The 251,713-nt window shown below is 39.9% G+C and overlaps 6 protein-coding genes and 1 long non-coding RNA gene across 19 annotated transcripts; 3 read left to right on the forward strand and 4 right to left on the reverse strand.

Annotated features, from left to right (window-relative positions):
• Window positions 1-4,158: 4,158 nt before the first annotated feature.
• wsb1 (WD repeat and SOCS box containing 1) lies at window positions 4,159-27,320 on the reverse strand. The gene is made up of 9 exons (XM_085479070.1): window positions 26,913-27,320; window positions 24,785-24,953; window positions 18,045-18,328; window positions 12,572-12,703; window positions 11,260-11,360; window positions 9,156-9,328; window positions 7,077-7,190; window positions 6,271-6,378; window positions 4,159-6,063 (listed from the first exon to the last, which is right to left on the reverse strand). The coding sequence occupies exons 1-9, from the start codon at window positions 26,950-26,952 to the stop codon at window positions 5,901-5,903; spliced, it is 1,284 nt and encodes a 427-aa protein (XP_085335196.1). The 5' UTR covers window positions 26,953-27,320; the 3' UTR covers window positions 4,159-5,900.
• An 898-nt stretch (window positions 27,321-28,218) lies between these two features.
• On the reverse strand, window positions 28,219-61,410 carry cuedc1b (CUE domain containing 1b). 6 transcript variants are annotated; one of them, XM_085479073.1, is made up of 12 exons: window positions 61,265-61,410; window positions 56,726-56,826; window positions 54,959-55,603; window positions 53,918-54,045; window positions 51,076-51,202; window positions 45,920-46,175; window positions 42,644-42,709; window positions 42,354-42,452; window positions 41,448-41,541; window positions 38,004-38,062; window positions 36,920-36,989; window positions 28,219-33,717 (listed from the first exon to the last, which is right to left on the reverse strand). In XM_085479073.1, coding segments are annotated over exons 3-12 (1,212 nt in total). In that variant the 5' UTR covers window positions 55,271-55,603; window positions 56,726-56,826; window positions 61,265-61,410; the 3' UTR covers window positions 28,219-33,716. The 6 variants fall into 6 exon arrangements, with proteins under 6 accessions (XP_085335199.1, XP_085335202.1, XP_085335197.1 ...); XM_085479076.1 differs by having other exon boundaries at window positions 42,354-42,428; window positions 45,920-46,178; XM_085479071.1 differs by having other exon boundaries at window positions 45,920-46,178.
• A 6,211-nt stretch (window positions 61,411-67,621) lies between these two features.
• akap1b (A kinase (PRKA) anchor protein 1b) lies at window positions 67,622-85,326 on the reverse strand. Of its 3 annotated transcripts, XM_085479079.1 has the most exons (13): window positions 83,319-84,141; window positions 83,038-83,180; window positions 82,879-82,938; window positions 76,744-78,341; window positions 76,266-76,387; window positions 75,148-75,274; window positions 74,854-74,981; window positions 72,319-72,496; window positions 71,744-71,894; window positions 69,136-69,203; window positions 68,894-68,967; window positions 68,724-68,789; window positions 67,622-68,128 (listed from the first exon to the last, which is right to left on the reverse strand). In XM_085479079.1, exons 4-13 carry the CDS (start codon window positions 78,314-78,316, stop codon window positions 68,066-68,068), a joined length of 2,550 nt encoding a protein of 849 aa, XP_085335205.1. In that variant the 5' UTR covers window positions 78,317-78,341; window positions 82,879-82,938; window positions 83,038-83,180; window positions 83,319-84,141; the 3' UTR covers window positions 67,622-68,065. The 3 variants fall into 3 exon arrangements, with proteins under 3 accessions (XP_085335205.1, XP_085335204.1, XP_085335206.1); XM_085479078.1 differs by lacking the exons at window positions 82,879-82,938; window positions 83,038-83,180; window positions 83,319-84,141 and adding an exon at window positions 85,104-85,326; XM_085479080.1 differs by lacking the exons at window positions 82,879-82,938; window positions 83,038-83,180; window positions 83,319-84,141 and adding an exon at window positions 84,189-84,360.
• Window positions 85,327-89,987: 4,661 nt separating this feature from the next.
• LOC146693259 (uncharacterized) lies at window positions 89,988-95,956 on the forward strand. Its single transcript, XR_014923936.1, has 3 exons — window positions 89,988-91,460; window positions 92,708-92,822; window positions 94,189-95,956. It is a non-coding gene; the product is annotated as an uncharacterized LOC146693259 (long non-coding RNA).
• Window positions 95,293-225,006, reverse strand: nf1a (neurofibromin 1a). Of its 3 annotated transcripts, none has more exons than XM_085479085.1 (57): window positions 224,766-225,006; window positions 208,508-208,651; window positions 203,701-203,784; window positions 200,602-200,798; window positions 193,187-193,293; window positions 192,966-193,033; window positions 192,799-192,874; window positions 191,627-191,784; window positions 191,361-191,534; window positions 186,893-187,021; window positions 186,702-186,776; window positions 186,476-186,607; window positions 186,110-186,247; window positions 185,851-185,964; window positions 185,004-185,083; window positions 182,761-182,884; window positions 182,358-182,604; window positions 181,225-181,298; window positions 181,003-181,086; window positions 180,159-180,536; window positions 177,837-177,976; window positions 175,498-175,620; window positions 174,862-174,945; window positions 174,612-174,728; window positions 165,469-165,650; window positions 165,162-165,373; window positions 164,790-164,951; window positions 164,584-164,681; window positions 164,070-164,205; window positions 154,815-154,877; window positions 150,614-150,772; window positions 149,435-149,532; window positions 148,149-148,295; window positions 147,900-148,046; window positions 143,834-143,944; window positions 120,317-120,749; window positions 119,845-120,185; window positions 118,572-118,774; window positions 116,056-116,249; window positions 115,835-115,975; window positions 112,584-112,863; window positions 112,189-112,403; window positions 111,965-112,026; window positions 111,736-111,877; window positions 111,377-111,478; window positions 111,007-111,147; window positions 110,317-110,443; window positions 109,843-109,974; window positions 109,445-109,580; window positions 106,710-106,867; window positions 106,429-106,551; window positions 106,199-106,317; window positions 106,013-106,113; window positions 105,209-105,351; window positions 104,931-104,977; window positions 102,330-102,546; window positions 95,293-100,668 (listed from the first exon to the last, which is right to left on the reverse strand). In XM_085479085.1, exons 1-57 carry the CDS (start codon window positions 224,823-224,825, stop codon window positions 100,526-100,528), a joined length of 8,322 nt encoding a protein of 2,773 aa, XP_085335211.1. In that variant the 5' UTR covers window positions 224,826-225,006; the 3' UTR covers window positions 95,293-100,525. The 3 variants fall into 3 exon arrangements, with proteins under 3 accessions (XP_085335211.1, XP_085335210.1, XP_085335212.1); XM_085479084.1 differs by having other exon boundaries at window positions 180,159-180,539; XM_085479086.1 differs by lacking the exon at window positions 154,815-154,877 and having other exon boundaries at window positions 180,159-180,539.
• Window positions 124,695-131,266, forward strand: evi2b (ecotropic viral integration site 2B). 2 transcript variants are annotated; one of them, XM_085479089.1, is made up of 2 exons: window positions 124,695-125,400; window positions 125,775-131,266. In XM_085479089.1, the coding sequence occupies exon 2, from the start codon at window positions 125,809-125,811 to the stop codon at window positions 127,165-127,167; it is 1,359 nt and encodes a 452-aa protein (XP_085335215.1). In that variant the 5' UTR covers window positions 124,695-125,400; window positions 125,775-125,808; the 3' UTR covers window positions 127,168-131,266. The 2 variants fall into 2 exon arrangements, with proteins under 2 accessions (XP_085335215.1, XP_085335214.1); XM_085479088.1 differs by having other exon boundaries at window positions 124,695-124,878.
• Window positions 133,120-138,770, forward strand: LOC146693262 (oligodendrocyte-myelin glycoprotein-like). 3 transcript variants are annotated; one of them, XM_085479083.1, is made up of 4 exons: window positions 133,120-133,305; window positions 135,205-135,417; window positions 136,546-137,315; window positions 138,219-138,770. In XM_085479083.1, the coding sequence occupies exons 2-4, from the start codon at window positions 135,215-135,217 to the stop codon at window positions 138,341-138,343; spliced, it is 1,098 nt and encodes a 365-aa protein (XP_085335209.1). In that variant the 5' UTR covers window positions 133,120-133,305; window positions 135,205-135,214; the 3' UTR covers window positions 138,344-138,770. The 3 variants fall into 3 exon arrangements, with proteins under 3 accessions (XP_085335209.1, XP_085335207.1, XP_085335208.1); XM_085479081.1 differs by having other exon boundaries at window positions 136,546-138,286; XM_085479082.1 differs by lacking the exon at window positions 133,120-133,305 and having other exon boundaries at window positions 134,752-135,417; window positions 136,546-138,286.
• Window positions 225,007-251,713: the final 26,707 nt, after the last annotated feature.

Raw genomic sequence — 251,713 nt, forward strand, 5'->3', positions numbered from 1 at the left:
CACCAACTCCTTGGTTTTCCCAGCATTGATCAGCAGGAGGTTCTGCTGGCACCAGTCCACAAAGTCCAGAGTCCACTGTCTGTACTCTGCCAAAGAGGGTGAAGAGGAACGGTGCCAGCACAGTTCCCTGTGGGGCCCCCGTGCTGCAGACCAGCGTATCAGAGACACAGCCCTGTATCCTCACATACTGTGGGCGTCCTGTGAGGTAGTCCAGTATCCACTGGGACATGGATAGCTGGAGCTGATAGCTCCAGCTTGTCCCTCAGAAGTCGTGGTTGGATGGTGTTGAAAGCACTGGAGAAATCAAAGAACATGATCCTCACAGTGCTTCCAGGCTTCTCCAGGTGAGTCAGAGTTCAGTGCAGGAAGTAGATGATGGCGTCCTCCACCCCAATGCCAGGCTGGTAAGCAAACTGCAGCGGATCCAATGAAGAACTCACTCAATGCCTGCCACTATCCTTACCTTTACTAACTATAGTCCAACCATCAGCTGGGCCAATTCAGTTTGTAGAGGTGTGGCTGGGACTTCTGTTTTTTCTCCTAGGACAATCCAGGAATCTTGAGACAGATCTGGAGAAGCCACTGGAATTCCAGTGGTAATGAAACTGAACCATGGTATCATCACCGTCCATCGGGGTTGAGGTTCAGTGATTTTTGGTGCAGCAGGTTATGTTGGTCCTGTCCTGGTGTTGTGCCAAAAAGTTTTTATGTATTTTTTTTATGTCTGAATATTGATTCTTTACATTCTGTATTTATTTTTACTCTAATGTGGAGACAAGTATTATGATTGGTTTGAGTTTTAGGAGACTGACGACTGCCCCGTGGATGCCATTTTATGGAAGTTCTTAACTCTTTGAATCTCTGCAGTGGAGGTAGTGATAGCAATATTAGCACAACTATCAAACACAGTAACTACTTTTATGTGAAATACAGCAGGTTTAAAAGTACCAGATTTCCATTCAAATCAATTCTTTTATAATACAAAATAACAGGCTCTTGCTTTGATGTCACTGGTGAAAAAGAGGAATGTAGAAACTGTGTGAGGCTATTTTATCAAATCTGCAAAGGTTTGGAGCATCAAAGAAGAGACAATAACTGGAGATGTAATGCGTCATTATTTTAAAAAACAATTTCATTATTTATTTCTAAAAGGAATGACAACCTCTCCACACTATTACATATTCCATATGTACGCAGAATGGCTAGCTCCCGAACTGGAATGACCCAATATTTTTCAACAATTTATTTTCAAATTTGTCAAATATATCAACACATAATCTTATAATCAAGGGTGATGCAAATTCCAAATTGCTTTCTCCACCAGATCGGAGCTCCTTGGCAAGGGCGCCCCTGTCAAAATCTGCCCAGTCTACTATCTACTACTTGAAAATTATGGTATGGTTGATAGCTGGCAATTTTGTAATCCTACTTCCAGGATGTATTCCTTCTTCTACTGAGTCCATAAAACATACTTGATGAGATGGGGGTACAACATACTGATAATGCAGAAATGAATTCCTGCTTTTTTGATTTTTACAAATCAAATCTGTACAGCTCTGACTCACCTGCAGGCATTGATGAGCTAAAACATTTTTATTTATTTTTTTAGATTTCTGCAAATCCCTTCTATCAGTGTTAATCATTTTAATGAGTTTGAGAAAGCTCTGACAACTATGGAAATAACATCAGCAATCAGAAACAGGCAAGTAGGAAAGCATGGCCCGGATGGCTTTTCAGCCAATTTTTCTAAAAAGTTTTCTGATCAGCTTCCCCTTCGCTATCAATCAATCAATCAATCAATCAATCAATGCTTTATTCGCCACATGCAGGTTGCCCTGCAGTGAAATGGGACACCCCCCCGACCTTACACACACAACACAGACATTACATGGCGATACAAGTCGGAGATCGGTAGCATTACAGAAAAACACTGAAATGTACACAACAATTGGAAAGTACAAGAGGAAAAAAAGAGACCTCTACTCATGCTGTGCTTCCATGGTAGGACAGCACGAGAACAGGGAACAAAAAAACTCCTCTGCACAAAAAGCACATAAATGTCCACAGCACAACTTTGTGAAAGACATGACAAGCCACAGGATTGGGTGGGGGGTGAGGAGTAATACGAAGTGAACACAGCAGCCGCCCTGCACAGCGCTACCATTCCAGCGCGGCACACAGACCCGCCGTGTTCCCCCGCAGGAAACAAGCATCGAAGACGTTTGGAAAGGGAGGGGGATGAGTGTGTGCTTATCAGTGTAAGTGTGTGCGTGTCCATAGTTCAGCTGAAACAGTGTCCTTCGCCCCTGCCAGGCTAAGTATCAGGGAGTTGTTTTTCGGCTCCAGCCTCGAGACCGCCGCTGGCACCAAGGGGTATCCGCATGAAGTGATGGTGCTTTTTACTTTAGTGCGAACAGCTCACATGAATTTCAAAGCAGTTCTACAGTCCAACATTGGTCTCTCAATCTCCCGTTGGAGAGCCGCGATTCGTCATACTTGCGTTCTGTGATGTTGTCATTTCTTGTGCTCAAGGAGCCGATTTCTGAGAACCCACGGCAGTGTGCCTCCCCGAGATGTCATCCAATTTGCGCCCAGAGATCTTATTCCGAGCTAGCCCTTCCGAGATGTATCCAGTCTGCAGTCAGAGATCTTATTCTGAGTATTCACAGCAGCCGTAGCCTCTCCAAGATCTTATCCGTGCTGCACTCAATGAGCCCATTTTGAGAAACTCACGCCTCTCCCATCATTCCAATTGTCAGTATTTAAGGAATCTTTCACCTCAAAGGCCCTACCACCGTCAATGTGTCAAGCAATCATATTTTTATTGGTCAAAAAAGGCAAAGATCAACCCAAGACTAACTAAATGAACATAACCCATAATACAACATGACATGAAAACACGAGAACTCATGAAAACACTGGGTCAAGTGACCCAGGACCATGACATAAAACCCCAACTTAGAACATATAAAATATAAACCTCTCCATAAAACACACTCTCCAGCGCAAAAGATGTTCCAAATGAACCTTACAGACTGAAACATATACACCCACTGCACAGGGAATTTCACTGTACTTTAATTTCACAGATTGTGGTGGCGGATGCTGTCCCCAAGCCCGGCGACTGGCCTTTTCTGCATGAGTCCAAGTGTGGGACCTGGAACCCTCGTGTTCCTCCTTGTATGCTCCACACTGTGGAGTCAGTTGGCCTATATCGGAATGTCCAGTCCAGTCGGGGGCAGGTATGTTACCCACAAACTCTGGGTGGAGCCAGTCCCAATCACCTCTTTACTGCTGTCTGCCTCTCACCTTTAGACACTGATGTTTTTGGGACAAAGTGTGGATGAGCACTACTAACCTGCAGTCGTGCGCTTATGTCACAGTTGTCCCCTCAATTTTAATAGCACTCTAGATTTCACAGTGGCACTGATTATTTACAGCATATACTCTCACATACTCTAATCACACCCAATAGGCCACCTTTAATACTCAAAAGTGGGGAGGGGAGAAGGCAGGTCTTCCTACACCGTGGCCAGTTGGCTCCAGGGTCACTGTTGGGCCATCCTTATAAGCTAGAATTAGCTAGCCTCATGTACAACAACATAACAACAGAAACCCATGGTATAAAACTTCTTTCAGAGAGCTTTTGGGATGACAGCCAGGAGAAATGGTCAGGACATGGTCATGTCCAGAACAAGCAGACATCACACAGAACTTGTCATGATTTCATTTTTCAACTAAACCAGTTGAATTGCTTACTGAAACTTAATATTAGTTATTTCCACTTAATATGATGAGTGCACTGGATTTCAGTTTTATGCCCTCTCTGTTTGGGAGCAGACAGGACAGGTCTTCTGAATTCATGCTCGGGGATGTGTATGATTGGGCTGCAGGGCAGTGTGGTGATAAACTACAGAAGCCCTTGCAAACCTGATAAAGCTAATAAGAAGAGAAGGACAAAAATCAAATTACCATACAAGTAAATGCCATTTCTGACATTAAAGATGAAATAATCCTCGATGGCAGTGGTGATTTTGACTGTGGCACTATTGTATCCTTTGCTTATGCTGGCAGACTCATGAAAGATTCAGATTCATAAAATCATGAAAGTATAGAAAGCTGCAGATGGATGGATTCTTGAAATAATAACCACCAGTACAAAGTGTCAAAAAACACCTTTATTGAAAATTTTAAAAAAAGATCGCAGGAAATTAATACATTCATGTATTTTGGAAATATTTACCACTTTATACTCCATCTGAGGCAGGAATGTATTTCTCTAATCACAATGGTAACAGCTATATGAACATCATGTAATGCCAACCCATAACGATTCTAAATCCCACTCACACAATTAACACTATCAGAAATGATAACAACCTCTACCATTTCCACACTAATGAAAGGACACAACTTTGGCATTAGCACTGTCAGAGAACTTATTGCCACAAATGATTGACACCTGCTCCATCCACCCTCCTACAAAACACCTGGAGCTCCCATCTCTTCTCACAGACAAACTAAAAACAATAAGATGATCAAGAAGTTTCTAAAAACTCAGCATCTGTCCAAGTTCAGTGAGTATGAAGGTCTGACAACCACATGGCCCAGAATGGCAGTTGATTGATTTTAATTACTTTGGATTATTCCAGGTTGCAAAGACTGCTTACTGTAGTTTCTATAAACAGAGTCCATAAGCACAAACAGTCTACATTTGAGCCACACACACACACAAAAAAAAAAAAAAAAACCCACACACACACACAAAGATGTGCAGCTGTTTTAAGGAGAACAAGAACAAATTAATAAAATACAAATCTTCAACACAAGAAGTAGATATAAAAAGGAGAAAATAAAGGTCACAATTTTGATATGTTTATGGACAAAAGACAGAATCATGTGTTTACACACAAGGTTCTGTCAGATTCTGTATGTTCAAATACAAATAGTTAAGAAGCAGAGGTGCTTTATCTAACACTGGTCTCTGTAACACCCTCAGGCAGGGCACTGAAAAAATTAACCATACTGTAAACATACTAGGGTGGGTGTGAGTACGTTACACCTGCAAGTTTGAGGAAAAATTAGCAGAATATTTGCAGTTTACCCAAACGGCATCTCTTGACTTGGACAGAAATATTAAGAGTCATTCAATTTCTTGCCAAGGGATGACTACCAAGATGGTGGATACCCTATTCATCAGGCTCTAGCTTGATAGCTAGCATCTTTTACTGACAAATGCTGTCCTTTCATCAGAAATAAAAGCTGCTACAAGTTTTTCAGTGAGCGAGTATACCATGGTAGTGTAAATACTGTTTCAGAAAAATTTGAAAAACCTCCAAAGAGACCATGTCTGCATCATTATTTCCTTAGTATTGATAAGATGTAAATAATGGGCCTCAAGACCCTGCATCCCATACCTTTTCCCTTTAGTTCCCGCACCAAAGCAGAAAAGAAAACCTAACATTAAAAGCAAGCCCCACTGCAAAGCCTGTGTTAAATGCAATACCTATTCCAGGTCTGTGGAACTAATGCAGAGCTTAATAATAATGCAGGTGGACAGCTGGAGGCAGATGGAAGAGCAGCCGAAAATTACTGATAACCACACTGATACAGAGGAGGAGACCTGGCAGTATTGACCTAACAGGAATGGGTGATGTGCTGGGCCCTGTACACTCATTTACAAAAGCACTTACAAAAATAAATATGTACAAGATAAGGTAGTGATGGGCTCTGGCGAAGACATGGCCCTGGGCTTTCAGAAAAACAAACTTTTCTTCTTCCTGTCCCGATCTTCTTAGATTGTTCAGAGTTTTATGAAAAGCTGTTCAGAAAAAAAGTGTTTCAATGGTTTTTCAGTATGTTGCCAATACAAATGCAGTCAGATCAGCCAATGCCAAGGATTAAATGACTTTGTAGGTTAGGTAGTCACAGAGGAGTGCAGGAATGGCCAGCGCCTCCACCTGCTGGGTGCTCATCACTCGACGGAGAGCCATTCTGCACATGTGCTGCAGACTGGCAATGCTACGTGGACACTCCCAGAAGTGCACGCTACCATCACGAGTCCTAAAACATAAATCAAAAGGAGAAAAAACAGAAAACTGAGCTAATATTTCAGAGAGCTCTAAATGTAGTAAGGTGGTGCAAGGAAGCTGAGGGAAAAAATGATGAGGCTTCCTTATCGAAAGTCAGGATGTGCCCAGGTGTAGTTTAACTTCAAATGTGTGTGTGTGTGTGTTAACAGAGCATCGTCAACATGTTGTGGCATCTTACCCAGCAGCAAGGACACTTCCTTGAGCAGAGAAGGCACAGCAGAGGCCATTAGAGACAGAGGCAATCGCCAGAGGAGCCCTTTCCTCAATGCTCCAGAAGCGAACCAGCCTATGTAGAGAGAAACAAAAATAAATAAATAAATAAATAAATAAAATTGTCACAACCTAAACTGCAAAAATTTTGCTACCACCAGACCAATATCTGACCAGTGACCAAGCCAAATAGTTTCCTGTACTTCTGACTGGTTAACACATTTGTCTTAAACCTTTCAATCTTCCCATTTTTCTCCAACACTCTGAATAATAATGTGGGAACGTTGTGAAGCTTCCTCTCAACACTTTCCCAGCAATTCAGTGCTTGGACAGTTAGCAGTCAGAGTAATTGATAGCCACCTTGTTACAGTCATGTAACCCAGGACAAGCCAAAGAGACCAACAGTAGCTCTGCTTCTGAAACTTCCAAGAAGACATGAGTGTTGAAGAGAGAGCACAAACTGCACCAGACAAGCTTTTCTGCTATGCTCCAGTTGACTGTACAAACATACTCTCGAGAGGCCCAAAGACAAACACATGTGGGTTTGTCATGGCTCACTCTAGTTTTGTGTTCTAAAGTATTGTAAATAGACCACTTGCTTATATGCTGCTGAAACTGGTCTTGCTGATGCATAAAAAAAAAAGATCATTCTCTTGTTTCTCGCCTTCTTTGTCTTTAAATCATTCACCAGACAAAAACAGTGAAAAACAAAACAAACAGATTTTAAGAATAAATAAAAACATACACACATACATTAAATTATATTAATATTACCTGTCATCTGTAACACTGGCAATGTGTCGGCCATCAGGGCAGAAGCTCACAGAGCGAACCCAGCGGTCATTTGCTCCTCCTGCAAAAATGGGTGAAGGAGGGGGGAAGAGGTGGCTGGGAGAAGACAAAAGCAGAAGTTCATAGAGCATCAGTAATAGAGCTTTTTGGATTCAAATTTTAAAACTCGCCGTTTGGAATGAAAAAAGTCATAATTTAAAAATTTTCATTGTACATCACATCGTTATAGCTTTTTATAAAGCATATTTATGGGTTTCATTGTGTTTGAACAGTGGACAGAAGATAGGAAGCTGGGGAAAGAAATCAGTGACTGACATGCAGTAGGTGGCTTCTTTTTGAAATTTTCATTTCAACCATGTGCAGTGGTGCAGTAAACAGTGAAGCGAGACAGCATTCCTTCAAGACCATGGTGCTACATATAACAGACAATCAACCCAGTACTACATATAGTGCAGTGTATATAATTTAAAAAATAAATAAATAAATAAATAAAATAAAAAAAATCAAAGATTTCCTTATGCAGGCCTCTGCTGCTCACTCCAGAGCATGTCAAAAATAAATGCATTTTTGAGATTCATACGTTTCCTAGGTCATTATTGTAATTTGCTGTGGGACGAGACAACAGAGTGACATTCAGTTGGGCAGACTGAAGCAGGACAGGTTTGCCCACAGGAAGCGGAGATGAGAGTTGTTGAATTAATCACCGACTAAATCAAGGCAGATCAGTCGACTACCAAAATAATTTTTTCTTGCTGTACTACAGATGAAGACGAAATTATTAGTCCTCTTATGAAATTTAAAGTTTGTCAAAATTCTCAAATTTTCCCAATTCCCTTTTCAGCAAGCAAGGACTTTTCAACATATCATTTCTAAACATGCTAGGTTTCTTGAGAAAGCATAAATCATGTTTGCACAAAATAAAAGAATTAAAGATCAAGAAGTTATTGTGATCCCGCAATCACAGGGTGATCTAACAAAGCACTAGAATTTATTTACAAAAATGCAGCCTGTTCCCAGTGAGCCAATTCAGCTAAATGAGAAAAGGCTACAGGAGAATAAATATGCTTTTGATATAATGGATAACTGATAGAAATCCCTTGGCACTGTGCAAAGGGTTCTGAGAATTGAAATCTAGGTGGGGTGCAGGATTTATCCAGAGGAAACGGCATTATTATAACTATTCCACCTGAAATATGTCAGATCACAAGTTATTGTGCTACATGTGCAAATGTACAGATCACATTTTCATAGCACATAGCAACATTCAGGCATTAATATAACACATTTACACATATTCATTGATAGCTGTGTTTTCACAAACATTTCACTTTTATTCGCTACAGAGTCAGGAAAGAGAAGTTGCTTGCTGTTTGTGCACTGCTGAGAAAAAGACAGCTCAGTTTAATTAATTTCTGCTTCTGCTTTAAAAAAGCAGCATTATTGAGGAGCAATAAGTGGGGCTCACTTGTCAATACTCAGTGTGAGGACTGAATGAAGAGTTTTAGGACAGAACCAAAGTATTGGCACTGGGATCACAACTCAGTCATCCACAGAAAGTCCTAACATACATGTGCCGATCACATCTCCCCCACAAAACTCAAACTGCGCCTCTTTAGTAAACCCAGTCAAAAGGCAGCTTTGGGCTGCAGCAGATGTTAGTAAATATGTCCCTAAAACTTCCTTTTGCTTTAAAAGTGCAGTTGTCATTTAAATAACTTGCATAAAACCTAGTGGTGAATAATCATGTCTCAGTAGATTCAACACAGCGAACACTCGGCATTACATTCTTAAGGAGACTAGTGTAAAGCCGTTCGGATTCTCAGCGCACTCCTCTTCTCTTTTCCCCAAGTCCTTATCTCACATTTCCTTGACCTCAATTAAACCTCAACGTCAAGGAAACGAGTTAGGCAAAGCCAATGGGGGACTTTTGGAACACTTTCTTTAAAGGAGATTTATTTTAGTTTACTTAGGGCTGCCGCTCAAACGAGCAACATTTTGTTTACCAAACAAATGTGTACTAACATAATATTGAATATCTGTGTTGTTTGGATTTCTTCTTACCCCAGTTCCAGGAGGATTGTGGCCTTATGGTGGTCCCAGACAATCACTCGGGTGTCATAAGAGGCGGTAGCTAACAATGCTCCATCTGGCGAAAACTCACAAGACACCACATCATGGTGATGTCCCTCCAACTTTCGGATCAGCGTGAACTTATCCATGTTCCATAGGAACACCTGCAATAAAGAATGACACGTTATAGCCCATGGAATGATTTAGACTGTATGACTATAGATGTGTTATCTTACACTAATTATCACTAGATGCACAAAAATCAACTAGAAATTAAATTAATTAAATTAAAAGGAATTAAATCAGAAAAATAGTTATGCTCAAATTATGCTCAGTGTCACTATAATGCTTTGTAACCTTAAACCAGGCAGAAAAAATAAATAGCAGAGCCTTGCTAACGTGCAGTGTGCTACACATCATCAACACTATGCCAATAAGAACACTTTCCTACAATGACAATAAAAATAACAAACATTTATATAACTGTAAAGCTTCTACATTAGAATTTACATTCATACATCTTTCATTACATCAGTAAATGAGCTAAATGTACACTATTTTAATAAAAAAAAAGTCTACACAAAAAAGAGAAAATAAAACAAGTAGTAACTTAAGGTAACATAAAGTTACTCCACTGGTTTCCCCTTTCAGAGATTTAGTTCACTGTGTTTACAATAGGCTCGCATCTCCGGCAGAAGCCTACGAAGAGAGACTGCAAGAGAAAAGAATATTTATGGCCAAAGGATCGATACCTCTGGCAGAGTACACATATGCACGCACATGCGATTCGCGCGTGCCCGCACACACAAACAGACACGAACATACAGGCACACACACACACACACACGCAAAAAGTGACAATCTGCATAAGCCTTTTTCTTTTAATGTCAGCCATGGTCAGAATGTTTATTAATAATGTCTTTGATTTGTGGCATTTATCACAGGACTGTACGAGTATGAAACTTTTAGGGCCTGCCACTGACTAATTATAGGAAACTATAAATGATGCTGGTCGTTAAAACCTTATTTAATGGTCTATAAAAAATACAGCTTGCAATCTAATACTACTGTTTAATCTTTCTGTATGGGTTCTTTTCTTTTTTTGTCGTCATTTTTCAGTTAAAAGAAACAACATTTTTCACAGCTGAATTCCTGAAATGATGGCAGAAAGGTTGAGGTAAAAAAAAAAGAAAAAAAGAAAGAGCATAAAGTATTGCTGCTCCCTTTTATTTGTTTAGCGATGGCAGTGCATGTGTGTTTGGGTGGGGGGTGGAGCATAGGGCCACCATTTACATGACAGTTTTAAAACTACAATTAATAAAGTAAATAGAGCAACCGCGACAGCAGAAGTAGACAGACACGGAGCAGCACCTACGTACAGAATGACCTTGCAGGTCAGGATGCCAGGCTGCCCCTGGCCAGGCCTTTGGGCATTGCGCACTGTGCGTCCGTGGTTTACCAGCTGCTCAAAATGTCAGCGCAGCGCTCCTTTCAAAACCAATCACACACTGAGTTTTACCACCACCTGTGACAAGGAGAGCAAGACACACACTGTAGGGACATAAAACCTAACAAAACTATCACCACGTTAAGAGTAATCTAGGTTTGTGATACTATGCATAAGGTTAGCCAAAGCTGGCCAGTCCATGGAATTGCTATTCAGCAACATGTTTGACTTGTAAATGATTTACAATGATTTCGAATTTTTTAAAAATGAAAAAAGTATTTTTGGGGCAATTTATGTTTAAGTTAAACATTCCCCAGTATTAAAGAGGTTTTTTTGTTTTGCCTCTCCCACTTCCATGTCCATACTAAAAGATTAACTTCAGCTATATAACATTCATAAAAACAATTGTCTTCTTCATACTTCATGCATACTTCAGAACAAAATCCCTTTTTCACAGCATACAAAAGCCAAACAGAATCTAGATCCAAGCACTTGACTGTTGACACCGAGCACAGTTTATATTAAAGGTAGACAAAGAGGTTATGGGGTCTAATTGAGGTTTGATTGAGCATAACTGATCACAAGCAACTGCACAAAGATTAGCTAGGACACTCATAAAAATGAGTACAAAGGAACTTGTTTACGCACCGACTTTCCTGCACCAACCGAGCACAGAATGGAAGAGTCAGGGGAGAAGGAGCTGCAGTACACCCAGTTCTGATGGCCCCTCAAAACCTTCACCATATTACCTACAAGAGAAAATGACCGGGCTCATTACTCTGAGTGCAACATTTCTGTCACAACCTATATGCCAGTCTTACATTTTGATCATGTTTATATTGTTTTATTTAATCAATATTTAACCAGGATATTTAGTTTCCCGTGAAGATCGTGATTAGAAATAACTGGTCAATATATTTTTGAACCACTGCCGTGTTAAGAGTTAAGTGTTAGCTGCATATTTGCTAAAATTGCTGCTACTCATCTACTAAAAAGTAAGCAATTGGTCTTTTCACAACACTTATTTACACTGCTCTTTTATTTTGCGATATTACTTAGTTGCATTAACATTTTTAACTGACACAATGTATGGAAGGATTCAGGGTTCTGGTGTTGCATCTAAGGTTCCCATGATCTGCAAATACTCTCAAGGCAGCATGTGGTTAGTGTTTTAAGTGAAATTCATGGTTCAGCATGGGTAGCGTTCTGGGGTTGGGCCTTCAAAGAGCTCCATTGTCAGATAGAGGCAGTTTACAAAGTTTGTGGTACAACTGGTCTATGGGTCACGCTTGCTTGTGCTATTGTTGGTCTGCCAGCAAGCTGCAGAGGAGAGCGAAGTTACAACATACAAATTGCTGATGTGAAACAGAGTGTTAAAAACAATGGAAAGTGCTTACTGCAGCTAGTTTTGCTTTTTGCAATTCTTCCATTCCTAGTGAACTCTGTTATCGCTTTCCTTTCTTATTCTGGCCCACTTGTCAACCAATAACCAGACACAGAGGTCATATGTATCCAGTCATGTGCAGCTAGGATTTTGGAAAACTGCAGGACTTTGTGTGTCAGGATGTCTGCTCTGCTAACTATCTAAACAGCAGTATGATGAATGCAAACAGACGCATTATTTGACATAAATTAAGCTTGAAGCAGCATCTGGGTAATAAATGGAACTAAGACTCTTGTGTTCGTCAGGTTGCATTTTCTCAACATTAATAATAATAATAATAATAATAATAATAATAATAATAATAATAATAGGGACTTATCACTTCACTTCTTCATTGTGAACTTAGTGTAACTGTAAACACTGTTTGCTTTTCTGGTTTTAAAGACCAGGGGCCTTATATTTCAACTGTGAACAGCATGGTCTCAGTTAAGAAATGAGGCTATTACTTCTTTGCACTGGAACGAAAAGCAAAGAATAAGGTTGGTTTTTAAAGTCAAAAACAGCTCATCCACTTACCATCATCTTTGAGATCCCATACACGAAGGGTCTTATCTCTGGATGCTGACACCAGCATCAGACTGCCATCAGGAGCAAAAGTTAAGTCTCGTACTACATCTGTATGATCCATCAGATTCAGCAACAGTTTTCCTACAGAAAGCAAACCAAAGAAAGTAGATTAAAAGAAATGTCAGTCTTCACAGGCAACAACACAATTTCAGTTCTAAAGCTCCAGCTTTGTTTGTTTCAGGGACGAAAACCACAAGGTTAAAAATGAACGAAAAACTGATTTTAATTGCCAACTGAAAATTAAGAAAAAATACACTTGTGTTGCAGATAATAATGGTACCTGAAAGACAGGCATAATCAAGGACATAAGGTGTTAACTTGAGGAACAACCCTCAACTAGACTTTCTTTTGGAGCATTTAGCCCTAGGGGTTGGGTGGGATGGAGAGACTGCTGATTTCTCACGGTGCCTCCAAAGAGACATTTTTTTTTCTTTTTTTCAATTTTTTTTTTTAAAATTAAGAACAAAATCCGACATCTATAATTCCACAGAAGCCACACATTAAATACTTTTAGAAATTTTGTTCGTTCACTGCAAAGCCGAACTATAGAACTGTAGCTCCATCTCCAGCTTTAAATTGGTCACATATTTGTATATCTTCCCAATCTACAAACCAAATACCAAAAAGAAAATATATATTTTTAAAAAGTCTCTAAAGGACTGTTGTTTCACGGCATTTTAAACTCTAAGGTAAAAATCCTATAATAATACAGAGAAATTTTAATTGCAGCATTGATGAAACTGGGATGGGGTTATCACAAGGGACAGGAAAATTAGTGGTACTACAAGGAAACAGCTAGAGAAACATTAAACAAATTAATTAGCTTAATTGGCAACATTGTGTGCCCCAGGGACCATCTGGCTGGTTATCAGAGATCGGTTTTCTGACGGTATGGGGGCACACTAGTGCCTATGGAATTGGCAACTTGCTCATCTGGAACAACCATTAGCCTCCTAGGACCTGGCGTCCACATATGTGGACATCACATTTCGGGTTCATTTTTCTCAGAAACAAAAATCAGGTAAAAAAAAAAAAAAAAAAAAAAAATCTGGTAATTCTTTGTTTGTACATTCATCAGGTCCCAATATAGAATAGAATAGAATAGAATTCAACTTTATTGTCATTGCACATGCACAGGTACAGGGCAACGAAATGCAGTTTGCATCCATCCAGAAGTGCTTTAGTGATATAGATATATTACAATATATATTAGCAATAGTATAGATATGTAAGTATATTACAGATATACAGATATACGCTTCCATCTAGAAAACATCTTTTCCAGGAAAGGCATAGTATACTTCATCAAGGTAACTGTAGAGGCTAAGCCTACGCTTGAAGCCACTGAGGTGGTCGTTAACGGGGGTGACGCGATGTCACTGGTATGCATGAATTAAGTTCACAGTCCAATAAATCCAGCAGTATGTATCTTGTCCTTTTTGGTCTTTATTCTGTATCGACTTAGCATAACAGCGCAACGTTCACAAACTGTTTGCCTTCTTAATGACACACCTGACGCCGATTACGTGCGTCTACCTTAAATACCTTTACATTACATAATCAAAACAGAAAAAGGTGACCTCTAGTGACCACATAAGGTATTAACCCAAGAATGGCTCCTACACCCCGGCCCCTAATTGAAATGGCTATCAGACATGGCAATTCTAATCACAAAGAAAATAAGGAGCCACTAATACAGTCTACTTTAGACCTATACATTCACATAAATAAACATAAGTAACACACTTTTAACCTTGAAATGGGAAAGCATTTGCAAATCACTGAGCCAACTTTTCCACTTTTGCAACATGGTTTGGGGTATTGGTTCATCCCATCCCAGTTTCCTTTTGCAAAGCTCCTGCTGCATTCCTTTGGCAGGCAGCAGGACTGGTGCAAGACACCCCAATGGATCGTAAATGGAACTTGATATTGATAACATTCCACGCCTAGTACAGGATTTTTGAGGGATATCCATTTTGAAGTTGAATGTATCAGTTTCCACGCACCACTGCAAGCCCAGAGCTCTTTCTACCGGAAGTTTGTCTCTGTCAAGATTTAATTCTTTCAAGTCTTTAGCCCTTTGCTCCTCAGAGATACTTTGCAACAGGGTGCGATTGTTACTGACCCACTTGGTCAGTGTAAATCCTCCCCTTTGACAGAGTGCTGAAAGATCCTTGACCAAATCGACAGCATCTGAGGTGGAGGCCACACTCTTTAAACAGTCGTCCACATAGAAGTTCTCTTTCAGCGTTTCACATACCTTGTCTAGGAATTCAGTTTTATTGTCCTCAGCCGTTTTTCTCAAAGCGAAACTGGCGCAGCTCGGGGAAGATACTGCACCGAACAGATGAACAGTCATGCGAAACTCAATTATGTCCTTGCTCAGATCTCCATCTGGCCACCATAAAAAACGCAGAAAGTCTCTGTCCTCTTTGGCAACTTTAACTTGATAAAACATTGCCTTTATGTCACCCATAAATGCGACTGGATCCTGTCGAAATCTAAGCAAAACCCCAAGCAATGTGCTTGTGAGATTAGGACCTTGTAAGAGCTGCTTGTTTAATGATGTCCCCTGGAATGATGCCCCACAGTCAAATACAATTCTTATGGATCGTTTTCTGGGATGGTAAACTGCGTGATGAGGAATGTACCACTTCTTTCCATTTTCGCAAGACAGCTGCTGTGAAGGTATTTGCTCTGCATATCCATTACTTATCATCTCGTCCATAAAGTTTTTATATTCTTTATGCAACTGTTCATTCTTGAGAAGTTTTCGTTGTAGACTTTGCAATCTTTGTTTAACTATGGAGAAATTGTTTGGCATCTTTATGTTATCCTTTTTAAAAGGTAACTTCAAACAGTAGTGTCCATCTTCCATTGTTGCAGATTTTTCCATGATCTTCATGAACTTAAGGTCCTCCCTTGACAAACCCTTTTCCTCTGTAACCCTTTCATTAAAGTCATAGTTATATTGACTTTTCAACATCTCCTCCAGCTTACAAACAGATATCCTATTTACAACTGTTGGTGGGTGCTCGCTGTCCAAGTTGCTTTTACCATCTTCCATGGGCCCATTTATGACCCAACCCAATGCTGTTCTTATAGCATATGGGCCATTCCCCTGGCTATGAATGACCTCCCATGGTTCCAATAACTTGGGAGTGTTGCATCCAATCAACAGGTCCACATTAGCCGTTATGTGGGGAATTTTAACCTTTGACAGATATGGCCACCTGATCAGATCTTCCTCCTTTACAAAGTTATCCGTGGTGACAGGCATCCTTTCCTGTGTTAGGATTTCTGGAAGTTCATAGAAGGCATTGCTGCCTAAACCAGAAACTTCAAGACCAGTAAGTGAGTGGGCAGAGACGACCTTTTCTTGACCCATTGTTTGTAACAGGAAGTGAGTTCTTTTGCCCACAAGATTTAGCTTTTGCATGAGGTGTTCTGAACAGAAGCTAGCTGAACTGCCAGGATCTAAAAAAGCATGTCTGTATGACATGACTACCTTTAACAGACTTTATTTGAACTGGCAGAATGGAAAGCAAACCGCTTTCTCTTCCGGCCCCTGTATGACCACAAGTTTTTACATTCTTTGAAGAGGAGGGCTCTCCATAGCATTCAGGACTTACACCATCGTTATCAATATGGAGGACAGTGGGATGACCTTTACCACACGTTCTACATATCAAACGCTTAGCACAGTCCTTGCTTGTGTGCCCAGCACCTAAGCAACCAAAACACAGCCCTTTCTCCTTTAGAAAAAGCATTTTGTCTCTGTGCTTCTTCCGCTGAAACTGTTGACACTCCTCCAGTGTGTGTCGTTGAGTACAGCAGACACAAGATGGCTTTACTGTAAAGTCATGGCTTGTTGTAGTAATCAGCCTTTCCGTGCTGTAGGTTTTATTCATGTTCATGGGTGTGGCTGTAGCAGCAAAGCTGTTCCCTTTAATTTGTTTGCTTGGTTGTGACTTCAGTCTGTTGTCAACCTTTGAGACAGGGCTTGTTGACGTTACATTCTGAATGTCCCCAAACAAAGGATCTGAAAGAATTTTCACCTGCTTTTCAATAAATGCAACCAAATCTTCAAACCGAGCTCTGTGTTTAGAGGTTTCCAATATATCATATGCGAACGCTCTCCATTTCTCTCTCATTTTATATGGCAACTTGCACAAAATGATTTTCATGTTCACTGGCATGTCCAGTTCCTGCATATGTTGCAATGTTTCCATGACATTACAACTCCCACGTAAGAAAAGAGAATATGCTTGCAATGATTTCACATCTTCATTTTTAATTGCAGGCCAAGATAACGCCTTGTCAATGTAAGCAGTTGCAATTTTATATTCATTTCCGAAGTGTTCTTTGAGCAGTTGCTTTGCTTGTATATAGCCTTGTCCTGCAGCCATATGTTGACAACTGCGTACCAGCTCTCTCGGCTGTCCTGTTGTAAACTGCTCCAAATAATACAAGCAGTCCCTCTTATTGGCCTTTTCTTCCACTCCTTGTTCAAACGCATTAATGAAAGATGTACTGAAGAGGATCACCATCGAATACAGGTATTTTCCTGGATGGTAATGACGATGCACACTGATGCTGAACAAGGGTTGCAGTTATTTCATTTTGTCTTTGTAAAATGGTACAAATGTCCTCCGACCGTCCTTCTGCCGCTGTAGGAATTGACCTGGGCGATGGAGGATCCACATTGTGAAATTGCATTGTGATGACCGTTTGAGCTTGTGGCTCACTTTCAATTTCCGTTCCTGGCAGGATCATTGCAGATATGTTGCTTTCAGTCTGTACTATTTGCACTGCAGGTTTATCTTCATTGACTGGTGTACTAGGCTTGACTGTGGCTGAAGCAGCTGTTTTCTTGATTTCCCTTTCATAATATGAATTCATAGCATTGGACGATATGTTAAAGCTATTAAAACAGCATGGGTTTGTAAGGAGAAGAGACCAAGTGCTGAACTGGCCTGCCTGGAGTCCAGATCTTTGGCTATCTAAAAACTAATCATGCATATCAAGAAATAAAAAAAATAAGTCAAAGATGCAGGAATATTGAGTGGAGAGAATCCTGTATTAGACAAAAATGAGACAACAATCCTCTCCCAAAAGTCCACCAACTGGTCGCCTCAGTTTCCAGATGTTTATGAGCTGTCAAAAGAAGGGACTTGTACAGTTGTAACCATGACCTGACTTTTTTTAATGTGTTGCTGCCATTAAATTCAAAATGACAACATTTGTTTTCTTCAAATGGCACGGTCTCTCAGTTTACACCTTTGATATATTTCCTATGGAAAATAAAATGTTCAACATTTGCAGAGTTGGGTTTATATTTCATAGATTCAAGTATCTAACATGATTATCAACTGGTGAAGCTGAAGAGAGCTACTTCTAATTAATGATGATGTGTTCTCACCAGTGTAAACATCCCAAATCTTGATGCGACCATTGTTGAGGCCTGTTGCCAGGAGCAACTGATCCTGTCCAAACTTGAAGCGATGCCACTCAATGTTGACACAGCGGCTGTGCTTTTCTGGTACTGAGGAACCAAAGGCCAATCCCCAGACAATATCACCACAATCTATGGTGTGTTCTGGTGGCTGGCCTGCTGCTGGGACTACTTGACCACCATTGCTGCTCTGACGAGACAAATGCCGAGGGCTCAAGGCATTGGTATCCTCTTCTCCATGGTCCACTGAACTACAGCAAAAAAAAAAAAAAAAAAAGAGTGGAGAAAGAAGGATGTCAATTATGGAACATGGTCAAAGAAAGGAAAGGTAAAAAGCTAATACAAGTCTAAAACATGTAGCCTAACTTTGGTAGATGTTTCCAGTACAGCTGCAGTGATTCAGACTAACTCTAATAACTTGATTATGAGAAACCATTGATGCAAATTCCTTGCTATGATGTTTTATTTAAATCCATACAACAGTCAGTAGTGACCATGTGTCCATGAGCACAGTGTGACGTATCACATGTGTAGCAGTCATGATTTGATGGCGGGATGGAGGCAATTGCTCTTGGGTATACATGAGGCCCAGTTTTTAAAGGAAAGATTGACTGCAGCAATCTACTGCAGATGTCAAGAGATCTTAGTTTCCTTAACAAAAACAGGTGACACACTCCCTTTTTGTATAGTTCATCTATAAGCAGGGACCAGTCCAGTTTGTTTATCTCGGTGTAAAACCATCCCAAAAATTTACACAGGGTAAAAAAGGAGGCCTGAATTTCCTTGGCTTGGCTCAACTGATGGAGCTGGTTGTCCTGGAGTAGTTGGTGGTGGAGCTTCCGGTAGGCACCACCCAGTGTGTCTGCTGCCACCGGCCCACCAGATTGGACACAGCGGTAGCCCTGGCAGGGGCCATCTAGTGGCCCGGCAAATGTGAGTCGCTGGGGCTGCTACATCCGTTGCCACGGCGGCTGGTGGAAGCAGAGCAACAGCCACTTTCTCCAACTAACCTAGGCTGTATCCCAATTCAGGGTCTGCAGCCTCAAAGGCCGCATTTTAAGGCCGATTACGTCACAGCGACGCGACGAAGGCTGCCCCAATTCAAAGGCTGCTCGAAATGCAGCCTCAAATTAGTCCTTTATTTCCCTGAATTTTGAGGATGTGGCGGTGTAGACTTCGTGGCCCAACATATCCCAGAATGCATAGCGCGGCAGTGTGTGTGGATAATTTTGCTGGAAAAAAACGGCGGAAGAGGGGCGCCCAAAGAGTAAACTTTTAAAAGTAAGTACTGAATATTATGTCACTTATTTATGTGCAAATGTTTAATAACGAAGAACAAAACATTACTGTTGGCCACATGTCGGCAAAGTTATGTGACATTAGTGATGTTTGTACTAACTTGGTTTTAAAGCCTTTACTTTAAAATATACGCCGTTCAATAGTCGACCTTAATCTTATAGAGAATGTGATGATTTTATGGATAATTAAAGTCAGTCATACATCCACAAACACAACAGTTTTGCAGTCCTGAATATTACAGCACAAGCAGGATTCACTGCACTGTTAATGTTAGCTATGTTATATTGCTGCCTCTGTTCGGTGGTGTTGAGCCAAACGGACTTTAACGTGTGTTTGAACGACCTGACGGTTCACTCGTTAAGCTGAAAGAAAGATGCTTCAATCACAGCAGTCACACATGTGTCCACTGTACCATCTGGGAACTCTTCTTGTTTAGCACTCGTAATAACACAAACACTAAATCCTCCTTCACTCCTCGCATTCCACCAGTGTGTGAATACGAGAGTGAATGAATAGTGGCATTGTAAAGCGCTTTGGGTGCCTTGAAAAGCACTATATAAATCCAATCCAATCTATTATTATTATTATTATTATTATTATTATTATTATTATTATTATTATTATATTCTGAGGTAAGTTGATCTATAATGTTACATCATATTCTATAAGGATGTTATGTGTTTGTAGACTTTCTGCCCAGTTTGACCCATTTAGCAGAAGTCAGCCTGTTTAAGGCTCTGATATCTGTTCTGTATGACTTACAGCAGTTATGACATGATCTGATTTTCTCACCCAATAAACAAATATTTAATATATCAGTCTACTCTTCATTTCATCAGAAACAGTTATCACAGCTCGTACATTTGCTTTTTCCACATATATGTAAGCATTGAGCAAAATGTAATAATGCCAACATACTGAAAGAACAATATTTGTCTCTTATATATGATACATCTATATATACACTGTCAAAGATACTTGTCTTTGAGTGAAGATTTAAGGTGATAGGACATAAATAACTGCAACTTGAATCTTTACTGAAGCTCAGTATTTGACACAGAGTTCAACCCTCCGACTCCCTCCCCCGACCCAAGAGAGACTTACTGCATACTGGCAAGGTGCTAAAGGGTTATACAACAGGCTATGGTTCATAAATATCCTATGGTACCAGTGGAAATTTTATATATGGGCAAAACTTAGAGGCTAAATGATACGGGCAGCATGCACCTATTGAATATGAGAATGAACTGGCATGGTTTCAGTATGCTAATAGGGCAGTGTGTAGGGGTGTGTTCTCAGCTGGTAGGGACACAGGTCTGTGCTGAGCTCAGCGGTGACATGAGATCGTTCGACATGGACTCTGGGGGGAGGAGGAAATGGCAGGGCTTTCATGGGAGACCCTGCCAGCTCCAGCAATTAGCTCCAATGAAGGTGGAGCTGGTGAACCAGCTGGCCGTTCCAAAAGCACCTTTGCAGTGCCACAGCACACTTGTCTTGCAAAGAGTGTAGTACATGCACAGTTTCAGGTCATCTCTTGAGTTGGGATGCCGAAAGAGATACCAACTGACCAGGGCACATTGTTTATGTCTAGGACACCTAAAGAGGTGTACGAATTACTGGCCATTAAATCTGTTCAGGCATCTACCACCTTCAGACAGACGGGTTGGTGGAGCAGCTGAATAAGCCTTTGAAATCCATGATTCGTAAGATCATATAAGAGGATGAATGCAATTGGAACCACTGGCTGGACCCTATGTTGTTTACACTGCCAGAGTTCCCTAGGACTCCATGGGATTGTCTCTCTTTGAATTTCTGCTCAGCAGGAAGCCACATGGGGTGTTGGACCTAAATAAAGAAAGCTGTGAGGAAGGGCCAAACCCTGCTAAGAATGAAATTCAGTACATTCTGGACTTGAGAGCAAACCAATACACACTGGGTAGGTTAACTGAGAAAATGTGCTCTAGGCTCAAGAACATCAGCAGCGCCTGTAGAATAGAGAGGCTAGTCTCAGACAATTTTCAACCGGAGAAAGCTCTTGTATTACACACTTCTTTTAGCTCAAAGTTACTCGCCACGTGTCGAGGATCCTACATGGTCACACCCTATATGATAAAACCCAACAAAAATAAAGTTTGTGTAAAGATCAGAGCTACCAGACCAGTTGAAGCGCATGTTCCAGAATCTATAGATTACAAGTACAATCTATACTTTACTCAATACACATCAGCTGAGTGGTTTCAAATATTTTCAAAACAAATAGCAAACCGACTCAATTTGGCAAAAAATCAAAAATCATGAGGTTATGCATTTCTTCAGGGTGACTTAGATGTTCTGTAAAACAGTTTAAACTTGTACATAGTCTTCATTGATCTAATGACAAGTTATCAAAAGTTCAAAGAGATCCTACATGTAACCAATGCAGTCACACTACTGCATCCTTGTCATTTCCAAAACTAGATAGAATTTTTGGAATTCCATTTTGAGACCCTAACCTGTCTTTCACTGCATCATTAATAGCAGAGTAATAGAACTTGTGAGGTATCTTGAAAAGCATTTACAAATAAAGTGTATTACTATTAATTTAAACTCCACAATTCTGTAAAACATGTCACATATTTATTAACTCCAATTCAAAATGTGATGTGGAACAAAATTCCTCTTTGCCTGTATGCACAAACTGCACACAACACTCTGTTGGAAAGCAGAAAATAGAATGTCATTAAAGACTTCTTAGGAATCTATTTTGTTAATATAATATTTATAATATTGATTCTCTCATTAAATAAAGAATTTTTTTGTTACTGCATAATTTCATATTAAAGTGGTATATCTGGTAAAATGGCACCAAGTGGATGCAGGACTTATTTCTGTTTTGTTTTTTTTGTTTTTTTTTATTGTTCTGTTTGACTGTTTGAGTGTCTGAAGAGCAAAAGCATGAGACTGGAAATATTACACTGATTAATTTAATTAACAAGTACCCAAAATTAACAGTCCCATTAATAACTGCATTTTGAAAGCCATGTGGTCAAGGGTGGAAATGGAAAATGTTCCTGGAGAAAATTTTGCATCTGCCACAAAAATGCAACACCACATTGAGTTTTGCTCTTTCTTCTAATAAAGGCATTTAGAGCAGACTAGCAGCAACCCACGCTGCCCACGACAGGTCAGGAGTGTAAACTGAACATAGTTTTTTCTGTTCAAATTTAAACCCACCACGAAGGCTTGTGCATTCTTCCAATTTACAAGCCCATCCATAAATTTACCCCCATTTGGCCAGTGGCAGGAGCTAATTTCCACCCATGCATGTGGTATGTAATTCAACCTACTGAAGACAGAAAGAAATATGAATTTTACCAAAAGACAGTTTTCACTGTGTACCATCTCTGCAGAAATGTGACTAAAAGCCTGAAACACTGGAATCTGCTCTGTAAAAAGGAAAACATGATACATTATTGTATGCATCTTGCATTTGAAGTCTCCTCTTCACTGCCTCTGAAGCGCCATTAAGTTTAGTTCAGCTCAGCTGTTTTAATAAAACACCAATATTGCTGTAGAGCAGGACTATGTGGGGCTTGGCTCTAAAGCAGTGGTTCTTAACCTTGTTGGCGGTACCGAACCCCACCAGTTTCATATGCGCATTCACTGAACCCCTCTTTAGTGAAAAATAAAATATGATTTTTTTCAAATTCAAGACAAAGATATGTTTTTTATTGGTGCACAAAATGAGCGGTGCATGTCACGGTGGAGGCTCTGCCGAACCCCTGAGACTGATTCACCGAACCCAGGTTAAGAACCACTGCTCTAAAGACTGCATGAAAAAAATTACATAACAGAGCCAAAGTTTTGGCACCATGCTTGCAGTTTTGAGCCATCCACTACTGCCAATAGTGTCACACTCGCTCTGACAACATTTCAACATCATTCTTAATAAATAAACAATTCTAGCAGTAACTAACTTATATGTATCTAACACAAAACAAGTTGTTCTTCTCTGCTTTAAAATGTAATTATGTTTGAAGTAAAATGCCTGCCACATTTGCGCATTTTATTATTTGATGGTACAGACCAACTCTAAATGCCAATGCACTGCAATCTGTCTTCATGTATACATTTGCCAGCAATTATTTGCAAACATTTGCCAATCTGTCCAAGATTGTCTGCAGTCTGTACAAGTCCAACTAAGATTAGCTGGCAACGGGTTGCCTCTCATCAAGCAACCTGTACAATTACCTCTCAATTGAAATTGCAAGTAGTTGCACAGTAATTCAGTGTGCAGCACCCTCAACCTCTGGGTGACTGCCTACTTACAATCAGTTCCAGATAGAAAATCAAGTGTTATCACACCATTGTCACAAGGGGCTGCTGTCCTTCTTTTCCTTTAATGTCACTGGGGCCCAACCAGCCACAGCCCTGATGGCCAGGAACAACAGGCACTTCTTTCTAAAGATAACTTCAACATGTGGCTCAGAGTCACAAGACCCTGGTAAGCGGAAAAACACACCATTAAGCAGAGAGTGAGCTGGTAATTCAAACCACGTGTTCTTGGCACTGACAAATGCATCTGATCTTTTAGCTTGAGGTTGGCAGAGACTGATTCAGAAGACAATTAAACAGCTAGAAAGCATGCAGAGTTTTACGTGTATGTAATCATGTAAAACTCATTCTGCTCTCCATCCTGCAACACAGAACAGCAGCTCATGCACCAATGTAATACTAATGACCAAATTCAGCTGGCTGTTAATCTCAAGAATTTGCACATTTCCACAACACCAGCCATTTGTTACCTAAAAGCAGTTTTCAACATGGAGGAGGAGCAGCTGTAACTGTGAGCCCCTCCTTGTATACGCAATGTACAACGGACAGTACAGCGTCCGCATCACGTAGCCGAAGCCGCAATCTGTCTGTTGATCTATCCCTCCCCTCTCGAATAAGACCATGAGATACTTGAACTCCTCCACTTGGGGCAGCAACTTATCCCTGACCCACTCTTTTCTGGCTGAGGACCATGGCCTCAGACTTGGAGGTGCCGATTCTCATTCCTGCTGCTTCTGTATGAATGTCAAAATTAAATCATGCGCCCCCCAAAAGCAGCCCCAGCAATGGTAAATGCTCTGTTGTATGAGATAGCACAAAAATTTAATTGTAATCCAATCAAAAAATAATTAAATTAATTATCCTAAAAGCCTCAGTGTCTCATTTTTTTTTTCCATAAATTTGAAGATTTTTATAATTAGTTGGGGGTTTATCTAAGAAGCAAAACAACAACACAGAAAACATGTACTCTATTACTATAAAAAACAGGCAAACATACTACCAAGGTAGTTATGATAGTGATATAAAAAGTGCTTGGTGCTTTAAGAAAATAAAGAGAAAAAGACATGAAGGGAAACAAACCAAAAGAAACTTACAAGCTGTTCAGGCATTTTGTCCAAGGGATAAGCCTGACAATGCGATGCCCCTGAGACCAAGCAAAGTAGGAACCATTGGGTGCAAAGGCCACTGTCCAAGCTTCACGCCCAGACTTCTGGTCAAAGGGAGCAACAGGCACCAGGAGTTCGCCAATGAACTTTGCCTTACCTGGAAAAAGCAATAACATAACTTTTTTTCAGCTACATTCTGTAACAAACTGAATGTGCGTCATTTTTCAGCCCAAATAATGCACATGAAACTAACTTCTTTATCTGGCACAGACACAGTTTGTTCACTGGTGCAGATACCTGATTGGCTAATGTGCAAACCATACCATTGTACAACGGGGGAGGGGGGGGAGACATAGTTATATTCTCTCAGCTATAATGGGCTATACGCTGATATATGAACTGTCTACAATTAACCTCTGCAGATCCACTATTAACTTTTTACGTTTGGAAATTTACTTTTTTCAAGTCCATTTCTACAGGATATCAAAGTCTACGTGGCAAAGTAACCTTTGGTTAACTTACGTCTTAAATTCCGGATACACAACATACTGGCAGTTTCATAACTGCATTCTTCACATAGCGCACAAAATGGAATCGTTGTGCTTTGTGTTCAGGTGTGTATATATATCGGGGTTACTTGGTAAGACCAATATATAAGTTAATGTCAACACATTTTTGCAACAAGTAAAATAACAGCAACAATAAAACAAATACTGCATTGTTTACATGAGTGAGTAGATAAATATAACTCCGACAACGTCTATACAGTTATGAAGGTTGTCTTTTTGTGTGCAAGAATTCAATTCAATTCAATTCAATTCAATTTTATTTATATAGCGCCAAATCACAACAAAAGTCGCCTCAAGGCGCTTCATAGATACAGAGAAAAACCCAACAATCATATGACCCCCTATGAGCAAGCACTTTGGCGACAGTGGGAAGGAAAAACTCCCTTTTAACAGGAAGAAACCTCCGGCAGAACCAGGCTCAGGGAGGGGCGGCCATCTGCTGCGACCGGTTGGGGTGAGAGAAGGAAGACAGGATAAAGACATGCTGTGGAAGAGAGACAGAGGTTAATAACAGATATGATTCAATGCAGAGAGGTCTATTAATACATAGTGAGTGAGAAAGGTGACTGGAAAGGAAAAACTCAATGCATCATGGGAATCCCCCGGCAGCCTACATCTATTGCAGCATAACAAAGGGAGGATTCAGGGTCACCTGGTCCAGCCCTAACTATATGCTTTAGAAAAAAGGAAAGTTTTAAGCCTAATCTTAAAAGTAGAGATAGTGTCTGTCTCCCGAATCCAAACTGGAAGCTGGTTCCACAGAAGAGGGGCCTGAAAACTGAAGGCTCTCCCTCCCATTCTACTTTTAAATACTCTAGGAACAACAAGTAGGCCTGCAGAGCGAGAGCGGAGCGCTCTAATAGGGTGATATGGTACTACAAGGTCATTAAGATAAGAATGTGTGAAGGTACGTGCATTAAGTAAACCACTAAAGGCCTACATGGGGCTGACGTTTATCAATTCTGATTTTAGGATTAAATAAGACGTTTAGTACCTAACTACGGTTATAGCTAATAAATAAGCAATAAATAAAAGTAATACAGTTAACATGCTAAAGCTACGAGCTCGGTTTATTAGCCATGCAACGTTGGCGTGCAAGCACGCACGTACATCCCTGGGCGGCTATGGTTCTCGCTGTTGTAGGAAGAATGGCTCTCGGCCACTGTTTGTATCAGCAAACCAGCAACAGGGAAACGCTGCACTAACGTATAAAATGGTTTTTATCGTGGATATGCATCAAAATAACAAACCGCACTGAGCTAATATAACAGCAGGGATACATACGTATATAAACCCAAGAAACACTGACAAATAAACGACATCTCTTAACTTAATTAAACTTTGCTTTACCGGTTTAAGCTAAGTAGCCACTAATTCGACATCTTATTTAGTAACAATGTTTTGAAAGTCCACATAGTCTGGTGGAAACAAAGAAAGTTTTACAGTTTGGCATTAGATAAAAAAGCACTAAGACTAAAATACCAGGACATCGTTCAGCGTTCTCACCTGCATTCACAAAAACAATACATGTAAAATGTTTTACTTACCTAAATCATTTTCGTTCACAGAGTCTGGGAAGCTTGCCATCTAAATAAGGGCACAGACCTAAGAAAAAGTCGGACACGCACTATGAAACAAAGATGTTTGACAGAAATCTGGGTGCGGATTTATACAGCGAATTTTTCGTTAAAAACGTATGCTAAATTCGGTTAAATCCCTCCGCCAAGCTTCACGTCTGGGGTGGAAAATACAATCTTCGTTTGGCGCGTCTTTTTACTTGAGTACTTCGGCAGTAGACGTTATCTTTGAATCTATAATTATATTGGTAGTGTTTTAACACGTCGCGTTAAAAACTATATGACTCGCTACGCTTTAGATTTCTTACGATCCGTAAAAATACAATGGCTGCCAACTGAACGGTACAAAGGCTGAATAACACCGTGGGAGGGGTTTCATTCTACGTCAGCACAGTTGCCATGGCAATTTAGCCCCCCCCCTACACCCCCCCCCCCCCTTTTTGTCTGACGTGTCCTGCGCATCCAGTCATTTGACGTTGTCGGCAACTAACAAAATGGCGCATCCGTAACCATCTGATGGAACACTTTTTTCATGTTTATGTCACAATTGACGCCACTCACAGACAGCTACTCAGTTTACCAGTATATCTTTAAAAATTACAATATTGTTTTCAATTCATTTTATTTATTTAGCACCAATTCCCAACAACAGTTGCCTCAAGAAAAATATCGTACAACAATACAGAGAAAATTGTCCCGATTATCGATTATCCCCTATTAGCAAGTGCTTGGTGGCAGTGGGAAGGAAATACTCCCTTTTAATAGGAATAAACTTCAGTCAGAAACTGTAATTGAAGATATATGTGACCACAGAGTGTCATCATGGTGTTTACCAATTTTAGAACTGAGTAACTGAGCAAGAAGGGCCATATCAAGACGGTGACCAAGAACATAACAAAACTTCTGCAAGGACAGAAAAACCTGCCACAAGAGGAGCCATCTCATCAGCTACAGCCTGTTTGAAGCTAATCCAAATGTTTTTAAAACTAAAAGAGTAAGAGAAAAAAATATTTTAAGATATGAGATCAAATGTTCATGTTTTTGAGCTGAATTACAGGTACTCCATTGAACTCCATGGCAATCCTTCACATTGTGGTGGCAACATTATGTTTTGAAGCTGGTTCTGACCATCAGTGATGTGGTGAGTGGCCAGAATGACGGAAAGATGAATGCTACAAACAATCCTCTGAGAAACTGGTTAGACTTGAAAATGGGGTATTAGTTCGTCTTTCAGGATAGCGATGACCTAAAGTATACTGGCAACACAAAATGTTACTTTATAGAAAAAAAATCTTTATTGGTTGTGTTAATGTATTCACAAATACAGTTTACAGACAAATCAGGGTAGAAAAAAATTACATAACCATCACAAAATGAGGAAGAAACGAATTCTCTAATTCCCACCTTCTTCAGACGCCAAGCAATTGAGCCAAATTGTAAAGTTACTAGTTGTAGCTGTATTCACACATAAATTTCAGAGAGCAGAATTAGTTTGGGATGTTCAGTTGTCCTTTCTCATATATACACATGGGCATATACATGTATACATTTAATATGCATTTGTAAATAACCTGCTTTTACCCTGCTGGAGATACTCTAGCAATGATTGCACTAGAATATTACCTACAGTATTCACACAATGGCACAATCCACTTCACATGGACTTTGTACTAGCGAGTTGGCAGGTTCAAGACTGGCTAATATAAGATCCAAATGCATTCTTACAAGCACGAGGGTGTGGTGTATGTGCAAAAACAAAAGAATTTGAAATCAAACAATAGACAGTTTTCTGTTTCGCATTTTAAAGAACATGGGACCCAGTAAATTTTACCTACTTAAAAGTGTTCAACATGTTGTATGTTTCTTGCTCTCTCTGTATAGTCTTACAGGTGCGTTCATAAGCCCATATGCACTGTAAACAACTCACCAGTATCAAACTTGTTGTTGTTTTTCTGGCTATCTAATATGACTGATGCAGCTGAACATGTAGTTATGTAAAAAGGATTTCTCAGCTCTTAGTCTACTAGTTAGTATATTCCACAAAAATACATGTTAGAAAATTTCCTTGTATCTGCCTTATTTTAATGGAACGCTAATGTTGTTAATATACACTAAAATAAATCAAATTGATAACATTTAGATTTGATCTGCAAATTTTGAACCATTTTCAACATCCAACATTAAAGTGAAAAATGTTGCTTTAAATTAGTTAATTATAACACAATTCAGTTACAGCTGCAATTATATTGTATTTCCACTTTTAATCTTTTACCTGATTAAAAAAAAAATGTACGTAGTAAATATAAGGTTTTTTATGGGATGTTTATGTTTGTTTGGTTCTAAAAACAAAAAATAAACAAAAACATATATCCTTTGGATTCAGTGTTTTGGAAGACTAAGTATTGAGCAGTACAAACATTACAGAAAAAAAGTCTGAAATCAGAAAACCTGATTTGCTATTGCTAAATGGCTGTTTCATAAAGTTCAAATGAAAAAGAAAAGTATTTCTGGTCTCTGTTTCAAATGGGCAATCCATTGTTGCTTCGGTGAAATATGAGATTTTTGTGCTTCTGTTTGTTAAGATATCTAGTGTTAGACTTCCCTGAGGAGGAGAACACAAAGTATCCTTAAACAACAACCAACCATCCTATATAAATCAGATAGACAAGCATTGCCTTCAACTACCCTGTAGGACATTATGCTGCTGTTACTATTCCTGTTGTGCACATTATGCTACATTTAATCAGCCAACAGGATTTTGAATGCATTTCCTACATGTTTTTAGGAAGTGGGTGAAAGGTCAAACAAAAAGCCCATTCAGGCTTCCTGCCTCTTTACAAAACTGATTAAAGCTTTTGTTTATTCTTCTAGGTCCGACATGGAAACCAAGTTTCAGAATCAAACTGTCAAATATTCAAATTTGACAGTTTGACCTGCATTTTACAGTAACATAATCTATATGAGAAACAAAACAAGGACTACAGAAAACCTCATCTAACACTTCACCTGATTCTCATCTGGAATTTGTCCCTTGAAAATACACCATATGTCCTAACATCGATACTTTAAATTGCTGACTTTACTACACAACAACATAGCCTCATCTCTTAAAGGACCAGCACAGTGTTTGGCATGTTTCTTTCTGTTAAAGCTGTTTTTGTTTTTGTGTTTTGCCCTGGTGCAAAAAACAAACAAACATTAAAATCAACACTGACATAATATCAACATTTTTTCTAGCATTTCTTTCACCAGGAACACAAAATTCTTTTGTCCAAACACAGTTCTAAAGATAGACCCATCGACATCAGTGACCATGGAAAGGATTACCACAGGTTCTGTATGCTGTGATGTGTAGACAGACATCCATAACTTAAATTCTTCTGTTACATCCATGTTAAGTTATGTTCAATATGGTCTGAAAACTTCCTATAAGGCACCATGAATTCTTGAGTTTTTGATTTCTTTTAAAAAACAAACAAAACAAACCAAAATCTGCAATTTTAGAGGCCAAATGCTGCACTAGGTTTACCAGCCAATCTTTATCTATCTGCTACTTGTGACACATCAGGTAGTTTCTTGAAAAAGACAAAACTAGTGAGGTCAATATTGATGAGACACTGACAAACCGAACTTCAAAATTAACCTTTGCAAAGTAATTGGCCAGAACACGCATTTAACACTGCAATGGTCCTTTGAGAAATTACGTATTTGACATCACTGACAAGTAAAGTTTACTCATCATCAAATAATCCAGTAGAGCAGACAAATCCAGAATGGTTTATTTATCAAGCTGCAATTTACTTGCTTTGTACTGTTAGTTCACTCATACAAGTAGGTCCATAGGTATGGGACTTAAGGATTAAGAGAATTACCGCATTGACTGTCTAGTTATCACAGAAAAGTTTATATACAGTCCCAAATTTACAGAATCTCATAAATAATTAAAGAAGCTAACATAACTTTAAATGTGTTTTCAAAAATTAGATGACCTTTGCAGCACATGACAACCCCAAGTCTAGAATCTACAGACATCACTAAATGCTGCAATTACTTCCTTGGAAGTTTTATGGTTTCTCAAAGTCAGCTGAGATTTTTGTTAGATGCATCTATGGCATCAATTTGAGAACCCTAGGTGACTTCTTTCTCACATTATTGCATTGCAATACTGTCAGAAATCTTGACCTTTAACCTTGAGGTCGACGTCATTGAGATTAAAATTTGTCCAAGATTTTTAGAAGATGTACCAAGGGTATCAACTTGAAGCACCTATATTAAATTCACAAACTTCAAGGCCCACCTACCTTCCTGCCCGGCGGGGTGATGACAATACCTTTTACCCTTTAGGGGTAAAAAGCATGCTATGTCAAGTTGAGAATATGTGACCAAGTTGGCTAAATGTATTATTCAATCAATTTTGCAGTATTTGTTTGAATCTGAGAAGACATCATAGCCACACACTTCAGAATTCATTATACTGTTTTTATCAGCATTCACTGCAGTCACCTTCTCAATTTCCTTTTCCCATCATTCTAGTACAAGTTCATCTTGATTTCATCTTCCAAAGGAAAGGATTCTTTTTTCCCCCCCAGAACTGATCGGGCTCCCCAAGAGGTTTTCTGGCTTTTTCAATTTTGAACTCCCTGTTCTTGAGTGTAACCAGTATTTGGACCTTCTTGTAAACCTCTATTCACAATCGTGAAGTAATCTCTTGATTGCAGAGAATGACAATCATAGGCAGATGGCTAGATGTTGTGTTTTTCTAAATCAAGGAAAGAGTACACAACAAGCATCCACTTTAGTTGTCTTCTGTGGCCAGTGAGCATGGCCAGTGCATTCCTGCTTTTTAGGAATGTACCACATCTCTGATATGGTCGCTACCAAAGTTCTTGCTTGCTCTGATAGATTTAAGTTGGTTTTTAAGCCAAATTATGGTCTGCTTCCTGTGCATCAAGATCAATGGACCTCATATTGAGAATTCAGGGGAAAAGATGCCAAATATAAGTTCATCCCTTGGAATCATAGCTGAATCTTTTATCAGATTACTTTATCATGCAATGATATGAGAACAGGCATCACCTGGTCATCAAACTTTTTGCAATACTTTTGTTAAACCCATTTGTTAAATTAAAGCAGTTACATATTGTTTGATTTCTTTTGTTCTTCCCAACATTACAATTAACAATCCACAATAGGTTCACAGCTACACGTGCAAATAAAAACAGTAGAAAGATGAAGATGAAAATCCCACAAACATTTTTTTCTGTTGTCATTTTGTTCAGCCACCAGATTTCACAAACCCACAACCATCTTATTGTTTATAGAACCATCACTTGTAAATATGCTTTCCTTCAGGAAATAAAGACAAAAAATGATCTGCATGAAGATTTTTGGAAACCTGGCACCTAATTAGGACCTGACTCTTCTGTCACCTACCAGTAACAGGCTTCACACGATAAGGGTGGAATGTGCGTCGGGTTCAAGCTACCAAGGTGAAGCCGTGAACAAGATGAGAACCTTCATCAACTTAACAACATTTCAACATATTGGTTGTTGGTCCTACCTTCCAGGCAGTCAGTCATTTGCTGCTATACACAAGTTTTACAAAAATGTCTTGTTCAGTGTTCAGTTTTTCCTTTGAGTACATCTTGTTATTTTCACTAGCAATAATTGCTATCCCAATTGACATCGAAGTGAATAATGGACGTACCTCGCCAACTAAACTAGGTAGTATTAGCTGATAACTTCCCATCTCCACTGTTGGGTTTCGATCATGTATTAAAAATAAAATAAAACAAGATGGCAACAATGACAAATGCCAAACTCAAGGCCCAAACTCAATGGGGAGGGGTGACTGTGAAGATTTTATTCAAATTTAGTCATTCCTGTCATTTCACCTTTAAATGGCCATAGCCTAAAAGCTCCAAATTTGCATTCAGACTGGGTTAGACAATAATGTATGTGAAGGACTTTGTGTACCAGTTAACCTTATGAAGCCTAATAAGATGCTGATGTTTTCCCTGGCTTGACAGCTTCTAGTTGGTCACCCTGGGTTAATGTTCGAACAGCACAGTGCCTACAGTACTACTGAAATAGACAACAACGCAAACTGAAAAATTTCACCTTGCCAAACAAACAAACAAAAAAATAATAAAATAGTAAACTGCTCCATACCCTGCAACACCCTTATTTCCCAGAACACCATTCTTTAAAAACACAGCCTAATGGTTATTTTGTCCATGGTGACATTTTGACATTTAGGCAGCCACAGACAACCACAATATTTGTACACCAAAAAAATTCAGTTACATAAAAAGCTAAATATTACAATGCTTGAGAAAATGAGGTAAAAAAAAAAAAAGCCCTACATGGTTTAGTGTATATAAAGATGCATGTTCACACTTTGGATTTGAAATGCCTAGTATGCTGTAGTACAGGACTGGAGAAGGGTTTGTATGGAAAGAGCTTCACTATGCTAGTATTCCTCCACAGTGGATTAAAAGAAGTCATCAACAAATACTGTAAGGAATAACGTGTGTTCCTTTATGTTCAAAATGATATATCAATAAAATGTTAGAACACAGAGATTATGCATTTACAAAGTTTTTGCCCAGTGGCTGGGAACAGTCTGATTCCTCTTTCAGGGGTGGGCAGGGGTGTCTTAACTCTTCAGATGATTTGGACAGGAGCAAGTAGGAACAACACGAGCTAGAAAACCACTGCCCGTGGGTGATGCTGTAGTCACCTTGGAAACCGATATGGAGCAGCACGGGAGGATCTGAAAAGCAAAGAGTCTAGATGATTATGATTTTATACCAAAACAAAATCTGTGCCTTTTTTTCCTTCTTTTTTTAAAAGAAGCTTTTGAAAAGTCCAAGTGATCACAGAAGATCACATTCAATATCTTTTATCCAATATTTCTATCATCGCTCTGTCTCCAATAAACCTGAGTGGTTTCTTTGATATAATCATTTTCTAATTTCTCATCACTCCCAATGAAAATATTAAAATGTTTTCAACTCTGCCACCTCCCGCCCAGCCTCCTTTTTGTTCGTGTCAACATTTCAGAAACATACACCATAGCAGGTCCCTATCTCTGCACTGCTATCCTTTTGTTACAAGTCACCTCTGATGCTTATGCCTACCCACGCCACACTGCCTGCATTCTTCTCTTCACCCCTCTTTTTGACTCTATGATATCCAATATGGGCTCAAATTGTGGTCATAAATATTTTGTACTTGTAAATCAGTTTTGTATTTGTAAATCAGGATTTGTATGTGTAAAAAGAATTTGTGTGTGCGTAAAAAAGATTTGTGTGTGGCCAAAAAATGCCTGTGAAACTCTCGCACTCAAGTTTCAAGTTACAAGTACGAATTTTGACCCTATTTTTCTTCCTTTCATCTGATTAGTCAATGTCATGTCAATCACAAATTTAACTATCCAATCAGAGAACAGATGGGTTTGTCTGTCAGAGGGGCGCAGGTCCTTGAAGGGTAATACAGTTTGAAGCTGGAGGCTCTCTATATAAATAGCCGATAGAAGCTAGGTCCTGTAACTTTCAGCAGCTGTTGAAATGATAAAGTTGTGGTATATCAGTGGTTAGAAACACCATTATTACTTTAGGATTAGTTTAACACAAAGTCAGGGCTGACCCGGGACCATTGCTGTGAGTCACAGTGCGCAGCATAAAGGTCCTTTCACATCGGACGCAGGATGTGCTGCTAATGCTAACTGCTAACTAAAAGCCAAGGATCCAGAATTTGTTGTGCTGGCTGCTGAGCTCTGTGGGTTTTTGCAGCAGCTCTACCTGTACTAGATGCACCTGCTCCTTGTCGTTTCTATCTCAGACTTTATGTCCTCTACAAGAGTTTCTGGTTTTTTTGCTAGTTCTTCAAATGTTCAATAAAAACATGTATGCTCACGAAGAAAGCTTTGTAACTATCCCCACTAGTGAAGACTGTCATTTCCAAAACACTGCCCCCCCCACCCCCGCAGTCCACAGCGCTGTTGAAAAGGCTCTGGAGGTCCCTGTATTAAGCACGTAAACCTGAGACACAAAAATCACCAAACTGAGACCACCACAGATTGGTTTTTTTCATGGTGATGAAGGAAAACGCTGGGCTGGCATGTAAAAGGGCATTTATTCCCTTCAAGGACCTGAAGCTCCATAAAGCACCCACCTGTTCTCTGATTGGATAGTTAAATTTGTGATTGACATAAAATTAGCCAATCAGATGAAAGGAAGAAAAGTAGGGTCAAAATTCGTACTTGTAACTTGCAGAGTTTCACACGTATTTTTTTGACTAAGTCCACACACAAATCTTTTTTTACGCACACACAAATTCTCTTTACACATACAAATCCTGATTTACAAGTACAAAATATTTATGACCACAATTTGAGCCCATCATATGACACTTTACATGGTTGATCTGAAGTATTTAATTTAATTCAGTCTCTCCAGTGTATACCTCCATTTTACCAGGAACTCTTCCATCTGCTTCTTACTCCCACTACCGATCATAATATCATCACATACCACCCCTACCTTTAACCCATATGTCACTCCTATTGCACACCTCCCCACATATGTCCTGCACCACCATCCCGCAGTTCTCTCCCACTCCTCTACATCACCCTTGATCTTGAGAGTCCGTAACAGTATTCCTCTCGAAGAAGCATATTTTTTTATCCACCTCTATTCTTGGCAGTCCTTGTAAAGACTGAATGCTCCTGTGGAGGTGCTGGTGTTTCCCATTATGGGTGAGAAGACGCAGTTGCGCATGTGTCATTTTGGACACAGGTCCCACCTTTCAGGACAGTTGCATGCAGATACCACTGCAGATGACACTTATTTGTCCCCATGCAACTGGAAATGTGGTCACAGAACATCTTCTCCATCATGATTAGGTGTGGGTTAAAAAAAAACAAAACCAAAAAAAAAAAGATTTACCTGATTCAAATTTTTTTTAGTTTGAATAATGCGATATCGATTCATTAAATCCTGAATCGAATTTTAAATATAAATGCATTTTGCCAGAAATGCTAGAAATCTCAAGTTAAAGCTCACAAAACTACTTGCACAACCACCAAAGAGCTAAAACAGCACGTGAAAGCAAGTAAAAGGTTTCGGCACAAAGATCTAAACACACTCGGCGCCATGTATGCAGAATTGCCGTCGGGTGCTGAAAGCTGACATCTCACATGAAGCTGCAGGTTTCCTCACTCTCCAACCAAAATTCACTGAACCAGCAGCAAAAGAAGATCAAAACTACGCGTCATGTTTGATAAACATCGTCATTAGTTCCCTCTTACTTTTGCTGCTCTGCTTCCATCATGATAAGATCGCGCTTTGTGCACAGCTCTCTCTCAGTGTGTTTCAAGAACAGTTTGCTATAAAAAAAAAATTTTTCTCTGTTTCTGTATTATTCGCTTGCTTATTACGCACCAGTCTACTGTTGTGTTCAGTGCCGTCAGCCACTGTTTTGCTTTTGTTTGTTTTTTTTCTGCTGTTCAATACCGAAGACATGTAAACTTTTACAAGTTATGCCAAATTGCAACATGCTTAGCTATGTCTCCAATAAAACTTCAGCACTTCAGCAGCAGCAGTTACTGTTCATATGTTGATTCATGGTTTTCTTCAGATTTTGATCTATTGCAGAATATTTATCTGCCATAATAAGCGAGGCCAGCAAAATCTCCTTTATATTTTTCTGTGTTTTATCTTCAGTTACTACAGTCTCACATTATCAGCTTTGGTTTTTTATACATAGATATAATTCTGATCATTTATCTGTACATATCCATATTCTTTTAGAATATTTATGACTGTCGGAGTCAAAATTGAATCAAATCTGGATCAAATCAGTTAAAGAAATTGAAATCGATGCCCAGCCCTAATCATGATGCAGGATATATAAAGTGGTCACTGTACATAGACTCATTTAAGAACTGTAAAAATAACAAAAGATTATCTTACCATGATATTGTCTCACTGCGTTTTTCAGTTTCTTCCTGAGTGTTTGCTCTTCTAGGCTGGCCATCTTCCTCTGGACACACACAAAAGTAAATGAACAGTTACATGTGCACCTAAAAAACTTAAAAAGTGCTCTAACATTCTCACACATTTATACTTCGATGGATGCACTGAAGAGCAACTCAAGGCTAGTATATTACCCAAGGATATATAACCTGTGATTAGTAGAAGACCTGCTCTACCTCCTGAGTTACCAGTCCAAATTTTAGGTAGGGTTAGGGTAAGACGGACAACAGTGTTCCCAAACAAAGGCAAAACAAAATTGGCTACTCATTTTTCATTTCATGCTGAAAAATCAAGCTGCTGCCAATCCTATCCTTTTCAGGTGGTATTTCATGGTGGATCCAAATATGACAGTACTTTTACTGCATTAATCAATCAATCAATACAATGACAAAGCCTGTACTGTGTTTTACAGACAGCTGAAGATACTCCTGTGTCCTTCTCTTGACTACCTCCTGTACATGTTTTTCATTTGAACCACACATTATGGTCGTACCGAAGGACATGTTGCATCAGGTCCTGTGTCAGATTTGCTTTTTCACATTAAAGGAGTAGTTTGGTTCCTTTGTGACCTTTATGCAAGTATCCACCCACAGCTGGGTTTGGAAAAGAAGACAAATTATGTCTAATGTGGTCAGAAGTTCAGTTTCCTGTCAGAAAGTTATTTAGGTTTTTAAAACCTTTTTTTAAACTGGCTAAGACACATTTTGCCGCCAAACCCAAATATGCCAAAATATTACATTGCTTAAGTTGTGTACCAGTCCTCTTCTGAATTTCCGAACTGGAACTATGCCCACCACAAAGTTGGTTAGGACTAATTCTTTAAAACTAAAATGTGGCTCAGTTACTTATCTTTGTGTTTTAATGCAAGGATTGAAAACACAGAATCACTGTTAGGGTGCTTTATGCTTTAACCATTACTCTCTCTCTGAGGTCTGACCTTTAAGCTAGATCAGTCAGGAAACACTCCTCTACATTATAGCATGAAACCCATTAGCATTGTATGGTTCACATGATTTCTTACCACAGTGGTGTCCTTCTACATCATCAAGAAGATTGGCTGTAGAGTTGGCTGTGCCCAATCTGGAAAGGAGTTTAGTTAAGAGCCACAAAACTCAGCCAGATCAATCTCTCAGAGTTCATGGACTCACAAACATGGAGAAATAAATGCAATTATGGAAGCTTGTGCATGGCTAGCAATAATATGAGAACCAAAAACCTCGGTAACAATGGCACAGACTATGGAACTGCTTTTCTCAGAATATGACAACAATGATGGTGCTTAGCTCCTTATGAATAACACTGGTCCACCAGAGGTGGCAAAACTGCACATCTGTCACTTCAGTAGATGGTTTTGTAAAAGTACTGATAAAAAGTACAGCCTCTGAAATATCCAAAATACAGTAAAAATGCAATTTAAAAAGTAGCTTATTGAAGGACATATCTACCAGCTATTACTGAGGACAGCTAACAGAACCTTATGTCATGTTAATATACCAATAAAATGATCTTACTGGAATACAAACATTATGGGAAAAAAAGCTTAGAAAAAACAAACAAAATTTAACAAATGCCTGTCCTATTAAGTGAGTATACTCATGGGTTAAAGTGGGATTCAGCAGGTGTGAGAAACCTAAGATCAATTGTAGTGGTGCAGCAAGGAGTAACTTAGAAATCATTCACAGTGATTTCTGTTGTGTGCTCCAGCAGATTATTTTGTATACAGCCTTTGGTCATCTAACCTGTGCTGCTCTAAGTTTTATTGTTGAGATTGTCTATACCAGGCTTTTTGTGGATGGAAAGGATGGTGGAGGCCTTCAGACAGGTGGGAACAGTGGCATGAATCAGGGAAAGGTTGAACAATCTGGTGAGGATGCCTGCCTGAGCTCCTCTGCAATTTTGAGGCTCCTGTTGGGGGGCTCTGGCCTTTGTATTTGGTGAGGGCTTGGATTCCTCTCCACACCTGGTAGGAGATGTTATCAGTAAGACGGCCTCCACACTCTCCTATAGGCCCTCCTTGGCCAGTTCGATGCCCCTCCTCAGGTTGGCTCTGGTAGTGCTGTCCCTCAGCCTGAGTTACGAATTCTGACCAGAGCCTGTACTTCATTTGTCATCCAAGATTTTCGATTAGGGAAAATGCAAACAGTTTAGGTCACTGTCACATTCTCTACACTTTCTTTAATGTAGAAAAGGACAGACTAAGTGAAGGTCACCAGTAGGGATGGGTACCGGTGTCCGGTGCCATGATGGCACCGGTTCTGACATAAACGGTAGTAACCAGACCGAAAAGCAGCGCACATTTTGGTGCTTTATTTTCCTGAGCTGTGATACACTTCTAGCCAATCATTTTACGTTTCCCAGGATAGTAGGCGGGGCCAGGTACGTACGTTCAGTTAGAGCAGAGCTACAGATTAAAAATGCCCAAGGCAAAGCGGTCAAAAGTCTGGCTGTACTTCACAGCAAAAGATGCAAACTCAGCAGCAACAAGTGCTTTAAGCTGATACTGTGATACTGTCAAAGGAGGTAACACCAAGAATCCGATGAAACACCTGGCGACGCATAGCGGGTTTTTTTTAAAAGCCGAGAAATGCGCCGTATTTGATAGCTTGCTGCGAGACCTCACACTGTGCACGTTGGGTGGGTTGCCAGTTATCGGACCCGGAGCAACATCCCCCAAAAACCCGAAGAATAGAGTCCTGGCCCCTAGCCCTGCCAGTGTAGCAGAAATGATGAGGATGATGATGCAGCAGCAGCCGTTCTTCTCTGCGTGAGTAGCTTAATGTTGTTCGAGTGTAATTTACGTTGAGTAGGCTAACCACGTTATTACATTAACGCATGTAAGGTGAACTAGCAAACATCATCATAGCTACATGCGGCTGTCTTCTTGTTTAATGGCAGATACTCCCTTCACCCTGGCCAAAAAGGCTAAAATGACCAAAGAAAAAGTGGGAAACAGCTGAACATGAGAGGTTTTTGGACAAAGTTTGTGTTTTTTCCATTGTTTAAGCACTGCTTCCAGCCAAGAGTGATACCATATATGCCCCATAGCTGCAGAAAAGGCTAACATTGTTATCTTTTTACAAAAAAAAAAAAAAAAAACAGCTGAACATGAGAGGTTTTTGGACAAAGTTTGTGTTCTCCATTCTTTAAGCACCGGTTTGAGCACCGTTTAAGCACCGTCACCGTTTCAAAAGTACCGATTTGGCACCAGTATCGGATAAAACCTAAACGATACCCATCCCTAGTCACCAGGTCCTGCTGTTCAAAGATGGACCAGTCTGTTAGATCGAACCCACCCTCATGGGGCCATTTCACCAGAGTGCACGCAGATATCCCTTTGTTTTGCACACAGATGTCAGTTTTTGTCTAATCAGCCATTCCCCATTTCTCCAACAGTTGCTTGCTGGGTTCAGAGAAGATGAAGGAAGACAGCTGAGCCAAGCTGGTTTCTGCAGTTGGAAACTAGCTGTGAGCTGGCTGGCAACTGGGAAGCATGGCCGCAATGGTATACCAGAGGAAGTGTGGAATAAAAGAAAGTGTGAGCGAACCCCAAAGGAAGTGTCATCAGTGTCTTGCTGGAGCCCTCCCCTCACAGCCTCAGCCTCCTACAACTCTATTGCATCAACTGAACACAATTGTGCCTAAAATTGTCCACCATGTTTCACCATGCTTAAAATGCCAAATTTTAGACCTTTCATGTCACCTGTGATCACAAGTTCAGATGTATATCAATTCACTATGTTCAGTTTAAACACTGGTTTAAACTGAACGTAGTGTTAGAGTGTCAGGTTGATGGTGTTTTAGCCTTCAGGTGTACTAAAAGACAGTCAAGGGGGTTAGCAAGTATCCAAATATTGTTGTATGATCAAACAACACTACCAACACACAAAGTTTAATGTTAGTGACTTATGAAATCAAACACTTATCAAATTAATTACTAAAACACTAAAACAAGACAAGAACGTTCTGCAATTTTAACTAATTACTTATTTACATACTACTCAGTTAAATTTTTCTTCTTACTCTTTCTTCATAATGTAGTCCATCGTGGAATGCTACTTGTATAGTGCTTTTCTGAGCACTCAAAAGACTTGTGTTGCTTTTTATGTCTCATTACAAAGGACTTTCATTCTATGCCTTTAAGTGCTTTGTCTCATACACACAAACAACTAAAGGAGCAACTTAGTGTTTAGTATCTTTCCCAAGGTATTTCTACATGCAGACCGGAGGACCCAGGAGTTGAGTCACCGATTAGCACTTAACAGCAGTAAAAAGAAACAAGTACTATCAACAGTAAAAAAAATTCTTCTGTGTGTAGTGTACTAGAAGTCTAACCATTATCATAACAGTTTTGAAAGTGGTTTTGATTTAATGTGTTGTTTTAGCTACTGTACTGCCTCACAACATGAAATGGAACCTTTTTAAAAATACAAGAATCTCAGCCTAACCACATTTACATAAAGGATACGAATGATGCTTCAGGAGTGTCCTCCTTTTTGACTTTCTTCTCTTTGTCTTTTCTGAAAATGTTCTGGCAATTTCAAACAGCTTCTTTCTTGTTGCTGAAGGTGAAAAAAACAACTTCCTGCTCCATTAATCAAACTACAAAATGACTATAAATACTAATCAATCAATCAAGGCTTTATTTGCCACGTGCAGGTTGCCCTGCAGTGAAATAGGACCCCCCCCAACCTTACACACACAACACGGACATCACATGGGGATACAGGTCGTAGATCGGTAGCGTTACAGAAAAACACTGAAATATACACTACAATGGGAAAGTACAAGAGGAAAAAAAGAGACCTCTACTCATGCTGAGCTCTTGGGAGGACAGCATGAGAACAGGAAACAAAAAAACTCCTCTGCACATAAAAGTAATGCCACTGTTTTGCACATGTCTCACTCTGTATATTTTATTTTATTTATTTTATATATTCTATTCATTGTTTACTCTATTTAATTTGTAAAATATGTGTACACACACACACACACACACACACATGTAGAAAAATATTTAGTATACACATCCAGAAATGCATATACTATTATATATTGTACATATATTTATTAGTTTCAGATGTAGCCATTCTTGTATTTTGCTTGTTTACATTATTGTATTTTGCACAACTCTGTTGCTTGTGAAGCTCGCACACAAGAATTTCACTCACATGTGCTGTACCAATGTACCTGCACATGTGATGTGACAATAAAAGTGATTTGATTTGATTTGATTTGAAGTACATAAATGTACACAGCACAACAAGCCACGGGGTCGGGTGGGGGGTGAGGAGTAATCCAAAGCAAACACAGCAGCCATCCTGCTAGGTAGGTATTGTGAAACAATAATACTACTGTAAATCAGCAGACTTACATTTGCCCATGTGTTTGAGTTTGTCTCTGAACGCATCATCTGAGATGGCCTCCATGGAAGCTCCAGAGTACTGGTCTCCTGCACACATACACAGAAGCACTACCACACAGTACACTTATGCATCTGAAGATCAAATATATCAAACGTAAAAATGCACAGTGTGATATATTGAGTGCAAATTTTTGATGCAGCTAACACAGTGAATGCACAAACACATAAACCAGTACTCTGTACAATTTAGACAGAGCTCAAAGTAGCTTAGCAGACAAATCTTGATGAGTGATATCTACCTGTGGAATTCTCCAAGCTAGTTGAATGATTGGACTTTGATTTCTTTGACTCATACTTCAAGCGATCTAAAAAGAGAGCAGATGTTATGACCACTAATGTGTGTTGCCCAGATGTGACGAGCTCTAGCATAAAAGTAATATGACCCAAATTTAAATTCTTAATCTCAGTTTCTGCTGGGAAAGGCAAACTGTTAGAGCTCTGGCACATTGTAGAGTAAATGCAGCAACTTCTTGTGCAAATCTTTCACAATAAACGTACAGAGATATATCCCACTACTTATAGTGAACTATCACTAAGAAGTTGACTTTTCATGAATACTAGCCACCCCAAAATAGGTTTTGTTTAATGAACACAGATTTCTTGTTTTGGGGTGACTGCCAAGCATATGCAGATGTGTTTGAGAGTTCTCCTTTTTCAGATTTTGGTTCCAGCATTCTCTAGACTTAGCAAGCTTTAGCTTTTTTGTTAATACTGTGTTGTATGAGAGCAAACCTTTAAATTTTATTACTTTAACCAAAGTAATAAAAACAAACCAAGCATAATACTTAAGCATAAAAGCAGACCTTGGCAATAACAAAGCAAAATAAAACAAGAAAAAAAAAACAGTTTTCTGCACTGTGCAGTTTTCTTTAAACAATTATGTTTACATTCAGTGGTCCTCAGCAAAACACAATGTGGAAAAGGAAAAAAAAAAAAAGAAAAAAAAGAAATAAAGAACATGTTAACTTAAAAAAATAAAAATTAAAATAAAAATAAAAAAATAAAACACAATGTGTGCTTTCGCAGTCAGTAATTTTCTAATGTTATATAATAGAAAAAGAATGGTAATATACGAATAAATATACATAGATTAGTTTGCACGCCAGCCAATACATGTAATCTTCCTAGTGTGTTGCGGGTCTACACCGGGGTCTCCTCCTGGTAGGACATTCACAGTCGGGACACCTTATCCAGGAGTCTACAGCAATCTCCTTCCAATGTGGAGGAGTAGCTGCTCTACTCTGAGCTCCCTACTCTGTTGCTAAGGGATAAGCCATCCACCTTTCAGAGAAAGCTAATTTCCTCCATGCTCTAATACAAAAAGATAAGGCCTAGATTCATAGATTTATTACATTTCTCAAAAACAATGTGCTATCTGGTGGCAGATGGTTGCATAACATTTATGACAATAATTTACAGGCATTGGGCATCAATTAAAATTTTAACAATTAGATTTGACAACTAGTCTGGTACCGACTAGCCATGATTAGTCAGCAAGTCAACTACTCGCCCACGTCACTATTTAGTATTAGACAAAGGTAACTGGATTGAATACAAAATGTGAACTTAAATTATGTTTTTATTCATTAAGGGAAAAAGAACTACCTTGCCCTATGTGAAAAAGTAATTTAAATGATAAATTAACTGTCATTAACCACCTTTTTGGAAAGTTGAGTTCAATTTCGCTAGGCCTAACTTACCAAGAACCTGTCTGGCAAAGTGAAATAGGCTATGCAGGAAACACAACACATAATATAATCTAAAGAAACTTAAGAATAGATGAGAAAAAAACACAAGTGATATCTACTAGTCTGGAAAGGGTTGCAAATCTTTACCAAGCATTGGCACTCCAGCAAAACACAGTGAGAGCCATTACCCACAAATGGATATAACCTGGAACAGTGGTGAACCTTCCTAGTAGTGGAAGGTCTACCAATGCTATTCCAAAAGAGCATCAACGGTTCATCCAGGAGGTCACAAAAAAAAGAAAAGAAAATACACTAAAGGAATTCCATCCTTACTTTCACTGAACTTAACTAAGTTGACTGCTCATAATTCAGCACTAAGAAAGAGACCAGGTAAAAACTCTGTCCATGTAAGAATTCCAAGGCAAAATCCACTGCTGACCAAAAAGAATGCAAAAGCCTCTATTCCACCATCACCTACTTAGCTGGACTTGACTTTCTGTTCTTAGGGTTTTCATTACGTAGGTAGTATCTAGCTTCCAGTCGAGCAAGACATTGCTAGCTCTTGCCGCTGAGTTGTTTTTATCTTCTATTTTAGGCATATTTGTGTTTTGTCAGCCTCCTGTGATTCCTTCCCCACTCAATCGTGGGTTTAACTCTAGAAAAATCGTCAATGATTACGTTTTTAGTGGATTAAGTCCATCAATAAGCAGTTACTTCACACGTCTGTCTCGTTAAACCATTAAACTGGAAGTCCAGTGAAGAGGTGCAAACGTTTACCATCAGTTTAGCAGCAGCTATGCCATCACCTCAATGTCTTGTTGTGTTGTTTGTGTCACATACAACAAAGAACTTTCATTCAGCCTTGGTCCAACAAACCCATCTACATTCAGGTGGATCATCCAAAACCAAGTAGAGCAGAGTACAGTCAAGTCAAGCCGAGTAGGTGCTAGTGCAAAAGAGGCAAAAGGCTGATCTCAGAATTGGCAAAAAATTTCCGTAAGGATTTTGGGAAAAAATTCTGTGGCTAACAAGACAAACATTGAACTTTATGGAAGATTACATCCGATTACATCTGGCGTAAAACTAACACTGCACTTCATGAAATAAACAAACAAGTCATATTAGCATGGTTGTGGTAGTGTGATGGGCTAGGTGCACAACACTGTAAAAGGACTTGACAGCTCTTCAGTATTAACAGTATCTTATTAAGTATTTTTTAAATTACAATACATCAGGTAAGTACAATAAGATATAAGACGAGGCAGTGCAACAGTACTGACCCACACATATGGTTCTTACACACACACTGGACTTTCTGGACTTTGTTTTTGCACAACACTGGTCACTATATTCTTCATTTCCAGTTAATACTTGTACAGCTGCTGTTATTGTGTATATATTTATTTAGATTTAGATTTCTTCATACATTCTTATATAGTTCTATATTGTGTATTTTGTTGTACAGTTATTTTATTTTCAACTTTAATTTATATATTTTATCTTATTCTTCCCAGTTAAATTTACCCTTCATTCTAATTTGTGTTGTACAGTTATTTCATTTTTAACCTTAATTTATATTCTATTCCTTCCTAGTTAAATTTACCCTTTTTAATTTTTCATATTTATTTCCTATCTTATTCATAGCCTTTTCCTTTTTTGTTTTTCTTTAGGTCACGAGCAGTTGTCCAAGCATTTCACTACATATCGTACTGTGTATGACTGTGTACGTGACAAATAAAATTTGAATTTGAATTTGAATTTTGAACTCACAGGCTCATGTTGACATTAATGGCAGAATTTTTCTGTGTATACTGTGAACAGGAATACCTTTCTCTAAGGCAATGAGAAACTCGTGGTTGCGTTGTAGCTCTCTCATAAACTCCTCGTTCTGCAGGAACAGTGCGATACGCTCATCTTCCAGATACTGTTTCAGTTTCTTGTCTTGCTCTGTAGCTGCTGTTGTTAAACCAGGACCCCCAGTGGTTCCGGCAGCAGACCCAGAACCAGACTGCACTGTCCACTGACTTAATGAAGAAACTGACGAGGAGGACGGTGACAGCTGAGACAGACTGTTCTGAGAGCTCTGCTGAGAAAAAAAAAAGGATTAATGTATGTATCAATCTGTACTCAGGATTACTATTATTTTGTCTAAACCAGTGGCACCAATGCCAAAAATGCAAAAAAAGACCAAAACAAAAAAAACCCTTTATGAGATCCCTGTGACTGTTCGTCATTGCATCATAGAACCATGTAAAAAAGTAATCAAAATAATAACTGAAACAGAAAAGTGCATGAAAAACAAATTTTGTACCAGCACTGGCCACAAATGTCCATCCATCCATTCATTCGCTTCTGCTTATCCTTTTCAGGGTCGCGGGGGGCGCTGGAGCCTATCCCAGCTGTCATAGGGCGAGAGGCGGGGTACACCCTGGACAGGTCGCCAGTCTGTCGCAGGGCCAACACACAGGGACAGACAACCATTCGCACTCACATTCACTCCCGCATTCACACCTATGGACAATTTAGATTTCTCAATTAACCTATCCCCACAAAGTGCATGTCTTTGGACGGTGGGAGGAAGCCGGAGTACCCGGAGGGAACCCACACAAACACGGGGAGAACATGCAAACTCCACACAGAAAGACCCTGTCACAAATGTATTGTAGAATAAACTAAGAGGTAGATGTGAAGAAAAATTGATGGAAAAACTGCTGTGCCTGTGTGTTAAATGCAGGTCAATAAATCAAATGAGGATGAGGCGGTAAAAGACAATGGTGAGGATAAATACTAAATAAACAACACACGAATTCATGTAAAAAACAGAGCAGCTGTTTGGAGGGGGTCTAATTTTTGATCAGGGTACACAGATGTGAACAAAACTGTTGATCATTTTCCACTAAAGAAAAAAAAAGTTCAGTGGTGACAGAAAAAAATGAAATAAAATTATAATTTTATTATTATTATTTTAAATTCTAAAAGTGTAAATTTGAGTGTGAACGCTTGTCTGTCTCTCCGTGTTAGCTGTGCGATAGCCTGGGACAAGCTTCAGGACAAGCTTCATATTCACAAGAATTTCAGAAAGTTTACTCTGACTTTGAGACCAAGGTCACTGAGATTCAAACTTGTTCAATACTTTTAGTAGATGCACCTGTGGGATCAATTTGAAAATTCTCGTCACACACTTGACACACCAATTGTGTCAATTTGAAGCTCTTACATCACTTTGTTCTCAAGTTATTGCATTTACAAACTTGAGTGTCCACACTGCCCAGTGGGGTGACGATAATACCCCAGCAGCCTTTAACAGTCGAGGGGTAGAAATGAAGCAAAGAAAAAAAAAACATTGAACCTACAGTGAAAAACAGAGGAGGCATGGACATGTTCTGGGGATGCTTTGCTGCATGTGACACAGGGTGTCTTGAATCTATGCAGTGTACAATTAAATCTCCAGACTATCAAGCCAATCTGGAATGAAATGTCACGCCCAGTGTCAGCAAGCTTTATCTCGCAGGTCATAGTCCCTCCTGCACTTTCCTGCTCGGTCAGATTTTAGTTACTCCTCAGCCTCCTTGAGTAATAACGATACTTGTAATAAACATAGCCCATTTACAACTTCAGAGGCCATCCATCCATCCATCCATCCATCCATCTTCATCCGCTTTATCCGAGGCCGGGTCGCGGGGGCAGCAGCCTAAGCAAAGAGGCCCAGACCTCCCTCTCCCCAGCCACCTCCTCCAGCTTATCCGGGGGAATACCAAGGCGTTCCCAGGCCAGCCGAGAGATATAATCTCTCCAGCGTGTCCTGGGTCTGCCCCGGGGCCTCCTCCCGGTGGGACATGCCTGGAACACCTCACCCAGGAGGCGCCCAGGGGGCATCCTTGTCAGATGCCCGAACCACCTCAGCTGGCTCCTTTCGACGTGGAGCAGCAGCTGCTCTACTCTGAGCCCCTCCCGGATGGCCAAACTTCTCACCCTATCTCTAAGGGAGAGGCCAGCCACCCTTCGGAGGAACCTCATTTCTGCCGCTTGTATCCGCGATCTCGTTCTTTCGGTCACTACCCACAGCTCGTGGCCATAGGTGAGGGTAGGGACGTAGATCGACCGGTAAATTGAGAGCTTCGCTTTTACACTCAGCTCCCTCTTCACCACGACGGACCAGTGCAGCGTCCACATTACTGCAGCTGCAGCCCCAATCCGTCTGTCGATCTCCGGCTCCCTTCTCCCATCACTCGCGAACAAGATCAGAGGCTAGGATTACTAAACTGGAGATCCAGCTCTGCACTCTTGAAAAATTTGTAGCTAGTTTGGTGCTGCTCTATAAAAAGGCTTCCATAAAGCTAGAACATCCCGCTATTCAGCACTGATTGAAGAAAATAAGAACAACCCCAGGTTTCTCTTCAGCACTGTAGCCAGGCTGACAAAAAGTCAGAGCACTGTTGAGGCAACCATTTGTTTAATGTTGCCTAGTAATGACTTCATGAACTTCTTCACAAAATAAATTTTAACCATTAAGAGAAAAGATTACTCATAATCTCACAGACTTAACATTGTGTACCACAAATATTTATTTAGACTGTTTTTCTCCAATTTATCTCTCTGAGTTAACTTCAGTAATTACTTCCTCCAAACCATCAAATTAATTACTTCCTCAAAAGCCATCACTTAACCTAGCTGCCTTTCCTTTTATCTGAACATTTTTTTGAAAGACTTATTGTAAACTCTATTGTAAACTGATCATCTGCAGAGAAATCGTTTATTTGAAGAGTTTCAGTCAGGTTTCAGAGCTCATCAAAGTACAGAGTACAGCTTTAGTGAAGGTTACAAGTGATGCTCTTATGGCCTCTGACAGTGGACTCATCTCTGTGCTTGTCGTGCTAGACCTCAGTGTAGCCAGAAGCATTTGATACCGTTGACCATGATATTTTATAACAGCGATTAGAACATGCTGTAGGTATTACAGGTACTGCGCTGCAATGGTTTGAATCATTTCGACCTAACAGACTACAATTTGTTCATTTAAATGGAGAGTCCTCTTCACACACAGGGTTCAGTGCTAGGACCAATTCTGTTTACATTATACATGCTTCCCTTAGGTATAGCAATGTATGCATACATTCTCACTGCTATTCAGATAACACCCAACTCTCTCAAACACACGGATAGAACCCAGCTTCTATCCGTGAAGCCAGATAGTTAAACTGTAGGAATGTCATACAGATGTAAAGACATCTCTTCCGCTTATCCTTTTCAGGGTCGCTGGGAAAGCTGCACCTGTACCCTATCCCAGATGTCTTAGGGTGAGAGGCAAAGTATACCATGGACAGGTTGCCAGTCTGTTGCAGGGCTAACACATACAACCATTCACACTTACACCTGCATTCACATCTCTGGGCAATTTAGAGTTTCCAATTAACGCATTAGCGGGAGTGGCCTCCGGATTACCTGGAGAGAACCCACACAAACACATGCAAAATTCACACAAAAAGACCACAGCCTGATTGTGGAATTCAACTCAGGACCTTCTTGCTATGAGGCAACAGTGCTAACCACTGTGCCACTTCTAATTGGCACGGTGGTCCTGCTTCTAAATTTAGATAAAGCTAAAGTTATTGTACTTTGGCCCTAAAAATCTTAGAAATTTGGCATCTAGCTAGAAGCTTACTCTGGATAGCATTACCTTGGCCTCCAGTAACACTGTGAAGAATTGCGGAGGATATATTGTTCAATGCACACATTAAACAAATATGTAAGACTGCTTTCTTCTATTTGCACAATGTCTCAAAAATGAGACATATCCTGTCTGAGAGTAACAAAGAAAAACTAGTTCATGCATTTATTACCTCTAGGATGGACTACTGTAACTCGTTATTACTGTGAAAGGTGTTCCCTGTTATGGCCCTCTTAGCTGACAGTAAAATTTCAGGATGAGTTGACGGTTTCAGAAAACTCCCTATCAGGACTGCCAGTTTTCACTGTTTCCGTTTGGCTTGGATTTTTTTTTTTTTTTTAATGTTTGTGATGCTTTTAAAGTTGTCTTTGCATCAACAAAAGAAATAAAAAGAATATCACAAAAAAGAAAGTGAAAAACAAACTTTTCTGTGATGAAAATGTGACAACGAAACCTGCAGTTTCAGAATCTGTGAGAGGTTGGATTTCAGTACCCGACAGCATGTCGGGTGAACGATCAGCGATTTGTGTTTACATCGTTTTGTGGATTTACCTGCTCTTTAATTGTTTGCTGTTTGGTGGTTGTTTAAATGGTATTGTACGCTTTTAGCTGAGATTCTGACATTCCTGTGGATACCAAACGTCTATATTTAAATAACATATCTGGCGATACATCCGTTGCCGGAAATTTCTTCCTGTTAAAATTGAGTTTTTCCTTCCCACTGTCGCCAAAGTGCTTGCTCACAGGGGGTCATATGATTCTTTGGTTTTTCTCTGTATGTAGGGTCTACTTTACAATCTAAAGTGCATTGAGAGAACTGTTGTTGTGATTTGGCGCTGTATAAATAAAATTGAATTGCATTGAATTACACCAGATGTTCTCCTTCTTGCCCCCAGTAATATAATTAACATAATTAACTTAGCCACATCAGAAATGTTTGGCTGTCAGAACACAATCTTCTGTCAGTGAAGGCTGACACACTACCTCCTTGACAACGTTCTTGACTTGGATACGTTATGAAGGTGTTTTCTTAACCAACAAATGCAATTCTTCTTTTTAAGCATGTCCCAGATTGTTAATTCAGCCACTCCGTAAGGCTTTTCTCTGTCTCTGACAGGTTTATTTTGTTTTTGTTCGTTTAACTACATACATATTACAGTATCACAAAGCAAGCAAACAAAAAAAACAAAAACAAAAAACAAACAAGGCCAACATAAGAAAAAGACATTAATGGTATTAACAGTATTTAACAGTAAGGAGAGAAAAAAAAGGAGCCATCTCGTGAACGCTTGGGAAAAAACAATCCCATTTTTACCTTAATGTTGTCTAACTGCTGTGGAAGAATCCGTAGAAAATCATCAGGGAGATTTCCAAGCAATGGAGGGTTCCAGTTACGGTAGCTTCTAACCTGCTGGTGAGCTGAAGGAGGCTGGGCTTTAGATCTAGGAGAGTCCATGGAGTAACAGGACAGATTAGTAAATCTACCAGTTGCATTTTCAAGTTGTCTCTATCTGAAACTATTATTAATTATTTAAATCCTTTATATGGTGCTCTCACAATAATAACTAGGGAGTGCTAGAGACAAGAAACATCTATTTTTCCCCATATATCTCAACAGGAAAATGATGTTATGAATGAGAAAATGCCTGGTGAGTGTTTGCAAATGTGGCCTAGACACAATCTATAATACTGTCAAACAATTAAAACAGGCTAATTCGATTTTAAGACGTGCCAACTCTTTGCTTGGTTTAGGTCTTTAAAGCATTGTCAGTGTTTGCATATAACATACAATCTTATGCTGCCTTTTGTTCAAGTCACAAAAGGAGCTGGGCTGTTTGGTATTGTCTGTTTTCACCCCATAACTATTTACATATCTCTGCATTATTGTACTGCAGTAAATAATCTTTGGATGAATTATCATAGCTGCTGATACAGATGTTAAAGGAGCAGCACAGGATCGGACCCACACTGGCATTTGCATGGTGCTTTTACAGTTTTACTATTGAACTACTTGTCTAATCGACAATTAGCCTAACATGTGTCTGTTTGGACTGTGAGAGGAAGTCAGAAAAACCAGACCAAACTCCACACAGAAAGGCCCCAGCCAAGCAGGACATTCACCTCACAACAAAAAGGTTCTACGAATTCCCTGTGACACTGTCCTTCACATATAGGGCAGGGATAGCTCAGTAGGTAAAGTGGTCGCCCCATGATCGGAAGGTCGGCGGTTCGAATCCACTTAACGGCTACCCTGAGGTACCCCTGAGCAAGGTACCGTCCCTACACACTGCTCCCCGGGCGCCTGCTTAGTGGGCTGCCCACTGCTTCGCTGAGTGAATGGGTCAAATGCAGAGAAAAACAAGTAATTTCCCCATGGGGATCAATAAAGTATCCATTATTATTATTATTATTATATAGTGGTAACTGGAGAAACACCTATGCTCATTTTCCTTTTTTAAAAATGGCCACTTAAAGCAATGCATGAAGTCAATAATAGTTACAAAGTTTCACATTGCAGTAACTTTTCTCGGCGGCACAAAGCGTCAGAGAAAATTTCTTCATCAATTGCATGGACCAGGGTCTACATGAAAAGGAAGATACTTTTACCCCAGAAAAGACCCTCCTCAGGGGATACACTGTCTGAAAGGAAAGGACTCTTATGGGGGATGGCACTGCTTTTGTGTCAGTTTGCGTAGTTATTCTGCTACACAGATTGAAGGACTAAGGGTATTCAACGTACATAGACATGTGCAATCCTCCAAAAAATAAATACATAAAAAAAAATTTAAAAATTAAAAGAATGCATCTCCTTGTGTGGACTGTATGTGTTGGTCAACTGCTGGTTGTCTGAAATGTAGGCCTGGAAGAAAAAAATAAGGTATCAAAAGGAAACAACAATAAGGGGAAAAACAAAAGATCAAAAACACAAAAGGAAAACCACACAACAGCTGTACTGGGCCGTTTGTGTTTAAACACTGCAAATTCAGGGGTTGGTTCCTTCAAAGGACTCAGCCTACGTAGACCATGTCCTTTGTCCTTGAACAAAGCCTTTGTACTTTACAACTCTCCACAGTTTGCTGAAGGATAAAAGCACAACTAAGGTCACCAGTATAATCTCTGGTTATACATTGGTTGCTTCACTCGCCACCACATGATCATTACACAGTCACTCCGGTATGCCCGCTGTTAAGGCATAGGAAGGGACTGCAGCAGCATTCTCCTGAATGATAGGTGGCGCCACTCAGACAACACTGTGAAATAGTTGCTGAGACAGGAAGGGGAAGTCAAACCTGGAAGACTTTGCCCTCAGGGAAGGACAAAAAAAAACCCAAAAAAAACCCCTACTCGGCCACAGTGCAACACAGCAGTTACAAAAATTGAGAGGTGCTCAACCGAGCGTGCCAAACGTCAAAATCGGTGTATGACAGCCACGACAAGAGGCATGCAGCGAGCATAAAAACACTGTAAAGGCCCCGCTTTGGATGAACACAACTACAACTGTGGCCAAGTTTTGGTAGACGTACAATGTTTATTTGTTTCTTTGCCACTTATTTAGATCATTTTTTACGTTTCTATTATACAGTCAATAAAAATTAGAAGGATTTCATTGGTTTTAAAAAATTTTATTAGCAAATAACATGATCATATATACATATATGGAAGCTGTTTGTTCTTAATCTAAAACACCTCGAATACACAGCACAGAGGCATCGTTTGCTCTAAATATGTGAAATTGTGAAAATAGCAACACTGAAGTGACTGCAACGACTGAAACACCCACCCAGACAATGAATACTGAAGATATTTTGAGATATTTTAGGGACCCATGTCCACTCTGAAAATGTGTCTGCATTGTGATATTACAGTGAAACTGACCATTAACCTGGGAAAATGTTATCACTTCACTTTTTTGTTATAACTAGAATCTGAATTCTTGAAATATGGACTCATGTTGATGAGTCACTGTGACCTTGACTTTTGACCTAGAAAAAAAGACAATTTATCTTTGAGTCCAAGAGACATTTGAAGAAATGTTCTTGATATATTTTATTTACAAAAGCAATGCCTGAGGCTTCAGCAGGTTACAGAGGTATTTTATTTAAAAAAATCAACAGAACAATTATGTAAAACATAGCACCTAAGTCTTTGTTACTTACCGTGGAGATAGTGTTGGTGGGGCTTCTAGGTATTTCCTATCATAAATGTGCATGTCATATGTTGGTGGAGAGTAAACTGGAGGTGCCTCCTCATCTGAACTGTCAGGCTCCAGAGTTCGCTCCAATATCTAGAAAACACAAGTTTTGTTTGATTAGGTGCTTTGATTGATTTAAGCTGCCTTCAGCTAGATTTCCATTTTTTCAGCTAAATAAACTTCAAGTTAGTGCAAAATGTCTTGATCTTGAACTGAGTAGCTATGCTCTTTTCAGTAAAAAGACTGACTAGCATCGTGTTATTGTTATACTTGTCATGGTGCCTTCATGCATATGACCACATCCTAGACAAGAACATCTGATTCGATACAACTTGTTTAAAAAAATGGACATTTCTGCAGTTCCAGTCTTTGGCTGTAAACCATTATAGAACAGATTCTCTTAAAAAAAGAAAATGAAAAAAAAAAAAAATACAATTTTGTATCAACAGAACTTCTAAAAATCACATGAATACATGTGATTGAGAAATCTCATCACATGTATCCATTCTTTTTTCAGAGCCATCTTGAGATTTTCAGTGACTGCTTTTACAGGTATCCTGTTAGATAGCAACCTGGTTTTTAAAACTTCCCATTCTTTGATTTTTGTAACCTTTAATCCCTTCACATGGAACTTAAACACTTGAACTTAAAACCTGGTTATTACTGTATTCCTAGATGCATTTTACCATCTGTTGCCTTGCCATTATCATGTGATTTGAGCCACTATGCTCTGTACCATCAAAGAAAGTTCAAACATCATAATATTGTGCTTTTGCATTGTATACATTGGATGCACATGTTTCTCAAAACGTCACATTTCTTGCTCACGTTTCTGAATGCAAAACATGTGCAAATCCAAACATGAACACTGTAAAAGGCTGGTCATCACCAGAACCCTAATGTGCAATTTAAATGCAGGGGATGCTTTGGTTTACAGTGCCAGCACTGACAGCCAGTCAAGCTCAGCAGGTATTGGTGTTTGTACCCTTGGACCCTTTCCACTGACCTCTGGTGGGATGCTGTCATCCGAGTCTGAGCTGTCATCTGAGCCTTGTCCGTCAATGCTCATTTGCAGCAGCTGGTCGATGGTAGCATCCACAGCTCCATTGTTAGATCGCAGCACACACTCTATCACCTCATAGTCCATAGAGGGGAACATGGTCTTGAAGTCCTCCATGGCCTGGTTGAACTCCAGGCGTCTGACCTGTCGGCTTGGCCTGCTATTGTTAAGCTGCCCCTGTCCACTGCCACCCCCACCTCCATTTCCGCTGCTTCTGGAGCCTCCATTGCTGCTACTGCGTTTAAACAAGCTAGTCATCCTCACGCCCTGGCTACCTCAGGCGCTGCCAACCTACTGACAGGGTGGCTCTTCTGTTACCAGCACAAGCACTTTGGCCCCTTTGGTTTTACTTGCTTTTACTACTTTCTCGGTCAGTCTCTCATTCTAACACAAATTGCATTTTGATTGGAGTTTAGAAAAACAAGAATTTTCCCAACCTAGTTCTATTCATTATTGGACTGCATTACACATGATTAAGTGTATAATAGAATGTCTAGGAACTTAGACAAATAGTGACAAAAACTAAATGTTCAAAATCCTCAAGACTCGAAATCCATGAAGTAAAAGGCCTAACTACATGACAGCCGCCACCTGCAGAGAGAGCAGACAGGATCATCTTAGAAAGAGGTGGTAATAAGTATTTGGCCATTTTTAATAAAATTTAAAGTTAGCTCAATCAGTTAGAAGGAAATGAAGCTGTATTGTATTACTAATGTCCATATGCTGCATCTCAGGAAATATCCAGCATCACTGGGGACCCCTCCAGGTTGTAAGGTGATTTTGGCATAAGGGTGTTAACAAAGTTACTACTCCTAGGTTCTCGTACATAATGCATTTTTAAAAAGCAGCTGTGAGACAGTAAATTGCCTATGTAAGAAAATTAAGTATAAAAATGTATTTGCTAACATAATATTAAGACAACATAGACTTGTGTCTCTTGCTCATTATCAGGAATTCTGGAGAGCACGCATACAGAAGCTGCAGTTTCACCAGGGGGAGATTAAATATTTACAGCCAGCAAGTCACTACTGACCAAGGAAGGCGTGAACTACATTTCAGGCTTCTTCTATGTCAGGTAAGATTAAGCTAGGTGGCTGATATTTGTTTACATTTAAATGTATGAGTAATATCTCTTTAATCATTTGTTTTCACATTGGCTTGAAATAAAATATCACCACGGCTTGTACTGCAGCTTACTGCAACTTCTGTATGTGGGTCCATTTCATGTGACATCCACAAGGTGGACCAGCATGTCTGTTACATGCTTTGAGATGATACTGGGTTGGAAGTTCAGCACCTGGGCACGTGTAGCTGGTGCACAGTTATAGAAATTCTCTGGACAAGTCCGCTTGGTCACAAAGAACAGATGGGAAACTGGTACGAAGCCCCACCTTTACTTTCTTATTATAAAATTTAGGTCACTTAAAACCAGGCAGCAGACTTGTGGACATGGAAAGCATAATCGAGGCTTAAGTTGGATGAAGTAACAAAAAATGTCCCTGGGTAGACGAGTGATGACTGGAGCTTACATCAATGGGCATGTAGATAAAGGGAATAAAGGTGATGAGGTGTTGGCTAGGTATGATGTTAACATGAGGAAGGACATATGGAAGTGCAGGGGAAAAAATGAAATGGCAAAGGTAAACATGTACTTGAAGAACTGGGAGGAACAGACGGTGACTGGTAAGAGTGGAATAACAAAATGGTTCTAACCTTTTCTTGTTTACAGTGGTGATAGTATGATACTCCATGGACTATGATGTTCACAGGTGTCATTGTGATCTGCAGTGAGCAAGGAGCAGCTGCAAGAGAGCCTGGAGAGGTGGAGGTATGAAATGGAGAGAAGAGGAATGAAAGTCAGTAGGAGCAAAACCAAATACATGAGTATAAATAAAGCTGGTTTTATGGTATAGTGGAGTTTACTGGGAAAAGGAGAACTGAGGAGGAAAAAAAGAACTTCAAAGATCAAAAAACAGCTTGAAAAGCACAAATGAGGGCTGCAGTGGACACGTTTCATTATTTCTAACACTCTGTTTCACTTCACTTTTTTTTGGATGTTACATATTTGCTCTTCTCCGAGGCTGCCTGACAGACTAACAACACGAGCAAAAGTGGCCTGCATATCTTCTACACTGCCTCCATCTGACAGCAGAGCTCCCTGCAGGCAGAGGGGCCCGGACTGAAGCTGACAATGAACACACCGCTTCTGCTCGACCATAAAACCAGCTTCAGACGGAGACAGGTGAAAAGGTCAACATCCAAGGAGTAGAGGTAGTGAAGGTAGATACCTGGGATAAACCATGGAAAAAGAACCAGGAGTGCATCAGAAATATAAAAAGAGAGTGCAGGCATCATGGAATGAGTGGAGATGAGTAGTGTCAGGGTGACTTGTGACAGAAGGATGGCAGCAGTTCACAAGATAGTAGTGAGACCTGTATATGATTACGGTTCGGAAATGCTGCAATTAGCTGGCAGCAGCCATCCTATTTTAAATTGAAGTGAACAGGGGTGTTTACTACATAATTCCATATCTGTTCATTCATAGTTTTGATGCCTTCAGGAGATGGGGCGAACAATACTAGAGGTCAACTTCAAGCCAACTGCACAAGTCAACATCAAGTGTGGGATCTACCAAGGAGATAACCTGCCCCCACTGCTGTTCTGCATAGGCCTGAATCCCTCAGTGAGATCACTGCAAGACTGGCTACGGATACAGACTACAGAATGGAGCAATCGTCAGCCACCTCCTCTACATATCTGACATCAAGCTGTATGAAAGAAGTGAACGAGAAATCGAGCTCTGAGCAGAAGATTGTTAGAGGCTGGGGTCTACCACAGCAGGCAAGATCCCAGGTGCAGGCTGTGTAAAGATGCTCCCGAGACAATCCAGCTCATAACAGCAGGGTGCCAGATGCTAGCAGCAAACGTGGAATGCTGCCAAGCGGCCAGCATAGTGAACAGGAACATCTGTGCAGAGTATAACCTAGAAGTCCTGAGGTCAAAATGGGACACGCCTCCTAGGGTGGTTGAGAATGACGAGCTAAGATCCTGTGGGACTTCAGATACAGACAGACAAACCGATGATGGCTAACCAACCTGCACATAGGAGTGGTAGACAAGTAGAGGAAGATGGCCGTAGTGATTGTTATACTGAGTTACAGCAACATAAGGAAAAAGGAACACGAGAAGCTCAAGAAGTACCAAGGCCTCAGAGAAGAACTGAAGAAGATATGGAGGGTGAAGGCAACAGTGATCCCTGTGGTAATCAGAACACCCGGTGCAGTGACCCCAAGTGATCTTGTGTGGGGGTCCTTATAGAAGGAGTTGGAATTTGGAAGCGTATTTTCACGCTGAAAAGAATGGAGCAATATTTCTAACCTTTAAAAGAAAACCAGCCCATCAGGACAAAACAAACACACAACCTGCACCACAAACACAGAACCTGCACCAAATGAAGGTACGTCTGAAAGAAAAGGAAAGGTTTAAAAGTACAACAGCAAGTGAAAACATGACTTTCCATGGCTGATTTACGATGCTAAGGCACAGCTTTTATTTTGTCACTACTGCTCAGAAGCAGCAAAAAAGGAGAAAATCAAACAATTCTTATGTCATGTCAAACAAGATATTTAAAAGACACAATGTTAAAAAAACACCACATTTCATGCTTGCACTACAACTTTTTGCTCTGTGCTACAAAACTGGCAACCTTGTTACCACCAGTACTATGAGCTAACAATGTTAATCTACAGCCCTGTCCTGTGCAGACAGTTATTTGAACTGTGCAGATATTAGTGTAGCAACCAGTCATCTAGTAATTCAAATAACTGTATTATAAAAAATCCTTGACACAAATGATTTGCTTCGATTGATACATCACTCTGTAACATTTGTGACTAAAAACAGACTTGGAATACAACCATATGTAGGAGTAGCATGTGAATAAAAAGTTTCACAATATTAAGCCCACACAGTTTTTCCAACAGACTGACAGAACAGCAGCAGCGACGATGACTCTAGCATAGTTTAACATGGAGCCAGAGTCTGTTTACACCACAAAGAGCTGAGAGGTGGAACTCTGACGTGAAGAAAAGCAAACTTTGTAGCTGTATACTCCACCATTTGTTTTACACAGCAAAAATGTCAAATAAAGCCACGTAAGTGGGATATCTTTAAAATATGCAGATGGACGGTTAAACCGTGTATCAGACTAAGTTAATTACGCCGCTTGCTGAAGGCTGACGGCAGAAGTCCCACTTTCCATCTCAGTGACCTGCGACACCTGCAATAAACAGGGGCGAGTTTAGAGACCATATTTTGTGAGTTTAGACCATATTTATTTCAAGGCTTTTGTAAATTTATTTTACAGATTTAAAGTGAAATAATATCAAATATTATCTCACAACAGCTTCTTCCCCCAAAAAACTCTGAGCCAGTGACCTGGGGCTGTTAGTTTGGACAGTGAATTATTATTAACATTATTAACATCTACACCATCATAATGTCTGTTCAGCAGCAAAAAAATTATACATCAATGCACAGGGCAAACTTCAGAATGCTGATATGCTTGCTTTTCTTCATTGCAGCCACCACACACACTCTTTTAAGGCTTACAGACACACAAACTCTCATATTCACATACACACTTAAATACGCAGAAACACATGCACAAAACACATACATATGAAAACACACTTAATCTATGTCATCCAGCAGATGCAACACAAAACTATTTTTGCAACATATTAATGTAAGAAAGCCTTCCGCTTATCCTTGTGGCAGAGGCAGGGTACAGGTCTGGGTGCCCAGTCTAACACATAGTTACTCAGGACCTTCTTGCTGTGAGGCAAATGTGCTAATCACTGAGCTGTACAGGCAATTTTATTTTATGCCTTAGTTTTCGTTGCATGTATATATTATTTTATTTTATATTACCATACTTGAGATTATTTATTTATTTTTGCATTTACGAAAATGTTTTCTTTAAAAAAAACAAAACAACTATTTTAATACAACAAAATACTATATTAGTTGTTTTAACAGATGTTGTTGTGCAGTTAAATTATTAAAACATTGCCATTTCTAACAGCTCATTTTGAAGTACCTGTGTTTTTTCTTTGTGTCCTCTAATGTGTGCATTTCTCCTGCTTTGTATATATTCCTCTTGTTTTGTTATTTATTCTTACTGTCCTACCATTTATATTTTTATCCATGCATAGTTTGAACGGAGCACCTACAATTTCGTTATGCATGTGCAATGACAAGAAAAGGCTATTCTATTCTATTTTTAATATTCATTATTGCTCATTAATAGCGCAAAATTTATTTTTATCCAATTACTCGATTAATTGATGGATTAATCCAAAGACTAGCCGATTACTAAAAATAAAAAATTGACAGTTGCAGCCCTAGCAGAAATTACAGATATTTTGATAGTACAACAGCAGATGCGTTCATAAAGGCTGACGGGTGTTCGCGGTAATAACGGGTGAACCCTATGCTCCATCAGCGCTGACTCCTATATTTTGAACTGATAAATCCAGTTCAATGCAGCCCAAATGTGGAGTTCATGCACATTCAAACGGGGTCAGACCAATGAAACCCTGGACTGTCACATGTTAAAACCTCAGAAGTTTAGAATGTAGCACAGCTTTTTAATGGGGGTCTGATATCGCTGCTGCTGTACCGTAGCAGGGTTTATATGTGCTCTAAACAGACTAGGTCGCTGCTAACTAGCTAACGGTCCAACTCTCAATGTATATTTTGCTCGCAATATTAAGTCTTTATCCTAACGCAATTTCAGTGAAAAACGGCGGTGGTGGTGGGGTGGGGTACTTTAGGTAACACTGGGTAACATTCTAAGCTCCCTTTAATTAAACTAGGGTTAGCACCGATATGTTAGCTGTATTGGCTAACTAATCACTACCAGGTACATAGGGTCCTCAGAGCAGGGAATCGTCATTCCAAGGCCTCGGTAAGTGATTCGCAGTCGCATCATCAAACCTAAATTAAGACACTTTCAAAATGTTTCATCGGATTTCAGATGCTAAAAGAACACGTAGTACATTTCCCTCGCAAGAAATCATACTGTTCAAAACAACATTTTAAGAAATCGCCAAGCTGCTGTTTACAAAGATAAGCGGTAAAGTAAGCAAGCATACACAACAATCCGACAGTTAAAGCTGTCTTTTAAACTTGTCCTTCGACATGGGGTAAAAAACAAACAAACATAAGAGCAATGCTTGGAAAACTCACAGAGACCCCGATGTCCGGTTAAACAGACAGTATCCACACAATGCTCCACGCGATAGAGGAAGAACAGCTGACCAGCAGGACAGCAGCTTTTAACATTAGAACTATAGCTGCGGGAATACAGTAGCTACACACGTACCAGCAGAAATGACGTTAAAATTCAGCTGGCTACCGGATGTATTACGTTAGCCATGAAATACGCTGATCTTCAAACTAAAAGACATACCCATACCTGTGCAATATTATTTGTTAAAACATTTATGAAATAATATATCAATTAATTTAAGTGTTAACAGGGAAGGTAATTTACAAAAAAAAACCAACAACAAAAAAACCCCATATTTTCACCAACATCAGTTTCTTCCATGTTGTGTTTAGTAGTGCTTAGTGCCGACATGGGACAGTTTTCCAGTTTCGTTGTACTAAGTATGACTGTGCAGTGACAACAAAGAGTTGTCTTATTTGTGGAGTGTAACTCTGGTGTAGATTGAAAATGTCTTTCATCATAAAGTCTTTCGATGTCTTACATGATGAAAAATGTGTATTTGAGATACTGCAAGGCCGAAACAGATAAATTTGAGCTGAAGTAGCTTATGGAACAGAAAGAAATGTGGAAAGACTGGAAAAGCGTCAATTTAAATCAAGATTTTCAGATGCGACCAGTCTTGTGTTTGAAGAGCAAAACACCATAGTTTCTGTCTCCCAGACTGGCGTTCATAACTTACCTGAAACCACATCATGAACTGGTATGCAAAATAACAAACATCGTGAATTTGTTTTGCAAGTTTCAAGCGAGCTGATGTTTTGTTTTTGTTTTTTAACAAGATTGGCCAGAGACTCAAAGCTACTATTAACTGAATAATTAACATAGGCTTGGCTGTTGCTTGTCTGACTTGTGGGTATTAACATTTTGAGGAACAGACTGTATGACTTAATTTTGCTCACAATTGTACGTCAAAAGAATTCAGCAGTCACCCTTTGGGATCAAAATATCCATCCTCTGGTTTATTCAGTTTCAACTAGATGTTGGTGTCTAACATAAATATTTTTTTAACTCTTTCGTCCTTTATCGTCGATAGTTTTAGCTCTATTTCTTAAAACGTCGGGCGAACTATTTTAGCTGATTATTCACAACCTTTTGTTTCAGATTCAAACTTTCAACCACATTGAGCTGTTACTCCTGTTGCTATAAGCTATCAATCACTTCACAAAACATAATTTCACAAAACACATCAGATCGTAAAGGGGTGGGAGAAATCATGTTGTATATGGACTGGATAATGTTAGGAACAAAAGTCAGGAAATTAAAGTGATCAATCTACAGAGGGCTGAATTCAAAGACACCTTGAAAATTGAAGTAAAAACGTAAAAGAAAAAAAAGATCCAGCGTTGCCACAACTTAAAATGTTGCATAGTAGTTTGTATGGAGCCCACATGCTTGTATGTATGCATGCCTGAGCCAAATCCTCATGAAATGATACTTAAATTTAGCGACATGTGGACCAGGGCATCATTGAGCTCCTTGAGTCTGAGGTGCAACCTGGCAGCGTCAGATAGATACAGTCCTGATCAAAAGTTTAAGACCACTTGAAAAATGGCAAAAAATCATATTTTGCATGGTTGGATCTTAACAAGGTCCAAGAAGAAATGAGAGTGAGAAAAACATTTTATTAAGCATGCAATTTATCATAAACAACGCTTAAACTGAAACAGGCTGTTTTACAGCTGATCAAAAGTTTAGGACCACACCTCCAAAAAAACCCATAAACCCCCCAAAACAGCAATCAGAGTTCAAAACATGAACTCAGTAATGAGTAGCTCCACCGTTATTGTTGATCACATCTAAAATTAATTATGGTTGATGCAAGCGTTTCCATGAGGTGAATGGGAACATTTCTCCAGGTGGCGAAGACAGCTGCAAGAAAGGCATCTACTGTCTGGAACTGTTGTCCATTTTTGTAAACTTTCCTTGCCATCCGTCCCCAAAGGTCCTCAACTGGATTTAGATCAGGGGAACACGCAGGATGGGCCTAAAGAGTGATGGTATTCTCCTGGAAGAAGTCCCTTGTCCTGCGGGCATTGTGTACTATAGCGTTGTCCTGTTGAAAAACCCAGTCGTTACCACACAGATGAGGGCCCTCAGTCATGAGGGATGTTCTCTTCATAGCTAGCGGCCGTTTGATGCCCCTGCACTTCCTGAAGCTCCACTGTTCCACTGAAGAAAAAGCAACCCAGACCATTATGGCGCCCCCACCACTGTGTTGTGTAGAAAACATCTTTGGTGGGATTTGCTTGTAATGCCAGTAACCTTGGAAACCATCAGGACCATCAAGGTTACATTTTCCTCAACAGAGAATAAAACTTTTTTCCACCTTTCATGTCTCATGTTTGGTGCAAAGTCCAAACGGTCAGTTCTGTGGCGTTCAAGGAGTCAAAGCCTTTGAAGACGTTTCATGTTTTTGAAGCCTTTCGGTCTCAGATGCTGTCTGATGGCTATGGGGCTGCAGTCGGCACCAGTCAAGGCCCTAATTTGGGTTGAGGATCAGCCAGTGTCTTGACACAGCAAACTGGATCCTCCATCTCAGTGCTGGTGAAATTTTGGTGTCTTCCGCTTGACCTTTTTATTCCATAACCCTCAGGATCATTTAAGAAATTCCAAATTACTTTCTTGATGCATGCTCAATCATCCAGGTAAGTAAATCTCCAAAAGTGGATTCTGTTCATCTGGATGTAGCTTCTTCAGTCTTCAATGACTGAAGAAGTCACTTGGATGAGTGACAAAACATTTCTCCCACTGAAAACACTACGTCCAGATGAACAGAATCAACTTTTAGAGATCCAAATGACTGTCTTACTGTGTCCCACCTCAGCAACGATGGTGCGTTGCGAGAGACCCTGCTATTGCAGTTCAGCAACCCGACCACGTTCAAAAAGGGAAAGCTTTTTTGCCTTTGCCATCACAACATCCTGACAGTGTGACTACATGACAGAAAAGGACAATGAATTCACATTTTTGCACTGATTTGGCCTTTTAAAGGCACATGGTCCTAAACTTTTGATCAGCTGTAAAACAGCCTGTTTCAATTTAAACGTTTTCAATAAATTTCATGCTCAAGAAATGTTTTCTCACTCCCATTTATTCTTGTTACATGCTGAAGCTCTACGTGGATCCTTAAGCTCCAACCATGCAAAGTATGATATTTTTTTTGCCATTTTTCAGATGTCTTTTCAAGTCTTAAACTTTTGATTGGGACTGTATAAACTAAATTATATTGTCCCAGAATTATTTAGGTGAGCGTGGGAATCAGTCAATGGTATCAGTTCTATTCAAGTATACAACAAACTAAGTTCAACAAAGCCAAATTTTCTTAGCTGGCTTGACATAATCTTAGACCTCAGATGAAGAATATCACAACGGTGGTTATCTTTGTGATTCATGCTCAGTGTGTGTTAACCACTACACTCTGAGATGATACCAAAGCAGTATAAACAATTTATACTACAAGAAAACAGAAAACGAGGCGCTTCCAGACGATTTGAAACCACTTTCAAGAACTTTTATTTTTTTTCCTAACAGATCTGTACAATCAAATCAAACTTAATATAATCCTAACAAAAACTGATCTGTACATGTCAATTGATTTTCGGCATAACAGTTTAACATCCAGTTAAATAATCAAATGATGACTTGACTAGCGATACAAACCCTAATAGTCAGTCCCACAGCTTGAAAACATTTGAAAGCTGGCAGGGGCAGGATGAAATGGAAGAAATCTTAGAAACGAAAAAATAATGTTCCCTTATCTTTCTGTCTTCAGTGTTATAGAAAATTACAGTCATCTTATCTACAGGAAAATGAACAAAAGCATCATAATCTGAGGCTGTAGTGAAGGATTGTTGTTAGGAGGACAAACACCAGCATGAATTGAAGAAAAACCCCCAAAACAAAAAACCCCAACATACACACATAGGAGCAGAGATCATTTAAAACATGGATGGATGGAAAAATGCAAAAGCCAATAGGGCTGATGCTAAGCACACTGTATGCATGCCTAATTTCATATAACTCAATGTTATGGTTTGAACACAACCAACCCATTTTCTTCCACAAGGTATCTGAACGGGTTGAGTCACTAAACCACTGAATTAACCATATGAGAGATGCATTGAGTTTGACTAATCAAGAATTTGACAAAAAGTATCAAGTCAACGTTCTTAGCAAAATTAAACAACAGGTAACCCCTTCCCTAATCTGTTCTTCAGTCAGAATAAAGCTGCCTTATTGCTAGAATAACAGTGATTTCATTCATGTTAAAGAAAAAAATAAAATTAAAAAATTAAAAAAATGAAGTGCACACAGTCCAGATCATTTAAACGTGGGCCATTCCAGGATTCATTCATGCCCTGCAAACTCACTATAACATTTTCATGTTAAAATGAGGTTGAGGAACTGCTAACAGACAATTTGAGTTTACCATTACAAGTTACTGTTTGATAAATAAAATCTGTAGATTCATCATGTCACCATTTAAATACAGACTGAACCAAAAACCAGCAGTTTTATGTGATTGGACTGATTGGCTGTCCAGCTCGACAAATGACAGAAGAGTGCTCTTGCATGGTTGTCTTGCTCCATTGATCAGTAAAACCACATCTTCAGTTTTTAAATGGGTTGAAATAATCTGTTCATTTTATAGTTTCTTTCCATCCGCTCTGCAGTACATTTTTGTCCTGTGTTCTCTTCAGTGGTGAGCTATGACCTGTGCTCAGCATCTCTGCAAGTCTGGTTTTAGTATATGAACATTTGATCCTTATTTGTGATTCAAGCCAGCTTGCCACAATAAGCGTTGCTCCTCTTCTGAAGCCTCTTTATGAAAGATGCTCAGGCTTACATCATGTCAGCTAGCTTAAATAAATAAATTCTTATGCAGTAGGCTAATATCAGTTCCCTTTAAAGACTCCAAGCTCTTACTGTTAAAGACAACAGGTTTTGTCCCCCCCCATAAAAAACTAGCCCAGTATTAACAGAAGCACACCATCATGGTGAACCGCTAATAAATACATGGCTACTTCAGGATCAGATCAAAATCTTTCTGGAGCCCAAGTCAAGTTTTTTTCCCCCCCTCCTCTCAACTCATGATACTGAACTTTATTAGTGCAGGTCAGAACATCAAGGCTATCGTGTAAGAATAAGTGGCAGTAAATAAACCCAATGTTGCCTTAAAGTTTCATTTTATATTTAATAATTAAAACTTCATCCCTTTTCTTTGTTCCAGTACAGTCTTCCATTTTTATATATATATAGATATATATGTACACACATACACACCCCCACAATCTAGAATACATCTTGGCAGTTATACAAAAACCAAAAGACTGTCAGTTAATATATATTAAATGGTTAAAGCCAACCAAAATGAAAGACGTGTAGGAGTTTTTACATGTACAGGCAACTTTAAATACATAAACATGTTCTTCTGTGTTATAACACCTTCTGGATTTAAGTCAAATATATATTTATATATATTCCTCCAAATATAGCTTCTGACACATCAGGTCAGTTTCAGTCTGTCACATTAGGTACTTCATTCACAGCTGCGATCATGTAATTTGTAAATTAGAACTCAACTTGTTCGCATGAGTATATTTAGTTAACAAAGCCAGTTGTTGAGCCTGCTTATCATGGCTCAGTGAAGCTGAAGATATCCCTCAACATGTCTGACTAGAAGTACTGAAGTATGGCCTTCTGTCAAGTGTAGAAGAAATCCCTCTGTGTCACAACAGGCAGAAAGTCTCCACCGTAAATGGAAACTCATGACACTAACTGAATTTAGTCGTTAAGTCTGATTTTTAACCATTTGGTAGTTTTGAAAATACAGTACATTCAATCACAAGCTTGCATATGGTTCATTTCACCTTTTGTGTATAAAATAATCAACCTTCAGGAATGGGGGAGACTAAATAGACTGATTTTTTTATTTCATTTGTTTTTTTTAAACAGCACCTCAAAAATCAATCTGTAGTTTTGTCAGCCAAACTGAACATCTCGCATTGAGGAACTTGCATTGCCCCAAAGTAACGATCTGCTTCCTCAGATGAAAAATCTGGACCTGGACACCCCCCCCCCCCACCCCACACACACACAAACAAACAAACAAACAAAAAAAACAACAAAAAAATCCTGCCAACATGTAGAGCAATCATTCAGCCACATTTTGTATGGTAGGTCATTTATGGTCATTATTTGGTATTGCAAATCAGCTTCATGGAGAAAAACAAAGCAAAAAGCAACAAGGTAGTTCCTCTGTCCTTGCTAAAGGAGACCAGAGAGAAGTCCGAGCTCTGAGGCCGCAGGGCCGGGTAGATTAGCTCAGTGCTCCCACAGGGAACACTGTCTGACCATCTCTACACTTTGCAGTGCTGTAAGCTTTGTGTCCCCCACTTTCACTCCAGGCAACAAGCCAGGCAGCTTTGAAATGCACTAACCTACAGATGACTACATTAGACTGATGCAGGTACCTGTCCTTTCACTCGATCCACTGTCAGTGTGCAAAAGTTTTTTTTGTTTTTTTAAAAGACAAATTCCTTTCTCCTATTTTAACGCAAGAACAAAAATGGAAGGCTGTCATATTAAAGTAGCGTTATGTTCTTGTTCATCATGTCCATGATACCTGCAAACAATGCATTTCTTTTTAAAGGAGGGGAAGGAGGAGAAGGGGCAATAGCATGAGAGGAGGGAATTTTTGTTTTTTAGTTTTTTTAGGTCAAGTGAACTGTTTGATGAAGTTGAGAGACCATGCAAGTTCAAAATCCATCCACCCAAACACCCAGGCCCCTCTCTGCCAGTGTACGGTTCACAGATATAACCTGCAAAAAGAAGACCAACAGTCAGTGAATCACTACAGTTAAAACCAATTCAGGATGCCTTATGCATTTATGTGTGTATATTGTGTAATATCAGTAATCATCTCTCTCTCTCTCTCTATTCTCTTCTACGTTGTCAGTGTTCTGATGGATTATCAGATGATTTAAAGAAAGTGTGTTTGAGACCAGTCGTTTAAAGAGATCCCAGCCTTTACTCTCTGGGGTCTTTCTAGCTGGGAACAACTAAAAAAAAATCAAATACATGAAAAAAAAAAAAAAAAAAAGGATAATTGTGCTTGCTGCCTGAGGTTTTGGGCATCAATTAAATAAGCATCATTGTCACCAATTAAAAAAAAACAAATTAAAAAAAAAACTACTTTACACTTAATTTAACTTTAAATCAAGTTTTCATTTTAAAAAAGTGGCATCATAGCAGTGCATATTTGACTATCCCAGACTATGCTGGGGAAAGAGGGGAAGAAACAAAATGATCAGTGACTTGCGTCTTAAAGGAATAGGATTAGAATCATTAATTAAGATATTAGAGGTACAGAGGTAACATGAAAACAGTGGCAAGGATCCAAGACTTATGTCATACCTCATCTCCAACCATGTTCCACAGGTGGACCAGCGGGAGGCCTGTGTTGTTATCATAGCTGGAGACCTTCAGCAAAAAAACAAAACAAAAAAAACCCCAAAACAAACACGCAACTTAGTAATGCCCAACTTTTCTACATTGCAAAAAGTCACTGAGAATGGTGGTCTCACCTGCGCAAGCAATGAGACTCCTCTGGTCATTTCCTCCAGCTCTGATGTGGCCTCAGCTGAAAAACGATCCTCTCCTGATCACAGACAATTTAAACACATTTCAGAACAACACAGCAGGTATCCTTCCAGCAAAAGAGTATCTGCAGGTTTCATAAGGCAAAGTTTATACTTTGTTTTAACAAATTGCCACTGACATTAGGTAGGTACACCACTATCTCCCCAAAGACTTTTCCAAACTGTACCTGGTAGTGGTGCAATGTTGTCGAGTAATACTTCAGCACCTTGAAATGGTAGTGTCACAAAGTCAGACCTGGAAAATAACAATGAGCAGACTTGGACTAGTGTATATACACACTTTGCAGTTTAATAAATATATTTTTTTCGACTGCGCTAAATGATAACGTGACCTTTAACACTAGCTACACTGACTGTTTAACTTATAAAATTATTCTCAATATACTTATTTTGTCAACTACAACACACAAAACAAATTCTGCTGATAATCTTCTTGAATTTGCCTAAAAAGATTTTTTCCCACTAGCAGACCTTTTCTCAAACAGCTAGAGAAATCTGTAGGAACTCCTTGTATATCCAACCACAGCAAACAGTCTAACTACAGACTGACTGATTCGGACGACAAACATTTGGTTTGGCAGATTTTTCTCACTCTGTCGCACACACGCACGTCATGTATTATTCAGTTATGCTTTGCTCAACTTTGGTCATATCAGTTGTGTTACTGAACAATTCTGCTTCAGTAAGAAATCCATGCTTTAGCTACATTGTAACCACAACCTGCTCTGAAATTCTACACCACAACCTATCATGCAACCTGATGTGCATTTCTTAACTACACATTGGTCAGCAGCATTGAGGCAATCTGCTCCATACCCCAGAAGCTTATTATGCATTTCTGGTTACTTTCAGTTTTTGATAGTTCATTTATATCGCTTTTCTACTCTGAGCACTAAAAGCACTTTACACAACTTGCCTCATTCACCCAGTCACACAAGCACTTTTTTTCTTTCTAAGCTTTTAGTGCTTTCTATCCAACATTCACACGCTTTCATATTCTGATGGATGCATCAGAGAGCAACTTGGGATTAGTATCTTGCCCAAAACTATTTGGCATGCAAACTGGACCACCAACCTTGACCAGGTGGCCTAGTAGCCACCCCCAAATATTACAAATAATAAATTAATGTCTCCATAAGCTGCTCCATGAACCACCACTTTATCATGGTGGAGGGGTTTGTGTTCTAGTGATCCCAGAAGCTATGCTGCCAGGGGCAAGTTGCCCCCTGTTACTGTTTCCCCATGGCAAATTAGTCCTGAGTGGAGGGTCAGACAAAGTGATTCAGATAACCCATATGCAACACAAATTAGGGTCCAGTGTCCCTGCACTGAAACCAGGTCTGTATCCTCTCAACGACATTCAAGGGTGCATAGGCGTTTGTCCACCCAGTCTAGATGAGTTTTGTTAACCTGGAAATGGGATTTGACTGCATCCCTCGGGGTTTCAATGGCAAAAAGCTCTCAAGGCCGGAGGATTTCATCTTCATGTTTTGCACATAATGTGGTTCTGTTGGCTTTACATCACCTCCAAGCCCTAAACCATGGCTCACAGGCAGAAAAGGGCAAAGACTGGAAAAGTGCCCCATACGGGCCAGGGATGAGTTACTTGGAATCCTCCAAGGAGGGGATAGTATCTATGGGTCTTGCTGACACTTGCAAGGAGAGGGGAACATTTCCTTTAACGAGTGACCGGGCTCTCCCTTGGAGATCGAGTGAGGAACTCTTTCATTCAAGAGGGGCAAAGTAGAGCTGCTGAAAGGACACTGAAATGAGCCAGTTGAGGTGGTTCAGGCATCTGACTAGCATGCCTGCTGGATACCTCCTAAGTGGGGTATGTTCTACTGGAAGGATTTCCTGGGGCAGACCCAATACTCACTGGAGAGATAAGATCCCTTAGCTGGCTTGGGAACATCTGTGTCTGACAATACAAGCTAGAAGAAGAGGTCGGGGTGAAGGAAGTCTGGGCTTCTCTACGACCAAAATCCATAAATACACATAAAACACTGGGACACAACCACAAGGTAATTAGCAAATAATGCAGCACTGAGTAATGTTGTCCATTCATGTAGATTCACTCGTAGGTTTTACTACAGAAGTCTAACTCAGGCCTTAGAACCTGTTGCCAACAGAAGTAGAATACCCTCTGGTGGATAAACTCTACAACATCAACAACCATAATCTTTTGTGCACCTTTATTTATTTGCCATTATAAATGTGGATATATACATACAACTAATGCCAAATGGGCTAACCTTACCTTTCAAAAAACTCCATAATTTCAGGTTAGGGCATTAGAAAGTTCAAGAACTGAGTGTGCCCCACAGCAAAAAGTTTTGATGTGGGAGAGTGGGTCATCTACTAATCAGAACATTGGCATTTTGATTCCCAGCTTCTCTAGTCTGCATGTTGGGATAACTTTCTGCAGCAACTTTACCTTGCAGGAGATTAGTTAGTTTCTCGCTGACTTTGGCATTAACACTTCTTAATTCTGAATCAAATAAAAAGGTATTACAAATACCAGAATCACACAACAACTAAACTGTCTGATCAGCAAATGCTTTGTTTGGGGATGGGAGGTAATCTACTGGCTGTTCCAGTCTGCATGCGTAATATCTACCAAGTTGCTCTTGAGGAGCATGAATGTTAGATAGAAAGCACTTAAGCACAGGAAAAAAAAAGTGCTTGTGTTAGTGAGGCACGTTTTATAAAGCAAACACTCTAAATGACGCCATCTTAGAATACAAGTTTTAATACGGTGAGATCTCTTATAATAACCTTATTTGCCGTAGTGAGTCAATCTTAACTCTGTCATAGCCTCCATAGTCAACGTATCTGATCTCCACTTCATTCGATTCTTTGTAGAAGGTGATGACCTGAGCTCTCCACCAGGCTCCTTCAACTGCAGGAGCTGCACAGATCACACCAACTGGATAACAGAAAAGAGACAAAAAACAAAAACAGAATAAAAGCTAAAAGTAGCTGAATGACCTTTACTAAATTAGCTTGTTGTTAAGAAGTTCTGAAAAAAAACAAAAACAAATCACTGCATGTGACAATTAGCTTATTTCAGCCATGTATCAAACTGGGTTACTTTCATGTAGAAAAAGAATAAACAAAAGCACAGGGACCTTGTTAGTTTACTAAAAATGTATTTGCAATTTAAAAAAACTAAACAAAACTTGCTTAACTAGAAAGCTGAGCTAAGTGAACTACAGCTTCACCGATGCAGTGAAGATTATTTTAAATTAACCATAAACTAAATGTCAAAGTTTCATTAAAACAACCTATAGTTGCGCATGTTTACTAAAATTTTACACATTTAGCAGTATCCACAGTACAACTAAGCTTACTTTCAGCAGGTGAGGGCAAGGCAGGGGTGCCTGGCTGTGAGTAGCAAAGGAACATCTGCTGGTCAAGGCTTCGCAAGGCATGGTACGTGGGGTGGGTGTGTTGCTGGACAAAGACGTGACCAGCTGACACGATGTTCACCACTATCACTTCAACTGTGACTCCACTTGGAAGGAGAAGCTGAGAAGACAAATATCAAACAAATGTTGGTCATGCATAAAACTACAAACAACTCTCTCAAACCTTAAAATAAATTAATGCAGTCTCATTTATACTTTATATCAGCATACCCAAATAATTCATCACTCTAAGGACTTAAAACACTTTAGCTTTACTACTTTAACGCTAAAAATGTATGATGAAGAATAAGTATGATGTTTCTAGTCCTTGTAATACATCTGAATCAAAATATTCTTATTAATGTTCACAACTGGTTTATACTTAAGTTAAAATTAACAAAATATTTCTTCAAGTCACTTTGTGTTAAATGAAAAGAACAGCATGATGCAGAGCTTCACACCGAGGTTTGCTTCCATACCGTTTCTTCATCTACTATGCTTTCTAAATAATACCAATTCACCTGAATCCTTAATAGTGACCAATGAAGAAAACACACACACACACACACACACACACACACACAGGTTCCCAAACTTTTTTTTTTTTGGCTAGGCCCCCCTGTGTTTTACAAGAAAGAAAAAAAAAGTCCCCCCCCGCGCACGCACAAACACATCCTCCAACCACACACACCCATATTTTGCTCCATTGCGGTTTATGTCACACCTCAAACATTTGGTAAACAATTAAGCAAATACAAGTAATCTGCAATAAATTACAAGTAGTAATAAAATAAACTACTAACTCTTTTACACTACATCCACACCTACACGGGTATTTTTGAAAACACAGCTGTTTCGTCCACACGTGTGGACGAGGAATACAGAGTTCGTCACGCAATGTCAAAGGTATGTGTCTTTTTTCACGTCACGCCGTGGCCACGTTATTGTTTACATGAGATGAATTGCAGAATGGCAGATAGAGACAAAATACTGTTAATCTGAATATCTGCTGTTTTACACGCTTACATACACACACACACACACACAGTTACTGTCCCTCCATTTACAAAGGCAGAGGCGTCACCGTGTGATTATTTTACGTGTAGTTGTTTTTTCCTGTGTAATAATATTCAACATTGCTGTCAATGCATTTTTCAAAAAATATCTCTCTGTGCAAAACGGGTTCAAAAACATAAACAGCTGTGAGATCCTGTTTGTCTGTGATTTGAACCGGGGGAACAAATCGTGGCAGGATCAGCCTGATATTATTTTTATCCCGCTGTAACTTTACTGTATAAAGAGCTAACATCTCCAAAATGTCAGGAGTAGTTAGTTATTATAAAAAGTGTTTGTGAACTAAAAATCAAGAATGTGGGATCCTGTTTGTCCGTGATTTGAAGAGCCCAGCGCTGCTCCCAACAAAGGGAAACCCAATTCTGAAGGGGAGACCTACCTCAGCACTTGTGCAGGTGAAACCAAAGGGAAGATATGCTTCACCATATTTTCTAGTCTTTGGCTTAGAATGAAGTTGGTTTGGAAACCTATTCAGCGATGCTTCATCTCCTGCTTTGCGTTTCTGTGGGCGCCCCGTGCTAGCAGTGTCCAAGAGTGTTTTTTTGTGTTTGTTTTTTGCCTTTTCATACTGCACACCCCCTGCAATGGCTCTGCGCCCTCCCTAGGGGGCGGGCCCCAGACTTTGGGAAGCTCTGTCATAGTCCATTATTACTCAAACAGACAATCACTGTGGTCGTCTTCCATAAACAGTTTTTGAAGAACTGTACAGTTACACCAACATATTTATAACAGAGGGACAGACAGGGTATAAATCAGCACTATAAGCAGGTGAGGTAAGGTTAATGGAAAACCCAGGACTAAATTTGTAAACATTTTTTCTTAGGCAAAATGAAAGAACCCACAGAACTATTAAAACAAATGATGGAACATGTCCCTGCTAACTAACATTTATGAACTGATGCATTCATACACGTCTTCATGACTCAATTTCTCAAGTCTAAAGACTGAGCTGTGTGTAAAATGGGAAAGCAGTTTCAATGTTGTACAAATGTATTCATTTTCTGTAAATGATAATGCAAAAGGAGAATATAAAATCTCTCTTTAACTTACAATAATCATAGTAAAAATACTGGCAGCCGCCAGTGCTACCCCTCAGCTTCCTGGTAGACATGCCTACGGTATCAGTGTCAAAATCCTATGTTGCCTTGTTCGAGGTTTCACATTCACAAGAGTTTCAGAGTTTGACCTTAGGCCTTGAGGTCAGGGTCACAGATTCAAAATTATACAAGACTTTTAGTAGATACACCTATGGTATCAGTTTGAAGCTCCTACATCGCCTCGTTATCGCATTCACAAACTTGGGTGTCTTTTCCACATGCTTGCTCGACGGAGTGACAATATCCCATCCGCCTTACAGTGGAGGGGTAAAAAAAAAGTATCATTAACACAAGTATTTTTCCTCACCCATGAAGTCATGGGAAGAGATGGTAATGTAAGTGGAGGTGGTGGTGCAGCATATAGATTGTTGAGGTCCAGGTCTTTAAATTTCTTCCCAATCAACGACAGGGCTTTGTCGACCTGCTGCTGTGTCCCTAGAAAAAGATCACGCAAGGTCAAATTTTACCACTAGTCCAAACGAACAAGTAAGAAACAGGAGTTTAAAATGCTTGCGCTTTTCTCCTATGGTCAAAAATCACATTTGTTCACAAATCTCTAAAGAAGATGGAAAGATGTGGGGACAAACCCCTCAGTACTCACCTTCTATGTGACAAATCTGGAACTCCTGTGTATAAGGCAAGGTAGAAATGTAGATCTTTGCTCCAGAGTTCTGCTTTAGGAAACTCACATATCGACCTTGCTTTCCAATAAGCCTCCCTACAAGATGCTGGTACAACAGGACAGGTAGAACAGACAATGCTGAGTAAACAGGACAGTTCCTTTAAACCGTTTAAATGAACATTTAATCAAACCCACTAGCATGCTGCCTACCAAGTTATGACAAAATATTTTAAATACGCAATATAGACAACTGCTCAGCTTTGAAAACGCATGTCACAAAGCCCAGTTTGTTTGCTAATGTTAATGTCAGAGGATATTCAGAATTCTAATGTGATTGTAACCAATAAAAAAAAAAAAAAAAAAAAAAGTTTTTTCCCCTTTACTTACGGTCCTGAGTGGTCCAACATTCTATTCAACCCAGTTGGCTGCCAGTTGTTGGGAAGATTTGTTTCAGTTACTGGTAATTCCATAATAAGCAATTTTTTTGTACAGTAATTTTACTATACCCAATGAAGCCATGTAAAAGTTTACCTTAATAAAATTACAGTACCTCAAAGTAGATAGGCATTGGCCAAATTTGGTGCTCGTCCAGTGACCCTGATTTTTACAGCTATTCTTTCATTACATCTTCAATACAGGAGCGAACCACCAACTCCAAGTGTCACACAGTTATGTCAAAAGCTTGCTATACTTCTACTTCAAAACAAAAGTATTTTTATTTCTTTATATTTATATTTTTTAATAAAATATTTCAAAATATTCCTGATGCTGATGAGAAGAATCGCCAATATGGACAGGCATTTACACTCATTCAGACAGGATTTTATTCTATATGCAATAAAAAGTCATCTACCTCACATGTGCCCAATTAACCAAACAAGAATGTCTTGCAAAATCCACTAATCAGGGTCATATTTAAGTTGCTTTCTTATGAATGCATTACAATTATGAAAAGTAAATTTGCCTAGTTGTAGAATCATGATAGCATTCCTGCATACAATACATTAACATTTTAATTGAGTAGTGTGAGGTGTACAGCGTTGAAATCATGGATAAAATATATGGTTTTGTATTTCACATGAATTGTCTTTACTCACCTTTGGTACCTCAATCTCCCAGATGATCAGCCCAGTGCTTGAGGCAGCATGGTTGCCCTTACTCTCTAGGGCACCCATAGTGCATCCGCTATCCACAGAGTCCATACTGTTTACATCAGAACCTGGCAATGGAAACAATCAATCTCAGCATGACAGCATCTGAATTTTCAGATTCCCGGCATCATCAGTTTTGATCTTGTCACTGTCCTAATTTACATGTTTGTTAACAGGCATCACATTCTTGGGCACTTTTTGACCCACTGCTCGATAACCGGGAATACACTGCAAAAAAAAAAAAAGGCCAAATGAGCCTCTATATGTTCCGAGTTATGAGTTTGTGTAACAAATTACTACTAATACTGCATCTGCTGATGTACACCACATTTCTTAACTCACTGTTATCATTCTTCAAATAAAAAATAAAATAAAAATTAGCTATCATGACAAACATATAAAAGTCAGTGAGAGAGAATCTCACCTCCAGATTGATCCGTCTCTACTTCACATGTCCCATGAGCTCCATTCCTTACACCTACTGCATTTAGCCCCTTTATCTCACACGCTGCATCCAAAGAGTCTTCTTCAGTTGCAGACAAAACTAAGCCCTCTGTCAAACTCTCAGCCTGCACCTGGCCCTGTGCCGCTTCTCCTGCAGAGAGGTCTGTAAGCTGGATCACATCACTTTGGTTGTCAAACAAGCTGCTTTGAAGATCCTCGCTGCTAATGCCATCCTCAGAGTGGCAGGTGCTGCAGGCCGAGTCCTCGGCCAGCGGAGCAGCCTCGTCACCTTTTAGTTTAATGTTCAACACAGGTGAGGTTTGTGCTTCTTGGGGCAGCTGTGTTGACCAGTGGCTGCTGTGAACAGCATTTTTCTGATGATTTATGTGACTGACATCAACAGATTTCCATACTGGAGATGAGGAGCAGCCATTAGGCACTGCTTGCGCTTCTTTTTCTGTTGCCTCTCTACAATCACAGCCTACCTGAGAAGGGCTTGTCGAGAGATGATGGTGTTTCTGTGTTGCTATGATTGGCTCGAGCTCTGGGTATAGTCCACCACTACTGCAGTTAGGCAGACTTTTGTCCACAACCTGGCAACTTGTGACACTAAGGACTTCCTGGGTGGCAGCTGAGATGACCTTAGTTATAAGTCGAGCAGCAAGATCCTCAAGATCATGCTCCTCTCCAGGGCTACCGTGTACCAATATGTCCTCTGGTGTTACTGCTGTTGTGTTCTGGACAATACTTAGGGATGTAGAGGCCAGGACTGGGTCAGTTGGTGTGCTGGACAGAATGTGTTGGTGAAAATCCGGCACTGGTGGAGGTGTATCCAGAGAGTCTGCTTCTGATGGGTCCACCCTCTCTACATTGGATGCATGCTCATCCCAACCAATCATTTCATCTTGTGTATTATTAGTGCTGTGGTTCTTTGCAACTTCCCCCTCCGGGTCTGGTCTCTCTGCACCAGAAAGCAGCGATGTTGTGGGAAAGGAGCTGGTGACTTTGGTAGACTGATAGGAAAATGTGGCTCTTTCTAGATCAGATACTGGATCTTTCACTAGGTTGAGCTCTGTTCCCAAGGCAAGTGACAAGCTCCTCTCTGGGTCTTTACGGTCTTTTGATGATACCTGCAAGCTGTCATCTTTATCAAGTGATGGCAGTGCTGACTGTGGAGGCCTATGGACTCCTTGTTTCATTCTCTCAGAATTACATGAAAACTTTTCAGAACTTTGTGCCAGTGACGGTGATGCTTCAGTGTGCTGGAAATGGATCTGTGAAATGTTTTCATGTTGTGTTCTCTGGTTACTGGCATTTGGAGGTCTGTGAATGGGGCTGTCTGTGTCATTTGTGGGGGATACAGTGTCTTTCTCCACCAAACCATTGCTACCATCTGCTGAAGATGTTTTAAGGTCCGTAGTGGTTGGAGTTCCCTCAGTCCTGTCATGGTTGATGAGCCGCTCTCTCTTTCGTGAGATGTACCACCACCATCCAATCAGTGCGAGTACTCCGGGCAGTGTATAGGGTACAACAGAGCGAAACCTCAGTGGCATTTCCTCAAGACACTAGCAGCTACACCTGAAAGCCACAACAGCACACAAACATTTGTATGAGGAACATTTCAAGCTAAATGCAACTTCTTACGGATGTGTGAAAACCATGCTTATTGACTACAGGCTGATTTAGAAATGAATTCTAGTCAGAAATTAAATTCTAGAATTCCTGACATTAAGAGAGTTGCTTGCACACAAGTGGTAAATTTGATGTCAACCTTGAAATGTATTTTGATTCACCAATTACATTCCTGTTTGATGTTCAACTTCTATTCATCTAAATAACCTCTTGGATGTTCCAAGAGAAGAAAAGGGTACAAGGTCTTTGTCAGGGGAGGTATAGCATGTGTATTATAGTAATTTTATTGGTACTACAGCCACACTTTATAGCTATGAATAAATGGCTATGAGGTCTAAAGAGAGATGCAAATGATGCCATGCTTAAAAACAAAAACCCAAGCATAAGCTTTAGGAAGTATAGTTTTAACAAGCTCTGGATAACTGCAGCTGTTCTGTTATCCTGCACAGCTGTTACAGTTTCATCCGACAGCTTTGGATGTTTGCAAACTACGCAGTCAATCATTGCATTATGTAACTAAGCAGTGGATGTAAGTGGCATTTGCAGGTGAGTTTAGCTTTCTGCTCCTTGTAGATGACATCATTATTTTCCTCCTGTGGCATAAACTGAAATCTGTTGAGTATAGTGCAAGTGGAGCCGATTAGCGTTGACTAACAATTCCAAGGAATTGAACTACTGAGAAACAGATTAGACTCCCCTTCCTATTCAGAGCTCAGATGTGATAAATTGTCACATTAGAAAAGAAGACAAGTGTTGAGCTATAAAACATTACTCACAGGTTTACAAGAGTACTCATTTTCTGCCAGTATTTCGCTCTTGTGACAAACTACCCGTCTCAGTTATACCCTGCCTCTGGCTCCACAGCAGCCAGGATTACTTCAGTCCTCATGTGACAAATGGACAGAGGTCTTGTCATGTTTGCAACAATATTGCATTTTGTTCCATTTTTAATGGTCTGTGCTGTAGATGAGAGAAAGACTGGAGCAGCCTCCTAGCAGATAATATGAATTTCAAAATCTATGTCATCTTGTTCTCAAATGATCACATTAACAAGATTTGGCTTTATGCTTGCATTCCATCATGGACCGGCCACTCAATCTCGATTTGTAAATAAGGTTGATCTGGTTCCTTTTCCCTGCCCATTATTCCTCAAGTGAACCTCCAGTGCAAGTGGAATTCTTGCTTTTTGTGTTTGTTTGTCTTTTTAAAATGCTGTGCCGAACTGCAACTGCTAAATGTGAATGAGGAATTCTATTGTCCCATTACTGATGTTTCATTTAAATCTTTACAAAACAGCAAAGACCAGGCCCAGAGGGCATCCCACACATGCTTTATAAAACAATTTGGAAGAAACCATTTCTACTTGGAATACTAAAAAAAAACAAAACAAAAAAAAAAAAAAAAACCCTCCCAACCCTGCCCAGGCTTGTTTTTCAAAGTACCAGATTCATTATTATGCACATTGGCTTGTTAAATATCTTCAAACTTCTGTCAGTTACTGTCCAGACACAGAAGCAGTTTTACCCTCAAGCAGCACTCCAAGAGTGGAAACGTCCACCTGGGTGTTATTTACTTTTAGGGAATAGTATTGTATTTTGTTTTAGTTTAATACATTTTTTTCTTCTTCTTAGACATTTTGTGTGCAATAATATAATTTAAAAAAAATAACAATAAAATCCAGGTAACATGACTTTGATTACACAGAAATTTTGAAGGAGTAGGTAATGGATAATAGGAAGGGGTGAGAATTGCTAAGAATTTAGTTTATTCTGGTAGATTCTGATTCTCTCATCTATATCACTCATTGATTCCTTAACTGGGATCTCATCTTCTTTGCTTTGACAGTGACCACCATTGCTAAGCAGCATATCAACAACATTACATTCCTGCAAATAAATTGCACCAGTTAACAGTATAAACCTAGGCTAGGCTAATTACACCAGCACAAATCCCTGTTATGAACACACATTTATGACCCTTCTCTAACATTTAAGTATGAAAATGAAGCCGACAGCACAAAGCAAAGTTAAAAACCGGCACAAAAACACTTTAAAGCAATCATCACAGTGATTCTACTGTAGAAAGATGAAAAGGTAGAAATGGAGATCACCGTTTTCCTACTCTGACAGGCAAACTTGAGTCAGCTGATTGTAGTGCAAGTAAAAATGGAACCAATAAACGGGATCGACAGGAAAACAGACTAACAAGTCTATGGAACTGGACTACTGAGAACCAGTTCTCGATTCCATCCCCAATAATAGATATTGATTTGTAAACTCGCCACAACTTGACTCGGATCAACTGGTTTTCCATTGGGTCTTGAAGTTTGGACCCGGAAACTGCTAATAACGTCAAACTCCACTTCTGGTCACAAAGTCAAACAAACACTGTAGCATCACAGAGTTACAAACTGTCTCAATTCTTTCATCTTTAATAAAATGATCAGTGTGGCTCCTCTAGCAGGTGTAAAAATTAAGTTTAATTTATGAAGTTTAATGGAGTCTGAAGTTAGCAGTAAGTTAGCTCGCTAGTTTCTATCTAAAGCAGGGGTGTCAAACTCAAATACACAGTGGGCCAAAATTCAAAACTGGAACAAGGTCGTGGGCTAACATTGATGTTTATTGAAGAAGAAGAAAAAAAAAAAAACCTTCCTCCAGATTTAAGAATGAATCTCTTCTTATGGACTCAAACAAGTTTTGCTGAAAAACTGAATATGGAACAAGCAAAGCTTAATACTAAACAATATACATATTAGCTGTATAATAACAGTAGGCCAGCTCTAATAATAATTTGGTATGGCTTCGCGGGCCAAATGTCATTAGGCTGCAGGCCAAAATTGGCCCCGCGGGCCAGAGTTTGACACCTATGATCTAAAGATTATATACCATGTTCTGACTGAGGGATTTCTGAAAAATTAAACTATTATTTCTGTCATTTATGTTGAAAAACTAAACAGTAGTGAGGTTTGTAGTGTTACTGAAGTCAACTACCTAGCATACAATGATGTGCTACGTGGTTGCTAGGTACGCAGCTATGGTTAACATAATATAAACACAGTGAAGCTGGAGGATGACTGCTAACTTTTTTCACTCCATAAAAGTTAACATGACCATTCCCAATGGTTAGGGACAAATGCAATCGCAGGATGCAGTAAACGGGTCAAACTTTAGTCAGATGAACAACGGAGAATCCAACCACAATATGATGTTAGTCATTAATATACTGCTGCATGGGCAAAGGTTTTTAAATGTGCTGCGATTCAAAGTGGTAATAAAAACTAGCAGCAACCCAAGCGCATTGCTGCCCCAGACAGGTCAGGAGTGCAAATTGAACATCATTTTTTCTGTTTAAATTTAAACCTGCCGTGGTGGCTTGTCTATTGCTCAAATTTACAAGCCACTTCATAAATTTACCTGCATTTGCCCAGTGGTGGGTGTTAATTTCCACCCCTGAATACAATGCATTTTTGGGGTCAATCTTTAAAAAAAAAAGAAAAGAGAAAAGGCAGATGTGAAATATAAAAATGAGATCAGAGGTCAAACGTGTTGGATCAAAACTATGTGATATTTAGAATCACTATTTACCAGTATAATTTTTTAAATCTTGCCAATACAAACACAGAAGTAGAATTTTAAGCATAGTTTTAAAGATGAAGCATTTTATGAAAGGTTGACATAATGAAAATTTGACCTTATTTGACCTTGAAGAAGCAGTCAAAGGTCCAAAGTAACATATTTGGAAACTTCATGTTTTCGAGGTGTCCCTTTCTGCAAAGATTTCAGTCAGAACTCTCATACCTTGTTCAATGTAACTGAAAGGGATAATGCTCCAAGTGTTGATAGCTTTGTTTTGGATGCAGGGTTTTTGACTAACTCTGTCCTTTTAAAAAGAACTTAATGGAATTCACAGCTTGGCCAGAAAGCTAATGCTGATAAAGTGGCAATCCTCAGCATCACCTACCTACTTATACAAGGTGGAATAGGGGGTCCTTTATTTTATTAAATTTCAGGTTAAAAGTGCAAATCACTCAAATCATTACCAAGACTGCCTATGGATATAGACAATGGAATGGAGCAAACATTAGCCACCTCTGCTACCTGGATACATGCATGGAACTTGCATGAAACCCAGTAACAAGGTGGGTTGCACAGTATACAGGAACATGTGTGCAGAGTGTGGCCTGGAAGTCCCAAGATCAAAATGGAATATGCCCCTCAGGGTGGTTGAAAATGACCAAGCTAAAATCCTGTGGGATTTCTAGATACACACAGACAAACTGGCGATGGCTAACCAACCAGATATATTACTAGTGGACAAGCAGAGTAATAAAGCCATAGTAGTACATGTAGCTATACCAAATGAAAGCAAAAATCAAGAAAAAGAAATACGTAAAGCTTGAGAAATGCCAAGGGCTCAGAGGGGAGCTAGAGAATAAACGAAGGATAAAGGCAACAGTGGTCCCAGTGGCATTCAGAGCACTTACAGCAGTGACTCCCAAACTGGGCGAGCGGTTCCAGCAGGTCCCAGGAGTAACATTCAAGATCTGTCCAGAAAGGACCAGCAAAGATGCTACACATGAAGCTCCCAGGCTTTATGTGTAGCTTGTATGTGTTGCTGTTAAATCCAAGGGCAACTCACTCACCATATAAAGGTCACAATGGAAGCAACAAGCTGTCAAATGAAGAGCTGTCCTTACAAGTCAGACAAGTCTTTATTGGTTCCTTTCCTGGCCTTATAGTCAAGACTGTCTATAAACTGTAAAATCGTCTCTTACTGTGACCTTGGCTGTTCAAACAGGAATGATAAAACTATTTTACATGTTATAACCCTTACATCATGCCAGCACAGACAGACTGGTGTAAAATTATTATGTAGCCTCAAAAGACCTTCATGCCAACAAGTTCAGTGTCACTTAATTCCCACCTGTTTGCGTTTAAACTTTATTCTTCATGTCATACATTTTCCAATATCCCTTTAATCATCATCATGCCTGTTAAATGAACCTTGGGACTCACTGTCATCACTAAGAAAAATTAACAATGAACATGACAGTTTTTACATAAATGAAAACCAAATTATTTTATGTAAACAAACGTGAGTTACAAAGCGAATTACAGACAGATCTGGATATTAATACAGTAGGCTGTCAAGTCTTGCATGCCCTGTGGCCAAAAGTCAAGACCATACAGGAGCCATGCTGCTACCAACAACTTTAAACTTAGGTGGCGTTGATCGTTGCTACAGACACATACGAGTCCAGTTTACATGTGACCAAAGCCCCAGTGATGTACAGAAGGTGCGCCTCAACACCCCAGCTGTCTTTCAGCAACGACTCAAATGCTAAAAGCGTTCAGCTAGCTATGTCTTAATACTACAACTGCGGGACATTGTGTAGTTCCCAATAATGATAGTGGTGATGCTTTCTGTCCCACAAAAAATAATAATAATAATAAAAACAAAACAAAAGCGTGGCGTGTGGTCATTCACGCCATCGTCAAACACCGGCTAACACAATTAGCTAGCTAGGAAGTACAAAGGCCACAATGTGAACCTTCATATATAATTCTCGAAGTTTAACGTTACATGACTATATGGTAAGGAAAAATTAATTCGTTGTGATACCAAAATACCACTTTCATTTGTGACTCAAGCGATTCATTTTGTCTTTATAAGGTTATCCCTCTCAGTTCTTTGCATTAGCCAACTAAAACCTAAACAACCTTCGAAAGAAGCGCAAAAATATATGCTTAGACTCTCATAGGCAGGCAGCAATTTATAACAACTTTAGCTTACGATACGCTGACAGGTCCTTTTTAATGCCGAATTTTTCAGATTCTACAAAATATCCAACAGCGAAGTTGTGCCCCGTACTAAACTGAACAACCTGCAGCCAGTAAGATGTCAAATCCCATATAACAAATGCATATAGGGGAGTTTGGAGGCCGCAGTGCAGGATACAAAGCATGAAGTTAGCTACCTAGCAACCACAGTGGCTTTGATGTTTATGAAAATTAACGCTAGCTAAACATGAAAAAATATAAGCTAATGGCACGTTCCCTCCACTGTATTATTTTTAGACTATGTTGGTAGGTGGCTACATTATTAAAGCCACTTCAGAGTTTCATATCCCCGAATTACAGACGTACTGGGCCACAACATAAAGCTGTGTGATACATAGTCGTTAACTATACCCAACTGCACCAACGAGGGGGAATCTGTAATCGATGCAGGGGTAAAGGACATTTGAAGCCAAAGACTGTCAATGCCCCGCATGGGCCTTAGACCTTCATGCTAGCCTGCTAGCCGGCCTGGCGACAATGACTGCCAACTGTGGGCCAAAATGCATTTATTATTATCCGAGAAGCAATGCTCCTACGTTGGCACGTGCACGCTCAACAAAACGAAGCAAGTGCGGAAATTTAACTTCTACAACAGAAGCTACATGTGCTGTTCTGAATGGCAAGTTAGGAGGAGTTGCTTTGTAGGCTAGTTTTTCAATGACATGGGATCACATGGCGACACAATAAACATTTGACGACCCACAGAGAACAGTAGAAATGCCAGTGAATGTTTTTTTTCCCTGAAATATACTCACATAAATGTCAATGAAACTGAATCATGCAACCATGTACGCATTAAATAGAAAACTAAAAGCTAACAGTCTCTTTCAGTGTGCCACTTCCTTCACGGACTAATTATTTTACTTACAATGTTTTTGGGTCCTCGGTACCGCAACGATGATAGCAACACTAACAACGTGAGCTTTTTGAAACGTACACTAGTGGAAAGTCACACTCTCCTCCCCACGTGTTTGACAGACCAGTACCAGTCTTAAAAAAAAGAGAGAGGAAAAAAAACACGCAGACATAACAGCTGATCAATTCTCGCGATACTCTAAAGTTTAAGCCGCTTGGAGTCCTGCGTCAACTGAGAATGCAGTAAAGGTAAACGTTTCTTCTGTTAAGCTCACGCAGTCTCATAGGTAGATTTCACATCATCCTGGTCACTTTTACTATAAAAAATAGGGGGGAAAAGAACATTCGAGTACAGATGGGACAAAGCACCGCGTTCATATAATTTTACTATATAAATGAATGCCATCACGTTAAGGCAAAGGTCACGTTAGAAATAGCACAATATTACAACCGGAAGGATTTGCACCTTGTGTGATAAGTAAAATTAAATTGGGGCATGTCGTTGTAATACAATTTTCTGCTGGACAACCTTGAGTCATGGCATTTATTTATTTATTCATGTCACTTTACATGGTTGCAGACCAAGAACCTTACAGCTCCAACAGGACAATGTGCCGCCCCACACACACACACAGCAAAGCTGCTCAGAAACAGTTCTAGGATCAAGACAAGGAGCTCAAGGCATTGACCCAACCTTAAAATGTCCCAAATCCCCTTCCAATCAAAGACAACATTACCTGGGCATTATGCATTAAAGTTAATGATCAAAAATGCAGATCTCTCTGTTATTCAAACTGAGAGAGAGAGAGAGAGAGAGAGTCGTTGTGCTCAAATCAACTGCCCTTACTCAGACACACCTGACCAGTCTCACAACACTGCTTTTCAAAGTAAGCCAAACACTGAGCACTCACAGAGTCCAAACCTCTCTGGTACCTCACTATCTGGGCAGTATTTCCTTTTAAGGCATTAGTACTTTATTGTGAATATAATCATTTGGTTTTCTTTGTTTGTTTGTTTGTTTTTAACATATTGTACTTTAAGTTTGTAGTGCAGTAAAAACAAGTACAAAGGCTTTTGTTATATACCCTGTTGAAACACATTTATACTTGACATAAGTCTTTTTTTTGTGTGTCCAGTTTGGATCTTTAGCCATCAGAATTGTTGTCTTAAGGCCAAGAAAGAAGCCAAGCGGATTTATTTTACCAAGTGGATCATCATGGCCTTGCCATATTGGTCCATTTGATTGACCTTTATTATAATTATGAATTTATTTTATTTTCAGTTGCTACAAACGGGACAGACATGACTGGGGGATAGGACAGGGAGAAAGAATGAAAGAAAGAGAGGGAGAGAAAGAAAACCAAAGGGGAGAAGAGACGGTGAGAAGGGGGAAGAAAGAAAGAAAAAAAGAAAAACAAACAAAGCACCTGGATCACCTGTATGGAGAAAAAAAACAGAAGAGAAAGCAAACAACACAAGAGCAACATAATAAAAAAACAGCACCATCACAATAAACTAGCTAGCAGTAGATAACAGTAGATACTAAATAATAAACGATATTGTGCAGCACGCAAGATAGACAGCGCACAATGTGCTTTGAGGCAGCAGCCAAGAAAGGTGTAGTCCGCGTCTGTGAATACCCGTGTGTACACCTGTGTGCACACCTGTGTGGATCAGCACGCTTGTATTCCAAAGGTTTCTCCATGTAACGATCTGCTAGGGAGTGTGGGGAGCCATAGCCCCGTCCACCAGGGTATGAAGCAGGTATGGAGGAGATCCAGGCCTCAGATATCCAGAGGCCCCAGAGTACAAGGACCCGAGGAGGACCCCCAAAGGGGGGGGGAACCGTGCCACCCTCCTGGGAAGAGCTGAGTAGAGCCCCAAAGGAGAGGTCACCCCACAGCTACGGAGCAGAGGCCAGAGGGGGTTGCAGTGGCGTGCCCGCGGGCTCTGCCGGCAGCCAGCTGTGCCAGAGAGGACTGAGCTTCAGGCCCAGAGGCCCCCGGAAGGAGCCCAGCCGGGCCACAGGCGCCCGGCCCCGCCAATCGGCCACCAGGAGTGAGCCGGTACATACATGAGCGCCCAGCCCCAGACGACAAGGACCACCAACACACCAACGTCTGAGGGCATCAGCCACCGGCAGGGAGTGTGGTGAGGGGAGATAGGCCTCCGTACTTTAGAGGACCTGAGATGTACCCAGAGAGGTTGAGTCTAAGACCCAACCTGACATATAGACACAGACGAACAGGCACACGCGGACACAGACGTGCATTCCCACCCCATATGCACAACCAAATACTCGGCACTCACCCAACGTGTAGACAGACACAAATAGACACTGCACAGACAGTCACACTCCCCAAACATACTCTATATCCCAGGTCCAGGTACCCCCGCCCTCAGAGGGGCAAGCCGCACCTAGACCCAGGAGATGTAACCCTTGTCTCTGGGGTGGAGGCAAGCGGACCACCTCCTTATCTGCAGTAGCAGGGAGGCCCCGCATCCCAGACCCCAGTCTGACGGCTAACAGAACCGGGGTGAGTGAAGACCTCAAACCTCCCTACGCCCGCTCATATGTAGTGTTGCTGCGTGCTGTTCTAAAGTGCATTTAAAACTCAGGAGAGTTTTACTTGACATAAGTTTAAGTATAATTATTTTGTGTTCATTTCATTGTTTAGTAAAGTTTATTTACCGTACATGTTTAGTAATACATTGAACACAGGTTTTAATCACAAGATTATTTCTTTTTCTAAAAAATACAAAACAAACTTTTCACAAAAAGTAAGGTTATTTGTCATTGGCAGATGACTTTGCAAGTTTTCGTGGATACAACCCACATCCACAACGCTGCTGCTCAACCCACAAATGCATTTACCTTACAATTGTGGCACCAGTCAAGGAGAAAGAAACAGGCTTTCCAGTGGTATAAGATTATAAATTGGGAGAACATCTCTTAACTGTCATAGATCCCAACTGAGTGAACAAAAACAGCCAATCAAACAAAGAATATAAAAAATCAGGAGATGCTTTTTGTCCTAAAATGCAAATCATTCAGCAAAGTAAGAGACACTTTAACCAGGTCAGTTCTGTAATTCCAAATTTCAGTCAGCTGAATGACATCTCAAAATTAAAATAAGTTTTACTAACAGACTGCTTAAATAAATTACAAGAAATCTTTCCCGACAGAGTATGGGTTATGTTAATACTGACCTGCAAGCTCATTAGAATTGCACAATCTCTGTTTTTGCCTTATGTAATGTACATACATATACATTTGCATGTTTCAATAAATCACTATACCCATTTTCCATTTTTCCTGCTAAAAGTATTGAGAAAATGAGTGGTGACCCAACTTTCTGGAAAGTACTCAAAAGAGTCACAGAATAAAATTTGACAGCCAAATGTTCACTTTTTAAAATGCAGAGCCGTTCAGCATAAATTGCTATTCAGAATATCAACCAACTTGTCAAGCACAAGAAATGTACATTCTCTGCATTTAAAAGATTTTGTTGTTTTTTGACAACAAGTGATGGTAGCTCAATGAATAAGACACAGTATAACTGTTTGTGCATGATTTTTCACAAACATTTGACATTTTGACACCCTGGGTTAACTTAGAGAGTTAATAACTAGCTTTGTGTGGCCACTTATTGTGTGTTAGTTGCCTCTTTCAATCATCAGATGACAAAATGGTGATTTTATACAGGAGAAGCTGAAGACGTGGAGGCGTGTAAGACTGCAACTCTGCTTCCGGGTCCCAACTCTGGATAAAGTAAAAGAGACGGACAAGACACTAACACCTATAAAAGAGAGGAAACAAGTGAAGTAGCTGGAATGTTGGAGTGTTTCTTCAGTTTAACTATAACAAGTGGACTGATTTGGATAACACATGTTGGATTTGATAAATTGTATAGGAGGACAGGAAGAGTGGTGTGAATGTGAAAACCTGCACACCACTCCTCTTGACCTGTACAGGTTCAGTAAGACAGAAACTTTTGGGCTACCTCTTGGTCTCCTGTATCTCCCAAGAGGTTCATTAAAGCATTGATAAACCACCAACAAGACGACACCACTGCCATCATCGATACAGGCTGAAATATAGGTTCAAATTCAGAAAGCTTTAAAGAATGTGGTTACATCGGCTAATGATTGGGGCTTTAAAATATCTATTGATAAAAATAAGTGTATGATAACTGGACATAAAAGGAAGGGACCAACTAAACATCTGCAAGTCTACGGAAAGGACCTTGAGAGAGTCAAGCAGTTCAAATTGATCAAGAAGCTGGATATAATTTGGTCGAAAACTCTGCACCACTCCAATATTGTCCTTTTAATAGAAATGTGTGAAATGCCTTTGAAAATGAGAAAATATAGGCTTGGGCTGAAGTATTTAATAAAAAGAAAAGGACAAAATGTAATAGTTCTGGTTAAAACTGGGCTAGCACTGGGAATTCTTGGGATCAGCAAAGAAAGTCAAAATCAACTTTAATGAGGAGTTGAAATCCATCACATGAAAAAATTGGCTTTGTTGACATGTGTTAGGTATTTTAGTACCATGGTAGCATTTACTGGATATTGTTTTATAGTGACATTATACAGGAAAACTCTGTCATTCAATAAGGCCCCTTTGTTTTAGTTATTTTTCTCTTTGACCCAAGAATTGATGTGTGAGAATCACAGGCTGGTACAAGGTTGAAATACCACAGAGATCACTCCCTCAGCTACATTAGTTTCTTAATCTTTTAGACGCCTGTTGAAGGCCAAATGGTTTGTTTCAGATTTCACTAATGAAAGAACTCTTTGTTTTGTGCCTTGAAAATATGTCGCTGAGATAATCACAATTGTAGCTGAACTAATAAACTACACAAAGGATGCTTCTTCACCCAAGGGCAGGTCTGTACTGGTTTAAACTGATAATCTGCTGTCTCATGAATTTTACCCTCTATATAAACTGTTGTACTTGTGAATAAAGTTGAGTCAATTTGGGAAGACAACCTGAAGCAGTCTCTGTTTTCTTGTTCTCCCAAGCTGCTCCCGAGCTCGTACTAACACGCTGAATGGCATGCTTGAATATTACTTGAGAATATATTTGACTGTGTTACAGACTAAGGGACATTCTCTGCTGATAGGTGAAGGTACATTCTCTGCTGATAGACGTCCACGCCTCGAAGGAAGTCGATCCACGGATTAGGCCCTGGAAACCGTTTCCTTCAACATGGATGTGTGTTCTCCTGTCTGTTGGTCAGGTATACCATCATGGCTGATTCTAGGTCCATACTCAACAAGAACAGGAAAAAGAACTCAGTAGATATCGTAAAAATAACCTACTCTAGGATGGAACACCTTTGGATTGGCTATTTACAAGTTTATACAGATGGGTCAAAGGTCATGTAAGTAGCAGAGTGGCTTGTAGTGTGTACATACTGAAAACAGAGTTTTAAAAAAAGCTTGTGTATATCAGATCAGTTTTATGGGCTCTCTGGTGGGTTGAGGACCAAAGGCACGATACTGCATCATATATACAGTGATTCAGCTGCAGGTTTTTTAGCATTTAAGGAGCAGAACCAGACCTGACCTGACTCTAGAGACACCTCGATGTAATGCAGCAGCATGTTCATCAAAGGAAAAAGCTGTTCAGAGACTTTGATCAACTGGAAAAACTGTTTTCAATATTTTTAAAAGGAAAGCTGTTACATTACTTATGCAGTGCTAACCTGTTAGAGAATATAGAGACCTGAGACTGAGCGTGTGGCTAGCTCGCTTATCTAGAAGAAAACTTGGGAAGTAGTGAACAGTAGATGGCAGCAACACGCCATTGTTTCATCTAGCCTGCCAAACCAAAAGAAGCACCCGCCTCTCCACAAAGTAGTAGTCAGACACAACACACAGGTTTACTTGCTAAGTAAGGTCAGCTGTACCAAAAAGGGTCGCACCAATAACTGTGGTTAATATGCACGACGTGGCTTCATTTCCTGCCATTTTTGGAAAACAATGATGTGTCCGGAGTCAGGTGTGCTCGCTGGCTCTAGTGAACCTTGACCTCCCTGTCAGGTAGTGATGGTCCGCTTGAAGCTGAAGCTCTGGTGCGTGTGTCAAAAAAATCAACACACTGCTTCAGAAGCACTGTGTCGAAGCTTGACTCGTTTGGCCAGAGTCACGTGATCAGTGACGTCCGAAGCTTCATTTAGAGCCTAACTGCTTCGGTATCTGATTCAGTGGTTTATAAGGAAGCAAATCATTCCCGGGATTTGTGGAGTGTTTTGATGGTGACAGCGAACCACTGATCATTCCACTGAGAGATTTGGAGCCAGCGAGGAATAAAGGAGGTTCTGTTGTGTGGGAGAATTTTGAGTTGATTTTTGTCGATCAGGTGGGTTTTCCAGCTTTGTGTTCTGGCCGTTTGCTTTTTGTTTTGTGCGTGTTTATTATATCTGAAAACGGGAAAAAGGTAAAATGTCAAAAATCTGCTTCCATAATATAAATATCATTAAATAACTTTAGAAAAACTTCCACTTGACTCTTTACATGTAATGTTGTAAAACTATATATTTTATTGTTTAGTTAATCTGAAAATGTTAGTCTGCCAAATGTGCAGCAATTGAATTTCTTTATTCTCTTTATCTGATAGTTTGTGGGGCCCAGGTAGACTGTATAACTGCATCTCTACCAGTTTCTCTGCACTCCAGCCTCTTCTGTTCCATGTGAAGGGATTTTCCTTAAGGCAGGAGAAATTATCTCCACAAAAAGGAACAGGTTCAGTCATCGCACACTAGAACAAATTCTCTTCTTAAATAAAAATGAGAAAGGGTTACCTTAAATGCATCATGTTTTTAATTTGCAAGTTCATAAGCATTTTCCTTTTCCATTTCACAATCAATTCTACCCCCAGGTCAAAAATATGTCTGGGGAAATTTCCCTAATATAATATTATTTATAAATACACCCGTCCACTGCCAGACTGCAACTGCACCTTATGTACATTCTGTAGTATTCATTCCACCTCATTTAATTTCTGTATTTTATGTATATAAGTTTAGATTAGTTATTTATAGTTGGTTTACACAGCTTTGTGCATGTATGTGTACGCATGTGTAATGTATATATAGACACGTGTGTGTGTGTGTGTGTGTGTGTGTGTGTGTGTGTGTGTGTGTGTGTGTGTGTGATGTACATTGCTGTGCTTGAGAGCCACCATCTACCGGAACCATGTCTGCACATATACTTGGCCAATAAAGACGATTCTGATTCTGATTCTAGCGATTAATTGCATACCTGCATGGAGGCAGGACCTCACAGCAGAAGCATACTCCATAATGTGTTGTACATTATTATATGTATATATTATATGTAACCTGGTATTTTTCAATTATTGTATTTACCAACATCAAGAAGTCACAAGCAAAGAAAGACCACACCATGGTGCATAACAAGGAGAGTTTACTGGTCAAAACTATTTATTAAACAAATAAAACACATTTTTTTAACCACCAAAAAATACACGTTCAAAGCAACACAACGGCGGCCCAATATCAGACAGAATTCCACTCAGTAGAGTGGGCAATCATAATGAAGCAGTTGGTTTTATTTTGTGGATTCACGCTGCTCTTCATATTTTAGGCCACCAGATGTCACCAGAGAGGACTGTGTTGAAAAGCTTCGAGTAATGAACCGTTTTTCAACACAAGCTTCAGAAAGCGTCATTTGACCATCACTACCGTCAGGTATCAAGCTGGTGAGTTTGGCTGTGTAATTTACACACCTACATCATCGCATGAAAATCTCTTAAAAGTTTATTTTGTGTCACAGAAACAGTAATATTTCAAACTCTTTACCCGCCCTCCTCCGCCATTTGAGTTTTGGACGAAATGCATTCTGGGATATTTGGCTGCACGCTCGATAGAATGGGAGGAGCGAGAACACATCCGGGCATTTTGAGCGTACTTGGAACACTACTTGGTCTGCGACTGATGACGTATCACAACTCAAGTACATACAAATACGCATATTGAGAAATGGCCAGAGTTTTAAAGAGGAAGTGAAGAAAATATTCCCGTGTTTCACTTAAAAAGGGATTATGTTCAAATGAATGGTCATGTGAGAACATGCTAAAGACAAATCTAACTGAAGTATAATTACTTTAACTGAAACTTGAGTTATAGCCATAGTGAATGTTCAAATGGGAAATAGATTTTCTATTTTAAGAATAACACAGAAAAGAAGAAAATGTAATGAAGTGATTTTGAAGTTTAAACTTAAACCCTGTATTAAATCATGTACGTGAAGTCAGATAGGCCCCATTGTAATTGCTCCGTTTATTATTACTATTATTTTCCCCCAAAATGGTCTTTTTAACATGCTCAAAAACTCATAAAACTGTGATATTTTTGGTTAAAACTTTTGATTTTGCAAATTTTGTTGTACTTTTGCAAACTCCTAGGGATTTTATCGGCTCAACTTCATATTTGGTCAGTCTAAACTACAGAAACTGCAGAGCTTTTGCGTTTTCTTCAAAGGCGGTGGCCGTGGCACCACAGCGAATTTTGATCATTCGCTATGGAATTTTAATATGCTGTCACCCACACATGCATTATCCAGTCTGGACCAAATTTTTCATATGTGATCAGGCTTTGACCCTGAACACATTTCATCTGCCATATTTGACAATGGTCAAAGCGCCACCTAGTGGGAAGTTGGTCTTGGGTTACATTAACCTCTTAAGACCTGGCATCCACATATGTGGACATCCCATTTTGGGTTATATAGACCAAAATACTCAATTTTGCTCTACAAGGGCCTGATATCCACTTACAAGGACATTATACTGCTACTGTTCTATCGAAATTTTAAACGAATATCCTCATATGTGGCTCTCATTTTTCTTAGAAACAAAAATCAGGTAAAAAAAATCTGGTAATTCTTTGTTTTTACATTCACTGGTTCCCAATATGCCCAAATATCAAAGAGAAATGAAAAATGCATGCCGTGGAAGAGTTCAGGTCTTAGGAGGTTAAAAACTATGAGTTTTTGTTAAAGGGTGTGAAACTGGCAGCTTTGGCAAATTTCAATATTTTCACATGAAGCTCGTAATTGCTCCACAGGCATGAGAAGATCTAGCTCATCTTGATTACCAGAGTGAAGAAACACAAGGAGAGGGGACCCCCATATCCTCCACAGAGCTAGTGGGGACAACAACATGGACCCATCAATCATCACACAGGATGGAGGAGGACAGCAATAGCTGGCTGACCTGGCTTACTTCATCTGAGGGCTTAAGAAATGATTGCTCCAGAGGTGTGGGTCGTCCCAGGGTTAACCCTGAAGTTGCCTGGACCAGCCAAAATCCTGCTTTGTAGTAGATGCCTCTGGTCAGCTGGAGCCTTTCTCAGCAGTTTGCCGTTGGATCTCTTTGCGCCTCGTTGGCTCTGGCTTCCTCCATGCTGGTCATTCTAAAACTGTATGTGGTTCAGAGCAAACCAGCTTTTGTGGTTAAAACTGGAATGCGAGTTTATATTTTAACCAACTGACTTATTTTACTTTTGGTTTTGCAATTAATGAAATGTAACTTCACAAACACAAGAAATCAGTTGTATGCTGGTTTATAGCAGACAGGCATAAATTAGTAATCTGTTTTAGGTACCAAATTTATAGTGAAGACCAGAAGTATTAAAATATTAAATTACAAATTTGGAAACAGAACTGTAAAAGAAACAAAATTATGCTCTGATTTTTTTTTATTATTATTTTTTTTTACAATTTATAAAAAATAGATTGAATTGGCTAATAATATCGTCTTATTGTCTGTGCCAGTGGATATATGGAAAAACATAACTGAATTACTTTGACGATGAAGATAAAATAAGTAATATATATATATTCTCCGGTGTCTTTATTTATAATGACCAAGTGTAATTCACAAAAAAAAAAAGGTATATGTTTCATACCAAAGATTTTGGTGTCACAACTCAGTTAAATCTGAACAACAATCTTCATGTCATTTATAGATTGCCTGTAGTCCACTGTCTACATCATTAATGTATGTTTGTAGGAACTTTGACTCCACCCTTGTAGGTGGACCTACGCTGCAGAAGATAGTATGAAGATATGAGATATTCACCTGAAACAGACCTACGAGCACTTTCTTTTAGAAACTTAATTTTACATTGTTGCTAAGATGTATTTACTAAAAATGTCACACAAATTCATAATTTTGAAGAGTAAACCATTTTATTACTAACACTGGAGTAGTTAAATTTGTTTATTATTATACAGAAACTAACTGTTTTACAAAAACAAAATGATACAATGTCACACATATGTACAGTATAGTAAATATACCATCTCAAATTGTACACAAAGTATTTACAATTCCACACATACTGCATTAAAAACAAAACTCCGGCTAATACTCTACAGACATTGAATTTTGCATAACATCAAATAAAACATGCCGCATTTTGAGGTTTTTCATCTTTACAAACCCATGACCATTTTTAAATTAGTGCAAGTTAACCACTTGTGTCAGAGGTTATGGATATATATTTTTAATAGTTTCATTCACACAAGTCAAACTAAAACCTGGAAATAATGGAAACCCGTTGCCTTGTTCCTCAAATACAGCTGACCTTCAGATGTTTCCTGATTGTGTTTGGTTAAAGGTATAGTAGCTGATTCTTTGACCGGATGGCTGTGGACATAGTTCTGTAGTATATCTTTAACAACAGTTCACTTGTGAGGAGTGGTGAGCAGACTTACTCGTGAGATGTTTCAATGCAATTCTGACACTGAACTCTAAAGAAATATGTCCCTTAACAGCATCAGTGACTGTATGATCCACATCTCATAAGTTTCTCATTGAGTTTTAACAAATTGAAGGGTCAAAAGAAAAAGAAGAGAGAAAACTTGATGCTGCATTTTGATCTTAGAGGAGGCCTAGTTACATAATCTCAGTGACTGCAGTGTGGCTCTAGAAAATATTTGGGAAAATCTGATGTCAAATAAGATTTTAACACATCACACTCGTGGTATCTGTTCAGTATCATCAGTAGCTTCGAGGTCTGGAGATGCTTCAAATGATAGGAAGGGCTTTTTTTTTAGCAGTTATACAGCTGTGAGTCATACCTCCAACACTTTCTAATGCCAGGATTAGAGACAAAATATTACATGACATCACATTTGATGTTTTTTTTTGTTTTGTTTCTTTTTTAAATTCCCATTATTAAATTCACATTGGATGACAATCAATCTGACAGAATGGTTACCTTATTTTTTACCTCATAATACAACTTCTACAACCAACAGTAATACAGAGTGCACTAACAGCCCATCTTTGACAGTCTCTAGTTTCACATCTGCCTGTGACCTGGAAATCCATCTCTGCATGAAAGTTGCAGTTCTCAGATGAATGATGGCGTGATTTAACTATACACATCCAGTGTATAAAAAATTGCATCCATACATTCTCATCACGTCAGTGTGAATTTTTTTTTTATAAACACTGACGTTCATGTTCATTGTAGACAGGTGCTGTGGTGACTCATTTCTCCTTGCATTTGCGCCGCCACCACTCATGTTTTGGGTGTATGGGGCTAAGACTATAGGAGAGGATTTACACACTGGAAATGAGAAAAGTGGATGAGGGAGCTAGGGTCAGACAACACTTTTCTTGTTCCCAGCAGCCACTTCCTTTTAAATCCATCCTAATGACATCTCACAAATCATGAAAGGCACCATGCTACGATTCGTCAGGAAGCAATATTGATGGATCCAATTATACGTCTCTGTCAAACTAAGGCAAAACATTTTGGTCTCTATTACCATCTATTCTGACAGAATGAGTATTTCAGATGGACAAATTGTGTAGCCTGAAGTTGACATAGAAGAACTGTCAAGTGTCCAGAGTCACCTGCATTTTCAGCACTCTGACCAGAAAGCTGCAAGACTGAAGCCCACTGGAACATTCAGAAATGTTTTTTTCCTCCAGGCCCTTTCAGATTGTACATCAATGGGACTCTTTGGGCATTTATTAATTTCTGGTACTTTAAAACTATGTTAGGACTTCAGCAATACATATTTCTTGTTTGAATTTGACTCTTTGATTTTATACAAGAAAATCTGTTAGCGATGGCCTCATGGAGGCCAACATAAGAAGTCACGTTTCATGTGTTCATTTATTTAACTAAACATCCTTCATTAAAGGATTTCTCTATCTCCTTTATGACAAATCTCATGATATACTGACTGAAAGAGCTACATGCACAGTAGAAAATAACATCCTGTCAGACCACTACAAGGAAAGAAATCTGTTGCGACCGATTCACAGATGTATCAACAAATGACATTAATCTTTAAAAAATATGTTTAAAATAAATTCATAGTTGTTCAACAATACTCAACTCTTTTTATGCATAGATTAAAGTGTTTTGACTAACTGCACAGGTCCAGGACACAGTGTCACTACAAATTTTGTGATCACTTCCAAAGCAAGTCATTTTCTCAAAACAGCTACAGGTTCCAACATCCAGATCAGCCTGCAAGGCAGGTTAAGTAATCTATACTGACCGTCGTGACTGCTCGTGTTGTCAGAGGTTTATTGTTATTGTGAAGAGTAATAATAATAATGGAAAGACAATAACGATAGCAATGACTGGCAGTTTAAAAAACCCAATAATGAAAGAGCCAATAATTTTTAATGATTTAATTTTAATTGTGAACAATTTTTGGAGTATTGTGACCAACATATGTAGTGAGTGGAACAGTGTGAGTGTAAAAGTAAACCATTCCGGTTTCTTATACTTTGACACCATTGCACGTAGAGACGTGTTGGGTTGTACTGCAGATTTGTTTTGTTATCTCACTTTCTATTACCACATGCAGGCTGCCCTGAAAGTTAGAACTGCAGTACAGCATCTAAAACACAACAGCATGCTTTGAAAACAGTCAGCAGTGATGCACAGTTCCCGTGATATGTAGTAAATGAGCTGAAACACAATTCTTGTTATGTAGACCGTTCTAAAGCCACACAGATGAAAAGCATTTACTACCACGTACTTCCCCCAAAGAATCTGCTCAGTCTCTGCAAGTGAAGACCTGTCATCTCTATGATCATGCGGACTGGGAGCTCTGGAATTACTTTAAAGGACTGAAACCGAAACCACATTTTATTTCACCATTTTTCAGTAATGCTAGAAAACCATACCAAATGGAGCGGGGTATGATGCCCATTTCTTTCTGAATACCTGATCTTTTTTGTGGGCAGCTACATATAAAGTAAATGTCCAGCACTGTCAGTTGCCACTATAGTCAGTCACTTTGTCACCCTCTTTGATCAAACATTTTGTTCTCAGAAAAGGTCAAAGGAGCTATAGAAATGAACCATAAGTCACAGTCTTAGTGCTTTGTTCTGCTCTGTGACCTATTGTTTTGGGTAATTTTGTAGAAAATTGTCTAATTTTACACTTTTTGGTACTGCTGTGAGCTATCAGGCGTATATAAAGATAACATGACACCTACATCTTGGAAACAGGTGCTTCTGACACTGTTGACATAATTCAGAACCAGTTTCTGTCCAGTAGATGGGATTCAGACATGGTTTTAAGGGCCGGGCAGATGGACGATTACTTAATACTCCATCTTAGCAAAGACATCTGGGGATAAAGCAGCTGATGGCTATAATCACAATTTAAAAAAAAAAAATGTCTGTTTTAGGCTTATTTTCAAAATCAATGTTTATAAGAACATGAAAAGTAAACACGAATATTATTATTTCAATACTGGTAATGTTTGCTGATAAAACAAAGTGTCAATAAAATACATTTATTTTGAAAATCATCCTGAATAATAAAGGTAATGAGTTTCTGTGAGTAAATAATTTTGTTATGAAAATGATGATTGCACAGCAAAGATCACTGAAAGCTCAAAACGGCAGAGGCTCAGGACGTGAGCTACGGCTCGTTTATGAGCCAAGTAGAAGGCAAGACTCTGGCTGCATGACAGTGACGAGTTTTTTGATTTTCACTTTCGTACAGAAGGGAACAGTGGTGACTTTAGTCAGATTTAAAAACAGAAGAGCACAGTCAACTCCTCTAACAGACGAAGCTGCTTACTGGTTGGACTTTCCTTTCAAGGATTCAGCTCAGACTGCCGAGATGAAACACACCTAGACACCACGCTGTCCACTATGAGTTAAATCTCTATTTGAACAAGTAACTCAGAAGTTGGCCACATATTGCACCAAGCTGACAGTAATGTGTTCTTCCGGTTTGTGTGAAGGAAAAAAAAAAAGGTAGAGGTTGACAAAGTTTGAGAGTTGAGGATTATTGCCTATTACTCAATTTTCATGGTCCATGTGTAAACAAATTTAATGCTATGCTGCTAAAAAAAATACAGTTCATAATAAAATATCAACAAAAAACACGAGGACAGAAAAACCAAACAAACCCGAAAGCTCGCAGCTATTTACAGATGCATTTTCTCTAGTGTTTTGCAATCTTCATGTTGAAAGACAGTTTATGGAAAGTAAATAGATGAATCGTGTACTATGATCTACTTGTACAAGATAAATATTTTCAGGCAGCAGGGTATATTGATGATTGTATATTTGATGATCATTGGAGGCCTGTCGTGACATAGCTTGGTGAACTTGTGAAGATATGGATGGCTCGCCTCCAAGATTAGTACCTGGTCTTTGTCCCCAGCAAGATTTTAATTTTACTTTACAAATTGTACACATTGAAAAACCCTGACAAAGGCACACCATGGAGAAAACATCCACATCTAAATTAGAACTAAGGACTAGTTATACATAATCTATGTAACATATGTACAGTACTGGGAGAGGGGAGCTGAGATGTCCAGAGAAGAGGTCTTTTCTCGCAGACACACCCAATCACCTATTTACTGTTGTCGTTTGGTCCATCTCACTGACACTGGAATATTTAGTCTGGAGGAAGGCCAAGGGACTTGCCTGAAGTCAGAGACTTCCTGTTTGGACTGTGCCAACTGAGACACATCACAGTCGACATCCAAATCCATTCACACGGTTTTCCCTTCAGTGTTTTCCACTTAAAGTGTGGCTTCCCTCACTGCAGGACAGTTAAAGTGTTTCCAAACACTGTCCCTATGAAGAGAAGGAGCCTGTCTGACACCATGTACTCTCTAAATTTAAAGATTTGAGAAAAAAAAAGAAAGAAAACAATTATAATGATAAAAAAAATTATAAAATAAATAAAAATCAAGCAGCAGAATTCAAGTTTGCCCTTGCTAATATTCCTCCTTGTTACGAAACACACGATCACCTGTTCTGCCAAAGCAACAACCGTGAAGGAGGAACTAAAGAGTAAATGTGGAGTGCAGCATGAGGCCTGGCAGGCCTGGGACAGGTGGAGAGGGGGAGAAAGAAAGTATATGTGTGACGGGGCAGCTGTCTTCTCTGGTCGATCAGACAATCTTCTTGATGCTGGGTCTCTTGAAGCTGCCAGCACTGCGCTGCTTCTGGACCTGACTGGCTGAACCATGGCGAGTACGACCTCCACTGGACAAAGCTGAGCTGGGGGACAACTGGACATTCTCCTTATCTACACCTGGAGGAACACAGGGATGACAGGCTTTAAAGGCATTCCCTTCGTCTGGGATTGTTTTCTCGACCATTTCATTTTTCTTAAAATCTCTTTAGATTATATTGTTATTGAGACCAACCACATGTTTCTAATCTTGGGAAATTATCTAATTAAAACATTTACAAGTCTGATGAATGAAAGGTACTGCGAAGAAGACGTGGTGCAGCGGTTAGCACTGTCGCCTCACAGCAAGACGGTCCTGCATCTACATCCAGGGGCCCTTTCTGTGTGGAGCTTGCATGTCGTCTCAGTGTGTGGACTTTATCTCTGGTATTTCGGCTCCCTCCCAGTCCAATTTGCATCTTAGGTTGATGCAAATTGTCAATGAAAACGACTGTCTCTCTATTTAGCCTGTGCCTTATGACTGCTACAATACATGGATTTATGGATGGATGCTAACAGTTTGAGAGTGGTAATTCTTTTGGTTAGGTAGACTTGCAGAGTTTGTAAATGTGTTTTTTTCTAGAAACATCTCTTAGCTTGTTTGTAATATTGTTTGTCTAATTAAACAGACATCAAATAAGCTCTTTGAGTTTCTTTTCCTTTCTATACTGCGTTGCATTTTAACAGAATTTTTGTTTTTATATGTGACATGTATTTATTGTACAAATAAAGTAAACTGCCACTCACTGTTAATTTCCTAGTAGTCTTAAAATGTCTATATTATATCCTTCAACCTCATAACAAACTGTTGAAGAATCAGGTCAGGACAGTGTCGAAAGATGTTCTTTGTTACATCCTGCACACAACACAAGGCCCAAGGCAGACCTGTTGTGGAAATAGCTATAAACCATACCTCACAGCGGGTGCTTATTTAAGCTAAGGGTGCTTCCTGGGTTGAGCATGCAGAAGACGGAACCGCCCGCTTATTATGAATTTGCAGCAGCTCGTCTATTCTTAAATAGACGAGCTGCTGATGTTACTGTAGCCTGGTTCTAGAGATAAAGGTGAAAAGGGAAACAATGCAAATTTAGTATTTTTTAACCACACTTCATCAGGGCTGCCAGTGTAGTGGAAGGTTTGGTAGACGTGAGTACTGCGTCAGAGACTTTATTGAGATCTCTTTGATCGCAGGAGTGATCATGTCGTGCAAGTCAGAACATCTAAAACATCACCTCTCCCATCACTGACTACTTTCCTTTAGAAAGATGTTTTTAGAGCAACTTCAAGTAACATGAACCGTTCTCTTTATGTTTCTGTGAATCTTCTTTGATGATTAATCACTAACAGATTAACTTTTTTGGTTTTACTGTCTGTAACACAAGACACAGACAGACGACTGACATGAGGTAACACTACGCATGTCTCAAAGTCTTCTCTTTGTGCAAGCAGTAATTCTAGTCCAAAAAAATAATTCTCAGCATCTAACCCCCTCGAGATGATTGATGAAAATTTCCTGGTAAATATTTAACCCTTTACAAGAAATTTCTTTTCAAACAAAAGGAGGTAACGTAGGACAAGAATGTGACCAGCTTTCTCTCTGGACTGTGACTTGGATGAGAACATTTTGATTTGATTTCACTAGATGATGAAGTAAAACATGTAGACGAGGTGAAAAAACAGGAAGCTTTAATACAGAGAGTTAGAGTGACTGTATGCTTTTTGTTGTAGAGAGAGATGGACACCTGGTGAGTGCTGTGAAGTGGCCAGTGAGGTCATCGAGTTTGACAGGTTGAGGTTGGCAGTGATGCTAAGCTGGCTCTGGCTGGTAGGAGGGTAGGGGGAAGTAGGTGTCCTCAGTTGCTCCTCCCCTCGTTCCTCGTCAGCTGCTGGCAGGTAGCTGTCAATCAATGCCTCCAAGAACTTGACAATCAGCTCAGCGTAGTCTGGAATCTGGGTTTGCTGCACAAACAACAAACACAATGAGCAACATCAGAGTCAGGTAACAAGGTCTAACAGCAGCACAGACGAGGTTCATCCTCAGTCAGTGAAACCCAATGTCGTCTGCATAACAACTGCAACCAAATGCCGAAAGAGCATAAGAATCTGGCCCGTGTCAACACTTTATCGGGTGGATTTTTCAGATGGGATGGTAACATGCTCTGTTTCACTGGTTATAATTTAAATTATTTAACATTGCTTTACTAATTGCGTCATGAAAACAAACTGTTGGTGGTGTTGACAAAACTGCTGTGCGCATGAGAGGTTTTCTTAATTTAGACATTTGATTACCTCCCATAGACACTTTTTATTTTGAATACTTGCTGGACTCTGGGCTTTCAACAACAACTAATTCTCTTTCTTCAACCTTTCTGTTGCAGATTTCCTGGTGTGCTGAAGAATATTTTTGTGACATGACCCAGTTTTTATCAAGTTTTAACTGTCAGACAGTTGGCCCCTTGACTCTAGAATATGCAGAGGAGTTGATGGTCAACAAGGTGGCCAGATGCTGTAATTAATGACAAACATCTCCAATTTGTTCTTGTTTATTCAAAGAAAATGGTTCCAGAAGTCTTGTGGTTTGCTCTGATGTATCTTTACAAACCTAATCAGTGCTGCAATGTTCATTTTAGAGACAAACGGCTTTCTTCTGGAAATCCCTCCAAACCAAGCCACACTGGAGTCTTTCTTTACTTGTACTGTCATAAACATTTAACATGCTACCTGAGGCCTCTGTAGCCTGCCTTTAGGTATTTTGCAGTTTCATTAAGTGCAAACCATTGCATGGTTTGAGTTAAGATTGGCACCTGTTTGAGTCTTTCCACTAATAAATAATAATGCCAAAACTGGATTTCTAAAGGTGCTGACACTTTCTGATGATTGGTTTATCAAGTGCATTTTATTAGCAGCACCTGGCTGCTACTCACACTCTGAATTCTTTTGGAAGGAGTAACAGTACACGTATACAGGACTGCATAGAGTTCTTTAAACTTAAGTGCTGTATTAAAAGAAGAATGGGGAAAAAAACAAGAGAACACAGAAATAAATAAGAAACTAGTGATATTTGGGGGTGCAAAACATACACAGTCATGCCCCAAAAAAGGCACAGGAGATGCGATGAGCAGAAAGACTCGGATAAACTCAAATACCGATGACTAAAAATAAGCTTTAAGTCTAGTTTTAAAAGACTTAATTGAGAGAGCAGATTTGACCAACCACAGCAAACGTCCGGTCCCCTCTGAGTTTAAAGGTGCTTTCACACCTGATGTGTTTAGTTCATTTAAATTGAACTATGGACTGGTTCTTATATATCGCTTTAAACAACTCATTTACACCCATTTGCACAAGCACTTTTTTCTATGCTCTTTCTACACAAGTGATAAGATGGAACCTGAGGTACACAGCAAAGTGTTGCTGTTGAAGAATAATTTCCAATGATGACAGAGAAAGTTTAATTTTTCAGGTATGAGGTAAAGCGCCCTGAGGCAACTGTTGTTGTGATTGGTCCTGTATAGCAAAATAAAACTGAACTGAACCAGTGTAGTTCTCTGCAGCTGATACCAGCACTAAAGTGCAGGTTGAGGAGGAGGATGGTACAGTCCCCAGAGTAAACTGACAGGAGCACATCATTGTATACTTTTAGCAGGGCAGATTCTGTTGTGGGCCCTGAAACCCGACTGAAACATTTCAAAAATGTTATGCAGTAAATATGGAAGAAATTGATGGAGAAGGACAATAAAACACTTTCTGTGTGTGTTTTTGAGTGATAGAGTCTGTTAGATAGAAATAGAGCATTCATACGGCCCCTGAACATCTTTCTGTATAAACTTAAGTTTTGTAAGCATATGTTCTCCCAGGATCTTAAACTGGTATGTCAAAACTAAAAAAAACATTCCAGTCACCCTCAGAAAAAAGTAGAAGTGTAAACATTAGGATTCCATGCTGAACCATTCAATATCAATATATCAAAATGGGCAACGTTTAAAAATAAAATTAAAAAACATAAGAAAATAAATTAATATTCAGTCAATTAGTCATTTAGTCAGCATTGTCAATGCAATTCAGGAGTCTGTATTATTGAGTTTTGGGTTTTGCTAGTTTTCCGAAGCGGCATAATCCAATATCAACATGAAAGCAGACCACAGATCATTTTCAGCCTCTCTGCTACTTTTTGGTATTTATGTATGTGCTTCCAAGAGTTGATGCTTCATATTTCAACACACCAATTGACAACCTGGTTGTAGATCTGCTGTGTACTTCCTTAGTAAGCTGAAATTCTACTGCAAGGCAGCTGAAGCGGCCCAAGTGAAAATAACTAATTGACAAGAGGAAAATGTTATTTGTACCTTAGAGAAGGGTCCAGCAAACCTCCAAAGTCCATTAAAGCCAAAGCCTGTGAATTGAGAGAAAGGAAGAGAAGGGAATGAAAGTAGTGAAACATCTTCATAAAGTTAAAGACGTCCAATTGTCTTCTTTTTTCTTTAGCTTCTAAGAACGGGGGAAGACAACTCAGTGAATAAATATCTACAAGCTTCTATCCATTTTCAGTACCTGTCAGCATCAGGTGACATAACTAAGTGCAAAACTAGGAAGGCTGGCATGTAGAGCTTGTAAATCAATTTACTTTGTAAATAGGAAGGTTGGTACTGGGGGGGTGACTCCTCATGGTACACCACACTCTGGACAATGCCGTGGACAGGGTTCAGGAGATTGATATCCTGGCACATGGATAGCACAGTGTTGATCTTGGAGTCCAGTAGATTGTGGCTGAGAGGGTGAACAGAGAAAACAATATTGGGGCACATGGTTATGCGGTTATACAAGTTAGCCTTTTAAAAAGCTCAAGGGTTTTACTGCTAATTGAAAGTATCGAGGTACATTTTCACTGACAATTACCACAAAGAGTGTAAAAATGAGAAATAACTTCCAGCATTATAAAATCTTAGTGAAGCAAACACCTATAGCAGAGTTCGTCTGTTCTGATGTAGGATATATTTGTTAAAACCAACATTTTAACTGAAAATATTGGTTAGAAGGCGCTGATAACCATTCAGATAAAAGACTGAGCAAGCTGCATCCTATATGGAACAATGGCTCTTTAATGAGTCTGGGGGTGGATTGGCAAAGTATTGGATTGGAAAGCTTCCCTATCTAAGAGCAAAATGAAGCCTGACCTACCACTACAGAAAATCAACCATTGTCCAAAAATATCCCAGGATAATTTCACCTAATCTGAACAAGAACAGAAGACTGGCAGCAGCCATTTGATCCTGTCTGCTTATATTGGGTCCCAGTTATAACCATGAAGACTTTACCTTTATACTCAAAAAATATCTGAAAAATTCAAAGGTCACATTTTTCAGGTCAAACAAACAAACAAAAAAAGTAAACCTCAAGATAACCAGGACTAGACATGTTCATTACTTACACAACTGGAAAAACCTTTGGGAAGACAACACTAGCTTCAGCTAAATACTCATACAGAATCCGCTGGTCAAAGTCATCAGTGGTGTATTTGACCTGGGTGGCCTGAAAAACAACAACAAGAGTGAAAAGTGAACATGAACTGAAAGGTAACAGCATATAAAGTAAGCTGTATGGTGTGTTTCCTCACCAGCACAGTGAGCAGCAGAGCCTGGATCTTTGGGTCGGTAAGCACCTCCTCGTCCAGCAGAACATTGGACTCTGATACAGACACCTTGCGAAGGTGAGAGTTTCCAATTCTCTGTGTCTCTGTAATTACAACAATCAGGTATCACATAGAATATGTCCTTGAACAAACTTCAGAATCATATCAAACATAGAAGGATGTGCTAGGATCAATACCTTGTGCTATACTCTCACCTATCTCATAGTCGTTCTCTGCTACACGCCTCATCTTTGGAGGGGTAGTCATGCCTGACTCCATTTCTGGTCTCTTTGGTGCTTTGGAGTCTGATATGAGATGATCAAAGCTCTTCCGGGTGCCTAGCCAACAACACACACACACACACACACACACACACACACACACACACACACACACACACACACACAGAAGACTTGAAATGTGGCGATTTAACACAGATATTCGGGGGGTCCTTCTAAGGAAAGACTGACAGATGTAACAAAGGGATTGGACATACCCAAGAGCTTCTTGGTGTTGGCCTGTGAAGGCTGACCCATGTCGAGGCTCATCGACTTGCGTGTTCGAGGGCTAATCTGGCCCATTGTTGGATAATGAGCTGAAAGGTAGCGCTCTGAAACCTGAGGTGATGTCCACGGCTGAGTCTCATTCAAAGTTCTGAGAGGACAGTAACAGAACAATTGTTAGCAAGTAGGTTACAAACTCATTTTTAACCTAGAAATTCCACAATGGAGGAAGGTGGACAACTGTCCCTAATGACAGATAACTAACCAAACAGAATTGTGGTTCTATCTTTGGTCATGAAACTAAACATTGGACTACTAACTAATACTTACAGGAATAGAGCATGAAATGATGCCGCAATCAAAAAACATATCCGTGCCATGATGGGAGAAAAGAACCCCAAACAAAACAACACCGACAACACACACACACACACACACACACACACACGAAAAGTAGATGGATAAAATGGAGAACAAAATCCAATCAAGTGTCAATAAGCTGTTAAACCTACTGTCATAACTCCGTTTCTCAGATTTAGTGTACCCTGCAATATGACCTGTCCTGAAGTCTCTAACATTGTGTTTAACTGACATTAACAAATCAGTTACTGCAAACCTTTTAAGCCTTAATTAAAAAAATTGAAATAATTTTAACTGGCCCTAAACTGAAATGCGTGTTAGGGACACTGGCTGAAAGGGGTATAACCACCAGTTAAAAGTTTTGTAGTCATTTTAGATTCTGGATTGCACTTTAACATCAAATTGACACTGCCTAAGGGAAGCATGTGTAATGTAAACAGAATTGGTCCTAGCACAGAACCCTGTGGAACTCCATAATTAACCTCAGTGTGTGAAGAGGACTCTCCATTTACAACAAACTGGAGTCTATTAGATAGACATGATACAAACCACTGCAGCGCAGTACCTGTAATGACTACAGCTTACTCTAATTCTTCTAATAGAATATTATGGTCAACATTGAACGCCGAACGGAGGTCTAGCAAGACAAGCACAGAGATAATGTTACATCTGTGAGATGATTATGGGTCATTTCCTCTCTAATGGTTAAAATTTTATTTGTGAAATCATGAATTCATTACTAGTTAACGTTAAAGGGATGGTTGGCTCAGTAGAGCTCTGACTTTTTGTCAGCCTGGCTACAGTGCTGAAGAGAAACCTGGGGTTGTTCTTATTTTCTTCAATGTGTGTAAGATGTTCGAGGTTTGTGGAGGGCTTTCTTATACAGCAACAAACTATTTCTCCAGGATAAATGATGATCCTCTAAATTTGTGATACACCATTTCCTCTCCAGCTTATGAGTTATCTGCTTTAGGCTGCGTGTTTGAGAATTATACCACGGAGTCAGGTACTTCTGGTTTGAGATACTATTTTTCACAGGAGCTACAGTACCCAGTGTCATACATAATATCTATTGTTCAGCACTTTGGTCAGCCTTGTGTGTTTTTAAAGTGCTATATAAATAAACAATGATGATGATAGTAAGGAGGTAAAATTATTAACAAGATAATCGACCTCTGTTGGAGCAGCGTTCAGGTAGCTGCTCTGCTCTGTGTTGGTACAGGGCATTGAAGATGATAACAGTGGGTGGATTATATTCTTAAACTTAGTTACAGCGCTTTCAGAAAGACATCTACTGTGAAGAAACCTACTCCCCACTGCTGTGTAACCAACTATTGTAAATTTAAATCAGGAAATGATCAGACAAAAGAGGGTTTTCAGGAAACACTGTTAAATGTTCAGGGTTTTTTTTTTTTGCCATATGTTAAAACAAGATCTAGAGTGTGAGTAAAGTGATGGGTGGGTTCTTTTACAATATTAATATAACTAATATAAATTTAAGGTTTTTTTCTGCTCAAAATTCTGATTTTGTTGAAACAAATTGTTGGTTTTAGTTGAAAACGACAATTGTGATTTTCTGATGTCGGAGTTTCCATGAAGGCATCTATTCACTGAAAACTGTTTTCTTTGTATGAGCAGACCTAAAAAAAGAAACTAAACAAATGACTTCTGCATATTTCACAGACAGACAAAGTTTGCTACTTGTTTGAAGAAGGAAGGCTCTTATTTCCTCATTAAGAGGTGACGATAGTTTTAATGTAATACAAATGAAGTGCAGCAGCTGAACAACAAGCATTAAAATACGAAAAGCAAGAATCCCTCATTTTAACATTGCATGTTCCCCAAGTCGATGGCAAAGAAGATGATTGTCTTTACACAGTGTTCAAAAATACTTTCTGCCAATGATTCCTCCACAGAGAACTGTGCATGTGTGTTAAAATTATAGCCAGCCATAGCAAGTGATATTTGGGACAGAATTCAGAAGTCACTGGCCTTCTTGGGCTTACCTGTCTGTAAAAGTTTATTTTTGGCTTTAAAATTACTGTAGTGATTTGACAGAGATGTGCAGAGCACAGAAGAAAAGTTTAAAAAATAATACAAAAAATACAGGTGGTTCACAGCAGGCAATTTACAGCATTTTATAATAATGTATACATTATTAGTAAAACTATTGTTTCAAATTGTCTTATTAAAGTATTTATTTATTTATTCATCATCAGCTTTAAGGAGGCCAAGCATCTCTACACACATTTGGTGTAGCACAAGTAGAATACTATTGAAAACAGAAGCATCAGTGAGCAGACTGATGCTCTTTAACTTCCACCGTAGTTTGTTGTCCTTAGTTTTTATTGTCTTTTAATGAGCTCACCTGCACGTAGGATCAGTCATATGACTTGAGAAGGTGTCCATAGGAACTGGGTCCATGGAGAGGTCAGAAATTAACAGTGACTTCCTGTGTTTGAGGCTGCAGCGACTTCGGACCTCCTCAGATACAGTGAGTAGTGCTACACAAAACAACAAAATGTTAGTTACGATGTCATAGCTGTTAGAAGGGCACATCCAAACCACTTCAACTACGCAAGGTTAACAGCTCAGACATTGGTTCAATATTAATGCTAAGATCCTCTGATATCTGAGTTAGCAAACACTACCCAAGTTCCTCAACTTCATCACATGATGACCTCAAATATCCAGCAAATGAAAGGTATTTCAAATGTGTGAAAGTGCTGAAAATTGCAGTAAAACGACACTGAACATCTTATGTACCAGCCAGATAGGCCACACTCTGGGTGTTGACCTCAAACTTGTCACATTTCAGATGCTTGCTGATGAGAGCCAACAGTGTGTGAAGGATTCTCACTGTCCTTGCGACTGTGGTGGCTGATGGGTGCCTGTAGCCTGAAAGACATGTATAAAACATGCTGAGAAACAGAAAGACAGACGGCAATGGAAATGTCATTGTGTACAAAAACAATAAAACAAAATATAGTGCTGAGGGGGGACAAACCCACACACATAATAAAACGCGTTGCTTTTCACAGTCACGCTGTGTGACTTCCTTTCTTAGATACTGTAGTTAAATGCAGACAGCCATTTTTAGACATAGCACTTCCTATGTACATATTCTGAAGCTTCATTTCTAAAATCACACTGACAGCAGATTTGTGTGTCTGTTTAACTGTGTTTTTGCAGACTAAATATCTACAAACAAGTGTTTAGAATCATGACACACCAGTTTACCTTTGAGTAGGTGGCCCACCAGTGCAAAGTTAAAGTTGGCGCTAAAGTTGAGTCCGACAAAGTGATCCATCTGCTTGCAGTGCCATTCTAAAGGACGCCTGATCTCCATGAATACTTCTTCTGGACTCTGCAGGACAAATTATATGTTAAAAAAAGACTCCTTATCAATGGCCATGTCGATGTATGGCCACAATATATTTCTTGCACACAGATGTTACTTTTAGCTACATGATGGAAGTCTAGTGCTAAATACTGAATCAAATATTTCTTTATTAGATTCTTGAAGACATTTAACATACAAAAAAGACCAATCAGTTTTTTAGCTCCTGTCAGAGAAGTTCTACATAAAAGTAATGGGTGATGTGCAGTGCCAGACGATATTCTGACTGTCTTATAAATGAGTGTGTTTACGTTCACTTCAATAACCTGATCACAGAGGGAAACCTGAGAAACACTGCAGTCATCTGGTTTCTTACCATCACCACTACCCACTTTTCTAAAGTCAAAGCGTGCCTACAGTGGATGAGCTGAAGTTATTAGCCATATTCACATAAACAATGTTCCTGGGCATTGTTACAAACTAAATTATACATATACAAAGCAAAAAGTAGATTGTCACCCAATGGATGGTCTTTAATTCAAACAATATACAACTGCAGGAATGAAAAGGCAGTAAATAATGCTTTTTACCTTATCATTGAAAACACGCATTGTGTCCAGAGTGTGGAGGTTCTGCTCCAGCAGGGCCGTTCCAGCTGAGTAAAGGTTGACTTCATCCAGCTGCAGCACAGCTATTGCCACCCAGAACAGAGCTTTGTGCATGGGAGATTCCTGGGAGATTAAACAAATAAAGACAAATTTAATTAATATTACAAAGGGGATAGTGATAAACAAAGAGCCAATAAGGTTTTACTTTATAACAATATGATGTACAGAGTTACCAAGTTGAAAAGAAAGGAAAAGATCAAACAGTTTGAAACAATTTGATTTTGAACAGAATTGTGAATTTCTGAAAGGTTTCCCAACTGTGACAAAAAGTAGATCTATACTAGTTGAATACCTTGCTGAGTAGAGGTTGTAGCTTAGTCAGAGCAATGACTGTGGCCTCTATTAATACTTGGCTGTTGTAATTGTCTGGCCCCTTCAGACAGCTCTCTAGACCCTGAAACGAAAAGAAGAGTGAGTGAAATAAAAAGAAGGAAGAAGAACAAAATGTTAAACATAATTTTTCAGTTAAATGTTACCGTTTACACCGTACACAATACACGGAATAAAGAAGTCAAAGAGACAGTGAAGTAAAATTCACAGGTGTATGTGAAGCAGCTTTACTCTACAAACGTCTATGTAGACACGTAAAGGACTGAAACACACGTTCTGTTCACGGATCAGACTGCATGGTAAATGACTCAAGGCCCTCACCCGGTCTATGCTGAGCAGAGGGCTAGCCTTGCTTAGGATTCGAATGATCTGCTTGATCTGGCCATGGCTCACTCTTTTACTGATGCAGCCAAACACCACCAGTGCTCTGGGCTGAAGAGATGGGTTGTATTGGAATGCAAACCTGGAATCCAAAGACAAATAAATACCTGTTCCACACTGAAAATCTATGCAACTGAATGAAAAGCAATAGAACACAAGAAGATCATACTTTTGTGCAAGTTCTGTCCACTGGTCTAACCACTTGCAGCTTGGTATGTCCCTCATACAAGCCTGGACCAAAAACACATAACTCAATCAGTATTTAATAAACTAAATACAGTAATTAGACAAACAGTCAATTTTATAATAATAACTTTTTATTAAACGAATAAGGGTAGTAGGAAGGCAGAGAAAAAGCAAAAACATGTAAAAATCCTGATTTTCTCAGCTGACCTCCATGATTTCCAGTAAGGCCTCAGTGACGGTTTCGAGGGAGGACAGTGCAAAGGTCTCCCTCTCATAAGAGCCTGGTGAGAATGAGCGGTCTCTGTAGCTGGAGCGGAAGGCAATCACAGCGGCTGATTTGACTTTGCTGATGCCAAACAGCAGGTAGAACTTGGGCAGGGAGAACTCAGTCAGACTCAGCCTCAGAACCTGCTTTGTTTCCTCTGTATTCAACACAAAAACATGGTTCTTTTTTCAGGTCACAGTAGCCTACTCGCTTTTTGTTTTGTGTGTCCATTGTGTGCCTGCACGCCATGCAAGCTCATGCATCTAGCTTTATGAAGATACCTCCCATTATTCACTGACCAATAAAGAAGAAAATAAATGAACAAACACTTCCTCACCACTGAAGTTGAGCTGAGAGCAGGTGCAGAGGGAGTGGATAATGTTGATGACCAAACCGTGAGTGGAGGCCCTGAGGGACAGAGGCCCAGTGGCTACTAGCAGGGTTACCACATGGAACAGATAAGGCAAGTGGGCTGCCACATCTAGAGAGTTGTTGAAGGACAACATGAGCATGTAGCGAGCCAAGATGGCAATGTCATCCCACATCAGGTGCTGCTCCAGTGTTGGCGTTGGGGACAGACACGTCTTGTCGATGATCTTACACATCCGCCCAATGACCTACCACAAAGAATAGGTGTAGAATCGTTATGTGTAGCATGTCTTGAACTGCCCAATTTAGGTTATGTCTTAGCATCTCATTTGGGTTAAAGGTCAGGATCAAGTCCTTATTCTCTCCGAAGCTTCGGCTCATTGTTTGCTGCATCTGCTTCTAAGCATTTTGTCACCGAGTTCAAGGTGTCACTTATGCTATTATCTGAACGTTGCCTCAGTTGCGTCCTTCAATTAACACCATTATTATTCATTGTTTTTTCTACAGTGGACACATGAATACAGATGTTAGCTAGCCACATAACCTTTTGCAGTTTTTTGTTGCTTATTTTCACCCATTTTTCACAACTGAAAGTTGAAAAAACAAATAAATAAAGCTTGGTCTGTTGGTACAGGGTTATTGATGCAGGTATCAGAATTTGTTATAGAATAAAATAATAACTCACAGGAGCAGAACAGTTACGATAAGAATGAGTGGAAATCTAGTCCCCAATAGTAAAATGTACTGTATTGCATATGAGATCTGATTTATGACATGAAAAACTATCCAATGTTTGTCAAAGGAGCTTGCAAAGAAAAGCGTCTGGACTTCTTTAAGTTGCTTGAAGACGTTTCACCTCTCATCCGAGAAGCTTCTTCAGTTCTAAGGTCAAATGGTGGAGAGTCCCAGATATAAACCTAGTGGGAGTTTCCCCCTTCTCAAAAATTTTGAACTCAAGTAAAATTTTGTACAAGTAAAATCATGGTTTTATAGGAGTGCTTAACCAGAGCCAATAAAGGCAACACTAAAGAGGAAATGCAAACTTAATAATAAATGTATCACTAGTAAACTAATAATACTAATCATGACCCTTAATAATCATTTTGGTTATGAAGCTGACATACTGGACTATACAGCTATTCTAACCAGTTAGAAAATGGCATTTATTCAAGTTTTGGGAGACAAAGAGTTCAAGAACAGCAAACAAGAAGCCATTGTGTCCAGTAGGCTGTACTGCCATGACATCATGCTGTAACTCTACAGATAACACCAGGATAAAGACTCAAGTAAGACGTCTAATAGCTATGTACAATGCTCAATTTTATATATCGTTTTTCAAATTCAGTACAATACTTTAGTAAGACCAAACTGACCTGCAGAGAAAAACAATACTACAACTCAAAGATCAATTTTTTCTTAGTCAACAGTCTTCACAATGGCCACTATTGAGTGCAGTGATGGTGTCTGCTATAATCGGAGCCAGGGGGCCTTGGGTTTTCTTTTGTGTCTGCCTGTGTATATTGTGTTTGTTTATCCAAACAGCAGCTTGGATTTGGAACAACAGCACACAGATAATGGATAGTGATTAGATGAGTTTGTCTCTTTAGCTTCTACAAATCAAGAGTGAATCCCAGCTGGATTTATTTCTTCCATCAGTATGTAAGTAATTATTAACTGACTTTAACATTTAAATATATTTTATATTTTAGGTTTCTGTGTAGGAGTAGGAGTATGCCCTTGACCACCAAAATCTAATGATTTTTTCCTGAAGTCTAAAGACTTTGGCCAAATTTGTAGAGATTTCTTTGAGATGTAAAGAGAAAAAAATTAAGAATTTAAGGGACACTGTCACTGTAACCTTTGACCACCAAAGATTTGATGTTAAAAACTGTGGGACAATTATTGTAGGGTCTTTACAATTTAACGCACCATGAGGCAACTGTTGTTGTGATTTGATTATATAAATAAACTTGAACTGAACTGAATTGGGACTTGATAGACAACCCAAAGATGCAAGTCATGTGGCCACTGTGGTTGTCAGTGTGGAAACATAACAAAGGCAAAAAATTGTCAGCTGCCTTGGCTCATGTCCATGTGCATTTCTGCTTTTTGTTGATTTGTTTTTCTGTCCTGAACTACAGGCTCTCTGTTTCGACTGATCAGTAGCTGGCAGAGAAATTTTGCTCTTTACGCACAGCTGTTCTTCTAAATGAAAACTGTAGCACACATAGCTAGAACGTAGAGTATGAGATCCAGTTGCAGCACAGAAGCACGTTTTAAACTTGCAGCCTGAAAGCATTAATCATTAATCCATAATTTAAACATAGTATATCCTTTATTAACCATGACCAAATGAGCTGACCTGGACCAAGTAGAAGTGAGTCTATTAAGAAGTGTTAACACCAGGTCAGGGTTTGTGCGTGTCGGTCTATGTGTAAATATCTATATCTAGAAGGTTTGATGTTAAATTTGTGGGCCAGTACATGATAGGGTACTGCTATCATGCCCTGGCCCCGTTGTGCCATATCTACTGTCTGTAGTTTCAAGACAGTGGGTAGCTGGCTCAGTTGATGTGCATAAGGCTAATAATGCTATATATTGATATATATCTGCCACGCATTGTGATATATTGCATAACACAATGCAGCATACACAGATAATAAAAGCACAGTGCTCAGAAACAGAAGAGTTTGACAAATGGCAGGAAAGTGCATTGCAGTTCCCCAAGTGGAAGAATATATAAGCTCTCTTTCTGATGGACGTTTATTGTTTTATATTTTTCCAGAACTCTTTCAATATTCTTTGTAACAGATGTGAATCAGCACAGAAATGCCCCTAGTGGGAACAGTATGTAATTACTGAATTTCTCCTTTTCACCTGATTTTGATATTTGGCAATGAAGGAAAGTTCTGTAAAGAAAAGTAATTACTTTATGAAAATAAAGTATTTCGTCCACTTCTTATGTATATTAAAATGTATAGGATAATGAGCATATGTGTTTGTATGAAATACAATGTAGGATTTGTCCTGTTTAACATAATGCGATGGTTTTTACAACCGCTTTAATTGATCAGTTGTTTACTCAAACAACCTGCTCTGCTCATTTAACAGAACCCCAAGTCACTTTCCATCATCAATACCATTAAATCCTCTCCACGAGTTGCAACATGATTCAACATGATTATTTTCTGTGTGTATTAGTTGCCAATGTGCTCTCACCTTGTTGGAGACCAATTTGACATTTCCTGAGGCTAGAGCCACTGCAGTATCAGCCATAACCTCTGCTTTGATGGAACCCAGGCCTCCTGTGGCACTGGTCTTAATAAAGCTGTCTAAGACCACATCCAGCAGGTCTGTTATCTGAAGGTGAGATGGTTAGAAGGCCAGAATCCAAGAGACACATGTACTTATTTAGCTGCTGAGGGGCTGGGTAAACTTACCTGGCCAAGGCTGCCCCAGATCTTAGCCTGGATAGAGGGATACATCTGTTTTTCATTTATTGTCATGGTGATGAGTTTGTCCAAAATGGCAGTGACCCGCTGGCGCTTGGCATCGTCATTGTGCTTACAGAAGCGGACCAGGTTGAGCAGCCAGGGTGTCATGTACTCCAAGCAGAGATGCTTCAGCTCGATGCCTGCAAGAGAACAGCAGCACTTAGAGCTTACGGTTTATTTTAATGTTAAGAATATATCACTATATTGCCAAAAATATTCAATGGTCCTGTCTTCAAACACTTATGAACTTAAGTTTATTTATTAAGCACTTTTCACAGATAGCGGGTAACAACAGGCTAAATAAACAAGAATATTAGGTGCCAAAATAGACAATACAAAATATTTAATAAAATACAGCAAAGTTAACAGGTGGCTTTAAAATAAATTAATCAATTTAAATAAGTAAATAAATAAATACATTTCTGAACAGAAAGCCGGATTAAACAGAAATGTTTTTTTTTTTAAAAGAATCAGCAGAGTCAACCAAACACAGTTGTGGTGGTACACTGATCCACAGCCTTGGTGCCACAGGCTGAAAGGCTCTGTATGGGGAACAACCAACCGACTCGGAGTCTGTGAACGTGGACAACGAGCAGCAGTGTATTTTGTAAGAAGCTGAGATAAATAATCTGGGGCCTGGCCATTTGGTGCTCTGTATGCTAAAACAAGAATTTTAAAATGAATTCTAAAATCTATTTGCGAGCCAATGTAGAGAACATAAAACAGGAGTAATGTGAGCACGCTTGCTAGAACGTGTTAGCAGTCTGGGTGAAGCACTTTGTATAGCTTGGAGGTGAAAAAGGGATGATTTGTCCAAGCTGGTAAACAGAGCATTACACTAAATGCGATGACACAAACGCAGTTCAGCTGAGGAGACCATATGTTGCAATTTAGAAATGTACCTTAAATGAAAGAAACAGGAACCAGACAAAGGTTTTACATGCAACTCAAATATTACTCCAAGGACAGAAAGAAGCAAGAACCTGACTGACTTCAGAATGTAGTTCAAGAGGAGCTGCAATCACGGTCTCAGTCTTGTTGGTGTTTAAAACAAGGTAACAGATAGAGAGCCAATCTGAGTTAAGTAGTGGATTAGGGTGGACAACCTATCCAGTAGATGAGTCTTAAAAGACATGACAGCTTATCCATTGTATGCTAATGACAGCTGAATATGTCACTGGCATACAATGGATAAGAAATGTCACTAAAAGACTAAATAAGCTGAAGAAAGCATGTAGAAAGAAAATAATAATGGACTCAAAACTGAACCCTGTGGAACCCCGCAGGTCAGGAAGGAAATGTTAGAGGAGAACTTGTCTGTTCTAACAAAGAAGGTCCTATCAGATAAGTATGAAGAAAACCATTCTGGCTTTCTTTCTTTGGCAGAGCCATATACACCAGCTAAAGCTTTAAGCCTATTAAGTAGGAATTTGTTTCCAATGGTATCAAAGGCTGCGCTATGACCAAACAAAATGATCACAGAACAATTCCCTGCATCAGAAGCCATTAGAAGATCATTACAGACCTTCAAAGGAGCGGTCTCAGTGGAACGCTGCCTCTGAAAGCCCGACTGAAAAGGGTAAAAATATGTCATCTGCACAGTAAAGATCAGAACTGATTTTCTACTATTTTTTCTAGTAATTTGCTTATAAATGGCCTATTGAAATAGGCTTAAAATAATTACTAGTAGAGCTGGATTCAAGATCATGTTAGAATAGGAAGGTCCATCCCCAAACCAGACTGTTCCCACAAAGTTGTGAGCATGAAAATGCCCTAAATGTCTTCGTATGCTGAATCAATGAAATGAAGCTCACAAATGAAGAGTTGCTTTTACTGGAACTAGGGGCCTGAGCACAGCTCTTGAAAAACAACAACACCACAATCAACGTCCACCAAACTTAATACTTGGCACAGTGCAATCAGTATCTTTCTCCTGGGAGCTGCCAAACCGATATTCGTCAATTGGATTGCCAAAACAAGTGTTTACTGCTCTAGAGTCCAGTGGCTGTGTGATTTACACCACTGCATCCAAAGCTTTGCCTTATACTTGGTGATGTAAGGCTTGGATGCAGCTGCTCTGCCATGAAAACCTATTCCAGGAAGCTTTTTGTGCAAAGTCTTGAGCTAATTTGAAGGCTTCATGAAGTTTGGAGGTATGTAGCGATTGACCATACAGAAAGTTGGCGACCTTTGTGCACTGTGCACTTCAGCATCTACGTAAAATCATAAACCATATTGTCATTCCCAAACGCTCCCCTCCCCACCACAGTTATGTAAAAAAAGAAACAAAAACCTTAAAACTTTATGCATTTCAGTGAGGTGAGCTGGTGGCGGTATGAGTACAATGTATCTATTCCCATTTAGAGAGGTAACATCTTTGAATAATAAACTGACGCAGTTTCATGACTGAGTGTATGTGAGAGCTTATGTATGGTAACCAGTACGATGGTAAGCAGACTTACTAGACTTGCTGAAGCCTGAGATGCACTCCTCCAGAAACTCCAGAGTCAGATGAGGTTCATTGGCTGCCAGAGTTTTGCTGATGGAAACTATAAAGAGCGTATTGTTGGCTGGGATGCAGAGACCTGATGTCTCCAGCAGCTGGCCCTCTATCTTCAGATTAAAGGTGCAGGTCAAAGCACACAATAGGTTGTAAGCTGCAGATCTGGATATGAAACAGATAAGTCAGTGTAAAAACAGTTTTAGTCTTTACTTTTACAGGTTTGAGTTGAAAAACATAGGTGTTGTAAATGAGTAGATCAAAAGTTTTATTTCAGGTCGGTGAAGCTCAACTGAAAACTGGAAAGACAATAAGATGTGCTAAAATGTTCGAGTTTTTCCTTTGAAACTGAACCACTTGCATTGGATCAAAAATATTTAGGCTCATGTTCAAAGTGTACATTACTGCGCAAAAGTCTTGAGCCATCCCTCATTTCTTTACATTTTGCTAGGTAAATGGGAAATAGATGCAGTGAGCTAGTGAGTAAAATACAGGCAAAACAGTGTTTTGGTCCACCCATATTTTTTTTAACAAAACAACTTTTAGGGAAGCTTTCTTGTAATTTCTTCAAGTAGTCTTCAGGAATACTTTTCTGATGTACAAGGACTAGACTAAAAGTAAGTATTTAAGTAAAAAAGGTGCCATTAAGAAGACATTAAGAAAGCCCAGAAAGCGATTGCTCATGTCTGGTTCTTTCAAGGAAAACAAAGAAATGAGGGGTGGTTGAACTAAACCTTTATACCTTAAACACAGTGTATAAAAAATGAATGTATCGCTAATCCAGTTAACTGCTGGTTTCTGAAATTTGACTTTGAAGCATTGAGTTTTTTGACCACTGCTATAGTTTTTGCTTTGTATCAGTTTTATAATCTAATTTTCATCTACATGGGGCTATAATTTATGACGGAAATACAATGTATTCACACATTGTAGTACCTTAAATTTATGTTTTCATAGACATGTGAGTAATAGGGTTGTTTTATCAAACATTTATACAAGCAGGAGTCACTAAGTTTAAGGTGCTTCTGCATTAGGTTTACTTCCAGCAACCTTTATACAAAGTCTAAACTTTAAACCTAAAGTATGCTCAAATATTCATGTGTCACTGGTTCCGAAGCAAAAAATCTCAGTTATATTTTAAATTAAACACATTCTTTGTTATTTTTACAGACCTACTTTATTCCCCATAAAGCCAAAGAATTTGGCCTAGAATAACAAAACAATACAGGACAGACCTGAGGCTGGGGTCAGAACTGCCCAGGTTGAGAAGAGCAATGTTGAGGAGAGTGCCAGGCACATCTTTTGGTCGGATTTTAGTGTGCTGAGGGATGGAGTCAGGCTGCGACAACTCCCAGCGTGTCCGGATATGGATGATAGACTGAACTATGGCATCACACTCCTGGTGCATGAAAGTGAGGGGTGTGCCCTGGTTGGCCATGGTGAGGGTGAACTGACTCTCATCCACAAGGCAAATTTCCTCAATCTCGGAGGCATAATATACATCGTTGAGGAAGACAGGCTGGCCAAGGACGCGGGTGCGCTCAGCTGAGGTCACCTGAACGGCTGTTGAACCCACCTGGTCAAGAAGAAAATAAAGATGGTTAAAGATACACCTCTGTTACGATTTTAGTGATTTAATATGTTTATTTAGTGGTAATATTTCTATGTTGCTCATTTTTAGTGCAAGTTCACTGGCTGAAACCTTACCTTAATTGAGACCTTGGTATCTTTGTGGGCCAGTTTGAGGGCATTGTGGAACACTTTAAGGTCTTCCTCCAGTATCAGTGTGGCTGCAGGCAGCTTCTGTTGGTCAGGTTCAATGTGCTCTGCCAACTTAGCTGGAGAATCAATGAACTGGAGCCGCTTGCTCCCTTTTAGGCCTGTCAGCAGCCGCTCATGATACTTGGTGTACTCTCTTACCCAAGTGTTGCAGTTGTAGACATAAACAGCTGCCACATTCTCATATGCAAAGCCAGGAAAGACAACAAACCACTTAGAGAGGAAGTCAGTCTTGAAACGATTGCTGGGTCCAACATGTGTTAAGTCTACCACTATCTCATAGGGCTTAGCATAGTAGGGTTTGAGGGTGAGAAGGACATGGTAGATGAGCAGGTCACCATTGATCTGGCCCGTTTTGAACCTAAAGAAAAGGGGGAAAAAATTCATTATGGTTAAATACGAAATAGTTTTATTTTTTAGATCAGTTGTATAAATGTGAGGCTTAAATTGTTCATTGCATTCTATGTGGTTGAACTCTGAAAAGCTTCATTTCTGAAAAAGATTGCTTCTTTTTGTCTGTCCTTTTTTGTAAGAGCCCTGCAAGCCTCTGTGGTATCAAACCCAAGGCTCTGAAATAATCACACCCTCTGCAAAAAAACAAACAAACCAAAAGACAAAAAAAAACCCAGCAGAAAGAGGGGTCAGGAAGTGACTTCAGACCATCTCAACAGTCAGTTTGCAGCAGGTGTCACGTGCCATTTCTTCCCCAAGACCTCCATAGGACTACTTCAGGTAAGAATTTGTCATGCAGCATCTTTGAATCATATTAAAAGCACAAAAGTCAAGCATTTCCTTTAAAAAAAATTTAACTAGAACTGTTCAAACAACCTTCTGATCATGAGCTCTTGTAGTGGCATTCTGGAATAACGTTCTACATTTTTTTTCAGCTTTACTTTTTCTAAAACAGTTTCTGAATTTCAGAGATGATGGAAGGTGCAAAAACTCTTTGGCTGTTTCTCCTGCTCAACCACCTGCCACTCTGCCCTGTCGGTGCTGACGCAGTCCTTTCAACAACTCAAATATATTCACAAGACTATTCACAAGACCAAAGAAGCAGCCCCACACTTGCTGTGAGTACTACCCTCAGAACAAGTGAAGACAAAAACTCCATCAATGGCACTCGTGGTGACTGCTTGGTTGACACTGAGATGGGTCTGATTGCTATAAGTTCAGCTGGAGGTCTCATTGTGTGCTTGCTGGCTGCTACTGTGGTACTGGCATGCCAGGTCTGCAGCCTTCAGCGCCAGGTTTATGGCCCTCGCACCTCACGGTCCAACATGGACTTAGTAAGCAGTACAGGCTACTGGGGCACAGACCAACCAGAGATTGCAGGCCTGGTTGGACCATATGATGCCAGTGTCATGCTTGAGGAGGTGAAAGAAGACAAGACTGAGGAAGAGAGGCAGGCTGAAACAAAAGGGACAATGGAGGACAATGGGGCAGGACTCAAGGAAGGGGCAATGGCAATAGCGTTTAATCCTGAGGACGATCAAAGTCATATGCACAGCTCCAACTTCAAGGACTCCTGTTTGGAGATTCCCAGGGATTTAGAAGACATGCCCCTTGTTGTGTAAGGAGGTAACCCTACTTCAGTAAATCCAGTCACATACACAACTAATCAGTTTAGCTGATTTAAAATATATTAACTTGGCTTGTTTCAATCACATCCTTTCCAACAGAGATGCACCAATTGTTAAATCATGGGCAAATATAAAATAAAATAAACGAATTATATTAATGGAGATTTTTTTTAATTTTTATTTTGCTCTTTTTTTGGACAGAAATAAATAACTTTGAAAGTCTTTCAAACGCATTCATGAAACGGACACAAGGAAAGAAAAAGCTATAATAGAGTGGTGACTGTTTTCTTATTTGCTGAAGGCAGTCAACAAAGTGAGAATGGAAATTTGGTAAATAAACTGATAATTTTGTTGTTGCATCACTATTCCTGTTTATTTTCATCTTGTTAAATGTAGGGCATCATATGCAATTTACTACATTAGTGCTGACAGAATAAAGAGCTTTGGGTGCACACACCAAAAAGCATAGTTTTTGCTTAGATAAGGATACTTTTAACATGTTACATAGTTCTATATCTCGTAGTAAATCTTTAAAGCCTGGTCCTGAGTGTTCAATTAAAACAGAAAGAAAGAACGAAAGAAAGAAAGACATCATAACTTTTAAACACATAACATAGCACGGTCCATATTTGTTGTGCGCATGATTTGCATCAGTAACATAACATAGCATAATAACTTACATAATGAACAAAAAGCAGATTAACAAAAACAAGGTCAACATACATTCACAGTTTTGAAGAGATAATGGGCTAAATTGATAATAGAAATGCTGGAAACTTAACTCTGAATCTGTTTCAGCTATGTCTAATCTTTTAAATGAATTTTCAACAATTTAATTATTGGTTATAACTTAAATACTTGTAATATTTGCCAGTTTTTAAATAAATTGACCTTTGTATTGGTGTCAGTGTTTCATGAGTCAAATCAATATTTGTCAATTATGAGCCCTATACACACACACACACAGACAGAGAAAGTTGTGGTCAAAAGTTTCCATACACTCGTCATGGACATTTTGAGCTTTAAATTATTTCTTTCCATTGTTGTTTTCCCTGGTCGACTGAGTCTCATCAATATACCTTCAAGGACTAAAAGAAAAACACACAAAAAACAACCAAGAACTGGATGTACTGTAGAATTTATTTTGGATTTCATAATCATACATGACCAAAAATGTGCACACAAGTTCAAATATATATATACACCCCCCACTAATATTTGGCTACATGTTCCTTAGTTGCACCTAGACCAGATGCTTTTGGTAGCCATTAACAAGTGACAATTTGGGTGTTTTTCAAGAGCTTGGCAAAGTGGTGACACATCCAAATAACTTTTGTAAAACAGTTTCAACAGATATCAACTTCTTGAAATCTGCACATCTGTACAAAGGCTCCAAGAGATCTTACCAGCTTTGGAAAATCAATAGTTTCTTGGACTCGTAGAGTATTGGTCAATGAAATAAGTACTATCAAGCTATTTCTTCTATGCTGACAAATACAAACTATGTCTTGTTAAAAGACAACACTTTGAGCTTGAATATATACTTTTGACCCTGTGTGGATTAGAGAAAATCCAAAATGTATTTGTGCAATGGCAATTATTATTCTTAAAATTTTTAAAGATCTATACTATATAATCATTCGACAACAAAACAGGCCACAACAGTGACTACTTATAGAACTGTTATTCTGCTTGATTAAATAACATGTACAAGCCACACACCTGTCAGTAACCCAGAAAAAACCCCACCCATTCCTGTTATGATACAGTTCTGATTAAAAGTTGTTCTAAACTTCTAAACTGTATTGAACTGTATTGTACTTGAAAAATGGCAAAAAATATCATATTTTGCATGGTTGGATCTTAACAAGGATCCAAATAGAGCTTCAACATAAAACAAGAAGAAATGGGAGTGAGACATTTTTTTGGAGCATGCAATTTATTGAAACAATGCTTAAATTGAAACAGGCTGTTTTACAGCTGATCAAAAGTTTAGGGCCACATGCCTTAAAAAAGCCAAATCTGTGCAAAAATGTGGATTCATTGTCATCTTCTGTCAGGTAGTCAGACTGTTATGACGTTCTGATGGCAAAGGCAAAAAAACTTTACCTTTTTGAACGCGGTCGGGTTGCTGAACTGCATAAGCAGGGTCTCTCAGCGCAACATCACTGCCAAGGTGGGACCCAGTAAGACGGTCATTTGGAATTTCTTAAATGATCCTTAGGGTTATGGAACCAAAACGTCAAGTGGAAGACCCCCAAAAATTTCACAAGCACTGAGCTGGAGGATCCAATTGGCTGTCCGTCAATACACTGGACTATCCTCGACCCAAATTAAGGCCGTTACTGGTGCAGACTGCAGTCTCATAACCATCAGATAGCATCTGAGGCTGAAGGGCTTCAAAAACGTTACTGACATGACAAGCAGATCCCACCTGAGATGTTTTCTATGCGCCACAGTGGAGGGGGTGCCATAATGGTCTGGGGTGCTTTTTCCTTCAGTGGAACAATTGAGCTTCGGGAAGTGCAGGGGCGTCAAACGGCTGCTGGCTATGTCCTATGTGCATGTGCGTCCTAAACCTTTGATCAGCTGTCAAACAGCCTGTTTCAGTTTAAGTGTTGTTTTCAATAAATTGCATGCTCAAAAAAATGTTCTGTCTCAGTCCCATTTCTTGCACATTACATGCTCTACTTGGAATCGTGTTAAGATCCAGCCATGCAAAAATATGATTTTTTTGCCATTCTTCAAGTGAAGTGGTCTTAAACTTTTGATCAGGACTGTATATGCCCTCCTTATGCAGTCAAAATATCTCTGACCTGTCAGGGCATGGGAAAGTGATCTCTGTTTGTATGTTTTTGTGTATCGCAGATCCTGTAGATTTTGTGGTTGAGAATGCAGTATGATAACAAGGTGAGTTTACCTTTCACAGGCATCAATGGTGTGGCTAATAAATGTCCTTACCTTACTCAAACTATGTCCTAAAAAACAGACATGAGCTGCTACCATGCTGCTATTTCAGTTATGATATGTTACTGTTCTGGAGATTTAAACTTAAAGAATGCCTTTTCCTTCTTAAAACCAAAGAGCACTCATGAAAATTTAAAATTCACACTTTTTAAAAGTCAATCTTTAGAATTTTACAGATTAATTCAGCATTGTTTCAGCAAACATTTTTAACACAAGACTTGGTTGTAAAACATGAACTACTATATTTAACATAGGACACTGAGAATGATTTCACATGTCACGCTTCCTGTAAGTGGTGCAAGAATCAGTCTCGAAATTTCAGCAGCGACAAACTGTCCAACCCCCAAGATCTTACTTCCTTAGAGATAGCAACTCTGCCAGACAGCAACAGCAATATTCGGCTTTTAATACACCCTGGAAGGACACAACCAACAGCTTTGAGTGTTCACCTGCGTACAGACACTGGTATGTAAATCTAAATTACTAGATTACTGATACAGTTTTGGGTCCAACTCACAGCTTGACAACTTTAAATTGATGATTATGTGAAATTGAGACATATCTATATCTATACACACACACACACCTAAAAACTAAATGTTATGTGTAAAATGTTATTAAACAACAGAGGATACATAAATGTAAATTAGATGAAAATGGTAAAAGCAGTGTTTGAAACTGGTAAATTGCGTACCCTTCAAACCTATGGTGGATTACGAGCATTTTGAGGAACTTACCATTTCCTAAAACATATTATATTGCATATCACTAAACGTTCTTTATTCAAATGATACTACTTCAGACTACGTGCTCTGACAAAATAATTTCCTCTGTTCTAGCTTCAGAGACACAGTAGCCATTCTGAGGACAGCAATGACCACAGATTTTACAAGCCTCACGTTCATATGGCTGCTGCCACTGGCAGCAAGCAATGCAGTGACATCAAGCAATGCAGTGACATCTAATCAAAGTGAAGTCTCCAGCTCTGTGGTAACTGTAGAATCATTCTCTCACAATGAGTTGACAACACATACTCAGGCATACTCAGAGAAAATACCTGCCACGAAAGACGCACAACGAAGAAGTCAAACAATGCCCTCGAATACGATCCTACCTAATACTAAGACAGCACCAGCTCCTACCAGTTCTGCATCGCCTCACTTAAACAGTACTTCCATGGAATCCTTAACAGAAATACAATCTACAGTCATCAAATCTTCAATGACAGATCTAACTGGCACCCCAGCAACACCTACAAGTGTAACTCCAGTGATAATCAACTCAACCCAAAGCCAGAAGACATTAAGCACACACGTTAGGAGGCACACAAACCCCTATCCACCTACATTTTCACCGAAGTCTACAAAACTCATCTCTACTACTAACACATTTACCACACCTGAAGAAGACAAGTCTGAAAGCATGAGTCCAGCTACAGGTGATGATGTGAAACATTCCACAGGCTTATACAAAACTTCAACATCCATCAACAATATCAGAAAAAGGAAAATACAAGAACCTTCAGAAACAAAGAAAACTAACCATGGTAAAGTAGTGGCCGGACTAATCGGTGGATCCCTGTTAGTGATGATGGTAGGATTCCTGATCATCTTTATTAAGAAACGGAAGCTTCAGAAGCAGCAGGTATCAACTACAGACTGGGCGGGTCCTTCGCCATTTCTAGAGGGTGGAGCTAACAATGGCCAGGTAACAATGAGGCCACCTAACCGAATTTCTGTAGCCAGCTTTCTACCTGCAAGACTGTCCAAAAGATTGTCCTTGCTTCCGGAAACAGATGAGGAGTTAGAAGACATGACTCAAGTTACTACATTTGGAGATAAAAACCAGGGGACCACATTTGGCCAAACAGTTGATGGAAATGATGGACCAGAAAGCAATGGGACTAATGCAGTTTTTCCTGAAATGAAAACCACAGTAGACATCGGACCAGAAAGCAATGGGACTAATGCAGTTTTTCCTGAAATGAAAACCACAGTAGACATCGGACCAGAAAGCAATGGGACTAATGCAGTTTTTCCTGAAATGAAAACCACAGTAGACATCGCAGAGACTGCTGAAAACTGTGTTTCGGCTGTCTCTTTGCAAACTAACAACCCTGTGTCCACAAATAATTCAAGCCTCCGTCAAGACCTTTCTGCAAATCAGTCAAATCAATCTGAAGTCATGGAAAATATGTCTGAACAAATGAACAATGCCCTTATGGAACCTTAAGCGAACTTGATCTCTAAACAAATCCAGCAGATGTAGGGTACCAGTTATAACACCCTTCATTGGTTTCCTGGTAGCAGCAAAGGTAACTACAAAAACAGGAAACCATGTTGTTAGTGCATTCGGAAATAATTGAGATTGTGTGATGTTAACCATGATTTCTACAGCAAAACCTGAAGAACAACATAGTAAGGTTGATTAATTGTAGTTTTCTGTGTTAGTAAGAGTAGGAATATGCAAAATAATAATCATACGCTACATGTAGGGGCATTTTCTTGCTGCTAACAGATGATAACATTACACAGCAAGCAGTTTTATTTACACTGTGTCATGTAACAGTGTGAATAAATACCATACCATGATGTGAACAGGAAGCTTCCTTTTTAACATTCATGTGAATAAGATCTGTCTCATTTCAAATATCATTCAGTTCGCTTGGCCACATCAAAAGCAAGCTCTGGTACATACATGCCTATCTTAATAATATTCGTTTTGCACAATATGGCATATGCAATAGAAAAGTAAGAAAACTAAATATCCCCCAATAAAATTTCCTGTACTTACAATTGCATGTAAGAATCTGGAGGTGCGCTATGGCTTTAGTTTCGTTTAAATGACATTCAGAACCTTTCTGCAAACGTTACTTTTTATCTTTAATTCCAAAAACAATTAAGCTTATGTAAACCTCAGAAGCACGTTTCTCAGGTAGCCTTTTATAATTTAGTTCAACATTAGTAACAGTGGAGCTTGTACAACTAATATAATGCAAATAAATTGTTTTAGCTCTCTGCTCAATTTGCAGAGAATTAAATTATTTCAAAAGAAATAATTTAAAAAATTTTCAATAACCTTTTTAAATTTCTTAAATAATTAAAATAATTGTTCCATTGTTCACAATTGGGTTGTTTCTTTACAATCACATTTGGGAAAGACAAACAAAAACCCCTCATTACTCTAATTTTCCATTTCTGTTTCTCACTTACATAGCGTGGCGTTTTTAGTCAGCAATGGACCTAGTTGCGCAACCACATTTAGTTTAATATGGCAATACTGATCATCATTTAAGTTGATTAGAATGCTAGGTATTAAAAAATATTAAGAGAAAACTATTTTATGTTTAACAATTATCCATTTGATAATTATCCAGTACTTTTTGAGTTAATAAATTAAATTGCATAAAACCACAAAGCTTTCAAAGACTAATCATTGATCGTTGTCTTTACAAGTTTTACTTCTCTGGCGTGGTAGTATAAGTATAGGTGCCACCATCATAAAACAGAAACTCAGACGGGACCTGAAGTATCTGTGTGATGGCCATAATAAGAGCTGTACCAATTCTCCAAATAATAAGGGAAGGAGGGTAAATTCTTCCTTTATTGGTTCCTTTAGCATAGTGTACACTGGACCATCCTTTAAGAAAAGGGAGGAGAAAACACCACTCCATAATTCACTGAGATGGCCCATCTGACCATTCATGACAAAACACAATATAATTTAAAAAAAAGTTGCTCAGCTCTGGTAAATGTTATCTGTGAGTGCCTTTCCCCATTTTCATTGAATATCCTCCTGATATAGTTTTTAACAACAGTTCATTAAATTCACAGCTGAAAGAAGAACCTCACACTGCTGCAATAAAAACTACTTCTGATTGAACTGTAGCCTTGCACGAAGAACACAGAATGCTATATAAGCTCAAGATCTATATTAATTAATAATAGTACTTAAGGTTCTGTGCAACTGGTGCTAATCAGTAAAGTCCTTTGTTATATTGCAGTCTTTAGTATAATTTTACTCCAGAATAGTCTGCTGGAATAAGTGATAGATAGCACTGCCTTAACAGGCATGATAAAATTAGTTACCTAGTATCACAACAGTAAAATATAACAAATAAGATGAATTTAATTTTAGATGCTATGGGACAGATTTACTAAGTGAGACAAATTATTGTGATGTCGCAATTGCTGGGGGATCTATTAAGAATGTGCTTTATTTTTATAAAAAGATGCAGTTAACTGCAGTAAAAACCAGCCTTGTGCCAAGAGCAAATTAGTGGCTCAAAATTCCAGTTTAAGCTCAGGTTTCACACAAGTGTTGCTCTCTGAAAACAGCGTGGCAATTCGGATAAATGTGAGGAAGCTGAAAGAGAATCAATATCCTTTTGATTTAAGAAAATAAGTCTTTCTATGCAAGTGCTTTCTATCTAACATTCACACGCAATCATACTCCAAACTGATGCATCGGAGAGCAACGGGGGTGTTAGTATCTTGTGAAAGGATATTTGGCATGCGAACTGTAGGGATGGAACCCCTAACCTTCAGATTAGCAGATGACCTGCCTTATTACCTGAGCTAAGATGTACAGAGAACACAAAACATTATTTACCATCAGATTATGAGTCATCTTGTGTTACTGTGTCATGTGCATGAATGCATGCATTGCAGTTTTAATAGCACATTGCAACATTCAGGCATAAACCTAACACACTAACACCTATTTCTTACACATTCAGCAGAGAAAAGTTGCTTGGTGTGTGCGCAAAGTTCATTTCTGCTTTTTCATGAAAACAGTGTAACCGAGGAGCAATAGGTGGGGCTCACAGTCTGATGGAAGGACCAGTGGAAACTCTGCATGCAGATTATCTTGCCATATTTAATCTGCATGTTTAGTAGCCTTGGAATTTGAAAACTGATGATAATTCTAGTCATGATGCTTTTACTAGCCTGTAAATGTGTAGTGGCTTAATTTTAATCAGCAAAGTCCACAGGTCTACACAATTTTTAAAAACAGGGATTTGCTTTGCTTTTGCTTTGAAAAGAAAATGCAAACCATGATGCAAAGTGGTTTATGTATACTCATCATAGATATGAATGTAAAGGTAATTTGGAGCTTTTAATGTTTCCTTTGAACTGTTCTTTCTAGTGTGATATGATTGTACAGAACACAGCTTTAAGAACTTTATAAAAAAAACATTATGTGTGCAGGGTTTGATTTATTTAGAATTTTCTAAAACACAGGATCATAAAACAAACACTTTTGTTTGCTAGTTGTGGTATTTCATGTGTCGTATACTAAATCAAGTGTGCTGAGTCCAAATCTGTAGTCGGATTTTGTCTAGGATGTCAGGTTCTGAAGTTATACACAGTATCAATGGCTATTCATACAGACAGAAAAGGAAACTGATTTTATAGTCGTTATATGGGCACTGTACATAACTAAATTTTGATTTAAAACTGTGAGAGATTACAAAAACTTGTACACTTTACCAAACGTGTAAATAGATAGTTCACTTGAGTGTTTATGGAATGTACATACACTGTTAAAAAGTGCTGTAGGCACTTGCTTTTGCGCTTGTGAGTCTCTGCTGTTGACCGCTGCAGAAGCCAGCAGTAATTGCCCATCATTATGGGGTTGAAGTGGCCTTGATATCTTTTCTCCATGCTGGCAATATCCTGGTGGAATTGTTCTCCATGTTAATCACTCACACCACCCAAATTTGGAGTGAAACCCCCCCGCTATAAATGCATTTTGAGTCACATTCAGCAGCAGAGTTGCTGATATGCTGCTAACATGTTGCTTACAAGTTCAACATAGTTTTCAGCCTGATGGTTGCCAAGAAAGTTTTGCACAACTAGCACAGATGCATCCCAAGCGGCGAATTCATGTTCAGTTTGGATCTGAATGTGTCATCATGCATCATTTAGCGGATTTCAGGACCAACAAAAATTTCTACTTTTAGCATCAGTTTTGGTTTTTCCAAATGGAATGGAAGCCATTTCCATTACGATCCATTGCCAAGACAAAGTTTTTCATTAGGCCTAGTTTAATGTGAAGTGGCGGAAAGTACACTTTTAGTGGATCAACTAGTGATGCATGTAGCACATTGTATCGGCCAACAGTTTTTTTTTCTCTTTCCGACAACATAGTATTTTTTTCTATTGCATAAAATATTTTATTCTATTGTATATAGCATCTTATTCTTAATATCTTATCCTATTCTATTGTTATTCTTAATTTTTGCTACTGTAACTTTGCACTGTCCACTTTCTGCTGTGACACAACAGATTTTCCACATGTGGAACTAATAAAGGTTTATCTCATCTAACTCTGGGTGGCTACTGCTTCACTTTGTAATGATTGCGATCATCACGAATGTTCCATAGGCACAGAAAGCACATGTGTTCTGTGTACCCCAACTGTAGACCCAACAGCAGTGCCACAACCTTCAGGTCATCACAAATATTCCAGTTGATCAGCTTCAAAATGAGTTCCATTGACTCATATGTCTCTTTCATTCCCACAAGCAAGTAATCCTCATAGCATCAAAAGTAGACATACAAGCTCAAATGAATTCATACGCTAACATAAATCTTCTTGTTAGTGACCGCGATTGATGAACTGGCAGTTTCTTTTTTCCAGCATAAAAGGCTTTGTTTGACCGCACTGACTGGCTAGGCCAATACTCAGAAGAATGATAAAGTCCAAGCAACTCAGTGAAGATCTAAGAAGGAGAACTGAAGATTTACAAAAACTGGGAGGAACTCTTCCCATGAGTTGGACATAGAAACAACTTTGCGATCCCGTTCTCTCAGTCAATACCCAAAGCTCTTGACTATAGGTGAGGGTAGGGATGTAGGATCAACCGGTAAATTGGGAGATTCGCTTTTATCATAACAGGATGTCTGCATCACTGCAGCTCCAGCCCAAATCCATCTGTCAATCTCTTACTCCATTCTCTTCCACTTAAGGCAGCAACTCATCCCTGACCCAGAGTGAGCACTTGGACCCTTTGCCGCCTGAGGACCATGGACTCAGATTCTAATTTCTGCTGCCTCGAAATCAATAATCTAACAGAACCACATCATCTTCAAACAGCACCCCACTTAGTGACTCCAAGAAGACTGGGTACTCTGAACAGCCACCAGTGAGAACCCAAACACACTGGCAGCAAGCCAATACCCTGCCAGCTCAAAGAAACCATTAAAAAGGTATATATATATATATATATATATATATATATATACCGAAAGCACTGTATCGAACGGTTCAATATCGATATGAGTATCGTTGCACCCCTAATAAATATATATATATATATATATATATATATATATATATATATATATATATATATATATATATATATATATATATATATATTAGTGCTGTCAAAATTATCGCGTTAATTGTTAAGATCAACGCGAAATGTTTAATGCATTAAAAAAATTTAACGCTGATTTTGTTTTTTTATTAATTTCCTGTAATCTAAGACCTTTAAATTCATGAGCACCTCTGGAGGAGGGGGCAACAGTGTTCTATGCTGGCGTTTGGCCTGACAGAAATGATTAGAAGAAGAAGAAGAAGTGACACCATGCTACTATCTAGCTAACACTAGCTAACACACGCAAGCATGGACGAGGGCGGACTTTTGGGTGGAAAGTTTCTCTTTAAGAAGTTGCCTGATGGCTTCTTGGACAAAACGAGAGTAAGATGCACAATTTGCAACGCTGAATTCAAGTACCACAGAAGCAGTTCATCACTGGCGTATCACCTGAGAGCAAAACACCCAACTGAATCCACCTCTACGTATAGTATAGCTTTTATTTTGGAAAGAGCCATTTCTCTGTAATAAACTCTCTTTTCCAAAGATGAGCGATTCCTCGATCAGATAGATTAGATTTATTTTTTTATTACTTTGTTGTTTCAGCAACATTAAATTTAAAAACTGTACTTTTGAGTTAAAATATATATTTCTAATTTTAATAAATGACAAATTAAAAAGGCATGAACATTTTTTTGTATTGAAAAAATATCGAACCGTGACACGGTATATATATGCACACACAAACACACACACACGTCGAGTTATTGCTTGCTTCATCAGCAGTAGGCTTGGCTTGCTGCTGCAATTCTCTCTCCTCCCTAACCTGGAGCTCCAGCTGCATCAGGAGCCTGCAGAGCAGTAAACAGGACACAGCACCAGCGACAGAAGGTAGTATTGTATACTGCCACACAACAACCAGAAACAGGAATCTGAGAGTCTTGAGCAGCAAAGAGAAGCACAAAGAAAGGACACAACAAGAGCTTGAGGAGGAAACGAGAAGAAAAAAGGAAAGATGATAAACAGACACTAGAAAGCATAAGGTGAGTGATTTTAAACGGGGAGATCCACATGCACATGATGGCTGCAGTAAATTAATGTAATGTAGTGCTGGCTCATGATAAAGCTAGTCTGTGCTCTGTCGCTATGCAGATTTTTTTCTTTTACTATTCCATGGAGGCATTGACAAAGTCACATTATAGTACTTAAATATAGAAGCTAGCAACGTAAAGCACAGTCATAGCAGTGGCAACTGCTATCATCAAGCACATAAAGCGACACCTTGAAGAAATTTCCAGAATATATTTATCATATTCAGTGCTTGTGATCGAGTAGTCTTTAGATCAGAATATGAACTGCAGTTGTGGAAACACAGTTTATTGGCTTGAATGAACTGAATGTCACTGCAGCATTCTGAGCGCATGTCCTACTGGCACATCTTCAAGCTGGTTGCTACTTAAAACCACCCTACTTCAGTATGGCAACAGTACTGAGAAGAGAGTCTGATGAGTTTAAGTGGTGAATTCACAATGCACGTGCCATTTCTGCAGTCATTCACTTACATTTAATGCTATTTGTTAGTAACTAATTTTCTTAAACACCATCAATGATATTACATAGCAATAATGTTACTGACTTAGCTCAATGACTGTTTTGGTCAGAAGAGCAGTCTGAATTGACAAGACATTAAAATTGATCTCTGAAGGCAAGATTAAAGGCTGCTAAGGACTCAATTTGAAGATAAAATGCCAAAATGCTGAAAATGTTAACTGGTGGGCCACAGTTAAAAGTTCTCAAAGACAAGACCAAAGAGTCACATTTAGGAATCCAATATATGATGGAGGGTCACTCAGTAAAAATGCACTTTAGGTTTGTGTTTTTAATATTTTTAATGAAATTATGGTTTCTATTGATATTTGTATTTATAGTTTTGTCACATAGAACTGTGACTAATATAGTATACAGTTAATATGGATCTTCTCTAATGAGCTATGTACAATGATCTATGATTACAACCTTCAAACACCTCTGAGCTACAGTGAAACTTGGTGTCATTCTGCTATATTATTGTATCATATGCACTGTAGATGCTGTTGCTACATTCGGGCATTAGCTCAAGTATTGCATCACAATCATATTCATGATTATTTTGGTCAATACTCAAGTTAAAATCTTTTAGGACAATTATTCACTTGCCTTTTGACATATAATGCATTCGACCCCCCCCCCAAAAGATTTTCTAACTGAAATACCTACACACAATCAACAAAAGACTGATGGTGATTAAGCACCGTGTTCTCCATAAACATGGGATGCGACTGCAGCCCAGCCCTGTCACAAGCATACAAAAAATAATACTGTTAGATCAACTTGATTCATGTATACCTACTTCCTATCACATCAGAAGTACATAAAGTTACATGGACTGGTTCTCATATATTGCTTTTCTACCGTACCTGAGTAGTCAAAGCGCTTTATACAACTTGCCTCATTCACACAATAATAAAAGCATTGTATGCTTTTCCTACAACAGCTCTTGCTTTCTAACGGTTATACCTGTTCATAGTCCAGTGGATGCATAGAAGAGCAACTTGGAGTTATGTATATGTGGCACGCAGACGGGAGCAGGGATCAAACCACCCACCTTCAGATTAGTAGACATCCTGCCCTACCTCCTGAGCTATAGTAACTGCATTTTTAAAAAAATTCACTTAAAATATATTCTGTCAGTACACTTGCCAAAGATATCTGGACTACGTCAGCAAAAAAAATCTAATTTCAGTAAATAATCTGACATTTCCGTCAGATTCTTACAGAGAAATATAGAATATTTGAAACAATGGAAGTATTCATTTAAAGTTTAAATATTACGAAATTTCATGTGCTAGAACTAGCCAGCTTGATATCTAACCTACTACTTTAAAAACTTGTCTCACTTCTAGAGCTCTAAGCATGCCTGTATGCTCTGCATCTGTGCTCTACCTACTCCTCTTGCTGCTGTGTGGGCTGCTGGGAGGCTGGGTGCTGTCCATCTGCCCCGCTGCCTGCTCCTGCAGTGGAGGCCATCGTGTTGTGGACTGCTCTTCACGAGGCCTGACCAAGTTACCGCCTGGTCTGCAGCATAACATTCGCTTTCTCAACCTTTCTTTTAACAGGTAAGCTCCTGCACCTCTCAAATGCTCCACTTTTAGACATTATATTACATGACTCACTTTTAGATACATGTGCATGTAACAGGTAACAGAATAAGTAGCATATGGTTAAGCAGAAATTTACTTAACTAGAGGATCTGACTGTTAAAATATATAGCTGTCCCAGATAAGCGTCCTGAACTTGTAAATTAATAATAATAGATTTTTACATACACACTCACAAGTCTTTAAAAGCCTTTAAGGAACTTCTAAAAATGAACTTGGAACTAATAGCAACTGTTCATAACAGAATAAGAATAACTTGATTGTTGATTGAGCTCATATATCTGACATCACTCATCTGCTACTTATATGAGATGAAAAAAACTGATATCCGTTTTTTTGTTCCATAAAGATTTTGTAAAGTGGGTGATCAAAATTATTCAGAATGGCTTCTAATGGATTTAGTATGCATCTTTCCACCATCTCCCCCCGTATGGCTCAAATGACAGCAATTACAGCTTACACTAGTAGGTCCAGTCTTCATGCATCCTTGTTTCTGACACTGGCTTCCCAGTAGAAGTGTGCAGCATAGAACAGTTAGTGCCACAGACTGAAAGAACATCTGCAGCAATTTACTGCAGATTTCAAGAGATCTTGGTTTCCTTAAAAAAAAAAAGAGAGAGATGGCTCCTGTATTCAGGACCAGTTTAGTTTGTTGTATAGGTGTAAACCTAGATATTTATATTTTGTTACCATCTCTATGTCCAAGCCACAAACTTTCACAGGCTGGAAAGGAGGCCTGTATCTTTGGTAATCTACTATCATTTCCTTTGTCTTAAAGGTGTTCAATATGAACACAGTATGAGTAGTTTTTTTTAACTCCAGATGATCAAGGCTTTTACAAGATCCCAATATTCAGACTCCTGTCATACTTCTGTGCTTATAATCATGCTATATGGTATCAACTGATATTTATTAAGCGCTTCTCTAATCCTTCTAAGCACTCAGAGTGTTTTTACACTAGCAAACATTCATGCTTTAGCTTTTTTAGCCATTTGATTATTCATCAATCCAATTAGCAATATTACCATTCTATTACAATTATGATGGTGATAAATATGACGATTAAATATGACATTCTTTTGGCAGCTTGCACGGTGTGGACAACCAGCTCAGCCACTATGCCCATCTGCGCACCCTGGATCTGTCCTACAACCGCCTGGAGAGTTTCCCCCCTGCCCTGCCACGGTCTCTGTGGGACATTCGAGCAGCAGGGAACCATCTACGCTCTCTAGACAAAAATGACACAGCCTACCACTGGAACCTGAAAGTACTGGATCTATCAGATAATGAGCTAGAGAGAGTGGTCTTTATCAATAACACACTGTTGAGTCTACAGTCTCTTAACCTCAGTCATAACAGGTTTTGGACAGTGCCCACAAACATGCCACACAATCTGGAGATCATTGACTTGTCACATAACTATCTGTTGCAGATCCTGCCCGGATCGTTGGATCGACTGCCCCGACTGGCCCAGTTTTATTTGCATGCTAACCGCTTCACCTGGCTGTCTGAGGGAATCTTTGATGACCTAATAGGACTGGAGATTATTACTCTTGGGGATAACCCCTGGGCTTGTGAAGAAGAAGAACACATAACAAAGCTCCTTAGATGGTCAGAGAAAACCCGTGCAACCGTTTTGGGGTGCCCCTGTTATACAAGACCCATCTGTGGGCAATCCCATTTACCAGTAACCGGAAGGGAAAGGCACTCAGCTCGGTTTACGGAGCCACCACTCTGGGTTAACAACAGAAGTGAAGGGCAGGATGTTCAATTGCCCCCAAGGACTGTAGAGAACACACCTAACTATCAGGCGAAGTCTCCACTTGTTGACAGTGGAATGTATCAGGGCAAAGCAGGTATGAATGAATCTGGGGATCACATCTGGACATCTTCAACAAGTATGGATAGTTTTTCTTCACACACAAGCACAACAGAACATCCAAGGTCTTTAACCAATAAGCCTAAACTAACTCGTTTATATAATGAAGGCTGCAAACTGGACATCAAAACTCAACAAACAGTCATTCTGTCTGTTATAGTCATGACAACTGCACTCACCACCATCTAAACTACAATACACATAGTGTAACAGTTATTAGAATCTTGTGGACACTAAATCTATAAGTAATTTCCTGTATGTAGCAGTTCCATTTTCATTTGCCGTATAAAAACTGTTGCAACTGTTGTTATCATCATGACAATATCTCTTAAAATCCTGTACACAAAGAAAAATGTCAGAGGTAAACATCTAGGTTATTGCTTGAACACATGCTGCTGGGTTCATTTATTAGTTGATTCCTAATCAATGCTATTGTGCTGTTTTGGTCCTACCAAGGCATTTAGAACAGTGCTGTTCTAAATACAAAATGCTTTCCAATTTACCAGTTAGAGACTAGCAATAGGACAGTGTGTAATACACACACGTGAGCATGTTCTCCTCCCGTTCCACTATGGGGACTGCCCAACTGCCTGCAGAGAGTCTGTTGTCAGACGGAAGCAGTGTTTAAAGCATGTGAGCCAATCTGTGAGACAGTTTTGCTCATGTTGTTGCTGTTGGTGAGTCAGCCAGCCGCAAAGGAGAGTGAAGCTATAACATATAAAGAGCTCAAGTGAGATCGAGTGTTAAACATAGTGAAAAGTGTGCACTATGGCAACTGTGCGTTTCATGCTGTATTTTTTAATTTCTGAAGTTTTTTCCCCCCCAGTTCTTCTGTTCCGAGTGAACTCGACTATCGCTATTGCTTCCTTCTCTATTCCAGGCTACTGGTCAACCAATCAACTTTCAGCAGTCACATCTGCATGGGAGGACTGCATGGGAGTGTGTCTTGGGTGGGTGAAAACCCCTCTTCACCCCTGTGCCAGACTGAAAAATGTATGCGAATGAAGACATTTGCAGGACTGCAAATTCCACTTGTGAAACTGAAAGAGGAACGCAAACAGGAATTTGAGTCTCAAACAACACTTTACCAAGAGAAACCTACAAGTTGTATCGCAAGCATTATTTAATTGTGAGCAGCAACAACTTCTCAAGTACAAAATACCTAACTTTCATGTTTGTACTGTGTGTAAAATGTGATGGACAACCTTGTGACCCGTATAAAGTTTGGATGATGTTTCTGCGATAAAGTATGGCTGAGCAGGAGGGCTCCAAAGTGGCCTGGCTTGGTGCTCTTTTTCAGAGGTTTTTCCATTCAAATGAATTGGAAAAATTTGTTGAGAATGTTGCAAAAACTATGTGACGAATAGCTACCAAAAACGGTTTACATTGGCATCCTCAAAAGAGTGACCTTTATCCTTTAGATGCAGATGTACATTTGTACATCTTCTATGTTGTGCCATACATTTATGAAGTGGCTGTTGGGTTTGTCGAATGTAGAGGTCTGTTGTTTAGTTTGTCTTTGGGACAAACCAGTTTTTGTCAGAGTGTGCGTCAGTTTCTTTGATAAACTGGCTACATAAGGGATGACATTTTTGTTCTGTTTGTCATTCTGTTTCTCCCTATTGGTGTCTGACCTTGTTTACTGTGCATCTTTGCTGATTTGATTAAAGCCCATGTTGGGATAAAAACATGTTTTAAGAGCTTTCTTTACATGTGTGTGTTCCTTTTCTTTCCCTTCTGCCTTAGAGGGAACATTTTCTGACCAATATTGCTGGATCACTTCTAGTTCCAGAGGGTGGTTGGAGTCAAAGAGTAGGTACCAGGCTGTGTGTGGGCTTCCGGTAAACTTCAATGTTGAGGTGTCCATTCTTCTCAATGTCCAGGATGCCAATGTTCACATTGTGGACAAAGAGGACAGATGGTTTGAAAGAGGAGTGAAAGAAGCCATCTATGTCCACTGTTAACGACCATCCTTGAACAGAGGGGGTTGCTTATCACACCAACTGGTCTGCCACTTATAATCCAGTTTTGAGATCCCTTCCCAGATGCTTTAACGCCCACTCACGTCTTGTGTCAGTTGATCTCAATAAGTCACATGATAGGGTGAGGCAAGGTCTCACAATGGTTTTTACCCAAAACCTCTGATGATAATGATCCACACCCTTTTTCACACTTTGGCTCATGCGATGAAGCACATGATCAACAGTGCTCAACAACTCTAACTCCCACCAGGGCTCAAAATCTGGGACTCTCCACCATGTGATGTAACAAGTAGCATAACAAATTACTTTTTCAGAGGAGTAATTAAGTAACTTACTGCATTACTTTGAAAAAAGTGTTCTGTATGTGTAACACTGACTTTTTAAAATAACGACTCAACACTGATCACAACAAAGAGGGAAAATACCCCAACAAACATGCACAAACATTTGACCCACAGCATGCAATTAATCTGCCAGTGACAACCGATAAGGAATCAAAAAAATAAGTGATATCAATAATGGAATCGAAATTCCTAAATCCTTCATTAATCCCATCCCTGGGTGTTATTACACAAAGACAGAGAGGAGATTCCAACCAATCAACAAATGATATTCAAATGAGCAAGGGTGTGAGCACCCCTGTGTCTGTCATGTCTTTGAGAGAAGCGGTTTGTAAAAAATGGCTTATAAAAATGGAAACTGCCGTTTCTAAATGAAGGTGTTTATTATTCGGGGGAAACAAATCCAAACATAGATGGCCCTGTGTGCAAAGGTGATCCCTCCCCTGCCCCATTATAACATAAATTAACTTTGGAAAGCTGAGTTCAGTTTCTCTAGTCACACCTAGCCCTGATTACTGATACACTTCAATCAAGAAATTTAAATAGGACCTGCCTGACAAAGTGGAGTAGACCAAAAAGATCCTCAAAAGCCATACATCATGTCACGAGCCAAGGAAACCCAGGAACAAATGAGAAACAAAGTAATTGAGGTCCCTCAGTCTGGAAATGATTATAAAGCCATTTCTAGAGCCGTGGGACTCCAGTGAGCACCATTATCCACAAAAGGCAAAAACATAGAACAGTGGTGAACCTTCCAAGGAGTGAATTGCTGACCAAAATAACCTTAAGAACGAAGCGAGGACTCATCCAAGAGGTCACAAAACACGCCAGCACAACATCCAAAGAACTGCAGGGCTAACATCAATGTTCATGACAAATTGGGCAAAAATGGCCTTCATGGCAGAGCTCCAAGATGAAAACCATTGCTGTGCAAAAGGAACATAGAAGGTCATCACAGTTTTACCAGAAAACATGTTGATGACTGTATTCTCTATACTGACAAAGACAAAAGTTGTACCTTTGGAAGGTTTGAGTCCCATTACATCTGGTGTAAAACTAACACAGAATTTCAGAAAAGGATCATCATGCCAACATTAAAATAGGGTGGTGGTAGTGTGATGGTCTGGGGCTATTTTGCTGCCTTAGCACATGGAAGACTTGCTGTGTTATATGGCACCACGAATCTTGCTTTCTACCAACACATCCTGAGGAAGACTGTCCGATCATCTGTTTGTGACCTCAAGCTGAAGTGCACTTGGGTTCTGCAGCAGGACAATGATCCAAAACACACCAGGAAGTCCACCTCTGAATGGCTTAAAAAAACAAAATGAAGACTTTGGAGTGGCCTAGTCAAAGTGCTGACCTAAATCCAATCTGAGCGCCTTGAGGCGACTGTTGTTGTGATTTGGCGCTATATAAAACATTAAAAAAAAAAACCAGAATTGAATCGATCAAGATTCTGTGGCATGACCTTAAAAAGCTCCAATGTGGTTGAATTACAACAATTCTGCAAAGATGAGTTGGCCAGAATTCAAAGACTCATTGCCAGTTATTTCAAACACTCTACTGCAGTCAACCAGGTATTAGGTTTAGGGGGCAATCCAAAAAAGAATCCAGCGATTCCAGTGGATTCCAGTGAAACTCCATGATTATCAGCATAGTGTACAGTTTAAGCTAAATAGTATTCTACACAGCTCACTACAAAGTTGTGAAATTGGAATTAAAGTGCACTGATTGTACCACCAAAACAATTCAACGGACATGTTTATCACGATTGTTTTTCACCAGAAAAACATTTTTGTTCTATTGCAGTGTAAATGCTGTTAAAATGTTAAGTTACATAATTTCATGAATATATATAGTTTGCGTTGAAATGTCTTTATTTGAAATGTACATGTGTAAGGTGAGAGCTAGTGTCTCGTGAGAATACCCTTAACGAGAGCACACGAGACTTTTCATGGACTGCGAGGGAGCAGATGTCTCTCATGAAGCGATTTAAGCTAAAAGTTTACTAAAAGAAAGGGCAATACAAGGACTTAAGGACCTCTTTTCAGGACAAGCAGCCAACGAGGTATTTGTCATTTGAGAAATGTTTTTTATTTGTGTTTGGACTTAATATGTGTACTGTAAAGTTGCTAATTGTTTGTACTGTTCGCTCGTGACCAGTTCTCACGGCGTATTGGCGTAATGGCGTATCGGCGTACTGGTGATGGTGAAGCTGAGGAGAGAAGGCCCAAGTAATAAACGCCCGTTTCAAAGAACCGACCTGTGTCTGTGTTGTCGTGAAGAGAGCTACATGCAGTGTATGCAGATCAATAACAAGTAGCTCAGAGAAAAATCAAAGCATTTGCTTTGAGAGAACGGTCAGGTATTTCTTTGCTGCTGGTGGCACTAAAAAGTTGGAAATCACTTCACTCAGTGAAAACAGATTTACTAAAAAAAAGTGGCAGACATTTTAAAATTGATGTGTTTTTGATATGTGCATATGTCCTTCGACTGTATGTAAAATGACTGTAATATCATTACACATAGGTTCTTGCTGTAGTGTGAAAACAAGCGTATATAATAATGTGGCAGAGATTTTTAAATTGAGACATCTGTTTGTGGTACCCATATTACTCTTGTTCCTGTAAAGTGAAAACAGCTGCATCTCGCCTCTGTCAGTGCGCCCCAGGGTGGCTGTGGCTACAATGTAGCTTGCCATCACCAGTGTGTGAATGTGTGTGTGAATGGGTGGATGACTGGATATGTAAAGCGCTTTGGGGTCCTTAGGGACTAGTAAAGCGCTATATAAATACAGGCCATTTACCATCTAATAAAGTTGTTGGATATTGTAAAATTAATGTGTTGTTAACCATACTGTATATTATTGTATGTTATTGCAAAGTTAGACACTTAGAAAGACAAAAATAAACACTCATAATAACTAGAATAATAAATCTGACAAATAATAATAATATCCAACCATAAAATAATAATAATAATAATTCTTGGATGCTATTGCATTGGCACACTAAATAATAATAATCAGAATAATAAATCAGACAAATAATATACAGTATTTCTTGATGCATGCTCAATCATCCAGATAAGGAGATTCCAAAAAATTAGGAAGGCTTGGTAAGGTTTATGCTGCACATCAACTTTTAAATGTCCGCCATTACTGATGAAAATCTCAAAATCTTAGAAGAACTGCAGCCACTTCCCACTCTCTCTGAATGGTACTCATAACCATTGATCAATGGTCATTCCTCAGTGATCAATAGCAGTTGACCAATGGCCTTTGATAGGTGGTTGCTGATCAATGGTCATGACAATTTGCATATTAATGATCAAGAAACTGGCCTGTCAGCCCATTGTTCGCCAGTGGTGCTAGTTTCATTCATCATGCAAATGTATGTTCATAAGGGTGGGGAAACCTGCAGTCAGCTGAGACTGAAGAAGTCACTTGGATGAATGACGAAACATTTCTCCCACTGAAAGTGCTACGTCCAGATGAACTGAATCAACTTTCGGAAATGTCTCAATACTGAGACTCTCCAACAATTGCACTTAGAACTGAATAAGCTTCTAGGATGAGAGGTGAAACGTCTTCAAGAATTACTTAGAGAAGTCCAGAACCTTTTTTCCCAAGCTCCTTAGACAATGCCTCAGTACTATTGTACTGGCACACTCAATAATAATAAAGATTGGGATGTCAATACTGTGAATGCTTTGGGACACTCAAATAAGCAGATACAAAATGGTTTTTACATTGCATGCTCAGGCACCAATCGTAGACAGAACTGACACAACAGGGTCCTATTTTTAAAAACCAAAAACCAATCTGTTTGAAGCAGATACTGTCTCAACTACTGTTGATAGGTGCATACTGGTATCCAGGAAACATCACACACTAACACCATACACAGGATGTGTGGTTAGTGGCTAATCTAGAAATAATTCATCCAACTTGCCAGCACACATTCTGACAGATACAATATATCTTTACAGAATAGCTCTGTCCTGACTAATTTGAAACCTCCACATTTCATTTTTGGCAAAGGAAATTTTAAATGCAAGGTTTGCTTGACAGCAATTTAAAATGAACCAAAGTCTCTAACAACAAATGCACTCTTATCTATTATTTTGTCAGTTTACTAAATTGAGAAATAAGTAAAGCCAAGTCCTACCTGCGGGCGACATAGTAGAACACTGGATTTCCAATCTTTGAGGTTCCTGCCTGGTAGAAAATGTTGAGGGTCTTTAAGGCTTTGAATTCCTCCTTCTCATGTACTTGATGCCTGTAGAACAAAAAGAAGCGCTGAAGATAGTAAATTAAGCAAATAAAGTTACAACCCAACTGGTAAAATAACAAACCAGTTTTATTTGTTGTTTCTCTATTGTCCCCTTGGCCCTTACTCAGAGGTTTATCAGACTTGTTATCTGACTTAGTGCTCAGTTCAAATAAAATAATTGTTGTGGATGATTTTGACAGCCTCAACACAGCATTTAATCTATTATTAGACTCAATTAGCTTCTCTCAAAATGTAAAAGAACCCACAACAACGTTAACCACACTCTCCATCTAGTTCTGAGATATGGCATGGAAACCGAACACTTAAAAGTATTCATTGAAAACCCTTCGATCATTTCCTAACAACAATAAAATTTACAATAATGGATCACACAGCAGTTGGGAATACTTTTAAATACAGCCGATAGCGCTGTAACTAAACTTAAGGGTATAATTCCTCCACTGTTATCTTCTTTAATGCCATTTGCTAACACAGTACAGAGCAGCTACCTTAACTCGGGTTTTATCCTGGATTCCAGCATGCTGTCTGCCTTAGTTTATGAACACCTTTATCCATGCTATCTGATGGGTCAAGATACCTCATCCTCCTGTTTTGATATTTTGTGCCTGAATCCTTATTTGGCATCCGCAGCATTGCCCTCCTTGGTGCATGCAGGAGTCGGGAATAAGAATCTGTTTTATTGTGCAGGTGGACGTCAACCTAACCCAAATGGCTTGTTTTTAAAGAAGTTTAGTGATTTATTATTCTCCACTATTAAGCCGTTTAGGATTGCTTACAGATGGAAATATTAACATTCACATAGATGATTAGCTCCTGTTTCCAAGTTGTCACCTTGGATAAATTAGATAAACACCATACGCCTCTTAAAGTGTTCTTGTGGAAAAGGTGAGCACTAGTGAAGGAAAATTCAGTTTGTATTCATCCCCTTCAGCAAAAGGATCTTTTCATCTTTTCTTTCAACAGTTCAGTTAGAGATGCACGGGCTGACTGTTTCTCACACTTGGTTACAAATAGAACAGGTAATCCTATGGCGTTATTTGACACCATTAATAATATTGTTACTTCTGCTCCACCTGCTGTCCCACTCTCCTCAGTATATACAGTCCTGATTAAAAGTTTAAGACCACTTGAAAAAAAATCATATTTTGCATGGTTGGATCTTAACAAGGTTCCAAGTAGAGCTTCAATATGCAACAAGAAGAAATGGGAGTGAGACAAAACATTTTTTGGAGCATGCAATTTATCGAAAACAATGCTTAAATTGAAACAGGCTGTTTTATAACTGATTAAAAATTTAGGACCACATGCCTTTAAGAGGCAAACTCTATGCAAAAATGTGAATTCATTGTCATCTTCTGTCAGGTAGTCACGATGGCAAAGGCAAAAAAACGTTCCCTTTTGGACCGTGGTCGGGTTTTTGAACTGCATAAGCAGGGTCTCTCGCAGCGTGCCATTGCTGCTGAGGCGGGACGCAGTCAGACAGTCATTTGGAATTTCTTAAATGATCCTGATGGTTATAGGAACAAAAAGGTCAAGTGGAAGACCCAAGAAACCCTTACCAGCACTGAGCTGGAGGATCCAATTGGCTGTTTGTCAAGACACTGGACAATCCTCGACCCAAATTAAGGCCATTACTGGTGCCGACTGCAGCCTCATAATCATCAGACGGCATCTTAGACCGAATGGCTTCAAAAACATTAAAGATCTTAAATGGTCTTGTCTCATTAAATGCCAGAGACTGAAAGAGAGCACTAAACACTGAAAGGTGAAAGAAAGTTTTATCCTCTGATGTGAAAAAATTTAACCTTGATGGTCCTGGTGGTTTCCAACGTTACTGGCATGACAAGCAGATCCCACCTGAGATGTTTTCTGTGCACCACAGTGGAGGAGGCGCCATAATGGCCTGGGGTGCTTTTTCCTTCAGTGGAACAATGGAGCTTCAGGAGGTGCAGGGGGGGCGAATGGCCACTGGCTATGTCCAGATGTTGCAGAGAGCATCCCTCATGACTGAGGGCCCTCGTCTGTGTGGTAACAACTGGGATTTTCAACATGACAACGCTACAGTACACAATGCCTGCAGGACAAGGAACTTCTTGCAGGAGAATACCATCACTCTTTTGGACCATCCTGCGTGTTCCCCTGATCTAAATCCAATTGAGAACCTTTGGGGATGGATGGCAAGGGAAGTTTACAAAAATGGACAACAGTTCCAGACAGTAGACACCCTTCGTGTTCGCCGCTTGGAGAAATGTTCCTTTTTGATCGGCTGTAAAAAAGCCCGTTTCAGTTTAAGCATTGTTTTCAATAACTTGCATGTTCAAAAAAACGTTTTCTCACTCTCATTTCTTCTTGTTGGATGTTGGAGCTCTTCTTGGTTCCAACCATGCAAAATATGACTTTCTGGCATTTTTCAAGTGGTTTGAAACATTTGATTGGGACTGTGTATGTTCTGCTCGGCCTTAGTGGATCATTGCACTGTTGACTGTAGTATTTAATTACAGTGATTAGAGCATGCTATAGGAATGAAAGATACTGTGTTGCAGTGATTTGAATCATAACTATTTAATAGACTTCACCTTGTTCATTTAAATAGGGACCCCTCTTTAGGGCTGTTCGATATAACGATATATATCGGATGACGATATAAAAAAATCTATCGTTTCATTTTATGCTATCGTTTGTTTCGTGGTGTCGCAAAATAAACTGTTTACGGCAATATTTTTTCATCGTTTTGATGGTCACTGTAGTGGCTATATTCATTTCTCTTTCTCTTATATTTAATATAGCCACACTACGGACGGACAAGCGCCTGTTTTTATGCGTTGTCGTTAGCAACAACGACGGTAAAACCATCGCGTGTCAGCTTGTTTATTTTCCACATAAACCTTTCACAATAAAGCTCAAGATCCTGTTGAGACTTTTCAAAATAAACTGAATCACACGAAAGAGTATGCAGAGTATTTACGGATGAGAAGCAAAGAAGAGCCGTCAGGTGCTAAAAAATAGACCTTAGACTCAAACGTTAGAACAGGCTTTTCCCTGCAGCACGCCGTGTAATAAATACAACAAAAACGGCGGCCGTTACAACATGTGTCTAAACATGCATAATTTCATGCATCGGTTAAAATACTTGACTCCAGGTACACGACACCCAGCTGGAAACACTTCCCGCAAGTCGAGCTGCCCGAGATTCACAGAATTTACAGAAAATGTTAAATTTTTGTGATTTATATCGTTATCGGGACGATAGAGGTCTTATATCGGGACGATGAGATTTTGGTCATATCGCACAGCCCTACCCCTCTTCACACACTAAGGTTAATTATTAAGGTCCACAGGGTTCAGTGCTAGGACCAGTTCTGTTTACATTTACATGCTTCCCTTAGGCAACATCAATAGAAAGCATAGCATACCTTCTACCTACCTGCCCATGAAGCCAGACAGCACAGACTGATTGTCTTAAAGGCCTGGATAACCTCTAATTAATATTTTTTGTCTCTTTTTACATTTATGAAGAATATCCTTTGCTCTTAGACTGCCAGCTTACTTGAAGTTATAAGGGTATTAAAAGCAGAAAGGGGGGGGAAGAGCCTTCACCTTTCAGGACCCTCTTCTGTGGATCTAGCTCTCAGTTTGGATTTGGGAGACAGACACCCCCTCTACGTTTTAGATTTGGTTCAAAACTTTCTTTTTTGACAGCAAATAGACAGGGCTTAATCAGGTCGCCCTGAATCCTCCTTTACTTGCGTTGCAAAAGGCCTAGGCTGCTAGGGCTTCCCATGATGCACTGAGATAAAAGTTGAAATTGAATACAATGAAAGCTTCCTATAAAGTGTTAATGCATCTAAAACTAAAGATGGACAGACTTACAACCCATAAATGGGAAAAAAGTGCTTATTGAGTCAGAACCATTATGTTGACAAGCTGTTATCAATCTTACCTGGTCATAAACTCCTCAAACTTGGAGCTGGTCAGATTGAGACTAGACCAGTGAGTGTCAGCCACAGGTTTGTGTTCCGGCGGTCCTAGGTAAGCCAGCAAGGTGGCCATCTTGTCAAAAGGTCGCCTACCTACAGCCTTGTGGTCCCTAAAATAAAATTGTGACTCATGATTTAATGATCAAAAATAAAAATGTAATGATTAAAAATAAAAATAAAAAATCTAATTTAATGAAATACAAAATTCTGACCTGTTACTGGATAAGTACTGGCCAATTCTTTCCTGATTATTCCACAGCAGCCGGTGGAGAGCCAGCACATTACCGTCACTGATAAATGACAGACTGTGGTTGACAGAATCACTGGGTGGAGAGTCAGATGCTATGTCCAAGAAAAACCTGGGGCAGAGAGAGAAGATTGCCAGCTCAACTTAAGGTCAGAAGAAACACGACAGCAAGCACTTCATTGATTTAGTTTGCAAAGTTTTTGGTTTGTCTGAACTGTCACATGACCACATAGCTCAGGTTTCCCTGACTACACAAACTCTGTTGATATAAAATGTTTGATTCGTTTGTTATTTTTTTGTTAGTGACTGGTCAAACAACTGATGAACAGTCAGCATGAACAGTCAGCATGGTGGTACTAGTGAGAAGAGAGGGGATCATTAATTGCCACGATGAGTCTGTGATTCATGTCAGGCAGCAGGTGTCAAAAAATTACGACAAGGAAAAGAAAAAAATCTAAAGACTGAAAAAGTTGCTAATTGCCAGAAAGAAATAACATCTGGTGTATCTTTATATAAAAAGCATACCAGAGGTTCTGGGTCTAACAAAAGTATTATATGAGGAGGGTTTCAGCATGTGAGTTCACATACACTGGAGTAAATAATTATTTGATCCCCTGCTGAATTTGTAAGCTTGCTCACTTACAAAGAAATCAACCATCTGAAAATTTTATGGCAGTTTCACTTATCGGAGGGAGACAGACTATAAGCCAAAAATCCAGAAAAAAACGCATTACATAAAAATAAATGATGCATGTCTATAACCCAGCCAGAAATCTGTCTCTCACCGATTGGCTGCATGTTCATGTGGCACACAGATTACCATCTCATCAAATCAGTTACAGATATGCCAACTTGTTGTGTAAATAAAACATGCCTGTCCACAGAATGATTTTTCTCCATTCCTACCTATTCACTACCATGGGCAAGACCCCACCACTGCCCGCCTATTTTCAGGTCTCAGAGCCCTCTCGCACTATGAAAACTAACCAGAAGGTATTTGGGACAGATTATATATTATATTGGCTAATTAAAATATATTTAAGAAACAAAACAAAACAAGCAGTCCTATAACGTCCAATATTTGAGCACACACTGACAAAAAAATACAAACAAACATATCAGTAAATATACTTTTTAACTGGATATAGTTAAGTTAGAATTTCACAGCAATCCATTATATAGGGGGCAGGGATATCTCTAGGGATAGGGATACAAACAGTATTTACAGTAACAGTAGTTCCCTGCATTTACCTTCGGGCTGAATCAAAGTTGCTCTTCACAAAGTCATTAAAAGGCCTCATGTGTTCTTCTTTTGTAAATAAGACGTGGTTTGCAATACTCTGCAAAATCTGAAATAAAAAATACAAGAGATTCACAATAAGCTCATGTTATGTGAGTTGTGTGATCTTGCTCGAGTTCAAAGAGAATGGTTACCCTCAGGTTTAATCCTGATATCAAATACAGGTTACTGGGATCTGAACAGACACTTATATCAGGTACACTATGCCAAAAGATTTCTCTTTAATGCAGTACAGTGTTTCACTATCTTTGTGCTCAGTCTCACAATAAAAACTTACCTCCTGCTAAAATTATTAATGTCACTCTATACCCAGACTGTAGGAGCTTCTTTTTAAACCAGACGTGATCACAAGGTTTAAGATAGTCAGTGACATTTTAAACTTTATTAGTCATGTGTCTATGATGCCTACTCATTGATGGCATTTTTGCCAAACAAAATTAGGTTAAGGACACTTTATTTGTACCTGTGGATACAAATAAAGGGGGTAAAAATACATTTCTTTAGATCTCTTCTTGTACGTCACTTATCCTCATGTGGATTTTCAAAAAACAAACAAACAAAAAACCCAGAAAAAAAATAAATAAATCACAGAATAAGTAAAAAGTTTGGCTATTGGAGCCAAACTGTTTTAAAGGTTTGTTCTTCTGCTCCATTGAACTAGAAGACTTCATTCAGAAGGAAGAAACTGAAAGTTGATATGCACAGGATGCAAAGTGTCAAACAAAATTGAACCAGCCAATGGGTATAATTCTCTGGCATACAGAGATGCTGGGTTCAGCTGTCGCTAGGGATGGGAATTGTGAACCGGTTCTTGTAGAATCGAATATCTTTAATATGCTGCTTAGGGATGGTGTTGACTCTCAAACAACCCAGTGGGAAAATAATGAGAATTGAAATTGAAAGGAATCGAATTAGGCAGCAGCCTCTTTGCTTAGGCTGCTGCCCCCGTGACCCGGCCCCGGATAAAGCGGATGAAGATGGATGGATGGATGGAGGAATCGAATTAAGAAGTGATATTGATAATGGAATCTGAATCGCTAAATTCTTATTAATTCCCATCCCTAGACTTAGGGATGTAACCATTTTTTTCTGGTTACTTTCATGGCAGCCCTCATATCCAATAAGCTTACCTTGGACATGAGTTTGAGCCCCCGTTCTATCCTGGGCAGAGGCTTCTTGTCTAAAATACCAGTCTCATAGGGGGACACAATAGCAGGGTTGATGAAGCGCAGAAACATAGCACTGCCCACCGCACCAATGCTGTTCTGTGGGAACCGCTGACTCACAACCTGTGTGAGGGAGTATGGAGAGAGTGGAGGGAAAAAAAATGTTGGCGAACACAAACGGAAAATACAGAACAGAAGGGAAAAGTATAAGAAGAGGGACCAGTTTGAAAAAAAGGGAAGGAGACAATATTAAAAGTTGATTTTGGTACATTCAAGAGCAAATGAGGGAATGATAATAATAACAAAATATACATGTATCAATATGTGTAACAGAGATATTTGAGCTGAGTCATGATCAGGCCAAAAAATGCTGCGCTCAGGAGGAGAGCCTAGCTAGGAAGAAATATGACAAAAGACTTGGACATGATCCGAGTTTATTCTGGTTGTACCAGGAGTGAAAAAGGTTTTTACTCCAGTTACAGCAGAAGAAACATGCAAGAGAGGAAAAACATGACAATCAACCCAGCTGTCTCCTCTCTGTTGGTGAAAGATGAAAACAGGAAATGATTACACAAACTGACAGAAGACAGATGACAGATGTTAAGCCATGAATTGTGATTAAAGTATAAGATGGTGGTGCCTCTTTTAATTCAATTACTAGAAGAAGAAATGAAAAAATACAAACTTCCTACAAATATATATACACAGCTACAACATCAGGCTATAACCCCATATCATCAACACAAACGTCAAAATCATCAGTAAGGCTTTACAATTATGGACAGAGACAGCTATTCCATCTTGTGGATCAAACTAAGTTACTAAAAGAATGACGGTAACCTATAACTTTATTATGTTATTTATTTTACATCTCATTCCAACCACCCATCAGCAGTTGTTTTATTACATGCAGAAAATGCATATGATAAATGCGCGTTGGGTGACCTGTTCATTGGTAGATAGATGACACTGATGACAACACATGAAAACTCGCTAACCTGCTATGAGCAACAGAGGGCAAGGATTAGTGAGTGTCAGAGCCACAATCCGGGAGGAAACACAGACCACACATTAACACATTTCACACTTAGATGCACTGGTCCAGGAATGCCTCAGGTAGATTAAGACAGGTGGTGAAGAGGAACAGCACAGGAACTATTATTAAAGACCAAGCCGCTGCACAAGATGTACCATCGAGAGATAGCGAGGCTGTTGACATTAAGAAATCCTACCACTGACTACAAGAGTCCAGCCTAAAGGATACCAGAAGCTCTTATCCCACCAGCACAAGAACAAAGCCTAAGCACTAGACCTCTAAAGGCAACAGTCTACCACAGCTGAAAGTTGTAAGCTACGCAAAAGTACCCTGCAGATGGAATACAAGTTGGAACAGCATTTACTTAGAGGCACAACCAGGTTGCTGGAACAGTTTCCAATAACATCTATGTACATCAGGAGTTGGGAATCGGTGGGAAAGATATCGTCAATTTTTTATGTTCTTGGACCTGATTGGTGACCAGTTGGTCAGACGTGTATGACATGTATGTTGCGTGTTTAATGCATGTGCAACACATTCACACTGGCACAGAAAAATAGTCAGATGCACACTCACAGCCACACACTAACATGACAATTGCATGTAAGCTTTTCACTATGAGTTAAGGTATAGTTAACCAAAGTAAACATTGAAGGAACCACCAAAAAAAGGTTGTAACAACAAAGGTACACAGACAAAACTAAAGCTGTCCAGAGCTTAGAGCTAGCCACTAGCCAGCTGCCTCAGTAAGAGTAGTCACCAGATTCAGTTCCTGGGTAAGGTGTTCTGACTGGGCATGTCCTAATGGTTTGAGGCCCGGGCAGAGACCAAGGACATGCTGGAGATCTCTCTATGTCCCTTATATCTACCTACCTACCTACCTGGTAGAGGACCCGAGCTTGAAGGATACACTTCCCGCGGACAATACATTCTGCAACCATTACCGAGAGCAACCAGCTGATCTACACTACAGTGGCAGTGATCAGTGAGATGAACAGCCACAAGAAGCAGTACCCTCCATTGAGAGAAGGAGACTAGAGGCCAAGATCAAGGTAGTAGGGAGGAAGGTTAGCCGACTATTGGAGCTGCAGAAAGGTGCAATGAAGAAGATGCCTAAGAAGTAAACCTACATGTTGAAATACAGCAGGTTGAGCTGATACCAAAGAGTTTAATTTTGGCTTCATCTCCTCTTTCTCCCTAGCCTTCTATCAATCATTTCACAAAGCAAGATTTATAGTAGACCTGGACATGCTTCATCATAAACCAATGTTTCTAGGATGTTTGTGAACTACTTTTGTGTTTATGTTCTTAACATAATGGTGTTATCAGTGATGTTCTTGGTGATAATGGTCTTTTTATATTTTTTCATTTTCTAAATAATCACAACAACCAACTACACTGAACTGACTGTGGTATCAGATCAAAACTTTGAGGATCAAAAGTCAATGGACATTTCAGAACATTTTCAGTTTAAACAACCCTTAAAGAAAGTCTGTGTGTACCGCAAGTACTAGAATTGACCAAAAACTCTACAAATGGTCAAATTTGTGACTACAAATTACAATCAGTGTTTATAATTTGTGGACAAACAGTGTTAAATGAAATATAGAGCAGGAAATACGCAAAATGTCCTGAAAAGGACTATGCTATTATTGGCAAGTTAGGTTTCTTGGTAGTTCATAATAAAGTAACAATCACAATACAAAGATGACAGTTGATAAAAAGCATTTTTTATAGCAACTCAAGGGGCTTCATAACTAAAACATTAACAAAGCTGTATCTCCACACTGTTGTCCGTGTAAGTAAGGGTGAATTATTTATGACAGAACGGTATAGATAAAACCAAGAAGCTCTAAAATGTAAAAAGTTTTATGTTTGCCTGCTGTAATTCATGTATTTTACTTTGATATTTTGAATTTTAAAAGGTCACAGAAAGTTAGTGGCTGCTCTCCTAGATGCAAAGAGTAAATGATGCACAACTTCCTGTAGGTAAAGCCAGTCAGTGCCTGCAAAAGCAAAAATGTTCCACTTCAAAGTTTGGGGAAACTACTGACACTCGCCTTAGAGAAATGTTTCCCTAAGTCTCCCCAAGTTCCCCATGTCTGGCTGAAATGAAGCAAAATCGTCAAAAATCCTTTAAAAAAAAAAAAACTTTAAAAGTAATTAATACAAGAGTCTATAAGTATGTGAATGTCACTGTATTTGCTTAAAGATTAAATATAGACCTGAATGTAGTGGTAGAGCAAAAGTCTGATTATCAACAAAGTCATCAGGCATTTTGGGACCATGCTTTTTCACAGTTTAGAACATTTAGACCAAAAACCAAAAATGATATACCTTTTATATTATTGCACCAAAATGTCAGAACTGCTTTAAAGCAGGGTTGAGGTGGATCATAATCCGCAGTTCATGTCAGAACCCCAGAATTATGCTCTACTGATGCAACAACATCAGTAAACTATTTCAGAAGGAAGAGGAGATGGAGGAATTGTTGATAAACAAGTGGCAACAAAACTGCACATCAGCACCAACATTTGAATAAAAGAATCAAGGTTCTGGATGAGTTTCTAGTTAAAAACAAACGAACAAAGAAAAAACTGTGGGGACATACTGTCATAATGGTGGCATTTCACATCAGCTGTGAAATGCAACTCATTACAGCAAGAGGCCAATATATCAGAATATTTCATCTAAAAGTCTTAAAAGGCTATGTCCCCACCAGAGCAGGCGAGATGTGCTGCTGTGCATCTGTGACAGTTTACTAAAATAAGTGATGTAAGTTAAAAGATTACAATGATGGTGCAGATGAAATGTTCTGAGAAAAGGTCACCTAGAGTGCAAACAGAAAGCCCAGAAAGAAAAGAGAAGACAGAATGCTTCTATTTCCTGGAAACTGTTAATCAAAAATACATCAAGTGATGCCAGTATTAGTACAATGATTTCAAGAGAGGGTTGTACACAAAGCTGAATATGGAAAAACAAAACATTTCCAGTGAAAAACCAAATTAAAACTGAAAAAAAGAAACAAAACAAAAACAAACAAACAACAAAAAGAAATAAAATGCAAAAAAAAGCTTTTTTGCTTTAGGGGTAAAAGTATCTGAGGTAAAATAGATTCTCCAAACTTACTGCTTTTTTGCTTTCCTTTTTTTCTTTTACTGTTGCTTTATTCAGTAGAGAGTGGCAAGTAGCCTACAGAACAGAGATGAGCACAATATGGTCACAGCACCAGCTAAACAGACACACACACCAACACACACGCGCACACACACACACACACACACAGGTAGCATAGCCCTAACCATTTAAACATACATTTTTATCTAGGAAAGCACAAAGAAAAATAAAAAAATGCCGTTTCACTGCTCAGGGCATATAAAGCGTGTTAATGCATGCACTACCTGTCTTTTACTTTAGCAGACGGGTGTACACAAATGTGTGTATCTACACACTTGTGACACGATATCCAAGGTGGAGAACAGGAAATGAAATATATAAGCAGATACAATAAAAATCAAAGACTTTTTGTGTGTGTCTCCGAATCATTTTAAATCTTGAAAGCTGAGACAAAGTTGTTGTTTTTTTCACTTTTTGATTACGAGTGGAAAATACTATAGTGAGGGTATGTTGGCATATTCTGGATTTCTCCGTGGCTTCATGGGACATCCAGGTAGAAAAGACAGAACATCTGAACTCAAATATAACTGAAAATTGCAATTAGATAATATTATTTGGTACATGTCTTTGTGATAAAAAGCAGTCAGTTGTCATTCTCCCATGATGTGATCACACCTAATCCACTGCTTGATTTGGCCTTGAGAGATATTGTCCTCCATCTCTAATTGTCTGTAGCACCTTCGGTTATTCCGGTTTTCTCACACAATCCAAAGACATGCATGAGATTAGGTTTAATGGCAATTCAAAACTGGATATAGGTGTGAATGTGACCTGGTTGTCTCTAAGGATTAATCTGGATATAGATTGCGACCTGTCCAATGAATGCTCTTAACCTGTGACAAACTGCAGCCCCCATGCTACCCCAAAGTGGAAAAGCTGAAGAAAATGAATCAATGAATAAAGGGATGAATGGTAAATTTATATATTCCAATAGACAGTGAGCTTGTATTTTCATCACTATTTTCAAGCAATCAAAAATGGCTACATTCATAGAGGAGCGCTGGTGGTGGGAAAGTCAGACTTATTCCAGATGCTTGTGTGTTGATCGTCCCAGCGAAAGAGCACAATTGCCACTACATCTCCTGAAATGTTGTGTTATTGTCCTGTAATTTAGTGTTTTTTTCTGTTTTATATTGAGTGTGTGCTCTCTACTTTGGGCGATATTTGATTCTCTGTCTGCAAGTCTCCAACTGGTGGGCTCCACTCATGCACTTGCCTATCAACAAGTCAACTGCTGATTGGTCCGTATCTACAGCTTCATCTTCTTTTGGTTGCCCTTTTGAAGGGTTGATCATGTGCCTACACCTCACCCTGTCTGTAGCATCCTTTTCTGTCACACTAACCCTCTGCATGTCATCCTACACTACTATCCTTGAACCTCCTCTGAGGTTTTCCTCTTCTCCTGCACACCTGGCATCCTTTGTCCAAGATACCCACTAGCCCTCTGCAGGTTTTTAAAACATCTCAACCATGCCTCTCTAACGTTCACTCATCCTGAGCTGTCCCCCTGATAGTCCTTTCTAATCTTGTCTACTCTGGTCACTCCCACTGAAACCATAACATCTACAACTCTGCCATCTTCACTTCGAACTCCTATTTTTGTTTAGTGCCACTGTCTCCAAACCATACATCATAGCAGGTCTCTACCATTCCACTCCCATCTTTCCCACCATGTGTGTGCACCGACCTCAACTCCTATATCTTGACCTATCCTCCCTCTTACTGAAATATCTGTTGACTACAGCCATCCTTTTTGTAAAATCCACCACCATCTGCCATTCTCCATTCCTCTCCATAACACCATACCCACCAAACATCTGTGTTTTGTTTCCCTATATGTCCACCGAAGTCTGTTTTAATCACCAATCTCTGCCCCTGGGGACATTCTGTATCACCTTAACCAACTTACTAACATGTCCTCCACCTCCAAACCTCTGATTGTTCTGTGAGCGTTTTTTCTGGAAAAACCCAGAAAAAGGGTGCAATTTAGACTTTTAATGTCCTACTCTCCACCCACACCAGACACACTCCCACGCAGTCCTCTTAGATACTAAATGCACATCACCGAAAGTAGATGACACATCAGTCTGCAGACTGGTTGTCAAGTGGGCCAAAATAGGAGAAGTATCTACAGCTACAGCGAAGTTAACTGGAAATGGGAGAACCAAAAAAAACTTACTTGTGTTGGTATAGTGACCAACAAAAGTAAAGCTTGCGTCACAACTGCTCTAACTTAATTGTTCCCATGAGCTTTAAAACAGCAGTTCCCAAACTTTTTTTGCTGGGTCCCCTTTGTTTTACAAGACCACCCCCTCCAACCACAAACACCCACATATTGTTTTCAAACTCCAACGCAATTAATTTCACACCTCAAACCTTTTGTAAACAATTAAATAAATAAAAGTAAACTGCAATAAATTACAGGTAGCAATAAAATAAACTACTATCCTTTTACGTTACGTCCCCACCTACAAAGGTATTTTTAGAAAACAGTTTTTTCTATGCGTTTGGGCCTGAAAAACTCCTGCCAGGGTGGAGATTTTCGAAAACTCCGTTTTTGCGTTTACGTGTGGACAAGGAATAGTCACGCAACATCAAAGGTGAGCGCCTTTCATGACGTCACGCTGTGCGCCATGTTATTGTTTACATGAGATGAATTTCTACAATGGCCGATATAGACAAAATACTATTGCTGTTAATCTTACTATCTGCAGTTTTTACACGCTTTTACACACACAGTTACTGTTCCTCCATTTACATCAGGCATCAGAGTGAACTTCAGATTCTTCCGGGGATACCTACCTTGGCACCACCATTGTGCAGGTGAAGCTAAAAGCAAGATATGCTTCATCATATTTTGTAGTCTTTGGTTTGGAAACATATTTGGCGTTGCTTCCTCTTCTGCTTTGTGTTTGTGTGGGAGCCTCGTCAAAAACCTGTCCATTATGCTAGCAGTGTCCAAGCCTTTCCTTTTGGGTCAGCTGGGTTAAACCACAAAAGGAAAAAAGACTGGTGGCAGCAATTGGTACCCCTCAGCCTCCTTGTAGATATATTTATGGTATAAATTTGAAAGTCCTCCATGTTTTGTTCTCAAGTTATCCCATTCACAACCTTGGGTGTCAACAATACCCCATTAGGTTTTTAAGGCTGAGCATTAAAAACTGACCTAGCATAAAATAAAAACTGATTAAAAGCAAAAAGTGAAAACCCATGGGTACAATTATGTCTAAGGATGTACACAACTAGTTGACTAATCATTGCTACTGTCACTAGTCTCTAATAGACTCCCTGTATTTCTGCTTATCCGAGGCTGGGTCATGTGGGCAGCGGCCTAAGAAAGGAGGGCCAGACTTTCCATTCACCAGCAACTGCCTTCAGCTTACCCGAGGGAATACAGAGTAGAGCAGGGCAATATGGCCAAAAATATTTATTACGATATATATTTGAAAATTTGCGATAACGGTACAACTGACGATCTAATTGACCCGAGACAAAATACTTTACCACTCCACAACTTTATTAGTGGAAAAAAGAACCCATCAACGTATTTTCACTTAAACAAGCAGCTGTTTTTTATGTGCATTAAAGTTATATAAAAATGTAACAGTGCAAATGCAAATTCCTCGCTGACAGTTTAACCAAAAGGCATTTCCAGTGGAAATTGGCCGACATATCCTCAGCATAACCATGTATAATATCCACAAAACTCAAAAAGAGCTTATACACACACAGTACGGTAATATTATGTTGAAGCACAGTACGTATCACTCCGCATGACTCCTGACTACGGTAGCCGTAATGCTCGGCTTTCGAGCGGTGCGGCTTTCGTACTTAAGCAAAGTTGCACTAAAACATTTTTTGTCAGATTTTTGAGCGCTGTGTACCAAATAAAATCAGCTCGGTAATAACGGTAATAATGATGGTGCGCTTGCTTGCTCTACTAAAAAAAATCTGCTTTGGTGTGTATCTGACGGACGAAAGCTAAACCAGTCCCACACCACTGAAGTCGCAGCATTTTGACAAACCAATTCCGGTTCATCTGTTTCATTCAACGATCCGCTTTCACCCTGACACGCCCTTCTCATTCTCCGTCACCGCCATGCTTTTTCTACCATGTGCGTATGAAAACAAAGGTACTGTGCATGCGCGTTTTACTCATATTTTATCGCGATATTTCATTTTCTTATCATTGCCTAACATTATACCAGTATTACCGTGAATGGTATGATATGGCCCAGCCCTAATACTGAGCTGTTCCCAGGCCAGCAAAGAGATCTAGGGTGCGTTCCAAAAGTACCTCCTATTTCCCATTTCTAGCCTCCTTTCCTTGACCTTGATGAAAACAGCATTCTAGGAGAAAAGCCGTGCGCTGAGAAATGGATGTCTGCATTGTGAAACTATGATATGCAAAAGATAGACTACAAAACAAACATCTTACTTTGCTGTTTTACTGATTTCAAATAAACAAGAACAGGCTGCGAAAAATAACCCTTCATTACAAAGGTTGGTATTTTAAAGAAGAAGGAACAATTAGGGCCAGACTAACATCTGTGACAACCAAAAGCCTTCTTTTCACATTAAAATATGCTGGATTCACTAAAGAGGCTCAGTGTCAGTTTTGTGACTGAAAGTCGGAAGAGGAGTATTTTTGCAGTTGGCCTTACACCATACATATTTGCAAGAGTTTCACCTCTAGAAAAAGAATATTGAAATGAAAATGAAACCTTGTTTCATATCACTTTTTTAGGGTTTTTTCCTTCTTATTCTCATTGTCTTGAATATAATGTGGAATGCAAGATACCACACGGTTAAGAAGCAGTTAAAGTATGACTCATTACTGAAGAATGTGATTAACTTGTTCAAGTGCCTTTGCTTGACCCCTTTTTATAGCAGTTGAAGTTCATATTGAGTTACAATGAAAGAAAGTTAAAAATTGGATTAACAATTATTTTAAAGCCAAATTTCAGCCCTTTAAAAATGTAGCATTATCTTTTGATGTATGGCTTATAATATTACAATATTATAATATAATATAATATTCCTTTAGATGCCGCACTATAAGGACATACAGATACAACCAGTCAAAACTGCCGCTTTTAGCCAGAGGTCATTTATACTTAAAGTTACCAAAACTATTTCTAGTAAACAGTTTTTCATTCATTCATTAATTTCAATGTAATCTAATAAAGAGATACAATTTAAAAGAAAATTTAATCCAGACAAATAATATTCTTGCACACAAGCTTCTTCATAGATCCCAAGCCTGTAAATAAATGCGCCTCAACACTGCTCCACCTGGTGGATACACTAGAGATTACCACTGGTTTTCTTAACTGCCGTTTAGGGGTATTTGCTACTCATGGTTGCATCAGCCACGTCACAGGTGGGGGATGATTACACTCACCCACTAGCCAGCAATCAGTCAGAATCCCATCATGGTCCTGTCAGGGATGAGGTAGCCATTTTAAGTGGGTGTATTTTTACAGTGGTAGAATTCTTGGCAACAACGGTCGGATGCATGTTCCACTTTTGATGTAGCTTTATTGTCACAAACACTGCACCTATCACAATATTTGTATCATCAATTTAAAAAACAAAACAAAAACAGTTTTAACTCTGTTATATTCTGCCAAGTTAATATGACACTCCTGAGTCAGTTTAATAAGATAAAATTAGTTTTGATGGTACTAAAAATAATATTCATGAATCTAAATTCCATTATGCTACTCATCCCTGATACCCAGTTCAGTTTACTGTATGAAAGTAGCTTATTCAAAATCACTGCTCTGCTTAAACAGTCTAGCTCATGTACGGGTAAAGCAGGTTTACTGCTGAGATGATTTGTAAATACTTTCCTGGGGACAAGATGCTGTAAAGTTAAGGTACCACCATGAACTGCAAAGCCAGCAAGTTTATCTGCCTTCAAGACTTTGATTTTCTGAATGAAATTTTGACCCCTCTCTCTCAACCTAATTATAACATATCTCCAGATCTTCACCGCCTCCTCCAGCTCTTTCATGGGACAGCAAGGCGTTCCAAGACAGCGAGATGTAATCTCGCCTCCGTGTCCTGGATTTAAACTTGGTCTGCCTCAGGGCCTTCTCCTGGGGAGACATGCCCAGAAAACCTCACCCAGGAGGCGCCCACGAGGCATTCTGGTCAGATGCCGGAAAAAATAAATGATGGCAAAAAAATCTCCCAAAAGAATCTTTGTTTCATTGAAAGCGCTGATAATAAAGACAGAGGAAGTGTAGGAGTGTGCAAAAGATTTTCTTTTACAGTGATTCGATCAAACAAAAGAATCAAATGTTGACTTAGATCATGACAATGAAAAAGGTGTGATCACAGTTTTTGGGTTTGTTTGTTTTTTTTTAAATGCACTCAAATCTGGAGTTACTGAAAAAGTAGTTAGGGAGAAATTTCACTCCGTTTAAGTCTGGCTTATACCAACTTAACTTGTTTTTCCTAGGCCACACACTGCTTTTACTAGTTTTTACCATCATGTGTTCTCTACTTTTATGTTTTATTTTATCTGTATGCTTTCTGGTTAACAAGCCCAACTGCCCTCACTACAATATTACTCCTGCTCAGGGGAATTTTAAATAATTTCATAGGTGTTCAGTAATTTGAACTACAACATAGCTCTGAGGAGCCTGTATCATGAATGCTCAGTGGCTATAATCTCTCTTCATTTAGTGCATGCAATTGATGGCACCAGGAGTAGCAAGTTTTAGTGTTTATATTCAAAGATGTTTTTAGCTCTCTAATTTCTGAGTGGATGTTCATGGTAACAATTTTGTCACACAAAGATGAATGCATTGTGTAAATACAGTCAAGCCCATAATTATTCATGGCAAATTTTGACTTGATGTTACTCTTATTCAACCATTAATTACACAGGTGTCTCCCAAAGACAATAAGATGATGTAAAAGAGGCATCATTGTGGAGAAAAATATTTCTGAGCTCTTATTTACATTTGAGCAAAAAGTGTAATGTCCAAAATTATTCATACCCATCACAAACTGTCACAGTCTCTTGGAAAATCTAAAGTTCTATACCATTCCAAACAGTCCAAGATGTTCTACAGCATTCTCATTACCCTGATTCACTGAGAACAGGTGTTTTAATCAATTTAACAGGTGAAAAACAGCAGCTCCTTGTGGACAGGCATGACTAAGACAAAGGAGCTCAGTGAGGACCTGCAGCTGTGCATTGTGGCTGCTCACAAGTCAGGAAAGGGCTACAAGGTTATATCTAAAGGTTTTCAAGTTCCAATGTTATTAAAAAAAATACAAGATGTTCCGCAGTGTGGAACATCTCAGAGGATGTGGTTGGAAGTAACACCTGTGCTGGCCAGCAGGATGGTGAGAGGTGTGAAATAGAATTACAAGGATCACCACCAAGACCATACTGGTGAATCTGTGCTCTACTAGTGGCAATGTCTCAAGGCAGACAATCCAACGGAAACTGGACAGTGCTATGTTCCAGTAATGCAGACCAAGGAAGACGCCACATCTCCAGAGAAGGCACACAAAAGCCTGCTTGGCCTTTGGAAATGCTCATCTGGACAAAGAAGCAGAGTTCTGGTCTTCCGTGTTACAATCAGATGAAACAAAAATTGAATTGTTTGGACACAATGATGTTTCCTTCATTTGGCATAAAAAACAAAACAAAAGCAAAAAAGGAGAAACGTTTTGCTAAGAACACCATCCCCTCTGTCAAACATGGTGTTGGGAACCTAATGCTTTGGGGCTATGTTTCAGCCAACAGACCAGGGAACCTAATCACAGTAAATGGCACCATGAGAAAAGAGCAATACAAGAAGATTCTCAACAATAACATCAGGCAGTCTGCAGAGAAACTTGGCCTTGGGCACCAGTGGACATTTCAGCACAACAATGACCCAAAACACACAGCAAAAGCGGTGAAGAAATGGTTAGCAGACAAAAACATTAACGTTTTGCAGTGGCCCAGCCAGACTCCTCACTTGAAGCCAATTGAAAATCTGTGGAGGGAGCTAAAGATCAGGGTGATGGCAAGAAGACTCTACAACCTGAAAGAGTTGGAGCTCATTGCTAAAGATGAATGGACAAAAATACCTGTGGAGACACGCAAAAAGCTGGTCTGCAATTATAGGAAGAGTTTGATTGCTGTAATCGAGGTCTTTCTATTGATTATTGCGTGGGGTATGAATAATTTTGGACGTGACACTTTTTGCTCAAATGTAAATAAAAGATGAGATTTTTTTTCCCCTCCAAAATGATGCGTCTTGTACATCATCTTATTATCTTTTGGGAGACGTTTGTGTCATTTCTGGTAAAAAAAAAAAAAACTAAAAAAAAACTAAAAAACTTGCTGATTGAATAAAAGTAACTAAGTCAAAACTTGCCAGGGTTATGAAAAAGTATGGGCTTGACTGTATCAACAATCCTGCAGACCATAGTGTTTTAATGTGGAATATCACATGGATTCATGTGTGTGATTAATACTTGCTATGCTTGCACACACAAACTGCATTTGCAGCCACTTTCCTACTGAGGTAGGAATTCATAGTTCAGTCAAATGCAGAATATTTTTAATGGACAAATTACATCCAGCTAACATGGTCACAGGCACTGTGTGTTTGTACATAGAGAACTCGCTGGTTCTGCTAGCTTGTACTTGGCAGTAGTGCACACTGCCAATTACGTCTAGCACTAGCAAGTTAACTGATTAATAGAAAAGAAATTACCAGCTTTAGTTCAGTTTAAATCAAGAGAATCAAAAAATATCTCAGGTCAAGATGAAAAAGGAAAAGACTGTGACCAACAAAAACTGTATAAAGTTTTCAGATAACCTTGCTTTTAATTGAAAATAATGACTAGTGATCCTGTTAGATGTCAAGATGGCAAAACCTTAAAAAACAAAAAAACAAAAGAAAAACAGGCTCTGCACTAGAATCATCTGCAACGTGTTCCACCAAATCTCAAGCTTTAAAGGATCTTTGAAAGGTCCTAACTTATGAGTCCAGCAGTTTAAAGTTCTGTATAGTTGTGCACTGATTCATGTTATGTAGAAGCAGTGAATCAAGCGGCATCAGGCGGCCTTAGAGTGAAGAGGTAGGAGCTTGAAATGTTAAAGTGACACTATGTGCACACAGGCAAGAGCAGACAAATTGAGTGAGCAACTGTGGACTCATGTTGGAGTGAAAAAAATCAGGGGTCTACCTGGTAGAGACAGTGGCAGACACTGCGGAGCTGTGGGGGAAATTCGCCTGATGAACTAATGATGGCCTGAAAAAAGCGCTCAGTGATTTGCAGCAGGTTCCTCTGGTTCTCTTCGAGGTTCTCACCTTGTTCCAATCTGATGACAAAAAAACAAACAAAAAAAACTCAGTTCTATTAGTCTTTCAGTTCTTGTGACCATATAGAAATAGTGGGCAGCACTTAGCTGATACATGCATCCAACACATAGTTTGTGTTTTTTTATTTGAAGCAGTTCCAGTGACTAAACTATGGCAAACGGGAAAAAAGCCAGTGTATGGCAGCACAAAATTCGTAACGTATGAGAAGAAATTTGCCAGTGACTTGCAGAGGAAGCTCCTCCTTGTTCATGCTATAATTTTGTTACCACTTAAATTTCTCCAACATCTGCTACCTAGGCCATTTCTCAAAAGGCATTAAGAAAAAGAAGGGCTTCAGTTTTTCAGTCTAAGCTGTCTGCAGAGATGGAGGTACTAACCTGGTGGGGTCCACCTCAAAGCTAATGTGTTCAGGGGTTGTGATGACTCCTCTCAATAAAGGCTCCAGTAACTTCTGTAGATAGGCTGCCCCGTATACCTGAAAAAAGAAAGAGTGACAGCTTAAATCATGCAAACAACATGTCCTAAGAGGCAGTTAAGAAGCATTTCTAAAGAATTCACAAGAAGAGTCAGGCAGGGTTTCTACCTTGAAACAAAAGGTCATTATCTTGCTGGCCAGGCTATTTCCTCTGAAGAGGGTTTGCATGGAGTCAGCTAGCTCCACCTCTTTAGAAAACATATTCCACAGGAGTTGGTAGAGTAGGTGTCGGGAATCAAACAGTGTCACCAGGACTCGTGCTAGTTCATCCTGAAAACACATAGAGTAACTATTACATAGGCTTTCACTGTATTAAAGCAACATTATGAACACACCCATTCATTAAAAAAGGGAAAAAAGGCCTCTGAAAGGTCTGTGCAAATGTGTAGTAGCATTATGTTACCTACGACATTGTCGTAGGTAACATATGTCAACATTCAATTTTAAATCCGTGGTTAAAAACAAAAAGAAGCCACACACCCATTGAGACCCTGGAACCACATTAGCTAATGCCATGGCAATGGGCAGCTCTCCTTGGTCTCCCATCATGGTGACCAGCTCTACCAGCCTCTCAAAGCGGTCAGCCAACACAGTCTCAGCCAGTGTGTCAAACTCTGTTCCCTGTTGAAGGATCTTGGTCAGCACTTCCATAAATGTGGCTCGAGTCTGAAGATCTTTGTGATAACCGAGACCTGAAAAAGAGGAAACCAAAATGTAAATTTACTAAAATAAACTACTGGACTTCCTCACAACAGATTCATTTTGCCTTATATATTTCCTTACTTACCAATTGAGTGCATAAGACCACTGTCCACATTAGCATTGAGTAGATTGGACATTGCTAGGATGGTGCAATGTCGAAGGGATGCCAGACGTCGGGACATTCCTCTCTTACGTCCCCCAACTGCCTGGCCTTCATCCTCCACCTCACTGCAGTCATTCAGCAGGTTCATGAACAGAGTAAAGTACCTGCACACCACCAAAAACAACAGCTAAATGAGAAAAGATGGGTTTTCTATAGTCTCACTATACTGTGCATCTTTTATTTGTATACCTTCACGGGGGTTCACATTTTCAGTGACAAATTTCAGAAACCCAGTTGTAAAATCATTACTGGAAGTGTACTGAATGTGACAGTATTTGGCAAAAACAAAACAAATGAAAAACCAAAACGGAAAAGTAAACGTGGTCCGTTGTAAACTGTATAATTCTGTCTGAAATCAGGCATCAGTGACACTGCAATCTGCAGCAGTGGGCTGAACAGAGGTTTGTCTCAGTGTTCAGCCCCATTCCCAACATCAAGGAGACATCCCTGTATTCTCATACAGATAGTAATGTGGAAGATTCTTGGGCCACTCGCCATTTCTTGCGAGGAAAATGGGAAATAGGTGCACTGATTAAAGGCAGTTACTGAATTTGTACAGTTCTACACTCATTTGGTAAAGTCACCTTTATTCTTCAAAACAGCCTGAACTCTATTAGGTAAGCTTTCTTGTCATTTCTTTTAGCAGTTGTCCACACTTCTTGAAGGACACTTGAAAGATCTTGCATCAAGATCTCCAAATACCACTGGCTGAAATGCAGCTCGAAACCACTGTATGTAGCTGTAGATACTATTGTACCTTTCTTCTGACCTCCTCCATGCATATAAACCACAATTTGATACAAAACAAATCTGGATCAATGGCTTCATTAGACCTGTTGCCACTGATTTTCAAGATTCAGGTAATTTTGGATACCTCAGCCTTTTCTCTTTTCTTCCCTTCCTTAAGAACGGCTCCTTGCATCTTACTATTATGTGAGTAAATAAGCCTCTTAATGTTCATGTTTGAGCAGACCACACCTTAGTCAGACTGCTGCTGGGAATCCACGAGGGTGGCTTCATCGCCGCCTGTCTGGCAGAATAGAGAAGCAGAGTGCGAGGACAGCCAGAAAGCAGTCCTTTCTGTCTTTTTTTTTTTTTTTTTTTTTTTTTGGGGGGGGGGGGGGTTCCCCTCATTCTCTAGTGTCTTGGACAGATGATCCTGCTCCGACATTTAGGATTCTGGGCCTCAGCATAACCATGTATAATATCCACAAAACTCAAAAAGAGGTTATCCACACACAGTACTGTAATATTATGTTGAAGCACAGTACGTATCACTCCGCAAGGCTCCTGCCTACGATAGCCGTAATGCTCCGACAATCCATCAAGCGGTGCGGCTTCGTAGCTTAGCAAAGTCGTACTAAAACATTTGACAGATTTTCGAGCGCCGTGTACATAAAATCGTTTCGAGGTCAGTAAACACAACCAGAATTCATACATAAGGCACACGGGATTATAAGGGGCACTGTCGATTTTCAGAAAAATCACTGGATTGATTTTAAGTGCACCGTATTTCCCAAAAAACACGGTAATAACGGCCCGCTAGCATGCTCCACCAAAAATAGTGCTTTGTTGTGTATCTGACGGACGAAAGCTAAACCAGTCCCACACCACTGAAGTTGCAGCATTTTTACAAACCAGTTCTGGTTCATCCGTTTCATTCAACGATCTGCTTTCACCCTTATCATTCTCCATCGCCGCCATGCTTTCCACCATATGCGTATGAAAAAAAGGCACTGCGCATGCGCGTTTTACCCATATTCTATGGCGATATTTCATTTTCTTATTGTTGCCCAACATTATACCGGTATTACCATGAACGGTATGATATGGCCCAGCCCTACTCCAGAGGAGGTGAATGGTTCAACTTACATTCCACACAGTCTTGTCCATCACAACAACAAAGCCCCCCTAGTCTTCAACTGCTCCTTCCTCTACCAGCAAACTGCCAAACTTAATGACCTCATGCTGCCAGGCCCCATGCTTAGCCCTTCACGCCTCAGCGTGTTACACCAATTCCACCACCATGCTGTGGCCATAAGCGGTGATATAAATTTATTCTAAATTTTTACTTTATCAAAAACATCTGGATTGAATAATAAATTGGATAGGTTGAGACTGGCTGTATGAAAGGTAGTCTAGAGCCTAGAAAAGCTGAAGGAGAGATGTGTTCAAGTAAAGCTCCTTCCAACACCATCCAACTGGAGCTAACAACAATGTTCCAATATTTGATGCCCAGCAATAATATATGTTTGGAAGTGACATATCGCTCATTGTTCTAACTAACTATAAGATATTTTCATGTACCCTCAGCTGTCTTTCATGAAGTTTTATGAAGATATGCAGTTGGCAATTAAGGTTGGAAAAGAAAGATTTTTTTAAAACACATAAAGAAATTTAGGAACTACACACATCTTGATAGATGTGACTTTTCCTCATAACAGAGGTTGATAATTAGCCCTATAAAGATCCCTAAAACTAAAACAAACAAAAACCCAAATTGACAAAGTAATCATTTGTCACATGTTTCTACGACTTGATTTGGGTCCAATGGTGGTAAATTTCATTGACTGGACATAATATGGAAAGGCACACACCTGACTATATAAGATCCCATATTTGACAGTATATGTCAGAGAACAAACCAAGTCATCAAGTTCAAGGAATTGCCCATAGACCTCAGAGACAGATAGGATTACTCAGGGGTGCTGACTCATTTAAACTAACATAAACAACATCCTGTAACCAGGTTTCTGGTTTCTGACTTTTAATTTAGTGACCTCTGAGACATAAATGGGTTGGCGGTGTAATGAGGGCTTCAGTTTAAAACTAGTCAGCCTGTTTTCACAGCTGCTTCGAGCGCTAAAGGCCTCTATCACATAGGAAACGGCATACTCAGTGCTACACTCTGAAACCCATCGTTTCAGAGAGTACTTGTGCATTGAGCCTAGCTTCCAAAGCAGTATACAGCCTAAATTTCTTACAGGCATCATCATTACTAAAGGCTGAGGAGTAGCTAAATATCTTACACACTGAGTGCCAAAGGTGCAGGAGGGAAGCTACAAGCTTAACTAAGCTAGCGAATCCATAAAGACACAGTGAATCCACTGCACTTCCTAATTCTATGACTGTACTTCATCTGTCCTGATCGGTAGGGCAGGGCAACATGGCCAAAAATATTTATCACGATACAGGGAGTGCAGAATTATTAGGCAAATGAGTATTTTGTCCACATCATCCTCTTCATGCATGTTGTCTTACTCCAAGCTGTATAGGCTCGAAAGCCTACTACCAATGAAGCATATTAGGTGATGTGCATCTCTGTAATGAGAAGGGGTGTGGTCTAATGACATCAACACCCTATATCAGGTGTGCATAATTATTAGGCAACGTCCTTTCCTTCGGCAAAATGGGTCAAAAGAAGGACTTGACAGGTTCAGAAAAGTCAAAAATAGTGAGATATCTTGCAGAGGGATGCAGCAGTCTCAACATTGCAAAGCTTCTGAAGCGTGATCATCGAACAATCAAAATAGTCAACAGGGTCGCAAGAAGCGTGTGGAAAAACCAAGGCGCAAAATAACTGCCCATGAACTGAGAAAAGTCAAGCGTGCAGCTGCCAAGATGCCACTTGCCACCAGTTTGGCCATATTTCAGAGCTGCAACATCACTGGAGTGCCCAAAAGCACAAGGTGTGCAATACTCAGAGACATGGCCAAGGTAAGAAAGGCTGAAAGACGACCACCACTGAACAAGACACACAAGCTGAAACGTCAAGACTGGGCCAAGAAATATCTCGAGACTGGTTTTTCTAAGGTTTTATGGACTGATGAAATGAGAGTGAGTCTTGATGGGCCAGATGGATGGGCCCGTGGCTGGATTGGTAAAGGGCAGAGAGCTCCAGTCCGACTCAGACGCCAGCAAGGTGGAGGTGGAGTACTGGTTTGGGCTGGTATCATCAAAGATGAGCTTGTGGGGCCTTTTCGGATTGAGGATGGAGTCAAGCTCAACTCCCAGTCCTACTGGACATTGCTGCTGCACGCAATGTTGATGGTGAACAGATCAAAACACTGACAGAATCCATGGATGGCAGGCTTTTGAGTGTCCTTGCAAAGAAAGGTGGCTATATTGGTCGCTGATTTGTTTTTGTTTTGTTTTTGAATGTCAGAAATGTATATTTGTGAATGTGGAGATGTTATATTGGTTTCACTGGTAAAAATAAATCATTGAAATGGGTATATACAGTGGGGCAAAAAAGTATTTAGTCAGCCACCGATTGTGCAAGTTCCCCCACCTAAAATGATGACAGAGGTCAGTAATTTGCACCAGAGGTACACTTCAACTGTGAGAGACAGAATGTGAAAAAAAAAAATCCATGAATCCACATGGTAGGATTTGTAAAGAATTTATTCGTAAATCAGGGTGGAAAATAAGTATTTGGTCAATAACAAAAATACAACTCAATACTTTGTAACATAACCTTTGTTGGCAATAACAGAGGTCAAACGTTTACTATAGGTCTTTACCAGGTTTGCACACACAGTAGCTGGTATTTTGGCCCATTCCTCCATGCAGATCTTCTCGAGAGCAGTGATGTTTTGGGGCTGTCGCCGAGCAACACGGACTTTCAACTCCCGCCACAGATTTTCTATGGGGTTGAGGTCTGGAGACTGGCTAGGCCACTCCAGGACTTTCAAATGCTTCTTACGGAGCCACTCCTTTGTTGCTCGGGCGGTGTGTTTTGGATCATTGTCATGTTGGAAGACCCAGCCTCGTTTCATCTTCAAAGTTCTCACTGATGGAAGGAGGTTTTGGCTCAAAATCTCACGATACATGGCCCCATTCATTCTGTCCTTAACACGGATCAGTCGTCCTGTCCCCTTGGCAGAAAAACGGCCCCATAGCATGATGTTTCCACCCCCATGCTTCACAGTAGGTATGGTGTTCTTGGGATGCAACTCAGTATTCTTCTTCCTCCAAACACGACGAGTTGAGTTTATACCAAAAAGTTCTACTTTGGTTTCATCTGACCACATGACATTCTCCCAATCCTCTGCTGTATCATCCATGTGCTCTCTGGCAAACTTCAGACGGGCCTGGACATGCACTGGCTTCAGCAGCGGAACACGTCTGGCACTGCGGGATTTGATTCCCTGCCGTTGTAGTGTGTTACTGATGGTGACCTTTGTTACTTTGGTCCCAGCTCTCTGCAGGTCATTCACCAGGTCCCCCCGTGTGGTTCTGGGATCTTTGCTCACCGTTCTCATGATCATTTTGACCCCACGGGATGAGATCTTGCGTGGAGCCCCAGATCGAGGGAGATTATCAGTGGTCTTGTATGTCTTCCATTTTCTGATGATTGGTCCCACAGTTGATTTTTTCACACCAAGCTGCTTGCCTATTGTAGATTCACTCTTCCCAGTCTGGTGCAGGTCTACAATACTTTTCCTGGTGTCCTTCGAAAGCTCTTTGGTCTTGGCCATGGCGGAGTTTGGAGTCTGACTGTTTGACGCTGTGGACAGGTGTCTTTTATACAGATGATGAGTTCAAACAGGTGCCATTCATACAGGTAACGAGTGGGGGACAGAAAAGCTTCTTACAGAAGACGTTACAGGTCTGTGAGAGCCAGAGATTTTCCTTGTTTGAGGTGACCAAATACTTATTTTCCACCCTGATTTACGAATAAATTCTTTACAAATCCTACCATGTGGATTCATGGATTTTTTTTTCACATTCTGTCTCTCACAGTTGAAGTGTACCTCTGGTGCAAATTACTGACCTCTGTCATCATTTTAAGTGGGGGAACTTGCACAATCGGTGGCTGACTAAATACTTTTTTGCCCCACTGTATTTGTTTTTTGTTAAGTTGCCTAATAATTATGCACAGTAATAGTCACCTGCACACACAGATATCCCCCTAAAATAGCTAAAACTAAAAACAAACTAAAAACTACTTCCACAAACATTCAGCTTTGATATTAATGAGTTTTTTGGGTTCATTGAGAACATGGTTGTTGTTCAATAATAAAATTATTCCTCAAAAATACAACTTGCCTAATAATTCTGCACTCCCTGTAGACTTAAACACACAGCGCGACCCGCGGATCAGAATCAGTGAGATGTCGCCTTTCTCACGATCGGGGCTGAAAGCCGACAGCTCGCTGATTCTGATCTGTCGGCGGGTCCGCGCTTTGTGTTCACGCCCTTTATGCGCTGATTCTAAAGCTGTTAGTTTGATGTCTCTCCAAACAATATTGACCGAACCAGCAGCAAAAGAAGATCCAAACTACGCTTCACATAAACATCGTCATGAATTCACTCTGACTTTTGCTGTTTTGCTTCCACGGCGATGCACAGCTCGCTCTCTCTCTCTCTCTCTCTGTACTTCAAGAACAGTTTCCCGTCTAAAAATCTGTTTTCTTCATTATTCGCTTGCTTGTTACGCACAAGTCTACCGTTGTTTACAGCGCTGTCGGCCGCTGTTTTTTTTCCCTTTTACATTCTTCCGAAAAGAAAACCTCATTTCTGCTCTTCAATACTGAACAAATTTAAACTTTTTAAAATTATGCAAAATGCAAAATGCTAAATCTCTACTAAAACCACTGTAACTTCAGAGGTAATGTTCATGTGTTGATTAATGGTTTTCTTTCGTTTTTGATGGACTGCAGAATATTTTTATAAATCCCAGGCCAGGAAAACCACCTTCATCTTTTTCTGTGTTTTATCTTCAGCTACTTTGACACAAAGGCCTCTGCTGTGATGCTCACACCTTTGATAAAGTCTTGCGTGTGTCAGCTTCCTTTTTATTGATACAAAAATATGTAAATGTACTGATCTGAATTATTTCTGACTGTCAAAATTTCCCAGATTTAAATCGAATCGAATCGAATTAAATCGAATCGTGGATCGAATCGATTCGGGACCTTGTGAATCGGAATTGAATCGATTCTAGAAATCAGTGACGATACCCAGCCCTACTCATTAGCCTCATTTACCACCTGGGCCCAGTCAGCAATCACCTCTCTGAGGTCATATAAGCTGGGGATGAACTGGATGTAGGAGGGTGGTTTTTCCTCTGGTGTTCCCACATTGTGTGTCGAAGGTGTCGGGAGAGATCCTATAGTGGGGAGTTGTGGAAGCAGTGTAGCTGCTACATGTGAGTCGTGTGGGCTTGTGGGCCCCTGGAAGTGCCTCCTCATGCTGTGGAGTTTTTTGTTTGGTTGTTCTGTTCTTTGTTGTTGCGACCTTTTTCTTTTTCCAAGTGTTATTGGTAAAATGGCGTTGTCGGCTCTTTATGTTAAGCTCATCTATAATAAAAACTATTTTATTTACTAGACACCTCTGTCTGTTCTCCTTTCATTCTGTTCCGGACCCATATGTTACCAGTCCCCCCACACACCCCTAGACCTTCATCGTGGGGACGTAACAATGATGTTAACTGCATAATCCCCAGGAGGCCCTAAGACAGCCTTATCAGTCAACCAGCAAAACCTCTAATGTTAAGTTTTACCCTTTTGACGACCCCTGTTGAGGCAGGCCCATCACGGGTCGATCAATCGTGGGCATGTGTATCGTGGTTAGCTGACTGCCTTAGCTGCCCAAGTGATGTCAGCCCTTTTTAACCATAGCCAGTGACTGGTCCTCTCAGCAGTGTTAGCTAGTTCTCCATTAGCCTGCCGTTGCGCCTGTCCTCTGATCCCAGTCTCTCTAAGCAGCTTTGCTCAGACTTAAAAAGAGGTTATACACACACAATACGGTAATATTCTATTGAAGCACAATACGTATCACTCCGCGAGGCTCCTGACTACGGTAGCCGTAACGCTCCGACAATCCATGAAGCGGTGCGGCTTCGTAGCTTAGCAAAGTCGTACTAAAACATTTTTTGACAGATTTTTGAGCGCCGTGTTCCAAATAAAATCGGTTTAGTAATAACGACGGCCCACTTGCATGCTCTACCAAAAAATGGTATGATATGGCCCAGCCCTACTGATCGGTCTCATTTTTCCATTCATAAATTATATCTCTCACTTTCTCAGCGCACTCTCTTCATTTGTTAGTACGTTTCCATCTCAATCTCTAATCACCTTAATGCTGGGCAGACACTGTGCGATGACCTGCGAACGATGCAGGGTCTCACACTATACGGCCTGATGCTCTGATGCGACCTGAGTGCTCACACTGTGCGTCCATAAAACGAAGGTTATAACAGAAATAATGTCGCTTGCTCTCCCTCTGGCTTTCACTCACACAGACACACCACCACCATCAACTTTGCTAAATTGCTAATGAAAAACATTGATCAGGCAGCTGTGATTGAGCAGCAGTGTAGATCCAACTATTTTCACGGTTGTTGTGGTCGTGATCATTTTGTGAGGCCACATCGAAAAGGCTCGGATGAGCTTTCCAAAGTTCTACAAGTTGTGCCTCCATCGCTTGTGTCCAGATCACACGCTGCACTGCCGTACTGCTCCGTCTTTTTCCCTGACATTTGTGTTTGCGCGTGCGCAGTGTGAGAAACTGCGGTGACACCCTCACGACCAAGCGATTGATGATCGGGAGCTGGTCGTGAGGTGTTAATAGCTTCTCGTTACCCCACGTATACTACACGATGCACGATGAAGGCCAAAATCGGGCCAATCGCCAAAACGGTCGCACGACTCAAAAATCGGCTCAAAATGGGCCAAAAATCGCACAGTGTCTGCCCAGCATAACAGGGTGTACGTCCTTTCCCGCTCAATCTCTTTGGCTAGCCAACTGATACAAGTCCTTTTCTCCTTCCCCTGAGTGTCCAGCCTCACATACATGATCCTGTCTGACACTCTCTTCATCTCTAAAACACCATCTCACATCCTTAAACATTGCCCCTAATCAATTTCCTCTTCCTCTGTCTTTGGCCATGATGCATTGCACTTATTGCAGAGCGAGGCTGTACATAGTACTTGTGGCTGTGAGAGCATCAGCATTCAAACATAAAATTTCTGATGATTGTGAGCTACTGTTGAGATGAATTAATGATCAAGTACTGTCTTTTATGCCACAGAAAAGGTAAAATGTTGATGTGTTCTTACTTCAAGAAGAGCTGAGATTTGGCCTCCATCAGCTCTACTCCATCTCCCTCCTCTGGCTGCAAAGGAAGACCAGCTAACAGTGATACTACAGCCTCCATACTGGCTTGGTCCAGGTCCCTTAGCATCGCACATTACACATGCATGCATGCACACAAACAGACACACAGACAAATATGAAAACAATGAGAAGGGAGTTCATCATTTCCTGACAATACAATGGTTTTATAGCATATATTTAACAGAGATGCACCTTGTCAGGCACTTGATGTCATCATCAGCAGCTTGGTTGGAGGTTCCCATTACCCAGTCTGTCAGATATTCCACCATCTTGTTCCTACAAAACACCATGAGTGAAAAATTCCATTATGTCCAAAGGGGCAATACATTTCTATGTAAATAACAAGCGGAGGGGCAGCGGGCTGCACTATTGCGTCGCAGCTTGGTGATGGACGGTGCTTGTTTCAAACCCATTGGCCACCTGGGACCTTTCTGTGTGAAGTCTGCATCTTCTCTCGGGTAGTCTAGCTTCCCCAAACAGTCAGAAGATATTCAAAGGGTTATGTTAATTTGCGAGTCTAAATTGGCCAAACGTGTCAAAGTAAGCGTCAATGGTCGTCTGTCTCTCAGTGATACCTGGGGACCTGTCCAGAGTGTACCCTGCCTTTTGCCCTGTGACAGCTGGGAAAAGCTTCAACCCCCCCCCCCCCCCCATCCAACTCTGAATCGAATAAGTGGAAGAAGAAAATCTAAGTGAATAGGATGTGTTCTTCAGTTAAAATGCATTAAGTCAGTAAGTGCAAGCAGCTGGTATAAAAAGTAGAAGATGTGTTTTTCCTCAGTGATGTGCAAGCAAACAGTGTCCTAACTGGTAGCTGGTTCTACTGACCTGAACTTCATCTCCTGGCAGAAGGACAGGTCATCTCGTCTCTCCATCATCACCTCGACCAGCTGGCACAGCTTGGTTTTGATCTGGATCGCATGGACTACATTACCCAAAATACGCACATACCTAAGGGATAGAGCACAGTTCTGTGTAGCTCAGAGCATATTCTGTGATTTTCATTACAGTTTCCAAAAGCTTCAGAGACAAATAAAATCATAATTCCATTCACTTTGAAAAAACAAAATCTCTCTCACTGACATTATTCACTTTTTAAACACATTTGGATAAGCAAACATTTGATCCTGTTTAAAACAGCGCCTATTGATAAAGTCGACATACTCTGATGGAAAACCCTAAAAGGCTTAAATGTACTGGATTTATATAGTTTTTCCTTCTAGTCTTACTCGCCCCTCACAGTATATACAGCCACTTAAAATGGCCACCTGGTCCCTAACAGGACGATGATGGATGCTTAGCCGATTCTTAGCAGTAATGATATATCTTGCCTGTGACATGGACCATGCAACCATGAGTAGGAACACCCATAAGTGGCATTTAGGAAAACCAGTTGTAATGTCTTGCATATCCAGCAGGGGGAGGAGTGTGCATTCATTTACCTTTTAAATACTTATAACAGAACCATTACTTTAAGCCTTTCTATAAAATACCAACATAAATGTTTGCTTGCACCAAATAAAAAAGAGGTTGTGCATACCAAACACGCAAGACAGAAGACAGACAGTGATGCTTGCTGTCTATGGTCAAAATCAAAACTGAAATGTGAATTAAGCACTTGCTGGATTGTGCAACACCCAGCAATTAATGCAATTTAAACAAGCTGCCATAGAGCACTCAAAATGTGTGTATGTGCCTGCGTTTTTCTGCCAGAAATTTGTGGCACTTTGTTCTAAACAATTGGGGTGATTAATAGGGTCAGTAAAAAGATTCTGTAGGAGAGGGGCACAAAATAGTAGTTTTACTAATAATGTATGGATTGCATAATTTTAAAATGCAGTAAATTGGCTGGTGTAACTGCGTTTTTTGTTTTAAACCCTTCTGCTCTGTACATCTCTGATAAATCACTACTTGTAACACATTAGGCGATTATTCAAACAGCTCTCTGACCCCTCCCACCAAAGGCCAATGAATTCCAAACCCCAGCCCAAATATCCTCTCTATGTCCAACTGTGATTTTAACAGACGCACATAGTAGTCCTGCAGAAATCACTGACAGAAAGTACTGACAGAACACTGTGATACAAACAATCTTCTTCTTTGAATTTTCCTGAATTTTATGACATTAAAATAAGGGAGTTAAGCTTTTTACATTTTAATGCTTGTTGTTCAGCTGCCGTGCTTTATCTGTATTTCATTGAAACAATCATCACTTATTAATGATCGTGAAATAAAAGCCTTCCTTCTACAGGCAAGCAGCAACCCCCCAATATGGGAATAGTTTCGGTGACTACAAGATTTCTCATAAAATCTTTTACAGGTAATAATTCAAGTCAAAGGGGTGTGTTTATAGTGGAAAGTAGATATGTCCCAGGAGAAGGAGGGGGGTACTCCGATCAGCTGACAACCGGTTGACATATGGCTGTTAGCAGCAAACATGAGTGGCTGTACCTGTAAACCACATTCACCCATTTAGTTTATGAGGTAAAAAGGTGCCTTATCCTAGATTTTGCTAGTATTTAATTCTCATCTGCAGGTCCTGGACAGGTACACAAAATATTAAAGAATTTATAATTTAATCAAACATACAGTCTGCAAAAGTTGATTGTGTTCATCTGGACATGGCGTTTTCAGTGAGAGAAACGTTTCATCACTCATGCAAGTGACTTGTTCAGTTACTGGAGACTGAAGAAGCCTGAGGACTTTGTTATTAGATAAAATGAATATTGATAAAGTTTACCTTTATGGGCAGAATCTGCAGTAGAAAAAATGTGATAAATCAGAATATATCACATCGCGAGTTAAGTATTGTGATCATATCGTATCGTGGGGTGTCTGGTGATTCCCACCTCTACTAAATATGTTCAAACTTTTGACCATACTCTTTTAATGCAAAGTGGAGATGGTTAAGCAGAAAATGTTCTACATGCCACTGTGAGATGGAATGATCCATGAGAGAAGGCTGGACCATTCTGCTAAATGATGAAGAAACTCTACTAGAAGTTATTCTGCTAAAAGGAACAACTATGTCCAGATGTTATGACATTTATTTTCACATTTTTAATGCCAAAAAGAACATCAATTTAGATTTAGTTTGTTGTGGTGTTTTATGCTTTGTAATTTCCATCACCGCACAATGTTTTAATTTCATATTTTGCTGTGATTACCTTACTAGGTTGAGCATCATGGTCTCAATGCTGGCTTGTCCCAGGTGTTCAGAGCTGCCCTCTGAGTGGTTATCTAACAGGTTCTTCATGATGGCTATGGTCTGCTCCACAAACTGTGTGTTAGTGTCGTTGATGGGAACCTGAAAAAACGGAAAGCCACAACGTAAATGTCAGTAACATTGTTACTGTACACAGTGTTAAAGAAACAAAACAACAAACACACTTGGTGACTTTTGATAAAGGACTGAATTTTATCAAAGCTGCAGTGTGATGAACCAAAACAAAGAATTGTTTAAGAAAAATCTGACAATTTAATCCAGATTTGTTTTTGAGTCCTTGCCAGAAGAAAATTTGGGGATTTTTTGGGCCAAAACCAGCCATTTAACCAAAACTCCAGCGTTATTGACAGTTAACCATGTTAAACTCTCCTCAAGCAAGGTAATGATGATTCTTTTAAATATTATGAATATATATAATTAAAAAGTAATATTAATCCATTTAAGACTGATAAAGAACATTTTTCTGCAAATTACAGATACAGCCACTCAAAACTGCTGCTTTCAGCCAGAGATGAGCCGACAGTCAACTGTCAGCTGAAAGTCAGTCGCTGAGAGTCTCCCTTTCGTCCTTGGGGCGTATACTTTCCGCTATAAACACGTCCCTTTCACTCAATTGCATAGTGGCACCAAGGGATGTCGCTTTGTTAGGGGAAAGAAAAAATAAAAAACCCACACACTTTGGATAGTTAGTCATAGATGATTTTCTCAGTATTATTGTAGGGCCTTTATGTTATAATATAAAGCGCATTAAGGCAAGTGTTTTGATTTCATGCTATAAAACTGAATTTAATGGAATTTTACATTCTTTTGATAGCTTTTGCTGTAAACCTCTTCACCGATTAAAATCTAAAAGAAATTGATAAAACTTCATTTTCAGCATTCAGACATTTCATACTACAAATCCCCCAAACTATTTTCAGTTAACAGTTTTTCATTCATCCAATTCAAGCTAATCTAATAAAATAGTTACAATTTAAAGGAAAATTGAATACAAAAAATAATATTCTTGCACACAAGCTTCCTCAAAGATCCCAGCCTATTGTTTGCTGGGCTGATACTTCTTCAGACCTCTGTTTGAAATATGAGTACATTCTTCACTTTTCCGTGTAAGGTTGAAACTAAATACTTTGATTTATTCTTTAAATTTCTTCTAATTCTTACATTTGTATAGTCGCTCATTAAGACCAGGTTGAACGCTAATAACGCGATTCTTTGCGACCTGTTAGCACATGCAGATTTTCCACCTATAACTAAATAATAATAGTATTCTTGCACACAAGCTTTCTCAAAGATCCAGACCTGCATAAATACTACAGGTTGGATACTTTGCAGGACATGTATCAGTCGTTGGACTTGGAGTGTCCCTTTCACAGCGCAAAATTTTTGAACCAGAGTATTATATTGTAAATCACAAAGGCGATTTACTAAGATTAGTGGCAGACACCTTGAGTAAGCAGGCAGGACTGTGATCGTTACCGCTATGACGTAATTTATTTGGAAAGTGTAAATGGTGAGAATTACCAATGGTTTTACGCACAGTGCCAGAGCTTTGTGGTTCACTCCTACAGCAGTGTTTTATTAATCATCCACATATTTCTGGCTGAAACACACACATACATATTGTTGCACAATCTGAATTAGTTTAAGTTTCGATTTTGTAGTTTATATAACAAAACATACAAGACCCTACAATAATAATTTTACGCTGTCATGTTCAGAAACACAAGTCAGCAATAATCACAGAATGCAAGCATCACTTTCTGTCTGACCTGTTCGTGCACAACCTGTAATTTTTTGGCTGCAAACATATTAATATACATATTTAATAACAAGGCTCAACATTAGCCAGCAATCGGTCAGGATTCCAACGTGGTGCTGTCACTGATGAGGCGGCAGTTTTAAGTGGCTGTATCTGTAGTTGTTTTTACTTTTAAAACTTTATCCACAATTTTCCAACAATACAGTTTATGTGTACTGAGGTGATTTCATAGGCTTTTACTGCTTCTGTCCTAAAATTGAAAAAGAAGGTCCTGAATAACAAATTATGCTACGTCCTCGTGTCACTGGATGGCATAAAGATTTTTGAAAATTGGATGAGGTTATACAGGAGGCTTTCTAAAGCTCAATTAAAAAAACGACTGCTATTAAAACAAGGGCCTATTACACAACCACATTTCTAATTTTTCTCCACTATTTGACACATTTTTACTTCCTAAGAAAATGGCTAATTTTTAACATTTATTTCTCTTTAATACGAACTCACCGGACCCTGAGTGTCAAAGAACTTGCCAATGCTGTTCTTGAGCTTGTTGAACAGCATGGGATACAGAGCTGGACTGAGCTCCAATCCAAGGAGATCCTTAACATTGGTGCGAACATGGAGGCCCACCCTGTCGTGGCCACAAACCAGCAGAGCCAGCAGCCGGTCCAGGAAGCGGCTCACAGGTGTCTCACTCGAGGCCGAAGAGCAAGAGGAGGTCATGAGGTTGGACACCTCACAAGGGCCCATAGAGATCATGGAGTGTTTACGCTCGGTCATGGAACCCATAGGTGGACTGTATGTGGGTGGGCCTGGGGTGCTGCGCTGCTGGAGGCACACACCGCCCAGAGCACACAGAAATCCTGTCATGTTGATCCACTCCTGCTGCAGGGGGATACAAAGACACTGAGGCCCAGTGGCACAACACCAGGTAAGCTATTTGTTACAAGTCTGCATTCAGTAATATCTCTGTTCATATTGCATTGTCTCAAAACAAAAATTCACATCAACAGCAACAAACAGGTCACCAAATCTTAGTTTGACTAATCAGAATTCTTTGAGACTGTTTTAATGATTGTAATGTTTAGGATTATAATTCAGTTTCCAAAATAAATAAGCTTCTAAAGATGACTGAATATAACACAATAGTGGACTTGCAATCAGGTAGAATTCAGAGCTGGTAAATAATCCATACCTGCTAAAAACTGGTGTCCTCTGCTACTGCCTCACTAGCAGTGCTCTTATATTTTATATTAGTATTTTGTGCTTTCAGGTAAAACTAAGTCTGGTACTCCCAGCAAAGATGTGATACATAGAGACGGTAACTTCACATTTCCCTATACCTTACCTGTCCATCATCTGCCTTGTTTTTGGGAAAGTTGAGAATCTGTTTGGTGGCCTGGTCCCATTTAGCGTATGTGTCCTCCCAAGCCTACAACATTAACAAATTGTAAATTTGAGATCTGAAGCTATTGTATAAATCAACCAAGAAGTCACCAGGGAAGGGTGATTACAAAAATAACAAAAAGCACATCAGTAGCCCTGAAAATGAATGTAAATTGAATGTTACTTCAATATTTCCTGGCGTAGGATGCTCTATCCTCCTCAACAAAGCCATCACCCTCTTCTGCAAGGTGGAGCGGCCTATGGAATTAAGAACAAAGCCTTCATTTAAAGACTTCTATTTTGGGATCTACAGACAATATAAACAGAAAACAATGACATCTAGATATTCCTAGTAAAGCAGGATCTAAAAAACTACTAAATCACAGTGTGTGCCTATTGTTTAGACCCTGCTTTTGCATTTTGGCTTAGTTTTTGATAAATGATGTCATATTGCGATACAGTACTGTGCAAGAGTCTTGCACCAATTTCATTTCTTGATATTTTACTTCCAAGAAATAAGAGGGTTCTTTTGAGTGGTCCTCAGCAATAGTTCTCCAGGATTTTGTAAGGTCTTTCAATGACTTTCTTTAGACACTGACTGCTTTTTTTGCTGATTTCAGTCCACTTATATCTGAGTGTTTTCACTGGAATGTTTTTCTTTTGTTGTTTGTTTTCTTTTTGTTTGTTAAGCCATATAACACTGACGCATAGAACAACCAAGGATGAAAAAAAGCCACATAACTCAGCAGACAACTTAGCCAAAAACATTTTTCTATTATCTTTAGGCACTTTACTACTTGCAGCCTGTCATAAAATTTGTTCTTTATTTAAAAATAGCAAAGATAACACAGTTTGCTAACTACAAAAACTGAATTTTCACATCACAAAGGTGATTCTCACAGAGATTAAAAATTAGAATGTGTGCAGATTGTTCTTACAAAAATGTAAAGAAACTGAACAAGTGGAGGATAGATGAAGTGGTAGGTCTAAAAAGGTATGCCAAATTACATAAGAACTGAACTCAAAATCAAATGATGATTCTAAATATGAAACTTTTTGGTTTAATATTTATGTGAATCCTATTTGGATGCTTTTCTCGGCTTGAGTGAATTGTCTGACACACACTGGCTGCTGAGGACACACTTTGTATTTTGCTTGATTGAGCATGCATCAAAACGTGTTTTCCGTTTATTTTTTTGTTTGTTTTGTGCATCAAAGCAAAATCATTTACAATTTATTCATGTGAAAAGATTCATTAGATGGCATGAAGCCAAACTGGAGGATTACTTCTAGCTAAGGTACAGGCAACATACTTACCCGTTCCCATCATGTTGCTGACAGATGCCAGTTCACTGAAAGTCATATAGTTGGGCAGGATTGTCTGAACGGGCACCTCGTCAGCAGCACTGCGGATATCAGCTTCCTCACACAGGTGGCGAAAACAAGACATGGCCACCAGAACAGCTTCGGTGTCTGGGCTCCACAAGAACATGTAGAGGCACACCTCTAGCTTTGTCTGTGCCTGCCGACAGATGGGGATGCCACCACCCATGGTGGCACACTCCTGAAAATAGCAAGTAACATCCTGATTATACCCACCTTGTGGGACATCACATCATCACCCTTCCTGGTTCTAAGCCAATGAAACACATCTCGCAAGGACTAGACTGATCACTGGGGCATACACCAGAGTAATGTGCGTAAATAAATGGGGCTGCACCTTGTTTTTGAGCAAAAACTTGTTCCTGCAGATGAGAATCTCCCTCAGCCATTTCAGAACCTCTGTCCCATTAACAATTAGCTGACCGATGAGTTTGCGGCAAATTAGGAAGAGCACCTGTGAACTGAAAAGAAGAACATAAACAAGCGGTCCTGTAAATTTCAATGTTTATAACATCAACTGAGTATGTGCTGCTTTTTTTACACTATAACAACATAAAAGCACCTTTCAGAAATGCACATCTTTCCATTATTTTCCATTAATTCCATTAACAGTATCTGAAACTGTCGACTTCATATATAAATAAGTACTAAATGGTCATTTTTGAGGAAAAGTTCCAACGAACATACTGAGTCCAACCTACTTGTGTACACTCAATTTATTAGTTATACCTGCTGAACTGCTTATTAGCACAAATATCTAATCATCCAATCACATGAAAGCAACTCAATGCATTTAGGGTCATACTGTGACGGATCATCATCATATCTCATTACCTGTAATATTTTCATTTAAGCTGTCCTGACTTAATTCACCAGTTCTAAAAAGATTAAAAGGGGCTATAGAGTCCCAATCAAAAGTTTTAGACCACTTGAAAAATAGCAAAAAAATCATTTGTTGCATGGTTGGATCTGAACAAGATTCCAAGTAGAGCTTCAAAATCCAACAAGAAGAAATGGGAGTGAGACAAAGCATTTTTTGGAGCATGCAATTTATTGCAAACAAGACTTCAACTGAAACAGGCCGTTTTACAAGCTGATGAAAGGTTTAGGACCACACCTCTAAAAAACCCTGTAGACCCCCCAAATCAGAAATCAAAATTCCAAACATGAACTCGGTAATGAATAGCTCCACCGTTATTGTTGATCACTGCAAATTTTGTTGCAGGAATCCTTGATGCAAACATTTACATGAGGTAGGTGGGAACATTTCTCCAAGTGGTGAAGACGGGTGCACGAAGGGAATCTACTGTCTGGAACTGTTGTCCATTTTTGTAAACTTCCCTTGCCAGCTATCCCCAAAGGTTCTCAGTTGCATTGTAGATTGGGGGAACATGCAGGATGGTCCAAAAGAGTGATGGTATTGTCCTGGAAGAAGTCCCTTGTCCTGTGGGCATTGTGTACTGTAGTTGTTACCACACAGACCTGGGCCCTCAGTCATGAGGGATGTTCTCTGCAACATCTGGACATAGCCAGCGGCCGTTTGACGACCCTGTACCTCTTGTGCTGCCCCCTCCACTGTGGTGGGTAGAAAGCAGCTCAGGTGGGATCTGCTTGTCATGCCAGTAACATTGGAAACAATCAGGACCATCGAAGTAAAAAAATTTTCACATCAGAGAATAAAACTTTCTTCCACCTTCCAATGTCCCATGTTTGGTGCTCTCTTGCAAAGTCCAACAGGTCAGTTCTGTGGCGTTTAAGGAGACGTTTTTTGTTTTTGAAGCCCTTCAGTCTTAGATGCCATCTGCTGATTGTGGGGCTGCCTTCAGCACCAGTAACAGCCTTAATTTGGGTTGAGGATCATCCAGTGTCTTGACAGACCCTCTCGCTCAGTGCTGGTGAAATTTTTGGGGGTCTTCCACTTGACTTTTTTGTTCCATAACCATCAGGATTCATTTAAGAAATCCTAAATTACTGTTTTGCTGCGTCCCACCTCAGCAGCGATGGTGTGTTGCGAGAGGCCCTGCTTATGCAGTTCAACAACCCGACCACGTTCAAAAAGGGAAAGCTTCTTTGCCTTTGCCATCAGAACCTCATGACAGTGTGACTACTGGACAGAAGATGACAATGAATCCACATTTTTGCAAAACCTTTGATCAGCTGTTTCAGTTTTAAGCTTTGCACGCTCAAAAAAATGTTTTGTCTCACTCCCATTTCCTCTTGTTGCATGTTCAAGTTCGACTTGGAACCTTTTTATCATTCAACCATGCAAAATATGATTTTTTTTTTTGCAATTTTTCAAGTGGTCTCAAACTTTTTATTGGGACTCTACTTTGTTTTATACTCTATGCCCCAGCATAGACTAGACATAATAATGTCCAAGAAGTTCCTGGCTTCAATGTCAAAATATCTTCTAAAACATATTCAGCGGATGGATGTAATATTGTTTGTGTTATGAAATAAAAACAAATTCACTAAAAGGCAAGAAAATGAGTCACAACCCTTTGGGACATTGCTGAGTCTTGATGGGAATGATCAAATTTAAGATCTCTAGCTTCTTCATGAAAGATAAGACTGTTGTACCTAATGTCCCAAAATGTCTCTATGGGGGCATCAGGATTCCACAGCTCTATGTTCTCTGGTTGGTGCAGAACTAACAAAGCCTGGAAATCAAAAGAGCAAGAGGAAGGAGATTTTAGACTTAAGAGAAAGAACCAGGAAGAGGTAAAGATTAACAATCAAAAATAAAAAGATCAGTTCCTATCTCTATTATAATAACTTGCATAAGAAATTTACCACAATTCCAGAGACCGTGAGACTGTGTAAAATTTGAGACAAACCTCAAGAGATATCATCACTTTGGGTCAGAACTTTCAGAAAAAAGTATTTTTGAAATTGTTCTTTAGCCTTAAGCTGAATAAATAGCTTGAGCTGTGTGATCGTATAGTTCAACTAGCTCTTTCATTGTTTTTTCCTGTTTTATTTGTTTGTGTTTTCCACAGAACATATAAAACACTTTCTTAAATTGAAATAGGAGACAACAGCAATAATCAGTTGTCTCTAGTGAATTCTTGCTCCCACAGATGGATTCCACCTCTACAATCTTTGAATGGAGTTGTAGTTGGAGTCCTTGTTCTGCAGCTCAGCAAATCCCCGCAGCAGAACAAGAGCACCACGGCCAACTACAGTCAACAACTATGAAGTTGGTGTCTGTCTAACAGCAAGACAACAGACTTTAGAGAGAGAGAGCCGAATGGTATTAGGGATAGCAAAGTCCTGCTCAGCCTACTGACTGGCTAATAGCTGGATGTTATTAGTCATGTGAACATTCACATGTGTAAAACTGAAAGGAGTTTTTTCCCTTTTATTCCTGCTTTTCATTTTAAATATCTGTAGGAAGTGCACCGAGCATTGAGCATTGGACTCTGACCTCCATGGCTTCTTGTGAGAGCTGGGTACTGTTGGTTAGCGGCACCAGCTGCACAAGGCCAGTGATGAGCTCTGCTGTGCTGCTCTGCATCTCTGGAGCTTGTTTCACTGGATTCTGATACACAACGACACAAACAAAAATATGAGCATACTTGCAAAATATTGAAGTCGAAAGATATTTTTGTACCAGTTTAAACAAAGAAAAATATCAGTTGTTTCTAGCTGATAAGACAGTCCAACATAAATGTAGAGGGACTCACATGCAACATGAGTTTGGGGTCGGCATGGATGAGTTTAACCAGAGCAAGGAGGAGGCACTTGTAACTTCGAGTGTCCAAATCTGTGGCTTTCTCTTTGAACTTAAGGCTGGTGGTTTTCTTTCCAATAAATGTTAGACTCTGTAGCAGGCAGCAGAGAGAGAGGCAGAGAGAGAGAAAAGACAATATAGCAGTAACTAGTAGCCAAGTGTAATTATATACATGTATAATTATATTGCAGAGTTGACTCTTTATTGTAATAGTACAGTTTGTCTTTTGCCATGTTTAGTTGAGGCATGCTTTCTCTGACCTTCAGACAAGTTTGTTTAAATAAGTAAAACAGTTTACAATATCCTTATGCCTTCTCACCGGAGTCATGCGTAGGGGGGCATGTGTGCCAGTGCCTTGGGTTACACGGTTGAGGGTGTCTGAGAACATGAAGCGAAGCTCTCCAGAGTGGCAGTATACTGCATCAATCTTAGGCCACCAGTCCAGGTGGGACTGAAATAAAACACAGGACAAGAGATGACAAGTAAGTCACAGAACACTTCAAACTGTTGCAGGACCACTGATGTATGAGCCTATGCAAACTTACATTGTTGATTATTCTATGTAACGAGTTGACCAGGACAAAGTGAAAGGTGGAAGGGGATGACGAGGCCAGGCAGACCTATAAGACAAAGAGGAAGCACCCCGAGATTTACAGGAAACTTCTCATGTCATGCACCTTCAAACAAAGGTTAACATGCCATACAAGAAAATGAATATCACTTTTTTCCTGTCTACCTTAAAGTGCTGGTTGTTGTGAGGGTTAATGCGGAAACAGGACACAAAGCAATCCATCATGAGCTCCACATCAGCATTCTGACTGCCCGTTCCCCTCCAGAAGGGTTTGGCTGGGTTGAACAGCAGAGCCTGATGAAACACAGTCACTTGATGTCATTCACAAGCACATTTCTACAAAGACAAACTTCATCACAACGTCCTTATAGATAAATATAATAAAGGGACCAGTTACAGCAGTTACAAATACTGTTATATACAAAACGTATAATATGTATAACATATGTAATAATAATGAATGAAGTAATATCTTTCAAAGCCTTTGGATGTTCTTTAAAGTCCGATCTGCATAATGATTGTTTAAGGATTGTCCTGAAAAACAGTAAAAGCCAACTGACTTGGAGCAAAGGCTGAGAAGGGGAACTGTCCTCAGCATCGCAACAGAGATGAAAATAAGACACACACACAATGCATTAACCTGCCTACTAACACACACACAGACAGCCAATGAAGACCAGCTTACACTCGTAATCATAGTCATATAGTTCATCAGTGTGAAACACGCTTACTAACAAATACCGAGTTCATCCGTTTCAGTGCCACCAATCAGTGATCCGTCAATAAACTTGGTGGTTAATACAAGTGTAAAATGCTTGCAATATGAAGGCACTGATCTTTTATTTGGATCTTTCAAACATGCATTTCTGTTATCATGCTGTCCTGTCAACTTGCAGGGTTAAGATTTGACATGTAAACTAACCGAGTGTCATCATGTCAGGGGAACATAAAATAAAACACCAGTGAACAGAATGTTGCAGATGGTTAAATGTGACTCAGATCCACCGCTGTATGCATGTGAGTGGAGACTCAAACAAACTGCTGTTATTCCTGCTTCTGATGAACTGGTGAAGCTTGCACACCAACACACACACACCTTATATACCATCTCATCCATATATAAGATTTTTATGTTTGTTTAAGTGTAACACTGAGGGCTGTGGAAGCCCAGCAATTTCAAATTCCTGTGTATGATCTGTATGTATAGTTTTTGACATTGAAGCTAAATTTGACTTTGATTACATGGGAACAAACTTGCTACATGTAACAGCACATGGGAAGGGAGCTAATGAGCAGTTCGAGAGAGAAAAAACAGTGTCTATTTGACAAAAGATAAGTGTACAGCCAGGGTAATTCTCACTGAACTGATTTTATAGGCTACATGACGGCATTTCACGCGTTTCTCTTTCAAAGACTGAACAAAACGATTGGGGCTGCGGCTAACATAAATGCAACAGTACAAACAGTTGAAAGAAACTGACGTTCCAGGGGTAAAACATCGCAAATTAGGTGTTCAGGAAGCATCTAACAACAAATGTTTGTGTTGCAAACAACCGCCACACCATATTGCCAGTTTCACCAAGCAAATACATTGCTGTGTTGAGGCCTAAACCAGGCCCCAACACTTTTTAACGGTGGACTTAAAGAAACCTGTCAGGTTTTATCCCTCTGGAGGGGTCCACATTTTTTGATCGGTCGATGATTTAATAATCTGTTCTCCTTTTAAGTGGGCTTGTGAGATTGAAACTAAAGGGCTATAAAATACCTCACTAAGAACAGCCCGAAGTGAGCTTCAGAGAAACTCACCTTTCTGGGACACATGTTCACACCACATGGTCAGACCCTCTGTCTAAAAAGGATTGCAGTGATCCAACCCATTCCAAAGTCACAAAGATTTTTATTTATTTATTTATTTTATTGATGTATTTATGTATTCATTGTTTGTCTTTTGTCTCTCTATAAACTGTACTGCATACAGCAGAAATAACAATAAAGTTTGACTTTTTGCTATGACATCATATGTATGTCATATACATGCTGCCGAGAGGCTCCATCATCAGCAATGATACATCGGAGGGGAATGACTGGACATGATAGACTAAAAGAATGACAAGACCAGCAGGCCCACCTCCACCTCCACCAATCTTTTATCTGCCACATTCTGTGTCACGGATCGCACTGAGAATAAACTATATTTACTAGCTGCTTCTTGGTTTTAGCATCACACTGTATTATTGAAAAATGCCAAATATCACAGTGAAAAAATGTACTGTTTTAAACCCAGCATCACTTCTCCCCACAGCAGCAAATGATGAACCACATGATTTTATAGCAGCCATTTCTGGAATCTGTTCACCCAGACCTGACCTACAGGGTGCACTGCTGGCTAACTTTAATCTGAAGGTTTTTGTGGACGATTTGGCATAACGCAGCCCAGACACCAGTGAAAAAGTAGGATGTGCACAGAACATCTTGGAATTAGGCTCTTTACCATATTGCTATTCAGCTTAAGTTGCTGAGCTTGTAGCATTAGAACAAGCAAGTGAAATCACTTAAGATCAGTCACCATTTACACTGACTCTACATAAACACACAGGGTGATATAAGATACATTTTGTCACATGGAAATAAAAGTTTTTAACTGATTCAGGTAAATCCATTGCACATCACAAAAAAGCTGCATTTCTGGATGCTTGATTACTCCCATAAACTGCAGCTGTTTGTAAATGTGAAGTTTATAAAACTTCAAAAATTCTCTTTCTCTAGGCAACTATAGCGTGGAGACAGTGGTAGAGCCAGCACCTAAACAAAATCTGGAACCAGACCACAGCATTAACACTAACTTCATCTCCTAACAACAATTTACAGGCTACTCAGAACAAAACATATGTACCCAACCTTTCTTTTCCTTTCACTCTCCTCATTATGCTAAATTGACACATGAGAAGGAAAAGGCGGGATGGTACAACAAATACAGCTACACAAGCAGAACAAATTTTACTTTACAAATGGGTTTGTTTGTTTTTTTGCAATTTTTCTATGATTTGTGTAACTAACAATCCATGTACAGGTATAAAAACTGCAGGTAGTACATCTATGCCTACATAAGCCTTTTTTTGTGGCTGCCGTCAGCAGCAGTCGGGGTATGCAATTTGTATTCTATGTGTTGGTATGAAAACAAGATGTTTATTTGTGACAGATCTGTCGAGTTTATGTTAGTCATGTGCAATACAGAATGTGTTGACATTTTGTAAAGGTTAAATTAAGAACTGTAAAAGGTCAAATTGTGAATGTCTTTTTCATGTTGAATAACATGCTTTATTGTTTATTCTCTATGAAAATTGATTATTTTATGTTGTTTTGTACAGTTCTCAACGCATCATTGGTGGCACCTGTGTCCACTAAATGCCAGAAGAAATCAAGAATGCCATGTGTCCGTTATTCAGCTTGGAGGGAGTTACAGTGAGAACTCAGTACGCTCGACATGAGGCGAGGAGACGAGGCGCTGTGCCTGCTGTCCACTGAGCAGCAAAGAAATCTGAAGATTCATCACACTCTAAAATCAGACAGATAAGACTGTGCATACGCCAGTAACCTGAGCAGCAAGCAGTTTGAACTTTTACATGGATGCTCAGACAAGTGACACGTTTAAAACAAGTTAAATATTAGGAAGAGGATCAACTTTGTTAAATACTTTGAAGGGCAACCACAAGAACTAAAACTTGAAGTAATCTGGTGCTCTGCACATTTTTTCTAAGATCAAGGTTTTGTCCATTTAAGATTTTGATAGGTGAAGTCATTTTACATATTTATGTTATTTGGATGCTAGAAGTGTTAAAGTCTCACAACAAAAATACAGAGTGGATAAATTACATTTATTAGAAACAGGAAAGATTAACTAATTCTTCTAGACATCGACTCAAAGCTGTATGAGAGCAAATAGATGCGACTAGTCTCATGACTTGGCAAAACATAATCGCTTAAACTCTACGCGCGAATCTGATATTTTTGGAGGGTTTTCCTTTGTATTATTACTGATATTTTTCGCTGAGAATGTCTGATTAAAAATAACCAAATAGACTGAAATGTGATGGAAAATATGTACTTTACCTCATCAAACCACTATGTACTATTGATATGTAATTATAACTTTATTGTACAAAGAAGGAGTGAATGAAGACAGGAAAACAACTGACTGTAAACTTTGCTCAAGGGCATGACACACTTCATTATCTAGCTGGTGCCTACATGATGGTGAGAATTTCCCTCCCAACCACTGAATAGACAAAGACTGTATCCAGACAATGGCTATAAAGAAGCTGCTATAATTTTGCCTTTTGGTCAATGCTGGTACAAATTCTGTATATTGATCCTTTTGCAAAGTTTTGAACTTTCTTTCAATAAATCTCAGAAAATCAGTTTGGTTTCGATGCTCAAACTATTTTTTCCAAAATATGTACACCCATTTAGAAACATATTTGAGTGATAACTTATGTCCAGTATGTAGGCACGATGTGTGCGTTCATCTTTGATGTGTAAAGATTCATTACTATTCGCTATGTAATAATAAACAGTATTAACACAACCTAAGATTGAACAAACAGGATGAATGCTTTTCAGAAAGTGGTCAGACCTTGAGATCCATGACAATGGACTGGACCAGGAGGAAAATGGTGGAATGATCTTCCCAGTTGATGTAAGTAGAGGCTTTACAAAGTTTGACACAGGCAATGGCAGCACTCTCCATCAGCTGTTTGCTTCCACCTTGCCCTGCTAAAGCTTTCCGTAAACTGTCCAGAAAAAGTTTCTGCAGATACAAAATGACAGAAAAGTGTGTGTGTAATTAAAATGTGACTGGAATCAAACTCTGTTTTATCTCTGTGTGTTCTTCTGTCACACCTTGTTAGCCTTGCTTTCTTCCACTGTGTCTTTGGAGATTGTGTGTGTAATCTCTGGACAGAGTATGAGGAGGATTATCTGCAGTGGCCACACTGCTGCCTTCCTCTTGGTACTCTCTGCAAAACTGTCCACCAGGTCAAACAACTTCTCTGCAGCTTCTGTACAAAGACATAAATACACACATTTAATGCCAGGAACATTGCCAGTCAATTTTTTTTAAGCCACTATCATGTATGTTAAATTTGAAATAAAACATGTACAGCTGACAATATTTTTCATTACTTATATATTCTAGAGCAGCGGTCTCCAACCTTTTTTGCGCCACGGACCAGTTTATGCCCGACAATATTTTCATGGACCGGCCTTTAAGGTGTCGATGATTAATTACAACAAAATAAAACTAGTACCGGTACCGAAAAAAAGAAAATTTATTCATAACACACGTGAAAAGACCCAGGAAAACCGAGTTAACGATAAAAACGATAACAAAATAACGCTGAAAACCGATAAAAACCCTGAAAACTATACATTTCACACCTGAGCCTCAACTCTCGCGGCCCGGTACCAAACGACTCACGGACCGGGACCGGTCCGAGGCCCGGGGGTTGGGGACCGCTGATGTAGAACATTAGAAAAACATCTAGAAAATTAAAAGAATCTTTTGATGGCTATTGAACTACTCTTCAACTACTTCTACTACTTACAAAGGGACCTGTCATCTTTTACTGCTGTTACTGTTTCCATTCAACCATCAGCTGAACCAGCAGTAGTAGTGATGTCACTTGTAGAATGCCATTCAAAAACTTTTATTGTTCTTACTGATTATTTTAAACATATATCGCTGGAGAGAATAGACCATTTCTACAGTACATCAAATGTGCCATCAGTATATTCAAACACTGCCAATGCATACAGTACCACTGCACACGCTCTGTACCACTTACTAAGCAGGCATGGAAGCTTTTTCTCTAACAGACTAAATCAGCTCAGCTGCTACAAGATAGCTGTTTGATATTGTCTGTGTGTGTGTTTCATTATTACTATTACTAAAAACAGTTGTAATAATACACAATCATATCAACCGTTCTAACAAAATAACTTCCCAGATATGGGGGTAATTATTTCTTCTCCATCATCTTATATATTAATATTATATTTAACTCTTTTCATACCTGCCATATCTGACTGTGGTCGCTGGTACAGCATGGTGAACTCATCTGGGTAACACTCCACCCAGTTCCAAAATGCCTGAAAAAAAGAAAAAGACGTGTCACATTTGCATTATTCACTGATATCATGCTTAAAATTATTTTGCACTTTTACAAAGAGAAAAAATTACCTTCTCTAAACTGCTGATGACTGCAAGCTGGGCAGGCTTCTTTAGAGCTCTGAACTTCATTACAGTTTCTAAGAGAAGAAAGCCAAACAGAATTTTTTCTTTAACATCTCTATTTCATAATTTCTCAATAAAAAACTAATTTTATTCTTCTAATAATTCCGTAGTCTGTTTACAAATAGTATAGCCCCAAATGTAAACATGTAAGTGCATTAGAAACGAACCTTGTAACAGCCTCTTCAGCTTAGAGCAGTCCACATTGATGTACTGCATGAGCTCTATGTCATGAACATCAACGTTATCCTCTGAGCAGACGGTCAGCTCTTGAAGCCTGAAAAGACAAGGAGTGAATTCTGCTGTTCAGCAGTTACAAACAACAAGGCATAAAGAAAAGAGAGCTTAAAACATTAATCTGGAAATCAGAGGTACTCTCTGCTGACCAAATAACTGAATATTCATTATTCATACTACAGCATAACCCTATAATATTATAGGAATGGACCCTATGCCAGTAAAACTCAATTTGATATAATAATCATATTAAAAAAGAACTATAAAAATTTCATGAGTTATCAACTATATTCAGCAAATGTGTGATACATGACACATATCCCATAATTTGTAAATGCTCCACGTCTTGAAATAAATCAAGACTCGGATAAATCCAGACTAGTTTACCCTGCCCAGGATAAGGTTACCAGCCCCCCACCCTGAACCCACGTCTTAGGAGGGCGCTTGAAGGAGAGACCTGGTGGCCGGGCCCAAGTCTCAGGAGGAAACATCAAGAGCAGACCCTGAAGAGTCAAAGACGGAGGTCCTGCCAATCTGAATCTTGGCTAAAGTATAGTTCAAGGACCTCCACAACCCCACTGACACATCTTCCATAGAGGAAGCAGAGTTAAGAACGAGGCGGACAATTGACTTGGGGGTAAGGTTATTGAGGTAGTTGAACAATTCTCTGGTGGCAGGACCTCTAGAGTGGATGAGATTCACCCCAAGTTTCTCGAAGCCACGGTTGTCTTGGCTGACACACCTCTGCAGCTGCACCCCTGGATAGGCATTCAGTCCGATCTTTAAGATGGGGATGGGGGTGTGTGTTCCAAATATAGAGGGATAACACTCCTCAGCTTTTGGGCAGACCTATGGCAGGGTACTGGAAACGAGAGTTCATCCATTTATTGAACCTGGGATTCAGGAGGGACAATGAGGTTTCTGTCCTGGTGGTGGAACGCTAGATCAGCTCTTTATCCTCACAAGGATATTCAAGGGGGTGTGGAAGATTGAACGCAACCAGTCTACATGTGTTTTGTGGAGTTGGAGAAAGCATTCAACTGCAACCTTCGGGGTATCCTATGGGGGGTGTTTTGGGAATATGAGGGATAGCCATAGCCAGGTGATAAAAGGCCTCAGAATTTAATCTTTGCTTTTTGCAGATGATGTAGTTCTGTTGGTTTCATGTGCTCCAGTTTGGACTGGAGCGGTTCACAGCAAAGTTTGTAACAGTAGGAATGATATCTAGCACCTCCAAATTTGAGGCCATGGTCCTATGCCACTAAATGGTAGTGTGTCGACTCCACAGGATGAAATAAGATGCACCTGAGATCAATTTTGAATGTCATGGCAAGGGCTGTGATTAGTTATGCACAAGTTAGATTTTTGTTTTTTATTTTTAATACTTGTGCAAGAATTTCAAGCAAACATTTTTCACGTTGTTATCATGGAGTACTGTGCGTAAAATTGGGAGGTGAAAAATGACTTTATTCCATTTTGGAGAAAGTTTTTAACATGACATGAATGTGCAACAAGTGCTTTGAATACTTTCTGAATAAAGTATGCATGCACTACATTAAACCATTAGAAAGACAAAAGACACAGCAGAGAAAGCTTTCAACTCACTAAACTTTCAATCTGGTTCCAACCAAACACCAAGACACACTTAGATGATGCCCTTATGTGTACTGACTTAGAAATCATCTTAATAAATAATGAAAGTCACAGACCTCCACTGCACTATAATCCAGTACATCTTGACTTGAGAACATATACCAATAGGTCTGTATATAGTGTAAGTTTGCTTAGCCAAGGAGACTCACGAGTAAGTTTTTTCTGAGGTACCAGCCAGAAAAAAAAAATGGATTCAGTTTAAAATGCTAACCACACAAAGGATGTTTGTACATTTAAGACACAACACCCTAAACAGTGAATGAAAATAAACCCAATGCAATTTCCTATACACCAAGAAATATGTTCAACACTCACCCACAAAAACAATACAAAATGCCATTAACCAGTAAATTCATTCCACAAGGAGTCCATAACATCAGTAATAAGGAGTTGCTTGAGTTCACTCACAAAAGTGAAGACAAAAAACCAGAGTGGATTCCATATTAGATCTTCAGTTCATTCTTTGTTACTAAAAAAAGTTGCACAATCAAAACTCTACCTCAGGTTCTCCAATCCCCATGAAGCAAAACAAGGAAATTAGCCCAGCACATTCAATCAAAGTATCCTGAAGCTTTCATTCGTTTACTGTATTTCACACCCAAATAAGCTGCCACTGAGACCAACTAGGTTTAAACAGCTGGTCTGACTTACTGCATCAGAGTCAGTCTGGGTCATACTTCTGGCGATTCAACATTTTATTTCAGTGGAGTGGCCCAAAAGAAGGCTAGCCCTACCATGGATTTACTGGATATCGTGGATAAATGATGCAGAGTTTCAGCTGGAGGTTAATCTGACTGCTTCCTTTCTGGCGTCTTCCATCGCGAGTCCTGGCCCATAAAAAAGGAACATCTGTGTACAGTATAGTATACAGGAATATCTGTGTATGGCCTGGTAGTCCACAAGTCAAACTGGGACATTCCCCCTAGCGCGGCTGAGCATGACCAAGCTAAGATCATGTGTGACTTAAGAGATACAGACAGACAAACTGGTGACGGCTAACCATCGGGACATGGTAGTGGTGGACAAGCAGAAGAAGACGGCTGTAGCGACAGATAGCGACATTAGAGGAAAGGAAAACAAATAGCTCGAGAAATACCAAGGGCTGACAGAAGAGCTCAGAGAGACTTTTGGTCTCATCTGATCACGCTATGTTCTCTCAGTATTTCACAAGCTTGTCTAAATGTTGTTCAAGAAAATTCTAAATGCGCTTCAACATTCTTTTTCTACAGCAATGGAGTCTTGCGTGGTGAGTGTGCATACAGGCCCTAGCGGTTGAGTGCATTACTTATTGTGTTCTTTGAGTGAGTAGGTTTGATATCTGTGTAACCAACTGTATCAAATATTTTCCTGTTAGATACTCCCTGCAACATTCTGCATACCCTTCTGTTTGTTGCTTGGTTTGTGGAGGCACTGATTTTTCTGGCTTATACCAAGCCAATATATATTACTTGTAGATGATTTATTTATCGACCGTCTTTCATAAAACATGGTTCTGATTGCATATTATTACTGTGTGTCGTGGTCATGTGGCTTTTGACAGGTGACATAAGATGGCACCGCTCTGTATTTCATTGTACAATGAAGAGTACATGTGCTCAAAACATGATACACTAGATGGAATAAGTAAGGAAATTTGAGGTTGAAAAGAACAAAGTTAATTCTTTTCCATGTTCATGTTTTTTTGGCCCTGGAGGAAGTGCGTGGCTTTTTTTCCCCCTGTTGTTGTCTTAGATTTATTTACCTTTAATTAAACCTCTCTGATAAGGATGAATAACAAATGGTATGATTTTATATAGTTCAGATGCAAAAGCTAAGAACTCAATAATTAGATTGCTGGGTGGGTTTAGTTTCACAAGCAGTGTGATGAAAGCTTGATTTATACTTGGTGGGATTCTCTAGGTGGTTTTAAAATCTAAAATTATTGTAATAAAATAAATAGCACTGTAGGTTCTATAACTTTCTGTAGTCCCGAATGGATGTCTACATGTTGAAAACAACAAGCACGATAAGTCCGGTTTTACGATAAAATCTAAATTTGGTATGACTACCTTTGTACTTCAATACAGCAAGAACAGCCTGAACTCTCTTGTTATTTATTTCTTTATTTATTTAGTCTTTAGGAATAGTTCCACAGGCTTTTTGAAGGATGTTACAAAGCTCTTCTTTGGGGTTTGGGCTTTGGCGAGGCCAAACATTGATAGTTTTCCACTGTGCAATAATAGAGAGGCAAAAATAATTAATGGACCTAAATATAGCCTAGAGACTTACTGGACAAGATTCCCCAAAAAATTCTTTATTGTTGGCACGTTTATTGCCTGAAGCCCCAAGTCAGGGGATTACTAAGGATAATAATACAGGGTGCATTAAAAAGAATCATCTGGTTTCAAAGGCTTTATATTTTAAAGTAGTTCGCCTTGTAATCGGAAGGTTGCCGGTTCGAGCCCCGGCTCGGACAGTCTCAGTCGTTGTGTCCTTGGGCAAGACACTTCACCCGTTGCCTACTGGTGGTGGTCAGAGGGCCGGTAGCGCCAGTGTCCGGCAGCCTCGCCTCTGTCAGTGCCATCACCAGTGTGTGAATGGGTGGATGACTGGTTGTGTAAAGCGCTTTGGGGTCCTTAGGGACTAGTAAAGCGCTATACAAATGCAGGCCATTTACCAATGTCCACAAGTGCTCAATGTGTCCCTCTCTGGACCCATGCTATACAGTGGGGCAAAAAAGTATTTAGTCAGCCACCGATTGTGCAAGTTCCCCCACCTCCCACTTAAAATGATGACAGAGGTCAGTAATTTGCACCACAGGTACACTTCAACTGTGAGAGACAGAATGTGAAAAAAAAATCCATGAATCCACATGGTAGGATTTGTAAAGAATTTATTGGTAAATCAGGGTGGAAAATAAGTATTTGGTCAATAACAAAAATACAACTCAATACTTTGTAACATAACCTTTGTTGGCAATAACAGAGGTCAAACGTTTACTATAGGTCTTTACCAGGTTTGCACACACAGTAGCTGGTATTTTGGCCCATTCCTCCATGCAGATCTTCTCGAGAGCAGTGATGTTTTGGGGCTGTCGCCGAGCAACACGGACTTTCAACTCCCGCCACAGATTTTCTATGGGGTTGAGGTCTGGAGACTGGCTAGGCCACTCCAGGACTTTCAAATGCTTCTTACGGAGCCACTCCTTTGTTGCCCGGGCGGTGTGTTTTGGATCATTGTCATGTTGGAAGACCCAGCCTCGTTTCATCTTCAAAGTTCTCACTGATGGAAGGAGGTTTTGGCTCAAAATCCCACGATACATGGCCCCATTCATTCTGTCCTTAACACGGATCAGTCGTCCTGTCCCCTTGGCAGAAAAACAGCCCCATAGCATGATGTTTCCACCCCCATGCTTCACAGTAGGTATGGTGTTCTTGGGATGCAACTCAGTATTCTTCTTCCTCCAAACACGACGAGTTGAGTTTATACCAACAAGTTCTACTTTGGTTTCATCTGACCACATGACATTCTCCCAATCCTCTGCTGTATCATCCATGTGCTCTCTGGCAAACTTCAGACGGGCCTGGACATGCACTGGCTTCAGCAGCGGAACACGTCTGGCACTGCGGGATTTGATTCCCTGCCGTTGTAGTGTGTTACTGATGGTGACCTTTGTTACTTTGGTCCCAGCTCTCTGCAGGTCATTCACCAGGTCCCCCCGTGTGGTTCTGGGATCTTTGCTCACCGTTCTCATGATCATTTTGACCCCACGGGATGAGATCTTGCGTGGAGCCCCAGATCGAGGGAGATTATCGGTGGTCTTGTATGTCTTCCATTTTCTGATGATTGCTCCCACAGTTGATTTTTTCACACCAAGCTGCTTGCCTATTGTAGATTCACTCTTCCCAGTCTGGTGCAGGTCTACAATACTTTTCCTGGTGTCCTTCGAAAGCTCTTTGGTCTTGGCCATGGCGGAGTTTGGAGTCTGACTGTTTGAGGCTGTGGACAGGTGTCTTTTATACAGATGATGAGTTCAAACAGGTGCCATTCATACAGGTAACGAGTGGGGGACAGAAAAGCTTCTTACAGGAGACGTTACAGGTCTGTGAGAGCCAGAGATTTTCCTTGTTTGAGGTGACCAAATACTTATTTTCCACCCTAATTTACGAATAAATTCTTTACAAATCCTACCATGTGAATTCATGGATTTTTTTTTCACATTCTGTCTCTCACAGTTGAAGTGTACCTCTGGTGCAAATTACTGACCTCTGTCATCATTTTAAGTGGGGGAACTTGCACAATCGGTGGCTGATTAAATACTTTTTTGCCCCACTGTATGTTTAAAGTATTTGTTGAGTCAAGTCAGAGAAGAGCCAAGGGCTCAGAGATGAGCTTGAGAAGATGTGGAGGGTGAAGTTAACAGTGGTCACATTAGTAATCGGAGCCCTAGGTGTCCGTCCCTGGTACTTCATTTACATCATCTACTAAATCTTCCAAGTGTACTTCACGTAGTCTTGGTAACCGGCTACAGAGGATCCAGGTTTCAAGCTTTGCCATGATCTTATCTTTTAGTTCAGTTCTTCAATCGCCCCCTACAGCTGTAGGATGAGTGTTGTACCTTGTGAATCTCTAGCCATGAGAGCAATCCTTTCTTCCGAATGTTAGAAAACAGAGCTACTAGTTGTTTCGCCGTTAATGTGGATGCTGGGTATCGAAGACTCCATAAGGCCCTCATCCTATTCATGTAACCCCTTCCGCAGGGGTTACTTGCATAGTAGCATTCAAATAGCGCTCTATTTTCGTCACTTTCCTACCGATGCCGTCTGGTTCCAGTAGCCCACTTCTAATCAGCATGCCCTGGTTCCTCGACACCTGATGCGGACCTTGTTAATCCAGGCGACTTCCGAGCCGGTATGGCTTCACATTTATCTCTGTCACTCATGTCTGCGGTAGGCTTGGTTAGCATGAGGGGTCTAGCCGTGTGTGTGTGTGTGCGTGTGTGTGTGTGTGTGTGTGTGTGTGTGTGTGTGTGTGTGTGTGTGTGTAGACACATTTTGCAATGACGCTTAAAACTGATCTCAGGTGCATTGTTTTCATTGATCATCTGTCAGATGCAATCAGATCAGATCATCTGCAACTTGATTGCAATCCACCTGGCATAAAGGTATAAATTCAGGCAACTGGACTTGGATTTAGAAAGACACGCCTGTGTATATAAAGTTCCCATTGATGACAGTGTATGTGAGAGCACTAGCCAATCCATGATGTCAATCCATCCAATCCATGTCAAGCCTTCCAATCCATGATTATTCTGTTATGCAATATTATTTTTAATATGTCTACAAGAATTTCAAGGAATCTTTTTCACTTTGTCACAGGGCATTGTGTGTAAAAGTTTGGAGAAAGTGCTGTGAATACTTGCACCGTATATATTGCTTAATTTTTTTATTAGACCTTCAAACAGTTTAGAAATCTGTCAAAGACACATTTGAAACTAATAATTATCTAATTCACTTAACTAAATTCACCCTTTTTTTAAAAAAAAAATAAAAATTTAAGTAGGCACATTGGACTTCTTTGAGAAGTTAGAAATTCATTCAATTCATTAAAAGATTTGATATATTTTTTTCAACCTCAAACCCTCTAGGCCACTGGTCTATTTCTTTTCATTTTATATATTTACACAACAAATGACAGACTTAGGTGAATGTGCTACCTGGTCGAAATGCGGCTAAAAACAGCGCTGAAGTTGTTGGAGCTCAGAGAGAAGAGGACAGCCGAAGCTGAGGCTCGTAGCTCAGCAGCATGCTGGTGCTGGTGCCCCTCACGATACGTGTGAATGAAATGGCAGATCTCTGGCAGCAGCTGTTTGACCAGCATAGTTTCATCCAGACGCAAGCAGTCCTTGGATTGCTGAGAAGGGAAAACAAAGAGGAGGGCAATCAACAAAAGGGCTACATGATGTTTCAATGATGTGAAATGGCATTTTGATTGGGAAGCTATTTGAAATTACAAACACAGCCCTAGCACAAACTACTGAGAAGTACCAGGCTTCAGTCATTTTTGTGAAAGCCAAAGGTAAACCAATCCCAGGGTCATGGGGAGCAAGATTCATGAAAGAGAAGTGTACTTAGGGGTTTGTGTCTGCATGAGGGGAAACAGCAACAGAGACACTGAATAATTTCTGAGTTACACTACATAATAGTAGTAGAAATGGTAGTGATGGTGAAGCCTAAATTTGACGGACAACAACTTGCCACTATACCCCAGATATTCAATGTGTCTGTTACAGTTTCTACTCACACAAAGTCAAATCAAATCTTTGATGTTCTTGCACTATATACTATTACAACTAGAGCTGGGCGATATGAGATTTTTTCATATCACGATATGTTTTTTTCATTTCAGGCGATAACGATATCTATCACGATATAAGCCAAATAACTATATTTGTAAGATTTAAATGTGCCGTTGCTCACAAGTAAAATGTGAAATAATCAGCAGCTTGTTTTTATTTAAATATTTATTTCCCATAATAAGTTCAACAGGGTAGATGTACTTAAGGAACATGAGACTTTTTCAGATAAATAAAGGCAAATATTGCAAACTACACAAAAGGCAGCCGCTAAAGCGTTTAAGTTTGAAAATAGAACAAACGAAACAGACTAAATTGTCAATTCCACTTAGAAACAAAATATTAATTCTAAAAATAAATCTTAGTTTGTTTTACAGAAGAACAGACAAAACTGACTAACTTTTGTCAATATCAAATAAACTGAGAACTAAAAGGAAATTCTCAATCTCTCCTTGTTGTATAGCTTAGCTTTTCAAACAGTTGTAACAGTTACTTTAGTCTGACAAAAGCTGAATGACGAATTAGCGCTTCCAGTCAGAGACTGAGGCTACGTCCACGCGTACACGGGTATTTTTGAAAACGGAGATTTTCCGTTTTCGTTTTAAAAAATAATCCCGTCCACACATAAAGGCAGAAATGAAGGAAAACGCTGCTATGAACATGCCAAAGCAGCAGGTGGCGCTAGATTCCTAACCGTGCCGAAATGTTGGCCAATCAGAAGTCTAGAAGCCTCGGTGGGAAAAAGTAAACAAAGCTGGGGCATAGAAGCAGAACCGAGTCGTATGTGTGGAGGGACAGTAACTGTGTGTATATGTAAGCATTTAAACACTGCAGAGAGTAGAATTAACAGTAACAGTATTGTAGAAATTCATTTCACCGAAACAATAACGTGGCGCACAGTGTGACGCATGCACCAGTTTATTGTATTTCCAGACTTGCTTTCGGCACAATTTACAGTGCACGCTACTCTATTTTTTGTCAGACTTGAAATAGCCGAAATACCTTCACACTACGGAACTTCTATGGCTCTTCCGTTCGACAATCTCTCCGGCATTGGAACCATCATCTGTTTTCTCTTCGGTCACGCTCGGTTGATTTTTCTAGTCGGCACACTCATTTCCTCCATTACCCACTGGCTGCTTCCCAAACAAACACACGTGCGGCTTGGCACTTGTGCTGTACGTAACAAGTCACGCGACGCGACGTGACGCTGCGGCTGTGATTGGTTCGGCTCTGCGCTACTTAATTTGGAATGGCTGACCTTTTTTTTTTTTTTTTTTTTTTGAGGACAAGAGCGGCTAGGTCTATCGCGATAGCTTAATTTCTCTATCGAGTAAAAGTTATATCGCGATACATATCGTTATCGTTCTATCGCCCAGCTCTAATTACAACCATTTGCCCCCTTCCTGATTTCTTAGTTTGTCATATATTTCTCACATGTTTCAGGTCATCAAACAAAGTCTAATACTAGATAAAGATAAGCCAAGTAAATACAAAATGCTCCTAAAGGATTTAATTTATTAAGGCAAAAAAAAGTGCCCCAAACCTACATGGCCCTCGAATGTTGGCACTCTTAGCACCAAGAACTCCTAAAGAAATTGGTTGAAAAGTTTGACCCAATGTCTTGGTGTCATTGTGCTTCAGAGGGGTTTGTAGTTAACAACCTATGGTCTAGATTTAACACATAAGCACAAATCTCCTGTTAGATGGTAAGAAATTGATTTTCCTGTACTGACAAAGTCTGTAACTAGACTTATTACTCAAGCTTCTCCTTTGTTCTACAGCCAAATATTGCTGCAAGAGTCTAACAAGTGAATAGAGTATTCCAGTGATACAAAGTTATCCAGTGAACATCTTGACTTAAACAAACTAAACACATATTGCATTGGGGTGTAGTGGTTACAATATATTAAAATATATTAAAAGAACAACATTCATCTCTGAGATGAAGCCTAGTAGAGTAGAAGAAGTTATAAAATGATATTGAATGGAAGTGAATGTACTTCAAATTTTTACTGAAGCACAGTATATATCAACTGAGTTAACTTCTACCAATTCCACCGGTAATTTTAATAAAATATATTTAATGTGTTAAAATGAATGTAAGCTCTATTATATCTATATTATACAGTCAAAGTGAAATAAAGCAAGTCTCATGAACTACATTATCTACATTTTGCTGAACAAAGCTGCTGGTGTCACGGCTGCTATGCAGCAGGAGTGGCACTTCATAGGTTAGACTGTCTCATTTAATTGGCCCTCAAGATCACAAGCGTTACACTGTATTATAGTGCCATCTACTGACAAATTACGGAAAGAAAATTTCACTGTCAAGTCAATGTTGCCTTAGTTAGATATGGTCTTCAATAAGATGAGGTCACTTAGACATAACTAAGTTTGCTCAAGTGAATTTTTTTTCCCTGACAGAACAAAACCATATTGTGAGAGGGTAAAGCTCACCCCAGCCAGGCACTTCTTCAGGGTATCTAGAATGATGAGCTGAGAGAGGTAGAGGTTCTTCTCAGATGCTTCTCCAAATATCCGCTGTGAAGACAGGCACAGACATAACATCACTGAATTAGATCTTAAATCTTAGGGTGTTTTCATACCTATGCTTTTTAGTCTGCTTAAATCAAATTTTCATTCTTTTTTCTGCTGTTGTGAACTTAATTTTCGCAGATGTGAACACAGTAAATTCACTTAGGCGTAAGGCAAAAACAACCACACTGGGACCCTTTGGGGTGATCTCAGTCCAGTTCTGAACTCCAGAGTAATTACTTTATGGTGGTACGCCATAAAGTAATTACTCTAATGCAGACTTCTCCCACAACTCCACCCCGTGCTTCCTGCAGAAGTTCTGACAACTCTGCAATATTAGGCCTCATCACTGATGGGGACAACAGGGAGTACAGAGAACTGACCCAAGATTTTGTGGACTGGTGCCAGCAGAAATACCTCCAGATCAACACTAGAAAAACCAAGGAGCTGGTGGTAGACTTCCACAGGCACAGGTTGGGAGATTCTGACAGCACTGAGCAGCTCCTTCAGTGGCAGGCTGCTGCACCCACGATGTGGGACGGCGAGATTTCGCATGTCTCTCCTTCCTACTGCTGTCAGACTCTACAGCATGGTCTCTGCAGATGACCACACATGTGCAGACAGACACACATCCTGTACACAACTGTAACTGTCTCCCTGATGTGCAATATTACCAAAAGCAATTTACCTACTATAACAGAGCACTTTATTCTATTTTATAATAGTATTTTATTCTTGAGGAATAGTATGTTATTCTAGTTTATCTTATCATATTCTTTTGTGTTTTTCTTAAGTTTTACTGCTCTTAAACTTGTACTTTCTGCCATGACCAAAAGATTTCCCATGTGTGGGACTAATAAAGGTTTATCTTATCTTATGTGACAGAATCCCATAGAGCAGAGTGCATGAACTTTAGTAACTAGCCTTAAACTCAATCAAGGGTTAATCTGAGAAGCAACAAGGTTCAAATTCAAATTCAAATTTTATTTGTCACATACACAGTCATACACAGCACGATATGCAGTGAAATGCTTACACAACTGCTCGTGACCTAAAGAAAAATGAAAAGGCTATGAATAAGATAGGAAATAAATATGAAAAGGGTACATTTAACTAGGAAGGAATAAAATAAAATAAAAATATAAAAATTAAAGTTAAAAATGAAATAACTGTGTGGCTCCAGCAGATCCCGGGAATAACATCGGAGCTCTCTGTCCAGAAGGCTACTCCATTTTACTCTAGTTATGCAAATTGGAATGGTCAAGCAGAAAATGTTCTAAAAATTGCTGAAGAGATGGAAAGACCCAAATAAAACATCTTAAAAATTAACAATGCATTCAGACACGGTCAAGACAACCTTAAAGATTAACCTTAAAGCAGAGAGGTGATTTAACTTGTTGTTCCTAGAGTATTTAAAAGTAGAATGGGAGGCAGAGCCTTCAGTTTTCAGGCCCATCTTCTGTGGAACCAGCTTCCAGTTTGGATTCGGGAGACAGACACTATCTCTAATTTTAAGATTAGGCTTCAAACTTTCCTTTTTGCTAAAGCATATAATTAGGGCTGGACCAGGTGACCCTGAATCCTCCCTTAGTTATGCTGCAATAGACGTAAGGCTGCCGGGGGATTCCCGTGATGCATTGAGTTTTTCCTTTCCAGTCACCTTTCTCACTCACTATGTATTAATAGACCTCTCTGCATTGAATCATATCTGTTATTAACCTCTGTCTCTCTTCCACATCATGTCTTCTATCCTGTCTTCCTTCTCTCACCCCAACCGGTCGCAGAAGATGGCCGCCCCTCCCTGAGCCTGGTTCTGCCGGAGGTTTCTTCCTGTTAAAAGGGAGTTTTTCCTTCCCACTGTCACCAAAGTGCTCATAGGGGGTCATATGATTGTTGGGTTTTTCTCTGTATCTATGAAGCGCCTTGAGGTGACTTTTGTTGTGATTTGGCGCTATATAAATAAAATTGAATTGAATTGAATTGAATTGAAGTGACTGTAAACAGTGTGCGGGCAGACAGGCTGAGTATTTCAGAAATCGGTGATCTACCAAGATTTTCGAACACAACTATCTAAAATATCCTTAAATTGCTGTTGCCTCACAACAAGAAGGTCCTGAGTTAAAGTCCAGCACCTATAACTTGGAGGGAAGAAAAACAACACTAAAACTAAAAATCAGTTAAAGGGGATCACACGCGGGCTCTCCCTGACTGCAACAGTGACGAGGACATACTGTCCACCTTACTGTCTGTTTCTCATAAATGAGGACTGTATGGAGGAGAGGCTGTTTGAGCCAGGTGACAGGTGATTCACCGGACTGACAGAAACCGAATTTCCCTCCTTGGCCGAGTGTACATCCACATCACACCACAAACATAAAGTTTCTTTCCAAAGCACGATTGGGAATCCCATCAGCATGTCTGCAGGGAAAAGTAGGCCAATGTGTATGAAGAGGGGGTAAAAAGAAAAAGAAAAGAATCTGATGTTCTGAGGACAAGAATGCACACTTTTTGGAGATCTTTTGTTTTTTTCGCCACATTATTTCACTGATGACTGATCATCTCACTGATGATGTGGGGAAAAATAATTCCCCGTATGAAGTAAGTAAAACGACTTACTTCATATCAGAAGTGAGGAAAAGCGAATCCCAAATGTAATTGAAGGATATTGTAACATGGAGATTTCCTGCGGACATGCTGATGGATATTAGAATTTCCAATAGTCATCAGTAGGAAACAGTTTTTGGTGATATATAGTAACCTGTGATGTTGTACACTGTTTGGTTTTGCTTGGGAAAATAGAGAATATATTATTGCATAAAATAGCGCTGATTGCGTGTTGCAAACATCTGCTTGGCCAGCTGATTGCAAAGCTCTGTACAATCGGATTGGTGGGGAAAAGCAGGAAAGTTGGACTCTTGTCTGGTGACTCAGGCTCTACTCTACACAATCCTCATTTATAAAGTGCTTTACAAACTCGAATATTACAGCTAACAACTGGGTTTTCCTTTTTGAGTGCAGCTAGCTGAACAACAGACTGCCCCTTACTGCTAAAGACACAGAGAGTGAAAGTGGACAGTAAGCACATTTCTTAAGTCCAGCTTCACAGACAGTGTTACATCTATGTTGGTTCTTGAGAGTAGGGCTCAATGGTGTAAATTAGCCTTTCCATTTGTAGCGTTTTATGCCTCATTTAACCCTTTAAAGCCGGTTGGAGCGGGCACGCTCTGTTTTGCGTAACTATTTTTAAATCCCGGTAGCTCTGCAACCACGTAAGCTGGCACAATAATTTTTTTTGCATATGAAACCGGAGGAGTTGTACTTACATCTTATGCCATCAGCTTGTCCTAGGTCACAGTTTCCTTCCACATAAAGCTTTGCAAAAACTGCATAAAAAGCGCTTGCAGCAACAAAAACATAATATTCCAGAAACACACTCTGCCGATCCGATCAGCTGTTCATAACACTTCCTATGTTGGAATAGACGTCAGCGCGAACTATTGCATGTCCACCATGACCTGCCCGAAACCGGAAGTGATGTCATTTTGCGGAATTGTAGTTTTTTTTTACCATCAGGGCCTCATGAGCCTATTCTGGTGTTTTTAAAAGTTTTCTTTGACTTTATGACTTTCTGTGTCGTTTCTGGGATGCTTCGGACTCATATTGCACTGCTGGAAATAGTTTATTTTGATGCATATGCTGCTTTTTTGCAAATTTGCATTATAATATTTATTTTCGTTTTTCCTGCAGTATATAAAAATTGGTGTATTTCAAAAATAAAACTATGAAGACACTCAAAAGAAATTTCCTGTGGTAGGAAGCTATTTTGTGCAACTTTTTTGTATTTACAGTTTTGAGGGATAAGCCTCTTAAATTTCTCTAACTAGAAATATATGTTCCATCCATCCATTCGCTTCTGCTTATCCTTTTCAGGGTCGCGGGGGGCGCTGGAGCCTATCCCAGCTGTTGTAGGGCGAGAGGCGGGGTACACCCTGGATAGGTCGCCAGTCTGTCACAGGGCCAACACACAGGGACAGACAACCATTTGCAATCACATTCATTCACACATTCACACCTAGTGACAATTTGGATTATCCAATTAACCTATCCCCACAAGCTGCATGTCTTTGGACGGTGGGAGGAAGCCGGAGTACCCGGAGGGAACCCACGCAAACACGGGGAGAACATGCAAACTCCACACAGAAAGACCCCGGCCTGGTGTTGGAATTGAACTCAGGACCGACTTGCTGTGCGGCAACGGTACTAACCACCGTACTGCCCGAGAGCAATATACGACATATATTTCTTCAATATATAAGAAATATATGTTAAAAAAACAAAAACGATTTTCAATTTTTTTGTAGTTTATTGCACTTTTTTGCAATTTATGTAATTACTATGCACTTAATGCAGACATATTATTAGAATCTGGGCTATAATGGTTGTATTGATGTATAGCAACTTGAAATGCTCCCAAAAATGGCACTACAGCATGTAAAAATATAATATAAGCTCTGGCGGACTTGGTTCTATGGTAGGTCTTAAAGGGTTAAGTGTTGAACTGACCTCCAACCTGCCCCGATACAAGTCTGATAAAGCAGCCTTGCAGTTTACCACAACAAGCCTGATCAACACATGTCACATCCTGCAACATACATCAACAATCTAAAAGATTTGTTTAAAGTGTGTGCATGTAACTATTATGACTAGGAGAGTAGAAAAATGCACTTACCATATTATTGACATTTTTGAGAATGGTGGTAAGACCACTGATGACAAGGGAGAACTTGTACTTGGAGATATTAATCAAACATTCCTTGTTGTGCTCTGTGCTGACTTTGGTGTGGGTGTTCTGGTGTCCAACTTTAATGGGAAGCTGAGAAAAAGAACAAAAAAAACCCATGAAATTAGAGGTGAGACATTCAGTAAATAAAATATTTCTGTCGTGGCCTGACTAAAAATTTAGAGAACACCGTTCACCTAGAACATTTTGGCAGGCTTAGCCTTTAAAGCTACACACTGTATGTTGTTTATCCATCCTGCATGATGTGCTATATACTCTTCTCATTTTAATTGCTTTCCTCTGGGATGCATTCATTTAGAGATCCTCTTGTTAAAATTATGTCTCTTTTTAAACTGCCCCTAAGCTATTGTCTGAAAACAATGGGCAACTGCTATAGTTGTTGACTACAGCTTCTACTTCTTGTTTTTCCTATCTTGGGTGCAGGTTATGGTTTACAGAACTATTACAGGGAGTGCAGAATTATTAGGCAAGTTGTATTTTTGAGGAATAATTTTATTATTGAACAACAACCATGTTCTCAATGAACCCAAAAAACTCATTAATATCAAAGCTGAATGTTTTTGGAAGTAGTTTTTAGTTTGTTTTTAGTTTTAGCTATTTTAGGGGGATATCTGTGTGTGCAGGTGACTATTACTGTGCATAATTATTAGGCAACTTAACAAAAAACAAATATATACCCATTTCAATGATTTATTTTTACCAGTGACACCAATATAACATCTCCACATTCACAAATATACATTTCTGACATTCAAAAACAAAACAAAAACAAATCAGTGACCAATATAGCCACCTTTCTTTGCAAGGACACTCAAAAGCCTGCCATCCATGGATTCTGTCAGTGTTTTGATCTGTTCACCATCAACATTGCGTGCAGCAGCAACCACAGCCTCCCAGACACTGTTCAGAGAGGTGTACTGTTTTCCCTCCTTGTAAATCTCACATTTGATGATGGACCACAGGTTCTCAATGGGGTCCAGATCAGGTGAACAAGGAGGCCATGTCATTAGTTTTTCTTCTTTTATACCCTTTCTTGCCAGCCACGCTGTGGAGTACTTGGACGCGTGTGATGGAGCATTGTCCTGCATGAAAATCATGTTCTTCTTGAAGGATGCAGACTTCTTCCTGTACCACTGCTTGAAGAAGGTGTCTTCCAGAAACTGGCAGTAGGACTGGGAGTTGAGCTTGACTCCATCCTCAATCCGAAAAGGCCCCACAAGCTCATCTTTGATGATACCAGCCCAAACCAGTACTCCACCTCCACCTTGCTGGCGTCTGAGTCGGACTGGAGCTCTCTGCCCTTTACCAATCCAGCCACGGGCCCATCCATCTGGCCCATCAAGACTCACTCTCATTTCATCAGTCCATAAAACCTTAGAAAAACCAGTCTCGAGATATTTCTTGGCCCAGTCTTGACGTTTCAGCTTGTGTGTCTTGTTCAGTGGTGGTCGTCTTTCAGCCTTTCTTACCTTGGCCATGTCTCTGAGTATTGCACACCTTGTGCTTTTGGGCACTCCAGTGATGTTGCAGCTCTGAAATATGGCCAAACTGGTGGCATTTGCCTAATAATTCTGCACTCCCTGTATGTATGCTTATAAATATAAAATGTATCACCTTTTTGTTCATTGTTATAATTATCAAGACCAACATTAACAAAAAAACTATTGTCAGATATCCAAGATTGACCCAAGACTGCATTTCTGCCAAACTCCTCTTTTGCTCCGACCATGGTCTTTTTAGTTGCATCCAGTAATGAACTGTTCAAACATGATTATTGTAATAAGGGCATCATGGATATTCACTTTTACAATTTTTTTTTAATATTCATGTATTTATTTTCTTATTTATAGGAAATAAAACAAATACAATCAAAATAATAAACAGTTTTTAAAAGACTTTGTATATCGCCTTGGTACAGATTTCTATCAAACTTCCAAATGTAAATGAAGGAGAACATAAACACAAGTGACACTTGATTGTGATCCGTTTATGCTCCAAGGGAAACAAACAGCAGATGAAGTACAGCACTGGCTCAGTGAAGTTCATATATGGATCAGGTGTGCGACCACCAGTTTGATGAGGTAGTGAACACAGGCGTTCAGCTGTCTCGCTACACTGTGTGTATCTAGAAAAAAACTGTCTGAGAAAAATGTTTATAGCCAAGAAATTGGTGATGAGGGTCAGTTACCTTAATTGGGCTGCTTAACCCTTGTATGGTGTTCGGGTCTGTGAGACCCGTTTTCAGTTTTTTTCAAAAGAAAAATTAAACAATTAATTATTTTTTCAACCTGAAATTCATTGGCTTTGGCTTATTTTCTGTGAAGAACATAAATCCGAACTAATTTTCATTGACCTCATACTGTACCTCCCCCCACGCATTTACATTACATACAAGGTGTTCGGGTCTAATAAAAGTGTTGAAAGTGTAGGTCCTGTGTTCCCACACTCTGTCTTCCTCCTTTCTGGTGCTGCTGATAGTGTTTTCTTCCCCTCCTGCTCCGCACAAAGTTGCAACATTGTTGAAAATTCAACTACCAACACCGTCTGCTCTGACATTCTCACACATTTTACCCTCTTTCTTGTGGGATCCAAATTTTATTTTCTCATACCCTGTCCCACCTGCAAATTAGGGGCATAATACTATAAATAAGACTTTGCCAGTGTGGTTCTTTATCACAACTGATCAAGATGGCAAAAGATTATCTGCTGTGAGGGCCGTCCAATTGATTTTGGAAGAGAGAGGAGCTTTGGATGATGATGTTGACAAAGAGGTTTCAGAATATTTCACATTTCTGAAAATTCAGAGTCTGACAGTGACTTTGAAGAAGACGATGAGGTTGAGCACCATTTAGTAACAAAACAAAGACGAGTACCCCATCAGCAGCCAGCTCCAGGACCAGAACAAGCCCACCAGACAGCAAGTGAAGAAATATGGATGTCAATAACTGGTGAAATTGAATGGTCTTCTTGCCCAAGAAATGAGCCACCCTGCAGAGCTGTTACTGTGATAAGCCAGGGCCAACACGGCTGACAGGACATCAAGTCTTCATTTGAGCTTTTCATCCCAGATTCCATCCAGAAAATTATTCTGGATTGCAGTAATCTAGAAGGAAGGTGTGTTTTTGGAGAGAGATGGAAGGAGATCTAAGAACCCCAAAGGCCTACTTTGGGGTCCTTATCCTTGCAGGAGTTTTCAGGTCCAAAGGGGAATCCACAGAATCCCTGTGGGATGCAGAAACCGGCACGAACCTTTCCGTGCATCAATGTCTCTGGAAAACTTCCACAAAATTTCCAGGATTATCCGTCTTGATAACCGAGATGACAGACCAGCTCGACGGCAGAGAGACAAGCTAGCTGCCATCAGGACAGTGTGGGATAAGTGTGTGCAACACCTCCCCCTGTTTTACAAACCTGGGCCTAATGTCACCATTGATGAGCAGCTGATCCCATTTAGTTGTGAAACATATTGCTTCACGTGTAAATGTGTTGTGTCTTTCCACTCACTCCACTTGATTATAACTGATATATTTTTTATAACATTAAAAAACAAAACAAAAAAAACCCGAGAAGCACATTGATTCATAAATGTGATCTAACAAAAGTTAAAGGGAAAAAATTAACCATGTTTGCTGTTCATATGGTTTGTAATTGGGATGAAGTAAACATCTGATGAGTAATTTAACAAAAAATTGTTTGATAGTGTTAATTTGGAAAGCCAAAACTCTGGCGGGTCCACCAGACCCATGAACACTGGCTGAGTAACAAAAATATGAACACCACACAAGGGTTAAATCTGATATTTTCGATACTGGCATCATGCCTTGTCAAGTGTTACCTGCCTTTGTGGAAAGATGTATGCAACATAAAATGTTAAAAAAAAACAAGGAAGTCTTTTGAGCCTCAGGCTGTGTCTGCTGAGGTGCCCTCTAGCTGAAGATTTTATTAACATTTCACGTTTTCATTTTAAGTCTTTTACCTTGCTGTAATGTACCATTGCGTAGCAGCTCAAAGATTAACACATATATTGCTACCAGCTAAGAAAGCATCAACCTAACCCCATGTAGCTGTAACTATTCCAACAACATGATTAGTGCAGCGCAGCACTATTCTCATCATCATTGGCCCTTTGTGCTGTTTAAAAAAATGAAACTAAAAATGGAATCAGAATTGTAAACACTTAATTTTTATTTCAGTTTCAAACATTGAGTTAAAAACAACAACAACAACAACAAAAAACAATCTGCAGCTATTGTTGCATGTTGTCTGTAAAAGTTCTTAAATTCTGTTAAGAATTTCAAATGCTAAGGCTTTTTTAAATTTAAAATGTCAGTGTGTGCAGTGAAGAGTATTTTAGCTAAAATATTATGCATGTCCTAATGAGACATTTATTCATGTTGAATATTACACTGTTTTTATTCTTCATCATAATTCACATTTCTTCAGTGCTGGTGTAGGTCTCCCTGACCAGATTTTGTCTAGTCTTCTCATAAGCTTTTGAGAGTCATTTAATACCATGTAAACTCGCCGGGAACTGTACAGGCTATAGGTCACACTGAAGGTGGGAAAACTTTTGAAATTGTTTACTGTGGTCTAACATCACAAAACCCTGGGTTAACATGGGTGTGCACACTTTTTACATCCACCGTATATATAGCCAATCTATATCTTGGGCTGTTTCTCCCATTCTTCTAAATTCTTTCTGGATACAAAGTACATAGGCAATTCAGAAAATGTCACTGCCAAGAGAACAGCAACATACTTGTAGTTATGATTGTTGCTGCAATAGTATTAGTACTACTACTCCTTTCAGCTGTTTCCTTTAGGGGTCGCCACAGCAGATCATCTGCCTCCATCTCATCCTACCCCTAGCATCTTCAATTATCCTTGTCAGCCAATCACAAAATTATATGGCAACTAGGGCTGTTCGATATAACGATATATATCGGATGACGATATAAAAACATCTATCGTTTCATTTTACGCTATCGTTTGTTTCGTGGTGTCGCAAAATAAACTGTTTACGGCAATATTTTTTCACTGTTTTGATGGTCACTGTAGTGGCTATATTCATTTCTTAAGTTCTCTCTTTCTCTTATATTTAATATAGCCACACTACGGACGGACAAGCGCCTGTTTTTATGCGTTGTCGTTAGCAACAATGACGGTAAAACCATCGCGTGTCCGCTTGTTTATTTTCCACATAAACCTTGCACAATAAAGCTCAAGATCCTGTTGAGACTTTTCAAAATAAACTGAACGACGTGAAAGAGCATGCAGAGTATTTACGGATGAGAAGCAAAAAAGAGCTGGCAGGTGCTAAAAAAAAAAAAACAACCTTAGACTCAAACGTTTGAAAAGGCTTTTCCCCGCAGCACGCCGTGTAATAAATACTCACAAAGAAAACAGCGGCCGTTACAATTTATGTCTAAAAATGCATCGCCGCTTGGCATCTTTCTTGGCCTTAAGACAACAATTCTGATGGCTAAAGATCCAAACGGGACACAAAAAAAAAGAAAAAGAAAAAAAAATGCATCGTTTCATGCATCGGTTAAAACACTCGACTCCAGGTACACGATGCCCAGCTGGAAACACTTCACCTAAGTCGAGCTGCCCGAGATTCACAGAATTTACAGAAAATGTTACATTTTTGTGATTTATATCGTTATCGGGACGATAGATGTCTTATATTGGGATATGAGATTCTGGTCATATTGCACCTGATGGCAACACAAATGGGGCGATCGTGGCTGAAAGAGTTGGCAGTTCGTCTTGTAACCGGAAGGTTGCCGGTTCGAGCCCTAGTTCAGACAGTCTTGGTCGTTGTGTCCTTGGGCAAGACACTTCACCTACCGCCTACTGGTGATGGCCAGAGGGGCCGATGGCGCGATATGGCAGCCTCACTTCTGTCAGTCTGCCCCAGGGCAGCTGTGGCTACAACCGTAGCTGCCTCCACCAGTGTGTGAATGTGAGAGTGAATGAATAGTGGAATTGTACAGCGCTTTGAGGGCCCCGAATGCAATCCATTATTATTATTATTATTATTAAATAAAAGTGGAAAGTTATGGGAGTGTTGTCAACAGTGAGAACAGCTATATCACCAGCAATCTCATGTGTAAGCCTGTATATCACCATCGCAAACAAAAAGCCTCTCTGAGCTGATCCCTGATGTAATCCCACTCCCACATTGAACACATCTGTCACACCTACCACACACCTCACTATTGGCTTTCTGTCCTCCCTTGTTCTGCACCACACTGACATACTGCTCTGTCACTCCTGACTTCCTGATATATTACCACAGTACCACACCTGTGGAACTATGCTCTCTCTAGATCCACAAAGATATAGTCTATCGCCTTCTGACCTTCTCTATAGTTCTCCATCATCACTTTAAACCTAAACACCACATCTGTAGTTAGGAATGGGAATTGATAAATTCAAATCCCCATTCCGATTCCATTATAAACATCACTTATCGATTCACTTTCTTATTGATTCTCGTTGGCTCCATTTTGAGAGTAACCACCATTGCTAAGCAGCAATAGAAAAAATTACATTACATGCAAATTGCATTTTTTTCGGTCAAACGTTTGTGCATTTTGTTAGGGTAGCACCCTTCTTTGTTTTGATCAGTGTTGGAGTCGTTACTCAAAGTAGTAATTAGTGCACATATTACACAGAAAACTTTCCTCAAAGTAATGCAGTACGTTACTTAATTACTAAGATCTTTCTCTTAGTACAATACAAAGCTGACTGCAGAAAGCAAAGACGCAAAGTGATTCCGCATTAGAAACATGAACAGCTAGAAAGGGAGGCTGCAGCCTAACTGTTCATCTGTTTGTTACCTATAGAAGTTAAGGGTCTTGCTGCTGGGATCGGCATTCACTCAGCTTTAGTATTGGGTTCTTGGCTAGCTTAGCATTACTATGTTGTCTGTGCAGATACGTGCAAAGAACTAAAGTTGCAGCATAATGCATTCGTTTCTGTCCTGGATGCAGTTTTCCACTTTACCACTGTGCTCTCGTCCTTTAGAGCAATAAAAATAAATGTCCATATCCACTGCATTGCTATTTTCCTCCTCAATCACCTGATTGTCACGCAAGCACAAAAACCAATAAGCAGAATCAATAGGCAGGCAGACCAACGATTCCAAGGAATTGGACTACCAGGAAACGGTTTTCTAAAAAGAGTAGGTTCTTGATTCCCTGGAGGGAAAATAATTCTGACAGTATATAGCAATATACAGCAGGTAAAATAAGTTTTGAACACATTGCTAATTTTCTAAGTAAATATACATATACACGTTTCTAAAGGTGATATTGATATGAAATTCTCACTAGATGTTGATAACAACCCATCCAATCCACACATGCAAAGAAATCAAACTGATAAATTATGTCTAATAATTAGAAATAGGGCTGGGCCATATCATACCATTCACGGTAATACCGGTGTAATGTTGGGCAATGATAAAAAAATGAAATATCACGACAGAATATGGGTAAAACGCGCATGCGCAGTGCCTTTGTTTTCATTAGCACATAATGGAAAAAGCATGGTGGCGATGGAGAATGAGAAGGACGAAAGCGGATCGTTGAATGAAACAGATGAACCACAACTGGTTTGTAAAAATTCTGCAACTTCAGTGGGTGGAGCTGGTTTGGCTTTCGTCCGTCAGATACACACCAAAGCATATTTTTTGGTAGAGCATGCTAGCGGGCCGTCGTTATTACCAAACCGATTTTATGTGCTACACGGCGCTCAAAAATCTGTCAAATGTTTTAGTACAACTTTGCTAAGCTACAAAGCCGCACCGCTTGATGGATTGTCAGAGCACTACGGCTATCGTAGTCAGGAGCCTCGCGGAGAAATACGTACTGTGCTTCAACATAATATTACCGTATTGTGTGTGTATAACCTCTTTTTAAGTCTGAGCAAAGCTGCTTAGAGAGATTGGGATCAGAGGTTTTGTTTTGTGGATATTATACATGGTTATGCTGAGGATATGTCGGCCAATTTCCACTGGAAATGCCTTTTGGTTAAACTGTCAGCAAGGAATTTGCATTTGCACTGTAAAATTTTTATATAACTTTAATGCACATAAAAAACAGCTGCTTGTTTAAGTCAAAATACATTGATGGGTTTTTTTTGCACTAATAAAGTTGTGAAGTTGTAAAGTATTTTGTCTTGCGTCAATTATATCGTCAGTTATATCGTTATCAAATATATATTGTGATAAATATTTTTGGCCATATTCCCCTGCCCTGATTAGAAATGACACAAGGAAAATGTATTGAAAAAATAAACAGGGAAATGGAAAGTCATTAAACCAGCTAAAATCTATTAATAATTAGAAAACGGTCCTGTCACTTAGCGCAAATTATATAATCTAGTTTACTACTGATGGCCTATATAAAAGGTGTCTCATTACCAAGGCGTCACACAAGAAACTTCTCATTATGAGTAAACCAATGAGCTCTCTCAAGACCTTCACAACCTTATTATTGCAAAACATACTGATGGCATTAGTTACTAAAGAAATTCTAAACTACTAAAGGTCCCAGTGTGCACTGTTAGTGCCATAATCTGGAAGTGGAAAAAACATAACTTCACTATAAACTAGTCAAGACCAATTGCTTCCCCCAAGATTTCATACAGAGGTGTGAAAATAATTATCATAAGATTTGTCTGAGAGCCAAAGAGAGCACTAAGAGAGAAAAGACATTCCCGAAAAAAACAAACAAAAAAAAACCAAACAAACAATAAAAACCTGCTGCCATTTACATGGATGATGAAGATGAAATGAGAGTGGACATTTAAGGAAGACAGTGATCCCAAACACACAGGGAAGGAAACTCTCAAATGGTTTCAGAGAAGGAAAATAAAGGTTCTAGAATGGCCCAGCAAATCACCTGACCTGTATCCAATTTAAAATCCATGGAAAGAACTATGGTAAATGGCCTGCATTTGTATAGCGCTTTTCTAGTCCCTAAGGACCCCAAAGCGCTTCACACTACATTCAGTCATTCACCCATTCACACACACATTCACACACTGGCGATGGCAAGCTACATTGTAGCCGATATCATAAATTTGGATATCTGCCGATACTGATATGAATCCGATAGTGTTTTTTAATCAATAAAACTGTTTTTTAATATCTTGCTGCATTTTGTATAAGTTCATACTCAAGTTTAAATAAACAACAACACTAAAGCTATTCTGTTATACCTGTATGTAAAAAATACACTGCACCCAAAATATGTCATAGTTCAGCAAAACTGATCAATCTAATGAACTTAAACCTGCTCCTAGGGCTGCTCAATTAATCGAATTTTAATCACGATTACGATCTGGGCTTTCAACGATCATTAAAAATGACAGAGCCGATTATTAGCCCCTCCCTCATTTATCCGCGACACCTTAAAGGCCGGTCCGTGAAAATATTGTCGGGCATAAACCGGTCCGTGGCGCAAAAAAGGGTGGAGACCGCTGATTAAGAGGACCCGAGGGAAGCTCGGAAAGCTATAGTTATTTGGAGAGGAGAGTGACTGCCGTTGGTTGAAAAGAGTTTAAAAAGAAAAAAAACTTCAGTGGTGTTGCACACTATTTTATATTATTTTTTTAAAGTCATTGTTAACCCTTTAAAGCCGGTCAGAGCAGCACGCTCCGTTTTGCGTAACTATTTTTAAATCCCTGTAGAACCTGAACCGTGTAAGCTAGCGCAATAATTTGTTTTGCATATGAAACCGGAGGAGTTGTACTTACATCTGATGCCATCAGCTTGTCCTCGGTCACGGTTTCGTTCCACATATAGCTTTGCAAAAATTGCATAAAAAGCGCTTGCAGGAACAAAAACATAATATTCCAGAAACACGCTTTGCCGTTCCTATCAGCTGTTCGTAACACTTCCCACAGTGAAATGATGCACCTGCTGTTTTCTTTGCAAATTTGCATCATGGGATTGTTTTTTGTTTTTCCTGCAGTATATAAAAATTGCTGTATCTCCAAAATAAAACTATGAAGACGCTCAAAATAAATTTCCTGTGGTGGGAAACTATTTTTTGCAACTTTATTGTATTTAAAGTTTTGAGGGATAAACCTCTTAAACTTCTCCAAGTAGAAATATATGTAAACAAAACAAAAGCGATTTTCAATTTTTTTTGTAGTTTATTGCACTTTTTTGCAATTTATGTAATTACTATGCACTTAATGCATACATATTATTAAAATATGGGCTATAACAGTTGTATTGATGTATAGCAACTTGAAATGCTCTCACAAATGGCACTACAGCATGTAAAAAAAATAAATAAAAATAATATAAGCTCTGGTGGACTTGGTTCTATAGTAGGTCTTAAAGGGTTAAATAAATATCGTCAAATAATCGTGATCTCAATTTCAGTGAAAATAATCGTGATTATCATTTTTGCCATAATCGAGCAGCCCTACCTGCTCCATCCTCCCTATTCTGGTATTTTAAAGAGTACTTAGCAGAAATATTAAGCAACCTAACTAATAGGGTTGCAAACTCCCAGCAAAAAAAATAGGGAACCACCCTCCACCTAATGATGCTTAATCGACTTAATCAACTTTAATTTGATGCAGTGTGAAAAAAAATGCACAGAATTAAATTGTCTGTGAAGGTTCTCAGTCATCCAGGTCATCGTAGTCAAAGGAGCTTGCAAAGAAAAGCGTCTGGACTTCTTTAAGTTACTTGAAGACGTTTCACCTCTCATCCGAGAAGCTTCTTTAGTTCTAAGGTCAAATGTGGAGAGTCCCAGATATAAACCCAGTGGGAGTAACCCCCCACAGAGGGACAAAAGGACCCCCTGATGATCCTCTAATCGCCTGAGCCAAGGTGTGAAACTGGGTGTGGGTCCCAATCAGCCAGAGTTTCGGGTGTGTTCATTGTGAAACCTGGCCCCACCTTATCATGCGAATTCCTGAGGTCAGATGGCCCAGGATGTGAGTGGGCGTTAAGGCGTCTGGGAAGGGATCTCAAAACTGGATTATAGATGGCAGAGAGTTGGTGTCGTAAACCCCCGCCTCTGTTCAAAGATGGTCGCTCACAGTGGACATAGATGGCTTCTTTCACTCCTCTTTCAAACCATCTGTCCTCTCTGTCCAAAATGTGAACATTGGTATCCTCGAAAGAGTGTCCTTTATCCTTAAGATGCAGATGGACTGCTGAGTCTTGTCCTGTGGAGGTGGCTCTTCTGTGTTGTGCCATGCGCTTGTGAAGTGGCTGTTTGGTCTCTCCAATGTAGAGGTCTGGGCATTCCTCGCTGCACTGTACAGCATACACCACATTGTTAAGTCTGCGTTTTGGCGTTTTGTCTTTCGGGTGAACCAGTTTTTGTCTGAGCGTGTTGCTGGGTCTGAAATGCACCGGGATGTCATGCTTGGAGAAAACTCTCCTCAGGAGAGTTTTCTCCAAGCATGACATCCCAAGCATGAGCCAAGGTGATCCTCTAATCACCTTGGCTCAGGCAATTAGAGGATCATCAGGGGGTCCTTTTGTCCCTCTGTGGGGGGTTACTCCCACTAGGTTTATATCTGGGACTCTCCACCATTTGACCTTAGAACTGAAGAAGCTTCTCGGATGAGAGGTGAAACGTCTTCAAGTAACTTAAAGAAGTCCAGACGCTTTTCTTTGCAAGCTCCTTTGACAGAATTAAATTATTTTTGAAGAATAATTAAATAGATTCAACATCTTTCTTCTACAGAATGGCAGACTGCACAGATGGTATCTTCCCAAAGGAAAAAGTACTATAGCTTACTAGGGTATATTAGACTTAACAGTTACTATATACAGTAATGGACTTCTATACATTTGACATCAGATTAAAACTTTGGGTGTAAGATTCAGATAATTATTTATAAAAAGCTAGACATTTTAAATTAGAATAACAAAGAAAAGTATGTCTTTGTGCCCCCTTTTCCCTGTTCATGCCCTATCGGCCCCCTTGGCTAAACTTTGCTAGATCCGCCTCTGCACAGTTACCAGCCGTCAGCTACGTAGAAAAAGATCCTGGTGTAGAAAGTAATATTAAATAAATTCTAACAACAGATTATCAAGCTTAAACGTGCTGCTGTTGTTCAGCCGCTGGTTTCCTCTTTCTGGTCCAAAGTGGGCCAAAAACAAAAAAGAGAGACGGACTCGCAACAGAAAAGCCAATCAGCTGATCATTGATCAGTTTCATGATTGAAGTAGCAGCAGGAGAGAGAGGCAGTCGCTCCATATATCGGTTGTTAAGCTTAACGTGGGAATGCTTTACAAAGATTCAGAGACGAACTTACACACTTGCTTTACTTCTCTCTGGGATAACTTCCTCGGAGATGAAATGCTGGTTTGGTAGCGAGGCTCCAAATACACACAGCCGCTCTATCACGTGATGCATACTGCTCCGACGTGCTACGGTTATGAACTGAGTTACGCCGTGTGGCAAGTTTTGTGAGATGGTTTTTGATATTTAATGGATCGGATTACATTTTTTATTTCTCTTCGATATCCGATCCAGTAATTTACGTCAGTATCGGACCGATACCGATATGTAATATCGGATCGGTCCATCTCTAGTCCATACACCTGAAAGTCCCGAAAACGCATTGCGAATTCTGTTTTGAGTCTACGGATGTATCCGTGTATTTCTGCGGTGCTGATGCTGCGCTGAGCGGACAGCTCCTGAAGAATTTGAAGTGTCGGAATGTGGAAATTTCAACATCGCTTGAAAAAAAAACTGCCAGCGAGCAACGTCCCTCTCACCGGTAGGCTAAGTTATTTACAAGCTGAATGTGGTTGTTGGGGTTAGCTAAGATACCGTCATTAAGAAGCGGCACAACTAATGTGTCTATGCGAGCTAATGTGCGATGTGCACTGCTGGCCCAGCCATTTATTTTTAATGCACCTTCTCCGATTAATTCACTGCCTGTTGTGCCATTAGTTAACCCTTCACAGCTGGCACGCGTGCCCAGCGTTGCTGACCCCTGCTGTATACTATGCCAGCCACTTCGTTATGGCATTCCATGTATGCCCTGCCTGCTAGCATCTTGCACGTTGCTGTTATGTGTTGGATTGTCTCAGGGGCATCTTTACACATCCTGCCCTAGAATATTGCCTGGTGTGACAGACCCCAGCCTCTATGCACCTTGTCTTCTGTGCTGTCTTTCAGTAGGATTTCTTGATGTCAGCCACTTCCTCTATCTGCCATAGGTACATAATGTGCAGGGGCTTGTCCTTTCATGATGGTTCCTCCTCCTTCTTGGGTTTCACTGAGCACACGGTCGGTCATGGAAACTTACATTAATTAGTCCCAAGCCTCCTTCCTTCTGCTTAGCGTACAGCCTCACTGTGCTAGACTTAGAATGAAACCCTCCATGCATGGTCAGGAGCTTCCTGGTCTTGATGTCAGTGGCTTCTACCTCCTCCTTTGGCCATCTTATTATCCCAGCAGGGTACCTGATCACGGGCAGGACGTAGTCATTATGTGTTGCATCCTTCTCCCATATGCTCTTCCAGTATTGCTCAGTCTCCACCCTTTGTGGAGCTGTTGTCATATTGTTGCCCTGCCACTGGGAATATACCTTGGATGGTTCTGTGGAGAACAGCTAGTTTATTCTTCTGCCTTCAATCTCTCTGGTATACCTCGTCAAGCGGCTGGCCAAACCTGTGAGTCTTTGTTTGGTAGTTTCCAAGACCTCAGGTATGGACAGCAAGCTCAGATGGCTACATTCTGAGCCGATCACATATCAATCTGATACCAATATCAGCAAACTGGTATCTATACTAGGGATATTTGGATTGCTTCGCCTACTTCTACTAAACCAGTAACATAAAAACTGAAAACATTTTCCAGCAGTGCTGATGTGGTATAGCATTTGGTTTCTTGCTATACATACCATCACAGCAATCACACGTAATCCATTTTCTTTTCTACTGTATTACAAAAAATTAATGCAACTCATCTGCACCTCTTCAAGTATTTGTCAGACTCAATAGCTTGGTCTCAGTAATGATAGAAATGCTATATAATATTTATTCATTACATTTTTTCTTTTCTTGTTTATTTTAAAGCTTCATTGTAACTGCTACTATGCTAGTACAAAAAAGTATACTTCAAAATGTTGACATTTTTTGGGAAGTGAAAATCCTTCACAGTAGCAACCCAAAAACTGACCACATATAACAAACATACTTAACAAAATCTATGTAATCTCAAATAATTTCTTTGATATTTTAACAGTTTTGATTTTATAGTCAAAAAATAATAATAATTTTAAATTAGTAACTTTTGCTAGGTTTACAGCTACCATCCACACAAGTCTGGGTTTCTAAAATTCAGACTTTTCTTGGGAAAACTTCTTACCTGTTTTTTCTCCCCGGTCTGAACAAGCATAAAGAAATTTTTGGAAACAGTGACACAGACACACGTATGTGCTTCCTGATTGGATCTTATCAATCATGTTTCCTCAACTGACTTGTCACATCAGTATCTTGTGACTCTTTTCCAAAGGAAACAAAAACAAAGTGCTTAAATCAGCACACAAAGAACTACAAGGGTTGCTTGCTGGCTTTGTTGTCCATGTCTATTTTATACATGCAGATAGCGTGACCAGTCAATTAACTGTAATGGTCACCTATTAATTTTCAAGTATGGACATAGATCATTCCTCAAATGCTGCCAAAATGCTTGTCTACAAGGAAATTTTCAACTGCCATTTTAAAATTAAAGTTTTTAATATCTCTCTCTCTCTCTCTCTCTCTCTCTCTCTCTCTCTCTCATATATATATATATATATATATATATATATATATATATATATATATATATATATATATATATATATAAACAAAATGTAATATTAGACAAATATAAGTAAAAATCAAAGGCTTTTAAATGTTGAGTTAATTTATTAAGAGAAAAAGAAAAGATACTTTTTCACATAGACCTAGATAGGTTTAGGTAAATTGAAAAAGGAGGGCCAGATGTCCTTGGGTTATCCTTGTCTAACATTAAAATTTGCTCTGAATCATGTAAGTGTGACAAATATCCCCCCCAAAAAAATACGACAAAGGTTGTTTTTTTAAAAAAAAAAAAAAAAAAAAAAAAAAGCAAGGTAGGCAGTAAGCAATATAAACACTGACCATTAAATGCTTTTTCTATTAATTATTAATATTAGTGTCTTCCAAACACGCTCAGATTGCTCAAAATGTAATAGTGTCAATGACAAACTATGTGTATTTCAGCACAGACTGTTGCCTGTGAGGTTTTAATTGGAGTTTGGTGCAATAATAACTAACAAGTAGATGTAACACCGAAAGCCACTTTTTCCAGTGGTAGTAATCCAGGCTAAGCTGCTAAATCCTACGTACAAGCCATGATCTGTATCAACTAACACCCAAGACAACTTAAGAAAAGCGAATTACTTTTCACAATCACAATCTACCAAAATTAACTTTGACTACTGTCTGACTGGGAGGTTTTTTCTTTTGTAAACAGCTGATGCATGTTTTGTCGACGTCGTAGATGTGTCATACTTAAAGGAAATAACTAATACGAACACACATTGTAACAAGAGCTAAGTTTTGAGTATAAACTGATATGGATTTCTCTTACAAATAAAGAAAAGCAGGCGTCTCACAGTAACTGTTAAGAAAATAGCTGTTAGAAAGAGGCGCATTAACTTTTAGTACTCACACCCCAGTAAGTTCATAAGATATTTTGGATGCAGTGTGCTACCCCAGCCACATCTTTTTTGTTTACATTAGAAAGCTAGGCCTGCTAATGTTAGCTACCTAGCTGACAAGAGAGAAAACGACAGATCAACTTTAAATGGCATACAGACGTGTCTTCACTGGTTCAAATGTTCTAGATATAATGTTTTATTAACATTATTCCCCACTGGAACAGGCAAATCCCAACAGCTCAATTATAATATGAGATAAACGTGCTAACTGATCGTGGAGACAGCGCTAGCTAGAAAGACCTCATCTTCAGTGTTTTGCAGCTGGAAGAAGCAAACACAGTACACTACAGTGGAGAAAGTACATTTGACAAATGAATCGGTATTTAATTCGATTTTCAAAACACCTCGTTGCTGTATATATTACGTTAATTAGAGTACTTCAGCGTCAACACTACCGAAGCTTGCTACACCCATCTACTGAATGAGCCCATCTTACCTGCTCATCAAATCTAGTAATCACGGCCTGGACCCATTCCACTGGTTTGTGAGCCGCCATGACCAGGCGGACGGACACCGCAGCCCTCTGCTGCTAAATCCAAGATGCAAGACCGCAGCTGACGGGCTTAGTAATGCATGGAAATTGTCTTGAATCTGTGGGAAAGGACGAAAGGGGCGAGATTTTTTCTCCTTCTTTAGGATTCACCATCCCACCGCCATGACACACTACCGGAAGTCTTCTTCACAGAAACTGACTGGGGGGCGGGCGGTGCAGGGTCAAGTTAGCCGTAATGAAAAAGGACACTTCCAGGCACTGTTTTCAAGATTCATCATCATTTTGATTTTCATTATGCAACATGTATGCTACATGTAACACGGTATGCTATGCCAACAGATACACATAAATATATATAAATATATATACATTGATATATATTTGTGTGTGTGTGTGTGTGTATATATATACATATATACATATGTGTGTGTGTGTGTGTGTGTGTGTGTGTGTGTGTGTGTGTGTGTGTGTGTGTGTGTGTGTGTGTGTTTGGACACGTTCCAATTTCGTTGTACTATTGTACTAGGTATGACTGTGCAATGACAATAAAGAGTTATCTCTCAAACTAGAACTCTGTTCACAGACGCTAGAAGACTCGTACAGTTGTGCCTTTGTTTACCACTATCAGTGGCCTCACAGGAGAGATACTTCTTTAACTTGAGATCACTGAAATCATGGTTACAGTCCACTATATCGTATGTCCGTCCAATGTCCACACAGGCATTTTGAATAAGAAATATAGACATTAGAGTCCACATGAAGGAATTTATGAGGGCTCTCTTCAGACCCTGAGCCACATTTGGTATTGCACCCCTGCACCAAGATAAAGGTAAAGCTTTAACTTGTTATGAACACTTAAAACATTGTTATTAAGCATGAATATATCCTTGCTGCAAAATGGATTTAGCCATTTTGTATGCTTTGAAAATGCGTCTTTTGGGTTAGTTCAAATGTTGTATATTTTTTTTATATATCTTTTATTCAGCTGTGCACGTTGTATGTTGCTGGTTGCTGTATGTAACAGAACTTCATAGTTGTAAGACTGGCCTATTGTTTTCTAGTTTCATTATGATTTTGCTCACTGGTGTGTTCACCTTTTCACAAAGGAGATGTTTAATTACGGTCTCCTTTATAGGTTCAAGATGTTTTTCAAGCTCTGGATAACAGATTGTTGGATCTGTACATCTTTGTTTTTGCTTATTCTTGTCTGCTTCGTGCATCAGGGTTTGTTATCTGCAAGACAAATTTGTGTTTAATTATTTTACTGTTGCATTAGAACAAGACAACATGACTTGTATGTTTACTAAAAATAACTCATACTTGTTAAATAAAAATGTGTATGAAGTATATTTTATAGCCTGTTATTGTATACTATACTTTTAGTCTAATAAACCCCACCATGCAAGCATAAAAAATGTAACACCTACTGCAGGACTCCCACAGCTCTGAGGAACCAGTACACACTGATGAGAAGTGGGTTATTAGAACGAGGCATACATGGGCAACTACTGGACAAGAATATGGAATTACCAGATGAGCCAGTGAGAGGGGTTATATGCAGCATATGTGAGTACTCTGGATGAGTAGAAAGCCAACATCCATACTGACCAAGAAGCAACTAATAACTCAATAACATCAACAGAAAACACACTCAATGTAGCCACCCTAGGAAGAGCACAACTCCCTCAGCTAATTGACAGAGTCCTATCAGAGGAGATGCTTGCCGATATGAATATTGCTCTATGCACCATCCCCACTTTACACAAGCCTTAAAAAACAATACAAACTATAACAACTGTAAAACTGGGCAGAAATGATAAAATACAAAATAGGCTGAACATATCGCAACCTGGATGAACCTTAGATATTAATGAATAAAGAATAAATAAAGAATACAGGTTTAGGAAGAAAGCTGGACAACCAATGGATATGGACATGATCTCCACGTACTGACTGAAGAAGCAGACGAGAGAGATAGGACAGAGAGAGATTGAGGTCCCCCTGGCTTACCTCTTATCACATCTGAGAAAGGGTAAAAGGTCTTAATAGCCTTTTATGTTAAAAAAAAAAAAGTGGTATTACAGAGTTTCTCTATATGAGCTTTTGCTAATGCTAAATCATCTTTATTATTAAACAAAGATGTAATGAAAGTATAAGTCTGATTAATATGTTGACTGAAAAATGCAGTTTGAGTAATGAAAATGATTCTAACATCTGGATTTTGTTTGCATAGACATGATCCAGTTACGACCTTGGCAGAGTTGCATCTGTGTGTGGCTGCAGGAATGTGGAAAGAAATGGAAATGTGTAGCCAACGATCATTAAACATGATTTTGAATAAGAGAAATGGTATTAAGTGTTGGTTATTGAACACAGAACCATAATTCATATATGATTTTGCTGATAGTGTCATGGTCTGGGTGAGTCCCAGTGTTTTTCCTCCAAGCCAGCAGCTCCACCTCTGGGAGGAGCCACCGTGTTCCTGCTCATTGCTCGCACCTGTGGGCAATTAAGCCGTGGACTTATAAGGCCAGCGGCGCTCAACTTCTCTTTGCCAGATTCTCAGCTAACCACAGTTAATACAGGCCACCGCTTTGTTTTGTACACGGCTTAGTGAACTACCTTGGCTCATCTTGTATCTCTCTTTCATAGCAACGCACCATAGATTAGCAGACGCAACTCTCCGCCATAGAACCCCCATTCGGACGCTGGACCTCCTGACAGTCTCACGGTTTTACTCACTCCACGCACCTGCCTGCCTCCCTGCCTCAATGTCAGGAATTTCGGTTACGTACCACTCACCGGGACCACGCTACCGATCCACCTGCGGCAAGTAAGCAGTGCAAAGGAATATTCAGAACAAATAGCTTGCCAGTATTCCTCCGGAACCATACCTGACATATCAAATCAAATCAAATAAAATCACTTTTATTGTCACATCACATGTGCAGGTACATTGGTACAGCACATGTGAGTGAAATTCTTGTGTGCGAGCTTCACAAGCAACAGAGTTGTGCAAAATACAATGATGTAAACAAGCAAAATACAAGAATGGCTACATCTGAAACTAATAAATATATGTACAATATATAATAGTATATGCATTTCTGGATGTGTATACTAAATATTTTTCTACGTGTGTGTGTGTGTGTGTGTGTACACATATTTTACAAATTAAATAGAGTAAACAATAAATAAAATATATAAAAAATATACAGAGTTGAGACATATGTACTCTTGTTTCAGTGACTCTGACCCCTTTCCAGGGACCCAGCCATCCAGTTTGACTCTCCCTTTGTCCCTAACCACAGAACTGCAGTTTCCACCATTGAAAAATCACTGATTGTTTACTTAGCTCAGGTCGCATAAGTGCTGTTTAGTTTTGGTGTTTGTTCCTAGCACTAGTGAAACACACAACTCAGTTTTCTGGGTTTTTTTTCACTTACACTTGTTGTGAAAGAATAAACGTTGTCAATAAAACGTTCTCTGTGCTGCTCTGCGTTCTGCATTTGAGTCCTTTTTCTTTTGAGTCGGCCTCGGCCGTGACAGATCAGTATTAAGCATAATCAACTAAATCAGGTGTAAGTTTAATCGATATAACAAATAAGAGAGTATAATAATGACAGTAAAGACAGGCCTATCACTGAAAGTGTGTGTGTGTGTGTGTGTGAGGATAGGAGGGAAGAGTGAGCAGACACTAAGCAATGTCTGACTATAAAACACATTATTCAATAAAATACATTTTATTGTATATAATGTGATTCACAAACACAAAGTTCAGAAGAGAAAAAGTGAGAAAACTTTCCCCTGTATTTGAATTAAAAAAAGAATATGCTGAAATGAGTGTTCATGTAAGAATGAGCTAATCTGGCACCCTGGAGAGCATCACCAGATCCTCCTGTCTCAGGAAAACCAGGGCCATGACAGGTGACCGATTGCTCCCTGCCTGCCACCTGCCTGAGGCGCCGACCAGAGAACAGTGGGTCAACACTGTTCTCTGGTCGGCGCCTCAGGGCCATCAAGTCCCACATCTCTAAACTCACAAAGAGCTTCTTCCCCTGGGTAATTCAGACTGTTAATATACGCTTTCCCCCCACACCACACCCTGCCGACTCATCTCACCAAATTAAATTTTTTTTTTAAATTCCTGCCGTTTTACTATTTATATTTTATTCCTGTTGGTGTGGAGCACCCATAATTTTGTACATGTGCAATGACAATAAAGGACTATCAGAGAGATCAACTGCTGCCGAAACTGTAAACCTGCAAGTTGATTTTGTATGTTTTGGCTTGTTCCTGATTTTTTGTTAGATCATCGACTCAAGACGATTTGGATTGCCACTCTTCAGGCTAGGGTGTGCTTGTTCTCTCTCCAACCTTTCTTCTCACAAAGATCAGAACAAGCTCAGCATCAGTGTTGGGCAAGTTACTTTGAAAAAGTAATTAATTATAGTTATTAGTTACTTCTTCAAAAAAGTAACTGAGTTAGTAACTGAGTTACAATATTCTAAAAGTAATTAATTACTTGAAAAGTAACTATTGCGTTACTTTAAAAAAAATTGTTTAACCCTCTTTGGTCCAGGGTATAATTGGCCATTTTTAACTACTTTTGATTTTCCCTCCACATTTTACCTTTAAAAATTATTTACTTAGCCTTGTTTGGTATCATCAGCACAGCCTCACGTGTCTGAATTTACAGTTATGTTTTCATTTTGACATACTGTATTACCACAATTGATCTAAAATCAGACAAAAAACATAAAATCCGAGTAGAAAAAGTTATATTTTTACTGTAACAACCACAAACATGTTTAATGAATCATATTTGATAACTTTAAATGCAAATATAAATTGTTAATTTTAAAATCCTATGCACAAGTTTTGCAAACAACAAAGTTATTTGCATCCATTTACCTTTTACCTTGATTTTTTAAATAACCATTTCAAACTATTTACATAACAATCAGCTGTTCTGCATTCAATAAGATGCCACATAAATTATTTGTGCCACTCCAAAAAAATTATTTCTGTCCACTATAAAGGAGAACGTCACAGCCTGATACCTGCAGGTCTGACAGCAGCAGGTGTATCACTCCTGTTTCTACCTGGAGACAGCAGTCGCCTCAATGTTCTGACACATCTCAAAACTCGCTCTCCCTCTATTTCTGCTGTCTTTCTCTCTCTCTCTCGCCGTCACTCCTAAAACTTCCCCTGTTTTGTTTTGTTGTTTTGCTCATATGCAGAGAGTGCTTGCTGCGCTGTCCTTAGACAGTAAAAGTGACGAAACTATTGAGGAAAAAACGCCACGTATATATTGTTTATCATGACTGTGGTTTTACGTGGCCTATCAACACAATTTAAAAACTGGAATATATCATCTTGTTGCTTTGTCTTTAAGTGGTCGTGTGACTGGCTTACCACGACTACTTTATTCTTCCTCAGTCAAACAGCAGCACTCACGCGATTGTTTTGCCCCTTAGCTCCAGGTGTTGTGCTAGACCAGACCTTCCCAAAGTGTGGGGCCCGCCCCCTAGGGGGGGGCGCAGAGCCATGGCTGGGGGGGGGGGCGAGGTATGAAAAGGAAAAAAACAAAACACTTGGACACAGTAGCGGTTTTTGATATGGGCGACACGGGCGGTTGCCCGGGGCGGCATCGTGGTGGGGGGCGGCATCACGGGCATCGGCAAAAAAAAAAAAAATTGCTCGTACTCATGCTGCCCCGACATCAGCCAGCGCATATTGGGAATGGCATAGGCACCGATCGGTTTTCTATCGCCCATTTGCTGGGAGTAAGGGTGCCCTCCGTTTGCGAGGTGCGCCTGCTGCTTGCGGCACAGGGAGGAGAGGGCGGGGCTGCAGGGGATTCTCTGGCTGGCTAGAGCAGCATCTAATAACCAACTCGCAAAATAAAACAAAATCTAAAAAAAACAACAAACACGAAAACACCAGACATCATGATAGAGACTTATAATTTGCACCGATGTTTTTTCGAAATTCTATATGCGAAAAGTGAGCGCGAGAGCCCTCGGTGCGCCTCCTTGCTGCTGAAATCAAAGTAAACTTTATTGTCATCTCCACTACATACAGTACAGTATATAGAGAGACGAGACGACGAGGCTCCAGTTACAGCAGTGCAAGTAAACAAACAATAAATATAAGAAGAGTAAGAAAATAAATCTACAGTTTAGGACCAGGAGTAAAGGGATCAATAACAATTCAAAAATTATAATTTACAGTTTGATGATTTAAAGTCTCACACACAACCCGTCGAAAAGGGAGGGGGGCCGGCTGCTTCCAAATAGAGCACATTTCATTCATAATGTTGTAAATTATGCATTCATGATTTGAATCCTGGGTTGTGTGAAATCCCAGAAATAAACCCTAGACAAAGTGAATCTGTGAACTAAGGTGTAGGTCTATTAGGTTATGTTGTGGTGATCCTTGGGTTGGGGGATTTGTGTTCATACTGGAGTGCAAAAATTAAAACCAATGTAAGATGGACAAGAAAAGTTCAAAGCCATCAGGTGCTCAGTTTAGAAAAAATAGAAAAGAAGAGGAGGAGAAACGAGCAAAAGATGCAGGTAAGCAGATGTGTCATTGGATAAAGGCAGGTCATCCTGAAACAATCAGAACACTTTATTAATCCCTAAGGAAATTATGTGGGTTACAGTTGCTCCAAAAAGAAATGGTAAAAATAGTAACAGTAACAGACTAAACTCCAAACAATATATTATGTTACAGATTTTAATATTAATTAGTCATTGTCAATTGTTGATTTGTCCTGTTCTCATTGTATGATGAATTATGATGGCTGTTTGGTAGCCGTTTGCATATTCTCTCTCTCTTCGTGTGTGTGTGTGTGTGTGTGTGGGGGGGGGGGGGGGGCGCCAGAGGGAGTGTTAGCCCGGGGCGACAAACAGGCTAGGACCACCACTGCTTGGACACTGCTAGCGCCGGCGCCCACAGAAAGCAAAGCAGGAGAGGAAGCATAGCTGAATAGGTTTCCAAACCAACTTCATTCTAACCCAAAGACTAGAAAATATGGTGAAGCATATCTTCCCTTTGGTTTCACCTGCACAGTGCCGAGGTAGGTCTCCCCCTGCAGAATTGGTTTTCCCTTTGTTGGGAGCACACGCTGGGCTCTTCAAATCATGGACAAACAGGATCCCACATTCTTGATTTTTAGTTCACAAACACTTTTTATAATAACTAACTACTCCTGACATTTTGGAGATGTTAGCTCTTTATACAGTAAAGTTACAGCGGGATACAAATAACATCAGGCTGATCCTGCCACGATTTGTTCCCCCGGTTCAAATCACGGACAAACAGGATCCCACAGCTGTTTATGTTTTTAAACCCATTTTGCACAGAGAGGCATTTTTTGAAAAATGCATTGACAGCAATGTTGAATATTATTACACAGGAAAAAAACAACTACACGTAAAATAATTACACCGTGATGCCTCTGCCTTTGTAAATGGAGGGACAGTAACTGCGTGTAAAACCTGCAGATAGTCAGCTTAACAGTATTTTGTGTCTATCTGCCATTCTGCAATTCATCTCATGTAAACAATAACGTGGCGCACAACGTGACGTGAAAAAGGCACATAGCTTTGACGTTGCATGATGAACTCTGTATTCCTCGTCCACACGTAAACGCAAAAAAGGAGTTTTAAAAAAATCTCAGTTTTCGGTGATTCGAAACACCGTTTATGTGTGGACGAAACAGCTGCGTTTTCAAACATTTTTCTTGTAAAACAAAGGGGGGCCCAGCAAAAAAAGTTTGGGAACCACTGTGCTAGACAGTGATCGTGATTACCGTCAGCGGGAGCGCGCGCAGCTGCTTAAAGCTGTAGCGCCCCGATTACTTACAGCTACTTCCGTGCAAGTGATATAAGATGCGGTAAGCTGAACACAGCTTCAACCGTCTGTTTGTTGAAAAATAGTAAAGGACCGCATTTTCTTGTTAGTAACTGTAACGGCGTTGTAACGATAGGAATAGTAATTAGTTAGATTACTCGTTACTGAAAAAAGTAACACCATTACTTGTAATGCCGTTATTCCCATCACTGCTCAGCATTAGCTCAGAGAAGGTTAATTAGCAAACTGATTTAATTCTGTTTTGTTTAATCACTTCATTGAAACATGCTGCATTAAAAAGTCCGAATTGTGGACCTATTTTTTTTTAACCCTTTGTGAAACAGTGAAGGCAAAACCCTGAGTATTAATCTGCATTTGAATAAATAGCTCTTACAGGTTACTCCAGTCTTTTAAAGTAACAGAGCCTTGGGGCTTATTTTTCAAAGCCACTAAACTAAACCTAGTTATATTTCAAGAGCACTGATCTAAAGGGACGCTGCCGTTGATGCGTGTAGCTAGTAGGACTAGGCTTGCAAGGCCATTGCCCCCAGTTTTTTTTTATCAGAGGCAGGAGCGCAACCGCCCAGAGGCCTTCGAGGCAGTTAGTACCGGGCTAATGCCCTCATCCATTTAAGCTCTGCACTGCCTACTGGGTAAGACTCATAGGATCAGTGTGGTGTAAATAAGGCACGACGAGTCCACAGGTTAGATTTCAGAGCCATTTTATTGAATGCGGCTGCAGCTCCCAAGCTACCAGCCGAACATATACCACAACTCTCCCCACAAACCCTAATTCCCCTTATTTAAGTCGGCAGGCGTAATTGCGGATGCCGTGAAGCTGCGTCCACCTTCCCTGCATGGCACCCCAGACCACGCCCCACCACATACCCCCGATGGGGGTATGAGGCCGGGAAGTCATCCAGTCGAACCAGCCATCCAGCTTCCTCCGAAGGGTGGCTGACCTGTCCCTGTCCCTTAGTGAGGAGCACAGCCATCCAGGAGGGGCTCAGTGTAGAGCCGCAGCTCCTCCACATCAAAAGAAAATAGTTGATGTGGTTTGGGCATCTGACAAGGACGAGCGCCTCCGGTGTTCTGAGCGTGTCCTGGGTCTCACCGGGAGGAGGCCCTGGGAAGACCCAGGACACGCTGGAGAGATTATATCTCTCGGCTGGCCTGGCAATGCCTTGGTGTTCATCTGGACAAGCTGGAGGAGGTGGCCAGGGAGAGGAAGGTCTGGTATTCTCTGCCTAGGCTGCTGCCCCCATGACCCAACCCTAGATAAATGGAACAAGATGGCTGGATGAAAATATAAAGTGTTGAAATTTGTAATGTAAAACATAAAAAGCTTAAAATGTGATGCGGCCCTGGATAAGTTAATACGAGAATATAGCTTGCAATTTTGAAATGTTCTCTAAATGAAAGAAACAGGAATGTGAAATAGATTCTATACGTGAGTCAAAAATTACACTAAGACTATGGAGAATGGCATTCAAGGATTATTGCCTCAGTTTTGTCAGAGTTTAAAACAAGACAGTTACTGGAGATCCAGTCACTAATCCAGGAAGAACAGTCAACTAGGGTGGACAGAATGTCATCAGCATACAAATGATAAGAAATGCATATTAAGTAAAATATTATGGTCAACAGAATCAAAAACAGCACTGAGGTCAAGCAATATGAGCACAGAGCAATTTTCTGCATCAGATGCCAACAGAGGGCAATTATAGCTATCATTATAGAGATCATTAAAAGAGCAGTTTCAATGGCACGCTGCTTTTGAAAAACAGATTGAAAGTGGTCAGAAATCTGCAAAGTGCATTGTAATGATCTAAACTGATTTTCAAAAATGTTTTCTTTTTCATTTTGAAATAGGCTGCTGGGAGAACTGGCATCAATTTGAGGTTTTGTAAGTAATTGAGTTACCTTAGTATACTTAAAATCGGATAGAACACAATCTTGCCTCAGTGAGCTGTTAATAATAGACAGCAATAAGGGAGCAATGCTTGTGAGAGATCCAAACAGGACAGAAAGAATTAAGATCTCTAACAAGGATGATGAGGGTCTTACCTTATCCCTTATACTAACTAAGTCATTAGTCATAGGTAAATCATACGGTTACTGTGTAACCTTGGTTCTCTTAGTCAGAGACTATCTCTCCACACCGTTACGTATTCCATATGTACAAGATACGTCCCCCCTTGGTCGTGGTGTGTGGATACTTCTTTAAGACACTCCAGCACACCTGGCTACGCCCCACAGCTCACGTATAAAACAGCTGTGCAGACGTGACACCGGTGATAGTTTGATCGGAACACGTCTCCGAGCGACCTGACGGTGGAGAGATAGTCTCTCACTAAGGGAACCAAGGTTGCACAGTAACTGTACGTACTATCATATCGAGACTATCTCTCCACACCATTACATTATCCATATGTACGGGGTAACTCTCTAAGACACCCCGCGAGGAGAAAGTGCAACCGAACCCCCGAGAGGGAAGGTGCCAATGAACCATCGACAAAGTACACATAAGCAGACCACCCTGGTCAGGGCTTCGCCAGACGCGAAGGCCAAGCCGGGGGGTGGAGGCAGCAGTCTGCAGACGCCAGACTGGCCCGAACCTGTAGTGCAGGACGCAGGACTGCAAGTGATTGGCCGCTCAAGGTCAGCCTGGGAACCGTGAAGCACACGGCCAGGGAGCGCAGCACACCAAGCTGCCAAGTAGTATCCTGCTGGTCGCATAAGCCATGCGGGCAATGCCAGACAGACAGCCTGCAATGTCAGCACAGCCGCTGAAAGCAGAGGGCCGAGGTAGGGACATGACCCAAAGTGTCTGTCCCCAAGCCACCCCGCGCCATCCACAGACTGGCAAGGGGGCTGGCGGTCCAGCCAACTGAAAGGCCAATTGGGGACACAACCCAAAGGTGTGCCCCAATGCCGGTTGGCCACTAAGTGCTGTTGCAGCAGGTGTGTCGCAAGGGCGAACTCGCTACTCGTGCACAGTCGGCGCTGGAGGGTGAAGAACACTCACTCACTGGCTGACACATCAGACACAGCGAGGTCCAACTGGCGTGGAAAACACAGCCTGCAGCCGCAGCAGCTCATATGCCAGACAGAACCTGGCTAAGAGGCTGGAGAACGTACACTCGCTGCAGTGAAGTCCGACTGGCGCGTTAGCCGGCTAACCACGGGCAATACGCCAGGGGAACACAGCCCGCAGCAGCAGTACAGCTGCGAAAGGTAACGTAACCCGCAATATGTGGGCAATCTGCCAGACAGAGAGCCAGCGCCGCAGGCTGGAGAACTGTCAACTGCTGGCCCAGGCGGCAGACGCAGTGAGGCCTGACTGGCATATAAACCGGCGAAGCATGGGCAATATGCCAGGGGAACACAGCCTACAGCAGTGCTGGCCACTAGGCCCAACTCAAAGGATGTCATGAGGGAGGAAGGCGGCTGGAGGACAGGTGATCCTAGGCTCCGAGTCCTCCCCGCCTCACCTGAACACAGCTGTCTCCACACGCCTGCATAGGGCCCTCAGCACAGCGAGGTGGCCGCAGGGCAGACAGGCAGTCCCATCAGGCAACCCTGGTTGTCCGACCGGAGCCAAGCGTCATAAACATCAATCTCCTGACAATCAACCTCCACCGGCCCAGGCCTCACAAGGCGGGGCCATGGCAGGGAATGCTGCGGGAGGGGCCCGGAAATCAAGCGACCCAGACATAGGTCCACCCATCCAGGCCCCACTCGAGTGGCAGCCAGAGGGGATGGAAGCTTCTTCAACATCGACCTCACGGTAATCAACCTCCACCGTCCACCTGGGCCGGTGGAGGTTGATTCCCTCACACGCTGCAGCCATCCCCATTTTAGCCTTAGAGGCACAGGATGTGGGAGGGCTCTCTGTGTCCCCAGCCTGCCTGCAGCTGTCGTGTCAAGCTCCATCCCTATAGAGCGACCGACAAAATGGCCACCAGCCACCAGCAGTTACCCTCACGCCCCTGTTAGAGCATGCCGCCCTGCCCAGGGAGGGCTTGAAGGGGCATCCAGAGGGACCAGGGACGGGGCTATCGGGGGAGGGGCCAAAGGCAAACTAATCTCGCCATGCATGGCAGCAACCATCTCCGGGCAGGGGACCATAAATATTGGGAGGCAGGGCACTCAACTGCCTGCAACCAGACCAATCAGGCAGCAGCGGCACCTGAGATAGGAGGCGCTGTGGCTGTGTGACATCACCAACCTTGAGGTCTGTTCTACTAGACAGGACCTCAGGAAGGGCTAGTTCCCACACCCGGCATGCTCCAATCAAGAGCTGAAGGGATCCATCTTGCCCGACACTGTGCCTGGGGACCAGCAGTGGGCAGCCCAGGGACAGGTGGGCGACACCGGAGGAGAGGATGGAAGCTTCTTCAACATCTGCCTCCTGATAAGTCAACCTTCACCGGCCCAGGCCTCACAGAGGCAGGGGCATGGGAGCGACGCTGTGGGAGAGGCCAGCAGTGAATCAGCAAGATTGCTCCAGACCAACGGCCAATTAGAGATGCCACTTGCTGTATGCTGGCTGCAGGAATCATCGAGCCTTCACACAGTGAGTGGTGTAGTCCTGTTGTGCTTTTGCCAAAGAAAGATAATTCTAAGATTAGATGTTGTGTAAACTTTTATGAGTTAAATTGTATGTGTGTTTTTGATCCGTATCCAATGCAAATCCTAATTTTCTGACAACCCTTGACCTCTGTAAAGGATATTGGCAGGTTCCCTTGACAGAATCTTCAAAGGACTTACATTCAGAGTACCAAGTGGATTGTTTAGATTCACAGTGATGCCTTTTGGCTTGCATGGAGCACTGGCTACATTCCAAAGGTTGGTGGATCGAGTTTTGAGGGGTGCAGAACAATATGCAGCTGCATACATTGATGATATTGTTGTCTTCATGCTGATGTTTTTCAACGCATCAAAAATGCAGGACTTGTCATAAATACAAAGAAATTTCACATCTCCAAGCCCGAGGTGCAGTACCTGGTTATGTAATAGGAGGTGGAGGCATTCGCCCTCAGGTGGCAAAAGTGGATCAAGTTACTGCAGCACCCTTTCCAAACACAAAGAAAAGGTTGCAATCATTTTTGGGGTTAGTGGGTTGGTACTGCCAACTAATTCCCAATTTTTCATCCAGAGTGGTTCTACTAACCAACATGAAAAGAAAGTCTAGTTCTATAAAGATTGAGGGAACTAAAGAGGCTGAGAATGCATTCAATGATTTGAAAGACTGTGTCTGAAACTTGTCTTGCAGTGTCCAGATTTTAGACTTCCCATTACAGTACAAACAGATGCCTCTGAGGTGGGTCTAGGAGGAAATGAGATATTCGACCATTGGAGGAGGCATTGGCAATTAAATGGGCCCTAGACACCTAAGCTATTATCACATATTATCACATCAAAATGGCGGCGCGTGTAACCGCAGCGACCTCACGCTCTCCTGAAAATGCGATGTTTTGTTCGTCAAGTAAGTGTCTTTCTGCAAGTGTTTCTCGCCAGTCCACGTCGGAATATGTGTACAGTTGTCAGGCTCTCTTACACATTCAGAGAAGCAAGATTTGCCAAGTTTTGAACACTAACGTTGAGATGCTAAGGGAGATAGGACTTCTGCGACAGCCTGCTAGCTGGCCTAGCAACTCACCGGACTCGCCTGCTAACCCTCCCCGGGCAAGGAGGTGTCGAAAGCGGTGCGCTAGGACAAGGAAGCGGGGCAAGCGCGGAGGTGTCCGAGTCAGGCTTGAGGCTAAGCCAACTCGCCCAGCCATACCATCGATCCTCTTAGCCAACGTACGATCTCTGGACAATAAAATGGACAACATATGACTTCTGAGATCAGCGAATCGCAAAGTAAGTGACTGTTGTGTGCTAGTTTTCACCGAGACATGGCTTAATGACAACATTCCGGACTTGGCCATACAACTGGAGCAGCTAGCATGCTACCGAGCCGACAGGGCTCTCGTAGACGGAGGCAAGACCCGAGGTGGCGGGGTCTGTGTTTACATCCGTGACGAGTGGTGTCGTGATGCCACTGTAGTACACAAACACTGCTCATCACTGGCGGAGTTCATGATCGTGAAGTGTCGCCCTTTCTATTTGCGCAGGGAGGTAAGTTCGATCTTGTTGGTCGCTACCTATATACCTCCATCTAGCAACAACAGCGATAGAAATGCGGCGCTGAACGAACTGTATCAGGCCATCAGTGAGCAACAAACAGCACACCCAGACGGTTTCATCATCCTCGCAGGAGACTTTAATCATGCTGATCTTAAAACTGTTCTCCCAAAGTTTCATCAGCATGTACATTTTCCAACAAGGGGAGACAACATATTGGACTTGGTCTACACACAGGAAAAAGGAGCATACAAAGCCATCCCCCTCCCCCACATCGGCACCTCTGATCACCTCACTGTTATGCTAATGCCAGCATACAGACAGAGAGTGAAGGTCATCAAACCTGTTATGAAAGAGATAAGAGTGTGGCCACAGGAGGCCACCTCTGCTCTTCAAGACTGCTTTGGGTCAACTGATTGGGACATATTCAAGGAAGCAGCCACCTACAATAACATCATAGACATCGAGGAGTACACAGACACGGTGAGCTCATACATCACCAAATGCATTGATGATGTAACACAAGTGAAAGGTATCACAACTCGAGCCAACCGGAAGCCATGGCTAACAGGAGATGTCCACAGGCTGCTGAAGGCCAGAGACAAGGCCTTCAGAGCTGGGGATGAAATAGGCCTGAGAACAGCGAGAGCCAACCTGTCCCGTGGCATCAGGAAAGCGAAATAGGACTACACACACAAGATAACCTCCCACTTCAATGATAGCAAGGACGCAAGAAGCCTATGGCAAGGCATCCAGGCTATTACAGACTACAAGCCTGTAGCGCGTAGCTGTGAGAGCGACACCACTCTGCTCAACAACCTGAACAGCTTCTTTGCACGATTTGAAGCACAGAACAACACACGCCCACAGAAAACACCACCACCTCCACACGACCAGCCTCTGTGCCTGTCTGCTGCCAGCGTGAAGAGGACACTCGTCACCATCAACGCCCGGAAAGCAGCGGGTCCAGATAACATCCCTGGTAGTGTGCTGAAAGACTGCGCAGAGGAGCTGAAGAATGTCTTCACAGACATCTTTAACACCTCCCTGAGGCAAGCCACTGTTCCATCATGCTTCAAGACTGCCACCATCATACCTGTGCCAAAGAAACCATCCCCAGCCTGTTTCAATGACTACCGCCCCGTGGCACTGACACCCATTATTATGAAGTGCTTTGAACGACTAGTCATGTCACACTTCAAATCCACCCTACCTCCCACCCTGGACCCACACCAGTTCGCATACAGAGCGAAACGATCCACAGAGGATGCAATCTGCTCTGCCCTCCACCCAGCCCTAACTCATCTGGACAAGAAAGACTCATATGTGAGAATGCTGTTCATAGACTTTAGCTCAGCATTCAACACCATAATACCACAACAACTCATCTGTAAACTGGACAGACTGGGCCTCAGCACCTCCCTCTGCAACTGGCTGCTGGATTTCCTCAGCCAGAGGCCTCAAGCGGTGCGAGTGGGCAACAAGGTCTCAAACAGCATCACCCTGAGCACGGGGGCTCCACAAGGCTGTGTGCTCAGTCCTCTGCTCTTCACCCTGTTGACACATGACTGCACACCAACCTACAGCTCCAACCACCTTGTGAAGTTTGCGGACGACACAACGCTGGTGGGGCTCATCACCAAGGGCGATGAAACCCACTACAGGAAAGAGGTTGAGCTCCTGACCACGTGGTGCAGAGACAACAACCTCCTGCTAAATGTCAGTAAGACCAAGGAGATTATTGTCAACTTCTAGAGAGGCCACACCTGTCACCCCCCATTGACCATCGACGGCGCTGCGGTGGAGAGGGTGAGCAGCACCAAGTTCCTGGGGGTGCACATCAGTGAGGACCTCTCCTGGACCACCAACACAGCATCATTGGCCAAGAAAGCACAACAGCGCCTCTACTTCCTGCGCAAACTCAAGCAGGCAAGTGCTCCACCACCCATCCTGACTACATTCTACAGAGGCACTATTGAAAGTATCCTCTCCAGCTGCATCACTGTGTGGGGCGGTAGCTGCACTGACTATAACAGAAAAGCTCTACAACGCATTGTGAGAACAGCTGAGAGGATAGTTGGTGTACCACTCCCCTCCCTGCAAGACATTTACACCACTCGCCTCACCCGCAAAGCCATCACAATTGTCAACGATGCAACCCACCCCGCGCACTATCTGTTCAGCCTCCTGCCCTCTGGAAAGAGATACAGAAGTCTCCACTCCCGCACTACCAGGCTCACCAACAGCTTCATCCACCAGGCTGTGAGACTGCTGAACTCTCTTCCCTCCCGACTCCCAGCCAGCAGAATCACCAGATTGGCAGAAGTATAGGAAGACAGATTGGACTCTACTCCCCCCCACCCACCCACCCACGCACACTCTCCAACAAGGAAACACTCTCTGAACCAAGAACTGAAAACATTCCTGACTTGCATTGCAATTGCACACACCTGCTACTATATATATATTTTTAGTATTTCTTTTAGCACTATTTATATTATTATATTACTATTTATTACTTTATTGTTAGGGCTGTTTTTGTTGTGCATCTGCACCTTATTGTTGTCAATGTCTACGCATGGGACAGTGTGAAACGTAATTTCAATTCCTTTGTATGGCAAGTACATTTGAAGAAATTGACAAATAAAAGTATTCTATTCTATTCTATTCTATTCTATTCTATTCTATTCTACATTGGGAAAGTGTTTGTTTTTGAGAATGATCATTATGCTTTGCAATGGATCCACAACATGAAAAACACTAATGCTAGGATAACAAGATGGTACTTATCTCTTCAGTGTTAGGGTACCTGGGTGGTTGACCCAGTGTTTTCAGTTTTGGTTTTGGTTTCTGTTTTACATTTTTATTTCTCCAGTTCTTCTTGGTTTGTGATTTTGTATTTCTTAAGTTTTGGTTTCCACACTCCCTCTGTTCTGTGTCCAGCCTGTGTCTCTGTGTCTGCCCTGGCCCCAGGTAATATTGTTTTTCCTCATAGAACCGTTCATAGTGTTTTCCTTTAGTGCTACTGATAGAATCTCAGAGCGTAGCCTCATAGATTATAGATGACTTCAAGTGATTTGGGGGTCCATGCAAAGTTATGTGCTACCTTGTAAATTAGTATTTTCCTCTGAGCCGGTTATAAGGCTCTCGCCTTTAGTTCATGTTCACTTACTAAGAGTGTTTTATGTTCTTCACTCGTTTTTTTGTCACAACTGACCTCCTGTAACTTAACTTCACTTAATTCTACGCCATCGAGCCTCCAAAGTTTTGTCTGCACCTGAGTCCACTCTCTCACCTTGGGCTGCACGGCCGTGACACAAAGATCAATTAAAGAAATAGTCTTGAAGTCTATTAAGTCTAATAGTAGATTAAATGATATGTTACAGCTGTCATTTTTATGTTACACACCCTAAAGTGCTTCCACCTTAAGTTTGTTTGCAAGCAACTGCAGCTTTTAGATAGCTTTTAGAGATAGTGGACTCTTATAGGTGTTCACCTGAATAATAAACTGGACTGGAGCCACAACACTCATGCTCTTTACAGGAAGGGTCAGAGCAGACTCTACCTGCTGAGGCGGCTGAGGTCATTTGGAGTCCAGGGAGCGCTTTTAAAGACCTATGACTCTGTGGTGGCATCTGTCATTTTTTACAGTGTGGTATGTTGGAGCAGCAGTTTATCGGCAGCTGAGAGGAAGAGGTTGGATAAACTCATCAGGAAGGCCAGTTCTGTTCTGGGATGCACCCTGGACCCAGTGCAGGTGGTGGGAGACAGAAGGACTCTGGCCAAAATAACATCTCTGATGGACAGAGTCTCCCACCCCATGCATGTAAATGCTGCTGAACTGCAGAGCTCCTTCAGTGACAGACCGCTGCATCCTAGATGCATGAATGACCGTTTCTGCAGATCCTTCCTTCCTGCAGCTGTCAGACTGTACAATCAAAACTGCTCCCAACAAACAGATGTTTACATCTGCGCTGTAACTGCAATAAGTTAATTAACCGATGTCATCAGGTTGTGCCCAAATATCATTGGGTGTTCTGACCTTGAACCACAACGCCCTCACATTGGCAGGTCGGCAATGATAACCACTCACTTTGCTATGGACACATTTGTGCATAAATGTGCATATGAATGTTTCACACACAAAGTAGTGATTCATCAATGTTTTCATACCTTAATTTCTATTCTTCAATTATCATATTTAGAAGTTCCATTTTGTCACACTGTCAGGCTCAACTCTCAAAACCTGAAACCATTAGTGATGTACTAGCAGTGCAATGTTTGTGAATGTGGCCCAATGATCCCAAACACCCTGCCAATGGAGTAAAAGCATGTCTGGATAGAAAACAATGGGACACTATCAGTCATGGATTGGCCTCCTCAGAACTCTGACCTTAATATAAATGAAGCAGTATAGGATTGTCTTGACAGAGAACAAAACAAAAAGGCAGCAAATACTTAAAGTGCTTTGCAATGTCCTTTAAGGAGCTTAGAAAACTATTCTTCAAGACAACTGAAAGGAATTACAAAAATCCGTCTTCCGTCATCCATCCGTCTTTTTCCGCTTATCCTGGGCTGGGTCACGGGAGCAGCAGCCTAAGCAGAGAAGCCCAGACCTCCCTCTCCCCGGCCACCTCATCCAGCTTGTCCGGGGGAATACCAGGGCCTTCCAAGGCCAGCTGAAGGATATAATCTCTCCAGCGTGTTCTGGGTCTGCCCTGGGCCTACTCCTGGTGGGACATGCCCAGAAGACCTCATCAAGGAGGCATCCTTGTTAGATGCCCAAATCACCTCAACTGGCTTCTTTCGATGTGGAGGAGCTCTATGAAGCGCCTTGAGGCGACTTTTGTTGTGATTTGGCGCTATATAAATAAAATTGAATTGAATTGAATTGAATACTCTGAGCCCCTCCTGGATGGCTGAGCTCCTCACGCTATCTTTAAGGGACAGGCCAGGCACCCTAATTTCCGCTGCTTGTATCTATGATCTTGTTTTTTCGGTCACTACCCACAGCTCATTGGCATGCTCTAATAGGGTGATATGGTACTACAAGGTCATTAAGATAAGATTGGGCCTGATTATTTAAGACCTTGTATGTGAGGAGCAGGATTTTGAATTCAATTCTGGATTTAACAGGAAGCCAATGAAGGGAAGCCAAAACAGGAGAAATATGCTCTCTCTTTCTAGTCCCTGTCAGGACTCTTGCTGCAGCATTTTGGATTAGCTGAAGGCTTTTCAGGGAGTTTTTAAGACTTCCTGATAATAATGAATTACAGTAGTCCAGCCTGGAAGTAATATCCAGAAGTAATAAATGCATGAACTAGTTTTTCAGCGTCACTCTGAGACATCATCTTTTAGAGATGTTGCGTAAATTGAAGAAAGCAGTCTTACATATTTGTTTAATATGTGCATTGAAGGATATATCCTGGTCAAAAATGACTCCAAGGTTCCTCACAGTGTTACTGGAGGCCAAGGTAATGCCATCCTGAGTAAGTATCTGGTTAGAGACCATATTTCTAAAGTTTCAGGGCCGAGTACAATAACCTCAGTTTGATCTGAATTTAGAAGCAGAAAGTTAGCAGCCATCCAGGTCTTTATGTCTTTAAGACATTCCTGCAGTTTAACTAATTGGTGTGTGTTATCTGGCTTCATGGACAGATAGAGCTCCGTGTCATCTGCATAGCAGTGAAAATGTATACTATGTCTTCTAATGATGCTGCCTAAGGGAAGCATGTATAATGTAAACACTGAACCCTGTGGAACTCCATAATTAACCTCAGCGTGTGAAGAGGACTCTCCATTTACATGAACAAATTGGAGTCTATGAGATAGATATGATACAAACCACTGCAGCACAGTACCTGTAATACCTACAGTGTGCTCTAATCGCTCTAATAGAATATTATGGTCGACAGTATCGAACGCTGCACTGAGGTCTAGCAGGACAAGCACAGAGATGAGTCCACTGTCAGAGGCCATAAGAAGATCATTTGTAACCTTCACTAAAGCTGTTTCTGTGCTGTGATGAGCTCTGAAACCTGACTGAACCACAACACATTTTGTTTGTTAAATGCAGCTATTTCTGTATGGTTTGTCCGACAAAAAGACATTTGGAAAATTCATTCTGAGGTGAAAATATTCAGAAATTTCACAATAGTGTGGGTTTTTTTGTGTGTGCTTGTGACAATGTGGGTGAGAACACCATTTGCCCAGAGTTTAGGTTTGTTATTCTTAGTTAACATTCTTGTTTTGATTTAGCCATACCTTGTTTTTTTTCTGTAGCTTGCAAATATTTACTATCCTGGGTTTGTTTATGTTTTGCACTTTTACAGATTACTTAATATAACATCTTTTAAATAAATTTTGACAAGTTTGTTAAGTTAAAATTTCATTTATTTAAACTGTTAGCTTGTCCTGTTTAGTGCTGACATCACAGGAAGGAACCAGGTGAAGAGGGGGAAGAAAATTGTTTTAATTTAATAAAGTCAATTTTAGGGTTTTGTTTGTTTGAGAGTTGTATGTATTATTGTACAATGTAATGGCTACACTTCAGAGGTGTGTGTTTTATTTTTGGTAAAAAGTATCATCATGTAATGTTTAGTATTACCCATTGAATGGAATATTCCATAGGAGAATATTGTGTTTGGATATCGAGTATTTAAGCAGAGAACTCAGGTGTTTGACAGAGGAGGATCAGGTCAGTGTGGCTGAGTGCACTTGACATTAATTTTGGTTTAAGTCCATGCTTATTTGCACCAAGTTAACTTTGGAGTTAACAGCATCTGTCTCCTGGCCTTCTTCAGCATCTGTCTCCTGGCCTTCTTCAGCCACTTTGGCCAAGCTTTATCACAATGCTTGATGCCAAGATTATATTTGAGAACAAGTAGCAAAACCCCTGTTGTAATAATAAACACCAATACGAATGTGGTTTGCTGCATTTCACCAAAACAAAACAAAACAAAACAAAAAACCCCACAAACAAACAGACAAAGATAAAAGTTGTAGTATTTAAAATATTTAACAAATCACATTGTGTTTTCTCTCTTTATTTGCAAAAATGCAAATCTCTTATAAGGCACTTTGTTACACTTTGAACAAGTCACGAATGACTCAAATGTTTGGATGTCAATGACTTTGTGGATCAGGCTTCTAAACATTTTGAAGATGAAGAAATTCATGTGTGATCCTACTGCTCTTAAAATAAAATATTTCACAGTGACATTCACACAAGGTAGGCACAAGAATTATTCTAAACATGTCACACATATTTGTACAGATACTGTAAATGTGAGATATGTCTAAGGTGTGGTAAAGGACCTTGTTTGCATTGATTTGAAATATTTTTAACAGCACAAGTCACAAGACCAATTTTTTACATTGAACACTTTAGACATTAAACACCTGTGGTCACATTTTGAAAGCTCTGCATAAGTACTTTGGTATGCAGGATAGTGCATTGTTTTGTTAAACATACACACAAATCCATCAGTGGCTGTAAGACTCTAACAACCAAGATTAAATGTGGTTTTACCCTCATACATTTGGAGGCACCAAGGAGCAATGTTTTCTTCTTTTTGCAGCATGAAGACACACTTTGAAGAAGGGTTTCCTTAAAATAAACAATAGTCCTAGGCCCAGTAACTGGCCTGCACAAGTATGGTCATCACATGATAGGGTCAATCCTTTCGATATAACCAAGTCAATTTGCCACACCAGCTGGGAAGTAGATGTTTCTTTAGTGTCTACTCAATAGCATCAGGTCTGGTGGCCACATAGACAAAGACGATGATAAGTAAGACCACTACAGCTAGTGTGGGCAGGACTACAGTAGCAACCTGCTGACGGGCTTCCTGCATTGCCTGTTTGCGCTCCTTCTTGTCCTTAGAGGTTTCTTTCTTCGGCTTGCCTTTAAGCTGCCTCATTACGACCAAGTGATGATTTGTCTTGCTGTGCTCACTGGAACCTGGGGAAGCATACAATAGTTAGCATTAAATTTTGGCATTAATATTTCTGTTACTTATGCTGAAACCCTTTTTCTATGCAGTTCATTTGTAGTACTAAAACACACACACACTTGTTGTAAATTACATGGTGGCACAAAGGAGTAATAGAAATGAGTTCACACCTAGTTGTTTTAATCCCACCCGAGGGATTAATAAAGTTCTATCTTATCTTATCTTAAGTCTCAGTTTCAGAAGTAAGCAGACAAAAATGATACTGATATAGCAGTCTCAAGAGTTAGCAAGGACCAGAAACGATTCCACACTGTCCAGTAATGGCTGACAAGCCAAGTCCCTTATGTGATCCTCCACCATTATGACAACGTCTATTTCTTCCATTTCAATTCGACAAGCGAACTCAATTCAGTTACATTTTTATAATGTCAGTCACAACATCTGATCAAGGTGCCTTTACCTTGAAGTTAAAAACCTACAATATTAGATGGAAAACCTCAATGATCAAATTATTCCTTGTTGCATCCCCTTTAACCTCCTAGGACCTGGCGTCCACATATGTGGACGTCCCATTTTGGGTTACTTAGGCCAAAATACTCAATTTTGCTCTACAAGGGCCTGATATCCACTTACAAGGACATTATAGTGCTACTGTTCTATTGAAATTTTAGGGTTCTAGGTAGGTTCTAGGTTCTTTATTATTTGTCACATGCATAGTTATACAAGTATAACACACAGTGAAATGTAGCCTGACACGCTCCTCGACATGTGCAAAAATTGGGGGGGGGGGGGGGGGGTGTAGAGGAAGAACAACGAATATCCTCATATGTGGCTCTCATTTTTCTTAGAAACAAAAAAAAAAATCTGGTAATTCTTTGCTTTTACATTCATCGTGTCCCAACATGCCCAAATATCAAAGAGAAATTAAAAATGAATGCCTTGGAAGAGTTTGGGTCTTAGGAGGTTAAAGAAATAGAGCTCGGTAGACTTGGGTTTAGGAAGGGGCATCCACCTGCCTTGACATGTAACACACAAGAACCTTCCATTTTCTTCAGTTTCAGTACAAATGCTTACAACAATAACACGTATTTATGACATTTACAAATGATTTACAGTCCATGTTTACCTTTTCTTATTACAGTGAGGCTCACAGTTTTTGAACAGCAAAGGTTAAAATATCAATACTACAGTCTAAATATCAGGAGAGCAAATCTATGTGCTTTCACGGTTTTTAGTTATTTAGATTTTTCTTAAGTTATAAATTTGTTTTGAAGTTATTGCATTCACAGGATTACTAGAAAACTTCTCTGTCCTCTGACCTCTGTCCTTGAGGCTGAGGTCCCTAAGATTTAAACCTGTTAAGAGATTTTTAGTAGATAAACCTATAGCATTAACTTCTCCTTGAGTTATCGCATTCATAGGATTTTCAGAAAACTTGAACTCTGACCCAGACCTTGAGGTCGGGGTCACTAAGATTCAAACTCGTCTGAGATTTTTAGTTAATACACCTATGGCATCATTTGAAATTCCTATGTTGCTTTGTTCTCGAGTTATCGCATTCCCAAACTTGGGTGTCCACATTGGCCATCTGCCTACCTGCCCACCTGGCAGGGTGATGACAATACCCAATCAGCCTTTTTGAAACTGAGGGATAAAAACCAAATAAACCTATTAGAGAGAGACAGAATACCTATTAAGCTCTACTTATAAAGCGCTATACAAATACAGGCCATTTACCATTTACTTGTACACATTTGCCAATATTATTATTATTATTATTATTATTATAATAATGAATTGCAAATTATACGTTCTTCTCTTTTAATATTATTATTGGTGCTATGTACTATGTTTTAGCATTGTTCATTGGTCAAAGTAGAGTCACTAATTAACCTTATTAGGTCTCTCTTTGAAAAAGAGATTTTAATCTCAGTGAGACCATTACCTGGAGAAATCCTTAACTAACAATAAAGCACTACTCCACAATCATATTGCTACAAAAGAATACACTGTAAGCTTCAAATCAAATTCACCCAGGTGAATTTAAAAACAACCTTTACTGCACCGAGATTCAAACAAACCAAGCAGGTATGTTCTACATAAAGCAAGTTTCACGAGTGTATTAAAAAAAAAAAAAAAAATCAGAGGTAAGGGAAACAGCAGTTTGGAGGGCAAGAAATGTTCAGTCGCTGACGTTGAAGATACACTTAGTCATCAAGAGTCTCCAGCATGCAGAAATACAAAAAAAGATTCCGAAGCAGTCTGACCTTCCACAGTCGCCCCCCATGCTATATTTACTAGGGTTAGGGTAAAAGTAGTACCTGAATCGTGAGTATCGCGGCACAGTGTATTCATATCATGCTAACGTTACACTTCGTAACATTAGTTCCACACTGAGAAGGCGCTGACTTCACAGGGGACTGCGTTAAATACAGGAGTTTTCTAGTCTTCCCATTTTCTCTTAGACAGTATTACGTACTGTCGAGGAAGTTACGGTTTTGTATCCGGTGCCTTTCAGTGACAGTAGTTAGTATAGTAGTTAGTTCTAACTTTAGGAAGCGTGAGCTTCATCGATGACAAAGTACTGCTGACGATTCAGCAGCACTGAGTTACTTTATTATTAGCAGTGAGTTACAAGTAACTGTCCTGAGTTGGGACAGTTTCTGTTGGCCAGCATATTTCTACCGGACTCGTAATAGTCGGGTTCGTTATAGCAGAGAATCACAGTGTGAAAGAATAGTTACAAACCTTGTCGTCACGGATCTCGACGTGGCAGTCCGTGGAAGACTTGGTGGAATACTACTGTTAAATGGTTAGCGTGTAAATAAGGAAACTTCCGCCAACGACCTTCAAAATAAAATACTACATAAAACTTTTTGTGCCAAAATCTACCAAAAAGTGATTTCCGATGTTTCTACGGTTTTTAAAGTCTAATACCTTTACTTATATTACTTATATTAGCAAATACTGTAGTGAACAGAGGTTGAACATGTTATAGTGTGTGTAGGTTCTCAGTCGTCCAGTTCATGGTAATCTAAGGAGCTTGGGAAAAAAAGCAACTGGGCTTCTTTAGGTGTCTTGAAGACGCTTCACCTCTCATCCAAGAAGATTCTTCAGTTCTAAGAGCAAATGGTGGAGAGTCCCACAAGTGCTTAAATAGCCAGGATTCTCTACCAATTTCTACCAACCATATGCCACAAACCTGTCAAAATAGACCACAAAACTCTCAAAGTTGCACATAAGTCCCAATTATTAAATCTCAAAACAACCACTGTGCATTAACAGGTGTTCTTGCAAATGTAAATAATGCTTGACCTAAATATATGGATCACAATTTGAGCAATTGCTTAACATTGTAATTCCAATATATAAACACTCTAGTATAGGTATATGGTGTATAGAAGTACATATGATTTCACGGTATATATATCATAAAAAAATTCTGTTAAATTTCGGGGGCCTCCTCTAAATAAATGATGTTGGCTACAGGGTGGCCTTTTGTTTACTGTGATTCTCACAGTTGAGCTTTTCTGTCTTTGAAGTGCACTTTTCTTTTGTGCCGCGGTTTGTGATAAGTTTGAGGATTTACTTGTGTGGTGTTTGGGTTCTGTGAGTAGGGAAAACCACTGTTAATTGCAGATTGCTTATCAAGGCCGGGTTGAATTTTTTTTTATTAAGGATGTTTTATAAATTTTAATAATTGTTATTCTAATTCAAAAGTTTGAAGTTTTAAAAGCATTTGACTGATAATCCTGATTTTCTGAACAGCGGACCAGACCAGTTTAAGAAAGTAAGTGGCAGTGGTACGCATACTAAAGACAAAAAACCCTAAGTTTTATTACAATCAATAAAGTCTTTCTTGGTCACTTAAAGTGTGTTTATAGAAATGTGATGTTATATATTTCTGCTGCGTTCTTGGATAGATCGCTTTTTAATGTCAGTGACACTTTTTACCTGGACAAATAAAGGAAATATAAAAGTCACTTTGCCAAAAACTGATTCTATTTTGTGTCAGGAATGTTCTTTCTGGCTCAAAACGAATATCATTAGACCAAGAAAAACAGGCATTTCTCTTGCGTGAGATGCAGGCCATCTTCTTTAAGTCTGCTCAGGACCTCATCCATTTGAGGTGCATCCTCAGGACCACCGACGAGCATGTTGTCCAGGTATCAGTTGGTAGCAATTGGTCCAGTTGGAGCAATTGACCTAGCGAAGCAAACAAGTCCTCAGTGTGTGGAATTGGATACTTATCCACACAGATCTGTGGGTTTAGAAGATTTTGAGCATACGGCACGTTACGTGGTGGGCAGAATTTGGGTACAGTGGGTCTTAGAGGCAGTTCGGCTTTAACCCTTTTCATTTTTCCTAGCTTTTAGAGAAAGCAGCTGCATGCCTCTTTAACACAGTCTGTAACTTGTCTTTTTTTCTTTGCTCTTTGCATGGGACATCTTTAAGTATTTCCTGTTCAATTTAATAAATTTCAACGACTTCCTAACAAACAGCAGTTTAAACACATTAAATCAGGAAGTAAAGACAAATGAATGATTTAGTTCAACAAATGCTCCAGTGAGCTATTGAGGTCCACTAAAACTATGCAGTTTTCAATTGACTTCAGTTCAATTAATTCAGTTCAATTTTATTTATACAGTACCAAACCAACAGTTGCCTCAAGGCGCTTTATATTGTTAGGTAGACCCTACAATAATACATACAGAGAAAAACCCAACAAGCAAATTACCCCCTATGAGCAAGCACTTTGGCGACAGGGGAAAATCGTCCTTTTAACAGGAAGAAACCTCTGGAAGAACCAGGCTCAGGGAGGAGCAGCCATCTGCTGAGACCGATTGGGGTGAGAGAAGGAAGACAAGATTAAAGACAGTGTCATACATAGTAAGGAGTAAAATTCAGGGTGGTATCGACGATACTGATCCGATACAA

The sequence above is a fragment of the Copadichromis virginalis genome, linkage group LG14, assembly GCF_057382275.1.
Source record: "Copadichromis virginalis isolate Kocher_CV1m ecotype Utaka linkage group LG14, C_Virginalis_male_GT1.1, whole genome shotgun sequence".
Lineage (NCBI taxonomy): Eukaryota > Metazoa > Chordata > Actinopteri > Cichliformes > Cichlidae > Copadichromis > Copadichromis virginalis.

What these genes read in the sequence shown, in the direction of transcription:
- wsb1 (XM_085479070.1), bottom strand. Translation starts at nt 26,952, where the DNA reads ATGGCAAGCTTCCCAGACTCTGTGAACGAAAATGATTTAG. An exon ending in TGTGAACGAAAATGATTTAG is followed by an intron (nt 24,954 to 26,912) that starts GTAAGTAAAACA and finishes TGCTTTTTCCAG; the next exon opens with GTAAGGCAAAGTTCATTGGC. An exon ending in ACAATCCTCCTGGAACTGGG is followed by an intron (nt 7,191 to 9,155) that starts GTAAGAAGAAAT and finishes GTCTTCTCCCAG; the next exon opens with CCACCTCTTCCCCCCTCCTT.
- cuedc1b (XM_085479072.1), bottom strand. Translation starts at nt 55,270, where the DNA reads ATGACTAGCTTGTTTAAACGCAGTAGCAGCAATGGAGGCTCCAGAAGC. An exon ending in TAGCTTGGAGAATTCCACAG is followed by an intron (nt 42,453 to 42,643) that starts GTAGATATCACT and finishes ACTGTGTGGTAG; the next exon opens with TGCTTCTGTGTATGTGTGCA. An exon ending in ACTCAAACACATGGGCAAAT is followed by an intron (nt 41,542 to 42,353) that starts GTAAGTCTGCTG and finishes TTTCACCTTCAG; the next exon opens with CAACAAGAAAGAAGCTGTTT.
- akap1b (XM_085479078.1), bottom strand. Translation starts at nt 78,316, where the DNA reads ATGCCACTGAGGTTTCGCTCTGTTGTACCCTATACACTGCCCGGAGTA. An exon ending in GGGAGATTGAGGTACCAAAG is followed by an intron (nt 75,275 to 76,265) that starts GTGAGTAAAGAC and finishes CTGTTGTACCAG; the next exon opens with CATCTTGTAGGGAGGCTTAT. An exon ending in GGAACATGGTTGGAGATGAG is followed by an intron (nt 68,129 to 68,723) that starts GTATGACATAAG and finishes TTCTTTTTGCAG; the next exon opens with GTTATATCTGTGAACCGTAC.
- LOC146693262 (XM_085479081.1), top strand. Translation starts at nt 135,215, where the DNA reads ATGCCTGTATGCTCTGCATCTGTGCTCTACCTACTCCTCTTGCTGCTG. An exon ending in CTCAACCTTTCTTTTAACAG is followed by an intron (nt 135,418 to 136,545) that starts GTAAGCTCCTGC and finishes TTCTTTTGGCAG; the next exon opens with CTTGCACGGTGTGGACAACC.
- nf1a (XM_085479084.1), bottom strand. Translation starts at nt 224,825, where the DNA reads ATGGCGGCTCACAAACCAGTGGAATGGGTCCAGGCCGTGATTACTAGA. An exon ending in TCTGGGGCAGCCTTGGCCAG is followed by an intron (nt 115,976 to 116,055) that starts GTAAGTTTACCC and finishes TCTCACCTTCAG; the next exon opens with ATAACAGACCTGCTGGATGT. An exon ending in CACTTCACAGCACTCACCAG is followed by an intron (nt 100,669 to 102,329) that starts GTGTCCATCTCT and finishes GTGTTCCTCCAG; the next exon opens with GTGTAGATAAGGAGAATGTC.